General features: G+C 36.9%; 9 protein-coding genes across 19 annotated transcripts; 5 read left to right on the top strand and 4 right to left on the bottom strand.

Annotated features, from left to right (window-relative positions):
• The first annotated feature begins 1109 nt into the window (after positions 1-1109).
• Positions 1110-21449, top strand: cebpz (CCAAT enhancer binding protein zeta). The gene is made up of 15 exons (XM_042747340.1): positions 1110-1296; positions 7208-8709; positions 10737-10968; positions 12149-12311; positions 14695-14783; positions 14875-14928; positions 15749-15851; positions 15937-16005; positions 17512-17578; positions 17668-17783; positions 17866-17926; positions 18943-19139; positions 20235-20305; positions 20758-20839; positions 21031-21449. Exons 1-15 carry the CDS (start codon positions 1162-1164, stop codon positions 21174-21176), a joined length of 3087 nt encoding a protein of 1028 aa, XP_042603274.1. The 5' UTR covers positions 1110-1161; the 3' UTR covers positions 21177-21449.
• On the bottom strand, positions 21391-32591 carry ndufaf7 (NADH:ubiquinone oxidoreductase complex assembly factor 7). The gene is made up of 11 exons (XM_019075717.2): positions 32373-32591; positions 32156-32230; positions 30126-30286; positions 29414-29494; positions 29222-29332; positions 26562-26772; positions 26399-26457; positions 26150-26263; positions 25112-25255; positions 24362-24535; positions 21391-23921 (listed from the first exon to the last, which is right to left on the bottom strand). Exons 1-11 carry the CDS (start codon positions 32413-32415, stop codon positions 23718-23720), a joined length of 1377 nt encoding a protein of 458 aa, XP_018931262.1. The 5' UTR covers positions 32416-32591; the 3' UTR covers positions 21391-23717.
• A 3106-nt stretch (positions 32592-35697) lies between these two features.
• rps6kc1 (ribosomal protein S6 kinase polypeptide 1) lies at positions 35698-57980 on the top strand. Its single transcript, XM_042746384.1, has 16 exons — positions 35698-35921; positions 36425-36460; positions 37156-37276; positions 37994-38109; positions 39076-39169; positions 40807-40866; positions 41958-42308; positions 43200-43321; positions 43553-43645; positions 46187-46234; positions 48265-48397; positions 48479-49708; positions 51858-51947; positions 56376-56458; positions 56654-56749; positions 57447-57980. Exons 1-16 carry the CDS (start codon positions 35820-35822, stop codon positions 57546-57548), a joined length of 2877 nt encoding a protein of 958 aa, XP_042602318.1. The 5' UTR covers positions 35698-35819; the 3' UTR covers positions 57549-57980.
• Positions 57981-66280: 8300 nt separating this feature from the next.
• spint1b (serine peptidase inhibitor, Kunitz type 1 b) lies at positions 66281-77547 on the top strand. Its single transcript, XM_042746573.1, has 11 exons — positions 66281-66962; positions 67853-68010; positions 68866-69007; positions 73386-73405; positions 73526-73676; positions 74495-74530; positions 74628-74750; positions 74826-74873; positions 75593-75763; positions 75852-75920; positions 76456-77547. The coding sequence occupies exons 1-11, from the start codon at positions 66542-66544 to the stop codon at positions 76632-76634; spliced, it is 1518 nt and encodes a 505-aa protein (XP_042602507.1). The 5' UTR covers positions 66281-66541; the 3' UTR covers positions 76635-77547.
• A 6455-nt stretch (positions 77548-84002) lies between these two features.
• Positions 84003-139648, top strand: LOC109094345 (pleckstrin homology domain-containing family G member 3). Of its 6 annotated transcripts, none has more exons than XM_042746291.1 (19): positions 84003-84204; positions 93224-93290; positions 113912-114372; positions 123941-124041; positions 126938-127007; positions 127306-127352; positions 128089-128239; positions 129087-129218; positions 129345-129527; positions 129714-129806; positions 131557-131643; positions 131744-131777; positions 131899-131994; positions 132089-132121; positions 132671-132681; positions 133634-133984; positions 135404-135512; positions 135765-137330; positions 137659-139648. In XM_042746291.1, exons 2-19 carry the CDS (start codon positions 93242-93244, stop codon positions 138600-138602), a joined length of 4518 nt encoding a protein of 1505 aa, XP_042602225.1. In that variant the 5' UTR covers positions 84003-84204; positions 93224-93241; the 3' UTR covers positions 138603-139648. The 6 variants fall into 6 exon arrangements, with proteins under 6 accessions (XP_042602225.1, XP_042602226.1, XP_042602224.1 ...); XM_042746292.1 differs by lacking the exon at positions 84003-84204 and adding an exon at positions 89144-89224; XM_042746290.1 differs by lacking the exons at positions 84003-84204; positions 93224-93290 and adding an exon at positions 107408-107603.
• A 1299-nt stretch (positions 139649-140947) lies between these two features.
• cep170bb (centrosomal protein 170Bb) lies at positions 140948-171597 on the bottom strand. The gene is given in 20 exon segments (XM_042746296.1): positions 140948-143209; positions 143312-143363; positions 143457-143550; positions 144435-144523; positions 144702-144833; positions 145310-145348; positions 145650-145809; positions 145919-146144; positions 146303-147994; positions 148109-148235; positions 148368-148544; positions 155079-156204; positions 156855-157359; positions 157457-157573; positions 158644-158758; positions 158864-158922; positions 159057-159135; positions 159510-159608; positions 169770-169904; positions 171312-171597. Coding segments are annotated over 19 exon segments (5169 nt in total). The 5' UTR covers positions 169875-169904; positions 171312-171597; the 3' UTR covers positions 140948-143033.
• A 5006-nt stretch (positions 171598-176603) lies between these two features.
• LOC109058889 (RAC-alpha serine/threonine-protein kinase-like) lies at positions 176604-193690 on the bottom strand. 3 transcript variants are annotated; one of them, XM_042746670.1, is made up of 13 exons: positions 193470-193690; positions 188673-188815; positions 184163-184291; positions 183896-184007; positions 183597-183723; positions 183193-183324; positions 182962-183027; positions 182156-182224; positions 181825-181950; positions 181540-181668; positions 178089-178303; positions 176864-176951; positions 176604-176765 (listed from the first exon to the last, which is right to left on the bottom strand). In XM_042746670.1, the coding sequence occupies exons 2-13, from the start codon at positions 188716-188718 to the stop codon at positions 176619-176621; spliced, it is 1386 nt and encodes a 461-aa protein (XP_042602604.1). In that variant the 5' UTR covers positions 188719-188815; positions 193470-193690; the 3' UTR covers positions 176604-176618. The 3 variants fall into 3 exon arrangements, with proteins under 3 accessions (XP_042602604.1, XP_042602605.1, XP_042602606.1); XM_042746671.1 differs by lacking the exon at positions 193470-193690 and adding an exon at positions 191427-191584; XM_042746672.1 differs by lacking the exon at positions 193470-193690 and adding an exon at positions 191462-191576.
• A 2190-nt stretch (positions 193691-195880) lies between these two features.
• Positions 195881-200216, top strand: mfsd4b (major facilitator superfamily domain containing 4B). The gene is given in 5 exon segments (XM_042746361.1): positions 195881-196406; positions 197292-197460; positions 198067-198183; positions 198339-198840; positions 198842-200216. Coding segments are annotated over 5 exon segments (1824 nt in total). The 5' UTR covers positions 195881-196148; the 3' UTR covers positions 199620-200216.
• Positions 200217-200803: 587 nt separating this feature from the next.
• On the bottom strand, positions 200804-278768 carry rev3l (REV3 like, DNA directed polymerase zeta catalytic subunit). 4 transcript variants are annotated; one of them, XM_042746357.1, is made up of 32 exons: positions 278178-278768; positions 245657-245846; positions 241081-241155; positions 239752-239912; positions 235310-235430; positions 235128-235222; positions 233944-234048; positions 233477-233561; positions 231302-231426; positions 229851-229979; positions 228888-229134; positions 228456-228598; positions 224507-228356; positions 223551-224419; positions 222722-222810; positions 222489-222614; positions 222099-222291; positions 218978-219089; positions 218048-218163; positions 217501-217619; positions 217294-217412; positions 215045-215186; positions 211308-211552; positions 211067-211175; positions 210656-210862; positions 208834-208943; positions 207921-208035; positions 207664-207801; positions 207326-207516; positions 205260-205506; positions 204311-204526; positions 200804-201800 (listed from the first exon to the last, which is right to left on the bottom strand). In XM_042746357.1, exons 1-32 carry the CDS (start codon positions 278314-278316, stop codon positions 201660-201662), a joined length of 9069 nt encoding a protein of 3022 aa, XP_042602291.1. In that variant the 5' UTR covers positions 278317-278768; the 3' UTR covers positions 200804-201659. The 4 variants fall into 4 exon arrangements, with proteins under 4 accessions (XP_042602291.1, XP_042602293.1, XP_042602292.1 ...); XM_042746359.1 differs by having other exon boundaries at positions 228903-229134; XM_042746358.1 differs by having other exon boundaries at positions 235310-235427.
• Between the last annotated feature and the right edge of the window lie 9590 nt (positions 278769-288358).

Raw genomic sequence — 288358 nt, 5'->3', positions numbered from 1 at the left:
CGTTTGAAGTCACCATTATGAAGATAAGCGCTTGCTTTAGTTGGTTCCTGATCCTTGACTTTTTAACTTATGTTTTTCTCTGGCTGCTGTATATAAATACAGTGTTATCATATAAGTAGTCAAGTGATCAAGTGCAAAAAACGCAAGTGTGGGTATTTGTGCCTTGTCCAAATACCCACATTTGTAGTCTTGGCCACTTGAAAGCACGTGTGCGCAACAGGAAGTAAGTGTGCAAGACTGTCCCAGGTCTTTAAAATGGCCAAGCGCAGTGACCTTAACACACACTAAATCCACACTATCTTAAATACTGCTCTGGAGCGCTATTCGAGGCTTAGTGTATCCCATCAATCATCATGTTCTGGAAATAAATCGTGAGACTTTTTGCCCAAATCTCGCGAGAGGTCACGGAAACCTTTCCAATGTAAGTTAAATATTAATATAATAATAAGATATTACATATAATCTGGTAGAAAAACAGTGTTTTTACATTTTATTGGTGCAGAGATGAGTAGTGGTGATATTTATTGTGTACAACATTTGCAACTGCTTTTAATCACAATTATGCCATGTTATAGGGACTACTGAACAGACATTTAGAAGTTGATTTTTCTTGCATTTTTACAACACTATCCCCCGGTTTCACAGACAAGGCTTAAGCCTAGTCTTAGACTAAAATGTAAATCTGAGCTGTTTCAACTGAAAGAAACTTGCACTGACTGATCTTAAAACACGTTAGTGCCTTTGTTTTGTCTTAAGATGCACACCAGTAATGCTTTTTCTAAGGCATGCTTAGAAAAATTACTTAAATGTCTTAATTGAACTATGGTCTAATCCTGGTCTAGGCTAAGCTCTGTCTATGAAACCGGGCCAAAGTTCTACACACACTCGTGGTCTTCATCCTCACTTGAACACTTGGGCCAAATACAGGAAATACGTTATATAAGTTGTCAAGTGGTCAAGTGCAAAGACGGCAAGTGTGGGTATTTGGACAGGGCAATTGTGAATTTACTGACTGATCCACACTCCGGAGCAGAAGGGGGCGGTAATGCACCAATAAGGTGGATGCCAGCCGCCGTTAAAGAGGAAGAAGATGTGCACGTGGGGCTGTGAGTACCATAGACAGTAAAAGAAAGTACATGCGGAAACGTGCGCGCGAGCATCATGGAGGAGCACAGCAACAGCATGGACTCGAACAACAGCGATTTTGATGATGAAGACTGCGATCAGACTGATGAGAATGACAAAAATGAAGACGAGTTCACGCTGGAGAATGTTTTGCGTTTGGGCGGGACAAAGGTGAGTTTTTAACCTGCCTCCTCCACACGTGTCACTCGTCATTGAATTATTAAAACAACCACACAGAAGGGACAATCTGCGAACATTTCAGTTAGTTAGTTAGTTAGTTAGTTAGTTAGACTGAACAACCTAGTCAAAATGTAGAGTATTGATCAGTTACAAACTAATAGAAAAGGTGGGTGTTTGTTAATAACCTTACAATTACAAATAAATCGAACAAAACAATCATTGGAAAATTATAAAATAATCTGATGTAACTATGAGGAAACCTAAAATAATTGTAACTCCATATTTTTTTATTTTTTTATTTTTTTGTGGCAGCAGGAATCATGTATAGTTATCGTGGCAATGTTACAGTAATTGCAGTCAGGGTGTGATGTCATTTCACTAGGACTTGTCACTTTATTTTCAAAGATGATGCTGTACTCAGTATGGCATCTTGCATTGTATTTCACAGAAATAAGTATATTAACGCTTAAATCCTTCGAGTTATAAACTTCTTTTAGTTCTAAACATCGTTTAGATAAGTGTTTCCCAACCTTTTTACTGCCACTCCACCACACTAAGCATTACCAAAAAAAAAAAAGAATGGGAAATGGGAAACACATATTTTATATATTTTTTTCCAATAATTAAGCATTGTGTCATCTGAGTTGGTATTTTGGCTTTGTATATGATCAGACACTTGCACTTAAAGGGATACTCCATCCCAAAATGAAAATTTTGTCATTAATCACTTACCCCCATTAATGTTTTATGTAAAGGTGTTTTGTCAATTACTGTTTTATGTAAAGGTGTTTTGACCAGGGGGCCCCCCAATATTTTTTTTTTTTTAATTTTTTTTTTTACAATTAAATAACTTAAACAAGTGATATAAATGAATGAATGAATGAATAATGAACGAATAAATGAATAATTCAAGACAAAAAAAAACTTATTTACCCAACAACTGCTGCTGTGTCTGCTAGCGTTTTAGTCATGCGCAATTGCACATAGACACCTCGCGTGCATTGACAATTCGCGCCGGCACGCAAGTGCGCGTCACTGTAATAAATGATAAACCATGTCACAAAAAGGATGTATCCTCTGGTGCGAAAAGAGAAAGAAGGAAAAGGACATAAAGGTGGCTTGTCCGTTGTAAGTTCGAGGAGTCTCAAATTTAGGGGACCGTCTCTAAAGTTACATGCGATAGTATGTTATACACTTCTCTAACGTCAGTAGCATTTGAGGAGAATGACTTACAGTCATAAAAAACCACTGTAATTGTTCATCTAGGTGTCAGCTATAATGCACAGTTGAATATAATGTTGAATATTTATTAAAAACAAAACTGTAAGACATATGTAAATTATGCTACTTTTTCACATGGGGCTCAAAAGGCAAATTTGAAGCTCATTAGCATTGAGGGAGAAAGACTTGCAGTCACCTTATACATTTTTAATATATATTAAAATAAATTATAAATCATTTAGGTAAAAACGAGGCCCGTTTATCACTTTCAGGCACATTCCTGTTAAAGTTTTTTTTTTTTTTTTTTTTTTTCTTCTCAGGTTCCCTTACAAAAATTACCCATGGGGTTTATCAATAACACCACAAATCATTGTTCTGTAGCCATGGCAACTGCAAATTAACCATGGTTTTGTTACTTCGAATAATTAATTTACAAAGAAGTATTAATATACTGTAATATTTTTGTTGTTGTTGGTTGTGTTGTTACAGGACCTAAGCCATCAATAGCCTTTTAAATTAACTTCATATAAATTATTGCAGTATATATTAAAAAAAATATGAGGCAATAATGATTGGTTAATAATAAACACTGTTAAAATACATATTGTAGGGCACATACAAAAATAAACAATTTATGTACATGTTATTACAAATGCCATTGCACAGGGAGCCAAATGCCATGTAATTGCTGCTGTTACATTTTTGCTATAGATTACACAGCCTATATAATTTCTTCAATTTGGCAAATTATTTATTTTCATGTTTTGTGACAGTTTGTATTCAGAAGTTTAAGAGTGAAGTATGTTAAGTATTGATTTTTATTTATTTATTTTGTATTAATACATAAACCTCACTGTATTCATTTATAATGTAACATTATAGTGTGACATTTGTGTCAATAATCTTGAAGCACAGGTGACTCCGCATGGTGGAAGGGGGGGCCCCCAAATCAAATTCTGCTTAGGGCCCCCAAGAGGCTCGGGCCGGCACTGCCCCCATGTTATTCCAAACCCGTAAAAGCTTTGTTCGTCTTCAGAACACAATTTAAGATATTTTGGATGAAAACCTGGAGGCTTGTGACTGTCCCATAGATTGCCAAATAAATAACAGTGTCAAGGTCCAGAAAAGTATGAAAAGCATCTTCAGAATATTCCATCTGCCATGAGTGATTCAACTGTAACGTTATGAAGCGACGAGAATACTTTTTGTACACGAAGAAAACAAAAATAACGACTTTATTCAACAATTCCTCTCCTCTGTGTCTCTCCAAATCAGCGTAGCGCCATTTTGGCGAATCTGAGCAGTAAGCAGGCGGCTTACGCTCTTCTGTGTCAGCCGCGCCACAAGGATACATTTTTTACATGTATTTATGCTTTGGTTTGAATGAAAACAGCGCATCGGTGGAGCGCTGGTGGCACAGAGGAGCGTACGCCATCTGCGTACTGCTCAGATTCTCTTTTCATACTTTCCTGGACCTTGACACTGTTATTTATTTGGCAGTCTATGGGACAGTCTCCAGCCTCCCTGTTTTCATCCAAAATATCTTAAATTGTGTTCCGAAGATGAACAAAGCTTTTACGGGTTTGGAATGACATTGGGGTAAGTGATTAATGGCAAAATTGTCATTTTGGGATGGAGTATATCTTTAATTTCTGAAAATCGTACTCAAATGGAGTTAATGAGGTGTTTGATGGACTAGTGAGTGACTGTGATTTGTGTTTTGTCCATCATTAGAACGGCCGCCTCTGAGGCAATGAATTAATAGCATCAGGTTTTCACCAGTTGTTTCACCAGTTTTCACCAAAATGTAGACGTTTTCTGCTAAACTCAAGTGATACATTTTTGTACTTTTACATTTCATAACAAATACAGAGTGTAAAATAAGTATTGAACACGTCACAATTTTTCTCAGTAAATATATTTCTAAAGGTACAAACAAATAGGGCTGGACCAGAATATTCGATTATTGTATGTATGGATTACTTGGTTTGAAAGTGACGTGACATTCAGCCAAGTATGGTGACCCATACTCAGAATTCTGTACATGCACTCCCCCCACCCACAATTCCTGCTGGCCCGAGACTCGAACTCGGACACAACCCTTCGATTGGGAGTCCGACTCTCTAACCATTAGGCCACGACTTCCCTTTTGTCACTTTCACTTTCTTTCAAACAGTGTAAAAAAATCTTTTAATTCAATTTCACACTAAAAAAATAACCATATGTATATATATGTGTATATGTATGTATTTATGTGTGTATATGCAGGGCTCCAAACTGCGACTAAAACAGTCGCATTTGCGACCATAAATATTAATTTGCGAGTGACGTTTTTGCTGAGGTCGCCACTGGCGACTACCCGCCGAAAGCTCCTCAGGATTTAACCGCTAAAAAAGTTTTCTCAGGCGAATGATTTGCTTCATTCTAGCAGCGCCCCGTCTGTGATATAAAACGAACTCGGGCCGAAGGTTAATACACACAACTACAGCGAGTGTGGACCTGCCACGTGTACAACAGCTTTCAGCCGAGATCGGCTCATAGAGAAAAAGCCGTCTGTCAGTCAGAAGTGTTTTGTAGAGTCGGCGCGGCTCTGGCCCATTATCTTCTCACCAATGCCGAGAGACTGAACCGACAGAGACGCATTTCAGCCAGAATATTCCCGAGTGTTATTGCTATCTGGGTATATATTTACATGTTATAACTTAAAAATTTGAATGCAATGCCTTTTTTCCTAATTGTTTTGCGATCAAATCTTTTATGTTCACGTATTAAACTAAGACGATGCCCATCAAAGTTTTAGTGGAAAAAGAGAGTTTCAAACAGTCCTCATCTCTGCCGCACATCAGAGCTGACGCACACAGTCTGATAAACGCAGCTCCGCTGTGCAGCGAGAGAGAAATGACGGAGACGAAAGAAGGGAAAGTGCAGAAAATACAGCGTCTATTTCGTGCATAACTTGAACAAACTAGAACAGGTAAAGCTGTCAGCTGTTTGGATATTGGCAATATCGTTAAAAATTCTCGTTTATAATAATTACTAATATGGCTTCTTCTAAACAAGATCTTGGTCTGTGTTCTTTTAATGCGTGAACTTCATTATTTGAAGTGCAACTGCCGCACTTCAAATAATCGCAAAAAGCTCTGTGCTTTGTCACTTTTTAATAAAAAGTACCAGCTTTAAAATTATTCCGAATTCATAACGAAATTCAAACAATACAGTTTTGGCGCTCCTTAATGCGGCAGCGCGGCATGTGCGCGGTCGCTTTAGCGCCTCAGTTCAAGGGCAAGTGAACCAATTTAATCTTTCTCTTTTCTAATAAAGTACATAGTGAACATGAATTAACATCAAAAAGGTAGGCTATTTTTATAAGAGATCCTACAGTACAACCTACTGAAATGTCTCATGTAGGAGGAGCCCAAGCTACACTCAGTGGCCAAGTGATGCTTATGCTCCATGATATTGGTACAGACTCTGTGTAATGAACAGTTCTTTGTGACTGTAGATTTCAAGCTGGAAAAGACATTTAGTTCCCACTTTAAGTGAACCTTAGTTCCCAGGTCATCTACAAGATGGATTAAAATGCTGATAAAGTCAAGAAAAGATGAGACATAAACACATAACAGTATGATTGAAATGTTAAAATGTAAATAAATAAATAATAGTAATAATAGTAAAATAAATAAAACCCGTTTATTCTGTGGCACCTAAAAAAATTTTTTGGCTCCTAAGTTTTTTCTTATAGGAGCCAATGGCTCCTTACTCGATTTGTTTGTTTGGAGCCCTGATATGTAGTTAAATGTGCAATAGGTGATTGTCTTCAGAAACATTTTTTGTTATGCTGGTTGAAAGTCTCTTCACATCCTGTGTATATGTGTTCAGGAGGCGTGGCTTTGGACTTGTTTCTATTTAAATTGCTTTCAATTTCTTTCAAGCAGAATTTATTTATGTAAATTAATTTAGATTACTATTTGTTAGGGCTACTAAAGTGATTCAGTCAAGAGCAGTGAGTGATTTTCTGTCTTTCTTTTGTTTCTTGATTAACATCAATCTCTCGGACAATAGCAACTAAATTAGGCGTCTGATATTCTTCCAACTGTTTACGTTCACTTAAGACATAATTGGCTGTGTTTACATGAATACTCGTTAAAATCAACAATTCAACATAATTTTGTGTGTTGTTCTGTTCTGTGCTGTGTGAGAGGCGCTGCTTCGGTGTGTGCACTCAGAAAACTGGACCAAATTGTATTCTCTTTTGTGTCATCAAATTTATCCATATGTCTGTTTCTTCTCTTACTCCCAGATTTTGAATTTTTTTTTTTGTTTTATTTTATGAGATGTAGGTGTTTGTTTTTTTGTGTCATTTTGTGTGGTTTGGGTTATGTTTATGTTCAAATGTATGCATCCAACCTTACCACGCAGCAAATTAGTTCTGAATTAATCTCTTCCCAAATCGTCCCTCCCTAACATTTTCATCTTGCTTGTATCCATTGATGAAAATGTCAATAGTTTTTCATCATAGTTTTGTCATTCAAGACAAGTTTTAGTTTATCGTTGGTGAAATGTTGACGAAAATTGACATGATTCATAAACGAAATTAACTTTGGTAATAACACATATCATCAGTAATGTTATGATATGTTTTAGTTTTTGTCTGGTAAATTGTCTTGTTGTCTTGTCACAGGCAGATTATGTCATGTTGGCTTGCATCAGTGACTCTGCCGAGCTCATCGATGGTGGAAAGAAAGGTGCAATTGATGATCTGGAGGATGGAGAGCTGGAAGATTTCATAACAAAGCTTGGCGTCCGTGCTTATGCAGAGCAACAAATCATTCGAGATGAACAGGATGAAACATCCTCAGAGCCACCCAAAAAAGAGAAAAAAAAGGCAAAAAGCTCCAAAATGAAAGACGATTCACAGTCTGATGGGAAAAAGGCTGTAAAACCCATAACAGAAGATACGAAAACCCCTGTTCAATCTACAGAACTTGGCCGACCTACTGGAAAGAAGGCCAAACAGAAACACACAAACTTGTTTGAGTTTGTTCCACGGCAAACTCTGCTTATCAAACTTGGGGGGAAGTGGTTCGATATAGAGTACACCTCAGAGAGCACGTCTGTGGCTCAGAGCGAATCACTGGTCTTTCAATACAAGGCTTTGGCTCAGAAACTCTATGAGAATGAAATTGCCCTCTACAAAAACAAGAAGAACTTCCAGAAGGGTGCCAACTCTGCTTGGATGAAGAGTGTAGTGTCCACAGGCACTTTGACCGATAGGATGGCAGCTATGACTGTGCTAATTCAGGATGCTCCGATTCACAGTCTCGAGCATGTTGAGAACCTTGTGTCTCTGGTGAAAAAGAAAGGAAGTCGCAGACAAGGCCTTATGGCCTTGGATACCCTTAAGGAGCTGCTGCTTACTGACCTTCTTCCAAAACACCGCAAGCTTCACACTTTCTCCCAGCATCCTTTTGATCAGCTGGAGGAAAAAGCCAGTGGAAATAGGGACGCCCGGGACCGCAGGCTCATCCTATGGTACTCTGAGCACCTGCTGAAGCTTCAGGTAGCAGATTTTGTTGCAGCACTAGATGTCCTGGCTCACGATACGGTCCAGGCCACCAAAATGCGATCGCTCACCACTGCCTACGAGCTTCTCTGCAATCAGCCGGAGCAGGAGAAGGTGCTTCTTGTGCAGATTGTCAACAAATTGGGGGATCCTGAATACAAAATTGCTTCCAAAGCCTCGCACCTGCTGGAAACTGTGCTTCACAAACACCCCAACATGAAGACAGTGGTGTGCTGTGAGGTTGAGCGCCTCATGTTCAGACCCAACATCAGTTCCAAGGCTCAATACTATGCCGCTTGTTTCATAAACCAAATCATTCTGAGCCACGAGGAAGCAGACTTGGCTGCCAAGCTTATCAGCATCTACATCACGTTTTTCAATTCATGTGTTAAGAAGAAGGATGTTGAGTCTAAAATGCTCAGCGCTCTGCTTACAGGAGTGAACAGAGCGTATCCGTACGCGAAGATTGGGGATGACGATGTGTGCAAGCAGCTGGACACGCTTTTTAAAGTGGTGCACACTGTCAAATTCAACACTGCTGTCCAAGCGCTTATGCTGCTCTTTCAGGTCATGAACTCCCAACAGACCATTTCGGATCGCTACTATGTAGCACTCTACAGGTAAACCAACACTCTTTATTTTTCTGATGAATTACAAAAAAATGTAACTGAATGAACTTTTTGTTAGTAGGTGCAGATAGGGCTGGGCGATATATCGCATGCAATTGTCACGCGCATTTCGTGAGTAAAGCCGGTTCCCTGATTACCGCTAAATCGGCGTAACCTTCTTTCAAATGGAGCGGCATTTAATAGACAGAGCCGTAGATCACTGACAAGATACGCAATATCGCATTCATTATCGCAGATGAATCGCCTTCAATAATGAACGTGATATTGCGTAGCCTGTTAGTGATCTACGGCTCTGTCTATTAAATGCCACTCCGTTTGAAAGCAGGTGATGGCGATTTAGCGGTAATCAGGGAACCGGCTTTACTGACGAATTGCGCGTGACAATTGCATGCGATATATCGCCCAGCCCTAGGTGCAGAGTTTTATTTTATGTACTCTGTCAATTTACCAACACTTACTACTAGTACTACTTAAGTAACTAGTAAATGGCTATTGAACACTCCTTTTTAATTGTCTAACCACTTAAAATCTTTTTGTTTATACAATATTAATTAGAAAAGCTAATGAATTTATATGAATATAATAAATTAAAACCGATTCATATAGGTGAAGATTAATAAATAAGAACGAAGAAACACATAGGCAGTAATCAATGATTTGGGCATCTAAACAGTACAGAGCTTGAATTTGAAAGAAGTTGAAGTCCCTGAGTTTTCCTGACCAGAGCAGTGTTTCCAGGAATGTAAAGTGGAATCAGTATTGCAGAAAGACATGAAAAATAAAATTATTCTTATTTTAGGATCGAGTCTAAGCATTCCAGACTTTGTATGTTCCAAAACTACGGTGGCTGAGAGAGCTCAACACGCTGCAACTTAAGAAAGCACATGCAAATAGAAGAAGCACCAGCAAATTAAGAAAAACATGTTCTGCAAATACTCGCAACACAACCAAATACAGGAACGTGCTGCAAAAAGCACAGACAACAATGGAACCCTTACAAAAATTAACCATGGTTTTACTACAAATAAAGTCAAAAAAAAGAAAAACATTGGCACTATAGTTAAACCATGGTAACCACAAATTAACCCTGGTTTTGGTACACTTATCATAGTTTACACATGATATTTGTAGTAAAACTGTGGTTATTCAAATGGTAGTAAAAATGCCAAAAGGTTACTACACTTTTACTATTATAAAACCATGGGTAATTATTGTAAGGGAAATGTTTCTAGGGGATCTCTTTTTTTGGTGTATTGATTACCATTTGTAATTTGGTATTTGGCTGTGTTGCGAGTATTTGCTGCACGGGTTTTTAAACTGATGATATTTTCGTAATTAGCAGGTGTTCTTTTTTTTTTTCATTTGCAGCATGTTGAGCTCTCTCCTGGCCACTGTTCAAACCCAAAATTACAGTTGCAGCAGGGCTCCTTATCCTTTCATTTTTTTCTTTCCCACTGAAGTTTATTGTTGAATTAATTCAACTGTTGAATTGATCTCAAAATCCAATCAACAGCCGATGAATAGAACCCCTGCCTTATTTTTTTTCTTTTCCGCTGTTGGATGTCACAATATGGAAGAAATGTAGCTACCTCCATTACATTGTAACTTTAATAGTCCAGTATTATGCATAAAATCTTTGAATATTGTTGGTATTTTGGTTATGTAATAAAGGGTGTCTGGCGTTAAATTAACCTGTTATGGCTTCGTTCGGTCTCGTTACAGGAAGGAATTAAATTATTATGGCATCAGCAAAATACAGTATCGAATCAATTTGATATCAATTTATTTATTTTATTAGTACATAACTAATTTCAATACAAATGTGTATATTGAGTAAAAACCTGTTTTACAGTTGAATGTGTATACCTGTTTGATAAAGAACAGGATATACATTTTATTTTGAAAATTTATTAATTTGCTCTGTATGGATATGTGGTATTAATTTTGTGCAAGTCTTCAAATTCAGTGGTAAAGTGGCACAGACATCATTATAGACATCATTTGTTTGTTTTCCACAGAAAATTGTTGGACCCGGGATTATCATCAAGCTCAAGAAAGAGCATGTTTCTCAACCTCTTGTATAAATCTCTAAAAGCTGACATAGTGCTGAGACGGGTGAAGGCGTTTGTGAAAAGGTTACTTCAGGTCAGTTGTGAACAGACCCCTGCCTTTGCATGCGGTGCGTTATTCCTCGTGTCAGAGGTGATGAAGAATAAGCCAGGCCTCAAGCTACTGCTACAGGAAGAGGGGGTAAGTCTGCACCCTCACAATCTGCATATTGTGTTGTTTAGTCAAGGATTTTCTATTTATATTAGGAGATGCCATTGGAGAAAGTGTGACAGTTGTGGATGTAATAAAAATGGAGTATTGAGGTAAAGCAGAATACTTCCCGTCACAATTGTCTTTGACTTCTCTAATAAAACAGCATTTTTTGTTGTGAACTCTTTTAGCTGTGGAAACACATTGAAGATTAGCGGACAGGTTACCAATAAGCTTTTAATAAGCAATAATCAAATTTGGCTGAGAAATCACTCCCAAGAGATCATTTAAAGTCGTTGTGTAAAGCATCAAACAGACATTACAAAGAGTAGCTTCAGCAAGAAATTTTGTTTGATAAAATTTATTACATATACTCTTTTGGACAATGAAGGTGAGTAAATGATGACACAAGTGTCATTTTTGGGTGGGTAAACTATATCTTTTATTATTATTATTATTATTATTATTATTATTATTATTATTACTCTGTAAATATGAAATTATTTCTTTAATGAAATGATACTGTAAATAATAAAATAAAGCTGCCAGTAGGTGGTGGTAAATGTCTTAATGATTAAGTCATCGAGTCATTTATTCATTTGATTCATTCAAAAGGCTGATTTATTGAGGAGTGAAGTAAATGGTTCTTTATGAATGGTCCATTGACTCATTAGGTTTGTTCGACTTGAAGCGGATCATCACCATCAGACCGATCGGTGTGTGACATCAAAGTCCTGCGAGAGCTGTAGTGAGCAGACGGCTCCTTATGCTTTTGAACTACTCTCTCGGTTCTTTGATGTCATACACTGATTGATCTGTGCAGAGACGCTTCAGATCCGACGCGCCTATGGTTCAGTGCACCAAATGTTGCTCAGAGACTAACAGTTCTGCTTTGTCTTTATATTTTCGTTGGCAGAATTGAGCAAAACAAACAACATTGTGTCTAAAATAACACCATATTAACTTCTTTCTTACTGAACTGTTGCATAAGATCAGTGTCTTGTTTGCAATCACGTGATATTGCATTTAGCCTATTGCTTGTGTGATATTGCTGAACTATATGACGTAACTCTTACCTGTGTAATGCTGTGTTGATGTTTTTGTTAACTTTAGACAGGGACAAGCTCTGTTTTTTGTTTATTGCTGCTTCTAAAAAAAAGTCTCTTTGCAGGATGAGGAGGAAGAGAAGTATCAGGACCTTGAAGAGGATGCCGATGATGACAGCATTGCTGAGGAAAAACTTGTGCATACTGACAAAGATGAAAAAATACAGAGTGTGAAACAATGCCAGGTGAAGCCCACTGCATCATGGGTACATCATCAAAACTTGGGAGGTGAGCCTTAATAATAATTACTTCATATTTTTTTAACAACATTTGTGTTTAAATGCATGTTTGTTGACCTAAAAAGGAATGTCACCAACATTTTAGTCAGTCACACTGCTTCTGTTGTCTGTTTTCTTCTGTATGTATATATACTAGGGGTATAACGCTACACAAACATGATGGTTCAGTACGTACCTCGGTTTTGATGTCACGTTTTGGTATGATTTGGTATGATAAAACAGGAAGAAAAAACTAAACATTAATTTTTTTTTATTTATTTATTTATTTTTTTATTAAACAATGGTCTACTAAACAAATTGCTCTTTAAATAAATTCAATTGTAATTAAGTTTAAAAAAAAAAGAAAAAAAAAGCTTCTCCTCTAAACTATAGGGAGCCCTTGTACATTACTATAAGATACAATTAACAACAGAGCCCAAACTTAAATTCAATTACTATTTATTTTTAACAATATTAATTAACATTGCAATAAAAAAGTTAGGCAAACATGTTTTTAAATTAACTTCTAAATTATAATATTTCTGTTTGTTCTTGAAATAAAATAATTTACAGAGTGGCTGTCATAACTTGTTTGATAACATATTTGGGTCAAAGACAAAGAAGGGTTTTAAGCATAAAAACAAGTGTAATGCTGCTTTAAATTGTTGTTGTTTTTCCCTCCAAAAAAATTCTGTTTAATTTAATTGCAATTTTGTTTTTGTTTTTCTGAGCAAAAAATAAATATCATATATTTTTGCCTAATTTACAGAAGACACCCACTAAAATCTCATTGTGTAACAATCTTGTTGTGAATGTTTACTACAAAATTATTTTTTTTATGTTTTTTAGAATAATTAATTTCTTCCCAAATACTAATTAGTTGTAATTTTACATTTTTAAAATTTGCCTCTATCCTAGGTTTTGCTCATTGGTCAGTAAGAATTTTTTACTAATTTAAAACACAAAATTTAATATGCTCCCTTATTCTTTTATATATTTTAATTTGTACACGTCAGAATAAACATGTTGTTTGAATTTTTACATAAATATTGTTACACTGAATTATTTTGTTTCATTATTTCAACCAAATTTTGACATTTTATCCTCCAAAAACTTATTTGAAACCTTAAAAGTAGACACTTGCATTTAATGTGCTTTCTATGGACAAAATCACTTTTGTAAATTTCTTTTGATGCGGACATCTTTACGTCTTTAACCCATTTATTTGAACATGTATTTAATAATTAATACATCACTAACAAGTAAAGTAAAATATAATTATATATTCTAATATTTCACAAAATGCTCTTATTTAGACTTAATTTCTCTAGCAAAGTTTTTATGTAGATTTTTTTTAACTTTCCTGAGCTAAATGAAATGTAGACTTAATCTTTTGTTTACAAGTTGTTTAAATGACGTCTTTCCGCAGTTGAAACACTAATTGAGCGATTACTTTAGGGGTGAGATATATTTCCCGTTAAAACTAGTAATTAAGAGGAAGGGATGAACGCGCTCATTCGCGTGCCGCGCTGGCATCAGAACTGAGGCGTTTATACAGCGATCTGTCGTGCCACATCAAAGGGCATTTATTGCATATAACATAAATATATTGTATATAGCATAAATATATAAAAGACTTTCTCGTTCTGCGTCTAAAATAAATGAAATTCTGGTCACAAAAAAGAGACCGAAGCATTAGTTGTGAGTGGGGTGGCCAACCTTCGCCCCGCCCCTGCATTAACTGCATTATATATTTTTAACGCTGTTATAATCAGTGATGTTGTCTGCAGTGCATGCACATCACTGTTGTTTCTGATGACAGAATTCGCCAAAGTGCACTGACCAAAACTTTTGTGTATCAGCAATGTTAATATTAATAAAATCCCTTAAATAATATATTTATTAAGGGATTGTTTATTTAAATATATTATTAGAAGAACTATTTTTTGTTTGTTATAATAATGTTTTCTTTTCTTGTGTTTTTATGTATGAGTTTGGGCTGTTTAATATTAGGATTTTGTCAAAAATCCCCCAGCACCCCCCAGATAAAATATGTTCCCGTGGCTATGCATTTTCCTGATCAGTCATTGCGATCACTTCGAAGTACTTCAGTACATAGTTACCCCTGGCCATTCCTAGATTTAAATATTTACTTTTTTGACATTCCAGTTCTCTTTGAAAGATTGTACTTGATTTCTTATGCTGTTACGTTATCATTATATCAGTGACATAAAATGGTCTTAAAATAACAATGTCATACATTTATCACAATGATTTCTGGTTCAATTTATTGTCTGTGTTATTGTGACATGCCTACTGATTTTATAAAGCTGCCTCCACATGCCACTTTTTTATGAGCCTTTTTCTTCATTGCAAACCTTTCTGGTCTTCAGGTAGTTTAAATAAGGTGACGTATGACCCCATGAACAGAAACCCTTTATACTGCGGGGCAGATCACACGGCCCTCTGGGAACTGCAGAAGGTAACGAGCCTAATACTGTCTTTCCATTCTTCTCTTTATCGCTGTGATCTGTACTCTGACATCGTGACCAAGTGAGTGTTATTTCTTTCAGCTGTCCTTTCATTTCCATCCCTCCGTGGCTCTTTTTGCTAAGACTTTATTGCAGGTAACAACTTTCTTTTGTTTAAATTCAGTCTGAGGTCAAAATGGTACTATGCTAATGGTACTAAGAAATCAAAACAATAATCAGTTGCTAAGTAATTTTGTCTCTTCAGAAGGTTTCAGATTTACCAATTGAGTTTCTGTGCTTATGTAGTGATGCAACTGTGCACAATATATTGAAAGCTGGATATATTGTTACTTGCAACATATGTTTCAGATTATAACAAACCTCGAAACAACACAACATGAATAGATCTTGATGCAATATGAGATGTTGACTTACGATTCTTTGTCATGTCTGAGGGTACTTGTATTAATAGCTGAATACTTACATGACTGCCTTTTACCTGCTTATTGTGATCAAATGTAATAAATTAAATGGAAGTCATACGTTGTAAATTATTGGGAATGCGCTGATCAATCTGCTTTGGTCAATCTTAGTGTTAAAATATTGGTGCTTGGTTTGAGCCTCAAATTTCCAAATTGATGTACCACAGCAGTGGCTCAGGGCACATGGCACATGACCAAACTCTTATTGGTTTGGCAGCCTTTTTTTTTTTTTTTTTTTTTTTTTTTTTTTTTTTTTTTTTTTTTTGCAGTTTGACCGAAAAGAGATTCAAACTCTGAACAAATTCAAATCTTAATCACATCAACCATTTGTCTTGGTGTAAACAGGGCTTAATCTTCCTAAATGAGTGGAAGGTTTAGACTGCATGACTTTGAAATCTTCAAACTTCAGCTTTTTAAGCAACTTTAAACTTTTGGACATCAAAGTTTGTCTTAACAAAATTTAATAATATTATTATTATTCATTTGACCCACAGGGAGAGTTCATCCTGTACACAGGGGATCCGCTTCAGGACTTCACACTTATCCGATTCTTAGATCGTTTTGTATTTAGGAATCCAAAGCAAACAAAGGGAAAACGTAAGCAAAACTCTGCAAAATGCCACTTTGGACTCTTGAACTGGTGACTTTATTCACTTTGCTAAATTTATCCTTTACATTCTAGAAAACACAGATTCTACAGTGATGCAGCCCAAAAACAGGAGGATGTTAAACAATATTCATTCATTACCAGGTGAGGCCTGTGTGTTGTGCCAAAAAAAATGTCTATAGCATATTCGTTGAATTACTATAGAAGTCAGATTAGGGCTGCACGATGATATTGCATGTGAATGTCATGCGTGTTCTACAGCTCTGTGTAGTAAATGCTGCTCCATCTGAAAGCACGTGATGTAGATTTACTACTAATCACAGAACTGGCTTTACTGACGAGATGCGCATGATAATCACACGCGATTAATCGTGCAGCACTAATTCAGATGGTGAGCAGTTATTTACTACTATACTATACATGCACAGAGTTTACATGCAATCCAATAAGATGAGCAGCTGCTCCATTTAAGGCATTGTCTTATGTTTTTTCCAATATTTTCTAATTTAATACTCTTAAAATTTGTGAAATTAGTAAGCTGGACAGTTTCAATTGTTTCGTTACTCCAACAAATTTTACAAAGATTAGGGATATCTGGAATGTGAAAGATCTAGAATTTGCATTGTTTCAAAATTTGTGTATGGAAATAACTCAAGGGCAGATTTCCTTTTCTACTGACCAAAATGGAAGATTTTTTTTTTTAAGTTTGAAATCTTGGCTAATGACAGCTGTAATGTTTCAATGGAAATCATCACACAAAAAAGCTACAAACCTTATGAGTGCTTTATTTTGCAAAGATTTAATAAAAAATATTAATAAATGCACATTACTTTTCATTAAAAACTCAACTGATTTTTTCACACTTAAATATTCATCAGTAATCAAGAGAAAAGGTAAATAAGCTCCTTTCTAAAGATTTTTTCCAGCTAACAAACAGAGCTATGAACACTGGATATCTTTCCCAAGATAAATGTGGCATTAGTTGGCACACAAGCTGTTTTATTTAAAAAAATAAATTAAAAAAAATTGTGGTTAAAAGACAGGTACATGATGCATTTCAGTAAGCTGTACTGTCATGTATATTATATTTTGCGCTGTAACTAGAGATAAAAGATGGGAGTTGAAGGTTCATGAGTGCTCTGCGCTGCCACTTAAACTGGCAAAACAAATTGTGTGGAAAATTAACAATCTGAAAGTTGAGACTTTGATTTTTATCAAAAGTAAGATTATTTTGGATGAGAGGAGCACAATAATGTTTACTGAAATTTTGCTCAGGCCTCAAATGAAAACGGCTTAGACTAAAAATCAGGCCTCAAATGAAAACTTATGAAAACGGCTTAGACTAAAAGATAGATCTTGGGATTTAAAAGGGTTAGTTCATCCAAAAATTAAAATTGACATTTTTTTCACCCTCATATTGTTCCAATCACTAGACTTTTGATTAAGACATTTTTAATGAGATTTATGTCCTTCCATCGAAAGTCCAGGGAACCAAATCTTAAAATATCCAAAAAGGTTATATAGGCTTTAATTAAATAACGCCTTGTTTCCGTAAAATTGTAGAGCCAACAACTATAACATCCTGGTTTTATAACAGGCTATGAGGAAGAACAACAGTCATACAGTATTTGTTTGTTTGTTTTTGTGCAGTGAACTGTGAGGAATATTTGGCCAAAAAGGAAAGTCAGATACCTGTGGATGAGGTGTTCTTCTACAGGTTAGTAGAATCATCCATCAAATACAAATGACTGTCGTCATTCAAGAGAGGGCTAAAACAATGTAAACATGCTGTTATGTGTCACTCAGGTACTTTAAGAAGCGAGATTGTTGTTATGCAGAGACACGGTGGAAAAGACCAAAAAGAAACGAGGACAACGAGAGTTTGGAAGATGTTGATGATGATGAATTTGAGCGGGTGCTTGGTAGGCCCTGAAATTGACACCATTTTTTCTTTATTCTTTAAAGTTTCATGTGAGAAACCTGACCAAAATTCTGTCTCCTCAGATGCTTTTGAAGGAGACAGCTTTTTCACTGAGTTCAAGGATGATGACTTGGACTTTGCAGGGTATGTCCAGTACGGTTTACACCGTCATACTTCATCACGTGTAGTAATGACACTGCAGGTGTGGTCGAAAGCACCATTTTCTTATGTCCTGGTTGATAAGGAGCTAGTATGGAAGAAAATAAAAAGTGGAGGGAAAGCAGATCAAATTAAAGACCCTTTTGATGCATTCTTTCAAATGAAATTATATTTTTCAATATAATCAAACTCAAATGGTGGACTAGATTTTGACTGTAGCAGTCCGCAGATAAAAAAGAAAAACTCTATAGTTATAATATTCACAGAAGCAAATTTAGTACTTATGAACTTGCATGCATTTATTTAGAATGAATTCAAGCAGCATAGTAAATGTCAAGACTGTGAGCTTTTACTGTCTTTTACTTTATACTTCACTGTATTTTAGATTTTTTAGATTGTCCTTTTTAACAGGTAACAGATAACTACTCCTGCACGTGATGTGAGAAAAAGATGTTTAGTTTTTTCCCATCATTTTAGTTTAAACAAATGTTATAATATTTCATCCCCTATTAAATGAGAAACAAATAAATAAAACATAGCTATGATTTAGCTAAAACAATGAAACCAAAAAGAAGGGATGGTTATGGATTAATAACGTCCTCATGTTCAAACTCAAGAGTTCTTTACAATTCAAGTAAAACCTTTGTTTTTCATTCAGCCACATTTTTTTTTTTTTTTTTTTTTTTTTTTTTTTAAGATAAATCATAGGAACAAATAAATAGTCTTTTTGAAGGAACGATTAAATGAAAAGTGATCAGTTAATTCACGGCTGTTATATTTTTCAACATGTCATGCAGGGCTCTTTATAAGGGAATCGATGTGCCAAAAAATGACATCATAAATAAACATGCGCATGATCTGTTGAAATGCATTTTATGAATTATTAAATGTTCTATTTGTGACATTAATGTGGTCACACATTGATGAGTGACGAGTTTCACATGTGACTGGGTTGTATTTACCACCACATATAAATGGTGGCCAAACTATCTTTGTTGCAGCAATGTGATGCCAAAGTCCAAGAAAGGTCGAGATAAAGACGGAGAAGATTCTGACGATGATGATGAAGATGATCTTGATGATGAGGAGGTCTCTTTGGGCAGCATGGATGAAGACTTTGAAGATGAACTTGAGGATGAAGGTGGAGAGTTTATGGACATAGAAGAAGAAGATGATGATGATGATGAGGATGATGCAGGTCTGTCAAATCTTTCATTATCAAAATTAAAAATAAGTATTTCTGTGTAATGTCAAAGATGAGAAATGGAAAAGATCTAAAGGCTGACTTCAAAGAACTAACAGCGACAAAAGCCGAAGGTGTAGTCGCCTCGCATCAGCAGCGTCTGGATCAAAAAAAGCTGCACTTGAATCCACTGCTCAGACTACAACCAGCTGCAAACTAACACGTTCTGTGCCTGCGTGAGAGGAATTGACTCTCTGTATCAGCAGCTCTCAATAGTAAATATTCGTCATTCAAAAGGACAAACAAAGCAGCGCTTGCTTACCATTTTGAATATCAGTAACATTGATAATTTTCTTCATTTTAATTGGCTCATGTTGTTATGAAAACATTTGTATATTGGAAGATCAGTTACATTAAAGCAGCCTTCTCTCTGTGCCACATGCATTTACTTAACTAGTTTAGTTCACACTTGCACCAAACAATAGCACTAGCAAGACAGATGAAAGTAACACGAAATCACCTGCTGATTAAAGAATGGCTTTATTAGACCACATTCACTCAAATCAAAGGTATTATAAAAATAATATATTGCATGAGTAAATAATAGTCAGAATTGGTTTTCATTTAAAACTATTGCAGCTTAAAATTTTAGGTATAAAGTTGTTTCACTTTTGATACATTATCACATTCAATAAAATATTTTATAGTATTCGGAGGGGTTTTTCGTAGTATTTACAATTGAAGCTTTTCTTGTGATATAAGTTTTTGTTTATACAGCAACCTTTCTGTTTTAATTTCGACAATGAAACCATTTTTTTTTATTGTATCCATGTGGTACAGTAACCATGGTATAAGCAGAATAAATGGCCCTGGAACAAAGTATTGAATTATAGCACTTTGCCAGTTCTGATTAATTAGCCGGTTCAGGTGTTTGATTAGTGTTGGAACTGAACTCTACAGGATTTTGTGTATTTGTTTTTGCTTTTTTCCTCATCCATTTTTTTTCTTCAGTGTTTTGGTAAGATTCACCCCTACTTTTTTCCCAATCCACTGAATCAATTGTTTCCTGTGTGTGTGTGTGTGTGTGTGTGTGTGTGCATCATCCAAAAGGTGCTCAACCTGCAAAGAAGAAAAAGAAAGGAAAAATGGAGGACCAGTCAGTGTTTGCATCAGCTGAAGAGGTAGATGATTTATGGGCTGAATGAAACAATGTTACACTTCACAACATATTTAAAGTTTTTATAAAGACTATAGTATTTTAAAAATACTAAAACGGTGTATTTCTCTGTTTTCCTGTTGAAACAGAGCTACTTTCATGTTTTGTATCACTCTGATTTCACCCTCTTTACATGTCAGTGGCTGATTAGTACCACTTTAACAAGTCTCCAGTTAAAGCAGGGTGACTCCACCCACAGTTATGATGGAAGTGCTTAGCTAGTTATTCCTACACCAAATATGTGCCATTTTATATATACAATGAGTAAATTTATAGACTAAATGTGCATTTGTAAATAATTCTTAGTAATTAGACACATTTGCACATCACCTCAGAAGAGAGGAGATTTTAAGCACCTCAATAACAAAAATGCAGCTGAATGAAAATATATATTTTTTTTATTTTTTTTTTTAACAGTTTGGCTGTTTGCTGGAAGAAAACACGAGCTTGAAGTTTGAAAACAGTGATATGAATGCAATGGCCAATACGGACAAAGCTGGTGAGTGCTGAAAATAGATTTCCCAAAGAAAACTGAGTTCATACACAACAATAAAGAGTAATGTTTTATCAATCCAAACTGTTCAGTAGCCTCAAACGGTTTCTGTGAGTGAAATCTGTTGAAAGAAACTTTAGATTTGCTGCTTTTGTGGAGTGAAATCTTCCCTCATTCTCCTGTGTCTCTTCAATCAGATGTCAAGCAGCTGAAGTGGGAAGTTAAACGGAATGACTGGATTCAAGGTAGAGATGTCAAAACTCTGCGACGGAAAAAGGCCATGTTCAACAAGAGAAAGTTCGGAATGGCCAAAAAGCTGAAGAGTGTCAAAAGGAAGAAGTGATGACCAGAAACTAGAATAAGTTTATAATCTCTTTCTCCCACTTGGTGGACCAGACCTCCTGATCTGCTTCACCTGTGCCTTAGATTCCTGTATATATGTGATGGGGGGAATGCTATGGAATGTTTCTAAAATATACTAGTTGTAATGTGGTTTAGTCAGTATTGGATGTTTCAGGCGTTTGCAGTGTTGTATTAAATCCAGGGTTCATCCATAGTTTAGAAAATGCTTTGTTTTATGCTTTATTGTTTTAAAATGTTAATATCTTGTGTACTATCTAATGTTTTCCGGTGTTTTTTGTTAGTCATCACAAACAGAATTGTTCAAGTCAGTGGGCATCAGTAAACATATCGAGCACAATATTCTTCCACCAGTTCTAGTGTGAACCTACAGCATTCATTTTCTGAGCATATGAAATATGGCAGCAAATTTTTTTCCATTGCATCACAATATTTTAAAAAGCAGATAAATATACAAGTACAAAACTTTGCAGCAGCTCTGTTTGCGGCAGCCCTAGAAGCAGACCTGATATAAATTAAAACACCAGTGTAATCTTGATCTTAATAGCAGCTGAAAACAGGGCCCTGGAAATAAAACATAAAATTATGAAATAAAGACTCTCAAACTCCCTCTCTTTAACAAAACTAGAGATGAATGAAATAAGACTACTACAGTTTCCACAGTTTACAATCATCATTTCAACAGTACAAGAGACATAACCTGAAACAACATGCACCTGATAGTGTGACGTCTGGAGCCAGTTACATGAAACGTGGGCAATGTGAATTTGATTCACCTCTCATGAGGATCTCAGCACAATTCATTTTTCTGTGAAGATCATTATGAAAACTATTACGATCATTTATCTTGTTTACACAGCAAGAAGAGGGCCACATGAAAAGCCGGCGAAAGCAGATATTCCCCATCACTAACAGATACATTTGGCTTGATGGTTATTTGGAGAGGAATAAACCCCTTAAACATTACTAACAAAGCCAAAAATATTGGGTTTAGGCAATCTTGGTTTGATTATTGGCTTGTTTAATTATGTTTTATTATCATCCCCCTAACAGCAGATTATCACAGCTTTATTGTGGAGATTTAACAGTACACTTCTTGATTTAAAAATGTAATCACTGAATTATTGGTCATCAGTTTAAAACTTGTGCGTACTTAAGATCTAGCTGAGTCATCTTTTTACAGCGCTTTATACAAATCAGCTTAAGGGAGTTTAACAGGGAAAATAATAGAATCAATGATGCAAATGAAAAATGAGATATAAATTCTGCTGTAAAGCAGTTATGGCAAGACAATGGTGTCATTATTCTGCTCCAGAAAGTTCATTGTTGGTTCGGTTCAGTTCAATAACATTTGTTCATTATGAAACGAGTTCAGTTTGGCTATAAGCAGCTCTATTGAAGATCTATTGTCATTATTCAGATCCACTCAAGTCTCGCATATTTTTGAACTTGAAAAATGAAAGTTGTCTTCTCAAAAATTAAGCAGCTGGATGTTGATGCAACAATTGTGACCCAAAAGGAACTGCACATTTTTGTTAGAAAGACCTGTTCCAGTTTTTCAAAAGAGATGACAACTACTTTTCACAACTCGGTACAGTTAATGAGGGTATAGGGGGTCATTTTAAACTCTTCATAATCAAACAGACCTGATATAACCCAACAACTTGATAGTGGAGACTCCAAGACCTGACACTGATGGGTCACCTGAGGAAGACATCCAGAGTGTGTGATGTTGGTGTGCCTTCATAATCAAGGTTGGGAAACACTGCTCTATTAAACACTCTTTCTTGTGTCTTGTTAAACATTTAATTTCAAGAGTCTGGCAAATAGGATTTCTCCCTCCCTTTACTGCTGAAGCAGCTTAGACACTTTTTGGAAGGCCTACAACTAGACGTTGGGAGATGGAGGCAGTATTGGTCAAACTAAAGAAAAAGACGATACCAAGAGTATTCAATAAGGAAACATCTTTCTTATTTCCTGCCATTGCCTCCCTTTTTTGGCTTGTAAAATAGTTAACATTAACTGCTTCAAATATAAGACCATATATCGACCTCAGAGAGGTCTAATACCGTGGTTCTCAACTCTGGACCTGAGAACCCACTCTTCCTTATTATATACACCTGATTCAGATTATCAGCTCCATGAACAGAGTATTGTGTGTCAAATAAGGGAAACGCAAAAATGCAAAGTGGTGGGTTCCCAGGACTAGAGCTGAGAACCACTGTATCAGACCGGGCGGTCTCTGATAAAACTCCTCACACAATTAAAATACAAGGTGAAAAACAGTGGGTTTCAATAAGGAAAGTAAAACTACATGTCATGTCACCTACCTTTATGCAATCTGTGCAGCAATAAATCATGCTTTTTTTCTTTTTTTTTTTTATGGAGACCATCAAACAATAAAATATATATTTCACCTAATCCGGACAATCAGCACAGTCCAATGCACATCTGTAGCACAGGATTACATCTGGTTGTGTAGTTAAACGTGAATGCTGCTACATTATGTCCATTTACTGTCTTTTCATTGGATGTCCAGCTCAGCAAAACCAGCCACTGGCAATGGTGCGGTGTTCTTCTGCATTCCTCTATACTGAGCCAGCCGACCTCGATTAAGCACAGAGAAGAACTGAAACCTGTGTCCCATTTTGTCAGGGTTAATTAGCATGTCATAGCTGTGGACGAGCTGCGCTCTGGTGGAGGGGTCAGGACAGTTCCTCAAGAGGACCTAAAGCGGAACGCGACAAAGCAAATATCAAGAGTTAAAACAACATCTTATCCAAAACAAAGGGTTAAAACACAAGTATTTCAGGAAGGTACATAAAGGATCAGCTGATACAACACCAGTTTTTTTTTTAGGTTTTGGGAAGATTTTTAGCTCACTTCTGGGTACAAATTTGTTCCCAGAATATTAAGTAGGTACACATATACATACAAACAACAGTTTCATTTCAAATATACAAAGTATTTATCCTTAACATGATTAGGTGTGTGTACAGACTCATATTCATTTTTTAAAGGATTCTTTGATGAATACAAAGTTCAAAAGAACAGCTTTTTTAAAAAATGACTTAAAACCTTAAAATGTTTTCCACCAGCCTTTAACTCAAAACTTTGCTCAGAATGTTTTTGGAGGAAGCACACAGACATCAGTATTGTCTTTCTCACCTGCAAGCGTGAGTCAATACCCATGTTCTTCAGGAAGGATCTTTGTGTGATGGGTCCCAAGCAGGTCACCTCAGTTCCTGTCATTTTCCTCAGGTAACTGAAGTCAACATCTGCTGTCAAGTCTGCCATGCCAGGTGCATCCAAGACATTGTGGAGTTGATGGCCTTTAAAGCCCTGCCACAGAAATGACCTTTTTAACAACAAAATACGGTGACTGCCTGACCCAAATTTCAGAAAACAGATCAGTCTCATGTGGAATCAGTGGATGGATTTTGGGCCAACGTTTGTAAAATGAATGTAAATCTACAGTACACTCAATCAATGGAACAGAACTTTCTGGGGAGTACATTCCTTTTTATATTTACATTTTTAAGTTTACCTGAGTGATTCTGAACACTTAAATAGTAAAGCATGACTTCCTGTTTCACTGGAACAAGATTGGGTATGTGAGCATTTACTGAGAACTTAACATTTTAAATGACTTGTTATATATAAATATTAATAAGTATTTGCTGCTTTTGCTGAATGAGATCGAAAAGAGAGCCGGTAAAATAATCTGATCTTTCCTTCACTAGTGTAAATGAGACTCGGCTGTTCTTTTCTTCATTTTTCATCAAATAGCATGATGGTACACTGTTACCAACAGGTTAAGTGGGGAAAAAACAGAATAGCCATAGGAAATAAAACAGATATATTGTGGACGGAATAAGCATTAGAAAGCCTGAGAGAGATGACTATTATGGCACTTACTCTGAAAGTATCAGTTTTTGTTCCATCATGTCCATAGTCTACAATCAAGGCTGCACCTCCGTCCTCTGCAATCCGATTGGCCAGTTTCTGAACAATGACTCCACCTTCTGGACATACTTCCACATGCTGTCTGTTTTCATCTTTCTAAAAAGAATAATTTACAGGGTTCAGTCAGTGAAAAACAAGGATGCCCAAGATGATGAAACCAAGAAATCTTTTTAAAACACAACAAAATTATCTGATATTTTTTAGATATTTTGAAATGAGCATCTATAGGGGTCATCCCTCTTATGATATTTAAAGGTGCTGTATGTCAAGTTTTTGACTCGACTAAAAATACCATAATATGTTTGCAGATATTTAAGAACCATGCTAAGTTAACATACTTGTTTATCTGGAAAACAATGCTACAGTCAGTTATTCTCCTTTGAAAATGTGCGTTTCGGGCTGCAATGTAGGTCTCTGTTTTGGTTTGTGAAACCCGCCCACTGCCAGTTCACCAAATTGTATTTCAGCACCCCGGGTTGCCAGTTGGCCGAAAACACAGTGTATTTCATTTCATTCATCGTCATGTGCACTCGTTCCTGTTGGTGTCATCAATCTGGCAACCTGCATGTGTGTCAAGTCTGAGGAGGAGGGGACTGGTGAAAAAAACCCTCTCCAATATTTTGAATTTGGACTGCAATACCTAGTTCAGCCACTTGGTGTCAATCCTACATACAGCACCTTTAACAGCTGATGGGTTTTTTGACAGTTACACCGCTCCAGGGAGTCAGAAATTGACTGGCAGGTGTCACTTCTTTAGCCAGCATATGCAATATGTTAATTGTTGTTAAAGTGTTGTGTGACTCTACATATTTTATATTTATTTATTATATTATTTTATATATTTCCATTTAACCTTACTACTTTGGAAAGCATTGCTGTTATTTTTAAATGTACTATAGAATTAAAATTGTAAAATTAACAATGCATGTCTTCCCATCAGCTGCCTGTGATCAGCCACATGACAATGTTAACAAAAGAGGAGGAACTCACCTGTATAAGAATGCTGGAGGCCAGCGTAGGACTGTGAGAAACCACAAATCTCAGTTTATCTGGACTTTCAGGATCAATATCAACCATCACCTCCCGCCAGCCTTTCTCGGTTCTCTAAACGAAAAAGAAAAATTCATTTTGGCCTGTAAAGTAATGCTAATGTTCATGTTTGAAAAACTTATTAAAAATGAATTTATCCTAAGATTTGTAATATTTCATGTGAATACTGAAGTTAATAGTCTGATGTACCTGAAACTTGTGAATGGGTATAGCGTCAAAAAACTCATGGGCAAGGAAGACACTAAAACCTGGCAAAGGAAAGCAGACTTTAGCTACAACAAACTAAGAGCATCATTTCCCATCAACTAGAGTTTGTGCGATTACATGACAGGACAGTCTGATGCATCCGTACCTCTTGGGATGTCCTCTATCCTGCGATACCAGTATATCGGCAGGCCTGTACGTGTGGTGCCACTGCGGTAAACAGGCTGATCACCATCACTGGGCTGTGTATTATCTCCAGTTAGACATTCAGCCTGAAACTGGCTCAGCTTTGGGCTGACCTCCACAAGATGAACAGAGATATCCGTCTCACCCAGGACAGTTTTCAACTGACTGAAGACCTGTTACATATGAACACACTTGTTTATATAACAATTCAAAGTATCCCCACACTTGGGATATGCAATAGTATATTACACAGCACCCTTCGCTGATTGTCACCTTTGGTAAATAAAAGCAAACCTTGCAGTGAAAAAAGTCTTTGCAGTTTATCCTCACAAGGTACACTGTAATGATTTAAACAATTAATTTATCTGTTCAGGGGGTATTCCAGAAAGGAGGTTATTTGGTAAGTAAGCAGATAAACTCAGCTTTTGATTCCAAAAACATGGAACTTTCAGTGTATGTAAGTAGCCATAGCAACTTGTTCTCTGAACATAACTTGCTCCGGAGTAGGTTATGTTTCAGGGTTAGTTCACTTCAGCGAGACTCTAGTGGGCATGACAGATTATACACAATTTTATATATTATTACAATATAGTTATGTAATATAATACGTTAAATGCACTAATATAAGCACTAATATGGTTACTATATTTATTTTTTGGCATATATAATAGTTATCTGTATAAATAATAAAACACTTATGACAAGTAATGTTTAATTTATTATATACAGTATATCTCACACATCATGGATTGCCATTTTCTATGATGTATTTCTATAATAAAAAATACATATCTAATATGACTTATTATATAATTAGCATCAAACAAACAATATAATTCTTATTCTCAAGGATTAAAAATTAAACAAAAAAAAAAGGAAAATGATTGCACAACCACCAGTTCAGTGGTGATATGAATCAAGTATGCAAATGGCCTTTGTACAGAAGAAGTAAGAAGTAGCATGGCGTGCTTTTTCTTAGCGTCTGTTTTCATAGTGACTTGTCGATTCGTCACTGAATGAGAATGTCTTGCATGTTAACCAGAAACATACTCTGGGTTAAATGAACTTACTCCCAGATGCGTTTTTGGAACCAACATACCTTTAAATTACACACATAAATTCTCACTCGACATGGAAGAAATCATCAGATGGCTCATTGAGATTACGATCCACCAGCAGCAGTTCAAGGATGAGGGGCAGTAGGACAAACCTCTCTCCCAGATCCCCCCTTTCAAGCGCATCAGCTACTCACCAAACAGGATGATATGGAGGCATACCTCCACACGTTTGAGGTGAGAGAGGGGCGAGAGGGAGGAGTGAGACCGCATTATTGCATCCTTTCTTACAGAGGAAGCACAGCGATGAAGCCCCCATAGAGCGAGCGTTATGAGATGTTAAAAAAAGAAATCCTGGCAAGAGTGGGGCTGTCTCCTGTCTCCCAGCAGTTTCATGACTGGTCGTATGAGCAAATAAGGGTGCGGACACAGGCTGCTTAATTGATCCGGCTCGCTCACCTCAGGCTCTTAACTTGCAATCCTACTGCTACCCAAGTTATTGACAGCCTGCCACCCTGGCTGACCTTATTGAAGCAGTGGAGCTGTCAGAAGCAGCATGTGCTTGTGATGCTGGAGAGAGAGTGGCAACAATTCCCTGGAGCAAGGCAACGAACCGGCGACTGCTGGAGGGCACCTCTCAACCAGTAAGCAGGTCAGCAGCCCCGTACCACAGGATGAGCCCATGCCCACATAACCTCATCCCCAAGGGCTAGGGCATGGACAGCAGGCTGCATCATACATCATGCTGGACTGAGAAAGGCACCCGAGCAGTAAGTACAGATCGAAGGAAAGCTGGCAAAAGCTAGGGTTGGGACAATAAATCTATGCATCGCGATTCTGAGATTATCTGAATGAATTGCGATTCTCTCTGGAATTGATTCTGATCTTAGTTTTAAGAGTCATGTTAGTGGTTAAATGTAATTGCACCTCAGCTTTTATGCTTTAATGAAGCGAGATTAATGTAAACACAGCCCACTATAAACACCCTTGTGATTCACTTCAGCCTTTTCAAACTGTATGAATGAAGAAAACAAATGCAAATAGACGTCTTCTGCCATTTTAGAGATTAGGGTTAGGGTTAGAATAATTGTTAATAAAATTTTGTTTTTTTGGTGGGGGGGTTTTACACCCAAAAGGTATTCTCGTAGCGTCACAAATTTGAAGTTGAGCCGCTGATGTCACATGGATGCCACTGCTACATTTCTGGGACCGGAAACATTGCAGTTGTGTTGCGGTCTATGGGAGGGTCAGAGAGCTCTCAGATTTCATCAGAAATATCTTAATTTGTGTTCTAAAGATGAATGGAGGTCTTACGTGTTTGGAATGAAAAAAGGGTTATTATTGACAGAATTTTCATTTTGGGGTGAACTATCCCTTTAAGCATCAGTGACACACAATTTCACTTTAAATAAAAGTGAGTGAAAATAAAATGAAAGACCAAGATGATAGATTTTTCCACAGCCTGTTTGCTCAAATTTACCAAAGGAGCCAATATTAGTACATTTTCTCTTCCTCTACCAGACAATTACAGTCTAACAGGTGATGGGGTGTTCATTGGAGTATTTACCCTCAGGATGTCACTGGCCAATGAGCCTCTACCTGGTCCGAGCTCCACTAACTGGAACATGTTGGATTTCCCAGCCGCCATCCACTCACTGACACACCAGACACCCAACAGCTGTGGAAGACCATATATAACGGTCATAAAATAAATATGATTGTAGGTATCAGTCGTCATTTTATTCAAAACCATGCTTACCTCTCCGAAAATTTGACTGATTTCTGGTGACGTAATAAAATCACCACCTGCTCCAAGCATGTCATTTTTCACGTAATATCCCTAAAAAGGCAAACAACACATTTTTGGTCTTCGGTGGAAGAGCGCTTGCTATCTAACTACCTCTTATAATGTCTACAAGTTGGGGGTGGATGGTATGTGTTTGCATGGACATTAATATAATCCATATGAATTAAAAGGCAAAAGACTACAAAAAAACTTTGCATACAAAATGACCAGCTTCTAAAAAAAAATTACATGCATTAGGAGATTTTTGATCGTTCCATCTCAGCATGCTCATATTGCAAATGACTAGCCTCAGGTATGCGGCTGCTCATTTAGAATAATCCAAATTTTCAAACACTGGAACGAGGTTAAAGTAATCAATACATACATCAATTTTTACATGATCAAGTAGCCCAACCAAAAAAATTACATTCATCCACAGAAATAAATAAATAAATATATATATATATAATAATAATATATAATTTATATATAAATATATATATATATAAAATAATAATAATTATAATATATATGTCTTGGGATTTTAATAACCAATATCATTTAAATAAGGACTGTGATTCATGTGAAAAGCTGTTTTTTTTACCCAGCGCTAATTGTAAGGACACAAAAAGTTTAACAGTTCTATAATATACAGTACAAAAAGTAAATGTGACATGATACATACCGCCACTGGATTGGTGAGTGCCTCCCTCATGTACTCAGCGACTGAAATGGGACCCGTGGCAGTAATTTTGGAGATAAGATGTTTACGGATGGATGAGTTTGACTCCAGTCTCTGGATGGAAGAGTCTGAGCAGAATCTGTTTTGCCACATGGTCCACCGCACTACAACAGACACCATTGCATCATTACTCATTTACATATCTGAAGCCTGAGTGACTGTGGGGCTATTCACCACAGCATCGTCAAATTAAATTTTGGTTTAGTTTCCATCAGACCCTATTGTAAGCTTTCAGAACACATGGAAAATATGCCAAAAGTTGTATGTAATCATTCTGTGATAAAGCCTGAAGCTGGTCACTGTTTGCAGCAATTATATAGATAAGTAGGCTTACAAGTGGGACGTTTTAAAAAAAAAAAAAAGTCCTTTTGTGGTCTGAAAAAAAAAAAGGTCATACAGCATTAAAACACCATCAGAGCAATAATAATGACTAAATTGTCACTTTTAGGTGAAATTAACTAATGTGCCTCAAGGACAAGGCACACTTACGGAACAAAACTATATGAGAATATACATATTACACAATATATTACCATATATTGGAAAATAGAGCATATATTTTTCAATATACAGCAATATATGCATTGACAATATATGACTGTATATGTACACACACACACATATATCTATATATATATACATATACATACATATATATATATACACACACATACACACAATAAGTTAAAGCAGATCTCTAGTTCCCAGCATGCTTTGCTTCGGACTGTTAAAGGAGAGTAAACATTTTAAAATTAAGTGTTATGTCATGAGTTTTTGCTCAATATTAATATAGGGGGAGATTTTTAGTGTTTAATGTTGTATTATTTTGAAATGTAAAAGGGTTTCTGGTATGTGTAAGTTTGTGGGGTTACCACTGTGCAGTGTAGAGCCTGTGGTTAGGAAGACCATTGGCCAAACTCTGTCAAATTATGTTACTTTATTTAAAAAGTAATGGCTGTGCCCTTTTCAGCACAGAGATAGACTGTTCACTAAGTGCTTTATTATGAGCAGGTGTGCTTATGCTGTTGTAATCCAGCTACATTTTAAAATATGAAACATTTATATCATAAATGATTATTAAATATAAGAAATATATATTTACATGTATGTGTGTATACTGCATTAATAAATATGTTCAATTTATTTTTACACAAGCAGTAACATATCTTATCACATATATATTCTATATATATTACTATATATATTTTAAAGTGTATTACTGAATATAAAATTACATATATTGTGATAAGTAAATATATTTTCACATATTTTTCAATACATGAAAGTGGCAATTCCTTTTGTATTATTCAATATATTGTAATATATTTAAACAATTAATTATTCTGCACAATTTCTAATATACTGTTATGTCATTTAATATATTGATCATTACATTAGAAAATATTTATTCTTCGCGTAAGGGCAGTCCACAGTACACAAGACACATAGACCCGGTTTACAAAAATACAGCAACAGTAGTAATAAAGTAAAACCTGGTAAGAAGTTTTATCACAGAATAATCCAATACGACGTGTACTCTAATGTTCAAGTGTCCTGAGGGCATCGATAGCGTTTGGTGAAAACCAAACTGAATGTAATTTACGATTTAGCGAAAATCCTGACCACGGTGGTCGTTTGGCTTGCCATTCATGGCCGTGTGTTCATGCAATTGTATTGTTGTAAGGAAAATATGGAATTATGTGACAGTTATGTGATCTTTCGTGTTTAACTAATTAATTTTTTATTTTTATTTTTTTACATTTGTATTTATTTATTTGACACAAGCTTCGGAGTAGCATATGTACACCAGCCTACTATAGCGGTGTATTTTCCGTACGAGTATTTAACAGTTATTTGATCTGAATGGCAGAAGTTAAGAACTGTTTTAGTTCCGCCGAGGATGAGTGACACTCGCAGAGCTAAGCATGCAACGTAGTGAGATCATGACTTCGATTAAAATAAACTAATCTCACCTTCTGGCATTAGCCGCTTCAGCCACAGTAGAGTCCTCATGCTGCTCGCCTTATTAGATGCGTCGAAATCATAGACTGTATAAAAACATCGAAATCATAAAACAATAATCATGGGAATGAACATTAACGGGCTACATTTACAAAATATCAACACGCTGTCACAAGTCCTTTATTCTGATTGGTCGAGGTTAAGCTTCTTCTTCTTCTTCTTACTCACTTTGATTGGCGAATCGCAGACACAAATTGAGCATTACCGCCATCTACTAAGGCACTGGATCAGAGACTTGACCTATCAAGCTTTCGATGTTTCTACGAGTTTACTTCAGCTCCTCCATGTACAACCCAACTGTTACTAAGTCGCTGATCCGTGTGCCATACATCCATAGTCTAGTATTGCTCTAATCATTGTTGAATAAATGTTTTTTTAATGCCAGTCTGTCGGGTTTAAGCTTCTTCTTCTTTTGGATTTAATCGCGGCTGGCAAACCAATTTGAAGGTGCCGCCACCTACTGGTCTGGAGTGTGGGCAGAAAAAAAAAATGTGCATAGCGTAAAATGTGCATTGCGCCACCTACTATTTTGGAGTGTGTAAATTCGTGTATTCTTTTATTGACTTTTATGTCAAATTGAGACATAAATTTGCCCATATGCACGTCTATTATTTTGTGCCCTTGAACCATTTGTAAGTATTGAAAAATATCTAGGCTAAGCTATAGGCCTAATAGTATCAATTTATATCATTTAAATTATTATTTACATAATATTTAATAAATAATAAAATGATTTTTGAACCAACTGACAGATAATATATTCTATATAATTATAGTTCACCTGCTCTCCAAGATAAGTTTGTTGTTGTTATTTGGAGATGTATCATTACATCACTTGCTCACAATGGATTCTCTGGATGCTCTGCACTGAATGGGTGCTGGTAGAACGAGAGTCCAAATAGCTGATAAAAACGTCACAATTATTATTGATTATGATATTCTGACCAGAAACGACAGAAGTTAAATTGCCTTAATTGATGGATTTGTTTCTTACAAGCATGCTAGCTTTTCTTTTAACAAGACATTCAACATCAGACTGGAGTTGTGTGGATTGCTGCGATTAACTGTTTGAACTCTTATTCTGATGGCACCCCTTCACTGCATTAATGAGCAAGATATGTAATTCTATTCAATTTGTTGAAGATAAAAATTGCATAAAAAATTTAGAATTGTGATTTGATGTATTCTTTTGCAGCTGATTTTATCAAAGGCTGTGTGATTGTACATCATTCGTAGATGTTGGGTTTATGCTCATCTCTTTTTGTTCTTTGGTTCATTCAAGTCATGGCAGAAAGAAGATACATCACCATTGCTTCACCCAAATGACTTCATAATTGCAACCTCCAAACTCATAAATACAAACCTCCCAGGAGAACTTGGTGCTCTTTCCTTCAGTGATTATTTATTTAAAATCATCAATACTTTTGCATTGCAATAAACAATGATTAAACAAAGTTTCATAAGCAATAATAACATATTGTATGTGCTTTTCACTAAAGTAGCTGTTATTTTCTAAACAAGCTTGGTGTTTGTTAGTATTATTGTTGTAAGAAAAAGTCAATGTTTGCAAATGTCATTGTTTAAAAATAATCTTAATATAAAACAGCTCTTACAGCCTTAGCTTGTTTTCCTTTGTATCCTGTTGTTTTCGTTCAGCTTGTATCCTGAATAAAGTTAATCACTTTTACTTGTGTAGCGCATTGTTGCAAAATAGAGATCCATGTTGTCAACCACATCTCAACTTCTTGATAGTTTATATGGTTGCAAAATGTAAACTATAGTATTGCTCCCAGTCACCAACAGAACGTAGATGGAGAAAGAAAAAATAAATAAAAATATTTTTTGCATCAACTTTACAACCAAACAAGGTACATCATCACATTCCAGAATATAACCAATCTTATGCAGCCTTGGTTGAGCATAAACCAGTTTTGCATCTCTCTCCAAAAAGGTTGTACCATATCACATAAAAATATGATATAAACATGATCTAACGTTTCAATACATATTTCACAAAAAAAACTATTATATTTCAATCTTAAAAATTTGTTAGGGTAAATCTCACTTAGAGTCTTGAAGCTCACCTCTTTAGCTTTTGGAGGGAGGGGAAAAGACAAATAGTTTTTAATTTTTTTTACCTTATTAAAATCTCGTATTCCCGTCTAGTGTTTGGATAATAAGGACTCCAATTAAGCCCACATAACATGTCTATCTGGAATAACAGGTGTATTTTGGTGAATAGAAAATCTATGTTTATCGATGATTGGTGGAAGAAAGGCATATGGTCGCTTACACATGTTATGGACAACTTAGGGAATATATTAAGCTACGATGATATTTGTGGTAAATATAATGTAAGTTGCTTCTCTAAAATTTATGATAAAATAATTAAAAAGTATACAATTGCAGATGATTAAATGAGTTAAGGAACAAGTAAAATATTCAACCATAATTCCCAAAATACCTGATCTTATGATAGAAAATGTTAACTTTGCTGATAAAAAAATATTCTAACAGATTTTTGGGGAATTGCCTATTACAACGTTGTATTCCAGGACCAGTAAAGAGATCTTATATATTTTGTGATTATGATAGGAAAAGAGTGTCTGAAATTAGAACTAATTTTCTTACATTTCCTGTCAACTCTAAATGTAAACAAGTGCATTTTAAAATTATGGATCCTGCAAAATAATTTTTAAGAGTAAGATTTAATGTTAGGGACAATTTGGAGATAGAAACAGTTGAACACCTGTTTTTTTTTTTCAGTGTAATTTGGTACAAACATTCTGGATTGATGCATTCTGTTGTATACACCAAAGATTCCCTTTATGATCCTCTCATGGGAAATTGTTAAGTTTGGTTGATCCTTTAAGGATAAAAAAATAGCCTATGTAATAAATAATTTGCTGCTTTTGCTGAAATTTTACATTCATAAATGTACATTTTTCAAAACTCCCCCACGATTAGTGGTGTTTAAAGAGGAATTTGTATTTGAATAATGTATTTGGAGATGTTAAGAGGGATGAAAAGTCCCAAAGCAAGATTTTTGTATACTTTATTAGAGGTCTTTGGTTTCATAATGTGAAAACCTCCTACTCCCCTACTTCTTCTTTGTCTTTATATTAATTTATTTATTTTCTTCAGTGTGTTTATTTTATTTTATTTTCAATTTATTTTGTTATATGATGTACAGAGTGCGAACGAAAATTGAGTGTAATCTCAGTCATTATTTGTAAATATCCCACTCATAAATGCCTTTCTTCAAAGCATTGAATAAAAAAAAAGGAGTCATGTGATCACTGATCACTTTCAATGAATGGAGGGACAGAAACCTCAACAGGGTTAATTAAGAATATCTCAGTTTGTATTCGTATTTGGAAGATTAACCAAAGTTTGTTAAATGGGCTTGAAACGACACGATGGTTAGCAAAATTTACATTTTCATTTTTAGATGAACTATCCCTTTAAATGTTAAGCTGGCTCGCGGTGTACTTGACGCGCCCCGGAAGGTTACCACGCAGCGTCAGCGCGGCCTGATTGTTATTCATAAGCTGATCTGTAGCACTGTTGTCTATTGTATGGCAAGTGTCCTGCTATGGTGATGCGTGTTTTAGGATGATCTCCGCGCGGAACAAAGACGATATTGTGCGATTCTACACGGTCACCGACCCCACGACACACAAGAAAGGCTACACGGTGTATAAAGTCACGGCCAGGGTGAGAATAAGCGCACTTTACCGGGGTATAGAGCACATGTGCTAACGCTAATGTTTATCAGGAATACTAACACAAACTAATAAAACATCAGAGTGGATGATTTGATCACATCTGTGATGACATGCATGTTTTCGGCTGTGTTTACTGATGTCAAGTAAATCTGAACCGGTCACAGTCAGATGTGCCACATAATATCCATAATCCTGTTATTATGTTTCTGTCTTTGAGGAAAACGCTCTTATTTATAGTCTTCAGTCTTTGATTGACACCTGTCAACAGAAATATCAGATCAGATGCGTCTGAATCTGACACAGACGTAATGTCAAATCAGCAATTGTGTTATTGATGGTGCTGTTTGTTTCATTTTTGTATTCTCTTCCTTGTTTTTCTCTTATACATACATACAATAAAGAGCTGACTAAATCAGAATTTTTGTTCATAACGTAGACCGAGGACATTTGCCTATGTAGTAGTGATGGTCATATTATTCTGTTTCTCCACAGATTATTTCACGCAAGAACCCAGAGGACATTCAGGAGGTGAGAATTCTAAACAAATTCACTCTTGGGAAGAAAAAAAAATTACCTTACTATAATAATACATGCCACTATTCTGACAGTGAATGGTTCTTCAGTGCACAGTGCTCCACGGGTTCCAAAGCCTAGGCTAACCGAGACTCGTCACAACACTTATATATCATTGCTCTTTTGTTGGTTTTGATTGCTTCTGTTAACCTCTTTATTAAGTCACTTTGGATAAAATTGTCTGCTAAATGACTAAATGTAAAAAAAAAAAAAATCGTCAGAATGTTTCATTAAAATGTAATAACGTGATCTGCCACTGAAACAACATATATGTAAATGTGTTGTCATTTAGGTTGCACATTGGTTGATGTTGAACAATGTCCATGTTATTTTATGCTACTGTTGTAGGCGATGCAGCCTCTCTGAAATCTTGCCAGTTTTTATAGTAATTGGATGCATGTTAATGTAATGAACATTACAGCAGTAATTAAATGAATGAAAAATGCTGTTTTTTTAATCTTGTTGAATCTTGTTTGATTCAAATTTGGCACATTGCAGAAGTAAAATGAAATGCAAATGCAATTTCATTTAGACTTATGTTAAATAACATTGTTTGGAAAAATGTTGTGTTCAATGTTCAGTGAGCACTGTACTGAGTTGTTACCAGGCACTCATTAAGGGTCTTTATTTGTCTGACTTCCTCTCACTAGATCACAGTGTGGAAAAGGTATAGTGATTTCAAAAAGCTTCATCAAAACCTTTGGCAGATACACAGAAACCTCTATGGGCAGTCAGAGCTCTTCCCTCCCTTCGCAAAAGCTAAAGTCTTTGGTAAGTGTGTGTGTGTGTGTGTGTGTGTGTGTGTAAGTGAGACAGAGTGTGCTGTGTTGTAAGGGAAAGTTTTTTTTTTTTTTTTTTTTTTTACTTATTTAAGTAACATTCTGGGGTGCATTTCCCAAAACTATCATTAGCTAACTATGGTCATTAGTTCCATTGAACTCTATTGGTAATGACGGAACTTGCGACAAGAGTTGCTTTTGGGAAACACACCCCTGAACAGGTATGTTTTTAGTTAAAACAATTACACAGTTTTAGTATTTGTATTGTAGTATAAATTAAAAAAAATAAAGTGTTGTTAAAGTAATTACAGAACTGTCACGTTCCCTGTCGGACCAGTGTTGCATTCTTACTACATGTGCAGTTTATTCATCATGTACTGTACTTCATGTTTGTTGATGTAACTGCAGTGAACTGAATATTGCTGTTGCATATTTTACTTATTTAATTTTCACCAAGGTAACATCGATAAGGTTTTCTCTGATATATCTGACATGATATAATATGTTTCTAAAAAAGCTCATTTATTTATTTATTTATCCAGTGAAATATTGCAGGCCAAAAATTACAATATCTGCTATGCCAAGATATTTCTGCCATATGAAATTTTAAATAAAATGGATGTAAAAGATTGAAATCAAAGAAATATGCTGAATGTGTTGTTTGTTCAGATTATGTTATTTCTAGCTTAAGTTGTGTATTTGTGTTTAGGTCGTTTTGATGAGTCTGTGATTGAAAAGAGAAGGCAGTGCTCGGAGGATTTGTTGCAGTTCAGTGCTAATATTCCTGCTCTGTATGGCAGCCAGTACATGCAGGATTTCTTTAAGGTATGTATATGAACTGGGATAGCTGTCAGAGCTGTCAGGTTGTTTTCAGTGATATTTGCATTTATTCATCTATCAATCTGTGATATGCATTTTAAATATTGGCCTTCAGTTTGATGAATTCCAATAAGAAACGTTATTTCATAAGAAACAGGACACCCTCTGTACATCACACATTATATTTACATTTACGTTTAGTCATTAAGTAGATGCTTTTATCCATGCGACTTACAAATGAGGACAATAGAAGCAGTCGAAACCAACAAAACAGCAATAACAAGAAAGTGCTGTGACAGGTCTCAGATAGCCTAATGCGTACACTTAGCAAGGTTTTTTTTTTTTTTTTTTAATAAATGATAAAGTAGATAGAATAGAAAAAGAAAAGGGAACACTAGTGTTACATGGTGGGTTTTTTTATATATATATAAAAATAAAACAAGTCAAAAGAACAGAGAATGCTAGTGTTAGAAGCAGGTCTCTGAACCGGTTCAAGGATCGAAAACGAATGAAATTTTGACAGAAACGAAATCAAATGAGAAAATAGTTTTCTTTATTTTGCAACAGCTTTACAAATCTTAAAATATATATGTGTATATATGTGTGTATGTGTGTGTGTGTATATATTATATATATATATATATATATATATATATATATATATATATATATATATATATATATATATATATATATATATATATATATATATATATATATTATATATAAATAATATAATATATGTTTGTGTGTGAGGATATGGACGGAGCACTATGATGTGAAATATTTGTATTATTTTTGTGTGTTGGGATATGTACGGGGTCTTGGCTGATCGTGTCGTTATTTTTTTCCAGGAAGATCTACAAACAGAATAAACACCTTTCCTGAATCTCTTGTTTATCACTTCCTCCCTATCTCACAGAAATTAAACATGGTCACCTCAGATGGTTTGTGTGTGTGTGTGTGTTTTAGGGTGGTGAGGTGCAAGACAGCTCTGAGCTCATCGGCCCAGCCGAGCCCTTCTCTGATTTCTTAGCTGACAGCCTCTTAGATAGCAGCTCTGAAGGTAAGTTCATCCATAAAGTGTCAAACTCACGTTGTTAAATTAAAGTCACACATAACAAATGTAACCCTGGAGTTGGAGCACAAAACCTTAAGAGTCAGTTTTATAATAAATAAGCTTTCCATTGATGTATGGTTTGTTAGGATAGGACAACATTTGGCTGAGATACAACTCTTTGAAAATCTGGAATCTGAGGGAGCAAAAAAGAAAATCGCCTTTAAAGTTGTCCAAATGAAGTTCTTAGCCATGCATATTACTAATCAAAAATTAAGTTTTGATATATTTACGGTAGAAAATTTACTAAATATCTTCATGGAACATGATCTTTAATTAATATTCTAATGATTTTTGGCATAAAATAAAAATCTATAATTTTGACCCATATAGTGTATTTTTGGCTATGGCTACATTTATACCCCAGAGACTTAAGACTGCTTTTGTACTCGAAGAAGTATTTAAAAAGAATCTTATAAGATCATCTTAAAATTTATTTATGAAATAAATGTATTGCTTTATTTCAAATTAATTATTAAGCATTATAACATAATAATATAGTACATGTTGCTGTGCCAGTGATTTGCATAATTTGACACACTAGTGAATAATATTATCAGTCATCATTATACATGTTGCAACTTTCTGCCAATTTCAAAATTCAGTTATAACTACAAACATTTTTTGGGGGGAATGGCTTGTTTTAGCTTATATTTAAATTATTCAAAATACATAGCGCATTAAACCTCATGCTGAACACTCATCAAGCTGGTCACAATGAAAATAGTATGCACGCTTTTATGATTATTACGGTAGAAAGGTGTGCGTAAAGAATGTATTCGAATTTTAAAGGCGTGGTGCTTCTCATCCAGTGTTCAACCCTATTTCCACCCTACCCTTTGTTTTTCCAGTGTTGGAGGCTCCTGGTTAGAGAACTAATTTATTGGTGTTTTTAAAGGAATACTATTATGCTTTTTTAAAATTTTCAACATTCTTTAGTGCATAATGTTGTTGTTTGTGTATGAAAAATTTCTGCAGAGTTACAAGGGACAAAGTCCACTTCAAAGTGAGTCATTCCCTATATATTAGTAAGCGCTGTTAATGAGCTCCCTCAAACCACCTTGATTATAGTCCTGGGGTTTCTTCCAAAAACTTACATGTCACAGTATCCCTCATTTAAATAATTCCTACCCATTAAATACGTAAAAAAAAAAAGAGGGGGCAAGGACTGAATTGAGTTTGTAGTGTGTGGCCATGTCCAGATCTAATATACTGATACAAATGCAGCTTGTTTACAGTTGGCAGACATAACAGACTGTGTTTATGAATTTAGTGTGTTTTTGAAACCTCATGTGTACTTGACAGCTGACGTGAAAGAGAGGATTTGTGCTTTTCCATGTCTGCTGTCTCAATATGTGAGGACATGAACTTCATTTCCAGAGCTGCTCTGAGAGTCACTTCACAAGCTTTTCACCATTTCATTTGAGAAATATTGATATTGTATGAATATTGTGATGATATTTTAATATCTTGCTGTCTCATGACTTCCATACTGTCTCAGAAAACTGTTCAATTTTTTTGATTGAATTGATATTTGAGTTTGATTGAATTTGATTTTGTATTTTTTCTCTGTTGCCTTTCCGTAGCTCCTAAAGGTACCAGTGTTGTGGATGATTTGACGGTCGCCAACCCCTCTGAACATGAGCGTAAGTGAGAGTTTCCTAAATGTGTGAATAATCTTGTCATGATGCCAAATTTTCAGTACTTATACCAGTAACATTTTTATGGTTCTCTGTACCAGTTTCGTTACCCCAGCAAAAACTGCAACAAATATTTAGCAAGTTAACTATTTTATTTAACTGTGTGAAAATAAATTCTGTTCTGAGTACCGAATTATCTTATAATTAATCTAATAACAATAACTCATGACTATAACTAATTCCCTGACTATTTTCTAGCGACACCTGAAAATTCATCTTTCGTCACCATTTGACTTCATCCTAAAAAAAAAAAAAAAACATTTGCCTTTTCTCTCCTTAATCTCTCCCTTTCAAGCTTGTACTAATCTGAACAATGCCTGAAACTTTGTTCTACGAAACTTTGTTAACTTGGTCAAAATCTTGGCATTGACATTGAAGATGATAAATTTTGTATTTTTTTTTTTTTTTTTAAATCTTAAATGGTTTCGCCATGGCGAGCCAATACATTTGTGGGAAAATGGGAAACAAGAAGTGTCTCGTATCTTCTCAGTGCATTGAGTGACAGAGTAAACTTGAGGTTATCACATGGACATCACATGTCTTAGTGCTTTCAGCTGACATAGCACTGAGACATACAACAGGCTTTTAAATAGTTTATTTATATTCAACAATCACTTTAAACTTTGTAAGAATAATTTCAAGACATGGATGATATAAAATTGCAAAGTGTTCTATGTTTTAAATGGTGATGCATCATTCTTATAAAAACTTTTCTTTGTGTATTTTTTAGGCTCTTGGCATGCTTAAAATTGTATGAAATGCAGGGCACACAGCAGAGTTGTCAGTCATTAGGCGTAGACTAAAGCTAAAACATGGACATACTGTATAAGTGGACTCTGTAGCGCCCCCTTTTGACTAAAGTTGGGAGGGTGTCAGCTTTGCCTACAGCAGGGCTATCCAACCCGCTTTCCAACGGAGTTTAAATCCAGCTAGTTTCAACACTTGCCTGGAAGTGTTTAGTGATCCTGAAGACCTTTCCTGCCCAACAGGAAGTCAGCTGTTTTGAATTCATGCTAGATTTGTGTTCCTTATGACAGGCGGCAGCAGTGACAGTGAGCTGAATTCTCTGGAGGTTGATGGAGACACTCTGGCTGCAGTGGATGATGGAATGGCATCAGGCAGCATCAGGCAGACAGCAACAAAAAGCAACTCATCTCCTATCCAGCAGCCATTGATGTCCCCAAGCCAGCTGGGAGTAGAGTCCAGCCATAGCAGTGGGGCTTTGAGCTTCACCTCCAGCCTCAGGAACTATTCAGAGAAGAAGGACTACCTGGAAGAGGCCAGTGAGCAGATCACTCTAGCTGTCCAGAAAGAAGTGGAGCAGGACTTTGCAGTGGCGTTTTCCTACTACCGTAGAGGTGTAGATCTTCTGCTGCAGGGTGTACAAGGTATATCATTTAATACATAACTCTGTATTTCAACATGCAGAACTGGCCCCATGTGCTCGGTTTGACTTATTCCAGGGTTTTAGCAGAAAGTGGCATTATGTAATGTCATGTAAATGCACATTTAATTTGAAGGATAAACTTTGTCAATGAAGTCCTCTCTTCTGGAAGTTTTTTTTTTTTTTTTTTTAAATCTCGGATTAGAAATTCTTCTGAGAAAGCAATTCATGGTTCAGACAAAGCCATCTAAGCATGTTTCTCTTGAGCACAATTAAGAGAACAGTTTAACACACCTAGGTTTCTGCCAAAAATGTCACAAATTGTGAGTACTAGTGTCAGAAATTTGCGAGTATACCCAGATACCCAGTTGTTCACAGTTCACAGTATTTTGTTTACAGCCAAAACTATCTGAATTTGAGCCCTGGAGGCTTTCTTAGTACAGAAAACGTGGACAGTATATACAGCTTAACAGCTGAATAATAAACACTTACAGTACGAAGATCATACTTGTACATGTACATGTTTGTGGTCTTCTCAGTCACTGATGACTCATTTCAGAACAGTTCTTTCTTTCGGAAGATCGTAGCTCATGCACTTTGATCTTTGAATATTTGTAGACCTTTTACATTCACAAACAGCTATATTACAGACAGATCACATATATGAAATGTATAAAAAAACATAAAAGGGGCACTTCGCATGAGCTTAATTAGAATATGTAGCTGTCTACTATGGATAAATTGTAATTTTATGTTATTTTTGCTATATTATACTATATCATTAGTAGTGATTCATTCTTTAATACCAAGCAAATAAACCAAACTCAACTTTCGGAGTGGACCGTTAAACAGACATGCAAGTTTATTGCGAGTGTATGTATTGCATGTATTTCAGGAGAGGTAAGTCCCAGCAGAAGGGAGGCTGTGAAGAGAAAGACAGCAGAATATCTGATGCGTGCCGAGCTCATTTCTGGACAGCTCAAAGACAGCATGGGTCAGAGCTCCACTCAAAGCAGGGTCAGTGTGTGTGATCTTTCACCTTCACAATGAAACATGAGGCCTCATTTGCAAAATGCCCATTTTTACAGTTACTTTTAATTGATGATGTAAAAGTGAACATGTGAGTGAACACATTTTATGAATGAGGCTCTTAAACTTTTCCATTAGCCTGTTATTGTTGTTTCATGTTGCCTGTACTATGTGTTGTTTACATGTGTTTTTTTTTGTCATTGTTGGGTGTGACTTCAGGCGTTGGGCTCGCAGTGCTGTGGTGGCTTGTGGGCTGAGCAGACTCATTCTGATGAGCTGATGCATTACAGAGTGCTGGGCATTATTGATAAGGTACAATATTATGTTTCAATATTAAAACTGCATTATGATCATTACAGCATACAACACAACAAATTTTGAAAAATTTTAAAGGAATAGTTCATTAAAATTAAGGCCAAGTCTTGATTTATTGCTCACGTCTCACACGAAAGATGTATAGAAAGCCATGCAAAGTTAAAACAGTTTAAACTTTTAGAAAATGTGTCACGAATTTGTGGAGGATTATTCCTTTTCACTGCGTCTCATATGTTTTTAAATGCAATCTGTGTGAATGGCGCTTCGGCTCTTTGGATTAAACAATGCATAAATACATGATGCTGTTTTGTTCATAATTGTTCTTGCAATTTATGAAATTATATTTGATTTTTATGAGTTAATCTAGACGTAATGCACTTTTTATAGAGTTACTTAATTGCGCTGACAATTTACTGCATTGCAGTGTTTGATTGTTAAAACAAAACTATTTGTTATTTGTCTCAATAAATTGTGTTAATTTAAAAACAGTGGTTAACTCTTTCCCTGCCAGCATTTTTGAAAAAAGTTGCCAGCCACCGCCAGCGATTTTGATGATTTTCAATAAAATTTGATGGCCTACAGTATATTTTGCTGTATGAATATTTGAATATGCCTCTACTTTTAAACAATAAAATCTATTTTATTCTATCTTAAAGCATCTATTTTATCAACACTTGAATATAGGTAGGTTTCATAATTTTTTTTAATTTTGAGCAAAAAGGTGAGAAAATCACATTTTTATCAAAAACTACATCTGGATAATATTCAGTACGATTATCAAAGCATAAATCCAGTAAATTGCTTCCATCAACACCTCCAAAGCTTGCACAGCCATATACCACTTCCTGGATCATCATTTTCAGGGTGTCCGCGGGGTCTTAAAAAGTATTAAAAGTTGATAAATCAATTTAGAGAAAATTAAGGCCTTTAAAAAGTCTTAAATGCCATTTACCAAAGTATTATATTTTGTATCATCTTTTCATTATGTATATTTGTCCGAATAGTGGGGTTCTGTGTAGTGTATTTATGGAATCCTGCAAGATTTGACACCGTCTGTTATGTCGCTCACTGACTGAATGTGCTGTTGCATTCAGAGATCGCTAGTTGTTCAGGAGGTTTTGTACTCGTTCAGAAGATGTGTAATTGCGCCCCGAGTGTATAACAGTGAAAACACGAAAAGCCATAAAAATTCGTCAGTGGCGGGGAAGCGTTGTCTTGTAAATGACGAGATAACTCATCAATGGCTGGGAAAGAGTTAATTAAAAAAAACATATATATATTTCTTTTTGTTTTAAAAAAGGTTATAAAAATGTCAGTAATTATTGATACCGAACAATATGAAACATTATATCGTTGATCTTTTTTTTTTTTGCTATATCGCCCAGCCGTATCGTGAAGCATGTTTCGAAAGAAAGGGCGTTATCTTCTTGATGTTGAATAAAGCAAATCTGCAGGACCAGGCAGTTTTAGCAATGTGGTCTGAGAAAGTCAGCTGATCATCTATCATAACTCCAAGGTTTCTGGCTGTTTTTGAAGGAGTTATAGTTAATGTGCCCAACTGGATGGTGAAATTGTGATGAAACGATGGGTTTGATGGAACCACAAGCAGTTCTGTCTTGGCAAGTTTGAGTTGAAGTTGATGGACCTCCATCCAGCAAGAAATGTCTTTTAGACAAGCTGAGATGTGAGCAGCTATCGTCGGATCATCAGGATGGAATGAGAGTTAGAGTTGAGTGTCATCAGCATACCAGTGATATGAAAAAGCCATGTTTCTGAATGACAGAACCTAGTGATGCCATGTAGAACAGAGAAGAGAAGTGGTCCAAGAACTGAGCCCTGAGGCACCCCTTTAGTTAGATGTTGCAAATTGGACACCTCACCTCTCCAAGATACCTTGAAGGACCTATCTGAGAGGTAGGACTCAGACCACTGGGGTGCGGTTCCTGAGATGCCCTTTACCAATAGGGTTGACAGGAGGATCTGGTGGTTAACCATGTCAAAAGCAGCAGACAGATCCAGAAAGATATTTTGGAATCCACTCTTGCCAGTCTTACGTCTTCAACAACTGAGAGCAAGGCAGTCTTGGTTGAATATCCAATTCTGAAACCAGACTGGTTGCTGTCGAGGAGGTTGTTCTGTGTTTTGCAATGAAAGGAAGAAGGGAAACTACAGTTCTCAGTCTGTAGTTTTCTAAAAGAGATGGGATAAGGGTGGGTTTCTTAAGTAGAGGGGTTATACCGGCCTATCTAAATGCTGAGGGAAAAACACCAGTGTGAAGGGATGTTAATGACAGTACTGTCATCTGTAGAACAGCTTTATTGATTAATCATCTTCATTTCAAATTTGGTAAATATTGAAACGTTGACACTGTTATTGAACTGAACTGAATCAACACTTAACCGATTCAGTGAAACAAACTGCATAACTTCCTAGATGAAAGGAAGGTTAGAGCACAGAATTATACAGCACTTTTCTAAGAAAGTATTTGTTTTTAAACATTGTCTGATGCCTTTGTTTATATGTGTAATTCATGTGCAGGTTCTGTTGGTGATGGATAGAAGAACACAGGAAACATTTATTTTGAAAGTAAGTGGTCCATTTACAGTTAATAACACCTAATAATTTAACAGGAATGGCCCACAGATATGCTGTGCTTCCGTTTAAATTGACTGTTTAATTTTTATTTGCTATTTACAAGTAATAGTTATAAAATCCCCTGCATTATATTCTTTACCAAACTGTCATAAATGTTTTGTTGCCCTTAAAATTACAATTTCTAATTACAATTAAATTTTCTTTGTATTTGGGATTTTGTATTTAATGTGGGGGAAAAGACGTTATAAGAGATTTAACATTACAGTTACGATTTAAAATTACAGTAAAGAGTAGGCATAAACTGCAAATTATATTTTTTTATGTACTATTTATAAACAATTACAGAATCATGAAAAATATTATCATAATTGTATTAAGTGAACTTACAAAAATGTTGACCAATTACAATAAATTACAAAATACAATAAAAACAATAACAAAATACATTAAAAATGAATTACAAGAAATGTCACATTTATTTCATCCTTTATTATATTATATCTATTTACGCACTTACACCTTTGTTTCTTATTGGTCTTAGGGTAATTTTTTTGTGGGTATTTAAAGTCGGTTCCCCTCAAGTTGAGAATAGTTTGTCTACCTCATTACATTAAAATCAAAGGTTCCACAAAGTTTGACAGCCAGAAAGGTTTTTTTACAGCATTGTAGCATCTCCCTATAAAAAAAGCAAAGACTTGTGCACACAAAACATTTAAACAGTGATTAATAATTGAGAGAGCTACACACCATAAGAACCAAGAGAAAAAAAGCATCAACCTTTTCTAATGACAAAACAAGACATGCCCAGATGACACATAAAATAGAATACTGATTAAAATATTTTTGTTTATGAAACAATGATACATTTTTACTACCCAGGTAATATATAGCAGGCTAAATATCTGCACCTGTCCGCGATTTAGAGTCAAATGTATTTAGACTTGAAATGACATTGGAGACAACCTACAGCCAATGAGAGAGCAAGACACGGGGCTAGGGAAATTTCAGAGGGAAGAGTCGTAGGCTTACATCATTCCCTGTATCACTTCTTCTGTATGTGTATTGTACACGAGAGTTGTCGGGGATTCTTCCCAGTTAAATATTGTGTAATATGTGATTCCCAGTTGCCGATCCAACCTGTAATGTGCAAACCACAGCAACTTCATGATACCTGAAACAGTTGTGTAGAGTAAAGGGAACAGCAAGGACATTGAATAGTGTGTATTGTATAGGAGAGACATGCAGAATGTTCAGAGCATATGGAAGTGGTTTGAATTGCAATTCCAATAAGATTCTTACAGATGCATCTCAGTTAGGGCTGCACGATTATGACAAAAATCACAATTGTCCATTATTCCCTTGAAATTGTGATTGCGATTATTAATTGTGATTATCACAATTTACATTGAATGATGTTTATACCATTGTTTAATGCAACTGCATATCGTATTTTTATATGAAAATAAACAAACTGAAAAACTTTTAGTGCTTTTCTATAGTATTAAGTCTCAAATGTCAACTATACATCGGATTGGTTTCTTCTTTAAATTATAAAAAAGTAAAAATATGAATGGTATTATAATGTTATACTAAAACTAAAATTAAAATAATGGGAAAAACCCTTAAGATAACATGTAGAAAGAAAAAAAATGCATCTTCTTATGTTCATAAGAAAGCAGCTCGTACAGGTTTGGAACGACATGAGGGTGAGTAAATGATGACAGAATTTTCATTTTTGGGTAAACTATCCCTTTGAATGATCACGTAATTGTGGCATCCATAATTGTAATCGCGATCAGAAATTTGATTAATTGTGCAGCCCTAGTCTCAATGTGGGCGCTCTGGCTACTCAATTCAGACTTCAAATTGATATTTGCAGTATAGACAACTCAGTTCATTATTTCAGGAGCAGACTGAAAGATAAACAGTTTAATACCACTTCAAGGTTTGTATGAATATTTTTGGACTGCAGGCCGGTGGACCCCTGATTTTATACTGATATGACTTCTGTGTGTGTGCAGGGTTTAAGGAAAAGCAGTGCGTGTGGACGTGTTAAGAAGACTATTGTGCCTCGTTCCGTGCCAAACATGGTACAACTGGAGAAATACATCATCTCAGAGGACTCCATCTTTCTTTTACTGCAGTATGCTGAGGGTGAGTTTTTTTCATTGTTTTTGCATTTTGCCTAATCGTGTAAACAGGATGTTGAGAAGTACTTCCTCTTTGTCTGCTCAGGTGGTAAATTGTGGTCTCATATCTGCAAGTATCTGCGTGAGAACAGTCCAGAAGAAAGCTTCAACATACCTTTCATCCAGAAAGCTCACTCTGCAGCGGTACATTCAACCCTGAACCCTGTGCACACTGATTCCAGCAGTGTGGATTCTCGGGGCCTAAGCCTCGGGGAGAATCCCTCAGCAGCCCAACTCCCAGACTCTGGTGCCACCTCTGAAGAGGAGTGCACCAACAGCTACTTGACGCTGTGTAATGAGTATGAGCAGGAGAAGCTTGAGCCAGACGAGGACCAGTGCTCACTCGCTCCTGTGTTAACACAGAAACATACATGCTCAGTGTTAAGCACTGATAGTCTGTGCTCTCCGATATCGATGCAGGAACTGTGCTTCTTCACTGAGGAAGAGCAACTAGTCGGCTTTGAGGACCAGTGCACACATTCACCTGACCATCCGGACCAATCACCACCAACAGAGCTCTTCCACAGTGACAGGCAAGAAGTCTGCAAGCCATCGTTTGTACCCTCAGATGTTGGTGTAGAGCTCACAGAGGAGCCAGTGGAGATGATACAGGAAGTGTCGGATCTCTGGAGGTCTGATAGTGATCAATGCTCGAACGATCTGGTGCCGGTGATTTCCTTTAAAGAGGCTGTACTGGAGGATGCCACTGTCAGCTGTGCTGTTGAGGGACAACCGCCTGATCTGTTGGTCAATCTGCCCGTGCTTGAAGATGGCACAGTGGACACGCAGGATGAAGAGCTTATTACTGGAGACATTGCTTTTGCTGCAGTGGCCAAAACCTCTCCTACATTCGGCAAGCCAGATGTTCTACAGAGAGGAGAGAAAGAGGAGTTGGACCAGTCCATTGATGTGGCCACTTTTCCTATTCTACACAGACCATCAAAAACATATTTTAGAACAGACTCATTGACTCTGTCTTCCCCAGAGCTCTCTGGCACGCTGGACGCAGCTGTTCCCAGAACTCAGATGGACTTTGTTGAATATGAAGAACTGGGCTTGAGGTCCAAACGCCCTATAGGAGAACAGGAGGATGAGGAAGTGTCGAAGTTGTTTCAGGAGCTGGATAAGTTGGCCGCAGTTTCATTAGACACACGCATCCCAGAGGCTCTAGTGAGGAACTGGGCTGCTGACATGGTTATGGCTCTGGATGCTCTGCATCAGGAGGGCATTATATGCCGAGACCTGAACCCCAGCAACATACTTCTAAACCACGCAGGTGAATCAATCAGTCTTACTTCATTACACCATTCAAGCCCCCTGTTACTTCATATTGTTTTTTGAGAATAGCATCTGTGTGTTAGAAGAACACTCCTAATAGTTGATATCAATTTTAAAATTTACAGTCTAGTGCTAGTTAGGTTAATGGCTAGTTGGGTTATTTGGCAAACCAGCCTGGTTAAATGTTGGACAGAACACATGCTGGGTTGTTTTATTTAACTCAACTATTGTTTAAAAATTACTTTATTGCTGGCTTAAAATGGGTTGGAAATTCGAAATCACACACAGAATTATTAGAGGCAACAAATAATAATCAAAAGGTGAACATTTATTAATAAGCAATTCCTTGGCATTATTCGTTTCTTTGGTACATTTCACTCTGCACGATAGTGGGTTTGCAAAAGCATTGCAAACATTTTCAAAATCACCCCCAAGGATTATAATTTAAACAACCTCCAAAATATATTTCTTGATGAATCATGATGACTACTCTGATCACACTGCAGTTCAGTTTTATCATGATAAAAACAGCACTTTGTCCTTTTTCTACATTTGTCTTCCTGTATTTCACATACGTGACAAAGGCAGCATGTGAGTTAGCACCTCTCAGTTAATCAGACCATGTACGAAACAGATGATTATGCAAGTCACTAAACAATGATGATAGCTGTATAGCTGTGAAACTATGGCATCATCATATCCAGTGTCCTTCAGTAACTGAAGCCTGGACAGAAATATTTCAAACTTGGAAGGCTTTGGGTGTGTAATATTGTTGTTTTCATATTTATTCATGATTGTTCATGTAATGTAGAAAATACCAAATATTTTTTTTTGCCAAACACCTTAAAATAAAATAGTTCAGTTAATATTTAAATAATTTAACAACATTTTCGCATGTTTACGATTCTCTGATATTGGTTAAGAGTCGGATTGACATGCAAGTAAACAAATAAAATATTTTTATTTTTAGTGTTCAAGGGATTAAATTATTTTTATTTTACATTTCAGTTATTTAATTTACTTATTAGATTTTTTTTATTAAATCAAAGTCCCACTGCAGTTCTTGCATTAAGCTCAGTTTGGAAAACCCTGGTGTGATGTAATGTTTAATCCATTTTATGATGTTGATAGAAAAACAAAATGGAATATACTGTATTTTCTTTCTCTTTGCTTTTTTATATCAATATGGTATGTTTAATGGTAAGTTTGTAACAAGTTAGATAAAAAAGTAATCTAAAAAGTAGTCAGAATATATTACCCAAAACGAGTAACTTAGATTACTTTACTAACAACTTTCATTGTGTAATCTGTAATCAGTAACAGACTAGAATTTGTATGTAATCTACCCAGCACTGCCAATAAATACAGAAAACCAACCAATTCCATTGGGTTCATTGGGTGTATGTATATACTGTACATTATATATTATATTATAGTATATATAGTGCACAGTACTCAGCATAAATTAGTACACGGGTGGCACAATAAAGATGTAAAATAAGTAACTTACATGAGTAAATAACAAACATGAGGTATTCTAGTACTTAATGTATCCTCCGTGACTAAGTATTCTAATCTGACCCTTCTTGACGCTGAGTGTACAAGTTCATGACAAATTGTCACATCTGTCCTGTTAAACTTCTGGAAGATGACCTCCCTGATCTTTAATGGAGAGTCAACTTGTCTCCTAACAAACAATCCACAGGTGTTCAAGTTCTTTGAGAATCTGTGAAATGCTTTGGGATTTGGAAGACTGTACTGTTTAATTATTGTCAAATTGAAAAAAACAAAAATGCCCAAAAATGCATGGATTGACCAGAGGCTAGCATCTTCTGTTTCAAGTTTTGTGACTTTATGACACCACTGATAAACCTCCTCACACCTTCAGCACTCAAACATTATATTATGATAATAACTATTATTTTAATATTACTTTATAATCACTATTAAAAATAAATGTGTGTAAACATATATCATTCATTAAATCATTTTATGGGATCTTGAATTACAACTAAAGAGACTAGCACACACTACATAATAACTAATAGTTTAATTAAGGCAGGGGTAAATATTTGATTAGAGTTTTATTGATACCCTAACTCTCTCTCTCTCTCTCTCCCCGCCTGCCCCCAAACCCCCCCCACCAGGTCGTGTGCAGCTCACCTATTTTTGTAGCTGGAGTGATGTGGAGGAGTCATGTGACCCTATCGCCATCTCTAAGATGTACTGTGCACCAGGTCAGCTTGTACTCTTTTATTAAATGCACAGTATTTTTTGTTTGAGCTCACTATCCACGGACTCGGACTTAAAGAGGAAAGAATAAAAGTTTCAGGGTTTGTTTTAAGAGTACAGGCAGATTTTTCCTGGATTTACAATTGTTGGGGGTGGGTGCAGGAAGAGAGGTGAGGTGAGGACTCAGTAATCCATTTTGAAGAGTAAGTTCACCCAAAAATGAAAATCCTGTCATTTATTGCACACCCTCATGTCGTTCCAAACCCGTAAGACCTCCATTTATCTTCGGAACATAAATTAAGATATTTTTGATGCATTCTGACAGCTCTCTGACCCTCCCATAGACAGCAAGGTTCCTTACACAAAGGTCTGAATGAAGGTCTTACGGGTTTGGAACGACATGAGGGTGTGCAATTAATGACAGGATTTTAATTTTTGGGTGTACTAACCCTTTAATGCAGTAGTCATTTTACTTGAAACAATAGAGAAACCTAACTAAATCTAGCTCAAGGGGGGAAAGCACAGTACAGGGCAAGAGAGAAATTTGTCAGAATCTTGAGTGGACTTGAGCAACAGAACTGACTGGAACCAACCAACTAACAAATATTAGTAAACAAACAGTACTGAGTATATATAAATTTGTTTTGGTATGGGTGCAATTATCAAATGGGAAATGGCCATTCTTTATAATAAATTATTATAAATAAATAAAACTTATTATATTTGGAAGTAGAGCTGGGCGATGAAACAATGATAATAATTATCGCAATATACTGTTAATCAGAAGGCTTATAAATCTACAAAGCACCGTTATTTACCATGGATTTACTGTAGTAACACTAAATGAAAATGTGAGATACTTTTGAAATGTTACTATATTATTAATGTAGACACGTATTAAAGGAGTAATGGAATATAATTACAGTATTATTTGTGATTAAGCTGTAATGTTTGTGCATTTATACTAAATGTATTTAAAGTACTGTTTTTCATAAAAATGCCTAGAAACCATATAGTTACATTTTTACAATGGTATTGCGGTGCTACAGTGTGTGAGGTTTTACCTGTGGTTATCATGATCTAAATGTGTGCTGCTATGAAAGACCGATGTTTTTTTTAAAGAATCTCGGTCAGAGAAATTAAATTTAACCATTAGTAGAGATGCACCGATTGCAATTTTCTTGGCCGATTCTCATGTGATCTGCCGATGCCGATTCTGATTTTCTAAGTACTATAATTTACAGCATATACAAACAAAAATGTATTTTTCTTCAAAGCAAAGTTTTATTTTCATAATAAAAGAAATTATTAAACATTACAATTTCCCAAGTTACAGGATCTTCTCTCATTTAAAAAACTCTCAAAAAATAAAAGTGCTCTGTGACTAGAAAGAAGTAGAAATAACAATTAACTGAAAATGAGTTGCTTCATAAAACAATTTTTTTTGCATTAGGGCTGGGTTTTGACACAAGTTTCACAAGTTTTTTCGATTCTCATTCACAAGCTTTCGCTTAGATTACCAATTAGATTCGATTCAATATTATTTTGGGTACATATCAGGTACAGTACTTGCCAAATTTTCTCAATTAATGCTTGAAAATATACATGAGAGTCATTTGGTACTACATTACTATAATATTGAAGGTTAAAATTGACTGATTTATAAGCTATAGCATACAACTGTTAAAATTACACAATGTAGTTTATAAAATAATAAAATTACAATTGCATAATAATATTACTTCAATTCGTATTTTTCAAATATAAAAATGTAAATGGTGTATGTCATAAAAAAATTGAAAATTGATTATTCAAACATAAATTAAACATAACAGTAAAAATTATAATGAATATGTTATATGGTGCATATATTTAGCAAAATACCCCTCTCTACAGTTTATTTTTCTATCTGATTAATGAGTTTATGGTCACCGAATATGTTTGTTTTTGAGGTAAATGTGACGTTATTGTTTGCAAGCTGTTATATTGACGTCTTTGCGCGATTACATGAGACAGGATATGGATTGTAAAGTTGTACTCTTTCTTTTAACTTCCCTTTGGATGTTTAGTCATGACTCATGTTTATTTTGAGCTGAAGCTGGTATTAATGTGGAGGATATGATTAGGTCACATGCGCCTCGCGCTGCTGCGTCTTTTGAACTGAGGCACTACAGCGATCTGTCACTCCAGATTAAACAGTGCCAAAACGGCATTTGTTGTTTGAATACTGCAATACAATGGACATAAATTGAAACTTGATACTTTGTTTCATATTAAAAGCACCAAAGCTCAATGCTTATTGCGATTTATTGGATGGAAGGTACCCTTCGATGTTCTGTCCATTAACTGAAAACAGGCTAGACTAATCGATTCTTGGGATTTAAGAATCGATATCGTTCCATAAATAAGAGAATCGATTAATATCGAGATATAGATCTTTTTTACCCAGCCCTAGATTGCATGCAGCTGTGAGTGCCAGCGTGCCCGCGATGTTGACGTCACATGTAGACGGATCAGCTCAAAATCGGAAAGACGTGAGACTGATCGGCCAATCACCAATCAGGGCCGATCATGCAGAAAATCGTCCGATTTTAATCTCTGGCCGATCAATCGGTGCATCTCTAAAAATTAGGTTGTTACCAATTTTACTTTACATTTAATTATTTAGCAGATGCTTTTATCAAAAGTGACTTAAAATTGAGAACAATAGAAGCAATCAGACCAACAAGAGAACAACAACAGTATACAAGTGCCATGACAAGTCTCAGTTAGTCTAGCACAGAACCCGAAGCTAGGGTTTTTAAATAATAGAATGGAATAGAACAGAACAGAACAGAATAGAATAGGTAAATGCTAGTATTAGTTGGTCAGGTGCTGGCGAAAAGGATATGTATTTAGATGTTTTTTGAAAATGGCTAAAGATTCAGCAGTTCGAATTGAGATCGGGAGGTCATTCCACCAGCTGGCACAGTCCAGGAAAAGTCAGTGAGAATGATTTTGTGCTTCTTTGGGATGGCACCACAAGACGCAGTTCACTTTCAGAATGCAAGCTTAAAGCGCCAGTGGTTGTGTAATGTTATTAATATTGCAGCCTGCACTGCAAACTGTGCTGAAGATACACTTCATCAAAGTTTCATGATTTCTGTTTCATGATTTGAAACTATTCGACTGTGCCGTTTGCACCACGCTCTTCCATCACTTGATCTTTTTATTTTGCTGCGTCAATCAGTACATCTTAAAGATGGCATTAGATACTTTTTATAGGAGAGCATGATCCGCACTCATGAGAACAGTCTTCTTTTTAAGTTTTATCTTTTCCCACCAGTGATTAATGTAAAATAAAATGTAAGAAGAAGACTGTTCTCGTGAGTGCGGATCAAGATCTCCTGTACTATGATTTGAAACTATCACTCATCAAAACATGCAGAAACTAAGAAATTCATTTTTCTATTAAGATATTTATTTAGCTAAGGATTAAATGACTGGAAAAGTGTAAAGTATTCAAAAACATTACATGTTCAAGATGATCTGAACAGTCTGAACTTTGAATTCTTAATTTGAATCACTTAAGAGCAGAAATCGTAAAAAAAAAAAAAGAAAATCTGATGTTGAAGCCTTTAAACTTGAAAGAAATAAAGATTTGAAAATTATTGTGATAATTATTGATATCGACTGATATGAACATTTTTATTTGTGCCCTATGTGGAAGATACACTTAATTTATTTCCTGTTTAGAGTTATAGGGAGTTTGGGGAGACCAGTCCCAAATTCATCCTTTTTTAAAAAAAATTTTATGGGAAATAAAGCATAGGATAAAATATGCTGTGTAATTGCTTACTTGTGTGTTTTCCTTCTCGGGTCCAGAGCTACATACGCATAAACACCAAAATAATGTCTTTATGAACAAGTAAAAAGAGGAAAAATTTGCATTTTCTAACATACCAAACTAAAAAGAGATCAAAGAAGATGCACAGTAACTGTGCTGAACAAAGTGAATGGCTTTGTGAAGTTATTTAGTGTTTGTTTGATTTGGGTCCTTCCATATTTTATTTTTCTATCTGCATAGTGACATTGTAATAAAGACTTCTTGACTCATAAGTAGATTTATTATCTCATTATAAGGTAGTGTTGATGTTGCTAATTATTTTGCACACACTTTCTTTACAGTTGATGAAGAGTAGCAATAAAGCTACTATATTACTCGTTTAGTGCTGATGAGTTGACATTCTTGTGGGACAGAGCATTTCCAATCCTACTCTGGTGCAGCATGTATTTAAAGCATAGAAAAATCTGTTGCACACTTACTTTGCTCTTCATTTTGGTGCAAAAGCATCTTGTCTTTGTGACTAAGTGAAGGAAGAGTGAAATAATAAATTGTCCAACAAGTGAGACACTCTGATGATTCCTTTTTTTTTTTTCTTTCTGTCATTTAGAAGTGGGCGGAATCTGCGAAGAGACATTAGCATGTGATTGGTGGAGTTTGGGAGCCCTTTTATTTGAGCTCATAGTTGGAAAGGTGAGAGTATTTCATCAACAGATGCACTATTCTCAGTGAATCATTTTAAAATGTATTTATATATTGATTTCAGTGTGGCAAATTATAATGAAGGGGTTTTGTGATTTCTTTGTATCCCTGCTTAAATACAAAATACTTAAGTGTTGAAGCACTTAAATTTGTTGTTCAAGTACAATTTGGTGTGTGTGTGTTTAGTCTCTATATCAGTGTCATCCTGCTGGCATTGGAAGACACTCATCCCTGAACATCCCAGAGTTTGTGTCGGAGGAAGCACGCTCTCTGCTGGAACAGGTATGTATTACAATTGTGAAAAATGAATATATGCCACCGAGCAAACAGAAGTGAGGGGACGCAGTGACCAAAGTGTCTGGGCCGGGCTTCCCCTCCCTTTCTGAGGCCAGTTCATCATAGGGAAATGCATAACATGTTAATGATTTGCACCCTACTCTGTTTAAATGGTAACATGCATCACTTGTTTGCATTTACTGTAATAGACTGCTCTTTCTAGTTGGATGTTTGAAAGCAGCTCCCTGTAATTCTTAAAGGGGTCAGGAACTGAAAAAACCAAAGCCGCTTTTCCACCGTCAGACCCAAAGTGCTTAGAATGACTGTAAAATGACTGTACCCATATGTACAGTACATTGGTATTTGTGTCAAGGTCTTCCATACTGACTCAATTTTTTTTTTACCTTGCCTTATACACAGATGCATTGTCATTAGAGTAGAAATCCAATCTGTTGCTATTAAATTAGAAACACAATTTCCTAGTGTATCATTATATGCTGAAACAGATTTGTACTAATGGAAATCACTAAAGCAGTCAAACGTGTTCATTAGAAGGGGTGTCCCAATACCTTTGGCAATATAGTGTATGTCAAAAGATCAAGGGAACTTTGGTTTCTCAGTTCATAACCCCTTTAACTATTGCTTTAAAGAATTCTACTGTAACCACCCCTCACTCTCTCTCTCTCTCTCTCTCTGTCTGTAGCTGTTACAGTATAATCCAGTGGAGCGGCTGGGTGCGGGAGTCGCTGGTGTGGAGGATATTAAGTCTCATCCGTTCTTTGCTCATGTGAACTGGACCAAGTAAACCATTAGATAGACTTGAATGAGATGAATGATCTAAATTGACTGTTAAATGTCCATATGTACGAAAACATCAAATGATGCGGAACACATGCTTATTTCACACAGATTCTTGCCTACAAATGGCCAAAGCTCATTGTCAACTGTGAGGAAGTTGCAGTGTGGCATACAGGAAGTTTCTGTTTATATCAGGAGAAATATCAATACATACATATATCCTGTATACAAATGTAAATAAGTATGGGTGTTTAATTTATAGTGTTTACAAAAAGCAGCTGGCAAACTTCACTGCATGAACATCTTTAGCATGTGCTAGAAGGACATGTACTGAGTGATCCTGGTCAGTTGTTTAATTGATATTTATCACAGGCACTACATATTCTCTACTAACCCATCTGATACTTTGTGTTATTCATTAAACTTCTCTCAGTGTCAATGGCCTTACATTGTATTTTTCACTTGATGTGTTAGATTCTCAATGGTGGTTCGCACTCTTTAAGATAATTGTAACTGCAGAATCAAGTCACTTTTATTTCTATATTGCTTTATATAATACAGATTGTGTCAAAGCAGCTTCACAGAGATAATCAGCAGAATCGGTTCAGATTTCAGAGTTCAGAATATGATATAAAAGATGACAGTATCATTATTTAGGGTCTGGAGAAGCTGTGGAGAACATTATGCTGCGTGTAACATCGTTCAGCATGACTGGTTTGGTGGTGGGTCAGTTAGGGCCGTGCACAGAGATTTTGAGGGGCAGTGGCCCAAACCAAAAAAAGGGGCACTAGGAGGGTGGGTGCTTGTTAATGCAAATTATCCTGTTGTTACAAATATACAGTTACAAGAGAAGACAGCTGTAATAATTGACTTTATTGCAGATGTTTTGAATAGAGTGGGCTCTCCCTCACTCTCTGAGCCTGCTTCTGTCTCATCTTCAATAGAAGTAGGGGAGAGTGGGGTAAGTTCACCGACCCCCTGCATCTTGGCATCTGTTCACTTTTACTGTCATGTGACCATGTATTTTAGAACCACGCATCATTTCTGCCAGACTGTGAAAAGGAGAAACTCATATGGTTTGAAAATTAGTGTGGTCTGGGTAGGAATTCTGCTATAATAACCCCACTCATTATACACTTTAAAAGAGACTGATATGTAGATGTTTGTGAAAGATGTTTTCTCTGTTTTGGAGGAATGAGCATTAGTAAATGATATCACATTGCACCATTACTTTAGGTTCGGGGTATATAATTTTATCAGTTGTTTATTATTCATTCAGCAATACATAGGCCTTTTACTGTTATAGTTTTCATTAATAACCATTGCTGTGTAGATTGTAACTTTGTCTAGTGCTCTTATAAATGTTGTTGGCATGACTTTGTGAAAATGTAACTACAATATGAAATAGCATAGATGTAACATACTTGTTATACAGATCTCTGCACTAGTGTTATGCTACTGTTTTGATAGCGTTGATAACGTTTCTGACAGATAATATCAGGGTTTTTTTTTTTTTGGCGTTTGCCTTACCGTATGTGGCCTGTCAGCAATAACATGTCTGTGGGCTCTTTTGATTACTATCAGTTTAAGGTCTGGCAGTGTTGCCAGATATTGCTATTAAAACAAATAAAAATAAATAAATAAAAATGTCTTTCCACCTATAGTCACTAATGGCCAACAAACTCTCTGTTTACTTTGTTTTAAGGAAGGCTACAACTTTGGAGTTCAACATATTGTTTCAGAGATGCAAACAATGAAATATTGAAATTTAAACTTCATTTGGTTGGTTTTATGTTGTTAAAGTTAACTTTAAGAAAAGAAATATGACTGTCTGTAAAAGGAAATTATTAAATTAGTTTTTAAATTATTATTTATTTCACATGGGTTTGAATCAGTTTACACCCAGATGGTGCATATTACCCACTGACTCGACTCAGGTCAACTTACCCCAAATCTGAGGCAAACTGAGCCATAGGAACACTTTTTTTATAAGAAGACATATTTTTAGAACCTTTAGACATTTAATTTAATATTTTACAGCATAAATCTATATTATATACTAATAAATAACTAATTTGGAACATGTATACTTTTTTAACTATTTATAGGCCTACCATTAATTAGGTTTTAATAAAATATGATGTGTTATAGATTACTAGTATCAAGACAAGTCATTATAATGGGAACTATACTTAATTACAAGAATTAAAGTTTGACAAACTGCTAAATATTCTATATGATGATTTACCTGCTGGCTTGCTGGAGCTTTGTATTCATGTTTGCAATGTTGAACTGCCTTTAGCAGCCTCCCTTTGCTCTTTCTCTTTCGGTCTTCTTTTTTGTGAAGGCTTTTTTTTTAAGTTATGTTTTTTTTTTTTTGTCTATAGTGTGCCAACAACAGCAAATTTGGTTTTATCTATATTAGATCTGATCGAGTACAATAATTTGATTAGACATTCTAATTCTAAGAACATGGATATTTTGTACAAGTTGTTAGCACTTTTAGAAGGCTGAGTCATTACCAACAAAAATACAAACAAACAAACAAACTACCAACAAATTACTAAATTAGCGGATCAACCACTGACTAATGTGGATCGTAATGCAACGATCTTTGGAGACTGTGGTCTCCACTCTTCAGAGAGGGGCACACAGATCGTGAGTGATGCTGCGGAGCGGGTGGGAAACACAGAGCGGATTAGCGGAATCAGCGGATCTTTAGCTGAGCTGGGGTAGGGTGGGGTGGGGCACCTCAGCTGATGAGGGCAAAGGGGCAGTGGCTCTAGCCACCAGGCCACCCTCCGTGCACAGCCCTGGGGTCAGTGATGGTCTGAGAAGGCACATCCATGGAGGGCCGCACAGACCTCTTCAGGCTAGACAATGGCACACTGACTGCCATTAGGTATCAGGATAAAATCCTGGGACCCATTGTCACACCCTACGCTGGTGCAGTGGGTCCTAGATTCCTCCTGGTGCACGACAATTCCCAGCCTCATGTGTCGAGAGTATGCAGGTAGTTCCTGGAGGATGAAGGAATTGATAATATTGAATGTCCCCCACGCTCGCCTGACCTCAATCCAACAGAACACCTCTGGGTCATTATGTTTCGGTCCATCTGACACCACCAGGTTGCACCTCAGACTGTCCTGGAGCTCAGTTATGCCCTGGTCCAGATCTGGGAGGAAATACCCCAGGACAACATCCACAGTCTTATTAGGAGCACACCCCTAAGTTGTCAAGCATGGATACATGCATGTGAGGGCCATGCAAACTATGGAGTACCATTCTGAGTTACTGCAATGAAATTTCAGCAAAATGGACTAACCTGCTGCATCATTTTTTTTTTTTTACTTCGTCTTTGAATTCAGCCCTCTTTTTTTTTCATTTCCATCAAACGATGTGGCATCCTTTCATTCCTAACACATTAGCCTGTCCATATCAGTATAGATGTCCAGCATGATATTTTTCTCCATTGAGATATTGATATAAATATAGTTAATATATACAAATATATCTGTATATACAAAAATCAGTTTGTACGTGCCACACTTATGAGGTGGATGGATTATCTCGGCAAAGGAAAAGTGCTCACTAACACAGATTTAGACAGAATTGTGAACAATATTTGAGAGAAATAGGCCTTTTGTGTACATAGAAAAAGTCTTAGATCTTTAGATCTTAGATCACAAAAGTGTTGCGTTTATAATTTTGTTCAGTGTACAGTCGTGGCCAAAAGTTTTGAGAATTACATAAATATTAGTTTTCAAAAAGTTTGCTGCTAAACTGCTTTTATATCTTTGTTTCAGTTGTTTCTGTGATGTACTGAAATATAATTACAAGCACTTCATACGTTTCAAAGGCTTTTATCGACAATTACATGACATTTATGCAAAGAGTCAGTATTTGCAGTGTTGGCCCTTCTTTTTCAGGACCTCTGCAATTCGACTGGGCATGCTCTCAATCAACTTCTGGGCCAAATCCTGACTGATAGCAACCCATTCTTTCATAATAACTTATTGGAGTTTGTCAGAATTAGTGGGTTTTTGTTTGTCCACCCGCCTCTTGAGGATTGACCACAAGTTCTCAATGGGATATAAATCTGGGGAGTTTCCAGGCCATGGACCCAAAATTTCAACATTCTGGTCCCCGAGCCACTTAGTTATCACTTTTGCCTTATGGCACGGTGCTCTATCGTGCTGGAAAATGCATTGTTCTTCACCAAAAACTATTGTTGGGTTGTTGGAAGAAGTTGCTGTTGGAGGGTGTTTTGGTACCATTCTTTATTCATGGCTGTGTTTTTGGGCAGAATTGGTGAGTGAGCCCACTCCCTTGGATGAGAAGCAACCCCACACATGAATGGTGTCAGGATGCTTTACTGTTGGCATGACACAGGACTGATGGTAGCGCTCACCTTTTCTTCTCCGGACAAGCCTTTTTCCAGATGCCCCAAACAATCGGAAAGGGGCTTCATCGGAGAATATGACTTTGCCCCAGTCCTCAGCAGTCCATTCACTATACTTTCTGCAGAAGATCAATCTGTCCCTGATGTTTTTTTTTGGAGAGAAGTGGCTTCTTTGCTGCCCTTCTTGACCCCAGGCCATCTTCCAAAAGTCTTCGCCTCACTGTGCGTGCAGATGCGTTCACACCTGCCTGCTGCCATTCCTGAGCAAGCTCTGCACTGGTGGCACTCCGATCCCGCAGCTGAATCCTCTTTAGGAGACGATCCTGGCGCTTGCTGGACTTTCTTGGACGCCCTGAAGCCTTCTTTACAAGAATTGAACCTCTTTCCTTGAAGTTCTTGATGAACCTATAAATTGTTGATTTAGGTGCAATCTTAGTAGCCACAATATCCTTGCCTGTGAAGCCATTTTTATGCAACGCAATGATGGCTGCACACGTTTCTTTGCAGGGCACCATGGTTAACAATGGAAGAACCAATGATTTCAAGCATCACCCTCCTTTTAACATGTCAAGTCTGCCATTCTAACCCAATCAGCCTGACATAATGATCTCCAGCCTTGTGCTCGTCAACATTCTCACCTGAGTTAACAAGATGATTACTGAAATGATCTCAGCAGGTCCTTAACTGACAGCAATGAAATGCAGTGGAAAGTTTTTTTTGGGATTAAGTTAATTTTCATGGCAAAGAAGGACTATGCAATTCATCTGATCACTCTTCATAACATTCTGGAGTATATGCAAATTGCTATTATAAAAACTTAAGCAGCAACTTTTCCAATTTCCAATATTTATGTAATTCTCAAAACTTTTGGCCACGACTGTACATACACACACACGCACATACACTCAATGGCCACCTTATGAGGTACACCTTGCTAGTACCGGGTTGGACCCCCTTTTGCCTTCAGAACTGCCTTAATTTTTTGTGGCATAGATTCACCAAGGTGTTGAAAACATTCCTCAGATATTTTGTTCCATATTGACATGATAGCATCACACAGTTGCTGCAGATTTGTCGGCTGCACATCCATGATGCGAATCTCCCGTTCCAACACATCACAAAGCTGCTGTATTGGATTGAGATCTGATTACTGTGGAGGCCATTTGAGTGAACTCATTGTCATGTTCAAGAAACCAGTCTGAGATGATTTGAGCTCTGTGACATGCTGCATTATTCTGCTGGAAGTAGCCATCAGAAGATGGGTACACTCTAGTCATAAAGGGATGGACATGGTCAGCAACAATACTCAGGTAGGCTGTGGCATTTAAACAATGCTCAATTGGTACTAAGGGGCCCAAAGTATGCCAAGAAAATGTCCCCCACACCATTGCACCACCACCAGCAGCCTGAACCATTGAGACAAGGCAGGATGGATCCATGCTTTCATGTTCTTTACGCCAAATTCTGACCCTACCATCTGAATGTCGCAGAAGAAATCGAGACTCCTCAGAACAGGCAACGTTTTTCCAATCTTCTATTGTCCAATTTTGGTGAGCATGTGCGAATTGTAGCATCTGTTTCCTGTTCTTAGCTGACAGGAGTGGCACCCGGTGTGGTCTTCTGCACCTGTAGCTCATCTGCTCCAGGGTTTGACGTGTTGTGTGTTCAGAGATGGTATTCTGCATACCTTTTTGTAACAAGTGAGTTACTGTTGCCTTTCTATCATCTCTAACCAGTCTGCCCATTCTCCTCTGACCACTGACATCAACAAGGCATTTTTGTCCACACAACTGCCGCTCACTGGATATTTTCTCTTTTTCGGACCATTCTCTGTAAACCCTAGAGATGGTTGTGTGTGAAAATCCCAGTAGATCAGCAGCTTTTGAAATACTCAGACCAGCCCGTCTGACCAACAACCATTCCACGTTCAAAGTCACTTAAATCCCCTTTCTTCCCCATCCTGATGCTCGATTTGAACTTCAGCAAGTTGTCTTCCCCAAGTCTAGATGCCTAAATGCATTGAGTTGCAATTTGTGTTACCAAGCAATTGAACAGGTGTACCTAATAAAGTGGCCGTTGAGTGTATACACACACACACACACACACATACATACACGTACACATACATGTGTGCAGATGACGTTCTTAGCCATGCAAATTACTAATCAAAAATACAGTTTTCATATATTTACAGTAGGAAATGTACAAAATATCTTCATGGAACATGATCTTTACTTAATATCCAAACAATTTTTGCCACAAAAGAAAAATCTATCATTTTGACCTGTACAATGTATTTTTGTCTATTGCTAATATACCTGTGCGGCATAAGACTGGTTTTGTGGTCCAGGGTCACATATGTTCATATATATATATATATATATATATATATATGTGTATGTGTATATATGGTATATGTGTATATATTATATATATATATATATATATATATGTGTGTGTATATATATATATATATATATATATATATATATATATATATATATATATATATATATATATATATATATATATATATATGTGTATATTTGTATATGTATATATATATATCATGTATATATATATATATATGTATATACAGGTCCTTCTCAAAAAAATTTGCATATTGTGAAAAAGTTCATTAGTTTCCATAATGTAATGATAAAAAATTAAACTTTCATATATTTTAGATTCATTGCAACACCAACTGAAATATTTCAGGTCTTTTATTGTTTTAATACTGATGATTTTGGCATACAGCTCATGAAAACCTAAAATTCCTATCTCAAAAAATTAGCATATCATGAAAAGGTTCTCTAAACGAGCTATTAAAACCTAATCATCTGAATCAACTAATTAACTCTAAACACCTGCAAAAGATTCCTGAGGCTTTTAAAAACTCCCAGCCTGGTTCATTACTCAAAACCGCAATCATGGGTAAGACTGTCGACCTGACTGCTGTCCAGAAGGCCATCACTGACACCCTCAAGCGAGAGGGTAAGACACAGAAAGAAATTTCTGAATGAATAGGCTGTTCCCAGAGTGCTGTATCAAGGCACCTCAGTGGGAAGTCTGTGGGAAGGAAAAAGTGGTGCAAAAAACACTGCACAACGAGAAGAGGTGACCGGACCCTGAGGAAGATTGTGGAGAAGGACCGATTCCAGACCTTGGGGGGACCTGCGGAAGCAGTGGACTGAGTCTGGAGTAGTAGAAACATCCAGAGCCACCGTGCACAGGCGTGTGCAGGAAATGGGCTACAGAGAAGCAGCATTGGACTGTTGCTCAGTGGTCCAAAGTACTTTTTTCGGATGAAAGCAAATTTTGCATGTCATTCGGAAATCAAGGTGCCAGAGTCTGGAAGAAGACTGGGGAGAAGGAAATGCCAAAATGCCTGAAGTCCAGTGTCAAATACCCACAGTCAGTGATGGTCTGGGGTGCCATGTCAGCTGCTGGTGTTGGTCCACTGTGTTTTATCAAGGGCAGGGTCAATGCAGCTAGCTATCAGGAGATTTTGGAGCACTTCATGCTTCCATCTGCTGAAAAGCTTTATGGAGATGAAGATTTCGTTTTTTTTCAGCACGACCTGGCACCTGCTCACAGTGCCAAAACCACTGGTAAATGGGTTTACTGACCATGGTATTACTGTGCTCAATTGGCCTGCCAACTCTCCTGACCTGAACCCCATAGAGAATCTGTGGGATATTGTGAAGAGAAAGTTGAAAGATGCAAGACCCAACACTCTGGATGAGCTTAAGGCCGCTATCGAAGCATCCTGGGCCTCCATAACACCTCAGCAGTGCCACAGGCTGATTGCCTCCATGCCACGCCGCATTGAAGCAGTCATTTCTGCAAAAGGATTCCCGACCAAGTATTGAGTGCATAACTGAACATAATTATTTGAAGGTTGACTTTTTTTTTTGTATTTAAAAACACTTTTCTTTTATTGGTGGGATGAATATGCTAATTTTTTGAGATAGGAATTTTGGGTTTTCATGCGCTGTATGCCAAAATCATCAGTATTAAAACAATAAAAGACCTGAAATATTTCAGTTGGTGTGCAATGAATCTAAAATATATGAAAGTTAAATTTTTATCATTACATTATGGAAAATAATGAACTTTTTCACAATATGCACATTTTTTGAGAAGGACCTGTATGTATGTGTATATATATATGTATATATATATATATATATTTATATATATATATACATATACACACACACGCACACATGCATGTATGTATGTCAGTGCATGCGCGCGAGTGTTTGTGTGTCTAGATAAAATGCTGTCTATGTAGGGCAAATCACAAAGAAATGAGACATGACCGCAGATTACGTCACTGTTTTAGTTCCTTGCTTTCACAGGTAAAACAACACACCTGAGCTCTGAAGCAGGTAGATACCAGATGAATGTGTTGCTCTTGACAGCTTTCGACAGGAAACCCTTTGTATGATATTTTTAAATATATATAGGAAGGAATGCTAAGCGACTGATCTAGATATTTACCAGTCAGTTCGGCTGACACTACAGCTAAAGTGGATTGGCGAATTTTTAAGAAATATATACATCACACCAGGATACTTTTAAATTCAACAAAAATGGACTCCTGGCGTTTTCTTTTTGTTGCCTTGGTTTTTATTTTCGGTGTTCATGGCGGCAAAACACAGAGTAGCACAGAGGACAAACTCACATCAGCACAGGGCCAGTGTGTACAAACTTTCAGACCCGGTCGGGAAGACTTTGTTCTCGACACGGAAGAGGCGATTGAGGATGGGGCCGTTTTTTTATCAAACCCGAGCGTCGCGAACAGGGACGCGTGCATTGCTACGTGCTGCAGAGATCCCAAATGCAACTTGGCCCTCATAGAAGACGGACACGAGAAGGGATCCAACAGCAGCTGCTTTCTCTTCAACTGCTTATATAAGCAAAAATATGTCTGTCGATTTATTCAGAAGAAGGGGTTCACAAATTATTTACTGGATTCTGTCTATGAGCATTACTTGAACGGCCGCAAAAGTGGTAAACTTTATTCTTTGCTCTCTCTCTCTATATATATGTATGTATGGATCTATGTATGTTTGTATGTATGTATGTCTTAACTTACTCTTACTGTTAAATGACTCACTGGATGTGTATGATGAATGCAAGTCTGTGCAGCAGTTAAGCCAGTAGCTCAGTCCACACAGTGCTCACTTTTCACAATCCAGTCAATAACCAGTCTCACCCTATGTTTTTTTTCCCCCTTTTGTTTTTTGATTAGTCATTTTACTTCGAATTACATCACAATACAGCAATAAACTTAGTTGAAACTTTTTAGCTTGTTTTGTCCAAGTACTCCAGCATCATAGCTAATTATTGTTACACTGGTAAAATATTAAAAAATAATATATTGATAAATCAATGTTAACAAACATGGTCACCTTCAGTATAAAAACTTTAAGATTCATAATTTTCTTTTATGTAACTTCTTTTTAATTTTATGTGTGTACAGGGACTGATTCCACTCATCTGTTCTAATAATACTGCATATATTTAAGGTCATTAACATTAGCAAAATAGAATGAAGAACTGTTGACTTTCATTAGAATTTTTGCAGGAACTTATGGGTACCATTTTGTGACTCAGCCCTTTTCAAAAAGGTAGAGGTTCTATAAGAGGGTTCTATTATAAAGATACATCAGGTTTTTTTTTGTTTTTTTTAGGTGTATAAAAGATTGATATTTTGTCTTTAATCAAACAAGGTGTAATTATATTAGGGCTAATTAATTTAATTAAATTTTTTTTTTCTACGTATATGACCATGATATGAATGTGTATTATCACACGGTGACTGTTCTTTTGTTATGTTAAGTCATGTACATTCTTTAGCAGTGACTAGTGACTGAAATTTCATTGATAATTTTCTTCAGATGAAAAGGACAATCCGCCCGTTGCCAATGCTGGAGGGGATGTGGTGGTCCAGCCTAATGAGGAGGTATTGCTGAATGGCATTGAGAGTTGGGATGATAGGAACATCATCAGCTACAAATGGAGTCTCATCAGTGGAAATGAATCTGTCCATATAGAGGTATATTGGATTCTTCTAGCGTGTGAGCTAATATGTAATGATATTAATGTTGTCAGGTAATTATGTTTCCAGTTATGATGTTAAAATGAATTAAGATGCTTTTAAGGGATTGTTTTATTTGTCATCTGTCATTATTTACTCACCCTCATGTCATTCCAAACCTGTATGACTAACTTTATGTTAGTCTCTAGTTAGAAACTCACTAGTTCAAACTTATGCGTCCTCCAGAAGCTTGTGTTCTGCAAGTGAACGGCACCTTGTGGTGCCATCCTAAAGAAGTTCAAAATCACTCTCACGGACCTTTTCCAGCTGGTGGAATGACCTCCCAATCTCAATTCGAACAGCCGATTCTTTACTTATTTTCAAAAAACTGAGGCTTGTCATGGCACTTGTATACTGTTGTTGTTCTCTCGTTGGTCTGATTGCTTCTATTGTACTCATTTGTAAGTCGCTTTGGATAAAAGCGTCTGCTAAATGATTAAATGTTAAAATGTTAACATGCGGTACATGCAGAAGTGAATGGCAACCAACACTGTTTGATTATCAACATTCTTAAAAGTGTTCCTTTCTACGTAAAAGATTGCATACAGTTGAGGAACAGCATGAGTAAATAATGATACAGTTTACATTCTGGGTGAACTATCCCTGCAATGAGGACTAATGATCATTTCAGTGGGATGAAATGCTAATTTAGAGCATTTGTTCTAAACTGCTTTGGCTTCAAGACTCAAACTGAATGTCGAGAGGCAATAGACGTGCTCATCTTAGTCATTTATGACTCACTATTTGACAGCTTTTGTTTTATAGTACAATAATACCCAATATCTGATCTGAATCTAATTAACTGCTCAACAGAAAACTGATCTGCCGGACCAGGTGAAGGTGTCCAGGTTGGTACCTGGGGTGTATAAGTTCAAACTGACAGTGACCGATTCAGGACACCATTCTGATTCTGCCGAAGTCACTGTCTTGGTTCTCACTTCTGAGCAATCTGAGCGTGAGTATTATTTTTATTTTGCTTTGCAGATGCTCTCCTAGGCTTATACCTTTATAAATAAGGCTCAGTATTTATCTCACTATTAATGAGAAGTAAATGAAAAAACTAACTATAGTGCTAACTTATTAGTCATTTTTATGCTGTTGTTCTCTTACCTGTCATCTTTGTAAATGTTTAAGAATACTATAGTGTTTTTTTTAACCTGGAAAATAAACTTGGAAATAAACAGAGATTTATGTTGATATAATTAACATAAAGAAAATTTTTGTACTAATGTAGTTTATATTTTAAAATGGCATTGTATAATGTGTACTATGAATATTGCTGTCTCTTATGACAAATTGTATTAGTAAAAAATATAAGAGATGACGGTAAATGACATTATTAGACATATAAAGTCTTAGGCTTGCAAATAACTTAGTAATGTAATGATGGGTTGGGGATGACTCTCTCTCTCTCGCTGTGTTTTTGTGTGAGAGACCTTACCACTCCCTTTGCAAATGTGCAGAACCGGTTTGACGTGTTACAGGCTTTGAGTCATAGTTGCGCTGTATATGGATAACTGCTCTGCGTAAACACAAAACACACCCCCAGCAAAGACATATTAAATGAATTACAGCAAACTGTTAAGATAAATGATCATAATATTCTCTTCTGTAACCTTCTGTAACCTCAACCTTCAGTAAATGTCACAAATTACATTTTGGTCAAAGAGGCAAAAAGAACTGGAGAGGGAAAATTATGAAGGTGGAAAAGGGGGGCAGCAGGAGGGGAAATATATATCAATAAAGTATTTTATAGTAAAATGTAATAAAATGACAGAAGAATGAACCCACTGCAGAATTGAGGTCCGTTTTAGCAGCTTTTGAATCATTGCATGTAAATGCTTTTTACTCACTGTCTAATCACCCTGTTTATGTGACACATCCATGTCTGGTTCATGACTACAGCAGCACATTTGTGTGATGGAACATGTAATCTTTTAAAGATAATGATGTTCCATTAAACAACAACTTTACACATACATATATTTACTTTAGGGAATTGTTTGTCATAAATCATACAAAATTTCTGAGAGGGTTATGCTTAAAGCAAAAATAATAACAAGTACGTTTTCTAAAGGAAATGTAAGTCTATAGGACAGTCTCAAGCCTCCCTGTTTTCATCCAAAATATCTTAAATTGTGTTCCGAAGACGAACAAAGCTTTTACGGGTTTGGAACGACGTGGGGGTAAGTGATTAATGCCAAATTTTCATTTTGCAGTGGAGTAACCCTTTAAAACCTTATGCTCACTTCTGTAGGTGAAGCTGGATCACGAATGATTCACGCGAACATAGATGCATATAGGTAGATTGGGGGCGGATTCCCTTCAAAAACAAACATAATCCACTACGTCTTCAGCGTATCAGATGTCGGGAGTAAATGACAACCGCCATGTTCATTATTACATCCAACAACAAAACACCTCAATCGCTTAGATACATTTCTTTAAATCTTTAAAGATACATTTCTATAAATCTTTTTTTTAAATAATACAAGATAAAGACATCGCCAACCCTAAACTGCAGCAAAGTCCAAAGATGCTTATAATAGCTGGATCTGGCAACCAGCGTCTCGCAGCGCTCATTTTCTTACCATGGGTGCTAAACAGCAAACTGTCTAAACTTAATTATACAGTACATGCAGACACTCATATGAGGAGCTTTAAACAGCAGATTAATCATTTAGAGAACAAATTTTATCTTTAAACATGAAAAATTTACTGGAAGGCCCCCCCCCCATCTCTACCCAAACATCATATGCCCTGTTGCTTATAAAAGTAGCAGAATTCTCAATAAGCCAGAACGATTCGACACCTCATTCATGTGTGTAAAACAAACAGATTGAGATGAAAAACAATGATAATAGTGGTAGTATGTTTTTAGTATGATATTTTTTTTTAAATTTTTTTTTTCTCAAGCACTCTTAATAATACAGAGAAAACAAATATACTTAATTTGCAATATACTATCAATAAAGTCTTACCAAATTTTACTCCTCAAGTATGTTCATTTTGTTTTAAAAATGTTTATATTTGTCTGCTTTCAGTAAACATAAGAACACCATTGTAGCAGTGTTAGTGGGTATATTATGCACCTGTTAGATCATTGTCTTGTCATGAATGAACTGGTGATGAAATGCCACAACTTTATGTACACCCCTGCATTTTGAACATGGCAAAACGGTTCATCCCTCATGCATGCTTCAACACTAACTTGAACTTCAACAATGACCATACAAAGAAGTAGCTGAAAGGAACATGTTCTGTCATGTTATTCATGCTAACAACTGCATGTATCCAACCCTGTTTGCCCAGTTGTATTTGCACACTCAATTCTACATTTTCTTTAATTACCTTGTGCTTGATTTTTTTGAATTACATGTAATTGCATATTTGACAAGTGTCCAATTTATTTTCTTTTTCTTACTAGTGCACGTATAAGCTCCAGTATTGGTGTTGATGGTTCCATGAGGAACCGTTAACATCCATGAAGTCTTTCAATTGCACAGGTTCTTTATAGTGGAAAATGGTTCTTTAGGTTATTAAAATGTTTTCCACACTAAGAAATTATAAAATGTATTAAATTAAAATTATAAAAAGAAAACTATTAATTGAATTTTTTTGTGGGAAGCCAAAATTGTGGTTCTATGGCATCACCTTTATTTCTAAGAGTGATGTGCTTGCATTATTTTTATTGCGCATAATTGTGAGTTTGCTCAAATCGCTAACCCTACCCTAGTAATAAGCTCATGACTGGTATCCTAATTAGTGTGGCTCGTTGAGGAGAGGTCTACTGTTACTTTTTTAAACAATCTGACTTTCACCTGGTGGGCAAACAAAAAAACAAACAAAAAGTCCCTTAGACTAACTTTGAAGGCACAAGAATATCATGGACTCCTTACATTTGTATTTAACGTGTTTTCTGAAATTGGGCCAAGATTGGATCACACCTGACCACATTAAAAGAATGTGTAAATACTCCCAAGATACATTTTGATCTGATTGTTATTGGATCACTGAACACACATTTGGGTGTGGTCTGGCCACATTTATTATGGGTGTATATACAAATGAAAGATAAGTTAGGAGTAGCTCTTGAGGGACCAGCAGCAAGGCTGTGAGGGAGTAAAGGTGTAAGCAGCTATTAAACCATAAGCTAGACTGACTTTTCAGGGTGGGAGATAAATTTCTTGCAAAACTATTGTGGGTTTCTGAAAGATACATTCTTCAAACAGTGTTACAAGAGAAACCAATAATTGTTATACAAGAGTCATTCTTATTCTTATCTGTCTTTTAAGTATTTAAGTATTTAAGTATTTCTATAGTAGTTTTTTATTATTATTTTAATTAGTATTTTTTGTTTGAATTAAATTTTAATTTCTGTAGTTTTTTTTTAGTTTTTATGATTAAAAAAACAACAACAATACTTACAATTTATTTATTTGAGTTTTTGTCCATTTAGTTTTTGTTTTAATGATCAACCCTAAAGTGCACCAGCTAGCTTAATGCTCAAACTCACGACAGTTCTGCTATGGATTTCTTTGGAACAATGTTTGTTGGCAAAATAGAGCAAAAACTTGTTTAAAATTATGTCTATGAACAAAATGTCACTTATTATTAATTCTAACTTTTATGGAACATTAGTATAAAATAAATCAGTATCAGGTTTGCAATCATGCTCACTTGTTAAAGCAGTTCTTTTGCTCTTATGATATTGCATAAATATTTCATGCTAAAAAAAAATCTCATACAATAACTTTTTCTTTCTTTTTTTGCAATCAATTATTTTTGCAAATTTTATCTGAGTAACTGAATTTTTGGGCTATTTGTATTCTTTTTTTTTTGGTGGCATTTTGGAGGTGGAATCCCCACAGATTTCTGACTTGGCACAACAGTAGCAAAAGCCATCAAATTAGAAATGTATTGATTGCATTTGAAGCAGGACAAATAGATCAGACAATGAACTGGCAATTTAGTAACATCCCCCACCTTGAAATAAAATTCTAAGACTAGACTAAGACTAGACCAAGTACAAATGCAGTTGATACTGAGACCTTCAAAATATGGTTTTGAGACCGGTCTTGAGTATAGCTATACTAAATGTATTCCAACAATGATTTGTAATATACTGTAATATATATTTCTTGTAAGGGTAATCACAAACCCCGATTTCCCAGCAAAACAAGGTTAAACAGCAATACAGATTAAATGAAGCAAGTTTTTGTTATTGTTGTTATTTGTCCAGTAGAAACCAATCCTGATTTGATCCCAAAAACCCCATGATTCTTTAATTCATCAGAACTGAATTAACGTATTTATTTGATTTGTCCCACTAGGTCATTGTTTGGCCCCTAAATGTTTCCAAAAACCCCATGGTTTGGGGTGGTTGGGTGGGTGGGGTGGGGTGTGTTGGTGGGGTTGGTGGTGGTGGGGTGGGGGGTGGGGTTGGTGGGGGGGTTGGGTTGGTTGGGGGGTTTGGGTGGGACCCTGCCGAGGTTCTTTTCCTCGTTGGCATTACAATGCTGCATCCAGCAAGTGTGAGGAGTTCATCTATGGAGGGTGTAAAGAGAATAACAACAACTATCTCTCTGAACAGGAGTGTTTGAATGCCTGTAAAAACACGACAGGTAATGATCATCACATTGCACTGAGGTAGTGGTGTACAGTCGGTTTAAAGGAATTCCCCATGTTGTCATTTATTTGTGTCATTCCGTGTCTGTATGCTTTTTCCACAATGGAACACAAAAGGAGAACTGGCTCTTTACTACACAAGAATGTCAGTCGTCACACTATAAGAAAAGCATCTATGCAACTTTACAAGTCTTCTGAAATTAATGTTGTTATTTACTGACTATCTTCTTGCTATAGTTCCCAAATTAAATGTGGCACCAGTGGTGCATGCCAGACGCCAATAAGAATAACCAGCATAACTTTTTTTGTGTGTGTTTACCATACAGCATGGTATAAAACGTGGCATATTTCCTTTTAGGAGCTACTCTAAAGCTGCTGTAGATGGCAACATTTTCAAAACAACTTCTTAATTCTCCTTTGGTGTACAACATAAGAATAACAGCATGTAGGTTTAGTGCAAAATTAGGCTGAGCAAATAATTAATTTTGGATGTGCTGCTCTATATGGCCATACATTTTAGCATAGAATTTTTGTTTTTGCAAATTGCAAATTTTTTTTTACATTTTATACCACCCCACCCACCATACGCAACCCTACCCCAATCCCCAATCAGAACAAAAGGATATCTGAAAAGGGGGAATGGCTATGCATTTTAGAGAATATTTTTGGTGAAGGTCCTTTTGTGTTTTGAAATTACAATGCTCCTGTGCAAAAAGTGGAGTCCATAAAGAAATAGTTTACTGACCTTGGTGATGAGCTTGACTATCCCCTTACTGAAACTTATAGTGTCTTCTCAAATATTGTCTGTCTGCAGTAATACCTGGAGATATTAGAAAGCTGGCCAAGGAAGGTATATTTACTTTAGATCTCTCCTCAGCCAAATATACCATTTAAATTTCCTCAGGATTTGTTGGTTGTTTAAATTAGTGTTTTTGTTTGTGATACAGTCTGTACTTTGTGTGGAGAAGACAAATTCAAATGCTCTAACGGCTGCTGTGTGAAGAAAGAGCTTGAGTGTGATAACCAGAAGCAATGCACCGATGGTTCTGATGAGGAGAACTGTGAACAATGTGAGACACTTACCATGCACACACACCTCATGACATGTACCCAATGGTTTTAAATGTACTTCCTTTACTTTTTAGTGAATAATGGCCTGACTCGACTTCTAAGGATTGAGGTGAATAAAAAAGGTGAGTTTTATGCTTTGCTGAAAATTTGAATTGCGCACCAGCAGCCTGACATTAAGAAATAATTCACCCAGTAAATAAAACTGCCATAATTGACTTGCTCGCATGTTATTTTAAACCTTTATGGTTTTCTTTCTTTCATGGAACACAGAAGAAATTTTGTAGAATCTCCTATTCTTGGCTTCTTATAGAATCTTCTATTCTTGGGCTGTCAAACTGCAATAATGACAAAACAAAAAATGTGCCATAAAATAGTCTGTACAACTCATGCCATATTTACCAGGTCTTTTGAAGCCATTTGATTGCTTTGTCTGATGAATGGACCAAATTATCCTTTTCACGTTGTTTATCTTAAAAAATAATGGAGTTACGTGCATTGCACAGATTTTGATTTTAAGATCGGTCAACGCTATTAAATCTCGTTACATAATTGATCGTGAGACAGAATTTTGTATATGTGGAAGTGCTAATGGGATATGAGAAATACGGCAGATTGGACTCTTTGGATGGACTTTAATATTATTTAATAGTGTCTATTATTATCGCCCTGTATTACTATTGCTCCTAGATAAACATGTCTTTATTTATGAACAACTAGTGTTCTATTTTATTTATTTTATTTTATTTTTTTATATGATCCCACCAACAGTTTGTGCATAAACACCATTTCTTCATCCACTTTAATTCTCTTCTAACGTCTTATTTGTGTTATAATGGTATAGCACACTGCACAGATCCACCTGTTGTGGGCCCATGTCGAGCCAGATTTACTCGCTGGTATTATGACCCTCTTAACAAAAAGTGCCATAGCTTCACCTATGGTGGCTGTGATGGCAATAAGAACAACTTTGAGACATCAGACAAGTGCATGGACAACTGCTCAGGTGTCTCAGGTATGAATGGTGCTCAGGTTTCAACAAGATATATTAGTGATGATGGCTAAAGTTTATATTTGATGTATATTTCTGTCTGTCTTTATAGAAAATGATGTGTTTGCCACAGGATTGTTTGTAAGGGAAGAACGGGAAGAACTAGGAGAAAGCCAGTCAGGTAATCTTTGGATTTCCAATCAGATACATCTTATTTATCATTACTCTTAGGAGAAAGGAAGGATCCTAATGGTATTTTTAACAGCTTTCTGATCATAAAAAAATCCTCATCTTTGCTAGTTAACATCATATTTTATTTTGTTTTATTGTAGCTTATTTTATTTGCTGGTTTGATTGTTGTTTTGCAGAGCAGCTATCATTTTTAAATAATTCTTCTAAAACTTTTAGAACTCTAGAGTAAATTTCATGAAACAAAATTATAAAAAAGAAACATTTATAAACATAATATAGGAGTATTTGAGTATATTGGAGTACACATTGAATATTTTTTTAATGATCCAGAATACTGTTAAAAAAAATCAATAGGATCCTTCAGAAGTCTAGATGAAGGTGCAGCAGAACATTTAGAGATTTCTCTCACATCTCAAAAAAAGAAAAACATTAGAAATAATATTCTGGTCCCTAAAGTGAAAAGGACAGATCTGTGCTCTCAATTAAAGAAATGCATGTTGTGGATTGCATTTTTTTCCCCTCAGCTTCTGTTGCCCTAGCTGTGGTTTTGGTTGTCGCAATCTTGGCCGTTCTGGCTGTGTTGGGTTACTTCTTCCTCAAGAACAAGAGAAAAAGCCATCAGCCTGTGGCCACCAGCAGTCCTCCAGTGGTGTACAGTGATGATGACCAACTGGTCTACAACAGCACTACCGCCAAAGCTTGACATTATCTTTAACTCCATAAACTTTTAACATCTTTTCTGCCATATGGTCTGCCCTTCAGACTGCTGCTGACCTCAGTGTAGAATAGGCAGTATGAATAACTAAGCAACTCAGTTAAGAGTTCCTGACCTTTATGTAATGCCATTTTAAATGTTTGGTCACTGAACCAGGTCTTTTATCTCAGGTCTTAATGATCAAGGTGTTTAATGTGGATTTTTAAAATTAGTGTATTATATTACGTTGATCAGACCTGTGTTTGTGGCTCCTTATAGATGGTCTTCTACCATCTGAGAGTTTTACATTCTCGCAATCGACAAGCACTTAACAAAATAATATTGTAACTTTCTTTTTGTTTCCCGTATCATTTATCATTCTGATTATTTCTGAGGGGAATTGAAATGTCTTGACTTACCTCTAGAGGCTATTTTAATATTTCTGTTACATTTTGAAGTACATGTGTTTTTATGGTGTGACAATTTATTGTTTATATGTGGAGTGTAAGATTGTTTGTATTATTAACCCTATAAATCCTTAGTTCTTATTGCACTAAATTTAAATATTTGCCAGATTTTTGCTGTTTTTGTTTTTTTTTTATTATTAAAGAGAACCTAATATGAGTGATATTCCAGTTGTTGAGGACTGGGATGAAACAGGCTTAACCACTGGGGAGAAGAAACAAAACCTAAACAAACAAACCTACATTTGATGGTTTGTGTTTCTCAATATGGGTCAAGAGTGTCAAATAATGACTACTGTCTAAAATGTTTATTGTGGGTGGATGTGTTTCTTTAAGATATGCATCTGATTATTTCTGGTTTTCTTCTGTTTATGTATTTTAAACAGTGTAAGTGCTATTTGGTGAATAAGGACATGATTCAGGAGCTCTGATTTTGAATAAAAGAGTTTAAAATTAAATTTTGCATTTATTTTATGAACATGTAGTGACAATCTCATGTGGAAATGCTGTTTTTAAGATGAATGTTAAGTGCCATATTTTAAGAACCGGTGGTATGTTCTGTATTAAATTAACCAGCATTTAGCTTCTTTTACTGTAAGTTATGAATGCGTTCTCATATATTAACCTAAATTTAAACATGGTGAATGATGATAGATCTTGATGTGCTTGGCAGACAGCACAGTAGTGACACTCATTGACAGGAACAAGTCACAGGTTTTGTGGCGGTAACTTTTAAATATGATAAAAATAAAACAAAAATGCAGTGTGTTTGAACATGGATAGAACATACGCTCTTAGCACAGTAAAAACAGGGTAAATTCTATTTTGTGAACATTAAGCGTAAGCGGATAGAATTAACAACAATAAAAAAGGTGAAAAAAGTCATACAGTAAGTGGAAGTTGTAATCGGTGCGATGGGAACATATATATATATATATATATATATATATATATATATATATATATATATGTATATATATATATTATATACATCTATTGGAATTGAGAATTCTCTACTGTATTGAATTGGAATGTGTGCAAAGGGTTGTGGGTGACTGAGGGACGCAAAGGATACAGCTGAAGCATCCTTCAAAACAGGCCCAAAGAAGGTACGCAAAACGGAGATCTTTCACTTTGAGATGTCCTTCGACGAGGCTTGAAGAAGTTGCAGCCTAGATATACAGCCTGAAATGTCAAGCACCCCCTTGAAAATATTCCTCCGTCTCATCATGCATATTTGCGTGATTTTTGACCTTCTCTCTTGTCCACTAGAGGAATTTCTCTTTGCAAATTTTTTTTTATGTAAAATAATTTAGTTACAGCCTATCACATTAATGCATGCTAAGTATAATTGCTGAAGACAATTGTTTGGTCACAATTATTCACTACATACTTTTCATGTCATATTTTTTTCATTATGATATATATATGAGACTTGATACCTTGTTGTTTTATGCCTGACTTCATTCTTTCCCTTGAATTACTTGATCATCGCAATATAATGATTTTAGACAAAAGCCAAACACCATCCCAATGTTTCCATGAAATCTTCTGTCACTTCCAAGCAGGTCTTGACTTGTTCAGTTTTGTCTGACTGAAATGCCTTGGTGAAAACCCAGTCATTATGATATTCCTTTATTGTATCAGCCAGTCACTGCTCTCTCGGGGAACGTATTGCATAACAAAACAGTATGAACTAAAGGAAAAGGTTTGGCTGTCAACTTAATATTCAAGGGTAACACCTACATTGCATAACTGAAGGTAAAAAATATGTATTTGTTATAGAAATTAAAGGCCATGTGATAGTTGTCAATCTTTTTTCTCCCTGTTGCTTGATATATATATATGTGTGTGTGTGTGTGTGTGTATAAGCTGAAGAGCTTTGACCTCACATTTAAACAGGGTTTCTTTCTCAATGTAGGATGTTTATGTTGTTGCTTGTGATGAGTCAGGATTAGTAAGGATTGTGTACTTGTAAGCAGCTGCATGGACATTTCACCTTTTTTCCCCATGACAATCTTTCTGTTTCTCTGGTTTTGGTTAAAGACAGTAATGGCGTGGTAACAGAATTAACACACCTGTTCTGTTGACAGTCATGTTTGTGGCATGTCTTGGCGTGTTTTGTTGCAACGTTCTTGATCTTAATCTTGATAATGGCATATCAGAAAACTTGATGCAATGTTATGTGAAAAGACTCTATATTTATTACGAGAAGAATAATGTTGTGTAAGTTACCTGTGATGATGGTTAAGTTTATGGAGGACGAAACCTGCAAAAACAATACATAAATAAATAAATAAATAAATACGCAAATAAATAAATAAATGTGTGTATAAATACACCCATTCTTGTTTAAATGCATATAGGCTATACATAATTAAACGTGTGATGAAAGTAGCCAAATAAATTAAATAAATTGGTGGGCAAATGGGAATGTTTAAGAACATGCTAAACTCATCTTAACTCTTTTCTTTTAATCACTCGGTTATTTCTGAATGTAGATTCACATTTATTTTTCCTCTGCACAACATGCTAATGAGAGGGTGTCAACCATGGACTTGGTCGGTCGCGTCATAGCCGGGGGTGCGGGTTCCCTCTGACAAGAAATGCATGTAAATCAAGTATAGCCTGCGTAAAGTCACTTTTGCTGAGAGACAGAGCAGAGCAAGATACATTAAAAAAAACTGATCCGTATTGTGCGTACAGTATCTGTGGCTTTACAAACGACCCAACGGAACGGCCAGAGGTGTCGTTTCCCGGCGGTCGACATTCACAAGGGACCGCCTCTAAAGATAAATACGACATTGGTATACACTTTTCTCACTTCAAGACCATTTGAAGAGAATGACTTACAGTAACACAACCAACTGCAAAGTGTTCATATAGGTCTTAATTATAAAGCACACTTTTTAGATTTTTATTATTTATTCAAATAAACTATCAAATTCGTAAATATTGCTATTTTTTTCTTTATCAAATATGGGCTCAAGCACAAAATATGCCATAATTTAAAGCTCAATAGCATTTGAGGAGAATTACTTACAGTCATAAAACAAACTTTAAAGTGTTCATGTAGGTGTCAAGTATATTGCACACCTTTTAGATTTTTGATATTTATTAAAATAAACTGTAAATTCATATCTACACTGTAAAAAAAACTTTCTGTAGAAATTGCAGTAACTACCTGGCAGCAGTTTGGTTGTAACTTACTGTAATTTTATTTTATAGCAAAAATACTTAATTTCGTTGTAATGTGCAAAGACAATAAAATAATCTAATCTAGTGTATTTTTTTTATTTTGCAGTGTCATTTAACTTGCCATAAATGTATTTACAGTATGATAATGTTTTGTTGTATGATATTTTATTATTTTTTTGTTATTTTGGTTTTTTTTGTATTTACAGTATAACTATGTTTAGAAAATATACTGTTATACTGTAAAGTTTACTGTAATTGGTTTGGTTCACTTTTTACTTACTGTAAAGCTATATGCACAAATTGTAAAATTAGCAGTTCCATTAAACATCAAAGAAAAAATATATATATATAGCTGCAAGCAGCGATTACCAGGGGTTCAAGCACTTTAAGGTCTTTAAGTATGGTATGCTTTTAGGATCTAGGCCAACTTAGGCCTCAAAGACATCCAAAATGGAGAATAGGCTCACAGACACATACACACAAAAATGAAATAGTTAAACTATTATATTAATACTCAATAAGCATGCTTACACATTCACAGAGAGAGAGACACACATGCACAGACATACATGCACACACATTTTGTTGCAGATATAGGTATTTGAAATAAATGATAGGTGACACAATACTCATCGCGAGTCTTCTATTTTTAAGAGTTTATATGTCATTTTCAGATTTCACTGTAATCATAATGTGGCATAATTATAAAAACTGATGTGTCTGTATGAACAAAATGTTAAACTTAGACTCAATGTGATTTTAAATGTCATAACATTGATTTTATAATGTCTAAGTATGAATCCATCAAACGTATGAACAGTACTGTTATAGTTCGTTGAATGAGCCCATTAGTGGTCTTTTGCTGCCATCTAGTGGTTACAAATGCAATTTCATGCAATGTCTCATACAATTCTATGTTTAACCTTTATAACTATTATAGTGTTTTCTTTTCTTGCCCAATCGCTCTTAAATTTTACATGCTTGATTAGAATGAAATTATGCATCATTTTACACAGTTTTGTGAGACTTTTTTTTTTTTGGCCCTTCGGTACACAAAAAGAACATATTATAAAATTACCAGTTTTATAACCTAGAGAGTTTTATAACCTAGAGATAACCTATTTCTTTTCTCTAATATTTCTCAAATACTTAATTAATTTTTAAATTAATTAAGGATTTGAAATTATTTTAAAAACCTACTTTTGTGAACTAGTCCTCGGTTTTTAACTCAAAATCAATCAAATCAGTGCAGTACTATTCTCTATACTCTCTAGGTCAATAATTATCAAAAAAAAAAAAAAAAAAATATTGAACATTTGCATTTGGACAACTATAAACTGGTCATTTTATAATATGTTCTTTACCTTGTGTACCCAAAGGCCTAAACTCATAAAAAAATGAAATGAAAAATAAATAAATAGGCAAATAAATAAATAAATGTGTGTATAAATACAAGTATTCTTGTTTAAATACATGTATAAATTTGTGGGAAGTCGTGGCCTAATGGTTAGAGAGTCGGACTCCCAATCGAAGGGTTGTGAGTTCGAGTCTCGGGTCGGCAGGAATTGTGGGTGGGGGGAGTGCATGTACAGTTCTCTCTCCACCTTCAATACCATGACTTAGGTGCCCTTGAGCAAGGCATCGAACCCCCAACTGCTCCCCGGGCGCTGCAGCATAAAATGGCTGCCCACTGCTCCGGGTTTGTGTTCATTGCTCTCTGTGTGTGCACTTCGGATGGGTTAAATGCAGAGCACGAATTCTGAGTATGGGTCACCATACTTGGCTGAATGTCACGTCACTTTCACTTTTTTTCACTTTAAATAATTAAAAGTGTGATGAAAATAGTCAAATATATTAAATAAATTTCTGGAAATGCTAAACTCATTTCATGTGACTTCCAGTAACAGACAGCCAGATCAGCAAGGTTCAAAAGGTTGACTGGAAGTGCTGCCTATGTACTGGATGTGGTGCGGATCAAAAGTGATACTAAAATGTATTTCAGAAAGACTTTACTGAACGTCTCAGAAGAAAAAACATGTGGTTTTACCACAGTACACCACATCCAGTAACACTTGCTGCCTATGTACAGTAAATAGTTTTAAATTCTGCAAATAGTCTAATGTATTATAGTTCCTTAATGTAAAGTTTCAGATTTTGGTGGGGGTGGGGTATTGGGAAAATTAAAAATATTAACTTACACAGGTATCATTGTTTATTTTCCTTCCATTTTTCCATTTTAATTTGTAAGTTTTACAATTTGTGCATATAGTTTTACAGTAACTAAAAAGTGAACCAAACCAATTACAGTAAACTTTACAGTATAACAGTATATTTTCTATTGTTTTAAAATGCATTACTCAAGAAAGGACCAAAATATTAATACAATAATACAATATTTTACAGTTAAACATATTAAACTGTAAATACATTTACGGCAAGTTAAATGACACTGTAAAATAAAATACAGTATTTTTGCTAAAACATAAAATTACAGTACGTTACGAGCGAACTTCTGCCAGTTAGTTACTGTAATTTCTACAGTAAGTTTTTTTATATAATGTAGATATGAATGTACAGTTTATTATAATAAATTACAAAAATCTAAAATGTGCGCATTATAGTTGACACTTACATGAACACTTTACAGTTGGTTTTATGACTGTAAGTCATTCTCCTCAAATGCTATTGAGCTTAAAATTATGGCATATTTTGTGCTTGATCCCATATTCATAAAGAAAAAATAGCAACATTTACATATGATTTGACTCTTTCAGGTGTGGGATTCAATCTGGAAATTATTGTATTTTTTGAACTTTGTGTTATATGAACACTTTACAGTTGGTTATGTTACTGTAGTTCACACTTCTCAAATGCTATTGAGCTTTAAATTATGATATATTTTGTGTTTGAGCCCATTCGGTAATGAAATTAACAGCATATTTATAAATGATTTGACAGTTTATTTTAATAAAACTCTAAAAGGTGTGCACTATAACTGTGAACTACATGAACACTTTACAGTTGGTTGTGTTACTGTAAGTCATTCTCCTCAAATGCTATTGAAGTTAGAAAAGTGTATACCAATGTCGTATGTAACTTTAGAGACGGTCCCTAGATTTGCGACTATCGAACTCCGAGATACGACACCTCTGGCCGTTCCGTTGGGTCATTTGTAAAGTCACAGATACTGTACGGACAATACGGATCAGTTTTTCTATGGATCTTGCTCTGCTGAATGGCAAAGGTTACATTATATGCAGGCTATACTGGATTTCCACCATGCATTTCCTGTCAGAGGGAAAGCCGCGCCCCCAGCTATGACACAATCCGACCAAGTCCATGGTGACACACTCTCATTAGCATGTTGCGCAGAGTTAAAATAAATGTGGAACTACATTCAGAAATAAATGAGTGATTTAAAGAAAACTGTTAGGATGAGTTAAGCATTTCTTTAAACATTTTCCATTTGGCCACCAATTTATTTTATTTATTTGACTACTTTCATCATCACACGTTTAATTATGTGTGTATGTATTTAAAAAGAATACGTGTATTTATACACACATTTATTTATTAATTTGCCTATTTATTTATTTTTAATTTCTGCATGTTTGGTCCTCCGAGAGCTTTAATAAAATAAATAAATAAATAAATAAAAATCCTTTAACAGTTCGCGCATGCGCACTCGTTCACTTTCGAAAAAAGCGGAGGGTTACGGGAGGAGAACATAATCAGACTGTCATCATTACAAGCCACAAGCTACAAACGGAGGAGTTTGGGCTGAACTGCCTTTTTATTGTCCTCTTATACATCGACAGGATTTTTTTGTTTCACAGTGTCCTTGTTAACATAAATGCAACTTTATCACGGATTGTTCGCTTGACGTCTTTCGAGGTTTTTAAACTTTTCTTGAATTGGTAAGTGTTGCACGAGCTACATCCGTTCCTAAACTTTATTTTAGATGAACGATTTTAGTTGTTATAGTACGTTCATTTTGTAAAATTACACAGCTGAAGTTATATGCCTTCACTGATATTTTTCGGGAGGAATCTAAAGAATTTGGCCATAGTATTCACAAGCAAACTCCAAAAGTTGAAAGTGTGTGTGTGTTAAATTGCCATATGTTTGTCACCCGTAAGCGACAGTCGCTTGCAGTGTGGATGACAGCTCTGAGAATAATTACATGCATCTGTTTTTACGCGATATATTTTATTCTTTTAACTCATTTAGCTCACTTCTCAATTTAAACTTTTGATGGGATTATTGAAAATTCAGAATCTCTGACTGTCTACATAAAGAACTATAAGCAGCTCTGTCAAACATACACAAGATCTACAGTCAGTGAAGACCAAAATCTGATACCATATTAAACAGCTTAAACAAAGAAAAGTTGTGATGTTTAATTAGGTATAGCCTATATTTCAAATTCTGCACTGTTCTTAGATTATTCATCCAAAGGACATTTTCTTCTTTAGTAGCTTTAGGAGAATATTGTTTAGCAGAAAGACTTCAGAGGTAGAAAGATCTCCGATCCAAGGAATGAAGAGTGGTCACTGTCTATCAGTCTATCACACATGATAACAGTTGTTTCACAAGCTTCTACAAGGAAGAAGAAAAAAAATTGTTATGCAGTGCTCTGCAGGAAGACCTTTAGTTGTATAACACATGTAAAAGATACATTTCAGCCAGAGAATTGTGAAAGAGGCAGGATTTATTACTCAACATCTGAGGAATGTTCTTAAAAAACAATTGCTGCCAGTTTGCTTATCATGTCATTACAGGCTTTGTGAATTTCATCACAAATTTTTGTGGAAGATGCAAAAAATGCCTTCAACTCGGTTCAAGCTCTATTTCCCAACTTCACTTCTAGGGACATGTACACATTTACTGGTTGTATTTAAAGTAGTTAACTGCCTGCCTAGTCAGCATTTTTGGGCATCATTAGTCACAATGTTATTGTTTTTTTGTTTTTTGTTTTAGGTTTCAAGAAAACAAAAATAACTGTAATTGTAGCCTTTCTTCTTAAAAATGTTATATTTTATCAAATGTGTTAGTTGCTGTGTCTTTGTAATTATTTGTGGAATTTCAGATGTTTAACTTGTGCAGGAAATCTGCTCCTCATAATAGTTTATTATGGTGAAGAACTGCCCACTTGACAGTGAAGAGCATTTGACCGACATACAATATACAGAGACCTGACCAGTGATTAGTTCTTTCTTAAAACACTCAGCTTGATTCATGGTAGCCAGCATGTGTATACTCCTGTGTGCAACAAATGCTCAACTTCAGTTAAGCTGTGAGCCGAGTTGACTCTTGAGTATGTCTAAAGCTTCTTTTATGTAGATATTTTGGAAAATGTCTGGAAAAATTGTGTTGTTCTGTTGAAAAATTGTTTTGGCATTGCAAAATTTTATTTATCTACATGACCGGAGCTTTTCCTCAATCTGTGCTTTTATACTTGAAGCCCTACACTTTTATCACTATGACACACACCTTGCATTAGCTCTGTTCACACATTTTGGCACTCTGGCTTTGCATTCACGGAGAAGCAGTTTTCAGGAATTTCAGGAACTCCAGAATGAATGTAGCTTATAATACTCCCAAATGCTGTCTAGGTAGCCATCTCATTAGGTTTGAGATATAGCCACTGATTCTTGGCACTAACAGGTTGGGAAGTCTTTAGTAATGGGTCCCATGTGAGCGTGTGTTAAACCTGTGATATAATTGTGGACACACCCGGTTCCTTTTCCAGTCCTGCCAGGGGCCGGCTAGGGTGCCAGACGGCTTCTTTCATTTCCTGATCCTAGAAGGATAAGGAAGGGCTGCTCTGTTTAAAAAATGCACTTGTCACCAGTTTGTAGTCAATTCCTTGCTTAAGGTTTTTTATTGTTGCTTTTTGCAAGTTTCCCCCTCTTAGAAGACTTTCAAAATGGAAGATAACTAATAGCTAGAAATGGCTGAGAAGTCCAAAAGATGCAGCAGTGGGTTCTTGTTTGTACCACAGTTCATCTTTTTTATCACCACAGCAATTTGATGTCACTAAACAAACTCTGTTCACTGACTAATATTTGCCTTAGCCTGATATTGGAGGCTTGTTATTTGACTGTTAAATCTGCTGTTCTTTGAAATACACTATCAGTCAAAGGTTTAGACATTCGTTATTATCACTAGTTTTCTCCATTTTTACAATAAGAGTATGCTATGCAATGGCATAAATGTATGTTTGGTATTTATGTAGTGAGCAAAATTGTAATTTTTAATAATTTACTCAAGGAGTTCTCATGTATGCTGGGCACTTTTTGGGCAACTAATTTTATAAGTAGACTCTGGCACATTGTTTACACTAACTATAGCTAATTTCAAGCATTTAAGTGTGTGAACCTTCACTTCAAAAGGTCTTTAAGGTAATGAGAAACAAATTCAATCAAGAATGTCTAAAACATTGACTGGTGGTGTACTTGTATTGGCTGTGTCAGGTTTTCTGAGCTATGAGACCAATGAAACACAATCGGCGGAGGTACAAACAATAGGATGGTATTTGGTGTTTCTTAACCCTTCCATTCTTGTGGATTCTTTGTTAAAAATAACTCCACCTGAACCATAGCAAGTTGTTTGGACAGCATGGAACAGATGTTCCTCAGTTCAGGAATTTCACAGTACTTTAGCATCTTGTGGATTCTTTCTTCTTTTAAACTAAAGAAAATTATCAGTTTAAAATGAATTTCATGATGACAATTTTTAGTTTTAGGGTGGAGGCTAAACTAGACAAGAGAGTGTATTATTGATTTTGCTTTTTAAGGTGATTTATATTTTTATTTTTATTTTCTACAGAGCAGACTTAAATGGTGACCTTTAGATGGACAAGCAGTTATTAAAACAGGTTGTGTGCCTGTTGCATGCTATATTCATCCAGTCAATGTTATTGAACTTATAAGTGCACAGAAGAATGTACTGTAAACCCAGGGTTTACAGATGTACAGTGTAAAATCTTAAAACTTTAATAGCCTTTATTTATTATTATTTTTATTATTTGCATTTGTATTTCATTTAATGAATAAAAAAGATGTGTTAGATGAGGGAGACATACAAAATGTCTAGTAGCCTCCAGGAGAGGTTTTGGAGGGAATATAGTGTTTCTTGGAAGCAGTCATCATGCCGGTGTGTAAACATGCAGAGAGATGTCTGTCTGCGCATATTTTTAGTTTTCTGTGTCTATGTCCTATGATTGCTTCCTCTGGTAGTTACTGAACGTCAGTGACTCAATAGAGCTTCTCAGAAGCTTTTCAGACTGTGATATGTTGTACGTGTTTACATTATGTGACACAATAGGGAATGGTATGTGTGTATCATGTAACCTAGAAAGTGGGGTAATATTATACTTTTTATTTTCATTTTTTATTTTAAATGTTCCCTGTTGTCACATGGAGGCAGTTTAGTTTTACTTGACCATTTCCTCCACCTATCCAATGTAGTTATTTTTTTTTATTTTTACACCACTTAAAGAGTTGTATGTAAAAAGTCTGCATATAGAGGTAGGTACAGTGCTTACAAGCTTAAGGTGCAGTGTTATGAATATGCCTGGAAGAGGACATGTGGCTATATATCATCCTAATGAACGGTGAGAAGGAGAGTTTGAGTGCCCAAAGACTCTTCAAGGATCACAGCTGGAGAATTGCAGAAAAAGGTTGAGTTTTGGGGTCAGAAAACCTTAAAAAAAGATCAATCAGCACCTATATCACCACATGTTCTTTGGGAGGGTTTCAAGAAAAAAAAAACAAGAAAAGAAAATGCTTTCACCAAAAAACAATCTCCAGCATATTCAGTTGTTATGGGCCATGTTTGGATCTTCCAACCGGACAATAATCTAAAAACAAACCTTAAAAACAACACAAAAATGGGTCACTGGGCTCAAATGCTATGGCCATTCCAGTTCCCTGATCTGCACCTTATAGAAAATGAGTGGGGTGAACTGAATAGAAGCACCACCAACATGGAGCTGGGAATCTGAAGGATCTGAAGTGATTCTGGATGAAGGAATTGTCTCTGATCTCTTGTCAGCTGTTCTCTAACCTCAACAGGCATTATAGGAGAAAACTCAAAAGGGTACCGTGAATTGTGTCTAATGTTATTAGAGAAAAACATTTATTTCAGAATGATATCACCCCCTTTTTAAATTCTTAATCTCCAATGAAAGGTTAGATTTTTGTGAATTTTTAAAATAACAGATCAAAAGGATTAACAATGCAGATTTATGTTCATAGCCTTCTTTGATCATATTTACCAAGGGTACCAACAATTCTGACCATGTGTGTATATATATACATATAGTCTTAAGTTAGGTTTATTGACCCAAAAATAAAAATTATATTACTGTTATCCTCATGTGGTTCCAAACCCATAACACTTTTATTCATCTTCAAAACACAAAATTAAGACCTTTTTAATGAAACCGGAGAGATTTTTCTGTACTTTTACAGAACGTCTATTCAACCAAAACTACTGTATGACACCTCAAAAAAGTTCATAAGGAAATGCAATCTATATTAATTTGAGCAGTTTGATGCATGTCTTCCAAAGGGATTCGTTATTGCATAGATGCAGAGAAGTTAGTTTTTCTAAATATTCCTTCCACCTCACACTGTAGCACATCCGTATTTGTATTTTGTGTATATCTTCTTGTCAGTGTGCATAGGTTAATGTGGAGCTACGTAGATGCTCCCAGAATAGGCCCTCTTGTATCTGTGCTTTGCCTTGTCATGTGATCTGGCACTGGGCTGTGAGGGGCTGTTTGTTCATTGTTGTCCTCCAGCTGTGTCATTTAACCCCACCCCCCCACCATCCTTACTTTTAGCCAAGCCTGAGGACAAAACTTAGTTTCTTATGTCTCCATGTCACATCATGCCTGCTTTTTGGAGCTTTAGGAGTCACTTCAACTTGGTGAGTGTCATCAGCTTTTTGGGGAAGTCAAAATAAACTTGTAGTTGTCTCTAAATGTTAGGATAGAATAGGAGAAAGTAACTTAATATTGATAAATACTGAGAACTTTATTTAGAATAGTTGGAAACCACAGATGCCAATATAGTTCATCTCGCCATGCCAAAATATCACCATCAGCAACCCACTGGAAAAAAATTCATAGGCAGATTTCAGAGAGGAGTATACCCATCAGCATTTAGGACCTCTGTCTTGTAAACTAGAAGTAGTAAATTGACTTATGGCTCATTAACGTGGGGGCAGATTTAAAAGATGACAATGGTGGAAATCCCCCACAGTAGTATAGGAAAATTATTTTTCTTTTGGGTTTGATTAGATCATGACCTTTTTGATAACCAATTGTAAATGACTCAGAGTAACTATAGGCTGCAATGTGGCCATGCTCAACTTTGTTATGCTATTGCTTATGTTATTAGTTAAACATAAGTGGCTTCACATGCCATTGTTGTAGCTTGTCGTAAGTTCTGTGATGTTAGTGACAGGATTTTTTAAAAAACAGAGATTGTTTTTAAAAAAAATTCCTCAATAGTCCCCCAGTCTGCCATTGGGTTGATAGAGAGATAGTCCTGCCTCAGAATGGCTCTGTCAGGCTGGTCTGAATGCTCAAACAAACAGAGCAGTGTTTTGATTTAAAAGAGCTACAGTGTTTACACTTTCTCTTAAAGCCCAAAATACACTTCGTTTTTATGCATAAGCTAGGGTATGCATACAGTGCTCAAGAGGAGAAAATAGGAGAAAATATTTTCAGTAAAAAAGTAAAAGGATACACTTCACCTTCAAGGAGGCTAAAGGCCAGTTCATACACACACCAACAAACTACAACAGACACATTCAACGAGTTTTGTCTGATCAGTGTGTTACTCCTGTTGCTGTTGTTGGTCAGTGCTTGTTTTTGCAAATGAACATCTTGAATTGGCGTTTGTCAGGTCTTGGAACGTTTGAGACTGTACCCGGTCAGCTGTCGGTGTTGCTCTGTGTTTGCAGGTGTGGTGTGTAGTAACCTTAAGGAGGATGGATTTTTGTGATAACCTACAGGTAAAGTTCTTCAGGTTAAGGGTAGGTTACCTCATAAATGAAAATTTCATCACTCACCCTCACATCTTTCCAAGTCCATAAGAAGTTTGTTCATCTTTGAAACATAAATGAAGATATTTTTAAATTAAATGTGGAAGAGTAAGGTGAAAGTCTGTTCAAAGTTCATTAAAAGTACATGAAGGCATAGTGAGTATAATTCATATGAATCAAGTGCTTGAATCCATGTCTTCTGAAGAGACAAGAAAGTAGGGTTGAGCTTCAGTTTATCATATTTGATGTATTTGCATTTTTTCAATGTATGTGAACAAAAACCTAAATTAAATTTGTTCATCATAAAAAGCAATTGTGCCTCTTTAGAATATTTTGATTAAACTGCTCGATTTATATGGATTACAATTACAATGTCTATATGTCTTTTCTAAAATGTCAGTGTTTTGGGTGAATGGACTTTTATAGAGGGACAGAAATATTTCAGGTTTTCTTAAAAATGATCTTAATTTATGTTTTGAAGATGAACAAAATTCTTGTTGGTTTGGAACAACATGGGAATGAGTAACTTAAAGTAAGGGTGTTGCCGAGCCCTTGACAGGGTGTAAGCTTCCAACTGGATTACATAATAGGTACACTACTAGGCTGAAAGTATGTAAACACCTCTTAATTAATGGGTTTTTTTAATTTCAGATACACCCATTACTTACAGATTGCATAAAATCAAGTATACAGGCATACAAGAATAGGATGTACATTTTTGTTCCTGGGATAGTCATGCAAGCAAGTATTGTCTTGCAAGGCACAAAACAAAACATTTTGCATATCAAATACACTTGCCAAAGACATGTTTAAAGCAGCATATACTTAATATATATTTGTTCTGAATGCGTACATCACACCTGTGGAAATAATGTCATATAACACATTGTATATAATTAAAAGAAGGAGTTAATTAGGATCTAAAAAAACATCTGCAGGGAACTTTCTGAGCAGTCCATAACTGGACTTATTGATTTTGTTGTCTTTAAACTGGATAAGAAAATGGGAAATTATGTCTGTGAATTTCAATCTTGTCTAGTCTGAAATAGCACTGTTTAGTTTTATTTATCATTTCTCTCTCTCCCTAAATCTTTACAATTAAACAGGCTGTTTTGCTACTGTACATTTAGTACAGAAGCAAAATTGTTGTATGTTATAGAGTGTGTTGAGTCAAAAACATTGTTGATCCTAATTTTAGTAAATGGTCTGGATAGACACAGGAGATTTTTGCTAGTTAATGTGTTATATGAAGACAAGAAGATATGCACACATTATTCCCAATATTATGAGAATTGCTGTATGGCATTGATGATGACGATGTAAATTCTGTACTGCTTTTATGTTTGACATTAGGCAATACTATAGTATTAGAGTGCGGGAATGGGCTTTGGTTTCAACATGTAGAGGTCAAATCACAGCTGTGTGCTGATCTAAGCAAGCTTTTTACCCTCAGTGTCAGATAATAGAAGGAAATCATTAATGGACACTCAAAAGCAACGCAGCAGTTACAAGTGCTTGTACAAAACTAGAGGGAGATAAAACGCTTGCAGATATCTCCACAGAAAGAGCAGACGTAAATGCTGATATATACACATATGCTGACTGCTGACCAGTACTGCACAGGTCAAACAAATGACCACACATACACAAAAGGATAAATGACAGGGTATATTGGTTGGCACAATCATTTGTTTCTAAGGAAATGGTGACTGGGTGTGGGATCCTTATGTTCCCTTTGTTTTATGGCCTGTCCTGAACTAGAGGAAGGAAGGATTTATTTCCATTTGTCCATCATAGGATTAATTAGCTGTCCTGGCTGTTGGTGCAGTTAATTTTGCTTATTGTTATGAATCGACTTTCTCTATATTTATAATATAACAGCCTATACAAATGACCCAGTTAGAAAAAAAAAACTTTATGAGAACGTAGAGTGTGTTTTGAGTCTTGCATAGTCCTAGGAAAACTATTCCAGAGTTTAGGAACCAGGTAGGAATGGATCTACCTCCTTTGTGGTTTTTGAAATTCTGGATCAACAAATCAGATTTTTGTGACCGCAGTGGCTATGATGAATTAAAGCATGATAAAAACTGAATACGTACTGCAGAACTAGGCTTTTCTAAGCTTTGTAAGTAATTAGCAACATTTTAAAAACTGATATGAAACCTGACAGATAACCAATATATAGGTTGAATGAGCATTTACTGTACAATGAAGAAGCAGGGGGCCTAATACTGATACCTGTGGCATTCCATACCTAACTTACCATACCTGTTTTATCTGGCGTCTCATCATTTACACAAATAAACTGATAGCGAGGATATAAACCATTCTAATGCCTGCCCACAATGCAGGGCGATGCAGCTATAATCAGATGATATGAATAGGTTATTTGTGACTCTGACTCTGAAGCTCAGTCTCGGAGCTGTGGTGGGGTCTAAATTCTGACTTAATTATCGGCCGATATTTATTGTGCACCCCTAACTTAAATTCTTCATATATTATAATTTCTTAGCTGTTATAAATATAGTTATGACAACTTTTTATAAAAATATTTATAAGTTTGTACTCTCCCTGTACTTCATTTTCGGAGCAGCCTTCTTAAGCTAATTGGTGTGGTTGTTGTACAACAGTGCGAGGCATTTTTCTTAAGTTCTCTTTAATTTTCTTTGATTAATTGGCCAATGACAGACAAATTCACTAATTCACTAACAATTATTATATTAAACAAGATTTCAAAAGATCAATTAACACAATATTAATCAGTGAAAAAACACAATGTATGTAACCTATGTAAAGTCAAAAACATATTGATGAATAACATAATTTAGTGTAATGGAGCTTAGAGATGTTGACTTCATATTTTAATCTAATTTACAGGAGTGAGGCCTCGGTGCCATGCCAGAGAAATCCCATAGCACGGCCCATGACGTCCCAATGGGTGAAGGTAAGACACAAATCTCATGGTTATCAAAAAAAAAAAAAAAAAACTTTATTTAGTTACAGGACCCCATTCATGGTCGTGTTACTGAAGCCTCCTGTCAAGCCCATGATGTGCACATGGTACATTTTTGCCTCAGATTTGTTCAAATATTTAACTTTTTTGGAACCGCTACAGAAGTGTTATGTTTTGTTGTCCTTTGGTGTGACACCCCTAAATTATATTTTTTAATTAAAAACTGTATGTTAAGCTACATAATCATGAAAAATTATGCAAATGTGCCTTGCTAACCGCTAATGACAAGTTAGCTTGGAATAGCAAGGTCATTAATTGACTCAAAAAGCTGAAATGTTGAATGACAGAAGATGTCCGTACTTACAGTATGTCAGTCTGTACTGTCACACCACAGAAAAAAGATGTCACCAGAGGATAAGGTGTCTTTATTTAGATTTATTTAACTCTTTTTTTTCTTCTTCTTCTTCTTTTTGTTCATTTTCAGTGTTCTTAAATGAAATAATTACATTAATTAAATGTAAACTTGTACTGTTATAAAGTCATGAAAATAAGTATAAAATGTGATACTTTGTTTTTGAGACAGAAAAGATTTGAGGGAGAGAAATTAGTGAAAGAAAGAGGACATGGAAATATAGACAGAAAATTAAGAGGTCCACGCAGAAGGGAGGAGATCCTAAGGCCCAGTTTACACTAGTGCGTTTTCGTTTTAAAATGCATAACTTTCGCTACAGTTATGCCTATCGTTTACACTACTCCGGTGTTTTCGACCCTTGAAAATGGAGACTTTTGAAAATGCTGCAGACCCTGCTTTAGTTTGAAAACTCTGGGGTTGTGTTTCAGTGTAAATGGACCAAAACGGAGACTTTTGAAAATGATGGCATGGCTGCCCACATTTGGTCTGCGTATCCTTGACGACCTTGTAAACAATAACGTCATGCGCATTGTTGTACCCATAGATGTATAGGTGGATTCCCCATTCAATCGCTCCAAGCACGTAGACTCGTCCGTGATCTAAATAATAGAGAATCTACCTATTCATATCTATGGCTGTACCTGCATGAATGGTCACGTGACATGCGTTTTAGGTTGTGTAGTGAAAACGGAGATCGTTTCTGAAACGCAGCAGACACGGCAGTGTAGACGAGGATCGTTTTAATTCTAAAACGCCATTTTAAAATGAAAACGCACTAGGCCCCGTTTACACTAAGAGAACGATGCAGAAAGTAAATAGAATCAAAATGATGCCTTAAAAAGAGTAGCCATATAGTTAAAAAAAATTAATTCACATTTTAATGAATATAGTTTGAATATCAATTATACTGTATTTAGCTGTGCCACACATGCAGCGGGGGCTAGAAGAGTTTCAGTAACATACTGATTGACTAAGAGATTTAATTTTGTTGATGATAATGATTTTGTTTTGTTTAAAAACATGTTGATATTGTTTGTTTCAAAATTAAATAGAAATAATTTTTTAAGTATCATTTCTGTCCTTTAGTATGATGTAATGTCCTATGGTGTGACACACATAAAATAACCACAGATTTGTTTTTATCTCAAAATATCCTACAACAAACAGTTGAGAATTGTAATAGGGGAAATATAAATACCACTCATCCTAAAATGGTATAATGTTCAGCTATTTTGAACGGATGACAGCAAAGTTTGTCTTGAAATTGTCCAAGTCATGAAAAAAAAAAATCTAGGTAGTCTTTACTCAAAACATGAAATCTGCCCAAACAAGTTAAGTGCAAGTTGTAACCTGAATTTTATTTAGTAGATTCTGTAGATTTATTGTTTCAAAACAGCATTCTAGAAATTCATGGTTTTTATTAATGCTATTTAGTATTTGTTGCTTTATGTATGTGGGTAAAATTGGATAGACTTACAGTGGTTGTAAGTTGCTGTTGCTATACATTAATTCATTATGTGGTGATGGATTATGAAATTTGTAATTTTTTCACTGCTCTTCCCACACTGCACCCATCTTGTTGATGTTGTACTAATGTTGGGCGATATGGTCATTTTTCAAATCGTCATATCGTCAGCCCGTGTGATCGACGATACACGATATTATCGTGCATGGGTGGAGCAAGAGAGAGACTCTCTGTACTTGTCATAGCATGACTATTTGGTGTTTTAAACCGCGCAGGTGCGTGAGAGAGAGCCTATGGAATCACCAATAATCGAAAAAATATACTTTCAAACATACTGGTAAACTAACGTTAAATATAAAAGTACTATATTTAAAACAGCTAGTTCATATATAGTCGGACACAACTGTCATATTGGACACATCCTGTGACAAATTTGCCGCATCTGTGCACAGAAGTTATTAGTCTAAATGTTCTGCAAAATCAGTCAAGGGTGAAAACAATAGTAGATTTAATTTAAATTCAGTTTAACACTAAATATTGGACATAAACGAACACTTTAAATATAAAGTATTCAAAACAGGTAAGTTCATATATTTGGAGTAAAGTTCAGTTGAACGGATGCATCAGTCATACAGTGCTCCGGACCGTGCGCCGCATGACGAGCCCGAAGCAACCCCAACAGAAACGAATGAGATGCATTTTAACATAACTGTGGCATTAAACTCAGTTAGTGAGGGCTCGTTTAAAATATTGTACATATAGAGGCCGTTCAGATTACTTGTTAATGTGCAATGAAATACCTTATATCTGCAGACGATGTAGGCTACGTCTGTTTGTGCTTGGAGACTCCTTCACCGGCTCTAATCCTCATTTGCCCGCGTGTTTGTGAAATGCAGTGCTGAAGTGAAATAGCGAGGCAATTTGATAGCCGAATTATAATAGGCTGCCAAATAATAATAATAATAATAATAATTATTATTATTATAATAATTTAATACATTAATACGAGAATGAGCCTGATATTGTCTTGACTATCGACAAAGACATCTGCTATCGTCGATACACGATACTATCGTTTATCAGCACAACCCTATTTTGTACACTATATGAAGGATCGGCAACAGGTGGTCACACAATACACGATTTTTCAGATGTTTCACAAACAAACAAATGTGAGACTTGATACAGGAAATAATGTAAGGTCACGTGAGAGAAACATTCTTACATGAGAATATATTTATTCCTGTCAAAGCCCACAAAAAGCTTGCAATCCAAGTTGTCTGTACACTGATTTGCAGTGAAAATTAAAAAATTAACAAAGAAGAATATGAGGGAGAGAATGGTTGCTTGTTGATGTTCTGTTGCAGGTCTATTATAACTTCTCCGACTGAACTTTCCCTTGCCCTGGCCTGTATCTTGCTCTTTCATTGGCTGTGGGTTGTCGCCAGTGTCATTTCCAGTCAAAACACATTTCACACTGCATGACTGTGACACTCTGACAGTTTCAGATATTTAGCAGGCCAAATATCTCAGGGGCATTGGCAAAGCATAAGCTTTTCTCTTAGGCTACGTTTACACGACAATTATGTAGTCAAAAACTGAAAAGTGTTTCCCTTGCGTTTTTAAACGTATACACGACAACATTTTCAAAATGATTCATGTTTACATGTCTGCGAAAACGGCCAAAAATGCTGTATTACATATGCCAGGCCAGTAGTTGGCACTGTCACCTTGTTAGTAAACAGTACCTGTAGGGAAGTAACAATTACATGTTGCATATGATGCGTCTCTGCTGTTGGTTGTAATATTGAAGTAAATCCCACTTTGCTGAAGAAGCATTTAGCAAACTCTTGAGCAGCCAAAACAGTACCATGTACTCTGCCATTGTTTGTTTGCACTTGCCTTTTAAAATCAACATGCGCATGTCATACTGCGCATGTCTACATACCTAACACGTACTACGCATGCACAAGACGTCACCCTTTTCAAAGATTCCTGTACTGGGTGTTTACATGGAAATGACAACATTAGCATTTTCAAAAACTTGCACTTTGAAACCCGTTTTTGATAGTTTTTGTTGTATGTGTGTTGTAAGTACAGTAAAAGATGAGTAAAAGTTTTTAAATTTTTTACTGTTTTTGTTTTTGTGTATTGTTGTGTTTAGAATGTGTTTTTGATCACACATACACAATTGTCACTCGCGTGAATGAGCAAGCAAAATAACAAACTCCATTTGATTTTGGGAAATGAAGAAAAACCTATGGAAACAGGGCTACACCAGAAACAAGACTCTACTGGGGGGCAGTCCTTTTCTGGATATTTAGGCAAAATATTATATCAGTAATTTAGTATATTTCATTGAACTGTAAGATTATTTGGTTTTATAATATGTTCTATTGTGTTCTATTTTGTTTTGAAAGATTAAAGTGTTTTGTACATCTATCCTTGAGGGGTAAAGTGCAGGGGGAAAAAAGCAATCTGATAAAAGCAAATCCAAGAAGTCAAATTCCATTGTAATGATTTAGTGATGATAAATGTTGGAAATTTACATCCCTTCAATCATTAATCCATGCTGAGATTTGTGCTATCAAGTTATAAATTGAGGACAGGACATAAGTCATTTGCCTGTTCATGTAAAACACCTGTGTGTGTGTGTGTGTGTGTGTGTGTGTACACGCAAAACCTTATTTGCATGAGCACTGAACAAATATGCAAAAAGTGAAAACTAGATTTTTACTGCTTTTTCCTCTCTTCCTGCACCAAACCACTTAGAATAATGTCATGACTTTGGTTAACAGAATAATGGCAAATGTAAGCCAGGGTTTTTCCTGGGTCAAAATTGGTCTTCGGTGGTGGCTGACCGACATGGTCATCCACACACAGCAAAGAGTATCCTAGTACCCACATGATCCGCAAGCCCAATATTGACAATAAATGTTAAATTTAAAATAAATACAAAGAAACAGTTTGTGATTTTTTTTTTTTTTTCTTATCCTATTTATTCATGAAAAAACTATCACTGTCAGGCTAGATAGTAAAAGAAAGCGAACTTATTTCACATGTAAACATCATCAAAGTATATTTGAAATGTCAAAGGTATCACAATTTATCTATTTACAAATTATGCAATTATCAGACACAGATATTACCTGTCACTCTCACTGTCATCCTTTCTTGCCCTCTTTGCAAAAAAAGCTGTGATTTTTCCACGACTGGCTTTCATAGTTTTGTAAGATAAAATCATTTTTTAATAGACCTGATAATTATTTTAGTATAATCATATCATATCAATTTAATAAAATTAGCAGCTAGCTAGCAGCTTGCTTTGTGCTTTGATCTAGTTTCATCTTACTCCAGTCTAACTTCAAACTAAATGATTCATTATAACCATTCATTATAATGAATCGGCTCAAAGGAGTCATTAGGTCGCGAATCGGAATTTAGCGGACGTGTTGTGTGGGAATCCTGGCTGTTAGGACATCGCGAAAGGTTTGTCAACACACACACACACACACACAAAACACTTCATAACTGGATAGATTTTTTTTTTGCATTTATTTAAAGTTATGTCAGCTGCATGTGCGGAATGCTTGTCACAAGTTGTAAGAGAAGATAAGGCAACTTTTTTTTGACTGCAATTCACACCCAGCGGTAATTCAGCAAAAATATTCTCCGAATGTACCACGTGAAGCATGGATTCCGTCTTCCGAAAAATGCCAAAAAATGTCAATGTAGGAAAAACCCCGTAAGCAGTATTACACATTTAAATATTTTCCCAGAGACCTGCTGTGTCCCACAGCAAACAAAACAAATATCATAAAGTAATGGTTAAACAAATGCAAGAATTTAATTCAGTTAAAGATTTTAAGTATAGTCTTTTTTATGAAATTTAAAAAGAGCTGGCACCAGACGTCACACAAAACAGAATGAAATGTTAAAATTTCAAATTAAAGGTGCTGTATGTAAGATTTTGACTCTACTAAAGCATAAAAATACCATAATATCTTTGCAGATATTTAAGAAACATGCTAAATAAACATACTTGTTTATCTGGAAAACAATGCTACAGTCAGTTATTCTCCTTTGAAAATGTGCATTCCAGGCCGGAATGTCAGTGATTGTTTTGGTTTGTGAAACCCGCCCACTGGCAGTTTACCCAATTGTATTTTGGCACCCCGGGTTGCCAGTTGGTGGAAAACACAGCATATTTAATTTTGTTCATCGTCAAGTGCGCTCGTTCCTGTTTGTGTCGTCAATCTGGCAACCTGTGTGTGTGAGGAGGAGGGGCCGGGTGAAAAACACCCTCTCCAATAGTTTGAATTTGGACTGCAATACCTAGTTCAACCACTCAGTGTCAATCCTACATACTGCACCTTTAAGTAAATGAGCTGAATGCATTTTAATAAATGAGACTGAAAACAATCTCAATAGAATCAGCTGATTGATTCCATTCATTAAATAGGATTGGTAAAGTTGTTCATACATAATTATTAACATTTTAGATGTTGTCAATATTGCAGTAGAACCACATTTTACATAAAATAAATAGTCATGAGATCATGCTGGCCATTGCAGGGTTTTTTTTTTTTGGTCTACAGCAACAGCTCTTAAAACTGTATGAAGAGCATTTTAGGGCAAGGGCATACACACAAGACAAGACCATAGACAATAAAAGGTTGCCCTATATTGGGAGCTGTGCAAAAGTGCATGTTTTGAGCCACGAGAGCAAGAGCGTGAACAAGCCTGGGGCTCTTTTTAAAGCAGGTAAATGGATTAACAGACTGGATTATTTGGAGGTGAATGGAGAGACCTTACACAATGTCTCCTCTGATTAGTGTAAAGCTAAAGCTTTCACTTGGGAGGGCAGCCAGTGACATACAGCACTGTGTCCTTATATGAAACAGGCATTACTGGATATTCATCTGCCAGTATTGGACATTTAATTGTATCCACCCACTTTAACATTAATTTAAACATTTGGTGATTATTTCAAAGATTTAATGTGAAATACAGTTTGAAGAGAGCAGTGTAACAGTAACTGGTAATGCCAGTATGTTTTAATATGCTTTTTAAACACAACAGTATAGATATATTATCAACCAGCACATGAAAATAACTGAGTCACAAGTTGAAATGAAAATAATAATTTTTTTTTTTTTGACTTATTCCAACTTCTACAGAGGCAGTTTTAGTTTTCCACCTATAATTGAATTGCACACACTGTGCGATTTGACTGCAGTTATAAAATTGATTTAATTGTAATGCATTAGAGAAGGTTTTGCTGTGATGTTGTTGGGATAGTGTGAGCTTTATGTACTCCAATTTATGTCACTTCCTTGTCTTTGTTTATGTGTCCTTATAAAGCAACCACCACTTTTTCTCATGAGAGGTCCTCACACACAAACACACAGCATGTGTTACACAACACAGTACAGTTCATTAACATTAGTGTTATGTTCTTTGAAACACGGTTAAATTGTGTCTTAATGAGTTCTCAGGTGAGCTGTAAGTTGTCTCTCAGTGCTGTTGTTGTTATGCAATGCGGTGGCTGTGTGAGCGTGTTATGGGACTCAGGCTTTAATTATGTGTGTGTGTGTGTGTGTGTGTGTGCTGTAGCTGTCATTTCTGCACAGCTGAGCCGCGAGTGATGTGTTGTTGTCTGTTCTAATAGGAGGTGGGACCTTAATACTGCAACTAAACTCTTAATAATTGAATAGATTTTGAACTCTGCAACTATTCTACATTTGAGATGTGAAGGAGACCAGGCAGTGAACATTGTAAGGAGGATTTTCTGTCATGTGATTTGTTAACTTTGTGGCAGGAGATGGTGTTTGTCTGTAGACACCCCTGAAAACGTTAAGCAGGATTTTCCACCCATTGAGTTGTGTGCACCTGGGTGTCTTGGAAACCATCAGTTTGAAAGATAAAAGCTCTACATGAAGGTGTGTAAAACAATATTTTTGATTTATTTTAGTTAGCTTGATTAGACTGTTTTAACATTAAATATTGCTGTGCTAAATCAATCTTTAGGTTTGGATTAAATAAGTTTTATTATGACTTAAAAATATTATTGATTTCATTATATCATATAACAATAATTGACTTAAGTTGATTAAAACGTTTCCAAATGCAAATATGTCAGAGACATTACATTATTGTGACAGATGAAAGCATTGAATAAATGTTGCAAAAACAACTTTTGAAGAAGTGTGCGTGTTATTGGGGATTGTTCTAAATCCATAAATATTTTAAGAAACCACAGAAGTTTGTTTTTTCGATATACACAAGTTGCATATTTTCTACTGGCCAAGGAAGAAAGCCCACAGCTCAAGCTGTTTTTTAGAATCATAGTTAGTTAAACAAAATACTGTCATTATTTATCACTTTATTATAGATTTTCATATTTACATGTTTTAAAGTTTTGTCTTCAAGAGGATAAAATTCAACAGATCACAATTAAAAAAAAAAAGTCATATCATTTGATCTATATATGACAAGACAAGGTTAGTTCATCACCAATTATTATAGTAGAACAGCTTTCTCAAGCAGTTTGTGATGCATTTTGGAAACAGGAGATGAGCCCCTGGTCTAATGCGCCACCTGGCTTGAGAAAACCCATTCTCAAAGATTTATTTCAAATTAGCCATTTTAATCTAGATTAATCTAGATTAATTCCAAGATTACAGTGAGATTAATCTAGATTAATCTATACCCACCACTAATATATATAGATATATATATATATTATATATATATATATATATATATATATATATATATATATATATATATATATATTCTCTGATGTGTCATTTAATATTAGATAAGCAAATGGGTTTTATGGTTGTATATCAGCACTTTTGAGTTGTTCTAAAAAGTTATACTGTAGGATTATCATTGTGATACTGCTTTTGTAAAAACAAAAAAACAAAAAAAAAAACAAAGCCACAGCAGAAACAATACAAAACCAAGCTGTGTTTTTGAGCTACAGTCAGTTAAGTGAATGTTTCAGTGACTCAGATGACTAACTATATATCTGTAACTGCAAGGCTTAAAAATGTCAGTCACAAGCTCAAAAATGATGCTTTGTAATTTGTAATTTAAGGCCTTGAGGCTTCAGATGCCATTGCAAAATTGTGCATTATGTAAGTGATTTTTTTGACACAACCAGTAGCATTAGTTGTTCCTCAATTAATCATATTTTTTAACACACTGGTTGATTTTCTGCCCCAATTCAGAATGATTTATTGTTATTTTATTGTGTGTGTGTTTTAATAATTAGTTGGACTAGATTGACAGCTCTAAAACATAGATAAACACAGTATTTTCATTGTAATTATATTGTGTGTGTGTTTTTTTTCCAATCATGTTTTAATTTCATTAAGATATTTAAATTTCTATGCTTGATTTTGGGTTAACATTCTGTCATTTAGGTCATTTCAAGTCCGCTGAGCAGTTAGTAATGTTCTGCTTTGGACACAATGGTGTCTTTGTCTTTATTAAGCAACAATGAGTCTGTGTGCAGCAGTGATGCAGAAAAAAAATTGTCATGTTGCCATTTTTTATTTTATTTTTATTTATTTTTTTATATTAAAAAAAAAATGCATGCAGCCCTGAAATATTTCTCATCCACCACAGGTAAAGACTGGAACAAGCTGCCTAAGCTCTCTTATTTGAAGGGTTCAGTGATAGGAAAGCAGTTTCCTATATTTAAGGTGCTTAGCTGTTGTTACCTGCCAATAGCTCTGTTAGGATGTGTATACTGTATCTGTATCTTCCTGCTCTGCTAAAGACACGTCTTTAGCACGCATCTTAGGGTGATGGCTATTGTAAGCAATGTCATCTTATGCAAGCTGCGTTAGAGATCCTGACGACTCATGGATGAATTACTGTATATGTGGAGTATGCATATGTATAATGTTATTTTTTTTAATTAATTATCATGTGGTGTTTGGAGTAGCACACTATTGTACTGTGGTTGGATTCAGCAAAATCATCAAGTTTCAAAATTTCTTAAAATAAATTCTATGTTCTTAAGAACATCTTTTTTTGGACAGGCTTTGGAGTGATGATTGTATGGTGGTTCTTGCCACAAGCTTGCACACTATTTTCATTGCGACTGGAGTAACACAAGGCACAAGGCAGAGTTCTAACCAAGCTATCCAACAGCAAGCAGAGAGCTAAAGAGCTATGACAAGATGTGCAGTGGACCAGTAAACATTAGCAATCTGGCTTATTATCCAATTAGAAAATGCCACACCTAAAATCATACAAATAGAAGACAAAAAATACCAGAAAGTATTAAACACAATGCAACAAAAGTCATAAGATTAAAAACAAGTGGTTTTCTGAGCATTGAGCATTTTTTTTATTTCATTACATTGACTTTTACAGGTAATTCAACCATCAGGAGTGAATGTATACTGTAGAGTTGAACACTTTTAAACGTGTCACTAGACGTCTAAGTGGCACTAACAACCAAACTAATCCAACCAAGGTACAGCACATCGGCTTAGAACAAACTTAAAGCCATAGACCAGGTGGAGGTGGCAGGTGTGGATTTAAAAGTATATCCATTTATATGTCTATTTGTCAACATATGAAGTTCATGTTTTAATCCTTCTGCTAATGCAATGGATGCATTTGTTGTTTTTTATGTTTCAGCATAATGTGTGTTTGTAAAAATAAAGTGGTGGAGTATGTTTTCTGTGGTTTTCACAAGTTGTTTTGTTTGAGAAAAACATGAAGATACACAGTTATGGTGTACTATTTGATTTGATTTTGTTGAGTTGATTTGGCATCAACCACATTCACAGTTGGTGATTTTACTATAATCAGTATAATTTTGCAATATTGCTTTGTTTTTCGTTTTTGGGCCAATTGGTTTGGGTGATTTGAGGTTTTGTTTTTCTAGTTCAGAAATATGGAAACTTAAGAATGATAAACAATTTCAAATATTAATTGAGGAGTGTGGGGCATAAGCTGCCCACTCTAAATCTTTTCATAACTGGAACAAATTACAGAAAACTACAGTTTAATTATGGAATAATTTGAGGACAAGGACAACAAGGAAATTTATATTATGTTAATATTATTGAGAAAATACCCACAGTCATTCTTTTCAGATTTCTCAATCTGGGCATGCAGAGCATTCACAGTTTATAACGACATTGATACACATACTGGACACATTATTAAATATCATGTACGGTGAGTAGATGTGAGGCCAGAGTTTTAATTTTATTTATTTCTTTGGAATGCTCAATGTATCCAGACCATATTAGTCTTTGTTAATATTTGTTTTATTTTTTATTTTTGTATAATTAACCATAAAATAGTGATCAATATAATCGTAAGAGTGGCATTAATGAATGTCAGAATAACTTGTGTGAAAAGCATCTTTGTAGGTTATTTTCACTAATTGCACTAATTAACTGGGTAGAATTGCATGTGGTAATTTAATACATCAAGATAACAATTGATTTGTTCTGGCACACATAGAGGCTAATAATTTGGTGAGTACAGATACTGTCCTAGGAGACAGAAACAGTCCATGACAATATTTACACTTACTCTGTCAAACACAGAAGAGAGTTGGGACAACAACAGCTTTTCCTCTGTTCACCGTTTTAGAATTCCTTTTCCAATATCCATTACAATAACAGGAATATCTTGTTGCACATGTTTTTATGTTTTTGTGCTCTCCACTTGGACCGTTTGGAACGTTTTTGTCAAGTTTGGCTTGATCAGCGTTTGCCAGCAAGTTCCACGAGCTGTTTTTGTTACTGTCACGTTGTTTTATCCGGGTTTGCTGTTATGACTCATAGGCAAACAAATTTGCTGTAGATACATCAGTCAAATTATCAGCAATGATCATATCCAGGCTTCCCTTCTGATGGTGAACTTGCACGTATAGACTTGCACATTCCTGTCTCTTGCAAAAATAACACAAAGCAGTGTTGATGTGTCATACTGCTTCAGTTGCATTTAAAGACTTTACATCTACACTTTTTAGCATTTTCCTGTTTAAGTGGATATTTCATACAGGGTTAAATATGTAGCATGGTGGTCCTGTGAAGCACAACATTTATTTCCTTTCTATGTTTCCACATAGAGTATAGCAGAATGACCGTAAATCTCACTTGAACTTGATTGTTCTTGAGGTTCTTGGTAAGTTTTGGGTTGTGGAAAAATTATGATTATTTTTGTTCTTTTTATAATCAAAATTCCAAGCTGTATTTGGATATCTTGACCCATTGTAATTTACACTAAGATCCAAACAAAGTTGTGTTGTCTTTCTAGAATTTAGTAGTTTTCTAATCAAAACCAAAACTACCTTTGTAGTTAATTCTAGTGACTTTCTAGGTGCAGTTTTAATATTCCTACTACCGTTTGTAGTTTTAACTCCTTTCACATCTAAGGAATTTGGGACATTACTGGAAGGAATTTGGTTCTGGTTGGTATCACAGACTAACTGCTGATTTCCCTTTGTTCTAAGAAATGTCAGATGAAATACTCAGAACTCTTCAGCCATACAGCCTTAGATAAAACATTAACCCAGGGAAAACCTGTGTCTATCATTTTCATTCTTTTTACATTATTTTTGATCTAGAATTGTGCCATCTGATCTCTTTGTACACAGGTTTATGGACTGTGCAAGCATCATAATGCTATATTTTGACTAACATTCCTGAATTATAATATACTGCTGCAAGACCATCATCAGTCCCTTTGCTGGCCCTTTTTCGGATCTGTGGAAGCACCAGAGTAAAACTACTGATTTGCTTATAGAATTTGGTTTCCTAAAAGATTGTCCTTAAATCGCTCCAAAAAAGATTTCTTCACAATTGACATGTGGAAATATATTCACTGTATGTACTACCCATATTTTAGAAAGACTGTTATTTTATCATTATTGTTAGTATATTTTGACTTCGTCCCTAAGCACCGGTACTGTTGGCACTCTTGTTTAGAGATTTTTGGACAGGGCTTGCCAAGACCTTTTGTGGCATAATGGTGACCATTTAACCCCACCCACACAATGTCCTCATGCCATTTATGCCCCTAGGGAAAGCTAGCCAGTTCAAAGCTAGTAGTAGGTCATCAGGGATGTTTATCTTCTACCCCACTGGCTTCAGAGAAAGGTTAGTGTGGAAAGCTTGCTTTTAACTCGGAACAGGTGAACTTTATGTGTGTATTCTACATGCAGAATTCCAGGGCATACTGTTACATTTTGGTAATTGTAATTTGACTATGGAAGACAGAAGCTGAACTAAAATGTTTTTTTTTTTTTATATATTAAAATACTTTCTCCTATCTAAAGTAATATGCAGAAGCAGCTACTGTGTAAGTAAACCATTTGTAGGTTCATTTTTGGTTTGTTTACATTGTATTTGTCTTTAGTAAGCTTAAGAGTTTTTTTTTAATTGTTACATTTGTTTTTGTGAGGTCAATTGTTCTTTTGTTATCATATTTAGTTGAACTGTGGGGTAAAGAGAGAATCTGTAAAAAAAGTACTTTTGTTGTTGTATTATATTTATTGTACTGGAGTTTGAACTTGCATCTATTTTTAGAATAATTAGCCTTCTTTTTTTTTTACATGACCGAAGCAAAAGCGGAGTATCTTGTGCAGTAACTCCTTTAACTTTTTTACTCTCTGACTATCCTGCCCTCCCTGTGGCCACTCTTTTAAAAACGTAAACGTAATTGGCCGCAGCAGGTCTGGGGAGGGTCAGACAACCCAAATGGAGCTTAGAGCAGATACAGGTACATCATGTGAGTTGCCTAATTCTTCACATACAGAATTATTTAGTGTTTATTTAACTAAAACATTGTAAATCATTCTAATAAACTTGGATTTTTATTGCATTATTGCAAGTCTGTAAATTCATGGTAACCTGCGAGTAATTATGGGAATATATGGCTCTGAATTACATCGACAGGGTCCCTTAAGAATGAATGATCACATCATTGAGTTTTACTGCATTCTTTGAGTCCAGCTACCTATTCTTGTTCTTGCGAAATGTACTGTAAAGGAAGGGTTATGCACTTCTCTCTTTGCATTCCTTCAGTCTTACTGAGCTACAAACTTTTATCAGTTTCTCAACTCATTATGAGTACAGCCAAGCACAGATACTAGGCCCTCCCTCCTTAGGAAAAGAGGTGTGCTCTATTTGTTTGTCTGAGCTGGTGTTTAACAGTTGACTTTGAATGACTTTGAACCCATTTTGGGGAAAACTTGAATGAAACAAGAAAAGAGTATACAGTATAAGAACATCAGTTGGAGGCAAGTCAGCACCAGCCATAACTAGTACAACTCTTGAGGAAAGGTTTTCCAACCTCATGTGGAAGTTTCTACCCTTAGGAGTATTTGGAAGGAGAGATGCTGGTTCACTGGCTTTAATCTTCGGGTTATCACAGTGGTTTGGTGAGTCTGCAGTCTTTTCTTGTCATTAAGAAGAATGTTTTGCAACAGTTAGAAACTTCCTAAAAAAGGGTTAAAGGACACTGCTTTTAAAAGTCTTCAGAATCTTCCAGATCTCTTAAAAAGTATTCTCTTAAAAAACTTGAAAGTATAGGGTTTATCTAAGACTTTGGAACCTTGATGGCTTCAAATGTTTGTTCTAGTATGTTCTTATCTTTAAGAGTAAACTCTGTAGGATTATTTAATTTATATTACGCCGGCCAGTAGAGCATTGTAGTAGTCTGTACCTGATTTTGTACAGCAAAAATCAACACAACCTGGAAATGTTGTTGATATGTGGATGGTGAAGCTCAATTGCTGGTCAAACACTACCCCCTGCTTCCTTGCTGTCCTGGTTAGTGTTGGTGTTGTTTACTCCAGTTGAACAGTGGATGTTGTGCTCAACTGACAGGTTTGGAGGGATACAGGGAGCTTCGTCTTAGCAAGGTTGAGCTGGAGATGATGCTACTTCTTCCAAGCTGAGATCAGTCTTGATGATGTTAATCATACTGTCATTCTTGATCACTTAACTTAATTCCTTTGGCCTCAAACTTCGAGTCCTTGTATCTGCATCACTAGCCAGGGATGCCGACTGTCTTAAACTCATAATGTGATGTAACCTGCAGCCAGTCATTCTGAAAACCAGATCAATATGGTGACGAGCATGTCTGTGTGAGAACTTCAACCAGATATGGCTCCCACACTGCAAAAGGACTTTAAGCTATCCAGTCGGACCATTTAAATCATATTGCAGTTATGTAATATGATCTTACTCCAAATTATGCCAGTGAGCTGACCCAGACTCTGTTAACCACTCATGACAGAGAAAACATCTTCTTTGACATCTGCTGCCTTATAGACAGCAACTCTGCATGCCACAGAAATTATGCACCTTATGTGAAGCTAACAGAAGATTTGACTAACAATCGATTCCACTGGAGTTCCAGTGACGTACAATTTGAGCATAATAATGTATCACACACAAACATAGTGTAAAATAGTCAATTTCTGTCAGGATCACTATCATCAAAGATGATTGACAATTAGCATATATTTTGGATTGCCGGTATTCTGTTCTGGGCAAGAACTCCCTGCAGCCCATGCAGCCTAGCATGGATGAGAGCAGGGAAAGCAGCGATAACCCCCCAAAACAAAACCATATGCTGATATCCCCCCCCCCCCCCAAAAAAATTATTGCAAAATCTCAAAGCCTTAAGCAAAAAGTATATTGCCCTTAACCAATGACCAAAACAAATATGTTGTCAAACCCGCATAACCTGTAGCAACAATCATGTTGCCTTTAACAGATGACCTAATGAGTATGTTGCCAATACCTTAAAAACTTAAGCAACATGTTTTCAATAACACCAGATAGACTTCAACTACAGCTTTAAAAGGGTCATCGGATGCTACATGCACTTTTACAAGCTGTTTGAACTGAAATGTGTATTGGCAATGTTTGTACACAACCACCCTATAATGATAAAAATCCACCAAGTGTTTTTTTTTTTTAAATCTACTAAAATCTTCACCCATTTTCACAAAAACAGGCCCCTCCCACTATAGTTTGATTGACAGTAGTGTTTCAGCACAGACTGGTGTGGTGTCTTACCTTAGACCTGCCCTGAGTGAGCTGTCATCAGTCCACCATTGTTTCATCCACCGCCGGATGCAGATGTAGACAAGAATGACTCCTAAACGATTGAGTTTTGTTGTTTGTTGTTTTTTTTTTTGTGATAGTTGTTGTTGGATGTGATAAAAAACATAGCAATCGTCATTTACTCCTGACATCTGAGCTGCTGAAGACGCAGTGGTTTACATTTGTTTTTAAAGGGAAATGCATCTATGTTCGCGCAAATCATTCATGATCCAGCTTCACCTACTGAAGAAGTGAGTATAAGGTTTTTTAATGAATCATTTGCCTTTCCGAATATTGTGCTAATTAGCAAGTTTCACGATGAATGCAGCTAAAGTGAACAGTGCCTCAGAGAGGGGCGGGTCAGCAGAGCTCTGTAACATTTAAAGGAAAATGCTAAAAAACGGCTTGCTCTGAAAAGAGCTGTTTTTAACAGGGTAAAAAAGGTGTTTTTTACACTACCATTAAGAAATTTTAACCAAACTATTTTACAGACTTTTCGTTAAGACCCTAAAGAATCATATCAACTTGTGGAAAATGGGCATCCGATTACCCCTTTAAGAACAAGCATGTTCCAAATAATGACCAGATTGCTCTGGAACAAGCATGTTCCCAATATGACTACAGCTTTTATAACAAGCATGTTCCAATAACAACCAGATAGCCTTGGGACAAGCGTGTTCCTGATAATACAACTATAACTTAAAGGGTCAGTTCACCCAAAAATAAAAAATAGCCCATAAATTACCCCCGAGACATCCTAGGTATATATGAATTTCTTCTTTCAGACAAATCCAGTCGGAGTTACATTAAAAATTGTCTTTGATCTCTTTTTAAGGTTTTTTATTGGAATTAGGGGGTTTTTGAGTTGATTAGTGTAAAAGAGGTGTAATATAGGAAGCAATCAATAATAAAAAGTGTCTCACACGCCTCCGGGGAGTCAAGAAATGCTTTCTGTAGCAAATCGATGTGTTTTTGTTAGAAAAATATCCATATTCAAAACGTAATTTCAGTTATTTCAAATGTCCTTACAGTCTACAACAAAAAACAAAACAAAACAAATCCCACAATGACACTGGTCAAACAAATAAATCCACAATAGGACAATAGGATAGGATAAATACAATAGGGTAAAAAAGATAGATCATTTCTGTTTTTGCAGCAAAACATGAACGTAAAACACATACTCTATTTCTCCCGCTCTCTACCTAACAGACAGTTTGCACACACATTAACATATGCGCTAATGTTATGTCGAATTTATCAGTAAGATAACTGTTAGTTTAACAACTTAAAAACTACATAACTTCTCAGAAGCGAGGTAACAAGGAATTTCAAGTTTCACTATTCATAGAGACATTGCTGCCAAACACTTTTAAGAGACGCACAGACTCACAGATGTAATCTCTCTCTCTCTCTCTCTCTCTCTCTCTCTCTCTCAATTATTCCTTACTCGTCCCCCATCTTGAATTTTCCTTTTTTTTGTTTTGTGAGCATGTCATAAAACATTGCTTTGAAATACTAGTTGAGCAGCTCTTTAAAGCCCAAAGTATACTCTTTTTGTACATTAGCATTCACTTGAGTTTGGCCTATATTTGGCCTATAGACAAATGATCATACTTAATAGAAGAACTGAACATCCAGTCAAGACACTGTTCAAAAATATGCGTTAATCTTAAACAGTAGAACTTTTATTTTATGTAAAGAGCTTGGTTTAGGAATTGTGGATTTAAAAAAGAAAGACCTATTTTTTTAATGACTTTGTAGTATTGTTTATTTTTAACGCATGATGTCACTGACCAACCAGCAACGGTTTGAAGATATAGAGGTGAAAGTCCAGAACAAGGACTAAATGGGATGGGCTGGCAGGAGACGTCAGTGCTGTTTGAAAGTGTTTACTTTCAAAATGCTTGTATGGAAATGAAGGGAGAAAAATGAGTTTCCTCCCTCTGTCCTGCTGCTGACCTCGAGTTCACTTTTACAACCTGAAAGGTAGACGGGAGACTCTGAGCAAGTATGTTCTTATTGATTGTCTGTCTTTTGACAGTTTTTAATAAATCTTAATTTGGAGCTTAGAAAAGTGCTTTTAAAAACCTGTAAAAGCTGTAAATACTATAATTTAATGAAAAACTCTTCATATTACGGTTCCTCAGGACAAATGAGGTACATGTTGAAAATGTTCTTTATGATAAATCGAGGTTTTATTACGGCAGATACACCATTAGCTAATATTGTTGTTATATTTTCATTCAGAAGGTGGTCTTCCTCTAGTAGACATATACTGGAATGACCATTTTCCTTTGTTGCAGTATTCTTTTCCGTTCTTGCAATATTGTCCTTTTGTTAGGTTCAGTTCTGATCAATGTGATTGTGAGGCCATTCCCTGGCCGGTCAAAGTCTACGTTAATATGCTTTGCATTATTTGTTACTTTATCAGATGGAATGCATTTTAAGGGATTACGCCTGTTTCACACATACTCTGTTTGGAGTGCTCTGTATGCAGTCCATGTGTGGTACGTGTGGTGCAGAAGCAGCACGGGCTCATTGTGCTTACACATAGGACACGTTAGCAGTCTGCTAATGATCTGGAGCTGTATACAACAAATGCTACCTTTATCTATTATTTTAATTTCAAATCCACATTTTGTTACTGAAAATGCTTTTCAGCATTGTAATTCACAGTACACTTTTTAATAATCTTTCTTAAAAACAGTTGACTCTCGTGGCTTTTCTTTTGCAATTAAATATTTATTACAAGCAATCCTGCGGGTCATAAAAAGTTTTGTTTTTCTACCTTTACGAGTGCCATCCATTGTGTGTCACTTCATTTATCTAAAAGTACACATTTCCTGTCTTTAAACCTAGCTAAAATGGCAAGTGTTGTTGACTGTGAAATACAGTAGGCTTTAATTTGAAACATTTATTACATTTTCATGTCAATCCATGTTAATTTTTACCATGAACAATGGCCCTTTAATTCAGCTTGTGCAGCACATCAAAAACAGACTCAGTGTGGAGACGATCACTGCACTGCTGCATATGCACCACTCTTAGAACACATTGCCGGACTGCATCTATGTGCAGTGTGAATGCACTAATTTGTTGACATGGGCACAGAAAAAAACATGCACTGCAAGTGGTGCATGTGTAAAACAGGCATTAGGGATTAGGGCTGTCAAAATTACTGAAAAACTAAATTCGAATTTTCTACTTAAATATTATCAAAATTCGAATTATGTTCAAATTTAAAAAGGCATAATTTCAGTTAGGGTGAAAAATGCTTTTGTCTTCTCTCCTGAGGCCACAAGAGGGTGCATTGCTCAAAATATTATGCACGTTTCTTCAAAGCATAATAAAATAACACCACTATCTTTGGGAAAAAAGTGCATAATGTTTAAAATAATGTTTATAAACCATACATAATCAGTAAAGTTGCTTAAACAATTAGAAAAAAAAAACAGCACCATGCATGTATGTATAGTTTAATACAAAGGACCGAAAACCAATCACAAAGAGTAGGCTACTTTCTTCATTTAAAAACATGAGATACAGTGGGATGGGGAAAACCACCATAAAGTCTTTTTAAAGTCGTTTTTAAAAGTTGAACTTACATTCATTTTACATGGCTTTCTAAACATGCCACTCTTTTGTGCGAGACACGAGTGCAATGCTGATAGATGTCCCTCTAGAAAATGTTATAAATATGCGTTTTGATGTAAAAAACATCTTCTCCACACTGATGCGCTCTCTCTCATTTTCTGCAATATATTGAATGAACAATGTAGCAGTATGTATATATATGTATATTTATATATGTGTATATGTGTGTATATGTGATCATTTTTACTTGAAAAATTTTTTTGATTGAAAAATATGCTTCAAGGGTTTGTTCTCCATGTAGGCAACAGAGGCAGTGTCTCCTGATCAAAAGTACAAAAATAACACACAGCAAACATTATGAAATATGAGATTAAACAGTGTATGAAATGTTTTAATAGACCCCCTAATGCATGATGTGGATATGATGGGTGGTGGGGTATAATTGAGAATAAATGGGTAAAACATATGTGAGAGAAGGCAATGCCTCCATCACACTGGGATTGGTCTATTATGCTTTTCATTTAGTAAGTCCTGATTCCTATGTCTGTTAGCATACTGCATCCACAAAACAATCTATGAATGAATCTAACTGGCATAAATTGACATAAATAGAAACTCACTCTATGTAGATATCACCGCTTTCTGTCATGTCCAGTCAGTGACTTTAAAAAGTGTCTCACTTATTGATTCTAATTTTGCGTGCACTCAGTTTAGTGGAAGGTACATTTCCGTGACACCTGCTGTATTCACCAAGCTTTGATGACTGGATAAGCCTAAAAGAAATTGTCAGTTTAAAAACAATAACTGAGCATCAGTTCCCAAATAAGATCAAAATCTGAAAATGGTAGCTGCATTCTTGTACAATCCTACTTTTGACTTAGTGGGTGGTAAGGAATATTTGTCTTTCTCTGTTAAAAATGCCTTGTAATTGTCTATGATGTGAAGAAGTCACTCTCTCTCTTTTTATTTTCTTTTTTTTTTTTGCCAATTTTTTTACCAATAATTTCTTTTTTTTGTAATTTTTTTTCTACTTTAGAATCACCTCGGTTGTCCACCGCCTCTGTAGGCAGTAATGACCGGGCCTCCACTGCTACGCTGTCTGATTGTTCTGAATTCACAGAAGTCCAGAGGCCCGTAAGCGTGGTCTCCAACATCTCATCCGGGTCTGGTTCCTCTCGCGAAGACGTTCTCCTGTCAGGTATCCCATCTGCTGGTGTGCCTATTGACGACAACGTGGATCTGGAATTAACGGCTGCTGCTGATCCGGATGAGACTCAGGGCACTAGTCTTACCCAAGCAACCACCCCATTCCTCCAACAAAATAGCAGCAACACTGTTAACAACAACAACAACAGCTCCTCCGCTTCCAACAGTTTCTCTCCATTTGCTGCCAGCACCATGGCACCCAACCCTGGGCTCACCTACCTGGACCGTGTGATCATGGAGATCATTGAGACGGAGCGGATGTATGTGAGAGATCTGCGGAGTATCGTAGAGGTCAGCATTAGTTTTAACTTTTCTAAACAAATGGTTATATTCAACTTTCAATCAAATACAATTTGCAAAAATGCTATTAATTAAAATATATGCTAGGGATATAAATGTACACAAAAATGATGGTTCGGTACCTTGGTTTTAAAGTTTTGGTTCCTTAAGGTGTAAGTTGTCTGACAGGCTGTAATTTTTGTAAACATGCATCCGATCACTGCCATTTTTTTTATTTTCATAGTTAATCTACTTTAGTTGAGTATTTCTAAACAGTTTTATCATTGTCACGGCTTGCTCTACTCAAACATTTGCTTGGCTCCTATAGAGACATTATTAGTAATGCCTGCTTGCCTCTGCTTGCTCTGTCAGTGGACATGCACATTACTGCTGCCTTGCATTGCAGCTTGTAATCACACAAATAGTTTGATCTGATGAAAAGTGCACCTTAGTTCTCACCAATTATTAGTATTTCTGGCTCCTGATTTAATAAAACTGACTGTGCGATTATAAGGAAGGATTGTCTCACAATGTAGATAAGTATGTAGACGCAAGAGCCTTCTTGTACGGGTGCATCTCAAAAAAATATTTTATTTAATAACTTATTTTAAAAAAGTGAAACGTTCATATATTCTAGATTCATTACATGTGAAGTAAAACATTTCAAATGTTTTTTTGATGATTAGCGCTTAAAGCTCATGAAAGTCAAAAATCCAGCATCTCAAAATATTAGAATATTTCTTAAGATCAATCAAAAAAGGATTTGCAAAACAGAAAAGTTCAAGTTCTTTAAAGTATGTTCATTTCTCACACTTAGTACTTTGTTGGGGCTCTTTTAGCAGCTTGGATTCTGTGCCTCTCCAGACTACACCCTTGATTTCCAAATGAAATGCAAAATTTACTTTTATCTGAAAAGAGGAATTTGGACCAGTGAGCAAGAGTCCAGTTCTTTTTCTACTTAGCCCAGGTGAGATGCTTCTGACGTTGTTTCTGTTTCAGAAGTGGCTTGGTAGCCCTTTTCCTGAAGACATCTGAGCGTGGTGACTCTTGATACACTGACTCCAGCTTCAGTCCACTCGTTTTGAAGCTCTCCCAAGTGTTTAAATCGGCTTCGCTTGACAGCATTCTGAAGCTTGTGGTCATCCCTGTTGCTTGTGCACCCTTTCCTTCCAGTCAACTTTGCATTTAATATGCTTTGATACAGCACTCTGTGAACAGCCACCCCTTTCAGTAATGACCTTCTGTGACTTACCCTTTATTGTGGAGGGTGTCAATGATTGTCTTCTGGACCATTGCCAAGTCAACAGTCTTCCCTATTATTGTGGTTTCAAAATCAAGAGATACCTGGAATTTATACCGCTAGGATGGTCAATTAATTAAACTCAAATGTAAGTATAATAATATTTTGAGATACTGGATTTTTGACTTTCATGTGCTGTAAGCTGTAATCATCAAAATTAAAACAAAAAAAAACTTTTGAAATGTTTTCCTTTACGTGTAATGAATCTAGAAAATATAAAAGATTAACTTTTTGAAATAAGTTACAAAAAAATGAACTTTTTCACGATATTCAATTTTTTTTTTAGATGCACCTGTAAATGAAATACTTTATTTATACTCTCTTTTGTTGCTTACAAGCTAGTGTTTAACACATGCCATAAAATGCTGACCCCATGACCCCATAGATGTTTTGGGCTGTTTTTTGTGTCTTGATGTTTTTCAGTGTCGCACACCATTAGTGCTGTGTTAAGTTTTAAACTGTGAATTAAAAAAAAACTACATATATGCTTTGAGACCCTGCTTTTAGTTCCATTCAGTTTCAATTATTTTTCAAATTCAATAACATATCATGTGTGAATGGCTCCTTATTAACAGGTTATGGGTCAGGAGGCTTGATGAAATCCTTTCTTTTCTTTTTTTTCTTTCTTTTTTTTTTTAATTGACAGCCCACATTTGTATACGCTCTTTTCTTATAAGAGTATGTTAGGTATAATAATCATAATTTACTCAGCCTCTTGTCATTCCAAATGCACAAATGAAGTTATTTTTATTTTAATATTAATATTTTAATGTCATATTTTTGTCCATTCATTAAATGAAGTTCCAAACGTAAGTTCAGGAGGAGCCAAAAGACTGATTTATGCTTCTACATCGAACCTACGCCACAGGTACATTGTATGCTGTGTGTAGCATTTGTAGCCTACGATGTAGCCTAAAATGCAAATCTCCAAAAATGTTACAAAACATCAGTTCTACGCAGAGTGCATGCACTGTGATTTGTATGCTAGAACCCCTCCTTCAAGTCCCAAAAAAAAAGATCTGCGACAGCGTCACATTTCCTTGCATTTCTGCTTGCAACATAGCTACAGTGAAAATAAAGATATACGAACAATTTGAGTCTATTTTCCGCCATCACTGCTGATATTGTTTTTTTGATAGCATACACAACAAGCTGCTTCTTCTTCGGCTTTTGCTTTGATAATGTGGGTTACACCAGCAACATTCCTTTGGACACTACTAGTGGTCCACATGTGTAATTACATGTCGACACAGACAACTGCACAGAAGTATAAATAAAACTGATGTGTAGCCTACGACGCAGAGGCTGAAGTCGGAGCTAAAGCTGAGCTTCAGGTTTGAGTCTTCATCAAGAACAGCAAGCCAAGTTATTTTACGATTAACTAATAAAACTGAATGGGCAGGCAAACGCATGAAGTCCACACAACACAACCAAAACTTTCACACATCAAAAGAATGAAAAGACAGTAAACTTGGAAGCTCAACTATGCTTGCTTCACATGTGAGAGCTAACCTCATTGGTTCTCATATGTGAAGCAAGCACAATTGAGCTTCTGTGTGTACCATATTTGATGAGCTTTATTTATGTGTGTCAAACAATGTTTATACATAAATAAAAGCCTAAAATAAATCATGTCTTTTCATAAAACTTGGATTAAACCCCTTTATTCATATGGATTACTTTTACAATGTGATTTTGTACTTTTCAATGTGTGAAAGTTTTGGTTGCTTGGACAATAAATTGACAAATTAGAAAGAATATCTTCATCTGTGAGTAAATTATAACAGAATTTTGTATTTTGCAAACCATTTCTTTAAATTACTTCGTGTTAAGTCTTTGGAAATTATTCCATGGAAATCTTGACATGATGAATTTCTACACTTCATGAAATGAAACCCAACTCAGAGTTAAAAAAGCTGTTTGTGCCCCTAGTGTAGTCAGCCCTAGTAATGGATTCGCAGCAGGGAATGTTGTGGTAGTGAACACTGTTCAAAAAGTCACAGATCAGCTATGATGGACTTACGACAAAATACTTTTTGGAAAGAAGGCACATTTCTGGAACTTCTTTAAAATTTAAGAAAAGTTCAAGACATTGAATCTTATTGCATGTGAAATTATATCAAGTAGAGTCAGTAGAGATGATTAAAAACATTAATCGGCAAGCTGTGCTTTATCTACTAAATTGTAAACGTAGGTGACAAGTTAATTCTCATTTATTGTAAATCTGAACATCATTTTGGGTGACAGTTTATTTCACAGACCTAATGCTAGATCTAAAAACAAGGGTCTTCTCAGTACAGCCAGAAACTGTTCTCTAGATCTGTTAATCCAGGTACTAGACAGAAACACCATCAACCATTAAACCATTTCGCTAGCGTCCACCAGGCTTAGCCACAGAAGCAGATTCTCTTCAAAGTCTCGTCCTCCAAAAGCATGTCAGTAAACCTGAATGCTCAAAATGACTGACAGGAAGACACCTGAGGGACAAAACAGGCTACTAAATTAAAAATAAATGCATGAAATGGAAATTTTCTAAATGTTGGTGATCTCAATGTGAATTTTTTCATCCAAAAATTTGTCTTCACCATAACTTTTAATTAAAAATAGCATAACTTGATCTTCTTTTAACAACTTCTCTCTGGTGATGTACAGACTTCCATAATCATTTAGTCTTCTTGAACCATGGCTCCTTACCTACAATCAACTACAAGTTTGCATTTAGATCCACCTCTATCCAATCAGCAACTGATGGACAGAACCAAGTCCCTACGCAACACAATACAGAAATAAAGATCAGCTGATACTTCTGTTACATCTCAACTTAAGCTGATTACTACATTAGGAGGTCAGTTCAGTGCGCTGCAATCAAGGAGTGTGTGTAGTTAAACCCATCAGATTGGTCATATCACGGCTCATACATCATGTTTCATTCTCCTACTTCTGTATTCACTATTTGAATACCTGTTTTTCATTATATATTGAATGTTTCTGAAGTGTAGGAACTGCGTATTATGACTTAGCAGTGAGACATCCAGTGCCCTGGGATTATCATGTTATGTAACACCAGGTTTGTCAATTGGATTGTGCCAGTTGAGTCCTCCAAGTATAACACAATGTCACACAGCTTGAAGTCAGATTACAAACAGTCATAAGGTGTGTGTATATATATATATATATATATATATATATATATATATATATATATATATATATATATATATATATATATATATATATATATATATATATATATATATATATAATATATATATTTTTTTTTTTTTTTATTTATTTATTTATTTATTTATTTATTTACATTTTGCATTTAAAGTTGCATTTAAAAGAACATGCATCACAATTTCATTATTTATTCAAAAGACTGTGCACTTTATCAGATAATTACCATTTGTTTGAGAAAATTAATGGATAAATACATAATACAGCCCTGAGAACACACAGTCCTGAAGAGTCTGTCCACATTTGGATTCTTGGATTTATTTGCAGTTGGGGCTGAATGATTATGGCAAAAATAAAAACTGCTGATTATTTCTAATGACACTGTAATAGTAATAAATAATTCAGATTAATTGAATTTACATTAAAATACTTTAATGTGTGTGTGTGTGTGTGTGTGTGTGTGTGTGTGTACATCTGTAAATAAAGACTAAAAAGTGGAACTAATGTTACCAAATTTAGAAGCATTAAAGGTGGGATAAAATGATTTGTGGTAGTCAAAGGTGATATTTCAAATCACCAAAACAAATATGCCCCTACCCCAAAAAGGGTCTCGCCCCTATTTTGATAGTTCCGCCCAACACATACAGTGCACAGCATAAATGATTACACCCCCTCTGAATAAATATAAAATATGTATTTTCTTAATGATCACTAATATAATTCATGGAAAGATGGCAAACATATGGAAACATATTAAACATATACTTAAAAGCAACAAAATATGTGCCAATATTTTTTATAAGATAAGTAAATTAGCCGATTTTGTTTAAATTAAAGATTGCAGAAATGAGTACACCCGAGATTTAATTCAGAAAATGTATAATATTCTAATACTTAGTATGTCCTCCAGAACCTAAAGTATATTGCTCTGACCCTTCTTGGCACTGAGTGTATAAGTTCATGACAAATTTTCACATCTGTCCTGTTTAACTCCTGGACGACCTCCTAGCAGTTATAATACATCCTTTATTTAAAATTTTGTTATTATTCACTTACCCCCATGTCGTTCCAAACCCGTATTGTGTTCGTTAATATTCGGAAGCAATTTTTAAGATATTTTGGATGAAGACAGGGAGGAAAACTGTCCCATAGACTGCCAAGTAAGTAACACTGTCAATGTCCAGGAAAGTATGAAAAGCATCGTCAGAATAGTCCATCTGCCATCAGTGATTCAACCTTAACGTTATGAAGCGACGAGAATACTTTTTGTACATGAAGATAGTCTCAAGCCTCCCGGTTTTCATCCAAAATATCTTAAATTGTGTTCTGAAGACGGACTAAGCTTTTACGGGTTTGGAACGACATGGGGGTAAGTGAATAATGACCAAATTTTCATTTTGCAGTGGAGTAACCCTTTAAATGCTCTGGTCTTTAATGGGGAGTTTTGTTTTTATTGTGTATTTTTGATCTTTTTATGCTGCTCAAGAGTGTTAAGAGTGTTAAAGCTGCAGTTGGTAACTTTTGGGGCTTGCGTCTGGCGGAAGAACATAGTAGCCGGAGCTACTTCTCTCCAATATAAACAAAATCCACCGCTCCCGGCTCTTCTGGTCCAATCAGCGCAGGGCTGTGCCACAGTGTTGTTTTGTGTTGAAAATGTAAAAAATATATGTAATGAGCGAGTACATCATGAATCCATTTTCCAAACCGTGTTTTTGTCTTATCCTGAATCACTATGGTACGCCTATAATAAGTGTTTATATTCAGACTATTTTAGTCTGGTCGGGGTCGGCAACGCTGCAGAGTAGCACAGTACCTGTGTGACTCGCCATAGATGTAAACAGAGAGAAGTAGCTCCGGCTACAATGTTCTTCCGCCAGACGCAAGCCCCAAAAGTTACCGACTGCAGCTTTAAGGGAATGAGGGAAGGGTAGCATCTTCTGTTGCAAGTTTTTGTATTACATCACACAGTAGTGTGTGAATTCATGCCAGCATTGATAAAGCACAACTCAATCACACCTTCAGCACTCATTCATCCCTACATAAAAGCTTAACTACCACTGAAAGTCACTGTGGGTACAAAGCACTTCTCACTGTACTCCTCCACTAGTAACACCAGAACATTTTGGATGCTTTTGGATCCAAAATGATTGACTTGGTCTCTTGAGACCAGAGTATGGATTCCCAGAAGTTTCTATTTTGTAAACATGGGCCTTTGGCTACAGTAGGTAGTTCTAGTGGTGACAAGAAGCATGTATGTCACTTCTGCAGGCTGCGTCTTACTCTGTGAGATAAAGTGTCACTCTTTTCATAGCTTTTGCCGGCTCTGAGACACTTGCATGTTATTTCTCCTAGTATTTTTTTTTTTTTTGGCAAAAATTCACTCATCACTAAATGAAAACTTGAAGTGAAGACCTGATTATTTCAGGAGCCTTATCACAAGTCCATTGTTTTTGAATGTTCGTGCTACTTCTGCTATATTTTCACACTTAAAACAATATTTTGGAGAATATCTGCTGAACACAGCTTACGCGCTTCTGTGTCAGCTGCGACACAGGGATGCACTGTTTTTGTTCAAATCAAAACGTAAATACATGCGGAAAACAAAACCTTGTGGCGTGGCTGACACAGAAGAGCATACGCTGCCTGCGTTCAGTGGATATTCTGCAAAATAGCGCTACAGTGATGTGGAGAGACACAGAGGACACGAATTGTTAAAGTCATTATATTTGTTTTCTTCGCATACAAAAAGTTTTCTCATCGCTTCATAACATTACGGTTGAATCACTGATGGCAGATGGACTATTCTGAAGATGTCTTGCATACTTTTCTGGACCTTGACAGTGTAATTTACTTGGCAGTCTATGGGACAGTCTCAAGCCTCCCTGTTTTCATCCAAAATATCTTAAATTTTGTTCCCGAAGACAAACAAAGATTTTACAGGTTTGGAACGACATGGGGGTAAGTGATTAATGACAAAATTTTCATTTTGCGGAGGAGTAACCCTTTAAGGGAGGTTGAATTGAGGTTTTTCAGGTTTTGTAAGGTGTGGGGGTAGGTGTTTATGATGTAATCCATTAAGGGAAGGAATTAAGGCCTTATCATAGACTGTAAAAAAATATGGACGTAGTGTCCGTGACGTCACCCATAGACTCCTCAATAGCGGTTTTGAAGCTCAAAGTGTGCAGAGCGGGCCATCGCCATCTTGGCAGCGCGTCACCGCGTGACTCTCCCGGATAATCGAAAATGGGCAAAAAGGCGGGAGCTGGTTGCTGAAGCCACGCCCACCTAGCGCGATGGCATTGTCAGCAGCGGCAATCCAGCTGTCACTCAAGTGGCCACGCCCTTAATTATGCAGAACTTTAAGGCTTAATAAAATTTAAACGGATGAGTTATAAAAAAATTCACCCCCCTCACAGTTGTCATGAAGGGCAAAATTAGCAATATAGACCAAAATCATTTTTTGAACCAGGCTGTAAACATGTTTTTTTCTGCTGTAAAGTTGGGCATTTTAACATGGGGAGTCTATGGGACTGACTACCTTTTGCAGCCAGCCTCAAGCGGCCAGTCGATGAATTACAGTTTTAGTCACTTCCTTATTGGCTTCACGAGAGAGAGCGCGAGGTTGCCGCTCGGGCCTTATTAGAAATAGACAGACACTATACTCATATATAGCAATATTTAAATAGTGCTGCTGTCTGATCAGAGCTCGATATAAATAGTTTTTGTGGTAAACTGAGGTGGGTCATAAAGATGTAACTGAATTAATTTCTCGTGTTTTTTGTGGATTTTGTGGGTGGTGCTTTTGTTTATTTTGTATTTGAAGTAGTGAAATTAGTTGACAAATTCTCTTGATTGTTTAGAACCAATTTTCAAATCAATATGAGATTTGTTTACACACAGTCATTGAGGTTTTAAGTAGATTAGTGATTTTAAGTAGATTTGAGTTTTTGTTCATTGGCTCTGAATCTCAAGATGCATACCTAGTTTCAACATTACTTATTCTTCAGACATTCTGCTTTAAATACAACAGGTATCAGCTGTATACAAATGACCAACGTTTGCTTTTCAGCCACTAAAAGAATGGGACTGAACGATATAGGGCCTTGAAAATGAAGACTCAAAAAAAAAATGATTAAGAACTAGAATCTAATATCATATTGCGATTTTTTCCTTGAGTTATAGGCATGCAAACTTTGGAAAAAGAATAGTTATGGCACTTAGACAGGTATGTTCAATGCAGTTGTTTTGACAGAATTAAACAAGCTACAAATCTAGTTTCAACATTATTTGTTCTTCAGACATTCCTCTTTAAACACATTTGGTTTCTGACCACTAAAAATATGTACATTTTAACAATTTACTCCTGGAGTCATGTTAAAATCCCAAAATCTCTGGAACCGAACCATATAGGGCCTTAAAAATTAAGATGCCAAAAGGAAAGTTTGTTAAGACCCAATATCTAAAAGGGCATTAAGATATCTTCTATACTTCTTTACAGGCATGCAAACTTTGAAAAAAAAAAAACAACAACTGAAAAGTGCTGTTTGCCCATTTTTTCTAATAGTCACCATTGGTAATGCAACAAAGATTGCTAAAGTGAACAGATTTTACTAACAGACCTACCGATCTCCATGTAAAAATAACATTATGATGCTGCCATCTCTCTGAAGTCATTTTTACCCCCTTAGCTCTGAATCTCAGGTAAAACTCTCTACAAAATAGTGGATTAATCAGTAAATATTCATCCATGACATTTAATATTTTTGCCTTCATTACTATACATGTCTGTCTTTATTCAGAAAAAAAATATTAGCAAAATCAAAAATTTGAGTCGGGGACCTGGTTGAGTTTACACGGAATGATAGAGTAAATATAAAAATATTTAGAAAATATGGATTTTGGTTTGGCACTTTTGTGCTGTTTCAGTTTAAAAGACATCATTTCAGTCATTACCTGTTAAAAATGCAAATATTGGCTAATGCACATTGATATGCTTACCAATATAGTGTGCAACTTTTGTGATAATCTTTAAAAAAAAAAAATTGTTAAAAAATCTGCAGTTTCATGCAAGTCGAGTATTTAAGATTGATTTTCTTTTTGCAGGACTACCTTGCTCACATTATAGATACAGGAGATCTTCCCATCAAGCCAGAACAGGTGTGTGCTCTGTTTGGAAACATAGAGGACATTTATGAGTTTAACAGGTAAGAAATCAATCATTTTTAGCTTGTTTTTGCAGCCCAACAAAACTACAACCAGCACCAGTCATTTATTGATGCATGTACAGACACAGGAATGCATAGGTTTTCTATACAAATAACAATCTTAATTTGAAGACATTATAATGTTATTTTAATTTCTTATTTAATAGCAAAGGTGACTAAAGGCTGAAAGATGACTGTAGCAGTTTTACTAGAGCCCACACCAAAGGATGATTTTTTTTTTTTTTTTACTGTTTTGCAGTTGTCACCTAAATGCTGATGATTAAATGAAGTAAATAATAATAAAACAAAATTAACAGAATATTGAAAGAATGATGAATAGCTGTTCCTGACAGGTATTTATTGATGAATGAAGTCCACACAAAATGTTTGTCTTTTGGTCTACTAAACGATTGAGTCACCAACTCATTAATTTGGGTGGGTGGAATGACTGAAATCTATGGATCTTATAATATGACAAAACTAATTTAATTTGTGTGTAAATTTTAATTATCGACAAGTGTCATTTAACAAAACTGAATATTATGTGGCATTTAACATAGTTCTGAATCTGATGTTTTTTTTTTTTTTTTTTTTTTTTTTTTTTTTTTTTTTTTTTTTACTTGAATATTAAACATTTGAAATTTAACAGTTTTTATGGCAGAGTTTTATAGACATATTTTCAAACAGCAATTTTTTTTTGTTCTGAAATCTTAGAAAGCAAATATCCAGTTTTTAAAAACTGGTTTCTTAAAAGTTTTCAAGATGAAGAGGAAATTCGGAACATCAGATTCAATATTCTAAAATTCAGTACTCAGAAATTCGGATCATGCAGAAAGTAGGTCAGAGGTAATCCACAGGGAAGAGTAGATGATCTCCGAAAAGTCAAGTAGTTAGTAGTTTTCTGGCATGAGTGTGCGGTTCAAGATCTACCTGATCATGAATTGTCCAGAGGTAGCCTAAGTGATTCTTAAACATTTACTTGAAGCTGCACACCGATCATTGTATGATACCAAAGTACCGCAAGAGCGATTTGAAAGCATAAGGAGCCATCTGCTTTTCTCTCTATAGCTCTCGTGAAATAATGTCATACAATGATTAATCTGCACAGTGCTAACAGCCAAAACCTGGATATTTTAGGCAATATAGAAATCCTGGCTAGGGTGCGTCCCATAAAAATGGCCCGTATGGTCACCCTACATATAAGTAACCAAATCTCATGGTGCTTACATAGATTGAGTTCATGTGAAGCACCTTTTACTTGGAACCAAGCTGAGACACTGCTAATGAGACACTGAAAACACAACAAATCATGAGCTGCTCACTTGTGAATGAACACAGTATTTTTTTTATTTTTTTTATTTTTACAGTCGCACAGTAATTTTCAATTGCAGAATGTGACTGAAATGGTACTGTAGAGCCCTGGGTTGATACCTATTTTTGTAGCTTTGTCACATTTGCTAGGCATGTGCCTTCATACTCACATGTACAAAGAGTCCTTTTTGTTCGAGCACACTCCCTGCTTTAACATGATATGAAAAAGAAAAGAGAGAAACTACTAAACTGTCCGAATAAGCTTATGCTTACAGTATGTTAAGAATTTATAAATTATCCATTTTTTTAATTTTTCATGAATATTTTTCAAATTTGAAATAACATTTGCAAATATATAAATTTGTTAGATGTTTTAATTCAAAGTCAATTGCAGTCCACTCATTTAGCCAGTATGTCTGTTTTCTGAAAATCAAACATATTACCTTGCTGTTGTTAGTGCCATGCTGTACCTGACATTAAAAACTTTAGAGGTGCACTTTTATTTTTTGTGTGATTTGGTACATAAACTAGAATGAGAATGTCCCTCTGCCTAACAAATCATAAAGAACAATTGTGTGGACAAAAATCTACTTATATCTGTTAATGTTAGGTAATCAGTAGCATATAGGTGGCTTAAAGCTGTGACTCTAGATTAGAGCTTTTAACAGTTTTTTTTTTTTTTCTCATGCTGTTCCATAAAAAAGGCTTTATGGAGCCTTGAACACACAGGGTTCTTCACCTTTTCCCATCTAACCAATCATCAGTATATTGTTTTTGAACATTGTCTGCTCACCTGTTGTCAGGTGTTGGTCTTACTGCAGAGAGATACTTTTCTCCTCAATACCATACAGTAAGTGAGTGAATAATTGCCATATTTCTGCTTGTGATATGTCACAAATGCATGACACAGAAAGTGTAGACTTCTGTATGCTGTGGGGTTTGCTGTGGATATCTAAGCCCTGAGTTTTGCTTTCAAATCCGTTTAAACATGGACTGAACTACACTTAATGGACAGGAGATTCAGATTTCTTATAACAGTGGCAAAGCAAATGCTGTCTGTTCAAATGAAAGGTAATACAGTGAATCTAGCAATCAAGTATTCTTACTTTTAAAAATATTGCCATTCAATTATTTGTTGTTTGCAATTTCAAATTTCAAATCACCAAAAAAAAAAAAAAAAAGTTTTGGTTTAAAGGGATAGTGATTATTATTTATACATGTAATCTTTTATGCAATAGTGTATTTTTTCATGTTCATTTTTTAAGTGATTTTTATTTTAATACAATTAAAGAGATTTAAGGTGTTACATCAAGGCATTGCTTTATTAATCACACCCATGGACATAGAAAGAGTGGTAAGAGACATTCATTTTTTTTACTGACCACAGGTAGAGCAGGATGACTGACTTGCAGACTGCATGTGCTGTTAATTCTCTATCACAAGGCCTTTTGCAAGCTTAAAGCTATAATGGCCTTAATGGGGTTGTTTTTCTTTACAGAAGTGTGCAGCGCATGTGGTGTTTTAATAATCATTAGTTACAGTAAATGTTTTGTGGTCCATAAACATGCTTTTTCTTTACTTTTAGTGAGCTCCTTCAATCATTGGACATGTGTGACAATGATCCTGTGGCCATTGCCAGATGCTTTGTGATCAAGGTGAAGTTCAAGCTGAACCAGTGCCTTTCAAGGCTTTAAATCTGATCTGATGTTTATGAAACTAAACAGGAAATATATCTGTAATGATGAGTGTTTGTTTATTCATTAAATTCCTTAACATCCTTACTTGAAAACAATTTCAAAATACACAAGCTTTCGAAAAATAGTTCTATAATTACAATGTATGATGATTTCCAAATCGAATTATGTAAATGAGGCAGCTGAATATTTGCATTGTGTGATGTGATTGTGTGTCGTTGAGAAAAACTTTACTGACTTTGGTTTTCATCTGTTTTAGCGTGAATATTTTGACATCTACACACAATATTGCACCAACTACCCAAAGTAAGTTGCACTGAATGCCCAAAGTGACACACATTATGTTGAAGAGCCTCTGGCTAGATGGTCATATTTGTGTAATTTTTCCTGCACCAAAGAAAAGCACCTTTGGTTTCTGTCTAATATGGGGGAGTTCAAATATTACCTGGACATTTCTTGACAGGATTTATGAGATTCAGACTTTAATGCATATAATATTCATCAAACGTTGTTAAACTGCATCAAAACTATAAGTGTTTTTCAATTCAATAACTTATATTAATGCAGTGGTTGGTCAAATAATTCATGACCAATAAGGTTTTTAATACCTGAACAAGCACACAAATTCAGGGTCAATACCAGACATTACTGAACCAATGTGTGGGGACAGTAAAATACATTACATATTTATTTTGCCATAGCAGCAGTAGTTACAAAACAATCTACAGACAAAACATCAGTAAAATCAAGCACAGACATAAAATCGTTATGCAGTTTAAAAAAAAAAGAGTTATGTGTATTATGTGATATGTGTACAGTTTTAGATGGATGTAGATGTAGATGTCATCGTTACTACAAGTCAACCACCAGTCAATAGTGATAGGTTTTACTTAGGTGCTACTTCTGTTTGGAGCATTATGTATTTCCTTTATAAACTTTGATTATTAATGAATTATCAGAGTTTTTGTTATCATCAGTTTGTGCAGTGACATATTTGTTAGTGAGGTGTGCTGTGTTTTAACTGTTCAAACTCTCTCCATAGCTCTGTGGCTGCTCTAACAGACTGCATGAGAAACAAAACTCTTGCCAAGTTCTTCAGGGAGAGGCAAGCTGCTTTAAAGCGATCCCTGCCTCTGGGATCTTACCTTCTCAAGCCTGTCCAGAGGATCCTCAAATATCATCTTTTACTACAGGTTAGACAACAACTCTCAGGATAATACTTTAGTTTAAAGGCTTCAAATCACCCACCGTGAGCAATGCTTCCATCATCATGCATGATCAATTTTGTTGGACTATGATAGTTTTTTTGCATTTGGAAATTGAGTTTTTTTTTTCTTTCTCTTTCTGTACAATTCTTGTGCATTTGCAAGATATTTATTGAAAGACTTAAGGGGAAAGAGTTTTGTCTTTGTTTACATCAAAGGCTGTGCATTTAATCAATCTACAGCAGTGATTCTAGTGGGGCCCGCTAGGGGGCCTCAGTAAACTTCCAATTGGTTTAAATCTGACTTAAAATTATATAAAATGAGACAAAACAACAATTAAAATTAAAAAGATAAAATAATAAAAATCAAGATATTGTTATTATTTCTTTTACCCCCCCTCAACAACTCTTTTTAATTGAGGAACCAGGATTGCCAAAGACTTTGAAATTATGGATATATGAGGGAATCCCCTTAATCTTTGTCCAGTAAATCACAAACAGCTGGAAAAGTCTTGGGGCCTTCGAATATTGTTGTGGACAATGGGGGGCCTTGGAGTCAAAAAGATTGAGAACTGTTGCTCTACACTATTTTGCTGTAAATCCATTGGTCACTTGGTAATAGAGTATGATACTTGGGAAGAAATCATATTTATGCTGATGCATTTATATTTTTTTATTTTTTTTAGCCTGTAATGTAAATTATTGTGAATATTGTTGGGCCTGTACAGTTTAAGGTAATGTTGAAAGAATACCATGGCTGATTTCGTGACTGACATTTTTGTTGCTTTTATGCAATAAAAATTTTTGTATTCATTTGGATGTTCTTTATATTGTAGGAGATTGCCAAGCACTTTGATCCAGAGGAGGAGGGTTATGAGGTGGTGGAGGAGGCCATATACACTATGACTGGTGTTGCGTGGTATATAAACGACATGAAGAGAAAACATGAACATGCAGTCCGTCTTCAGGTGAGCTTGCAAACACACAAGAAGTTGTGTTATGAGCATGTTTCACTGGTTTTGTTTATGTGCTCACCATGTTTAGTGAAGATATTATCCAATTCATGAGCTCTGTACCTCCATAACCTGTCTCAGGAGGTCCAGTCTCTGCTCATAAACTGGAAGGGACCTGATCTGACTACATATGGAGAATTGGTTCTCGAGGGCACCTTTCGTGTCCAACGTGCCAAGAATGAACGTACGTTCTTTCTCTTTGACCGCATGCTCCTTATCACCAAACGCAGAGGAGAACATTACGTCTATAAGACCCACATCTCGGTATGACTTTATCTGTTTTCATAGAGAAGTACTTTTTTTTTCATTCATTTATTGTCGGAACAGTCAGCACTAATTTAGTGTGAAGCCTTTACCTCTTATGAATTTTAAGAGGCGAAAAAGAGGTAATGCCTCTTGTTTGGTGAAGGTGCCATTGTTTTATCTCTTGTTTCTCTTTCCTTACCACAGTGCTCTACACTCATGTTGATTGAGAGTGCCAAGGATTCCCTGTGCTTCAGTGTCACTCATTACAAGCATCCCAAACAACCTCATTCTGTGCAGGTGTGTCTTCAATTATTAATTATTAGAAGATCATTATTTTCTGATTGCTGTGTAACATGTATTCCATTTCTACAAAAAAGTAGAAATCTGTTTTTTTAAATATGCTTACAGACAAATCATGTGCAAATGAATTACTTAACATCATCTCTGCAACATCATTGTACTTAAGATAGTCTTTAAAATGTGGTTTGAAACCCATTTCCTACTGTTAAACGTGTAACCAATCCCGTCAACTTGTGTAGCTTTTCATATCATTAGCAAAGCATTTCTACCTAAGGGTGTTGATAATTAGGGGGTAGCTATTTGAGATCCCGAATGGAAACATGGTTTGTGTAGGTCCTGTCCTGTCCTTACTGGTGTCCCACGGGGCTCATTTCTTTGTCCCTTGTTTTATACCATTTATATTAACCCACTTGGCCAGCTTTTTAGCTCTCTTGACCTTAACTGTCATTTTTATACTGATGACACTCAGATTTATATACATTGACGTTTCTCATCTTTTCAACTGTATTTTTGAGATTATGGATATGGATCCCTAATAATTTTCTGTTAAAATGCTTTTTGGCTCTCCCCATCAGCTGCATAGATTCTCTTGAGATTCTCTCACTGTGGCTTTTTTTTTTTTTTCTTAAAACACAACTTTGCTTGAGGAATGATAGGGCCTTTTTATCCTTTGGTCCAAAATTGTGGAATTCTCACCTGGCTGAGATTAGGAATGCAAATTCATCAGGCATTTTTACAATTCATCTTAAAACATTTTATTTTAGAATAGCTTTTACTTGATTATCTGTTCTTTTGTAATTGTTGTTGTTTGTTATATTTAAAGTGTAATGTTTTACATTGTTGTGCAAAGCACTTTGACAAAGTTTTTTTTTAAATTGCTGTACGAAATAAACATTATTATTATTATTATTATTATTATTACCATTATTATTACCATTCTGATATCACCTTGTAGACAACCCTGTATAATTCACTCTTCCTCTTTTTCGGAATTAATCATTTATTCAACAGATTAATCTTTCAAAACCGATTAATATTGCCACTTTGTAGCATTTACTACTTCAGTTAACTAAGTAAAAATTGAGCATGTAGTCTGAGCTGGGGTGATTAAATTAATGTACATATTGATGACATATACTAAATTAGTTAAGGGTATAGTGTTATATTCAAGCTATTTTAAGGCATGAAAAAATTATTTACACGGCAAAAACATTAAATATCTCATTTTGATTATTAAAGATGAGTTTTAAGGAATAAAATTTGTGACTGCAGGGGGATTTTAAAGAATCTTTATGCAGTTCTTGCCGTAAAATGACTATTCAAAGTTATCTGCCATATATCAAATGTCCACTTTCACTGAAGCTCTTAGATCAATGATAAAACATTGTAAGATTTGGTTTAAAGACATTTCAGATCCAGTGATATTTGTTGCTGTTGATACTCAACATGCATTATTGATGCCATATTTGAGTGCAAATGTTTTTTTTGCTGTTCGTAAAACAAAGCTATCCTATGGCTTTAGAAGACCTAAAATAACCACACATAATATATTGTGTTGGATGGACTACTATCATGTTGTTCTCGTTGGATCTTGAAAGCTCATGCTTACTATGAGCTGTCACTGTATGAAAATTCTTTAAAATGGAGATCCTCCTTGTAAGCATATGGGTTTGAGTAAATAATAATTTAAAAATATATAATTTTCCTATTGTTTTTATGTTTCTACAACTCATCTTATTTTCACTAGGCTAAGACGGTGGAGGAAAAAAAATTATGGGCTCATCACATTAAACGGCTCATTCTAGAGAACCATCAGGCTGTGATACCACAAAAGGTATGCAGTGAATTCTTAAAAAAAAAAAAATTACTAGGTTTTGTAGTTAAAATATCTAAAATTATTTTGGACAGATAATTATTTTGTGTTTTTCTTTTAGGCAAAGGAAGCAATCTTGGAGATGGATTCTATTTGTAAATATTTCTTACCACTCATGAACCTAATTTCATATCATTTTTTTTTATTTTTTATTTTTTTATGAAAAAAAAAATGTCATGGGCCTGTTTTGATGGATAACTTTTTTATTTTTTTCAGACAAAAAATATAGGTATAGTCCAGAGAGGCTCAAAAAGTCTGTGTCATGCCAGTCAGAGGAGTTTTCTAACTCTAGACAAGGCCGGAGACAGTCAGGTGAGTTCCCAATCTAAGTCTTGGTCTTAACTTATCTTTTTTTAATTAAAATTTCAGTTTTACAAAGTTGGTCTACTACTTTATCTTCCAACAGAACCATCTAAAGAAATCCTAAAGAACACTGAAGGTAAATCTCCATGTGTCCATTCTGTTTTAACTTTACGTAAAGATATTTTCCTATATTTAAATAAAAAGTTTCTAAGTGTTAGCTGCTGGCATGTAATAATGATACAGTGGGATCAGACACTAGTGAAAATGTGTCTATTTTTCTTGTGTAATAAAACATTTAAATTGTATTATTAACTTTAATTTAAGCAGAATGTTTAACTGAAAACATTTACCAAAAAATATCTGAATATCTGTTTTTGCTTTGTCACTCTTTTTTTTAATGAATGTGCCACTCAAGTGAAAAAAAAATTCAAACCTGAAAATCCATGTTACCTAGCATTATTTGAGAATGTTCCAAGCAATATTGTGCTTAAGTGAAAGCTAGAAGTTCTACAAAGTATAGCTAATGTCACAAATGTGCTAACATTTTCATAATAGAAAAGAAAAGAAAAGAAAAGAAAAGAAAAGAAAAGAAAAAAGTAATGTTATAAACTGTTGATAAAAATGCCTTCAAATTTACTCATATTCTCTTTCTTTTATCTGGCTGATGTCTGGGTGAATTCTTCAGTAATACTTAAGGTAAGAATCCATTAAATCAACCAAAAGGAACATTTAGAATTCATTTAGATGTGGTTATAAAAAACTACAAAGACAGTATATTAAAAAAACACAAAGAATGCTAGAAACCACACAAGCAGAAGGTACAAATTATGCTTTTTTTATTTGATGTGATGTTTACTTTATGGTCCACAGATTGTTGAAATGTTGAAGATGGGTGTGTAAAAGTACAAATACTGACAAATAAAATAAAACACTCAAGAAGTAGTAAAAGTAATAATGTTTATAATGACTAGGTAAAAGTAAAAAAATAGAGTTTCCAATGAAAAGACTACTCAGGTAGCGAGTTACCAGATAGGATCTGATCTGATTAGGAGCAAACATGATGATGATGAAGTGAAGTCAGTAACATGTATGGCATGAAGGTTGTTTCTCTGTGCAAGCGTGAGAAATGGTGTCAAAATATTGGAACATAAATAGTACAGTTGGCCAATGTAAAGGTCTTTTCATACCGAGGACAATAACTATTACAATACCTAAAGTAGTTTTAAGAATTTTTTTAATTCTATGAAAATGGGGAACAATAACAACGAGGAACGATATCAATGGAATAACCTTCAGAATGTGGACCAATCAGAATTTAAGCCTGCTTTAAGTACCTAAAGAACATTATCGATCTTGATGTGAATGCGCCTTTTTTCGAAATGCAAAATTTGTACTCGAGTGAGATTTACCCATCATTGAACCTACTTCAAAAAGTACATTTTTAAAAAAGTTACTTAAGTAGAAGTATCAAAGTAAAATGTAGCACATTACTCTATTTTTAGAGTCATGTCAGAGAACAGCTTGTGAGAAGTAAGGCACCTTTATACCCAAAAGGAAATTCTTTTTCCAAAGGGATATTCTTTTTTTCTTGGTTTGGGTCATATCCTTATATCTCCTAAGAAAAAATCTTTGTGACTTCATGCCCCAGCATTCTGACAGTGAGGGGGCATTGGCTGCTGACAGGTGGCCTTTACAAGCCACTGCTAGCGATAGCACTCTTGGTTTATGCGACTCTTCAGCTGAGAAGCCTGTTGCGCAAGACGAATACTCTCCTGAAGCCCTGATTCCCAGTGATAGTGAGGAACCCATCTGTGCCTCACCGTCTCTAAAGGCCGGACTGATGCAAGAGAATGGGGATGAAGCAGAAGGGGAGGGAAGTGACTCTGACGATATTCTAATGGAGGACAACCAGGTAGCTGACTTTGCCAGTTCAATGTTGGCTGCCATTTCCTGCTGGCACTATAGAGCCAGAGCTTTGCTTTCCATGGACTTCACAATGGTGAGGTTCTCTGCCACCAAGGGGATTCTGTCATACCCCAACCTGACCTGCAACATGACATGCATGTCTGCCAAACCTCCCGCCATGTTGCATGTGCTCTCACAGAATGCCTCAATTCACTAACAGCTAACACTGCTTAGCAGAAGCTAACTTTGTAGAGCATCTGGCAAGAAGAGCTAAACAAATTGTAACAAACTTGTTACAGTTCAACACATAAAGCATATATAGTACTTAATTTTCTTACTGTATTGCTGAACGTCACTTTGTTGATATCTAGCAACGGTTATGATTGTTAATGATAAATGTTCACACTTTTTTTTTTTTTTTTTTGCATTCTAATCAGTAGTAATGGCTTTATTGAAAAGCAGGCATTTATTGACACATTTAAAATTTCCTGGAGCCTCCATTATGTCTAACCATGCTTGATATGACAAGTCTAGCAACAAACAATTGGTCTATGCACACTCAACATGTAAATGGGGTGTGATGTGACACTGTCAGAACTGTTCTCTCTGTTTGCAAGCACTATGAAATTTACAGAATAATGCACTGCAACTGAGGAATGTACAGCTAAAGAACATGTTCCTTGACTATATTATGACCAATGCGAGGCTTTACCAGAAGGCATGCTTTTCATGGCTTTCCATATGGAATTAAGGGATTCGTCATATAATATTTAATATACATGAGGAGTAGTAATTCAGGTTCTGTGAGATTTGTGTGTGTACGTGGCTCTCCAATGAAAAAGTCAAAAGCAAGCGCTAAAAAAAACAGCGTTGGTTAGAGGGAAAAAAATCTTTAAAATGGATGAGATACCTCTTATTTGATGTCGCTACATTACGTTGTGTCTAAATAGGACATGGTGAACACTCACTTTCCATATCATACCCGAGTTTACATAACATTGTTTCAAATGTTCAATTGTGCATTAACATAACTGTTTGAAACTACTAAGATTTTTATTTTGGAATTAGTTCTTAACTAACGACCAAGCCCAGATGGAATCTGTGTAAAGTTCTACATATTCTCCACTTTTTGTATGTGTGTATATATATATATATATATATATATATATATATATATATATATATATATATATATATATATATATATATACAACTAATTTAGAAAATTAACACATTTGTAATAATTATGTAAAATATTTTGTCATTTTGTTTAACAAGCAAACATACAAACAATAAATAAATAAAAGAATACACCTTTTCTTCCCAAAATCAGCATGGAAAAAGTCTGCTGATTTCATCTGGGCTTGCTAATGACTCTAACTTTAACTTAATCTGGATGTCTAAATAATTGTTTTACTGTTTGATACTTGTATTGCTTATATAAGACTGTAAATATTTATTAAAAGTTAATTGTTTAATCAAACATCCCTAAAAAAAACATGTTTTATGTTAGGAGGAAGGGGGTTGTGAGGACACTGGGGACAGTTTTAAAGGAGAAAATGACCCATCAGTTAAACAGCTGGAGGCAAATCTCAAGGATGAAAAATATATCTCAGAACAGGTTAGTTGTTTAATTAAAATTGTTTCATTTGTTTTTTTAGCAAAATTGTATTAGTGCTTTACACCTAGGACTAAAATTCTACTTACTGATTGTAAGTTGCTTTAGTAAGTAACCGGTTACCTAACCCATGGTTTGAAGACATGTTTTGTATCTTGAGGTGGTTGGCAATACCTAGCTGTATTTGAAACAAACCCCGAGATCAATGAAATTAGCCTATAACTGTATCTTGATTTCCCCTTCTTACACTCTCAAGACAAATCACAAAACCTGGAAATAACCTCTTGCTGGGGTTCCACTGAGAAATTGAAGCCAGATGTGTTTTGTGATCCAGAGTCCAAAGAGATGGACAAACAGGTCCCAGATATTCAGGATCTGGAGTCTGCAAGAGACAAAGATGATCAGAAAGGTTCTAAAGAAGAGGCCTCATCTCTGTTACAGCAGGAAGACACACCTGGTGATTCTTCAGAGGAAGAGGAGGATGTAGAGGAGAAACCAGACTCCAGTAGCATCCTACCATCATCTGTGCTTGATAAGGCCAGTGCCATTGCTGAACACTTTGTGTGTAATGCACGGCGTAGTAGCGTCAGCACAGAAGAAATGCGCTCCCTCGGTTGCGTATCTCCACATCTTCCCAGCAGGACCGGGAGCACTGTAAGTCTAGGAGATTCCCATGAGCGCCAACATCACCTTGCTGGCACTTGCTCTGAGTCACATGGAGTTCCACTGACCCAGGAAGCCCTTGCATCAGTAGACTTCACGATCGGGTCATCTGGGGAGGACAGTCTTTTTGACTCGGATCGAAGCATCTTCAAAAGAAGGGATTCAGTGCTTTCCAGGCAGGACCAACTACTCATTGACAAGATTAGGAGCTACTATGAGAATGCAGAACACCAGGATGCTACATTTAGCCTAAAGCGTAGAGAGAGCCTCACTTACATTCCAAGTGGGCTTGTTAGAAATTCAGTTAGTCGTTTAAACAGCATTCCTAAAGATAAAGGGCTTGCCCAAGAGAAGACCACCAGTACATCTGGACCTGTTATAGCTCATAACTCACTCACAGAATCTCTTTTGGTAACATCGGCTCTGTCAAAGACCAATGCAAATCCAGCTACCCTGGAACAACCTGTTGTCACTGCATCCACAGATTTCTCTAGGCATGACAGAAATGGAGACCTGTTTGACTCTGACATAGATGGTTCCATTAAACCTCAGTCGATAGATGGGAGTCATGAGGAAGAGGTTTTCCGTCCATCCTCTGAGATGATCAAAGTCTGGCAAGATATGGAAAAAGAGGTCACTAGATGTCATGGGGACCTCAAAACACTGAGGCCCAGAGAAATTCCTTATTTTAAAGGCACCAGTCCCAGCCTCTCCAGGAAGGATCCAAACCAGAGAAGAAAGACAGAATCCAAAGGTAACGATGGACTGATTATGTTTGAAGAATCGGATCTGAGCACTATCAGAGAGGAGTCCTCTACACCATTAGCTTTTAAGGAAAAGGAAAACCATGCAGCCAGTGAGAATGATGCCATCAGACCCAGACAATGGGACATTGAAGGTAGACCCCTTAGAGCTCTTGCTCCCCGAGTTATCCAGTTAAGAGCAGAAACTAAAGATGAGATAGACACAGGAGCTCAGTCAGCAGAAGACGCAGATTCATCCCAAAACAAAGTTTTCCATCTTGCAAGGAAATTCAGTCAACGCATCAAGTACACACAACCAATGTTGAGACAGAGGAGTCAGGAGTCAGGAGATACATGCTTTGCCAAGAGAAACCTGCTTTCGGTGGTGGAAGAAAAGCCAGAGAAAGAGGCAAAAGGTAAGGTGGATGCTATTTGACTAGTATTTGTTCATCAAAAAAAAAAAAAAGTTAAATACTATTTTCAACTAATTTTACTTCCATAACAAAACTTATTTTAACATTGATTGATTAGATTGCCACAAGTTAGTGTTCAATGCCTCATTGGAGCTAACTACAGTATAAGCAACTGGGACATGGCTGATAAAACTTTAAGCTCTGATTGTATCAGTTTTGAAATAAATTAGTTGCAGAAATTCTCCTTCGTGAGATTACATTTGTAATATTTTGTATATAATAACATAAAATTATCTGTTCCACTTACATTTGCTATTTTTGTGATTAACAGTTAAAGCAGACTTGATGCTCTTCATGGCTCCGAATGATCAGCCTGATTACGATGGAGGTCAAAAGGCCCAGGTTATGACTCCCAGCCCAGACCACACTTCTTATTCTGTCAGTAGCCCAAAGGTCTTGTCCCCACACCTGTCCCACTCCAGGAGTCCTCTTAGTCCACCACCTGAGAGCTTCAACTGGCCAGACGTCCGTGAACTTTGCTCAAAATATGCACACCTCGGTAGCTCGTCTGCTCCACCACCAGTAGGCAAAAGTCGTTCTGTGGAGGAAAGGATGTTTGACGGCAGTTCTAGAAGACGTTCTAGCTGCTCTTCTAGCCGCTTAGTCACCTCTAATGGCTCCACAGACTCTTCTGTTTACAAGTTTTATCCGGGAACTGGAGAACCAGGAGAATTGCTAACTCGGACCCAGCGTGCGGGTTCTCTGGACCAAAAATTGGGTAGTTTGTACTTGAGTGATCTGCAGAGTCTTCAGAGTAAAAATGCCAGCAGTGGCTTCTATATCTCCGCTCAAGCTACCCTTCCAAATGAGAAGAATATAATTGTGGTTGAGAAAGTACCTGAGGTTACACCACCAGTAGAGATGGACCAGTCAACAAAAGAGTGCAAGAAACAGGAAATGACAACAGATGTAACAGATGACAGCTACGTCCTAATTCGTTCGCCAACATCTCGTGAGAAGATCTCAATCATGGCTGTCATTGACCGCTGTCGGGCATATCAGGAGTCAGAGGAATACCGTTTGAGGGAAGATGGAGGATCTAAGGCAGAACAGTTACCTAAGATTGACAGGTGCAAAAAAACTGAGAAAGCTTCATCCTGTAACGAACACTTAGACAATGCTGTTAAAAATGCACTGGATTCTGGGGAAAAGGCTGATTCTAGTCAACACAGTGTTGTCAAGAATCTCAGAGAAAAATTCCAAAATATAAGATAAAAATCACTTGTTTTATGGTACATCAGTTTGAAATGTGTTTGAAATGTTGTTGGCTGAAATGAAATACTTGCTTCTTTAACCACTGAAGACAAATGTACACAGTATGGTCAGCATATATCATGCTGTAGCCAAATAAATCATCTGTCAAATTTAAACCTCAAAACTAATATTCTTTACATTTTCTATGCTATTTTATGGTATTTCGGACACTGTATGGTCATGTGGCCTGCTGATATTGAGAAACCTGTGGATTTTAATGGTCTAAATGTCGGGGTGAAAGTGTAAATGTTGTACAGTTTTTGTTGTACATTCTTTCTGTTATATCATTTACATATTTGATATAGTAGATATACATGTATGTATTTGGTGGTCATTTTACATAAATGACATTCTTGTTTATAAATATTTCAATTTTGGGTAAGGTATTTCAATTAATGTCGTATTTGAGCCAAGGATTTCTTTAGCAAGAGATAAAGTCTAGTCTATACTACAAAACAAGCCCTAGCAGAGTGATTCGTCTAGACTCTAAATGTTACAAACTATTTGAAAACAAGGTTCTATTGGTTTTATTTTACTTTTAATTGAAAGACAAGTTTTTTAGTAAATATCATGCATTGAAAAGAACTTGTCCCCCCTTTTTACCTAAACCTAGTCTTTGACTAAGGGATTTAGGCATAGATCCCTTTTGTCCAGGAGACTAGATCCAAATGTTTAAAAATGTTTTTTTTTTTTTTTTTAAGCTTACACCAATGATGTTACTTAAGCTTATTTTAAGATTTGTTGTGATCTTCACAACAAATCAGATTTAACATCAGGTTTTGAGGAATGTCACAATTACAAGACAAATATTAACCCTACATGTTTTAGCATCTGGAACACTGCTGGTTTAGCAACCTGTGATAACAGATCTCTCATTGATCACTGTGTGTGTCTGTTATTTATTAAGATTCTGTAGATTTCCATATCTGTCTGACTTATTACAAATGCATCAATAAATACTTGTGAAAGTGAAAATTCTCTCCATAATAAAACCAAAGAAAATTCAACTTGCAGACTTTTTCATGTTCCATGTAAATGACTGTCGTCTTTAGGCCTCTTAATGCAAATCTTATATAGTCAGTCCAGCAATATTTATGACTTCTTTTATGTATCTGTATCCATTTGTTAGAATACAGGTTAATACAGAACTGTTAATACAGTTTTATTAACTGATTTTGGATATCAGACAAGACTTGAATAACATTTGTATGCCAGACAAAACAGATGTCTTCTGATGGGATCTGGTAAAGAGATATATTTATGAAGAACTTTAGTTTAAAACTATTGATTAAAATACATTCTTTCTATTATTTTTAATACTTACATTTGAAGTATTAAAGAAAAAAAGTATACATCATCCTAGCCATTAACTGTAGAATAGACTCTCCACAGTAGTCTCCAGGGGCCTCATTTATGAAATGATGCATGTTTGGTCTAAGATTATTTCTGAAAAGTGCTTAGGGTACAAGAGTCACCTTTCACTACTCCCATAGTGTATGAAAAAAAAAAAAAGAATTAATAATGAAGGAATGTGATGGAGCAGATTTTGTGTGAAAATAAATGTATGAAGTGCCATTTTTCATACAACTACATTAGCTAAAGTAGTTTTTTTTTTTTTTATAGTTAATACTTGTTCAAGACAGTCACTTTAGCAAAGTTATGATGTTTATAACATTTAATAAATGAGGCCCCAGGTCTTCATTTGGGATTGCTAGTTACAGATTATAGTTTTTAAAAGATCAATTGTATGCTATCAACAACAGATTTACAAAAGTGTTAACAAGAAAGGTTGCCTGGACAGCAACATAGTGTTTGCCCAGATCCGGCCCACATCTGGCCCGTATGAAATCCATGTGGACCAGATGTGGGCCGGTTCTGGGCCGAAACTGCTTGCTGTCTTGATGTGGACTTGAAAATAATGGATTCATCATTCACTATTTGGATCAATGAAAATAATGCATTGTTGCACCTGTGTGTTTAAGTCTCCCCCGACACACTCTACTGTACTTAACTGCAAATCTTCAAAATTGCAAAGAGATATGGTGTACATATTTTCATCTCAAATATATTTCCTGCACTAAAGTACTTGTGTAAAATAGGTTATTAATAGCTTAAAATAAATGTATTACAAATTAGATTAGTGGAACCTGTCATCACAAGATAATTGCAGTTGCCACAGGGCAAAGCCATTAAGATTAATTTAACAAAATGCCCAAGTAATGATCCTTAAATTTGCGATTTCAGAATAATATCCAAGAATATTAATAAAACACTGAATATAAATGAAACATTCAATGCTGGCAATGTACAGTGTATTTACAGGCCTTGTATTGTGGGTGACAAGAAAATTACAGAATAAATTTATAAATACATAAGGAGAGCACAAGTACTCCAGCACAAAACATACAATTGCACCTTGTGTGCAATTACTAGGCTTTATAAATGTTAGTTGTACATCAACTTGCTGCAGTACTGCTCTATAAGTGAACACACACACAGCTGTACACAAGTCCTAGCTTTGGCTCACCTACATTACATATGACACACATGCAATAATTCCAAAATAATTATCTCATTTGCATTTGATACATACATCAAACCATCCATAACACACAGCCAAAACTAAAGCAAACTGTTTGATGGTGAGCCGCAAAACCATAAATCTAATGCTGTATACAATCATTTCTTAGTGCAGATATTTAGAAACATTTTTAACATTAAATGGTAAAAAACAAACAAAAAAAAAACCCTGTAATGGAAGATCACAATTACAGACACAAGACAAGTACAATCCTAACATGTCATTTACTAAATAATTTGATGTGTTGATGGGACCCAGTAGACAGAAAGATGTTCTTGTATGTAGTTTGTATGGTTCACTGCACATTCACATTGTTGTCATCAGAAGGTACTGGATGTCACAATAATTCTATATCGGCCAGTCTCAAGCTAAAATAGTTAGGGTAAGATGCCACCCTTAAAGACAATGTGCATTTACTACATTATACAGCATATGAATATTTACATATTTTGTTGCCGGTATTTTAATTGAAGATATGTCATTACAGCAACAATATAAATTCAAACTGAATGATTTCAAGTGAAGATCTCTAAAGTGTACACTGAAATCATGAAAAGAATAATCGTTTATTAAATTAAATGTATCCATGTATTAAATTAAAAACAACATGCTGCTTGAGGCCAATTGTGGGAGAGGCCATCTTATCCCAAATATATAATTTTAGGTAGTCTAATTTTAAGAAGAGCATAGGCATTTATCAATTGTGTTGAGATGACATTTTGTGGCATCAATGGTCAAGAGAAAAATGATCTTGCCCCAAGGGTTATCTTACCCTTTCTTCTGCTAATATATGTGTGATTTTCTAAATTAAATATTTGTGTGACATTATTGTTTTGGATTTCATTCTCTTTTAAAAGATATCTTAACATCATTTTGTGCTTTTAAAACATTCAAAATCACAAATACTTAGAGTATATAACATTTAAAGAATACATGGCTAATGCAAACATGAGGGCCTGTTACATCCAGCTACTTTTTGATTGCTCCAATAGTTTTATGTCATCCTTAATTAAAAACAATCATTTTGTTGCATACAATCATAAAAGCATAATATATAGGGGCAGGGTGAAGGTAACCCGTTTCTCAAGTTTTCACCTGTAGCATACAGAAACAATACTTCACAGCATCACACATAATCATAACACTACATAATCTAGCACTCGCTTACACGCGTAAACAAACACCCCAGACATACATATGTGGTGTAGGTCCAAAACAAAAATACAAAAAGAAACAATCTATGCCAAAAGTTGCATTAAATTTAAAACAGCTCTTGAAGGTTTTTTTTTTTTTTTCTGCAAAGCAAGCTAGTGGCTATACCCCTGTTGAAGGCAAGCACTTATTTAGTATTGTGTATTCACCCATTTTTTTCATGCTGAAGATATGTAGCAGCTAAGTGACAATGAAGATGGATTGAATGCTACATAGTTTTCTCATGGTTTTCAATCAATGAGTCCACAACAGACATGGTACAGGAATACAATGACACACCCACTTATTCACTCAATCATGAATGACAACTTGGCATATAGACAATCATTCAAACAAGCCACAGATTACAACTGTTGAAAAGAACAATGTTTACACCTGCTTTAGCTTGTGAAGTGTGTCCGCAGTCTTTGAGAAAGCATTTGCCGCATATTTGCACCACTAATAGTCTCACAATACTTGTACAAATGTGCCACGAATATGGCAGTTTCCAAAGAGATGTGCAGTACATGATTGACATGGTTGTGTTATTTTTTTTTGTTGTTGTTGTTTTTTGTTTTTTGCAAAGCAAGCTAATGGCTACGCCCTTGTTGAAGGCAAGCTTATACTACATATCGACCTCCCTCGGGCCCCCTGGGCCCTCGCTTTGTACTTGCATTGGCATTAGCAGAAGTGGGGCTGGTAAACTCCTTGGAAGCAGATTTGGTCTTTCCCCCAGGAGAAGTTCCCACTGGGTGAATCTTGAGGATTCCTCCAGGTTCAACAATAGTGTTGATCACTGTGGTATGACAAAGATAAAACACCAATGGATATACTGTAGGGAAGGACCAGAATGTATAGTACATGGTCAAAGTTAAAAATTTAATTCTAATAAACTCACCTTCAAGTTGTCTCTGGACTCTTCGCAGTTCTTGAAGAATAGATGAGATTTCCTATTTGCGAAGTGAGGAAAATATATTACAAAATGAAGAAACATCTCTGGAATTAATGTTTGGTCTTTGGAAATTACATTGAGATGAATGTACCTTATTAGATGTCTTAAGGATGGGAACTTCATTTTCAGCATTGATTTTTGCCTCTATTTCCTCCCAGACCTCTGTCTTGTTATGAAAGAGAGCTCTAAAACAGACATATTTGTGAAATATTTGTGGGACTAAAGAGACAAAAAACAGACACCTGGGGCCTCATTTATAAAGCGTACGTATGCTCAGATTTTATCTTAGAGTGTGCGTATGCTTAAATCCATGCCAACGCTCATATTTATAAAACTTTCTTTGACGTGGAAAAGTGTTTAGCGTCACATCAGTGTCTGAGTAGACGTACACACTTTTTCTTGACGGAGTACTACAGGCTTTTGGAAATGTAGGCTGTTCTTGCAGCTCGCTGTTCTAAATGAAAGAATTTGGATGATGACTGCAATCTTTTACATGTTAATGACATTAATTAGGAGTGGTTTCATAGATTTCACATCTGAAAGAGATGTGTACATGTGTTTTCTGTGCATACATTCATTCTATGAATCATGCGTACACATATTTGAGAAATGATAGTAAGATCAAATATAGGATGGTTTCCGTGCAACATTTTAGAAATGAGGCCCCTGGACAGTATTGCTAGTTCTTTGTTTTAAAGATCTTAATAGAATCAAAAGGCATTGTGTGCTTTGAAAATCCCAGTATACACAGTATATGCTAAAGTAATATTAACCTTTAGCAGATACACACATTTAAAATATATATTTTAAATGTGTGTATATAACTTGGTGCAGTCCAGGATGAGTCATCAGTAATTTTGGTACATTTTCCCACAATATCTCTATTGTGGGAAAATGGACCAAAATTACTGATGACTCATCCTGGACTGCACCAAGTTTGTTATATTCTCTAGTATAAGACCCTCCATTCTCCATGTAACTACAGCCTAATGACCATTAAAAAAAGAACAATCCCTTCATGATGTCCCACCCAAAGTTTGTTTTTAAATGTGAAATTTTTTCTTCATACTTCATTTTCTCTGCTAGTTGCTCCGTGTTCTCTCTGATAGCCTGGGAGAGCTGGGACACTGGGTTTAACATAAGATTGTCCAAAATTACCTGCGATTAAAAAATAAAATAAAATCAAAGATTAAAATTAGAAATTATGTAATTGCATTTTTTTCTATTCAGTTTCTGACAGGCACTGCCACTGGCTATGCAGGCTATTACACCCTGAGAAAATAACTAATGAATTAGTTTATTAGTGTAATGAGCAAAGGATTTGACCAAATTTGACCTCTTCACGGTTCCAGGGACGCCGTCTGGAACTGTCATGGTCGTTCATATTTGAGTCCTGGTCTATTGGACTAGTTGAGCCTGGAGGAACCTTTTGATAGTTCAGACTTGCCTCAGGTATATGCTGTACCAGCTGCAGATTAATCAGGGATGGGAAAGCACCAGTAAGAACATGTGGACATGACAATGGCAGGTTAAATTTGATGTTAATAGACAAATATCTCTGAGGTCGGATTACAATGGAGGCTTCCAGGAGTAAATCTCTGGGAAGATATCTGTGTGATCATGCTAATTCAATGGTGAATAGAAAAGGGTTCTATGTTCACAGTCAGCACAACAACTTTGATCCTAGTTTCTTCAAGATACATTTGGAAAAAAAATTTAATGTGAACATAACCTGTTTTGTGAACATACAGCCTTAGGAGTGAATTTGGAAGTGAGTTTCCATGCATTAGGGAATTCCCTCATAAATAAAAAAGGCAGAAATTTAATTAAAAGGTTTGTTTGTAGGTCGTTGGTTGGTTGTTTGTTTGTTCATTAATGGTTGACAGAGAAGGTTATTTAAATTAATTTTGGACACCACTTGGTAATGAGTGATGAATTCAGCACCTGAGGTAACAGGAACCTCTGTAATGATGCATATGGTCTCTGCACAAAAGAGAAAATATACAACAAAATGTATGCAAGATTAAACAAAACATTTACCTTGGTCTTAGTCTTTTTTGGGTAACAATATAATTGTCATAAGGTGTACCATGGTATAGCAATCCAAGACTCCAAACCAAACAGGCTTGCTTACCTACATGTTATCTACATTTTATCCTCTTTGTGCTAATAAGGAAAATATAAAGATTTGCTGCATGTTCTGCTTTATATTAAAAAAGTAATGGAATGGGTCAATGTATATGATGAGATGTCATTTAACCAAGCAAGCAAACTTTAGGTGCACCTCCTCTCTAGTCGAGATAGTGGATGCTGGGGTATTGGGCATGGAGCCTGGGGAAGTGGTAGCTCCCATGCCTGATGACGTCTGGGAGTCACCATCCCCTGCAACATCATGGATTTCACGTGCGAGGATGGCCAGATCTTTGGCCAGATCTTGACTCAGCCTAAAGCAAGTAAGTATATATGTAAAATGAAAAAATAAAAAATGAATTACTCACAAACTAGCTAATCCATTAGCATATCACACCACCACATCAACAAAAGTTAAATAACCTGGCGATTTCTGCACTATGAGTAGACCAGTTCTGGAAGTGTTCATTCTGAGTTTCGTCCTCTTCCGTTTCCAAAGAGCCACATTTTAGCCTCATTTGAATGGTCTTCTGTGGTGTCTGTGTCTGAGTTGAAGCTGAGGCATGAGAGTGTTTATGTTTGGAATTGGTTTCAAACTCCTCCTCTGAGGTAGAGGAATAATCTGAATCCTTTTGTCTACGGTGGGAACCTCAAATTACAAACAAAAAAGGGAAATTATCATTTCTAAACAAAACATCAAATTACAATATTGTCAATGATATCAAAAAATGTAATGTTATTCAATTCTAGTGAACTGGCCTAGAGGAATTGTAGGTATAGAACATCTCTGAGATTTAAGATACTCACCAGTTGTGCTACTGTGTTTAACTTGGTTAGAACGGGTACGAGTGGTGGAGTGCTTCCCTGCTGATGTGGCCCCTTTGCTGGTAGCCTGCCTCACCTCACTTGAAGCCCCTTTCCTCACACTGCTATTTGCTTCTGTAGGACGGTTAGAAATGCCATGCTTGCTTGAGGTAGACTCATTGTCACTTGGAACAGTGAAGGATCTAGTGCGTTTCCGAGGCATGGCAAGAATGTCCAGTCTTGACAGCTTCTTTCCCTCAGCAGGAGTCTTACTATGGTCGGAGCTCTGAGATGCACGGTCTGTCTCCGCACCCTCATTGTCGGAGGCCTCACCCAGTCGAGCTCGGCGGAGCATGGAGGCACGGGTTGGTCTTGGGGCTGAAAGGCTATTGGACCGGGTCAGCACCTGCTGGCCTCCTTTGGTCATCTTATTAGGGTCCTCTTTCTGCAGGGGTGCAGTAAGCTTTTTGCGGATGTTGGGTTGTGAACTTGACTCATGGTCAGAAGCCGCAGCTTCATGCCACAGCTGTTGACCATGCTGATTATCCGAAAGGTCTAAAGAACCACGGTTACCAGCACTACGACGAAGCTGTAGCCGACGACTTAGTTCAGCTTTACTGGTATTATCAGCAGGGGCATGATTTCTACGTTTTTCTGATAGTCGTTCACGAGCTGTAGGTTGTCGTGCTTTGTCTTGTAAACCAGAAGATGACTTCTCTTTACGCATATAACCTGCAGATGTGTGCTTCTTATTTGCACTGGCAGGAGCATTTTTATTGCTGACTATGCTTACAGTACTGGCGGTATCAACATCTGAATCACCAGAAAGGGAGTCCTCTTGTGCAGGACAGCTTCCTTTTTTTGATCGTTGACTAGATTCAGGTAACTTTTCTTCTGGTGATGTCAAAGATTTCTCTGCTTCCTTAGGATAGGGAAATGTATCTCGAACAGCTTCCTCAGTATCCAAGTTTCTCAAAGCAGGATGACTAGAGATATGTGGCAGTTTCTTGACTTGAATGTTATCACTTGGCCTATCTTTCGTAAAACTCTCTTGTCGAACAAATGACATTGCGGTCTCTTTGGTGGGCACCACATCCCTGTTATGCGTCTGAAGATTTGGGGCTGATGAGTTAGGCTTCACTGGACGCCTAGACTCATGGCCACTCAAATGTCGTATCAAGACAGTTGTTGGAGGTATCTTAGGAGAGGAGTCTCTCTCTGGCTGTGAAAGAACTGGACTTTTGGACACATCTGACTTGCATGAACCATCCTCAGAACCTATATAAAATGAGGTGGGTTTAGGAGTGGGTGTTGGCAACTCTCTTAACCCTCTGGAATGGTTAATGTTTTCAGAGGGGGAATGTATTATAGTTCCTCTCTTTCCTTGGCTCCTTCCACTCCTATCAAGGATAGAGCTGTCGTCTGAACGGCTAGTGTCACTCAGACTGTCTGGGTCCACATCATCTTGGACACATAGCCTCTGAGTGCAGTCCTGCTGCTGTGGTGCTCGGGAACCTTTCTCTGGTGGCTCATGGTCCATGTTTGATTCATGCCGAATCAAGATACTGGGGGTTGTGTTCTCCAGTTTTTCTCCTGGTGGAACCTGAGGAAGTAGTCGCCTGGTCCTGGAAACTTGACTGCACTCTGACTCCAAGAAATCCAAACTTTGACTTATCGTTGATGTCACACTGTCATCAAAAATGATAAGAGTGGAAATAGTTATGAATTTGTTGGCCTATACATAAAATCGAAAATTGTATCGAAACACTCAATTGCTCAAACATCACTAGTGGTTTTCAATGAATATACCTCTGTCTGCAGGTCCACTTTGGGGTGGAATTCCCATAGATCCCATAGTAGCCCCAGGATCACTGTAAGTGTCTGCTAGGCTGGCCCAGCGTGAAACCCATTTAGGCCCTCCTACCTCAGGATGTGCCTAAATCAAAAAGAGTAACAACTAACAATCATAATTACTCATCAATTGTTCACTAATTACTAACATAGTCGGGCACAGTATTTCAGTAATGAAGGAGGGCAGTGCTGTCTGAGCTATATGTAATTGCAATACCTGCAGTGAGATGACTTGGTCCCCACCATGGCCCTGTGATGATGTTGACATTACATCAGCTGCCATACCATGGCTATGACTCAAGAATAGTTGCTCATCTTTACCATCATCAATCACAGGCCTATAAACTCCAAATGTCTGACCACTGTATTCTGGTGCATCTAAAACACCAAACACCTGTGAAATATGAACAAATATAATTTACCAAGTTTCTCATGTTTCTCTGTCTTCCATTGTTTAGACCAAAGATGTCAAACAGGTGGTGCCAACCCAAATTCACACCCGCAGTTGAAACAGAAGTTGACATTTCGGACCACGCAAACAAACAGCACAAAGCTTTGAAAAATGCCACAGAACCACAGTTCCCTTTCATTGGTTTACTTCAATGCTGTGATGATGTCATTGCTATGGGAACATCTCTGGTGTGATGAATGTCTGAAGCCCTTCTACCATCACATCAATTCATTGGCCAAATAGTGCTTAAGATCGCCCTTCGCATTCATCAAATACGCTATATCAGCCAGTAGGAAATATATATACGTTGCCCATAGGAAAGCGTTCTTTTCGTTGTGTTCTCAGCTATTTTCATCAAGAGCAGTTTACTCCTCTTCAGCGACCCCGATGAGCTACAGGAGAGGTATCGAGCTGTGTGAGAGGTTCATTGCAGGAGGTGAGACTCACTACAGGTACGTGCTATTTTTGTGCTTTCAATATGCTCAGGTGGCGCTTAATGGCCTATCTGATTGTCAACACTGCAATAGCCTGTGGCTAAAGGTGTTGCACTCGAGGCTCGCAGCCTTTTCTAAGAAAGGAGGCCTAGTGTCTAACATTCTGTTTGTGCGGTTGCCAAGGAGCCGCACAAGACGGCCGCTTGGGGTGATGTGTGCGAGCCAGAGCTTATGGAGGGCGAGACAACGAAGTTTACTAATTTCCTCACACTCTCTCCAGGCCACATTCAAGTGCTTGAAGAGTGCTACATAGATCCGGTTGTCTTTATTAATGATGATTTGTGGCCTACCACCGAAGCTTGTGATTCAATTTCTTTCAGTTGTGGGCCGAATGATGAAGACGTGCTGTCTACAGCGGCCTCCGATTCAGAGGATATAGTTGGTGATTTGTGCAGTTCTCTCCCTCCAAGTGGACAGGAGAAATGTACTTCCCCATCTTACATTGAGCTGTTAGATGTTGTTACACATGCTGTAGACAAGCTGGGGTTAGATTGGAACAGTGAGCCGGTGCAAAGTCAGGCCCAGTCGAAACTGGCCGACCAATTTTTAACCAGCTGCACTCCATCCCAGCCCCATAGGCCTCTCCCTTTGGATGCCCCCCATTTCTAATAACGGTCTGTTCGGGGATTTGGTTACTACCATCGTGGGGAACTTTTGTGCAGCCAAACAGCAGTCTGCTGCCTTTCATCAGCTCATCCCGCGCAGGTCCAGGAAGGCTGAGCATCAACCACCACTGGTTCGTTCATGCTCATCCTCTTTACAGCGTCCTCGCGAGGTACAGTGATGTGAACCTTCACCTATGGTACCCCCTCATAAGGATTGGGGTCCTAGGTCTTGCCCACCGGGTCGTCCACACCAACGCAAACGGACAGACCTGAGTTTGACGGCCAAAGCCCCTTGTTCTCAGGCTCCTAGTAGTAGTTCCTGATTCCCCCGCTCGTCTTCGAGGCCAGGCCCTCCTTTGGAGAGTTTGGATAAACCGCACAAGCACAAAAGAGTGTGTTGCTGCCATGTCAGCAAACAACCTTTTTGTGGGTGGACTTGGATTCTCGCATGATGCGGGAACGTTTGTCCCCTGCATGTGTGCAGTCATTACAAACCTGTCTGAGTCAACCTCATTGTCATCCGCTCCGCAGAATTACGGTAACACAAAGGGGGTTCTATGCTCTGAATCCATGGATGATACCCCATTTACTTCAGAAGGGGGTCCAGCTGGGGTCATTCCTTTATGGGCTGGGGGGTGGCCCATCAATTACGGCCAGTTTGTAGCGTTTAGACAGAGCTACATCGCAGTTGGCACATAAATCGTTTGGAGCTAATGGCAGTCTTATTGGTCTCAAACAGTTTTTACCTAAGTTGAAGGGTTGCCACATTCTAGTCAGGATGGACAACACGGCTGTTGTTCTAAGGAGGGTTACGTTCCCGCCCCCTCTGCAGGCTGGTGAGACGTGTTCTCATTTAGGCTCAGACCAAGTTCATGTCGGTCAGGGCAGCCCATGTCCCAGTTCACCTGAACTCAGGGGTGGACTTGTTCTCGAGACAGAGTCTAGAGGCCGGGGAATGGAAACTGCACCCCCTTGTTGTAAGACTCATATGGCAGAGGTTCGGCCGAGCGGAAGTGGACTTGTTTGCCTCGAGCATGACTACGCATTGCCTGCTCTGGTTTTCCCTGTCTCCTCCGTCACCTCTGAGTCTGGATGATCTGGCCCATGAGTAGCCCAGGACCTGTCTGTATGCTTTACCTCTGATCTGGCTGCTGCCAGTGGTTCTGTTCAGAGTACGGTTGGACAGAGTGGAATGTTTGCTGTTGGTGCCCCCGTTGTGGCCCACTCAGACGTGGTTTTCAGACCCGGTCAGTCTGCTAGTCGGCTTTCCCTGGGAGGTTCCCCTCAGACACGACCTGCTGATGCAATTACCGACACCATTACTAATTTTAGGGCTCCCTCCATGAGACACTTGTATGCCCTTAAGTGGAGACATTTCACCTCTTGCCTTCTCGGGACTTATCTATTGTTTTGGAAGGACTGGCAGGCCATCCATTTGAGCCGTTGGAATATGTGTCAGAGACACTGTTGACACTTAAAACGGTTCTTCTGGTGGCGTTATCCTCCCTGAAGAGAGTAGGGATCTGCAGGCTCTTTCCATCTGCCCTTAGTGTATTGACTTTGCCCCGGGGCTGGTTAAAGTCTTACTGTGACCCAGGCCAAATTATGTTGCTACGGTCGCTTTGACTCTGTTTCGCTTTCAGCAAGTGGTCTTAGATGCTTTCTCCCCTGTTGAGGCAGGGTCAGATAGTCTGAGTCTCTGCCTGGTGAGGGCATTGAAGGTCTCTGTGGACCGCACAGCCCAGTGGTGTGGATCGGACCAATTGTTTGTGTGTTTTGGTGGTAAGAGCAGAGGGTCTTTTGTCACCAAACAGAATGTCACACTGGATAGTAGATGGCTATCTCTCTGGCCTGTGAGGCTTGACTTCGCCTCTAGGGGTGCATGCTCATTCTAAAAGAGCAGTAGTTTTTTCTCAGGCTTTCTTTAAAGGGTCTTCGATGGATGATATCTGTGCTGCGGCAGGTTGGTCTTCTCCTAGCACCTTCATCAAGTTCTACAGTATGGACGTGAGGATGGCTCCAGGCTCCCACATTTTATCCGCTTTCCCTGGTCTTCCAGCTAGCTGAGGTACGTAAGGCGTTATGGTGTAGCGTTCCCATAGCAATGATGTCATTCCAGCATTGACATGAACCTATTAAGGTGAACATCTAGGTTACGTATGTAACCTTGGTTCCCTGAACAGGGAACAAGATGCTGCGTTGCTGGCAATAGTGCTTCCTTTGTCATGTGGAAATTTGATGAAATAGTGTGCAGCACGCTGATATAGCATACAAACCCGATTCCAAAAAAGTTGGGACACTGTACAAAATGTGAGTAAAAAAGGAATGGAATCATTTACAAATCTCATAAACTTATATTTTATTCACAATAGAATATAGATAACATATCAAATGTTGAAAGTGAGACATTTTGAAATGTCATGCCAGATATTGGCTCATTTTGGATTTCATGAGAGCTACACGTTCCAAAAAAGTTGGGACAGGTAGCAATAAGAGGCCGGAAAAGTTAAATGTAAATATAAGGAACAGCTGGAGGACCATTTTGCAACTTATTAGGTCAATTGGCAACATGATTGGGTATAAAAAAGAGCCTCTCAGAGTGTCAGTGTCTCTCAGGAGTCAAGATGGGCAGAGGATCACCAATTCCCCCAATGCTGCAGCGAAAAATAGTGGAGCAATATCAGAAAGGAGTTTCTCAGAGAAAAATTTGTTTTTATCAGAAAAGTTTGAAGTTATCATCATTTACAGTGCATAATATCATCCAAAGATTCAGAGAATCTGGAACAATCTCTGTGCATAAGGGTCAAGGCCGGAAAACCACACTGGATGCCTGTGATCTTCGGGCCCTTAGATGGCACTGCATCACCTACAGGAATGCTACTGTAATGGAAATGGAAAACTGTTCTGTGGTCGGACGAATCAAAATTTGATGTTCTTTTTGGAAAACTGGGACGCCATGTCATCCGGACTAAAGAGGACAATGACAACCCAAGTTGTTATCAGCGCTCAGTTCAGAAGCCTGCATCTCTGATGATATGGGGTTGCATGAGTGCGTGTGACATGGGCAGCTTACACATCTGGAAAGGCACCATCAATGCTGAAAGGTATATCCAAGTTCTAGAACAACATATGCTCCCATCCAGACGTTGTCTCTTTCAGGGAAGACCATGCATTTTCCAACATGACAATGCCAGACCACATACTGCATCACTTACAACATCATGGCTGCGTAGAAGAAGGATCCGGGTACTGAAATGGCCAGCCTGCAGTCTGGATCTTTCACCCATAGAAAACATTTGGGTCATCATAAAGAGGAAGATGCGACAAAGAAGACCTAAGACAGTTGAGCAACTAGAAGCCTGTATTAGACAAGAATGGGACAACATTCCTATTCCTAAAATTGAGCAACTTGTCTCCTCAGTCCCCAGACGTTTGCAGACTGTTATAAAAAGAAGAGGGGATGCCACACAGTGGTAAACATGGCCTTGTCCCAACTTTTTTTAGATGTCTTGATGCCATGAAATTTAAAATCAACTTATTTTTCCCTAAAAAGAATACATTTTTCTCAGTTTAAACATTTGATATGGCATCTATGTTGTATTCTGAATAAAATATTGAAATTTGAAACTTTCACATCATTGCATTCTGTTTTTATTCTCAATTTGTACAGTGTCCAAACTTTTTTGGAACTGGATTTGTCCATGATGTATGCGAAGGGCGGTGCTAAGCGCTATTTGGCCAATGAATTGGAGTAATGGTATAAGGGCTTCAGATATTCATTACACCGGAGATGTTCCCATAGCGATGACGTCATTGCAGCATCTCATTCCCTATTCAGGGAACCAAGGTTACATACGTAACCAGACTTATGTGCCCTCTAGAAGCTTGCGTTCTGAAAGTGAACGTCGATTGATTGTGCCATCCCAAAGAAGCACAAAATCACTTTTACAGACTTTTAAATTAAATGTTCCCTCCTGGTGGAATGACCTGCCCAACTCAATCCTAGCAGCTGAGTCCTAAGCCATTTTCAAGAATCAGCTAAAAACACATCTCTTCCATCTTCTAACTCTAACTGTAGCACTCTCTATTCTAATTCTATTCTCAAAAAAAAAAAAAAAAAAACACTTGTCCCTTTTGGACTTGCACTCTATTCATTTGCTGATTGTTTTCTTTATATATATATATATATATATATATATATATATATATATATATAAACCAAAAACTAACACTACACTAACACTACTGTAGCTTTCTAATCTTTTTGTATTCTAACTGTTTTCTTTTCATTTATTAGACAATTAACAAAAGCAAAAAAGACCTCTAACACTAGCTTGATATATTATTTTTCTATATTTTCTTTTTATTATTTTCTTTGTTTTCTTTTTATTATATTATTTAAAAAACCTTTGCTACATGTACTGCGTTAAGCTAACTGAGACTTGTTATAACACTTGTATATCATTGCTCTTTTGTTGATTTTGATTGCTTCCATTGTCATCATTTGTAAGTCGCTTTGGATAAAAGCATCTGCTAAATGACTAAATGTAAATGTAAATGTAACCGAGACGTTTTCCACTCCTCAACTTTGCTTACTTATTCTATCTGTATAGTAAACCGGGATAGGAGAAAGTAGCTTAACATCTACAAATTACACCTGCTTTATCATTGTAAAAGTGCCCCTATTATGGGTAATGAAAGGTTCATATTTTGGTTTTGGGAGTCCCCAATAACAGTTTGACAGTTAGTCTTATATTGTCTTATAATATGCATTTATTTTTACCTTACTTGCTCAACAACTCCTAAACGATTTGCTCAACGATTCATTTTTCCAAACCCCTCCTATGTGTGATGCTAATCTGCAGTTATTGGTCCGATTGGTCTCATTTCTGTTGCCTGTAATGCCTGATAAAGCAGCGTTTGTGAGTGCAGTGCTGCTTTGTGTACAGATTTTCGGGGGAAACCACTATTTTTACCGTTCCAAAACCGGCACCTTGTGACAAAGAATGAATTTGCATTTTCATTCAGACCAAGGCGAAAAGACCAGCAAGTGGGCGGGCAATATGCCAATGTTTCATGTTGATGTCAAAATGAAACAGCTTGGGATTTGTTTTAAAACTTACTCCTTTCAAAGATTCAGAGTCTACACTTTCTTTTGAGAGACAATAACTTACACAGTGCACTTTCAGATTTAAAACCTTGCAGGATGTTATCATTCACTTAGAGCTGTGTTACACACTGCATGGTAATTTTCAAAAATCCATAATAGGGGCACTTTAAAGTCAATCACTGACTACTTTGAATTTTGACTCTGGTATACACAAGTGGTATACAGTGTCTATCTTTTCTTAAGAAAAAAGAAAAAAAGGAGTTGTCACCTGATCAATCATACTTCTAGCTTCCTCCACTTCCTTATCTTGTGACTCTGTCTCAATTGTGTAGGTACCAGCATCACTCAGACTGTCCTCCTCCTCAGTTCGTGTCACCCTTGAGCCCTTAGTTTCAACACCACTAACTAACAGTGGTGAAAACGGTGGCACAGGTGACCCAGCTGAGCGGGTTGGGGAGCCACTAGAAACTGTGCACCTTCCTGGGGTTTGGGAAGGGACGGAGACAGGCGAGGTTGCTGGAAGAAGAGACTGGGATAATGCAGGTAGTTGGGATGGAGAAGATGGGTATGATACAGATGAGGGTCCAGGTGGCTCTGCTGGGGAGGGTAGGAGCGTGTGTGATGGGGACATCATCACAGGTGGGGCAGACATGGGAGGTGGGAAAGTCTTTCCCGTGTCCTTAAAGAACTCTGCAGTAAATTCCTGAGCTAGTTTGGACTTCTTGCCGACACTCCCAAAAGGCTTAATGGTGATAGCTGTTGAAGAGCGCGACGAGGTCCCTAATAAAGATGTGCTGGTCCCACTGTCTTCTGTCTTATCTCTCTTCAGTGAGCTTGATCGCTGTGAACCTCCATGGCTTGAACCTTTCAGTGGAACAGTCATTTGCTGTGTTGGAGGAACATGCCCGTGCACAGAGGCGGGCCTTTCCCCATGAGCCAGACCTTTCCGTCTCTCTAGTTTGGCCTTCAATGCAGAGTAGGAGTCAGCATGCACAGAGTTGTGGGTAAAGGACTGTGACCGCTTCTTTCTGGGATTATCATCAAAGAACTCAATAATGAAGGCCTGCTGGGTGTGAGGCTCAGGGTGAATGGACTTGACCTCTGTCTGGGGAGGAGAAGAGGCTTCTTGAACAGGATGAACTTCGCATTCATCAAGTTCTCCTTGATGGTGTTTGTGTGGAGAGACTGAGTGGGGATGATGAAACTTTTGCACTAAAACAGACTCTTGGGACAGAACTGATTCGGATGGTTCAGATTTCTTTGATTGAGCTGACTGGTGTGACTGTACTGATGATTGTGATTGCATGGAATGATGTGACTTGCTGCGTTGTCCTTTCATTACAGGGTCTTCTGAATCACTCTGGGTTCCATCGTCATGATGGTGTCCTATTAGGTTTATAGATATAATTTAAATTATGGCTGTCATTCTGATGCATTGATTTGAAGTAAATGATAATAAAGAGAATAATGTGATAAAAAGTCATGCAAATAATCATGCTTTGTAGCCTGTATTTAAATTCTGTAATAAGGAATTCTGCTAAAAGCAGGACACAACACCGGGAATACAATTGAATAGTAGATTTGTTCATTATTTTCTGAAGTTTGCAGCTAGCCTGCATCACTAAAGTCTGGAATACACTACACAACTTTTAAAATCTGAACAGATTTTTTAAACACTAGACATCATACACTTACTGACTTTGTACATAGAGACAGAGGAAAACTGGCCATCATACACAACACGACTGAGGATGATACACTAGCAGACTTTGAAGTTGTGTGTTCTGAAATCGGCTGAAAATATCAAAAATGTTTGATACCCTCCAACTGGGAATCTGTCAACTCAAATCTGCAGACTGGCTTTGACTTTCACCAACTAGCGTCAACTTCTCCAGACTGTAAATCAGGTAGTGTGTTCTATGTTTAGGCTTCAATGTTTGCTAACCTAAGGAGGCAACGTAACCATATTGAAAATTATGCATTAATCTGAGTCTTACAGAAAGTGCATTTTTAATGTTTAGGATGAGTTGTTTCCTTTTACTTTGAGAGAATGTGTATGGATAGGTAAGTCTTTGTTATTTCTACATCCTCACAAGGAGGACGCCTGAAATCATACATGACATCACTCTGCACAAGCCAATCTGCCACCTTGCTCGAAGCTGATAGAACCTCTGTGGGTGTGGCTACCTGAGAATTACTGGGCTGCTGCTGCTGTTTGCTACGCTGACGAGAGGAAAACTTGGTCACATGATCCTTGATTTTAATTTTGCCTGGTAAGCAGTCGTCAAACTCTATAGTAAAAGAAGCGTGACTCTGGACAACTGGAGGTGTAGAAATTAGAGGAATATTGGTGTCTTTGGTTGGGATATCAATTAAATCTGTAGCTGGGGACTTGGGTTGTATATGGAACTCTTTTGTTGGAATTTCAAAATAACTGGGCTCTCTGTGGTACGGATAGGTTGACTTGACCTGGCTGTCACGGATCTCATGAACATGGATGTTAGATTTTTAACTTAGTTGTCGGGGTGTCGGGGCCTCCTTTGTGATGTCTGTCAAGAGACACCCACACCAAACTGTAAATATGGTAAGACAAATATCCATATCAATAAAACACAAAAGTTGCCAAAAGTGAAGACAAGTGCTTACCTGAATGACTCTCACCTGACCTTCGTCCTTCATTTTGTGCTTCCCTGTTCCCAGAGTCCTCCTCACCCCACCAAGATGGCTGGCCATACAGTGGTGTTGGCCTGGGTACAGGTGACTCTGAAGAGGAACAATTACACAAGTAAAACTCAGAAAGAGAGGGGGTATAATGGATAAAGTGAGATGAAAAGCTGGTTACCATGCTAAGCACAATTTATTTAACAAGCAATTCCTGAAGTATCCAGAATTCCTGAATATCCAGTATACTGGATGAATTTGCATTATAGGTTTTCCATATTATCAATCAAGTTTTATGACTAGTGTTCAAAATACCAGATGAGAAATAGTTTTTTTTTTTTTTGGAAATATATTTCTACCTGAAACAAATTTTTATTGAGAAAATCTAATGTCTATTATAGTTAATTAGAATTTTTTGCTCAAGTATCTTTATTACACACGTTAACATTACAATAGAACAAACAACTACCACGTGCAAGCTTATCTAGGAATTAAATACATCACATTACATGTTGTCCATTAATACTAAATTATTCATTTAGAATTATTAAATTATTATTTAATTATAATTATAATATTAACTAATATATTTGTTTATCTATTATTATTATTATAATTATTAGAATTATTATTATTATTACTTCAATATTTCATCCAAACAGTAAAAACCCCTCATGCCTTTCTTCCATTTATATTTTTTCCCAAATTATTATTTTTTTATAATTGTAACTGATAATAAAACGTGTAGGTTAATGTATATAAAAATATGACGTGTAGGAATATATTCACTAGTGATTTCAGACTTTTAGACACCACTCTATGCACCTGGATTTAATGAGCTTTTCAGCATTTGACTTTACAGGATGCAAGGTGCATGAGCCATGTGGTGCAGACTGCTCATTGATTGACATGTCAGTGCATTCACAGCATCTGGACTAAGGCACAAGGATTATCTTTAGTATCTGTCAAAAGCTCCAAAAGCTCAACTGGGAGGGGTTTACAAATAAACCAGGCCACTGTACTGCAGCCTTACAGATAAGCAGAGATTAACAAAGGCTGTGCTAACAGATAGAATGTTATTGTCAGATATCCATGTTACAAAGCATTTTGTTTTATCACTCTCTCACCTCTATCTTTTTCTCCTTACTTTGGTCATACTTGATCACTCTCACCTGTGAGACTCTTGCGTTCCGAGCGCTCTAATTTGGACTTTTCCTCCTGCAGGTTCTGTTGCTTGCTTTCTGTAGATTTTATGCCCATTTGCAGCTGACTGGTGTACTTCTCATGCTGACACAGCAGGAGTAAGTCAACCAAAAAGAAGAAATTTATAAATATATATTACATAGAACAGAAAATAGACACATATGCACACACAAACAGATAAAACCATACCTTGAGGGCCTCTTCAGGGACTTTATGTTGACTCCTTTCAAGAATATACACATGTGAATGTGCTCTTAACGTTAAGTCAATATATTACTATTTAATTGTATATAATCTTTAATGTATACAACTCTACAAACAAGATCTTAAGCAAGAACTCAAGGCCAAAAAAGCTATAACAGCTAACAAGGAAAAAGGATATCATATCCAAAACGAACAATGTCCGACAGCTTGAGGGTTATGTATGTTTGGTCTGGAATTCTCAAGTCATTCACAAAGGTCTGAAAAAGAAAAGAAGAAAAACAAATAAAAATGTAAATGTGCTTGAGAAACAGGAATGCCAGCGTTATTATGCTTTTATCCAAAACAGAAAATGAGAACATGTTCCTTAGAAATGAGGATCATCACAAGAAATCTGTCAAGAGTTAACAACATTCAGAGTACAGAATCTACTTCTGTTTCACAGAAGAAAGAAATGCATAGTTTCAAAACAATTTGAGGTGATATGAGTGATGACAGAATTTTCGAGTGACCTACCCCTTTAAGAAAGCTTCCGATCCTAACTATAAAACATTTGTTACTGGAACTTGTTCTGATACAAGGGTTAATTGATCATATCTGTACTACTTTCAGTCACATTTGCTATGTTGCTTACCCCATTTAAACTTCCAAGATCCTTGACAAGGTGCTCATCTGTGGCAGGGTTATAGTTGATAACAGTTTGTTGTTTTTGTTGTTTATCCACACTACGAGACTAAAGGAAGGATAAAGGTGTTAAAATCATGTTTATTGTTTGTTATTTTGCTTTTTCTTGAATGTAAATTAACTGGAAATTATAACGTTAGCATTGGTTGGATATTTACAGTTGTTCAACAAATCCCACATTTGTGCTTCATGAATCTTACCTGTGTGTGGCTTGCAAATACAGAGTGTAATAATTTGGCCACACAAGGGTACCACTAAAGTATCATTTAGAATAATAAAGTATTAATATGTTGTAAAATTAATATGTTGTAGTCATTTGTCTTTTTAGGTGAGTGTAAGAATGTCAGATTATTCCTTCCATTTTTTTAAATGTCTGAACTGACACAATGTGGTATGGAAAGTGCTGTAAGCTAAGTGCACCTACACTGTTTACATAGTTCCTTGCACTGCCTGATTAACAGAATCCTCAGCTTGTTCACTTGGTACCACATATAAACAAATTCTTAGGAGCAAAGCTCAACTAAATTTTAAGTAAATAGTGCATTAATATACCCACTAATTAATGGGAATGGTCATGTTAATTGACATCCATTATCCTGGCTACACTGTGGATGGTGCACTTCATGGGTCTGGATGGTGACAACTAGTGTGTGACCTGTGGGTTGTAAAGTTGTAGGAGGGCTGTACCACAGGTCCAATCAAACTATTCCTCCCTTTGGAAGGGTGTCTGCAAGGAAGATTGGCTGACCAGAACTGACAACAAACTGACAACAACCCTGACTATGATCTGCAATGCTTTACTTTAATTTCTTTACTTTAGCAAGTAAACCATATTTTATTTCTGCAAGTAAACTATACCCCTTTTTTCTGATGTCCACAGGGTTTGTCATGGTTATTCAAGATTATACCTCTGAGGGTTAGAGAGATTGACACAGAATTCTAGACTGGAGTGAGGTACACAAGATAAATCGAATAAACACTTCTTTGACTGAAGGTGAGTTCTCATAGAAATATAGGGACTTGGTTTCTGCTGACTCTGCAAGACCCTGTTCAGTTATGGAATACCCCCTTTCCCCTGGCTCTTGCCCACACTCAGTCTGTCATTGGAGTTTTCCCCTGGCTCTTGCCCACACTCAGTCTGTCATTGGAGTCATGCTTCTACAACTTAAGGTGCACTTTCCTGCTAAGTTGGGCCTCCTCTGCATCGGTTACTGTTGTTTAAGGGTGGTGTTCAGGTTCATGTTAATTTTTCAGTTGGTTAAGTTTAAGGTTCAAATTGAAGTGTCTAATTGTGGTGAGTATTTTGTGTTGTGAGGTTGTATTGAGAGGATGAATAATTTTGTTAAGGTTTTTTTTTAGGTTGAGTATTAAAATGTAATTTTCAATGGATAGTCTGGACCAATGTTCTTCTGTAAAGACTCAATTGGAACCAGAAGAAGTATTCTCTGCCGGGTCATCTGCAGGGTTAAATTTTTTATGCTACACATTACACATAAGTATTAGAAATTACAAGTACATAATAACAGTACTTCTGATATCATGCGAGCAATTAGTCCTCTCTAAGCTGCGCGCACGCGCGCAAGGGAGGCCGCGCAAAGAGTTTTCCACCGCTGCGAGCAGAGAAAATATGTGCCTGCGCCATAGCTAAACTGAGTTGGGAACGCTATTTGCCGAAAGCGCATGTGTTGCCCGACGCTGCGCGCGCGTCAAACCGCCTGTATTAGAGCGTGCCGCGAGAAGAATCGAGGTTCCTCGAACAGCCGATGAGGTTGGAAAACAGAACGGTAAAGCCAACTCAGGGAATGATACAGTCACACAGGTATTTTCATTTGGATCAGAGTTAAAACACGGTGAATGTGGTTACTAAGTTCATAGACGGGGATGTTTTTGTGCGACCACAAATGAGTTACAGATCTGTTGAAACCGAATTATTTTAATGGTGCGTAGCCTACGAAATAGCTCAATCGAGAGCCGACGCAAAACGCAATGACATGTGAAATAATCACCGTAACAATCATGTATTAAAGAAGATTGTGGCTTGATTAAGTGCTGGAAACAGCGGATGATGGGCACAGAACGGTAACAAAACTCAGAGACAGTTACAGTCAAACAGGTGTAGTGTGCAAACTGTACATCATAGGGATGTTTAGATAGCTATAGAAGAATCCCGTGACGTTCACGTATTTTTTTTTATATTTAACTTACAGATCTCAGTTTAAATGCTTCAGTTTCTATGTCTATTTTATTCTATTCTATTCTATTCTATTTCTATCAGTTTAATGCTTCAGTTTGTTTTTGATATTATATTGATGTAGGCCTATATTATTAACCTAATAAATAATTGACCTTGTTTTTTAATGGAGTCTCTGCTCCTAGAAAACCAATCAAGGATTGTATTATTTTATTCGAAAATACAGAAGAAAAAACAGTAATATTGTGAAAACACTTTATTGCAATTTCTAATATTGGTTTCCTGTTTTAATATACTTTAAAATATTAATTTATTCCCGTGGAGCAAAGCTAGGAATTTTAAGCATCATTATTCATACCAGCCTTCAGTGTCATATTATCCTTCAGAAATCATTCTAATATGCTTGATTTATTATCAGTGATGAATCTGTGCGGCTGTGCTTAATATTTGTACACTTTTTTTTTTTTTTTTTGGAACGTTTTACTTTTTTTCTTTGATTCTTAGATTACTCGTAAAAAGTTAAAAGAACAGCATTATTTCAAAAATAGAAGCTTTTCTAAAAAAGTGGGAAATTCTCTTTAATCCATTATCCACTTTTATCCATTTAACACATTAGCTCTTGCTAATAAAAGTATTTAATTTCTTTAAAAAAAGAAAAAAATTTGTAAAAATTCTTTGTGAACTAAACATTTAGTAGTGTTATATGTAACAAAATTCTATTTTGAATAAACACTGATTCCTTTTAAACTTTTAATTTATCAAAAGAATCCCGAAAATATAACAAGTCCAAAAAAAATATTATGCAGCAGAACTGTTTCCAATATGGATTATAAATCAGCATATTAGATGATTTGATTGTGAAGGATCATGTGACACCGAAGACTGGAGAAATGATGCTGAAAATTGCTTTGATCATAGGAATAAATTATATTTTAAAGTTTATAAAATAGAAAACTTTGTATTTTAAATTGCAATAATCAATTTCACAATATTATTTTGTGAAATAATATTTCAATAATTTTTATCAAATAGATACAGCCTTGATGAGCATAAGAAACTTATTTAATAAACGTTATTGATCCCAAAACTTTGAATGGCAGTTGTATGATATGTACCTATAATATATATATAATATATATATATATTTATAAATATATATATAATATAAATTTTTTTCTCAGGTAAATCTAAAATGTGTACATCATTATTTCACGGGTCAAATTAAATACAAATAGCACATTAAAGTTAAAAGTTACACACTTTTTTTTGTTGTGCACGCTGTACATGTCTGTTATAAAGAATGTTTTTGCACAGGTGGCCGAAAATGTCCCGCCCAATAGAGAAAAGTTTTGCGAAGCAGCAGAAAAAAAATTAGAGAAAGGGAACATTAGATGAGAGAACTTTCACTATTCTATGTACAGTAAATACTGTAGCACACATTGTGCACCATCACACTGTTGTTTCTGTTGTTATTGTTGTGTTGATTTGTGTTTAATTTATTCTTTAATGTATTCATATTTTTATAGAATGACTGTCTAGGGGAGGTAGTCAAAGTCTTTTGTCAGAAGTCTAAGAAACTACTATAGTATGGCAAATAAGGTCATTCAACAACAAGTGGCAATTTGGCAGAGGACACTGAATTTTTCTTTATTTCTTATAAGTAAAGTCAATGACAGTATACTGTATTGTGTGTTTATAGTCAATTATTTGGCATTTAAACTTTTCTAGTGCTTTTCATCTACTGCAAGATCTCTTTACAGTAGTTTAATGTAAACCTTTCTTAGAGTTTATTTTCAAATTTTACTATCTCTGCTCCCCTCTATTTATGTTGTATACTGTAATAGACATTGATTTGCAAAATGATTCCTGTTTCCCAAAAGAAGGTTTTTGCAGTTGTGTTTTGTATATATAATCTCAATAGTGTTCTCTAGGCAGTGAAGTACATCTATATTTAGTCACTAAGCAGACGCTTTTATCCAAAGTGACTTACAAATGAGGACAATGGAACATTATGAAAACAATCAAAATCGACAAAAGAGCAACGGTGTCACGGTATGAATGGGTAGCGAAGACTCAAGTGCAATAAATGCATTTATTAAACCAAAAATATAAAATAACAAAAAACACCCCAAGGGGAAAACCAGAAGGATAAATATAAACAGGGAAAAATACCGGGAACCGGCAGGAACAGGGTAACGTGTTCCCCTGAAAGAGTGAGACACATCAGCCCAGGACTGCAAACAAAGCAAATAAGTAGGGAACCAAATTACAAATGAATAAGGTAATGGCTGGAAGCAAATGAATCAATGAACAGATAACGAGAGGGGCAGGGTAACACCATAGACATGAGCACAAGGACTGTCAGAGCCCTGTCACCAAATTACCAAATATTCCAGATTGCTGTGACAGGACCCCGACAGTACCCCTCCCCAAAAGGGACGCCTCCTTGCATCCTTATGAGAGACACCGAACACCAGAAAACACATGCAAAACAACGAACAGATTGGAGAGAAAAAGAAAACAATGCAAACAGATGAAATACAAAACATTACACAGTGCAGCATAGGTAGGGGAGGGAGGGGGGAAACGAGTCAGAGACAGATCCGGGGGAAACAGGCCAGGGTAGAATGGTTGGGTTGAGCCAGGGAGGGTCAGGAGGCCCAGGAATCCTGGAAGATGACTGGGGGGAGCGGGAGGGGTGCACAAGGGGAGCTCCCACCTATATTGACCCCCGGGGGACAGCCCAGGGGGTTTCAGGATAAAAACTAAAAACATTTGTTTTAATGGCCACCTTGGCCAGGATCGGGCAGTCAGAGAGTTCAGGGATGGCCTCCATCTCGCGAACATAGTAAACGACCACCGCCACATCGGCTGTCTTGTGAGCAGGAAACACCACCTCTGGAGGGCCGTGAGTGGGCACCGTCGCCTTGGGTAGGGCCGTGAGTGGACACGGACACCTCGGGGAAACTGTCAGCAGGAACCGCCACCTCGGGATGATCCTGAGCAGGCACCGCCACCTCAGGAAGACTGTCAGTGGGAACCACCGCCTCGGAAGCCTTATGAGTGGGAACCGCCGCCTCGGGAGGGTCGTGAGCGGGCACCGCCGCCTCGGGGGAACTGTGAGCAGACACCACCACCTCAGGAAGATCCTGAACGGGCACCGCCACCTCAGGAGGATCGGGAGTGGGCACCGCCGCCTTGGGAGGATTGTGAGCAGGCACCACCGCCTCAGGAGGATTGTGAGTGTGCACCACCGCCTCGGGAGCGGGCACCGCCACCTCGGGAGGAACCTGAGTGGGCACTGCTGCCTCGGAAAGACTTTCAGCGGGAACCACCGCCTCGGGAGCCTTGTGAATGGGCACCGCCGCCTTGGGAAGACTGTAAGTGGGAATGAAAAGTTCTGGGCCCCTTTAACACAACAGGGTTAGGAGTGACTGGGATCGCCGACCAGGCAGAATGGCTGGCCAACTCCTCCATCTCCAACTCCCTTTGGGCGATCACGTGGTCCAATAGATCCCAGTATAACTACATCCTGAGACTGCCCAGCCCATTCCAGCTGATGGGTTTATCCAAGCCTGCCAGATAGAAACAATTCAGAGTTGCAGCAGTGAGCCCTAACCCTTGGGCTGTGTCGTGTACAAACCCAACGGACGGCCACTCTGTTAGCAGAGAGACACTTTCTCTAGGCCAAGGCTTGCTTGGAATGGTTGAGGTGCTGCTTCATGTCCGTAAAAATCCATCCTGCTGAGTCTTCTTGTGGCTGATGCATTCTGTCACAGTATGAATGGGTAGCGAAGACTCAAGTGCAATAAATGGATTTATTAAACCAAAAATGTAAAATAACAAAAACAGCAACAAAAACCACCCCAAAGGGGAAAACCAGAAGGATAAATATAAATGGGGAAAAATACCGGGAACCAGCAGGAACAGGATAAAGGCAGGCATACAAACAGTGTTAGACGCATCAGCCCAAGACAGCAAACAAAGGGAGCATAAGTAGGGAACCGAATTACAAATGAATAATAACACGGCTGGAAGCAAATGAATCAATGAACAGATAACGAGAGGAGCAGGGTAACACCATAGACATGAGCACAAGGACTGTCAGAGCCCTATCACCAATTTACCAAATAATCCAGATTGTTTTTTATTACTAAAATAATTGATTTTGACCTGGAAGTTTGAGGTTTGTACACGTTGGTTTGAAATTGTGTTTATAGTTATGAGGAAATGGTGAGTTGTTAAATTAATAATATGTTAGCAATCATAAAAAGAAAAACATTAAATGCTTCAGTCGTCTATTACGAACATACCTGACACAAGGTGCATAATTTTGACTGCAGAACAGTCTCCAGTCTTTAACACCTGCACACTTTCTTTGGCAGGTGCAAGGTATCTTTTACAGTAGATAAAAGTAATAAATAGTTTCTTTACTGTAACCTTACTGTTACATTACATCTCAATTGACCCTTTTTAAAAGACCCGCCCCCTTCGTTCGTTACTGTTGCTACTGTATGTCCGACAAGCCATGATGTAAATTTTGTCATTTTTTTTTTTTAAGAAATTCAAACAATAAATGCTATTTTGTGGCTCTTTAATGCGTCATGAAAGATTGTAGTAGTGCATCAGTTCATGCGGCATGTGAACCGATCATCCTCTTTACTGATTAAAGCATGAAATACAGTTGAATGAATATCTGAAGGTATCTTGTTTCAATTGCAGAAAGACATCAATATACATTTTTCAAGTTCAAGTCCACTGACATTAATCTACTCTCCTGTCTATTTTGTTTATCGGTCAAAAATGGCAGATTCTGCATTATGATTGGCCCGTCAGTCAAAGTCTCTGTGAAGGGTCAATTAAACCTCTTGTATCGGTTGGCTTAAAGTTCAAGATGAAATTGGAGGTTCATTACAATTGCACATCTTATCTAGGTCTTTAGAAGCTGTTTTGACGTGGTCCCACATTTAGGTGATTTTCATCCTTCTTCCAAAACTGCTCACTAGTCTTCCTAGACCAGCCACAGCACTTTACATTCTGCATGCATGGAAGTGGTCTCACTGTGATTTGAAATAATTTATTCACATCCAGCACATGAGCAATATCCAAAACCAACTGACGTAGGGTGGCCAAATGCGCCGTTCATACGGGACAAGACCCAGCCAGGATTTTAATATTGTCTAAAATATCCAGGTTTGGCTGTTTGCACTGTGCAGGTTGATCACTGTGACATTCATGAGAGCTATAGAGAGCAGAGCAGACGGCTCCGTATGCTTTCGAATCACTGTCGCGCCTACTTTGGTGTATATTTTGATCGGTGCGCAGTGACACTTCAATTCAAACGTGTGCGCATATTTGCATTGCTTTGATCGTTCCTTGTAGATCTCACCTTCTCACACACAGCCCCACGATTGGTCGATTATGTATAATACCTGCATGTTATTGGTCAAACTGCTTTGGATGTTTTAGGCAATATTAAAATCCTGGCCTGGACGTGTCCCATATGAACGGCGCATATGGCCACCCTAAACTGACAAGATTTAGCCAATTTAACAATTTAACAGCTCCTTTCATCTGGCCACTTTCAATAAAAACCCACAAACTAACATTTAATAATATAGCCTTTCTACTAATATAACACAGCCCATCTAATAATATAACATCTTATAATACATGACACATAGTGATTTGTTGAATTATAGCCTGGGAATAATGAGTGCAAATTTGGTTTGACCACTTGGCATGACCAAAAATGGCATCCACACAATTTGGTATGTTTCAGTGCATCATGACAAATCATACAACTGAAACTTGCAACACAAAGAGATGATAGATAGATAGATAGATAGATAGATAGATAGATAGATAGATAGATAGATAGATAGATAGATAGATAGATAGATAGATAGATAGATAGATAATAGTGACATTAACAATAAATACCATAATTCCATATTTCTACAGTGTTAATAACTGCATGGTAAATAGTAGTGCTGTGTGGTTTGAAATGTTTGTATTTACCATTTTGTAAACTTTACCTTGACACATCAATTTACATTATCGAAGCTATTTAATCTAATTTCAGCTATCTTAAGAGCTTATATTCACATATAACGCTATAAGTGTCGTGTTACGAATTCAAATGGATTAATAATATATTATCACTTTAATAGAGTGATAAATGCAGCAAGCTTGTCAGCGCTGTGGGGGTGACACCGCAAACTCCACTTTTCCTGTCCTGCACAGCCAATCACAGGCCACCTCTATCTTTGGGCCCTGGGGCTTCTGCCCCACCTAGCCCTTATATTAATCCAGCTCTGACCAACAGTACTTCAACATGACACAACACAAATTACTACAGCTGTAGTGATAGCTTTGTAAACAATTTTTTCTGTTTCTTACAGAAGATGATGTTCTTATTCAATATTCAACATTATTTTGTACTATTATATATATATATATATATATATATATGTATATGTATATGTATATGTATATATATACACTGTAAAAAAAAGTCTGTAGTTTTTACAAAATAATTTTGGCAGCTGTGGTTGCCAGAATACTTTTGTAAAAAATACAGAAAAAACTTTAAACACAATTACGGCCAAAAACTGTAAATTTTACAGTACACTGTAAAAAAAAGTCTGTAGTTTTTACAAAATAATTTTGGCAGCTGTGGTTGCCAGAATACTTTTGTAAAAAAATACAGAAAAACTGTAAACAAAATTACGGCCAAAAACTGTAAATTTTACAGTATGAAAAACTGTTATTTACAAACAAGAAAATTTGAATGTAAACCAGTAAATTCAACAACGCACACTGCTATTAAAATCTGTTTTGTACCTTTTAACATACTGACAACCACCATAATAATGCAGGTGGTAAAAGAGGAAAGCCACATGAAGAAGCGAAGTTCATCACAAGTAGCTTCGCCACAAGCAGAAGTTTATATTAATATATAGAAGGTGCACAAAGTCATTCATGCAAACACAAAACACCATCATGGTGACACACGATACTTAAACAATTCAAATAAACTTTCATTAAACAGCAGAAGATGTAACATAAAGCCCAAATGTACAACTGATAACAAAAAACTATTAAAAAACATGATTATTTAAACAAAATACTTTCAAATGTGGAGCGTCACACAGGGAATTCTGGGAATATCAGTTTACAGTGTTTGACTGTAAATTTATACATTGATTTGTTCTTTTTTTATTTCTAAAAACTGTAAAATTAACAGCATTTTACTGTAAAATTACATGAAATGTCTGGTTAGATCTTTTACAGTTTTTCCCTGTATATAGTACAGGAACTTACTGTTAACCTATTAACACTTTTTTTTTGTAGCGTTTTTACAAAATTGTACAGTTAAAATGACACTTATTTTTTACAGTGTACAATATGCTACAAACAAATAGCCTAAATTATAAAAAACAATATTATTATAATTGTAGCCATATTTTTATATATATAGATGGGCAAACTCTCAGGTTCACAATTATTTTTATTTTTTTTGTGGAAAAAAAATGTATTACCTCAATTTGCATCGTTTCATCAATCATGCTAAAAATTAGTCTACAGCATAAACTTGTAAAGTGACATACATACTTTATTTGTATTTTTAAAAACAACAGACTAAAACTTTAGTTTTTACAATATTTGTATGTCAAATTAAAACAAAATTGTTTTGTTATGAGTATTACAGTATTTCTCTGTTTTTGATACCAATAATTTGTAATTTTAACAAATAATTTTGATTACAATCACATATTGTTATTGTAAATATAACAAAATATTATGTTTAATAGTTTACAAAATTCCACTGTGAATTAAACAAAAAAAATATGTTTTGGGGTTTACAATACTTTTCTGTATGGATTTTACATAGTTTTTCTGTAAATTTCACGGTCATTTTTTACAGTGTATATATGTACAGCTCCTGGTGCATTAAGAAAAGTGGTTAAGACACACTTTTTTATATTTCAATGGAAGTGCAAATGAAAATCCTACCTGCAGCATTAGCTCGCAGTCCTCCCGGCCAACAAAGATCATTTCCCGTGGCAGACGGTGACGAGTACCAGAGCTGCTGACCAGGAACCATGATGTCACACTCATCTTTGTTTCTCAGAGAAACCCCTTTGCATCCTGTGACATAAAACATAAAAACATAACATGAAAAACAGTATGTTTGTTAAGGAGAAATTTTATTTAATACTTTTTATATCAGAGGTCAAGTCATTTATCATATTCAAGTAACCTCTAAAGTCATGTTAAACTAGCTTATTGTTAGCTTATGATGTCATATTATATAAGTATGCAATAAACACTAATAGGTTAAAAGATAGGACAGTTTTAATTCATTTTCATTTACCAGGAAATTTCATTTTGCTTATTGTGTTAATGTCCAATGTGTTATGTGACATAACACAATAACGACATATTTCACAATATTCCATTTTTTAACTGTTCATTATAACACAAAGGTTAAATTAAATGCAGTGCTATTATTAGCACAAAACCATTTATTTACACCCTTAATGACAATTCCTTTTAAACCCATACCCATAAGTGTTCTTGTTTTTACTGTATTTTGGTTTATGCAGATGTTCTTCACGAAATGGATGCTTAACCGTTGCATATTTGCTGACAATGTTAAACACGTTATTAGATAAGACAGCTGTCTAGACAGGTTATGTCGGAATAATATTTTTGAGAGGTAACAAAGGATTTTCCAGAAAATGCAGCTGTAATAAAAGATAGTTAGAGGGGGGGTAATTGAGATTTACATTGCAGATATATATATATAAATAATATAATATATATATATATAATATATATTATATAGATATATATATATATATATATATATATATATATATATCTGCAATGTATATATATATTATATGCCACAGACCTGTACAGACTAAGAAGCATAGCTGATAGATGAATTTGGGCAGAACACACTTTGGTATTACAGCAGGCCTGCACAAATAATTAATCTTTCATCTCTTCGTCTCTACAAAACCGTAGAATCAAGCATTCACGTCATTCACGCACATTGTTAGTGAACAATAGGATTTAGCATGCATGTATAGTATTGTGTGTTTTATGTCTGTCACATTTGCAATAAATCGGGCCTATGTCTGCTTCACACAATCATCATAATTGACTCAGAGCAGCAGTGAGCAGCAATGATTTGGTGATGTAGTGATCAGCTGCTATCGCACCAGCACAGAGACACGCCTTCTGCTGTCTTTATCTCCTTATTTACATCAGATATCAATGTGACATCAGTAACCTATGCATGGACCAAATACACGAATTCACAAATATTTAGTCATATTGATTTTCATGGCTGAATTAAGACACCTCTCCGATATGAGATGATTCGCGTAATTTAACCGCATGTCAAACTACTCAGTATTCTGTACAAGAAATCGTTACACGTATCAAAAACATTAACCCTTCTACACTGTGAAATGTGATAAATCTAGTGCGAATCTGGCCTTTCATCTTCAGCCCCTGATGATGCTGAATATCCTCCGACCTTACCTACAGTACTCCAGATGCACTGATCTCTCCCAGATAAACAAAAGAACTGTCCCCTTCCGCAATACTGTAGGCGCTTCCTCGACTACACGATGTTATTTTGCGAAATCCAGTTAAAAGATCGTAGATTCTCATCAGTGTTGTGGCTCCATGTAGACTACACCCTCTCCCGTTAGACACAGGTCACGCTGTCATGGCATCTGCGTCCAGCGCCGCCACCGGTGCATTTCTACAGCCGAACACTGCAACACCAGACTGAACCACCAAGCACCCGAGACGGTGTCCAGTATATGAAGACACTGGCTTTTTCATTGGCTCTAGTGGAGGTGGGGTATATAAATAAAATACAAACAAATAAATGCTGGGAGATAACATGTTTAAGTAGCCCGTATAGGGTCAAATAAAGACGGAATGAGGTAATGACACTGCACTGACAGCTTTAAAGAAAATTATTATTTTGCATTAATTCTTTTATTGCTAATTTCATGTCATATGTCTAATTTCATTGTCTTTAACCTCTTATCTAATTTGTCAGTGCATATTTTAATGTGAGTATGAATTTTGAATAGATTTTTATTACTATGTCAGGTCATTTTTTCACATGTAATGCGAAGTAGCCTACTTTAAAAACGTAAAGGTAAAACACTTTTTATATGATTAAACATTATATAATGCTTAAGAGATGGTTTGCTAATACTGCATATTAATGCACATTTTCTAAGTGCTGTCAAACCACGATTTTTCGCATACAAAAAAGTTTGCTTGCATAATATACAGCATGTGTGTGTGCTGTGTATAATTATTATGTATATATAAATACACACACATACAGTATATATTTTAAAAAATATTTACTAGTATTTAGGCTACATGTATATATTGACTGTACATTACATTACATTTAGTCATTTAGCAGACACTTTTATCCAAAAGCGACTAAGGGCAATGGAAGCAACCAAAATCAACAAAAGAGCAATGATATGCAAGTGCCATAACAAGTCTTAGTTAGCTTAATGCAGTACACCTAGCAATTTTTTTTAATTATATAATAAATAAAAAGAAAACAGATAGAATAGAAAAAGAATAGAGCAAGCTAGTGTTAGAGGCCTGTTTCACTTTTGTTAATTGTATAATAAAAAGAAAACAAATAGATAGAATACAAAAAGATTAGAAAAGCTAGTGTTAGTTTTTTTTTTCTTTTAAGAATAGAATTAGAATAGAGAGGGCTATAGGGTCAAATAAAGATGGAAGAGATGTGTTTTTAGCTGATTCTTGAAGATGGCTAAGGAATTATTTATTATTATTCATTTATATTCATATAATTTATATTATAAATAAATATATTTAATATATAAACATAACATATTTTCTGAAATATATACATACATATGTGTGTATTTATATATACATAATAAATATACACAGCACACATACACAGCCTATATTTTGTAAACAAAAACTTTTATTTTGGATGCGATTAATCGTTTGACAGCACTAGTTCTTATATAGGCTATGTGTCATAAATTTTAAAGTAATATTAATCAACATTTGTATTATATATTGCTTAAGAAATGTTTTTTTTTTTTAATATGCTAAGTAGTTACAGTGTTTTAAATTTGCTTACACACTAACAGTTGTACTTTAGGCACACTTACTTCACACCAAACCTTCAAGCTCATGATCTGCTTTGCCATTTAAACGCAACACTTACAGTATTTACTGCTTTGAAATCAAAACTCAATGTTTTGAGTAATAAATAAATGATGTTTAACCCTTGCACTTTTTTTTACAGAGGAAATATACCTAATTTGTTCACTACGAAATCTAAACTCATTGTTTTGAGAAACTTATTTTTCAGTCTTTCAGCAGTTCTGTATATAGTACTGTGTAATTCTATGTAAATATTGAAGATGCATACAAGTTACTTATATTTCTGATTGTTTCAAAGCAGTGGTAATTCATATTCTGCTGTTAAGCAGCTCTAAGAAGCCAAGTACAGCTCGTCAGTTCAGTGTTAATTCATTCAGTTCAATGAAAAGTTTATAAATTCTGCATGCACACTGTACATACAGTGTATTTTTTTACGTGTGAGTATGATAAACTCCTGTGCACTCCACTACACAATGAACAAGCAAAGTCAAAAGATAGTAGTGTTTTACATTTGTCATATCCATGTGTGTTTAGGATGTGCCTGTATATAATTAATCATTTGATGTTTGTGTGATGAGTTACTATACAAAAACAAAGTTTAATGAGTAAAATAATTTTAAACTTATTTTCTTTTGCAAGAGATGTGTAATGTTGTGTACATATTTTGTGTATGTTTAGAGAAAAGGAGCCATTAAGCATTCAATAATAATAATAATAATAATAATAATAATAATAATAATAATAATAATAATAATAATAAAATAATATAAATTTAAACAACAACTGTAAAAAGGTCACAATACTTTGATTCATATAGTCTGCACTGTACAAAAAAAAAAAAAAATTTTGGCACATGCGGTTGCCAGAATAATTTTGTAAAAAATACAGAAAAACTGTAAACTCATTTACGGCCAAAAACTATAAATTTTACAGTATAAAACTGTAATTTATAAACAAGAAAATTTGAATGTAAACCAATAAATTCAACAACATACACTGTTATTAAAGTCTGTTTTGTACCTTTAACATACGGATAACCACCATAATAATGCAGGTGGTAAAAGAGAAAGCCACATGAAGAATCAAAGCTCATCACAAGTAGCTTCGCCACAAGCAGAAGTATATATTAATATATTAATTATTAATTATATTAATATAGTCATTCATGCAAACACAAAACACCATCATGGTAACACATGTGATACTTAAATAATGCAATAAACGTTCATTAAACAACAGAAGATGTGACATTAAGCCCAAATGTACATAACTGATAACAAAAACTATTAAAAAACATGATTATTTAAACAAAATACTTTCAAATATGGAGTGTCACGCAGGGAATTCTGGGAATATCAGTTTACAGTTTTTGACTGTAAATTATACATTGATTTGTTCTTGTTTTTACTTCTAAAAATTAACAGCATTTTACCGAAAAATTACATGAAATGTCTGGTTAGATCTTTTACAGTCTTTCCCTGTATATTGTACGTGAACTTACTGTTAACCTATTAACAGTTTTTTTTTTTTTATATATAAAAATTTTCAACATTTTACAGTTAAAATTACACATTATATTACAGAAGTGATACACATTACCAACCAACATTCAATTATATTTCTGGGTTTCATTATTCAAATACGGACCAAATACATTCTAGCAATGCTCAGTATTTGTTAGTTTTATCTAAAGTTTTATCTAAGGGGCAAAATGCTGAAACATGCTTGCCCTATTATTTATATTACGATGCAACTTTTAAAATATGCTAGATTTTCAGAGACCCAAGTTGTTGACGTCAATTCAAAACAAATAATAATCATAATTTATCCCAATGTCTTCAATAAAAAAATTCAACACACTGAAATAAAAGCCAAATAAAATGTTTTGCTTGAATTAACTGCAGCATATTTTACAAAATGAAAGGTCTGGAAACTTTAGTAACAGATTCCTTCCAATACAATTCTTAAATAAATGACAAAATAAATATTGGGTACCATGCAACATGTAAACAAAAACAAAAATAAAATAAAAAATCTTTTGAATTATAAATCCATGTAAGAATGCTATTAAGTTAATTAAATTGATTGTTTATCTTTTGTGTATAAACGATGGTTTATATAATAAACTCATATGAAGACTTTTTTTTCCCATTTTCTTTTACTTTTTTGACAATTGAGAGTCATGAAAAGTGTGAATAAATTGCAGTGAAAGAATTTTTTTTAACTAATTAACCTCTATTACCACTAGCTGAATCTTCAGTTCATCTCTGTAAATTTCATGCAAATAGTGATGTCCTCAATGGGGCAAAACAATCTACTAGACTGAATTTCTAGCTGTTCTGTTTGAATGCAGAGTACTTTGGCAAATGCTTTGAATCTTTTGAAAGATCATTCTATCTAAAAGGGAATCAAAACAATCTTTAAAAAACAACAACAAAACATTATACTCAAACATAAGTCTCTAACATAACTGTAATTCATCACTTCTTTGGTATTAGGTTATATTATGTCCTTCTAGGACACAACCGTGATACACTACAGTCATACTTAAGTTGTATTTAAAATGTGGTCCGTAAGTAGAAAAATGTGTGCAAGAAAGTAATACAGGTTTGGAAAAACATGGCAGTGAGTAAATGATAACAGAATTTTTATTTTTGGTGAACTATGTCTTAAAATGTAAGAATCCATGCATTTGTAAAAATGTACAAATGACTAACAGAGAATGAATCCTGTTTCAAAAACCTAGCAATATGCAATAAAGAATTGGACTGAATGATGATCACTGATAAAATCTTTAAATTGTGAATACAGTATTCTTTTGTAGAAAGGTGTTACTACAAAATAAGTATAGTGCAGCAATAGCTATAGAAGTTATTAGCAGTATCTCAGGGGAGTGTATTTGTGTAGAAAGTGTGTTATTAGGAATGAGGAAAGGTTCACCCCAAGATCAAAATTCTGTCATCCTTTATTTAACCTCGTATTGTACCAAATGTGGTGACTGTCACGTCTACACAAGCACTGTAATGTGACACTACAAAAGCAAACAGAACCTATTATAACTAGTGATGCTGTCTACACTGGACGTACTGTAGCACAACACAACAAATAACCAACAGGAAACTGATGCCCTGTTCCATCTTTGGTGTACTACATGCACTTACATTACTTCTGCCAACTGGTCGAATGGATCTGAAATGTTCACTTTGATACATCCAGTATAGAAAATCTGAAGCTGATGCAGTAGTGTGGACATGATGTCAAATGACTAAATTAAAGTTTTGCCAGGATATTAAAAAATCTATTTAGGTTTCACATAAGGAACAAAGTCAAACTGATTTGGAATGACATGGGGGTAAGTAAATTATCACAAAATTTCTAGGTCAAGTATTCTTTTAAAGAGTTTTTATGCTGTGCCACTGGCAGAATATGAGAACTGAGGGAAGTGGGTTGTTTTTTCTATGTCTGTGGAATGAATGTTTTTTTTTGTCTGGAAAAAAAATAATAATTATTAAAACAACAGATATAAGAGTGTGAAATGTGAAATGTGTAATATTTCCTCTTTTTTATTTATTTATTTATTTATAATTTTAATTGTATAATTTTATACAGCAACCTGTAAATCACCACTAGGTGGTGCCTTCGTTATTATTCAAATATCTGTTAAGTGAGCGTTTTTAACATGTACTGTAAGAAAGGGGCATCACCTTGGCCTGGGGGTGTGATAGTGATGGTCTGCCCTGTAAACTCCACATCAAAATAGCGAGTGTCTGTTTCTGAGGTTACCTGGGGCTTAAAGGGTGGTACAAGCTGTGGAGAAACAGATATTATATATATTTTTTTATTTAGTGGCCTCTCTTTATTACCAACAAGCATTTTGCCAATGACTACATGCTATTGTTATTCACCTTCTTCTCATAAACATCTTGCCACTCAATGCCTGCAAAGAACTTATGCTGCATGACTTCTTTTGCATCATCTGGACCTCCACCTAACCTGCAGAAAGAAAACCCAAGAACAGATAAACAAATGGCTACATTCCTTGTTACCTTAAATGCCTCTTCCAAGAACAGCTTTCAGGGAAGTGTTAAAACACACACACAAAACTATACTTTCACTAATCTAGATTTTCCCTGTCACACAGTTCTTAGTTCTTGCTTGTATTTTTTTTTCACTTGACCAAGTGATCAAGAGAACAGCATTTTTATTGACAAGCTGGCAAGTCAACAATTACTGCCACTATGTCACCACAAAGCACCTCTGTCAAGGCAATTTCTCGAAACATAATCTGATTCACACTGTACCCATCAATATTTTGGTTAGCTAATCCATGCTGGTCACTCAGCATAAACCAGTCTGATTTTAGAGGGTTTCTGGCCACTTTTTTCTGATCAGGATGATCAGGCAGCAGGAATATATAATAAACAGTGCAAAAGCAAAATAATGTCACGGATGACTATTTGTAAGACTGTTAGTTTAAATCAATTGTCCCCAAAAGACAAAGAGTCTTCATAGCTTGTGATACATCTTTATCTAAACTTACCATCTGTGAGTCCATCTGCTCACTATTCTATATCAGGGACTGTTCTTCTACCACATTTAAAATAAACCACTCTTGTCTCTGACTAGCAGTTTTAAATCTTGGCCACTATAGTCAATCCCCATTCCTATGCAATAAATAAATAAAAATTAAACATGTGAAAAAAAAAAAGAAATAATGTTCAGTACATTTGGCTATTTTTAGTACAAAGATTAGGTACCAAGTGGCATTGCTAAGGTAGCTCAACTGCCCCTAAAATTTTAAGATTTCATTCAAATGTGACAAAGATGTATAAATATGTATATTTTTGGCAATATTTTGCTATGGTGGTATTACTGCCAACAAAAGAAAAAAATTATCTTTATTTGACCATTATTTTTTTAACCTTCATTCAGGGACAAGGTTGCATGTAAACTGCTCTTATTAAAAAAAAATTACAAATCAAATAAAAGACTCACAGACCTTCCAAGTGATGTTATGAATCAATTACTTGAGAGAAAATTATTTCATTCATCATGAATTCTTGAAACAATGCAAATGGAGAAGACTACACAACACTAGAAGTGACTTCAAAACAATCAGAGGTCTCTCACCGCTGCTTTGGGTCTTTCTGAAGCAGTCCTGACAGCAAAGATTTTGCCTCAGGTCCAAGTGTACGAGGAAAACGGATCTCACCCATGAGGATCAATTCAAAGAGTTTCTCATGATCCTGGTTGTAGAAGGGCAGCCGGCCGCACATCATCTCGTACATGACTACACCCAACCCCCACCAGTCCACCGCCCGGCCATAATCATTGTCTTCAAGAACCTGAGAAAGAGCAGGAGAAAACCAAAATTGGGGCCAAGGGGTCAGGATTTCACTGGCTGGCATGGTAGATATCTACAATATCATGGAAAATGTTTTTTTTTTTTTTTATTTTTTTTTTTTTTTTATTGAAAACCATTTAAAATCTGTTGAGTATTCTGACAAAAAAAAAATATTAATTTAAATTCATGTAAAATCACAAATATTTCATTACAGTTTAACAGATGTTTTAACAGTGATTTTTGGCTATTTTATGCCTTTCACATCACAGCTCATGGCTTGTAAGGACATACGTTCTCAACATCTCCATTAGGTATGTTCAATTTGAAGAGGCACTGTGCAGACCAATCGGTGTATGACATCAAAGTACTACAAGAGCGATTCAAAAGCATAAGGAGCCATCTGCTCTTTAATCGCTTTCGCTGTACTATTATTATCCATGATTAATCACGACAGATCAGATGATAGCATGTGGAACTGATTAAAATGGTGGTATATTCCCAAAAATCCTCTTAAATGCTTGAAAGATGGAAGACAATTTTCATTTGTATATCGATTTTTACATTACACATTTAGTGCCCACATTTACCAACAAGCTATAGATTATAGCAGCTGGCAATAGATTAGTTTACATATGGCCACGTTATAAACAATCACTTAGCTGAGATTTGCTATATAGCACATATCGCTTTATGTCAGTATGTTTATGTGAATAACACTGGATGTATTTGAAGTAATTGCAAGTTGGCGTTATTAATACATTATGCTATGATATGTAAATCTGTAAGGTTTGAAAGCTATAAAATCTGTAAGGTTTTGTTCTATTTCTATTTGGTGTAATGACAACCCTTAATTTGTATATACAGTATGTGGATAAAGCTGGATATATTTATAGTAATTGCAAGCTGGAATTATTGATTCATTATGCAGTGATAAGGAAATATATAACACGCAAAAGGTGTGAAATCTAAACGTTGGAGGAATCACAACAGCACTGTAATGTACAGGTCTCACTCTACTGCATACATAAGTGTAGTCAGGGTCTGCCCACAGTTAAAAGTTTTCAGGGATAGCCAGCACTGAACCAAAAGGTCAGTGAATCAGATCCAGACTGCACGCTCCAGAATCTTATTACACAATGATACAAATTGACACCACTTAAAGGGATAGTTCACCCAAAAATCAAAATTATGTCATTAATGACTCACCCTCATGTCGTTCCAAACCCGTGAGACCTCCGTTCATCTTCGGAACACAGTATAAGATATTTTAGATTTAGTCCGAGAGCTTTCTGTCCCTCCATTGAGAATGTATGTACGGTATACTGTCCACGTCCAGAAAAGGTAATAAAAACATCTTCAAAGTAGGTCCATGTGACATCAGAGGGTCCGTTAGAATTTTTTGAATTCATCGAAAATACATTTTGGTTCAAAATATCAAAAACTACGACTTTATTCAGCATTGACTTCTCTCCGGGTCTGTTATGAGCGCGTTCACAACACTGCAGGTTAGTAGTGATATCCGGTTCGCGAACGAATCACTCGATGTAACCGGATCTTCTTGAACCAGTTCACCAAATCGAACTGAATCGTTTGAAACGGTTCGCGTCAACAATAAGCATTAATCCACAAATGACTTAAGCTTTTAACTTTTTTAGCATGGCTGACACTCCCTCTGAGTTTCAAATAAACCAATATCCCGGAGTAATTCATTTACTCAAACAGTACACTGACTGACACTGATGACCGAGCCAGATCACGAACGAAACATGACTCGTTCTCGAGTCAAGAACCGTTTCTGTTGGACGCGTCCGGTTCGAGAACCGAGGAGCTGATGATACTGCGCATGCGTGATTCAGACTGACACACAGCGCGTCTGAACCGAGCTGGTTCTTTTGGTGATTGATTCTGAACGGATTCTGTGCTAATGTTATGAGCGCGGGTAAACCGAAGGCTTGAATCAAGGGCAATCATCGCCAATGAAGTCATTACGTCGAGCGCAAAAGAACTGGTGAACCGTTTTCGGCAACCAGTTTACTGAATCAAACTGTCCGAAAGAACCGGTTCACGGAGAAGAACAGAACTTCCCATCACTACCGGTGATCCGAAAACCGATGCAACCGGTTCTTGACTCGAGAACGAGTCAATGTTTTCGTTTGTTATCTGGCTCGGTTCAAGTCAGTGTACTGTTTGAGTAAATGAATTACTCCGGGATATTGGTTTATTTGAACTCAGAGGGGAGTGTCAGCCATGTTAAAAAAGTTAACAGCTTAAGTCATTTGTGGATTAATGCTTATTGTTGACGCGAACCGTTTCAAACGATTCAGTTCGATTTGGTGAACTGGTTCAAGAAGATCCAGGGGGGGTTACATCGAGTGATTCGTTCGCGAACCGGATATCACTAAACTGCAGTGTTGTGAACGCGCTCATAACAGACCCGGGAGAGAAGTCAATGCTGAATAAAGTCGTAGTTTTTGATATTTTTGGACCAAAATGTATTTTCGATGATTCAAAAAAATCTAACGGACCCTCTGATGTCACATGGACTATTTTTAAGATGTTTTTATTACCTTTCTGGATGTGGACAGTATACCGTAAATACATTCTCAATGGAGGGACAGAAAGCTCTCGGACTAAATCTAAAATATCTTATACTGTGTTCCGAAGATGAACGGAGGTCTCACGGGTTTGGAACGACATGAGGGTGAGTCATTAATGACATAATTTTGATTTTTGGGTGAACTATCCCTTTAAAAGTGCATAGCAACCCCCCACTTCTGTATGAATGAGCTCTTGCATTCAAAATGGTCTTCAAAAGACCAGATCTAATTAAAACCCCCAAAGCGGAAGACTCGCTTTGTCTTCCTGCACTTTCATGTCAGCAGGAAGACATATAAGAGAGCCATAGGCCACACATTAGTGCCGACACATAGAGTGTCAATCCCGAAAGGCGATGGTAGAGAAACAGAGAACCAAAAGGCACTCTGGGCTGTCCTTCTCAAACTGAAAAGATTCACCTCTGCCTAGCCGAATGAATGGACTGAGGAGGCAAAATCCATTCTCTGGGCCTCAACCTTGAGAGAAGATCTGCTTCCAGAGATAGAAAAAAATGTGTTTCTTTGTTCCAACCTGGACTTCCTTCACTATTCTCTGTTCATACAGATATTATTACAGATTATATTTACAAACTATTAGTGTATGGAACTCATTTCACATATCTTTCGTCTAATGTTTTCTTACCTCTGGAGCCAGATACTCTGGTGTACCGCAGAATGTCTTCATTGTTGCTCCCTCTGTAATTCCCTCCTTGCACAGGCCAAAATCAGTGATCTTTATGTGGCCATCTTTATCCAGCATCAAGTTCTCCAATCCACAGAATAATTTAGTTGTTATGTGATATATTGGTTTGATAATGATATAACAAGTAGCATTACACTAAATACAACATAACTGACAAGTCATTTTACATATTTAAAGTTATTAAACATGATCCATCTTGTATGGAATTTTTTCCACAAATCTCACCTTTAAGTCTCTATAAACAACGTTTTTCTCAGAATGAAGGTAATCCAGGGCTGAGACAATCTCTGCTCCATAAAACTGTGCTCTCTCTTCCGAAAAAACGCGATCTCGCGATAAATGAAAGAAAAGCTGTGATATAAGAACAAATACCCCATAAATATCCCAAACGATAAACAGTAAGACCATCTGGAATTTTGAATATTCTGGGATAAAATATATTATATGTAGTACACACATCATTTAAATAAAGCATTCGACTGCATGCAAATTAAATAATTACTTCATTAATTTTAATAAACAATCATCACTAAACTTCACCTTTACAAGATCTCACCTCTCCACCATTTGCATACTCCATAACAAAACATAATCGGTCATGAGTCTGGAAAGAATACTTCAGACCCTGAAACACAGGTGACATTAGGTGTTATAACATCAGCTATTAAAGTAATATTTACATTTATTCTATAGTTTAATATTGATTATCAGTGGAAACAAAAAAAGCTGAATTTTTCTGCTAATTCAGAGATCCTCATAGAAATCTAATCCAATCCAGATATATTGTCTGGGATTGCGGGATATTATATTCCACAACGCTTCTCCTGATTTATTTTGACCTTTGACTAACTATTTTCTCGTGGCATGTTTCAACTGCCCACGCAGCTTTCTAAACGGAAATCATCATCACTTTTTGCCATCTGAAATCAATAATAAATTACTGATCACAAAAAGTGTAAGAATGTAAGAATCTAATCAGCATTAACTTGATTGAAACTTTTAAAAAAGACAAATTTTATGTAGCCCTGGATTTAAAATAGTTTGAAGTTTGAAATTATTACCAGTATAGATGGTTATTTTGTGGTAATGCAAATGTTTTGAATATTCATAGACACAAATGTTTATGCCAGGCCATAAATTGACAAGAACTATGCATGGATGCCAATCCTTATGCCACCCAATAAACAATTTTATAGATCTGCCCCTGCTCAATGAAATTATTAATTAAAAATAAACATAACCCAAGATCCTGTCAAAAAACTGAACCTGGAATGTTCCATAAATTAGTACTAGTTTGTGATAAAAGCAAATTATAAAATGTCTTTTTACTCTTCACAATAACATTTGATATAATCAGCTTACTGTTAAAAAAGGGTGTTTGGAGTTCTGGAGGACCCGGTTTTCAGTAAGTGTGTGTGCTACCTCATCCTGTAAATAAAGTAATGAAAAGAATTTGTTAGACCTTCTAATATGAAGTAACTACAATTTATGCATTTAAATAGAACTTGCCAAAATACACTGTACAGGCAAATAGACAAAACCAATGTTTAAATTTACTGGAAAAAAGTAGACAGAAAAAAGCAAAGGACCTACTTTTGCTACTATCACCTCCTTTTTAAGAATTTTCATGGCATAGTATTTTCCCGTGGCTTTCTCCTTCACCAGTATGACCTTTCCAAAAGTTCCTTTCCCCAAGAGTTTGAGGTATTCAAAGTCATGCATTGTCTACACAACAGCATAAAGAAAAGTCTTTGAGAAATACAGTTTTAAAATATCTATTTTAAAAAACAAATCTAAGGTACAAAAATGTAATTTACACAGAATATTTTATTTTGTTTTTTTCACCCTCTGAGTGAACTGAAGTTCACTTCATCTTACAGTGTTTACTTAAGAGTTGTTTAGCAACATTAAAAAATATTTTAACCTAAAGAAAAAAAATATCACACTGTATCTTTAACTTTCTATAGAAAGAGTAGAGAGGACAAGAAACTCTCTACCACTTTGAGTCGAGGTTTGGACAGGTACATCTCCATGTCCATAGGGTCGGGTGAAGAGTCCATTCTATCTTCCTCCTGCTTCTGTAGACTATCTGCCACAGCCTGGATGGTCTTCGTCCACTCCTCCCTGCCAAAAACAAGAAAGTCTTGTAGGGGAACTCTAATTTTACAGCTTTCTTTTGTTCAGTAAGAGTTAAAAAAAAAGTACATTAAGGAACTTGAGAAGTGATATCATAAATTAAAGCTAAACAGTAGATGCTGTACTGTATACTGTCTGCTTCTGAATACAACATACTAACCTTTCCTCTGGCGTCTCAACATGAAATGTGCGTTCAATAACAGTAGTCCACTGCAGGCACCGAATAATAAAAGTGTTTGCCTTTGGTCGCTCTGTCTTCATCAGCTGACATTCTGATGGAATAAAAAAGAGAGAAAGAGTGTTTTTTGTTATTTTGGTGTTCTTAGGTGGGGTTAGGAAGGGATGCAAAAGGGGACAAATACAGCAAAAAAAGCATAGTGTGTGTGTGTGTTCCTCTGCAAACTGATAAAACAAAAGGGCTACCTACGGGCCACTGAAAAGTTATTGAGTGGAGTTTCCAACTGGTCAACATCTTGTGGCCGCTCTTTGTACCCAATAAATGTTCCATCACTCTTGAGTAAGAAATATCTTGGTCTCCATGTTTTTATGTATTCTCCTGGAAATAGATAGATTAGTAGAACAAAACATATCCAAACATTACATGGAAACATTTATGTATTAATATTTAATAAACTTATGTTATGCTAACATGGATCATTAAATACATTAGGCACTATTATGTTATTATTATAAAGACACATTTAAACCGGAGGCATAAGTGGTAATCAAAACACATTTTGTAATATCTAAGATATATATGATATGGTATATATGATAAATATGTCCACCACTTAATTTAAAAAAAAAATGTTTTTTATGTTTTTAAGTCTCCTCCTCACCATGGCTGCATTTATTTGACCAATATACAGTGTAATTACATATTTATTATCAGCAGTCATTATGTCAGTATTCAGTGTCACATGATCAATCAAAAATCATTCTAATATGCTGATTTGATGCTCAGCAAACATTTCTTCTTATTATTAATGGTGAAAACTGCTTAATAACTGAATAGAAAGTTTAAAATAACTGCATTTATTTTAATAACATTACAAACGTCTTTACTGTCACTTTTGATAAATTACATTTATATTTAAATTACAATTACATTTTTTGTTGAATAAAAGCAAAAATCTTACCGATGCTAAACTTTTGAATGATAGTGTATATGATAAATATTTGTAGAGTTTACATGACGTATAGTTTAGGAAGTTAATAAGTGGAGTGATGTGATATTCTACTTTAGTATTCTGTACATTTCCTTATAATTATCACTTATCATGCAGTTTTACAAATAACCCTAGAGACTAAATGGAAAATTTCTGCTTTTGAAAATGTCACACCACAAGACTGTTTAAGAGACAAGGTGATCGAAATGATAAAACCCTGGAAGAAATGCTAACCAGTAACAGCACATTATAAAAAAAAAAAAGACTTTCTATTTTTTTTTTACTTAAAATCTTGATGTTAATATAACAGAAAGTGGGGGATGGCACCAGTAAAATTTTGTCTGAGCCCTGTGAATTTAAGCAGTAGCTCTTATTCTTTTACCAAATGTAGAGGGCACTAAAATTACAACAGCTTGTCACTCTAAAAACAGAATAATATGATTAGTAAATAATTACTTTCCAATTGAACTGCATATGCATTGAAGTTTTGCAATCAGGAAATAAGATGTAAACAATATAAATGTTGAGTTGTATTCCTTCTTATGTAGACACTCAAGCAGTCAGTATCTATGACCGAATTCTGGTAAACTACACAATTTACAGTACACATGTCACAGGCTGTTCTCCTTTAAACCATACAGACTGCAAGTCCACACCTACGACTAGTCCATTTCTTCTTGTTGGGGAAGTACCCTGCAGTACTTTAAGGTAATCAGTAAAAGGGGCATCCCTAAACCCTTAAAAAAAATAGAAGGTTGAAAACTTTCACTATAAACAGTTTTTATTTAATCAGCTTATCTACAGTCATCAAAACAAACAGGATGGTTTACAGTCATGGCCAAAAGTTTTGGCAGTGACATAAATTTTGTGTTTTGCAAAGTTTGCTGCTTCAGTATTATTTTTTCCACATATTTCTATGGTATATTGAAAAACAACGATAAGCATATCATAAGTTTTAAAGGCTTTTATTGGCAAAAAATATATAATGAGTAAATATTTACAGTGTTGACCTCTGTTCTTCATAACCTCTGCAATTCGCTCTGGCATGCTGGATATTAGCTTCTGGACCAAATCCTGACTGATGGTGGTCCATTCTTGCCTTATTAGTTCTCGGAGTTGATCTCAATTTGTGGGCTACTGCTTGTGAGAACTGAGGACTGACCACAGGTTCTCTATGGGATTGAGATCCGGGGAGTTGTCTGGCCACGGATCCAACATTTCAATGTAATGATCTTCGAGCCACTTCTTTATGAGCTTGCGTTTTGTTCTGTGGTGCTGTATGATTGGGTTGTTGTTTTGTAATTGTGAGATGGTCATGGCACTTGCTGGACACTCTGAGACGTCCTGAAGACGACTTCATTGCAGTCGACCCTCTCTCCTTGAAGTTCTTCTGAAGCATAATGATTGGAAGGGCTTCTTCCCTCCTTTTATAGCAATCATTCTGCTCTTATAATCTAATTTGTATGATAGTGACTTGACCTGACTAGTACTCATTCACACTTTCATATGTGCTGCTGATATGATTAGTCAATTAATGTTAGCTGGTCATTTTGTGTCCGGATCAAAAAACAGTGAATTTTTTTTTTCTTTGAAAAGTTCATTTTTTGGCCAGTGAAGCTTCTAGCAATTATTTAAAATGCATCTGATCACTATACACAATAATGAATGAATGAACAACCACAACAGCTTAAGCAACAAACTTTGCACAACACAAATTTTATGTCACTGCCAAAACTTTTGGCCATGACTGTAGTTCTGAATAACTCACTTAAGATAAGGTTCACACAAACTCAACTAGAGAAAAAAATACTAACATCAAATAAGACCAAGACAGTCTCTGTCGAATGCAAGAGTTCACATTACAATCAGAATTGTTGTCAGCTACACAAGCCTGCTCAAGTTTACTCAAAAAACAACAGTAAGAAGCCATGACTGCTGTTGGTGTTTGGGGTTTCATGGTTGGATTTTCATTTCTTTGTCGTTTTTTTTATTTTAATGTCGCCACATTAGTGGGACTTCTGGTAACTAAGAGTCAGGTTCTTGAAAACAGGAAGCGACACAAAAGATAGCGTGGCCACACAAGCAGTTTAAAAATGAGCTACTGCTATTGCTGACTCATATCTGCACTGATATACACACTTAAACATGCGCACGGTAAGATCATAACACATGATCGTCTAGGGAGCATGTCAGTCTTTTAAATGCACCAGAGAGACAAAAATAAATATTAAGGGGCATTATTTATTACTGTACTGTCAAAGTATCAACTGTCATCTTGTATCAAAAAGCTTCCATTAAGAAAGTTCAATTTTCACTAGTGACATTATATGATCTAAGCAATTCTCTGTGAAGAAAAACAACTGCACCAGCTCATCTCTGTGTGTATACATAATCAACAAGTTAGTGTGAAAAGTGTTCTGTTCCAGATTAAGCACAGACACAGTTTTCACTCAAGGACTTTCTTCTTCTTAAGGACATCAGCTACATTTATAAGACAGATGAGCAGAGGAACACTCCTTGTTAGTAAAGGGGATTATAAACAGGTGAGCATCTTTAAAAACACACAAATCCAATTATACTAATAAGTAAAATAAAATTTTGATGAAAAAATAAATATGCTTAACATTAACAGATGAACAAAAAATACATGCCCCCAGGGCCACACATAGGGAAAAAAAGAACTCCCTAAATCCCTTGTGGGCAAAACAAGCCTGCCGCCACGCTAAGCAGCATAAATCCAGGCAAAGGCAGAGCTGCTTTTCATCTGGGCCTAGAGTGCCATTACGGGTGGTGCCTGTCTGCATAGCTGAACTGGAATGACCTTGCCTACAGAAGCACACAGCCCTACACTGTCCGGCAGTCCATGTCTCATGGACCCTGGCAAAATGAGGATAGCAAACACCCCGAGTGCTTGATATTCAGCCCTTTTGCTGTTTTCTGCTCTCCACACCCTCAGGCTTTTTCCCTGCACACTGTTGCATCTGCCTCTTTGGCCCAATGACTCCGATGCTCTGTGGTTTGCAAGGACAGACATGCACTCAAAATTTCCATGCTTTGAGGAGTGCTACACAGTAATATACTCTCACTGACACGTAAAGTAGGAAAATTTACTTAAGAAAAATGTGATATGATTACATGTTGGCCAATGTTGAAATTACTGACTAAATAAGGAAAGAAGGAAATTATAAAACTACTCCACTAAAATAAACGTCTAAAAAAAGAAAAAGAATGGCAGCTTTTGTAAAAGCTATAGACACATGCAGCCTTTTGCATTGTCACTGACGTAGTGTTTACACTGGTGCTGAGCGAGGCGGAGCAGAGTGGGAATTTTCAGTTAACTCCCATGAAAGTTGAGCTTCACACTTGCAAGGTGATTTGTGGAATTGACACCAGATTGTAGAAAGCGCTGAGAGCAGTCAAAATACTCAACACAAATTAAATGAGGAAAGCAAAATGTCAGGCAGCAACAAACATTTGTGAAGTTTACGTAGTGACATTAGTCTTGAATGTTTATAAATATACAGATTGTGCAGCTTCTGTTGGATTTAGTGCATAAATCATAATGCAGTTTAGACTCTTAATTGTGAGTAGACAGGCTAGGTTTTTAGTATTTTTGGGCTAGGTTTTTATCAGTCTGACACTGCTTGGGACTTGGTTCATAACCACCTCTTATCTGGATAACTAACATGATCTAACGATAATAATATAAACAAAAATTGAATTTTTTGCTCGTTTTTCACAAGTATCCCATTTACACAGAATTTTTACCTCTCTTATGTAGCCATCCCTCCTTCACAATGACAATATCACTCATTGTGGCTGGAGAGAAAACCCTCTTGTCCCTTTGACTTGGACCAGAAAGTGGGAACTGTTGGATGTCTCCTGCCTAGACATTCAGCAGGACAAGTGGTCTGTAGGAAACAGAAGAAAATACATTTTCTAACTTATTTATATTTATTTATAAAGCTCACTTATATATATTTTTTAGCTTTATTCCACTGTTTAAAGCACAAAGCATGCTTGCACTTTTCATAAATGTCTCTCTTACTGAATGTATTGACATTGCATCTGGAGAAAAGAATAAAAAACACTGCAGAAAAAAAAACAAATACCAAGTTCTGTCATGAAACTCTAGATGGTGCAGGCTGATTTGTTCTTAACATAAATTGATGATATTCACAGCGTTTAACTGACTTGGCACAAGATGATTGGTCCATGTTGCATACGCAGCTAATTAGCTTACTGCTTCACATTTAAATGGCTGATTAGCATTCACTTCAGCATTGCAGCAGCGCACTTTCAGAGTTTCTCTAAAACCCTCCACCTTCCCCAGATCTGCTACGGGTTATTATTAATGCTTGACTATTTGTGCAGCAGTAGTAGAGCTGCACGATTAATCATTAAAAGATTGCAATCTCGATTCAAACAGCCATGCAATCCCATTTTTAAATGACAAAGATTCAAACAGCCTCACAAACAGTCTATTCAACTACACAGTATTATTTCTGACTTACAATCATTCATATTATCACAGAAATACTAGGATGAAAGTTTACAGTTCAGATATACACATTGATTTCTATTGTAGCGATCAAAATAGAGCAAATCCCCTTTTGAAAGTAACTGGCGCTTCAAATAACATTTGTGTCGACTGCATCGTTGAGTGAGTCATTGAATCATTCATTCAAATTACTTTTTCATAATTTTAATATTAAAAATGGGTGTATTAAATATTTTAAATACAAATATATATATTAAAATGTTTAATAATTCATTCAAATAAATTAAACACTTTTAAATAGCAGCAATAATATATTGTCACACTTTTTTTTTTGTTTAGTTCAGAATCGTGGGAGAATCATGATCTCTTTTTGAGACAAAAAAAATTGTGACACTCAATTTATCCAGAATCGTGCAGCTCTAAGCAGCAGTATCCTAAATACTCACAGCACCATATCGCCGTATTCACTGGCAGCAGCAGCAATAATCTCCAACTACGGCTAAAAGCAACAGCAGCAATTCAGCCGTAGGAGTGTAACAGATCTATTCTGCCAAGACCAAATACATAAACACTGTCTAATCCATTACCATGCTAAAATATTCTGAGTGTTTTCATAATAGAATTCACATGAAGAAATCTCCAGTGTTTACAACATCCCTTTTTCTACTTTACAGCTACTGCTACTTCCCTGCAATCTCTCATTATTTATTTATCTGACAATTATGTAATTATGCATTATGTTGTACTAGGATGATTGGTGGACCAACATAGCCATGTTCTTTGCCTACAAAACGTTGACTGATCAACTAACATTTATAAAACCATAGGTATGCCAGAACCTGCACAAAATTCCTTCTATTACCCCCCCACCCCCCCAATGCCTTGTTTGACTATGCTTAACCTCACAAGCATACCATTTACATACATGCATTTTCCCATTCAGACATGTTATTTTCATGTTGAATGGTCATAGTGATCAGGTTTGTATGCACAAGGTATCACAACCTACTGCACACAAAATAGCACAACTGCGTGTGGCAGCAGTTGTACAGTAGTGTGCCATTAAACTAATTAAACTGGTCAATGGACTTTTCAAACTGCGACAGCCAGCGGTGTTTCTATACAATCTACGTTATTAAGCTTTCTTCTTCAGAGCCAAGTGTGCATTACTGAGCTTTTCACTTTGTACACACAACAAAATTTAAAGGAGTTTTGAATTCTCATGACCTACGGATCCTTGCTGTTGGTAAAAATTAAAACATAGCAATCCAATACCAGCATATCTACTACTAATACAGCTTAAATATACTCTTAATCTACATGCCTGACATTTTTTTTTACTTTATAATAATGATTAAGTAATTTAATTGCTTAACTCCATTCACGAGCAGTATATTTAATGTATGAGTTTATATCAAATGTAACTGCTTTACATTTGATATACAAAAAAATAAATAAATCATTAATTCATTTATACACACCAGTAAGAGTAAATACAGTCAAGAGTCAATGGGATATTGTGTACACAACTGAATCCATATACAGTAAAATTCTTTGATAAAATTTTGCATATATATTTGGCACACTATTTTAAAAGACACAACAGTTAGAATATAGTATTAGAACAAACCGGTTGGGGAATAGCTTGAACTGTAGTTTTTGAGATTTGACTATTAAAACCTGCTGCCCTTGATGCACCCCAGAGCTATGCAGCCTCTGGCTGCTTGGAATGTAGTGAGAAAGAACAGCGATCTCCTGCCTAAGAGCCGTCTGAAACAACAACCCCATGTGAACTTCCCCTCCCCCTGCCTCAAACATCAGCAACTAGGAGATGCAGGTAATCCTCAAAATATACATGCATGCACTTAAACAAAAACGAGAGACAATGGCTGCAAGCCAAAAGATGGAAAGAAAGAAAGTTAGATGACATGCTAAGTGCATGAGAAGTGAGAAGTGCTGTAACAAGAAAATTCCTCAGACATGTACACGCAAAAATACACACTGAAGAACCATTTACTCACAATGATGCCAAGCAAATGCAAAGGTGCACACAGACCTACAACTCTCAGGCACAACAACCTTCTCTAACGACTCTCTCAGTCTGTCTGTCTCACACAAACCCACACACACCAGGGAAGTCTCATGTGTGTCAGCTTCACTGTCTGGTGCTGCCACTGAAGCTTGTCTCTGAGCGTGGCCCCTCCCAAAGCCGCCACGCTGCGGGAGAAAAAGAGAGAGTAAAAAAAAGTGGGCGGGCGACCAAGCCTGTGCTCAATGCAGTTCTCCATATGAACTCAATGGCCTCGCAGATGGTCACGTGGCATGAATAAAGCGAAAGAGTGAGAGACAGAGGCCTCTGAGAAGGCCACTGAGGCCACCCACCTCATTCAAAATTTCAGCTTTTGCTCGTGGCTCAGTGAGAGGAAGAAAAGGAGGAAAAGGCATCAGTCACCTAGTTTTTTTTTTAGCAGCGGCCAGTGCCTTGTTTTATTTCATCACTGCATTCGTATAGAACTAAGTTTACATTTTTAATTGCATGCCAGTTATATATCGTATAAGTATATACAGGTCCAAAGTTTGGAATCATAAAGATTTTTTAAAGATGTTTTTGAAATAAATATCTTATGCTCAGGTTGCAAATATTTAAACAAAAATACAGTATAAACAGTAATATTGTGATATATTTCGGCAATTTAAAATAACGATTTTCTCCTTTATTATATTTGAAAATGTACTGTAATTTATTCCTGTCATGACAAAGCTGAATTTTCAGCAGTCATTACTCCAAGTCTTCAGTGTCACATGATTAATATCACAATATTGTGTGTATTACTGTATTGATGTATTTCTAGTATTTTTGGTGAGTATATGAGACATTTTTGAGAATATATGAAGTCTTTCAAGAAGATTAAAACCGCCCCAAAACTTCTGAATGGTAAATGAAGGTGGAATATATATATATAATATATATATATATATATATATATATATATATATACTGTATATATATTTAATAAATACATTTTGCTCACATCAGTTCATATGTACAATTAATTTAGAACAACTGGTGTGTAAATAAATAAGGGATTATTTACAAGGTAGATTATAAAACCATTTCCAAATACAGAATAAAAAAATTCCAAACACAGAAATTAAAATTATTCTGGGTAAGACAACATGGTCTTGAATTACTGCTTTTAGAGGGCTGTTTGTTTTTATAATCAGTTCCTTAGCAACCACTATACCCCTGGTTGAGAATGGACCACCTTAAGAGAGCCGCCAGGTTTTTCAGCTTGAGAACATTTGTTAGAGGATTAAATGTTAGTTGGATGTAAGAAACGTTATGAGTCATCTCCGAAGTACTAAATATAACAATCTAAATATACAGAAAAATAATGATCGTCAGTAAAAAAGAAATCCCTCTCATTTTCTTATTCAATAAAAAATAAATAAGATTTAAATAAATCCACAACATTGATCAATCCACAGGGCTAGCTGGTTTTGCTAGACAATTGTAGATTTTATGTCAAGCATTTTTTCCTACATTCTAAACATCTTTTCCAACTTCATACAGAGAACATTGCTCCTGGGCACTAAGCTACCTCGGTTGACCACCACATTGCGCAAATGTACACCAGACAAAACAGCCTACTGTTTATAAAAAAATAAATAAAAAAACAAATAAAAATAAACCTGCATTATCAGCTGTAACCTTGTTGTATGAGTTCTATTATCATTTATTTATATATGGTCTAAGTCTATCTACATGTTTGAAGCCAAACATCACACGTGTATTAACATTTACGGCTTTTGAAAGCTTCCATATACTGTATAACAAATACATTCATTAAAAACAACAACAAAACCCTGACCGTCTGATTGCTTGATTGTTTTCTGAGTTAACAAATGTTGTGTACGCTCGGACAACTTCAGCCGTGATGCGGTTAGATGCCTGAGGAAACCATCTCATGTTCACTTCTGTCCAAAACAAGACTGCAATCATGCATACTTACAAAAAAAAAAAAAAAAAAAAAAATTCTATATGCACGTGTATCATGTCATACCCCAAGACTTCAGATGTGATTTCGGCTCATTTCACAGATTCTTCGAGCGTCTTCTCGGACAACTTATTTCCATCTTCTTGTGGGTAAAAGTCTGTCCTGCAAAACTCTTTCCGCTCTCTCTCTCTCTCTCTCTCTCTCTCTCTCTCTCTCTCTCTCTCTCTCTCTCGGTTATTTCATCCTTCATTTGGTTTTCCTTCATTCGTTCGTGATATTTCAGTGTGGTGCAGTAAGTGAGCAATGAGTTGCGCAGGCGGTGACGTCAGATTTTCTTAAACAGACCCAACATTTCCTCTAAGGCCTTACCACACAGCAAAAATGTTCCATTTGAAAATGTTTTAAGTAGGACTTATATATATTATTATTATAATTATAAGCTTATATATAAGTGTATAGTAGACTAGAATTCCTTTGTCTTTGATTGGCACAAAAAAATCTACAGTCTACAGAACAACAACAATAGAGAATGAGACAGGCCTATCATAAAACAATACTAATAAATAACCAAGAGGGGAAAAAATAAACAAACAAACATATATATATATATATATATATATATATATATCTATATATTATATGTGTGTGTGTGTGTGCTGATATACATATATATATTATATATATATAGCTATATATATATATATATATATATATAGATATATATATATATATATATATATATATATATATATATATATATATTCCGATTAACACTGCATAACGCCATCCATTTAAGATACGACGCTGGAATAGATTAGCTACCTGTAGTTTTGATTGCGAACAAAGTGGTTATTGAATTTGTCATCAGTGATCATATCCAAAAAATATATGCATTTCTGTAAATTATAATTGTATTTTTCCAAATAAAACAATGGTGAGTGAGGTTTAAAAAAAAACAGTTTACTACGAAATCATCATGTAGTGATTTGCAATGTGTGAACAAAAAGTGATTGTTCTAGTTTGCAAAAGAGTGAGGGAAGAAATTAACCTTTTCAAAGCGAATTAATTGAACCAATTGCCTCACAAAACTAAACACTGTTTCAAAGCTTTTGATACAACGCATGCTAGTGACACCTGCTGGTCAAAACTGTGTAAATGCAACAAACTCTGGCCAAAACATGCATAAAACGGCTTTTACAAACCTTTTTGCAAATGTTTTATTGGAAGTATAATTTATTAAATTTAATTAACAAATCATGAAATACCATTACATATTAAGCGTCTGTATAATATGTGTTCCTTTAATAATCTACAGTGTAATATTTTAATATTACTAAAATGTAAATGTAAAGTTATTTTATTAATCTAAAATGTAGTAATCACCCAAAACATTTCATTAATACTTCAAAACCTAGCAACTGTGTCAGTAAATTGGCCAGTAAAATAATACAAAATTAAAACTTAAATAAAAAGTGTTTTTGTCATGATGTGAGCCACACGTCAAAATGTTTAGATGTTTTTTTTTTAACGTTTAGACTTTTTTTTTATTGTTGCTGACACTGACTGCTTTCTATATTACAAGAATGTCAGTTTTGTCTGTTATATCAAATTGAACATTTTAGATTTACAGGGAAAAGTCAATACTATGTACATTTATTTTTTAGAGAAGTGAAGAAATAATTTTTTTTAGAGAAATAAAGTGAAAACTGACAGTTGCTTGTTCATTTGTACACATACTGTTATGTCTACCCCATACAAAACGACGACCATACATTCTTACATATCTTCCTATCGCTCTTCCATAATATACATGGAATATACATGGATATGTATATTCTTCCATAATATACATGGATATGGAATATACAGGACATGCATCTGACAGATTTTGATAACTGAATGGATAATTTTGCACGGGATGGCTCACACAGTGAAAGGATGTTTAGAGTTTGACAGTTTCACTGAGAATCAGCTCATCAGTTTTGATCAAGCCATGTGCATTTAGTTACTGTGCAAACTGTATACAATTGTACTTATTCTTTTGCACACGTGCCAAAACACATAGGCCCATTCCTTTTAGCGTGAATCAGTAAGAAACTCAAATCTGATGTTACAAGAAACTTATTGTTCAGACATCTTTAACTTATCATTAAAAAAGTAAAAGAAAATAATTTTAGAATTGTGCCAAAGCAACTGAGAAAACTGTAATCCATACACCCTTGTTCACACCATTATCGCAGCAAAGGACTTGGCAGTCAGTCTGGACTAAAAGACTTGTTAAGGAGCCTGGTCAGTTGTTGTATTGTTATGAGAATTGTTGTTGTTGTTTTCTAAGCATTCAATAAATGAATGAATAAATAAATAAAAATTGACCTAGAGAGAAAGAGAGTTTTTAAGTTTATCCACACTCCAGCGCGAGAGATGGCAATATGCACGCAAGCTGGTTTCCAAGTCACGTGTAGAATAATTGCGGGTTTGTGCGCATGCGCGCCTATTATACGGAAGTTTTGAACCTCAGGCTTTTTAACTAGTACCTGGAATTTACAGTGTATGGTCACGCGATATTTCTGCTTTACTTATGATCGACGCCAAATGTCTGTTTGGTTTTACTGTTTTTTATAAAACCATAAATACAATACATTGATTGGCAAGAATAGGTCAAATGTGGGTCATTTTAGGTCGGCCATAAACCAACAAAAGCTTTGACAGCTTTTCCGTAAAAAATAGCGCGACAGTCGTGCTGCCATGCCCTCCGCTGAAGCAGCGCCGAAGAAAAAACACGTTCGTTTCGCTAAGATGGAAGAAGGCATTGACCACGACGAGCAGGAAGAGGATACACTTTTCGACAAACGTAAAGACGTGAAGAAGGGACTGAAAAGCGCTCTGAAGAGGGGCAAAGGGGCACTGAACCTGGGGACTGATCAGGTTGATGTAATTGGTAATACTGGGGCATGCAGGCGATGGCTAGTCAGCCTAGCGCTTTGCGCATCGTTTCTCGGTCTGGTAGGTCTATGCATGTTCGGTTTGATTGTTGTAACATGTAAAGCAGAATACCTTCAAATGAAAACCAAAAACCTGTGCTTTGCAGCCTTAAAATCCTATCCCTTGTTATTTAATCTATGTAGGTACTGTTCTGTGTCTGTATCAAAAAGAGAAAATAGATGTTAAAAAACATTATGGTAACGTAATTTCCTGGTCGCCTTGCAGTATCCTCGTGAAACAGGATTATTTGCATAAGGGAAGATGCCAGACAAGTTAGTGGTGTAACAGGGCTGACCGGTTAAGTTTGGCCTGGGTATTATGGTACTATGAATTCATGGTAATACTATGATATTTTGACATGATACTGCTTGGTTACCACATTTGCCATGGAGTATGTAACATAGTATGTGCAATGTAAATGATTACGTGGTATTAGCATGGTACTATATCCAGACACCATGCACACAGTAGGGTGGCTGATATAAGCTCAGGCTGAGTTTAGTTTAGTAATGCAGTACTACACATACCACAATGTTAATGTGTGGGATTAGTACAAAAATTGCAGAAGAAGCACATTATTTACCTTTAAATGTCAAGAGCTAACTTTATAGACCTATTTATAGCAGTTGTAGGTCTAATCACCTCAGGAGACATGAGTTCTGAACAGGTTCTGTGCATTTACTAAAAGTACTTTTTATTTATTTTTTAAATATCATATTATTTATAATATCGAAGTATCGTTTGAAGTATCTTGGAGTACCATGCAAATGCTGTGGTATATAAATGTAGAAGTACCATGTAATGTCAAGACTGTACCTGTTTTTTAATGTGCACCTGTTGGAATGTGCACATTAACTATTGTATATTTTTTATATTTATGTATTTGTTTATATGGTATATTTATAGGGAATGGCCATATCTGTTTTGGGTCCTACCTTTGAAGACCTGGGTGTCAATGTCAACAAGAACATCAGTAATTTATCCTATATATTTGTGGGTCGTTCATCGGGATATATTGGAGGTTCCCTGTTAGGAGGGATACTGTTTGACTGTGTGAATCCCCATCTGCTTTTGGGTAAGGCCCATATACTCCACATAGACTTTGTGTTAATTGAAAGAGCCATTTAATATTTAACTTTTGTAAATCATTTACTTATAAAAGTGTGTTATAACTGATTATAGGAGTTGGTCTAACAGTTAACCATATGAACTCATAATGCTAAGGTTGCAGGTTTGGAGAATCACCTGATTAAGCCGATTAACCTTTATTTTGGGGTAAACTATTTCTTTAAATGGAATCAATAAGAGAAAGAAAAGCACGGAAAGGGCAAAATAAACAGAAGGCTACAGAAAATCAGATTAAATTGCCCAATAAAACATCTCTGTTACTTTTCTAGAAGCTATCTTGTATGAGTTTAGTGACTGTTATCAGATGAGCCATGTCTCATGGTTTATGTCTTGTGTTAGGACCCCACAGATTTGTAGATTTAGTAAGCTGTAATGTTTTAGAAACTTTAAAAGTCATGGCAGTTACAGGACATTTTTTTTAGTAGTATATTGCAGTATGTTGTTCCCTTTATTTTGTATTTGTGTGTTTATTTATTTATTTATTTTTGGATACATGTGTGATATTATAAAGTATGATAGTGATTCATTACTCACAGTTGATTTATATCTGCAGGCTTCTCATTGTTAATCACAGCATTTGGGATGTCTGGTACTCCTTTCTGTAAAAAGGCTTGGCTGCTCACTGTTTTGATGTCCGGTGTGGGGGTGTCAATGGGAGTTTTAGATACAGGTAAGAAAAGTGCCTGGTGTAGACAAGGTGTTGTAATTTAATTCCAGCTTTAAGCAATTAACAGTATGAATTTTAGTAGCAATTAAGCATTGTTAACGCTCATATATATAAACCTTAAAAGGTGCTACTGTAATTGAGTTTCTGGTTGTCAACAGGCGGTAATGTTCTCATACTGAATACATGGGGAGAACAAGCTGGACCTCACCTGCAGGCTCTGCACTTCAGCTTTGCTGCTGGAGCCTTTGCCTCTCCAATCATAGCCCAGCTGCTCTTTGGCCAGAGTTCCGACAATGTCTCCACTTACATGTCTGGCCATGCCTCGAAGACCTTCAATGCCATCTTGCCACATTCCCTTCTAAAGAGCACCACTCCAACATCGATGAGGGCCTACATCGTGATTGGTGCTTTTGTTTTATTGGTATCGCTCATCTTTTTTTTCCTGTACTCCTGCAGTTCCCCCAACTCGAATAGGGCAAAAACACCTTCAGGAAAGCAGCTATTCTCCAAACACCATAACATACTCATATTCCTGCTGTCCTTGTTCTTTTTTTTGAAGTGAGGTGGTGGCGTAGGTTTCTTTTTTTTTTACTTTTGGGAGGGGTATGTTTTAGTGTACAAGGTTGTTGAGGCAGGAGTGATTTATTCTCTTTTGTGGGGAGTTTTCGGCTGGTCGTGGTCTGGCCATATTCTTTGCGGCTTGTCTTCGCCCAGGCATCCTGATCCTACTGAGTCTAGTGGGCACCACAGTTTCCGCGCTCCTGCTTTGTCTTTTTAGCCAAAATTCCCCTATGCTCTGGGCGTGCACTGCTATGTATGGTGTCTCTATGTCTACCACTTTTCCTAGTGGAATTTCTTGGGTTGAGCAGTACACGACTGTGACAGGGCGGTCAGCTGCGGTGTTTGTGGTGGGTGCAGCTCTTGGAGAAATGGTTCTGCCAGCTCTTTTGGGCTTCTTACTGGGGCAGGTGCAGAATGAGCCGTTGCTGATGTACCTGGCACTTGGCACATCCACCGTCACTTCTATCTTGTTCCCTGTCTTGTACAAATTAGCATCAACAGGAGGGGATGCCACCTTGCGGAAAACGCCAGGGAAGCACAAAAAGGATGCAGATGATAGTGAGTACCGTCAAGCACTGCTCGATAATGCGGAGGAAGAAGAGGAGCAGGAAAATGAAAGTGAAGCTGACCAGTGGAATGATGCAGACTTTGAGGTGATAGAGATGGACGATGCCAGCCTATTGAGCTCTCCTTCTAAAGCCTCAGTGCCACCTGATGTTGCAGCCAGTGCACTTGCTGCCCATTCAGTGACCGCCCCATTGCCAGCACCCTCAAGAGACCCCACAACCCTGGCCTCTCTGTCTCACACACTGCCCTTTTCCACAGACTCTCCCAGACGCAAACTGTTAATGTCCCTCAACAGGGAGAAGAAAGACTGATATGTTGTTGAATATCTACATCAAAAAAAGTCTCAGACTTTAGCTCTAAGCCAGGAACTGAGAGGTGGCTGCTTTTTGGGGTGGGGGGGTGAAAAGATCACACTAGCCAGTTGATATGGTACTTTCTAAATGCCGACTGCATATTTGACGTTCATTACATAAAGCAACATAACCCACACAAAGCCTGTTTCTGCTCACCACTGTACAGGATTATCCTAAAGAAGTGTAATTAGCATATTGTACATTTAACTGAGAATCGTCCTGTTATTTCAGATCAGCCTAATTATTGGACACCAATGTATATTAGGATGTTGGACTATATCTCTTCTCTCATTTGTTATTGTTGATTAATTGACCATGAATTAAAGTATTTTGTACAATGGTTACCAGCACAATTCACAAGTTCACTAGTCTGTGAAATTAAGACAAGCTTTTTTTTTTATCGTATGGTCAGAATGAATGTATAAAGTTACATTAATAATATTTTGATGCTGAAGGCTGTTGAAAGTCCTTACCTTTTGTTTACAAAATATTCATTTTAATTTTTCAAATCATACTGTGTGATTGTTAATTAATAAATATTAACACTAAACAACATTAACAATAAGGTTTAAATTTGTGTGTCCCCCCACAACGTCTGATACTAACCAGATGTGACGCGTGTAACTTTGTTTTGTCCTGACAAGCCTCAAGTGACAGTCATTTCCATTGGTCACATTGGGTAGCCCTGTTTATCATGACTTGATCTTATTTGTTTGAGGTCTCACTCAACATGACTGTGTAAATGTTCTACAGTATGAGGGTTTGGACATGGCCCATGTCTCTACAGCAGCTGCCAGTTTCCACAATCATCTTTGTATTTAAATTTTTTTTTTTTTTTTTTTTTTTTTTTTTTTTTTTTTTACTTTAAATAAACTCAGAAAACAAGGTCCTCTCACATTGAACTGCAGAAACACTAGGCATGATCTTTTTTTAGTGTTTTTCAAAGTCAGTAGAAAAGTCTCATTACTGTCCCAAATTATAATTATAACAGACTTTATTTTCATATCGCCTATCAATTGTTAGTCTATAATTGCTTATGGGTCATTGAACAAGCATGAAAAACATTGTTTAAACCCTTTCCAATACAGACCTATAAAGCTTGTAGTGTATACTGCAAAATGATGTAAAAACCAAATGATCCATTTTAACTGAAACAGATATACACTGAATTTTATTATATCAATATTAAATCTCCACCCACAAATGTTCTTTAAAAAACAAAGCACCTTAACATTTTCAACAAGTTTACAAAAACATAGGTTATGTAGCTCTGGTAGGTAGCATAGGTCTGTAACATAATGTCTGGTTTAAAGTAGAGAAAGCATTAGAAAAGTATTTTAAAAGAACAATTATGCACACAGACAATATATACTTATCAAACATATTGCAGAAGTCTAAGTTAAGGCTGATATTGACTTGCTTGTTCTCAGACTTGCCTCTGTAAAGAATGGACAGACATAAAACTTCCCAGAACATACATGTGAAAAAATGTTTAGATTTTTTTTTTTTTTTTTTTTTTTTTATATCAGTGTTCATAGACAGAATTTTTGATAATCATATTCAAGGTTTATTTACAACAGACTGATCTAAATCAGGCGGGACGGGGGACCACTGGAGTCAAACATTGCTCCACAAGAATTACAGTCAGAACTGAATCATTTACAGATTGCTACAGCACATGGGGTTCAGTTTAGAGAGGATTATTCTGTAAATGTCTGACCTGTCAATCTGCTGAAATGTAACCATATAATGAACACTAAAGACAACTACCAAGCAAATTCAAACACAGTGCATCAAAATCATCTTCCTCTTCTGTATTTAAGGCCTCTTTAGTCCCACTGCACTGCAGTACCACACAAAATCAAACAGTATAAGATGGAAACTCTCCAAGGACACATAGAAAAAAGCACCTTTTAAAACTATTATACACAAAATTGTGCTGAATGGCACAGTGTTTAGCACCAGAGTAAAATGAAAGGGGGACAGACTGCTGGACTATCAGAACTGCTCCAACAGCTGGCGAAGATATGGTCCTCGGGAAAGATTCCGATTAACGCGAGATAATTTGTAGAGTATGGGGCAGTCCAATGAGACACATGGCACCTGACGCTCTGCACTCCCACTGCAACTTCTACATACCTGTCAATCAAATCACAACAGAAGAACATAAAAGACTGACAATGACAAACATGAAACATTGGACCTCTAGTCTCTTATGTAGCCAGACTTGACTAAAGGGCCCAAATCTGGTTCCCATTGCAGCTTAAGTTTCTTCACATAAAACATGTTTGAAAAAGTGAAGAAAAACAACAACAACAAAAACATTGTTAAATCAAATCTCTAGAAATCTCATCAGAAATATTGGATCTAGACCCGGGCACCAGATTTTCAGGAAAAAACAAAACAAAAAACAATTATATATATATATATATATATATATATATATATATATATATATATAGAGTATCTGAACAGCTAGTAAGCATAGTTGTAAATACAGTTTTGGGTACCAGACAAGACTCACTGTTAATGAGTTTTGGGTTTTAAACAGTCTTCTATCAGCCAATAAATTGACTGAGAAAGCTGGAAGAGGAAAAAAAAAAAAAGCAGGGGGTAGTTCTTCGTACCTCGCTTAAACCTGAGATGATTTGACAGATACCAGGTCTTTTAATCCTGATAACTGATTTTGGGGTTATTTGGTTCTTCAAACAAGTTTGCATTTGACAAAAAAATATCTGGATTAAGTTGTCTGAGATTACTCTGTGTTGACATGTTAATCGGAAAGGGCAGATATATCGGTTCTTGAAACCATAATCAACAAAGCAGTACTTGGCTGGAGGTAAGACAGCAACGCAATCGCATCATTTAATAAAGATCAAGGAAACAGGCAGGCAAAATAACATAAGTATTAATAAATAAAATGTGTAACCATTAAAAAAAAAAAAAAAAGATTCCCAATTATTTTTCACCATTTCTAGTATTCCTACAGGGTTTGCATTTTTTAATCTCAAGATTATTGTAATTAGCAATTAATGTAATTTTGAAGTGGATGTTATACATGATAGCATTAATTAAAGTTTCTGGTAACACTTTACGGTAACATGTAAAGCAGAATACCTTCAAATGAAAACCAAAAACCTGTGCTTTGCAGCCTTATGCATTTCCCAAAAGCATTGTTAGCTAGCTGTGGTCGCAAGTTCCATTGTTACCAACAACATTCAACGATTCAGTGTTTCTTGTATATTAATTTAATAATTTAAGTAGTCTTACATGCATGAAATAATGCTTTTTTGAATAATGTACCATAAGCATAGCTTTATCCACAATCTATAGTAAATACCTTGTTTTTGTGAACAAAGAAAACATCATGATCATGTGTAATAAATCAAAAATCACGATGATGAACTCACCTTACTTAATGTCTTAATTAAGGTGTTGTTCATCCATGAAGTCATGAATGAAAGATTATGAGCTCATGTTAGTTCCTGATAATTCATGAGATATTAATGCATGAAGTAATGCATAATTCACACATTAATTTATGCATTAATTCATGGTAATTTGTGTACCCTTACCGTAAAGTGTTACCAAGTTTCTTAATCCATAAAACCCATCTTAAGACATAACTGTGTTTAAATTAATTGTGCATCATAAAAACATTTTGAGATTTGAGAAACGGCCTGCATCTCCTGCGATGCATCAAAGCCACATGCACACCGTTCAAATTAATGCATGGCTGAGACCAACTACGTAATGTCTGTATGACTGCAATAAAACTATGAGGTAATTATTCCTTAATGAATCTCTCATACATTCCTCTACTGTTATAGCTTACGCAATTATTTTCAAAACCATTTTACAATTTTTTAAAATTATTTTTCCTGGTTTAATACTGTATACTTGTAAGAAAATAGCGGTGACTGGGACAGATTTTCAGTATCACCTTCACTTAAAATCATACAATCTAACCCTGTTAACATGAAATAAGTTTGCTCCTGAGCAGGTGTGCGTTTCCCAAAAGCAGCTATGTTACTAATAAGAGTTCAATGGAACTAACGACCATAGTTAGCTAATGATGGTTTTAGGAAACGCACCCCAGGTTTGAGCTCAGTTGCTGTCATGACAGCAACTCCAGGATGAGCTTCAAAAGAACTTAACTATCCTGGATCATGTCAAATCGTCAACAATAAAATCCAGCTAACTACGTAATCCATGTACAAAGAACAGGCCCCTGGAGACAAAGTAATAATGATTTACAAAATTTGCTAAGTTATTAACAGACATTACAGCATTGACATTAACAGTATTAAATAATCTCATTTGCATGTTTCAATGCTCAGACTTTGGAAACAATGGAAAAATAAAATATATAATTTAATGACCAATGAATGAAAAAATCTGTTTAAGTGTAGTATTATAAATGATTATATGCTAAAATGTAATAAAGTGATTAATAATCAGTATAAATGAATTACTAAATTAATATAAAAGAAAGAATAACAACACAAATGTACTGTATGTTTGCTCTTTTGAAGCAACACATACACAGCTTGCTATGAAGAATGTATTGGAATAATGGAATCAAATGATCATTGAACAAACAATGGTATTTTATGGCCTTATAAGACTAAGACAACATGACCTCTTACCTTTAGGAGCTGGTCTAACTGGCTTTCCCAAAGCCGCAAGTCTTGGTGTAGGTGGACAGCAACACGTTGTGGTTCAGCCCGACAACCTTCACACACTCCTAGTTGTGTCAGCTCATCACAAACCGGGCAATGCAGCGTTGTGAAGTACTGAGAGATGGTGCCTTTTCTTGTGCCCTCCTCCCCTCCTCCATTTACAGAGCTCCATGCCTTCTGTACCTATGCAGTGAATAAAACCACAGACTTTCACCAGAAATTTCTTTTCATTTAACTGTGCTTTTTAAAAGGTAAAACAGAGTTTTTTGAATGTTAAAATACCTTCTCCAATTTGTATATGCTGAGTTAACTATATGATTGAATTTCATCCCCAACAAATAAATACATTGCGCAAACACTGTGGGTTCTTCTCTGCACTCTATTAGTTAGAATATTGTTACCAGCTTGAAACAGCAATAATGGCTCAAACAAATGCTACCTGTTTGTCCTTAACTGCAGTATTTGAGAAATCAGTCATTATTTAAAAAAAATCAACAGGGCACAGACATTACACCAGGAAGGAGAACTCATCTGAATATTCAAATGCAAAATGCATGCTTCTATTTGAGCATCCAGACCAGCTCGACAGAGCAACATTAGCGCAAGCAATATTTGAGAACCAGACAACATGGGTTATTACCCTTCAGGAGAGTTAACCTATTACTGGTTTACTTACAGCTGTCTCTGCATACGAAACTGGGACAGGTGAAAGTATTTTAATATGTAAAACATTACACATTTGCAGTTCTACCTACCACCAGATGGTGCCTTTATACCAATACTAGCTAGTATAATTTAGAAACAAAAGAACAAGAACTAGTTGTAGATACCCCATTTAAGGTGAATGATGTTTCAATTTCAAGCTTAATCGTTTATATTTAGCATATGCTAAAATACAAAATGACAAATAACTAACCCTCGGCAACTCATGGTACCAGCTGAACACATCTACTCCAATCAGGTTGAAAATTCGTGCGAGTGGTGGCAAGATCTGCTTAGTGATGTAGTAGGTAGTATTGAGGCGCAGACTGGGGTCCTGCAGTACCTCCACAGGACGTCTAACCAGCTGTATGAGCGGCACTCCTGGCATTCCGTACACAATAACATATGGTACACGCTCACCCACGCGTGGCTCTAAACGTCGATCATATGACATCATACGCCTGAGAGACAGACAGAAAAGAAAAGAAAAATGAAAAATCTTGGACAGCAGTTTTTCTGTAATTTTAAAGCATTTAGATTCAGCCTGCAATCAGAACACATAAACAGCAGCTATATTTACAGAAGACAGAATTCCCCCTCAACTATGGCTCAGATCTAATTTCAGCATCTGTTAATGTGTGTGTTGCTAGGCAGCAGCCTAAGGTACAGTAAGGCAGTCCTGCAGCATACAGACAATAAAATGAGCTCTGTCTGGAAAAACACACACATTCAAATGTGCAAACCTGATATCACTCAGTAAAAATGTCTGCACTAATTAGCTACAGAGCACACTGTGCCATTTTCTGCAAGTTTCCCTGGACTATTATGTAATGTGTGTGTGTGTGGTGGGGGTTCCTCGATTTGCATGCAAAAATCTAGGGCAGTGTCAATGCAAATGAATTAATTTGACTATGCCTGAAATTCATTTTGCAGATGACTATTGTAAGAGCAAATTAATGTGATTAAAGGCAGGTATTCATTTGATTTGTGCTGTCATTTTGACGTTCTCAGTGGCTTTTCCTGCCTATACAGGGTGACTACAGCACAGACCAATAGAATTCTAGTGAAGGCTACGAAAGGAGCTACTAAGGAGCTGGTTCTACTGCAATGCTGCAAATGCTTATATGCTTTGGCAATACAAATGTAAAAATGTTGGTCATTCCAATAAAGCACTGTAAAACCGAAAACTGAAGGAGGAAGCATGGGTTAACCAATGAACTGTTTATTTCATCATTTAACAAAAACAAAAAAAAAAAACAATTATTAGCCACTTTTTCAACATGACAGTGACTCTTATATGAGTTAAACAGGATAGATGTGACATTTTGAACTTAAACTTGTACAACTCAATGGCAAGAAAAGTCAGAGAACATCAGCCACACCACACGGATATGTTTTCTACATGTATTTACGCTTTGATTTGAAAGAAAACAGTGCATCCTTGTGGCACGGCTGACAGAGGATATGTTTTGTTGGCTTTTTTAAGCTTTTATTTTAAAGAATGGAGTTAATGTGTTTTGGGGGGATGAAGAGGAGAGGAATTGTTGAATAAAGTCGTTATTTTTGTTTTCTTCTTGTACAAAAAGTATTCTTGTCGCTTCATAACATTACAGTTGAACCACTGATGGCAGATGGACTATTCTGACGATGCTTTTTATACTTTTCTGGACCTTGACAGTGTATTTTACTTGGCAGTCTATGGGACAGTCATAAGCCTCCCTGTTTTCATCCAAAATATCTTAAATTGTGTTCTGAAGACGAACAAAGCTTTTACGGGTTTGGAACTACATGGGGGTAAGTGATTAATGACAAAATTTTCATTTTGGGGTGGAGTATCCCTTTAATGCTTGTTACAGACATATTTTCCCTCTGTGTTGGTAAGCAAAGGCAAACTAAACTCTAGTTCTGACCACATTGCTGGGGAATCCAAAAAAACACACACTACCTATGTCTCTGACAGCAGTGTTAAAAAGATTACAGAGGTAAACAAACAGTGCCAAAACGATCATCTAAATATTCTGCTGTAATCTCATACATAATACAGTGTAGTTATTGGATGAAAACTCTACCTTCTCTTGAATAAAGTGTAGAAATGCTCAGAATCTAAATGACATAGATGCGCACCTTACCTCAATTACAACACAACTGCAACTTCTTTCCTTAATAATAAACATAAGTGCTATCACTGTCTTCCATAACCTGTTAATATCCCAGTTTTAATCTCAGATGACATCCATACTTGGCACAGACCCACCTTTTCAAACACATATACTTACTCACCTGGTGAGTTCCAGGGCAGGGACACAGGCCCCTGGTCGGTATGATCCGCTGCCACGGTACTCTTTGGCAAAAATGAGGTCTTGCATGCTGGCTTTGGCCTCTAGCACCTTCACACACTGCCGCTGCACATACTGCTTCACCTGGCTGATGTCACGTGACTCAAAAAGCAGCTTCAGAGATCGCTCCAGAATCTAACATAATAGAATTTCATTCATTAACCTCAACTGCCCCCTGGCTGAGAAACACTGCATTACAACAGCAATTTGAATGACAGGTGGAGCAGGATTTTTATCAAGTGATTGGGCAAAAAAAAATAATAATTTTGGAATGCTAGTTACCTTGGCAACAGCAGGGCAGCCATCACGACGTACAGTTTCAATGCCTTTGGCATCAAAGACTGGGTTTTTCTGATCCAAGCTCTCATACATGTATCCAACATAACGCTTCTTTGTCTGTAACACGCATGGGAGGTACACCTACCCAAACACACAAGAACGCAGAGAGTCACAAAATTGGAATACAGCAATCATATGGCTTAAAAGAGACTTCAAAACAAAAACAGAGTACACTTATAGACACAAACCACTTCACAAACCTTCTCAAACTTCAATTTGACAGGTTTAGGGTTGGTAGCAGTGACAGCCTCTGCAATTTCATTACCAATCTTAAATGCCTGTTCCTTGGTTGCTCCTTTCAACAACACAAACATACTAAAAAAGAGAAACGGACAGGTATCAGAGACAGTATAACAGTGTACTAAGCAGGCACAAAACAACACATTTTTCCACTGACAAGCAATTTGTATGTTCACACTAAACACAAAACAGCCAATGAGAACATTTTGATTTTATGTTAATAGTGCTTATTTATGAACACTGTGCCACTGTGCTGTCGCCTCTGGCTTGCTTAGTTGGGGACACTTCATTTCCAGCATATCGTTGACTTGATTGTACAGATACTATTTAAACTGAAATGAGCTGGATGATGACATCACTGAATTCAATGATGAACTGCCTTTAACTAAAAAAAAAAAGTGTTTACTATTGTCCTTTTGCATTATTGACACACTACTTTTGTAATTAATGCTGTACAGTTGCTTGTATTGTTGCAATACTCTGTATTGTAAAAAGCGCTATATAAATAAAGGTGACTTGACTTGATATTAACTTGACACTGAGTTTTTAGGGAACACTTTCACAGACCAGACAGAGCAGGAATTTCATAAAAATACATCAGAAGGCAGCAAACATTTTAAAACTGAACTGCATTTGGCCTACCACAACAATGAACAAAGTTTCATAGTGAGGCAGTGTCTCAACAGCACTATTCTTGGCTAGTTCATCTAGTAATATTATAATGCTTACCTATCATGTAAGAAAAAGGTCTGAAAATCAGACTGAATGAGTCAAAGTGGAGGAAATTGACTAATAAAAAAAATAACACACCTGCTTGGTCATCAACATCCCATCTACATTGAAATTAACTAATTGAAGTTTTTATTTCTCTACCTGTCTGTATCTCCGTAGACAACACGTGCTCCCCACTTTTTTGTGTCATTGACCATCTTTATGGCTCTTTCCAAAGTCTCTCGGGCCTTGTGCACAATGCTGTCACCTACCTGGTAAGTGAGGAGAGAGATAGAATATGTTCTTTGGTTTCTTTGGCAATGTAGTAATCATACATACAAACTGCATTAGATCACCATTTGATGTTCAATGTAAAATCTGGGTCTTAAAGTAAAGACATGGTTTTAAATTATATATTTAGTCAATAGCAAAATGTGCATACAACACTGCTGCATACCAGTTTAGAAAGACTGGCCCTTCCAGTTAAACATCCAGGGTAAACCTAAAATTATTTATCATACATAAGCATTCAAAAACCAAAAGCGGCTACACTTTAGATTATGGAACACTATTCACTATTAACTAGTTGCTTATTAACTAGTGTTCAGTCTAAAAGTTTCTCGAATTTAACAGCCAAAAACCTACTGGCCAAAAGCATATTTTAAGTCAAAACTTTTTAAATAAGGAATAATTGATGATGGGCCGTTGAATTATGCAAGGAATAACTGACGACGGGCCATTGAATTATTAGAGAAAAATAATGCACACTCAAGGTGTAATGGCCACTCCGCTTTACGTCATGGCCGCATCACCATCTCGGGTGTGCGTTTTTTGCTAATAATTCAATGGCCCGTCATCAATTATTCCTTGCATAATTCAACGGCCCGTCATCAATTATTCAATTATTTTATAAAATTTGCTTTTGGCCAGTAGGTTTTTGGCTGTTAAATTCAAGAAACTTTTATTCCACTTGTACTGCGGTTAATACAACTCATGAGGTCGTTGATATGATGATATATTTTAAGGGATTTTTGGTTTTTTTGTTTAAATTGTTATTGTGTGTATGATTTTTTATTTTTTATCTCATCCAACGCCTCTTTTGCTAGTTCCAAAACGTCATTGTAAAGCTGGTAACGGAGGCTTGAGCCGTTGATAGCATTCTAATGCAGTTATTAATGAAGTTATTAGAAAGAGGGCAAGAGAGACAGAGACACACAGAGAAAGAGAAAGAAAGAGAGAAAGAGCAAGTGTAAATTAGGCTACCTCTGTGCATCCCTCAACAGTGTTCTGCAGCAGCGTCTCTAAACAGCGTTGTTATTACCTCGCTAGTGAGAAATGTCTTGTGTATTTACTTTCGGAAAAAACCTCTGTCATGTTGTTGTTTTTGTTAGTCCTGTGTGCTGTATACGAAAGTGACGTGACATACAGCCATTTAACCCATCAAAAGTGCACCACACACAGCAGTGAACACACACACACACACACACACACACACACCCAGAGTAGTAGGCAGCCATTTATGCTGCGGCGCCCGGGGAGCAGTTGGGGGTTCGGTACCTCAGTCGTGGTATTGCCGGCCTGAGACTCAAACCCACAACCTTAGGGTTAGGAGTCAAACTCTCTAACCATTAGGCCACGACTTCCCACATAGGTACTGTATGCTAATTTCCATTATTACAGTTAACTATGCGAAGTGATATGGAACTGTAATGTGGTCAAGATAGCTGACTGGAACTACGTTCGCTGTGCGTTTCCCTGAATATAATTGCACACCTCAGAACGTTCGTCAGCCAATCAGATTCAAGCATTCAATGGCCCCGTAGTATAAAAAGTGATAAGGCTATTTTGCCATCATAACAATTACTGGTTACATGGTTAGTTGTTTTTCCTTTCTGCCTGTGATCAAATTTCATGGGACTTATTTCTGGGTTACAACCATTCCATTTAGAACCACTGATTTAAAATGTAAAGTTACCGTACCCACCTCAACGCTGGGCATACGTCCTGAGAAGTTGGCAGAAGTATAACCAAATGTGACATTAGCAATAAGTTTAAGGCCAAGCTGCCTGGCATCCAGCAGGCGTAATAGAGCTTTGTCATTTTTGTATGCCTTCATGGACTGCTTCACCATGATCCTCGTCTTTAAGATCTCCTCCAGCATACTTGGCAGGACACCCTTTCGCACTGATGACTGAACACACAGAGACTTTGTGTTGAGCTGACTTAGGCATTGTATGAAAGATATTATTGTAAATTGACAGTTTTTGCTTTAAAATCTGGCTGGAAAATGTGTTCAAAGAATAAATAAAATGGCTTATCACATTGCATTAAAGGATCACATAAAAGTAGGTATTTAAATGAAAGAGATTAATAGCCAGCATATTCTCAGAACTACCTTAACAAATGCGACACCATTGGGAGAAATGGTGATGTCATTTCTGAGCTGGTAAAGGAGGTCAGGAGGGACTCTGAGAGATGTACAACCAAACCTGAACTCATCACACCTGAGAGAGTAGAAGAGATGAAAACTAATGAACCACAAAACAGTTACTGCGGATATATAGAAATTGTGCATTAATATATGCTACAACACTAGATCTAATGTAGTTTTACACTAAATCGGAAAGCATGCTTACGTTCCAAGATTCTCAACGCGTCCAAGGCAGGTGGAGAAACAGTAATTGTAGGCAATGATGATGGATGGATATAGTGACTGGAAATCCAACACAATAACAGAGTTGCTATAGAAACGTGACTCTGGCTCCATGACGAGCGGAATGCACTGTGGGGCTCTTTGCTGGGCACGCTGCTGTGTGCTTGGAGTCACTGGGATGTAATTCATTGGTTTTGCAATCCTTAACATCATTGATTCCACACGGTACTGCAATAGGAGCAGAAAGACTGACTATCAACACAAAACTGCAAAAATGTATTTATGAATCTGATCATTAAAAACCTAAATATAACACACATCTGTGAATCTCTTTAAGAAAAAAAAAAGGGTTTCTCAACGTGTATTTACAAATTTGTGTGTGAAATCTGTATAAACGTTTTCACAAAAAGATAAAAATTATAATTAATCATTATACGATTATTATAATTTTATATATATATATATATATATATATATATATATATAATATTATACTATGTCTCTTCATGTACTGCAAGGTTTTCTGAATAACAACACAGATACAGTATACGCATATGTACAGCTGTCTAATGACAAGTCTATAATCTGGGGCTGTACTCAAGGTGTTTATTGTGAATTTCGCATAATTATTTGTGAAAAGTTCTCCTGTACATACAAATAAGAAATAATCTGTGCAATTATTAGTGAATGAGACCCAATGTTTTTTTTTAAATACTTGATCAATAACTTGGCACATATCCTATCAATATACATATTGTACTACTGTAGGTCTCTAGCAGACTTATGACAAACGAAAATGTGTTATAAAATTGGCTCAAAATATCAAATATGTCTGATTCTTCAGCTAGATGGAATCATGGCCTAAAGTTTAGAAAAAAATCAGTTGTCGGTGCCCAATATGTGATTTCCTATGACTCCCCAATATCTGCAGACCGATTTTTGTCAACTAGTGTTGACTCCTCCAGACTGCAAAAATGTTGTGTATTCTAGCCTTCACTTACAAACAAAGGGTTCTTCTTAAGAACCTGTTCTTACTGAATTTATCAAAATTACATTTCAACCTCAAGTCATTACATTTAGTTACAACTCTAAACAAACTAAAAACTGTTCCTGTGTCATATTAAACTTGATAATTAAATCAGTATAATCACTAATATGAAAACATACAGTAGTCACTTTTATTCAGTAGGCATTCAGGGTGCATAAAATTGACAAAGTGACCATGCCAAAGACTTTGACTATGTTACCAAAAAACAAACACACACACACACACACACACACACACACACACACACACACACACACACACACACACACACACACTATTTCAAATAAATGTTATTTTTTTCATTCATTGTAATTCAAGAATCCTGAAAAAAATGCATCAAGGTTTTCACAAAAATATTACGCAGCATAACTGTTTTTAACAGTAATAGGTATAATAGTATAAATATTACAAATTTAAAAATAATTTGCATAAAATTCAAGGCATTAATGTTTGCCTATAAAACCACTACTGGCTTTGCACCCCTTTACCTAAATTAATTACTTCAGACTTATGTGCCCTCTTAGAAGCTTGCATTCTGCAACTTTATTGTGCCAACTCAAAAAGGCACAAAATCACTTTCACAGACTCTTAAATTAAATGTTCCCTCCTGGTGGAATGACCTGCCCAACTCAATCCAATCAGCTAAGTCCCTAGCCATTTTCAAGAATCAACATAAAAACACATCTCTTCCATTTTTATTTGACCCTCTTACTCTAGCACTCTCCATTATTAATTCTATTCTTCAATTCTATTCTATAAAAACTGCTTGTTTTCTTTTAAAAACAAAAAACTAACAAAAAAAAACACTAGATCTCTCTTATTTTTATATTCTGTTTTCTTTTCATTTATTATACAATTGACAAAAAAGCCCTCTAACACTAGCTTGCTATATTCTTGTTCTATTCTATCTGTTTTCTTTTAATTTATTATATAATTAAAAAAAAAACAACTTGCTCAATGTACTGTGTTAGGCTGAGACATGTCATAGCACTGACTGGCATATCATTGCTCTTTTGTTGATTTTGATTGCTTCCATTGTCCTCATTTGTAAGTCGCGTTGGATAAAAGCATCTGCTAAATTATTAAATGTAAATGTAAAATTGAACTAAATTGAAATTTTAAACTGTCAGTAACATGCTCGTCTCAATGACAAGCATTACTGATGCTGTTCTGAGAGGATCGATCCTCGCATTAAAAAATTGATAAAAATCGTCTGACCTGTTAATTGAAATTTTGAAAATTGTGAAAATGAAAGTGCAAAATAAACTTACTAGAGAAAAAATAACTGAAACATTACTATATTAGTATATACAACAAACTTGAATTAAGTTTCTTTAAAAGAAAACAAATTGATGCTTATTAAATGTTAAAAATTATATCACAAATTTTACTGTAATGTTGAATGGGAATGTTCACTCATTTAATTCCCAGAAATTGATTGATAAAATCTAACATCAGTATGAGTATTATAATTTGGTTAAAAGATGCTATTAAATAAATATTTAAAATATACTGTATAGCCAAAATAAAAGACACTGTCTGAATTCAAATAAGCAAATACTCTTTAGACTTAAATAAGCAAATAATTTTAGAATTAAATCATTATTTCAGTGACTAATTCATTTTTAGCATGTTGTATGTTTTTGCAACAATTCTTTTAACCCTAACTGATGCAGTGATTAGATTTTCATTTCTTCAACAACCAGATTAACCCATGAAAATATTCCAGGATAAAAAATTACAAAAATTAATCAGCCTTAAATTGTGAAAGATTGGCCACCACAGACTCCTGCTCACATATCTAACAGCACCTAAATTACAACATATCGTTTGGGAGGGATTCAAGAAAAAATCCAAAAACAAACTCCAAGCATATGCCAGACACTACTAGAACTTCAAATGGGACAGGATTCTATGGTCACATGAAACTCAGAAAGGAGCTTTTTGGCACACATAATATGGATTAAAACGATACACAGGGATAAAATACCCAGTGTCCACGGTTTAATATACTGCTGGACCTTCAATGCTGTAGGCCTGTTTTTCTCATGGAGGTTCAGGACATTTTGTTCAGAAACATCGCATCATGGATTCTATCAAATACCAACATATAAAAAAATAAAAATGCAAAAATTCAAAACCTCACTGTCTCTGCTACAAATCTTATAATGGGCCATGGCTGGGTCTTCTGTCTGGACAGTGATCCAAAACAAACATCGAACACAAAAATGAGTCACTGAACACAAAATGAAGGTTCTGCATTGGCCATCCCATTCCCCTGACCTGATCCTTATAGAAAATTAGTAGGGTGAACTGAAGAGGAGCAGCACCAACATGGACTTGGGAATTGGAAGGATCTGGATAGATTCTGTATGGAACACCTTGCCAGGTGATCTCCAACAACATCAGATCAAGATCAGCGCTATTATCTTGGCAAATGGAAGTTGTAAAAAGTGGCAAATAACAGTGTATTGGATAAACATTTCATAATGAGATTTTCTTATCATTTTCATGAAAGGTTAGACTTTTGTGAAATCTAAAAAGGATACACAATGCAGATATATTTTTAAAGCCTTCTTTGCTCATATTTTCCAATTTTGATCACAATTGTATATTGTGATCGGACAGAGAGCTAAAGGTATCTGTGTGACAGGTTTCAGATGGATGTTTACCTGTGACCCCCTGGTTAGCACGTGGTAGAACTGGATTCCAAACACGCGTGCCAGCTCACTTGTCCTGCCAATAATATCCTGCTGCTGGAGCAACTGGACTGTGCCACACACACGGCTCACATAATGATCCACCACTTTCCACCTGACCCAAATAACAGAACACACACACAAAATGTAATAAACAGTATTTTGTTTGTATGACCAGAAAATATCACATACACAGTGCAAAAATGATATCCCATAAATGCAATAATTTATTTTCAACATGATATGCTTAAGTTTTGTTCTATTATTGAATTGAATTATTATTATTTATTTATTTTTTGTGGGGATTTTTGCCTTTTTATTGCAATAGGACAGTATGATGACAGGAAGCAAAGTGGGAGAGAGAGAGGGGGATGGGATCAGGAAAGGTCTGCGAACCAGGACTCGATCCCAGGACATCCAAAGCCCAACGCTGCTATATGTCAGCATCCTGCTTACGAGGCTATCTGCGCCAACATTAATATTTTTTTATGTTGTTTTGGTTGCCATTTTATGCATTATTCTAACAAAATATAGTAGAGTTTATTAAAGAACATGTTTAGATAATTTTGCTACAAAACAGAAATACTAAGACAAAAATAAGTTAATTAATTATTTGCAGTGCATTGTTAAATGCTAAACATTTCACATACTTTGAGCTGGTACCATACAGTATATATGGTACAATATGCAGTAATCAGTATGCTATAGTGGTCGACCGATATTGTTTTTTTGACAGCTGATGCCGATCTGTTGGAAAGAAGGGGACCGATAGCCGATATAATTTTTTTTTTAACTTGAATTAATATTTAAGAAATTTTAAATCATTTGACAATGGATTAAAAAAAAATGTGTAAAATAAACATACTTGTACTTCAAATGACAAAGTATTTTACACAAATAAATAAATATTTAATAAAAATATAATTAAAAAGAAAGTAAACACTAACCAACTACCAACAGGGCACTCAGTTTTCTGCAAAGTTTGTGTGCATTGGGAATCATATTTTTCAAATAAAGCCAGGGTAACACTCATTTTACATACAGCACACAGAGAAAATGACATTAACATGACAGTGGGCAAATACATAAAGCGCAGCATAATTTGAAATCACGAGTTTAAAGCATTCAATTCACATGGATCAACCGTCACACAGAGAACAAGCAATCATGCTGGATAAAAATGCACACTTCACAAGATCTCACAGCTGGATTTGACTAAGTTTGCAAGGTTTGTGAAATAAAATGTTCATTAGCCATTCGAAGATTTGTTTAAATGGTTTAAATGCATATTTGCTTAATGCTGACGGCAAACGAGAAAGTATTATAATGTTTGCCTATTATTAATAATATAAAAGCAAACGTTATAATACTTTTTGTATACCATTCTATCTGATTATTAGTCAGACTTCTATCCGTATAAGACAGAACTGTTAATTAAGACAGCGAACAAGAGGAGAATGTGAGCACTGTGTGCTCAGATGCTGTTGCTCTCAGCGCTGTCCAAAAAAAAATAAAAAATTCCCGCCTCTAAAACATCGGCCAAGCAGAAAAACTTATCGGCCGATGCAGACATTTGCAAAAAAGCCAAGTATCAGCCGATATATCGGCCTTGGCGATATATCAGTCGACCACTAGTATGCTAGTATTCAATTCTGAATTTAACTATTTGAAAGATGAATGAAGCAATGATATTCATAGTGAAAGATTATTGGTTTTTAATTAACTTTAGTCAAATGTATTTGCAATAAACTGTAGCCAGCTGTCTTTATGTTTACAAAAGTGTGAACCAAATGGCCCATATAATTAGCCTCTTAGGTCAACATCAGGTCAATGAATGGGCTCTCCATGGGAGAGATCCTATAAGGTAATCATAAGGTTACACTATCATTGGCTTTCCATAGGGTTTTATTGGATTTTTTTTGAAGCACATTTGTTACCAGGTATAAAGATCTGGTCTCACAGACAGTACCTTGGTTTAAGATTGTTTGAAGGATGACATGCTAACATCACTGCTGAAGAACTGCTACATTGCTACCTTAAATAAATTCTTCTCCCCACAAGAACTTTGTTCAAGCTTACTTATTTTATGTATTAGAGAAATCTAGTACATTGGTAAGCCACCCAAACTACTGCTTAGCCAAATACAGCAAAATCTAACAATAGGAACAACCTTGCAATAAGACCAGTAATAGGCATCTGAAGGATGTGAGAACAATTCCCACCTGTGCAGGTGTGTGTTGTGGTCAAACCAGTCAGAGAGTGTGCGATGGCTGTAGAGAGGAAAGCGCTGATGCAGGAGGTGGAAAGCCACATTCTCAAAAGTGTAGTTATTCAGTGCAGCCTGAAAACATACATGAAGCACTTGATAAAACACTCTCAGATAAACAGTGTTAGCTCTGGAATTCTTGGGGTATGAATTTCAAGGGAACCTCAGTCTTCATAATCCTCCACAAGTTGAGGACAACACGTCCAACAATATGGATTTCCGTCATAGTGTCTGCACCATATTCGTCTTTCTCTGCCGTGAACCGATTTTCTTTTGAATCTCCTGTTAAAGTGATGACATCAAATACAACATTTGAGAAATGGGATAAGAAAGACCTGGCCTGCCTCAAATGCACAAAAATGTTTTTTTTTTTTTTTTTTTTTTTTTTTTTTTTATGAAATTATACTACAAATATAAAGCTAAAACATTAAAAGCAGTATGTTTTAATGAATGGGTCATTCATTCATTCAATTAATTCGAATGGCTGATGCATTCAGAAACAAACCAAGTGACTGTCTGTATGAATGTGTCACTGAATCATTGGCCCACTCGATTCAATAAGAAAAAAAATTATTAGTTTTAAAAGCTGTGTGTTGCTTAGAAAGGCACAGCCGTTCTGCTATGGCCTTGTTTGGAACTATTTCTGATAGAGAAATTAAGCAAAAACAGGTAACAAACAGGTACACTACTGCTAAATGAGCTAACCTTACCTGGCACACGGGAGAGTTGCTGGCACAGGTCTACACCGAGCGTTGATGCACGTTGTAGTAGATACCCCCAAGAGTGCATTTGGACCTCATATCCAACCAGAATGTCTGGGTCATACCTAGTGGTGGTGAGTTCATGAGTTTATTTGCTGTACTGGGTACAGCTGTACTGGGTGTATAGCTTATCATCATCATCACTCATCATCATAATGCAGTAAAAACATACTCATCATAATATTTTTTAAACCAGTGTGCTGTTTTTTTTTTTTTCTTTTTTCTGTTGAACACAAAATGAGAATACTATTTGTGGACTCTATATGGACGTCTAGTCTTTAAATTTATATTTACAGTTCATCATCATCTCTCCTCCCACAGTTTAATTTGAGTGCAACTCCTGAATGGTAGTGGAAGAAAATATATTCAGTGACTTTTTGTCCTGTTTGGTGCATTATAGAATGGTCACAATGCCACATTATTGTATAGAAGAGTTACTTCAAACTTTTACTTTTGTGTTCAACAGGAAAAAAAATACCACATAAGTTCAGAAATTCAAGAATAAAAATTTATGACAATTTTCATTTTTGGGTGAACTATTTCTTTAACATTGAAATAAAGATTTTACCAATATCAGCATATACAAGTTAATTTTATATATAAGGAATAAATGGTGACAGGCTGCTGAATAATTCTGCTTTTTCTATGGTTACCACACCTCAAGACATTATTCAGATGTTGTATTTCAAGATATTCATTAGATTTTTGTCCTTAAAATACTTTTTGTAAGTAGTATTAATTTATTATGCATCTCATTCAATGTCTCCATTGCTAATTCCAAAACGTGATTTTAGACCTACTGTAGTAACGGAGGCTTGAACCGTTGATAGCTGCCCTACATGCAAGAAAGAATATCCAAAATATACATTGTTAACCTACTTTCTAAGAATGTTTGTGACCTCTTCAAAAAGCTCCTTCTCATCAATGACATAGGTCACCAGCAGTCCCGTCACACCAGATTTAAAAAGCAATGGCGCTGTGCTCCTGGAGGCTAAAGTAAAAATACACAGGTAATAATGTTGCAACAAAGACAGATTAAACACTATATCAAATATGTAATCATGCACACTAGGACTAATACTAATGTTAAGACTAACAAATAATCAGTAAGTTATGAGTTATTGAAAAATTTATGTAATTAAGTAATGCAGCAAAAGTGACAACAACATTTACTATAATATCTCACCTCTTTCTGTACTTATCTAGTTTACACTTTAATTGGCATTGTGTAAATTGCAGATGTATTTCACTTGCAAGTTATTTTTGGATAAAAGTATCTGCTAAATGAATACATGTAAAAGTAAATACAGTATGTAACCAATTAGGTCAAGACCTGAAACTACTTCAGTTAATGAAAATTAAACAAGTCCTTAGATTAATCATGATGAGACTGATTTCTAAAGGATCATGTGACACTAAAGACTGGAGTAATGATGCTGAAAATTCAGCTTTGCATCACAGGAATAAATAAGATTTTAATGTATATTAAAATAGAAAAACACTATTTTACATCATAATAATATTTCACAATATTAAATTTTTTGATGTTTTTTCTGTTTTTTTTATTTTTTTGTATCAAATTTTTTTATTGTATTTTGAAAAAAAAAATATAGAATTTAATTCTGATCCCAAACTTTTAGTGTATATATAAATACACACATACAGTATACATTTAGAAAATATTTCCATGTATTTGCATGTATATATTTATATTCATATAACTGATATTATATATAAAAATTTAAATGTATAAACGTAACATAATAAACATGATAAATACACTCACTGGCCACTTTATTAGGTACACTTGCTAGTACCGAGTTGGACCACCTTTTGCCTTCAGAACTGGCTTAATTTTTCGTGGCATAGATTCAACAATGTGTTGGAAAAATTCCTTCGAGATTTTGGTCCATATTGACATGATAGCATCACGCAGTTGCTACAAATTTGTCGGCTGCACATCCATGATGCGAATCTCCCGTTCCAACACATCACAAAGCTGCTCTATTGGATTGAGATCTGGTTACTGTGGAGGCCATTTGAGTAAAGTGAACTCATTGTCATGTTCAAGAAACCAGTCTGAGATGATTTGAGCTTTGTGACATTGTGCATTATCCTGCTGGAAGTAGCCATCAGAAGATGGGCACACTCTAGTCATAAAGGGATGGACATGGTCAGCAATAATACTCAGGTAGGCTGTGGCGTTTAAACGATGCTCAATTGATACCAAGGTGCCCAAAGTGTGCCAAGAAAATATCCCCTACACAATTACACCACCACACAGACTGGTTTTTGGACCATTCTCTGTAAACCCTAGAGATGGTTGTGCGTGAAAATCCCAGTAGATCAGCAGTTTATGAAATACTTAGACCAGCCTGTTTGGCACCAACAACCATTCCATGTTCAAAGTCACTTAAATCCCCTTTCATCCCCATTCTGATGCTCGGTTTGTATTTCAAGTTGTCTTCACCACACCTAGATGCCTAAATGCACTGAGTTGCTGCCATGTGATTGGCTGATTAGCAATTTGTGTTACCAATCAATTGAACAGGTGTACCTAATAAAGTGGCCGGTGAGTGTATACATAGTACACATAAATATATTATGTAAACAAAAACATTTATTTTGGATGCGATTAATCGTTTGACAGCACTACTTTTATGCATTGTAGAATAAATGCAATAAATTTAATTATAAAACTATGTGCTAACTAAGTGTTACACCCTGTCTAGTAAAAAGGAGAAACATGAAAGGATTTCATAGACAATAAATAGCAAAAAAAAAAAAAAAAAAAAAAAAAAAACAATTTTTTTTTTTTTTTTGGAAGTTTAGGTTTAATGGCTGACCAGGCCAAAATAACATAAGAAACATTCCTAATTTTAATCCTCTATCTTACCTTTTAACGATTATGTAATTTTCTTACCCAGTGCTGTGTTGTAACTAATTACATGTAATATGGATTACATAATCAGATTCCAAAAATTAAGGACACAATTTAAAATACTCAGACTAGTTACTTTTGTTGATTACATGATTACATATTATACACACAATAGCAATAACTTATTCATATTCTACTGATTAAATTTTTCATCTTTTAAACGTACCTTTCTAAAATAGCCATAGCCTATTGCTTAAAGGTGCACCAAGTGATTTTTGAAAAATAGTGTCGGACCAAGTCCCAAAACACATTTGTAGCCAATCAGCAGTATGGGGGCATGTCTTGTAATGACAGAGAGAATAGAGTGCTCAGTTTGAGTGCACAGGACGGATATTAGCAGATCGAATATAGATAGAGAGAAATGGCAGATAAAAAGAGGAAAATATCAGAGAAACAAAACATTGAAAAGAAGGATTATGATTAGGCAAGAGGTAGGACCCGAGTAAATATTGGAGCAGTGGAGAGAACTCAAGGAGTGGGAAGGCCTTGGATCAGATGCCGAGGTTGCGTTTTTTCTTCTTGATAGGTGAGTGACACTGATTTTGCTTTGTTTCACACAACTTATCCGTCTTGGCTTTTGTTTGATTATGCTTGTGTGTCATCTTCGCTTGTTTCCACGATCGTCATTGCCATGGTTGTGTACATACGTGTGGGGCGGAGATTTCAAAATAGGGGCGAGGTCCTGTTGGCGTATGGGCATGTTTGTTTTGGTGCTTTTAAATATCAACATCGTTTGGCAAAAATCGCTTAGTGTACCTTTAAATATATTCAGAAAGTCTTCCAGTTTTGTGGATATTCACACAGGACTAGTAACTAGTGATGTGGCTATGGGGCAATTTCGTATAAAATAAACCAAATTTCAGATAATTTGTCAATATTTTTCTTAGGGGGGGGGGGTGGTTAATCAGCGAGTTATGTCGTACAGGAAACACATACCTGATCAACATTAAGCTGATTTATAGTTAGGTGCTTTTTTACTATTTATTTTTTTTTTTTTTTACAATTTACAATTACAATGGTACACACACCATTAATAAACAAACACAACACCAATCTCACCTTGAGCTGAAGAACAACAATCTTTATCAATGACAATGGCACCTGTCATCTGGGTAGTGTCACAATTTGGGAGAGGGACATCAGAACTGAGGCAGTAGAACAAAGCACAAATTGGGTCAAATTCAGGGTCAGGCTCAAGGTCACGACGAGTCCTTGCATGAAGCTCCATGCTTATCATTATGAGGTGCTGTACCTATAGCAGGGAGGCAAAAACGTACGATGAGATCAGCTGAAATCCCATAAAAATAAACTTGAGTTTCTAACCATATGACATGACAAGCTTTTTTCCCCCTTTGTTAAAACTGTATTTTACGTGTTTAAATTGATTGATTAATCACTCAGTTTAATGAAAGCAGTTCTTACTAAAACACAGTCAAAAGAAGATCCTACCTCATGCAATGCTTTGGCCTCCTGCAAGTTCTGCATACTGACTTTAAAGCCATATGAATTACAAATTGATGGTCCCTCAATCTGGGAGTTTTCTCTCTTCGGAACATTCATAGTGGTAAGCTGGTTCTGTATGGGATATAATGCATATGCTATAAAAACCCTATAAAGTTCTAAACAAGGATTATAAGATTGAAACTTCAGAAGATTCATAAATTCATTAACTTTCATCTGACCTTCATTTGTGTGGTAAGTAAAACTCTCCGTAAAGCATCTTTGTTTTTGTTACCCTTCTGATGTCGTCGCTGTGATCTGGGCTCTATGTCTGTACAAAAACAGATCCAAAAGAGTTTTGCAATGAAAAGATAAATGTAAAACCTTAGTAGTCATCTTTTTTGGAAATAAATAAAGTCTATTAAGCATGACTGCATAAGACAAGTAAGCATGACTGATTCACAATTATCCTGATTTTATCAGCAAAAGAAAATATAATTATTTTACAACTATAATTGTCATAGTAATATTTGTGATAATTTCTTCAAATTAAACCAAACTTTTATTTTTGCAGTTTGCCATGAAGATCTTTGTGTTTCACTGTGTATTTGACAGTAGCTTTTCTCAAATGAAACAGTGAAAAGTGACTATGGTAGCTATGGTGATAATTAATGTGTTCTTGTCCTTGGTTGTGTAGCAGACAAAACTATGCCATTCATTCACATAGAAAAAAGCAGAAAAAAAAAAAAAACAACAGAACACACAGCCCTATTAGCGACATGCACTGACTTGGCTGTTGTCATATTTCTTTCTGCTGTTATAGATTGATAGATAAATCCCAATTGAGTAAAATGTCCACAGCTTATCATCGTCACTGACACATTTTATAATGATCTCAATATGATATTATTTATTGCCAAGCCCTATGTCAACCCCATCGACACAAAATATTTTACCTCTCATCATTAGGTGGGTTCCAGTCTGAAAATGTTTGGGAACCCATTATAGATAACAGAGCTGAACAACTTAGTTAAAACATTCAAGCTTTCAAGAAAAAACATAAAACTATACCTTCATTTCTTATTGGACTGTAGCTAGAGCCATCGTCATCAGTGTAGCTTCTCCGGTGGACAGGTGTGCTATGGAGCAGGTAAGAGCATTTGACATCAGAATCTAGGTGTTTAACAGAAAAAACTGATGGACTCAAGAGGTCCTTTGGCTGTACATTTTCAAGTGATGTGTCATTGAGATTTTGAGACTGGTCCAAGCTGGGAGATTGTAATACATCAGTCACATCCTCCTTGTCCTCATCTTCTTTAATTTCAGCATACCTTTGTTGCAATGTAGAAAGATTTGGAGAATTTGGAGAAGTGATCTGACAACCTTTGTTTGTCTCTATGTCCAAGATGCATTTCGTACTCTTAGGGCTACTGTTAGATGAAGCTGCTTTAACTGGTGAAATATGGAGTGGTAAACTTAAACCATTCCCACTGATACTCTGCAACTCTGAAGCCTTTTCATCTTTTTTCTTCCAACTTTTATCATGATTCTCTGAGGAAGGTAAATTATAGTCCTCATTTTGAGGTGAAGTCCTGTCATATGTTCCAAGTTCCACAGTTGCCTGGCCACCCACTTGTTTCCTATCACTCTGAAGGCACTCGTACTGCTTTTTGGCTTGCAGCCAGAGCTGCACCTGTTCTCGACTTGGGGCACACTTGCAGGGAAGCATAATCACTTTTTGATCACTGCCAGAAAATGGGGTTTGGTGCTTGATCAGTATAGAGGATTTACACCCATTGTTTGGTCCATAGGCTTGATTTGTCATTGCAGAAAATGCAATTTTCCAAAATTGTAAGCCGTTTTGAGATAAGTCTCCATGAAATTCAACTAGTTCATTCGCCAGCCTGGTTTCCAATATCAACTTCCGACCACCAACCTCCCTGGGTGGGGGGAAAAAAAAACAGTAATTTACAGTAAAAGAATATACAAAAACAAAACCAATGCAGGTGAATCATTACAAATGTTACCTTGGCTTCAAGGGTGCATCTGATGGGTCACTGCAGAATGGTTCCTGGTAGGTGGCTTCTGAGAGGTCCAGATCCATCAGAGTAGCTAAGATTTCTTCCCGAGTAGGTGGAGACATGAGAGGTTTGAGAATGTGAGTTCCCCCACTCTTTGAACTCTGTCCTCCATTTTTCAGCTGGGACAGCGAGTTGATGGACTGTGGGGAACTGCTTGGTGTTGCTGAACTGCCATCTAGGGGATCACTATTTGGGGAAACACCATTATAAGCAAATGAAGCAGAAGTAAGGGGGGAAAAGGGCTCTGGGTCAAGCAACACATCTTTCTTTTCACAGTGAAAGTCCTGAAAGTGGCTGAGGCCATGAATTTTACCTAAAGAGCCCCCCCAATCTTTGCTAAAGATCTTTTCTGAATCAAGAGATACCTTATTGGGATAAACTTTGCCACTTTCACAAAATGACTTATCAAACAGTTCTGGACTAAGAGCCCCAGACTTATGGCAGTCCTGTTCATGCTTGCTGCTTTCATCAACACCAAACACCTTTTGTTTCCTGTCGCCTAATCCAACAAGGGCATTGATTGCCTCCTGACTGACATCACTGAGGAACTTCTGAGGCAAGTTCCTATCAGTTAACACAAACTGGTTGCCAGAATAAAGACCGGAGAACTCTGTTTGCCCAATGGCATTGATATCAAAGCTGTAATTTTCTGGGAGCTCTGGGGACAAGCTATCTTCAATAGAGCAACAGCTGTCAAAGCCAGGGTCAGAGAAAAACACAGGACTGTCATCTGATGAAAGATGGTCAATTCTCAAATCATCCTGTTTCATTTTATTACTTCTGATTTTGAACTGTAACTCTTTTGGCACTTTAGTTCTTGCACCCCTTGGTTTTCTTGATGTTGATGAATGAGCTGTTTTAGATTTGGCTGTTTTGGGAATATCTTTAAGTTGACTGGTAGAAGACATATCCTCAGTTACATGATCGCTTTCATGTGATTCCTGTCCTGCTTTGAGTTGCCTCTTCTGGAGAAGTTCCTTTAAGACAGCGAGCCCAGAAGGCAATGCAGGAACACACATTTCGTCAATTTTAGGGTCTGAGGACAATGTAAGTCCTGTGTGTAATCCAGCTTTAATTGCACTGGTAGCAGAGGGCATAAGGGAGGATCTACAATCGACAGACTCCAATAAAGTTATGGTATTTTTCTTTTTTGTTTGTGGTCTTCTTGATTTTATGGTCGTTTTTCTGGTTGACTGCAAATGCTGTACAGTTCTGGTGTTCTCTTCATGGTCAGAGACCTCCGATTTGAATTCATATAGACTTTTTATGATAGTCCCATCTTGACTCATATTTTGTGATTTTGAATTGGTACTGCTGTATGTGATAACGGAACATGGATGTCCTACCTTCTTGGTGGATGGGGAAAGAATATGATTTAGAGATTTTTCAATACAGGGATTGAGGCCAATCTGTGAGTCTTTTTGTGAGTCATTTGAGGCAATGGTATTGAAGACAAAAACATCTTGATTTGATTTTTTTCCAGTGCTGGTGACCTCTGTTTGAGAGCCTGAACAACTGATAGTAAAGTCCTCTTGACTGCTTTTTAGAGAACTAGGATGTTGATAAGGAGTTAAGTCATCCGATGAGGAAGTAATAGGTGCATTGTTAACTGAATGTGGAGCCTGTGAATTATCACTCTCCTCACCTCGGACCTGCTTTCTACTCGGGACTTGCTTCTCATTCAGCATCCTGTCTTTTTGAGAGGTAGATGTGTCATCTTCTAGAACAATTCCTTCAATACTTTCAAAACGTGTCTTATGTCTCCTTGAAGCTGCTTGAATACCTTTCCTCTGTGAATTCACAGATGTCACTGAATCTTTGTTCACTGACTTTGTTGTAGTATTAGCTTTTCTTTTTGGGCTGGTAGCAGAAGTCTTTTTAGACCTGGGTGTTCTGCTTCTATCCCAAAGACCTCTTTGGTATGGTTTTGGAGCTAGTACTTGATAGGATGTACCTAGACATGGATCATTATGTGGGTTTATCAGATTTGAATTTGATCCCAGTAAGGGCTCAGTAGGAGACCAACATCTAGGTGGAGTTGAATCAGTAGGACTGGAGGCTCTTTCTGACAAATAACCCAACTCCACCATCACATCAGAATACTCTGTACAGCAGTCATCAGTGAGCTCATTATAACAAGGCCATGGAGGGGGTAATTTCGGTAAAGTTATCAGTGCTTTTGCATGCTTCGCCCTCCTAGTCTGACTAGCTCGTGGACACCTAGATTTTGGAGGGGTGCCGGCCCTCTTTGACACTGGGTTCACCTTAGCCTTTCGTTTGGGACACTTCTTTACTTTTGCCTCAATTAGCGGATACTTCACTGCTGTAGACTCTGGCACTTTGGGCCAGAATTCTTTGAGAGGAGCGAGCTTTTTGTATTTGGCAAGCCTTTCTGGTGTTAAAACGGTGCAGGCTTCATCAGCGTTAATTTTAGAAATCTTCACTAACATGTTCTTCTGACCTTTGAATCTGTTAATGATTATATATTTAATGATGATTGGTGGCTCTTTTTTAGTCAGTTTCCTCTTTTTTTGGCTAAAGACATGATCTTTGCCCTTAAGGCCTTCATGTTGCACCAAAGCTTGTTTGAAAGTACCAGAACTGGCCTGATCTCCATTTTCACTGTCATAACTCATTTTCCTTTTTGCCCGCAAGGTATATTTGCTACCTGGTAAACTGGACACCTTAGTGCAAGAGATTTTGGTAGGAATATCTGCAAGTTCATCCTCTACTGAGTTCTTAATCAAACCTTCAATGGTTGGTGGATCTGAAGTTTCCATGTCAACCTCCTTATAGGTTTCTTTCTGGTTAAGAGAGCCTAGAGCGTTGGAAAGAAGTGCTGTGGCTTCCTCTTTCATAGGAGATGGGGTCCTCACAGGACTTACTCTTTTTTGACCAAATGCTGTTTTCTTTTTGATCAACTTTAACCTTGACCTTCGCTGTTCAGGATGGTCTAAGGTAGAGCAACCATCCCCAATCTTGCTCCCAGTCTGTTTCTTGATGGGTCTGGACAGGCAGTTAGACAGAATAACGCTGGGGAAAAATTTGTAGTGTGCCTCCTGTTGTGCCACAATGGTCCTCTCAGTTTTATTCTCTTGGTAATCCTCATATCTTATTTTCAGTTTGCTGACATCTTCCTCTTTTTTATCCTGTCCTGTCTCACCTTCTTGAGGGCCCAAAGCTTGGCTCTCTTCCATAGGACTTTGTGTCTGGTCAAAACTTATCACAGGTCTTCTGCAGTCATTTGGACTGAGTTGCATTTCAGTCTTGGTGGGGCAGTTCATCAGCTCAGAGTAACATACAAAGAAGCTCTTGTGATTCTCAGGGATGGATAAATGGTTCTTTTCCACATTTTTAATACTGGTAGAATTTTTTATGCTCTGGGCAAGCTTAGAGTTTCCAAAAATTGAATCATCAGGATCTGGCTGATTAAGGCCAGTGGCTTGGTTTTCATCAGTGTACAAAGAGTGCACACCTATTTTTTCAGCACCAAGTTTAGGTATATTTGCTGTCTTAAAAGGAATTGGGTGTTTAACTGGTGGAATATATGGCACCTCTTTGTTAACTCTTAATCCAGTTGAATATTCATTTGCCTCTTCACTTTTTAAATGCTTTTCTGCTAAATCCTCTTGATTGAGTTTCTGCTCAGCACATTTGTATTCAATAACAATTTTAGCAGAAGATGGTGGCTCCATACGAACAGCTTCATTTGGAAAAACATTTCTGCTACCAAGGATCTTGTCTGGTGCTTTTAGAGATGAGTGTGTCCGGGATTCCTTGTCTGTTAGTGATGAATCTACAGGAAACATGACAAGTATGAATACACCACTCAACCAAAAGCAATCAAACTTTTCACTGAAATTCATTAAATTAAATTAATTAAAATTCTACTTACCACTATTCTCATCTGCAGCTCCATCCAACTGTGGAATGGACAGATCAGTAAGAAGAGCACGGTTTCCCTTCCAATATATCTCTTCATCTGATGAGGCCTGCTGCTCTTCACTGGAGCTTTCATTTGCTTCTTTCATACATAATCTGTGCAGGAAGGCAACACAGATTATGATTAAACAACATGCCATCAATTTAAATAAACGAAAGGCATAACATCACACAGGCACCATCTGCTGTGGACCAGCCAGTGTTTTCCTAAGAGGTCTATTCTGAATGCCTGTTAAGAAAGGTATAGTAATTTAAGCTTTCTGCTCAAATGAACCTGACTGACCATGTAATAACATATAATAAGAACTGCATAATGTAGTTAAAATAACTATATAATTAATGCAAACAAGAAAAGCATGTAATAGACAATTCCAACAATACTAACGGGAAGTCTGGTGACCTTTGCCCAGCAGAAGGTCCTGTCATGTCACAGTCCCATCGCTGGGACATGATTCTACTGAGCTCTGACTCTTCTTTCTCCAGCTCAGGCCCAGCTTCCTCATCATCACTGTTACAGACGCAGCTAGCAATCCCTGACAGTTGCTGGGACACTGCTCTGGACCTGTCAGCTCTAAATCCATCATCAGCCAACGCTTCAAACAGATCAACCATAGCCTGGTCTTGACTGCTGTCTGTTAAAACATTGTGGAAAATGTAAATGTAAACTTGATAATCTAATTATAGCATGTACTGTACAAGAAAAGAGGAATTATGACTATGTAAACACATGCAATACAATATTGTGAATATAAAGATATGCACACAAAGTAATGCAAAATAATTGTTTTTTTCTTCATCAGTATTTGTGTTTTCCAGTATAAATATCTAAAATATGGGTTTACATGAAAAGCATGTAATACATTAAAATATATTAAGAGAATGTATTTTGAATTTCACTTTTTCCTACTCCCATATATTTCGACCATCGTGAACACATTGAGCTGTTGTTCTCTGCCTGTTACAGTATTTTCTCCTCTTTGCGCTCATCTTCAGCGTCTCTGGCCTCTGTTCACTGTCCTAGTAGCTCCCGAAATTGAAAGTGATTTACCATAATAAAAGTAAAGTACAAAGTATGTAGAAATGTTATGAGATTTTTGTACTTATTTTACTGTTATTTTCGGGATCTACTGGGACAGTGATAAAGATCTACCAGTCGATCGCTATCGATGGGTTGGCGAGCACTGTTCTAGAGTAATATATTTTGCTGTATGTTTGGATGTCAGAAAAAATAATTTTTATATTTTTTATTGATTAAGGAAAAAAAAATTGCAGTGTGAAAACAATCTAGGGAAAAGGTAAGAGTTTTTGCTTGTGGAAACAGATATATTAGTTGTGATAGTCTTAGTACCAAGTATTGCTGATTGGTTGGGTCCCTGAGAATGAGGGAGGAAGGTCTGACTGTTTTCCAACAAACTCAAAATGGCCTCTTCATTAACAACTGCCACTTCAGCATCTTTCCCACCATGTCTTTTTGTGTCTATATGGTGAAAAAAGGAAACATTTTTAATAATACATCGAATACATTGAAAGGGGTCATATCATGCTTTTTTTCCTTTTAGTGTACAATGTTGCTGTTTGTGCATGAAAACAATCTGCAATGTTACAAAGCATAAAGTGCACTCCAAAGGTATTTATTTTCTATATCAGTAAACACTGTTTCTGAACTCCCTCAAACACCTGAACTGCTTAGTTTTTCAACATAACATTTTTTTCAACGTCACATGAGTGCAATAGAGATCATAATCAAAAACACGCAGATGTTTTGTTCATTGTTGCCATAGTAACCAAGGCATGAACTGTAAAGGCACAGCCCTTTTCTGGAAAGGGTGCACAGCATTTGCATTTAAAGATACACATGAAAAAAAAAAAAAAAAAAAAAAAATTATATGTATATGTATATGTATATGTATATATATAATATTTTGAGCTGAAGGGCCCATTCAAGCAATTTTCTATGAGGCTACTGTTACATAATTCTTCATATAAACTGTGACAATATTTCCTGCTCTGCTACTGAGAACAGGACTGGCACATCACTGCTGGTGAATCTTCAAAGTTCTGTTATCTTCCAGTGATGTAGTCCTCACAGAATATGAAAAGACTATCAAGAGAATATTAACAATATAACAAAACAAGACTAAAATTTATTATTTCCTTCCACTAAGAGTACCCTCCAAGGTGTACCTGTACTTAAAATAACCTGTTCAAACTGGATAAAATTTTTGGTCTTGCAACATAGAAATGAATGTTTTCGGTTACAGCTGTTTGAGAAATAAAGATTACATAACTTGTGTGTCTTGACATTGATTAAAATGACTACCATGTTATGTATTAGTAGAACAATATAGTAGAACAAAACCCATAAAAGTGCATTTCAGTGGAACTTTAACTTTAAAAATGTACAAAATTATCAAAATGAAAAGGCAAAATTTGTCCCGTATGCAAAATGTAATGACCCATAAACAAATTGTGACAGTGACAGAGTACAGTGATATATTTATCTTATAGTATTTTAATTTATTCTTAGTTAAAAAAAAAAAAATAAAATTCAAATTAAACTTTTCAAAATAAATGTGTATTTAACATTTTTAAATGTACTACAGCAAAAGTTTGTAGCTGCAGACTACAAACTAAAGTTGCCAACCCTGCCTTTAAAATTTCAACAGCTGGAAATCAATAATCCCTTTCATATATTTATAACATCATAACTGGGTCCCTGGTATGACTATTAAAAATTGTACTGTTTGAGAGAGTAATTGTATATGTGGTCAAGGGGTTACTTGAGACTGTGCACCTCACCTTTAAATGCATCTTGATGCACATCCACTTGGCTGGCAGGTATGCAAGGCAAGTCATCTGGGCTCAGCACAGTAGAATAGAGTGAGAGCTCAGGGAAAGGGTCAACTTCAGACCCAGTTTGAGTCCTACAAAACAAGATAAACGTCAAGCCCGCTGCCTCCCCACTCTCAAGCAATTCAATGCAGCAAACATTCATTCCAACTATTAGCATCCTTACACCTGAACCAGAGATGATGGTGTGCGTGTGTGTGGGTTTATGCATGTGTGGGTTTGGGCTGTGTTATGTCCCAAGACATACATTTTATTTTATTTGTATGTTATACATTTGATTTCTGAAGAGGTATATGTGTATTTGCTCCTTCTTTGTATTCTCTCTTTTATTTAGACTCTGACATCATGTTGGGTGGAGCTCAAGATCGCTCATTTATTCTTGTTACTATCAACAATGACCCAAGATAAAAGCTAAGCTGGATTCATTAAACTCAATTATGGAGGACTATAGTGCACATACCTCTGTTGGCTGGTGCTATGTTGTTGTATTTCTCTAGTAATGTTAATTTCCCCCTAAATGACAAGTGAACTGTGTAATATGTTTGTTTACTCTCACCACTGTTATCTATAATAATTACATTCTGTTCTTTAAATCTGTAAGCTTTAAGACTAGAAGTAGCTGCCATTTTCATACCTTATTTTGTTTTTTAAGTTTCTTTGTTTTATGGTTAAAAAGGAAGAAAGCTTAGCCTTTTTATTTTTATTTATGATGCACTGACTGTGTAGACTGTTTTTCATTTATAGTTCGAGTTGTTGGTCTTGACCTCTCCTGAAGTTTGATTCTGCTTTCTTTGTGAAGAAAATTGTTTCTTTCGCCTTGTAAATGTTTGGTGTGGATTTTACTACTTCAGGTAGCAGAGAGGTACTTACTGCCTGTCCCCACTACCACAAATGTTATTCTTCCCTGCTCTTAAACTCTAAAAAGCATGTAATAGTTGATTACACACATCCAGCTGTCTCACTGTTTAACTGCAGCCGATTACCCTTGCAGTTAGCTAAGCTGAATTCAACATTTGACAACATACCTAATTCCAGAGGAGATGGAAAAAGAATACCTAATTAATGCTTAATATAGAGGGTTTCATTGGGCGCATGCGCTTGCCCGAAGTTAAGTTTTGGTCTGTGTTTGTTTATCAGTATGGCTATGGCGCCGTCTACAAATGCAGTTAAAGTTAAAGTGATGAGTAGACTGAAGTTGGGCTCAGGTGGTTGTGCTGTGGGATGTGTTTCCCATACATTTATTTATTTGTGGCGCTCACAATATCAAAACTGAATGATTTTCCAAAATGCTTTGTTGAATAAACATGAGCACGTACTGCATGTTTAAAAATCAAAATGAGGTGCGGGTGTTTTTATATCACTGTATTTCTGAAGGAAGACTATCTTTAATTATTTTCGATGTCATTTTCATTTCATCTTGCATGTAATGTCTGATAAAGCAGCGTTTGTGAGCTCAGCACTGCTTTGTGTACAGCAGTTACTGGGGAAAACTCTGTTTTGCTTGTTATCAAAAATAATCTACTCTAGAGGGACTACTTAGCTGTTGTTATTGATTCTATTTGGAAGTCTACCGGAAGTTAAGTTACGGCCACAAAAGCGTGCATGCGCAATAACGTTTGTTTAGGTTGTTGCCGTTGAAACCGTCTATAGCAACTGTATGAACCTGAAATGGAACCTCTGTCTTTCAGAGACATCTTTTTGATAGAACCACAACTAAGGAAATATACTAAATGCTGTTCTATTGTTGACATTGTATTGCTTACTCAAAATATATCAGTGAAACACCTCATTTTGTAAGCAGAATCAAGCAATTTTCTGTAAATGTACAAGATTTCTGATTCATTTGTCTCAATAGGTAAATAACTAGAAGAGTAAAGCATGGTAAATAATAAAATTATTTGCACTGTGACACCAATACAAATTTTTTACCTGCTTTTTCAAAATTGGTGGTTTCAATACAGCTGTCAGGACCATGGGTAGTGATTAAAACATTGCATTGGAACGTTTTGTCCCTCAATTTCTATTGTGCAATTTGTTAGACAGAAATCCACATATTTATTCCTTTGCTTCCAACCAGGAGATGGAAAACAAATTTATTAGAAACATATGGAAAACTTCACTTACATGTCAAATTCATTTTCCTTGAGAATTTCTTTGAATCTCTTCATGAAGATTCTTTCACTCTCTGCGAACTCTACAAAGCCTCGATCTGAAACAGTAGCCATCGCGCAACATGGTAAATAATATTTAAGGGTGCACGATAAATAGCAGCCAATAATTAATGCGCATCTCGTCAGTAAAGCAGGTTCTCTAATCAGCAGTAAATTCCATCAGGTTGTTAACTGACAAGCTGCGCAAATCCAAGTTGATAATGAACGTGGATTTGCACAGCTTGTCAGTTAACAACGGCTCTGTGTAGTAACAGCTGCTCTACGTGAAATCACACACCTGATGGAATTTACCGCTGATTAGAGAACCGGCTTTACTGTCGAGATGCACATTAATTATCGGCCGATATTTATCATGCACCCCTAATAATATTAATAGTTGTGCTGCAAAAAAAAAAGTTTCCATACAAGACCTTTTCTCACCTTGTGATTCAGGCATGTCAATATGAGAACTTTGACATCTCTCATGTCGTCGCTGTTTCTCATCATCCCAGATGGCCTGAAGACCAGGGTTTCTCCCAATCTGATCTGGACACAAAATGCAAAAAAAAAGAAAAAAAGAGAAAAAAAAGAAAAAAGCATACTCATAAAATTTACTACACAAATAACACAACTCCAGAAAGAATTAATGTGCACAGTTGATTCCAACAAAGTTTGATTTTACTATCAAATAAAATATTTTCTATCAAGAAAAAGTACATGACAGCAACAACAAACATTGTGTTAAAGTGCTTAATACTAGGAAAGTATGCAACAAATAATTTTATGAACATTTAATTTAAAATTTTGTAAAAGAGTAGTCAATTAGTCAAAAAAAAAAATTCTGTATAAGCAATCTATTTGAGCCAATATAATCTATGAATCAAACAGTCAAATTTCATACTGAATACCACTGAAAAATAGGTCATATACATGCAATGTGCTTGCGCTGAAGTAACCTCAAGTTAGGATCAAGTGTCAAGTGCTTTAAACCGACCTTTACGTTTACATTTTTACAACCTTTACATTAACGGCATTATTATTAATTGTTCCTTAAAATTCCACAAACTGTATATTGTGTATATATAACCAATTAACAATCTTTTCTACGACCTAATTAAATAATAATAGTGTTAAAGTGTTAATTACAGTGACAATGAAGAACTCTATATATAAGCCATATATTAGACATAATATATATTAACAAATGTAGAGACAACAATACATAAACTATGAATAAACTATAAACTAATAGTTTATTAATTTAGTTAATTTGATGTGAAAGTACTTTATTAGTGCATACAAGTGTCACACTTTACAGAGATTCTCACTATTAACTAGTTGCTTATTAGCACACATATAACTAGCATATTGGCTGTTTATTAGTAATTATAATTAGTCATTCTGCATGGCCATATTTAAAATATAAATCACTTGATTTATGCAATCATGGTTGTTATTACCCAGTGTAGATAGGGATTTGGTCTCTCTCTCTCTCTCTCTCTCTCTCTCTCTCTCTCTCTCTCTCTCTCTCTCTCTCTCTCTCTCTCTCTCTCTCTCTCTCTCTCTCTCACACACACACACACACACACACACACACACAAACAAACAAATCAACCGATCCTTACTCTCAATCTCTAGGCGGTTGAGAACATCAGCAGCCACGGCATCAACCTCCAGCTCACACACACTCATCCGTTCCACCTCCTCTAAAATCAGAGAACTGCAAAAACACATACCACATGTGAAAAAGGTCAAAATGCCATACAATGCTGATATGCATTGATGTATAGCAGAAACACAGACACACCTTGGTATGTTGTCATCCTCCCAGCGCATTGTATCACTCAGCCCGCCATCACTGAGTTTAGATGTGCAGGGATGCTTATATGGGCTGGAGCTTCCCCCTCTATTTGACATATGCTCTCCTACTACAGAATCAAAAACAAGTAGTAATAAAGGTGCATGGTATAGGCAAAAAGTACATGTAATCATTTGAAAACTACAGTTAGATCCATATATATTTGGACAATGACACAATTTTCATAATTTTGGCTGTGTATGTCACCAGAATAAAATTAAAATGAAACAATCAAGATGAAATTGAAGTGCAGACTTTTTAATTCAAGGGTTTGAACAAAAATATAACATAAAAAGCTTAGGAATTACAACCACTTTTATACAGTCCTCCAATTTTTTAGGGGCTCAAATGTAATTGTACAAATAAATATAATCATAAATAAAATGTTAATTTTTGCTATTTTGTTTAGAATCCTTTGCAGGCAATGGCTGCCTTAAGTCTGAAACTCATGGACATCACCAGAGACTGGGTTTCGTCCTTCATGATGCTTCGCCATGCCTTAACTGCAGCTGACTTCAGTTGTTGTTTGTTTGCGGGTCTTTACTGCCTTTACTTTTGTCTTCAGCAAGTGAAATGCATGCTCAATCGGGTTGAGATCAGGAGATTGACTTGGCCATTGCAGAATAATCCACTTTTTTGACCTTCAAAAGCTCCTGGGTTGTTTTTGCTGTATGTTTTGGGTCATTGTCCATTTGTACTATGAAGCGCCATCCAATCAACTTCCATAGGGGGAAGTCGTGGCCTAATGGTTAGAGAGTCGGACTCCCAATCGAAGGGTTGTGAGTTCGAGTCTCGGGCCGGCAGGAATTGTGGGTGGGGGGAGTGAATGTACAGCGCTCTCTCCACCCTCAATACCATGACTTAGGTGCCCTTGAGCAAGGCACTGAACCCCCAACTGCTCCCCGGGCGCCGCAGCATAAAATGGCTGCCCACTGCTCCGGGTGTGTGTTCACAGTGTGTGTGTGTGTTCACTGCTCTGTGTGTGTGCACTTCGGATGGGTTAAATGCAGAGCACAAATTCTGAGTATGGGTCACCATACTTGGCTGAATGTCACGTCACGTCACTTCACTTTGATTGAAACTGGGGAGACAGTATATCCCTGTACACTTCAGAATTCATCCGGAATTCATCCGTATTCTTCTTCAGAATTCATCCGTAGCAATGGCGCAGGCAAGGCAGGCAAATGACTGGGGCCCCGCATTTTAAGGGGGCCCCTGACAGCCGACCAATTAAACCAACAGGAATGTTGATATAAATAGCTATAACACACAGCAACATCTCTCCATCCTAGAGCCCTTCACGGGCCTCAAATTTATGGCCTAGCCCGGCCCGCTTATCAGAATTACTGGCCCGAGCCCGTCTTTTTCCCCCTTCTCCCAAAACAGCTTATACTACTGTTCCAGCTATTAAAATAGTTTAGTTTTGTATGTATTGGCAAAGTGATTATATTTCATTTTGTTTTTTTATTAAGTTAATTTAGAAAAACGTTTGGAGCAGTTTTTGTTTGTTAAATATAAGTTTTTGTTTTTTAAAGTAACGACCAATCGGTCAGCGGCAGACAGCGAGCCTATGTTTGATCAATTTACTTTTCTCAAATCACCACGACTTGCCTAAAATAAAATCTATAGATATAAAACAGTTCAATCATATAACAAAGTTTAAACGTTAAACCTAGATAAATGTGCACTATATCCAATAGTTTCAGCAGATTCAAAGCAACAGTAAAGCGTGCTTTGCAGGACATGGAGGCGTCAGCGCGATTACTTGCATTTTTTTCATTGGATACACCGTAATTTTTGCTCATAAAGGTAAGAGTAATACATCATTCGTAACAGTAAAGGGTTTACTTTTATTTGTGTGCACTCACATTATCAACAAAACTTTTTGCTTTTATAAAAAAAAGAAAATAAACATGATGCGCTTTCTGCAGTCTCGTCATGAACAGGAGCGCTTCACAAAAATGAACCGAAACTCAGCGAATACATGCCTCACAGACATGATAAATATATCTATAGAAAGCTTTAAATTACTACTTAACGGAAGAAAAAAAAACTAATCAAAAACAAAAACTCTTTCATTATAATCATAAACCGTAAAGATGCACTTAAACTAAAGGCGCATCTAATGAGGTGATGGCGAGTCAGGATCGGCAACTTCATCCTTGCAACACCGACTCAGAAAACACTATTTATTAGTAAATAATTCAAATATCTCTTTCATCTTTCCCCCTGACACATTTATGATTAATTACTTTTGCCATTACTTTGCGGCAAGCTTAAGATTATTGTGTGTATTTGAACACAGAACTGTTCAGCTGCACTGACGGCACGCAACATACATGCTGCTGCTGGCTGGACAATTAACACCGTCGAGTATTAGAAAATGCATGATCTGGAGCAGAGCAGAACGCGGGACGTGAGCGTTTTAAATACATTTCATATGGAAGTTGAATTTGTGCAATTTAGGAATGAAATTAAAAAAGTTAGCGCATGTTAAACAAAGAAGAGGACAAATCTATCAGGCTTTTTAGAATAGACACTTCACTCAAATAACTATTAGGCTAAATAATAAAATAAATAACGGGAATTCACTGACCAAAATCATCTTGAAAATGCTAACAAAGATGTATCCGTAATTTTCTTTTTTACAATTGAAAGGTACTCTGTTGTTTCATCAGTCAGTCATGGAAGTCTGGTGGTTGATGGGCTTCTGGCAACATTAATTTCAGGAGAAAAGACCATTTTATAGATTTGAGTGCACAGGTTTCAGCGTGCCAGACTTGTGATCAGCTAGAGACAAAAAAGAAGGAAAATCTGACCACGCCCCAAGCCACGCCCACAAGTCACACCCCCAGTACTCATTATTAAAAATATATATTTTAGCACATTAAAAGATATATCTTATATTGTAAAAATACATACTGTCCTGTAAAAAATAAAAAAGCAGCATTTAATAATCATGACAACAATATAATAATACATTATAATAAAGTACTATAATACAGTATAGTAAAGTATATAGAATTATTATTATTATTATTATTATTATTATTATTATTAAAAAACCTGCCAAAAGTTTGGATACATTATAATTATTAATGATTTTGAAATAAATATCTTCTGCTCATAAAGGCTGAATTTATTTGATCAAAATAAAGTAAAAAAATATTGTAAAATATTATTACAAATACAAAAAAAGTTGTATTTCCACAGCATGAAGGCAAGGTAGTGTGAATTTAAGAATGAACCGCTCATTTTAAAATTGTCTGGGTCTACTGATATGTGTTATGTTTCAAACATTAAAATGCACATTATATCTTTCATTAAGTATTCAATAAGTAAATCCACTTCACCAGCTAATTACTCTTTCACAGTGACACTATAGAGCTACTGCACAAAAGTTTGAAGACAGAATTCTAAAGATGTGCACTTGTTTCTTTGGGGCATAAGGTCTATATACTGTTATATGACATAACAGGGCCTGAACAGGGTGTGAGACTGTCTTGCACACAATTTTAAACATTTAAAGAATTACACACGCAATAATTATATTTGCAGAAAGCACACTTTGTGCTCAAAATGAGCTTAAAAATGTTTACATAATTAGGGAGAGTAAAGATACATTTCCAAAAGCACAAAAATAAAAAAACATTTAAAAAAAAAACTCAGTTATGCTCCTGTGACTTTGTAGTGATGGGTGATAAAAAAAAGTTTATAATTTGCATTCATTTAAGCCTTTATTTTAAGCCTTTAAAATAAAGTGATTTTCAACTGATTTTAAAACATACATTTTGCTTAGCAAAAATGACTGTATTGTGATATACGTGACACATGCTGGCAAAATGAGTTGGAATGCACATGGGCTAATTATGAGCTAGGCAAAAAAAAAGTTGCACTTGTACATCAGAGGCAAAGCACTTGCGCCTGACATTTACATTTAATTATTTGTTTTTCTTACTTGAATGATTCAAATGTTTATTTGCATCTTTGTTCTTATTTTTAATAAGAGAAAAAAATAACAAAAATAACTATTGGTCAAAGTACCCTGCACTATTCATTGTGATATGGGGGGTGGGGGGGTGGGGTTTGGGGGTGCTGAATTTGGTGGTATTACTAGAGATTTTAAGGTATGGTTGATAAGTGATTTCGGTTCTGACTCTGTCAATTTCAAACAAGTGTAGCTCAGTCATTTTTTGTCCATTTCCAATAAATCATACATTTAGAAGTTTTTAACATAACTCATTTATGAAAATATGCTCATTGTGACTCATTTTGCCAGCATGGGTCGTTATTATGAAAAATGACTTGTATTGTAATATAAGATTTTGGTTATATCGCCCACCCCTATTTAAGGCTACTTGTGTGTATGTGTATATGCCCGTGTGTGTTACCTGTTGCAGGTTTTTTTCTAAACTTAACAGCAGCAAGACTGATCATGTTCATGCCGTAGAGGTTGTAATCGATAAAGAGCTGCAGCAGGAAGGGAATATGAGCTTCATGGGGCTGAAAAATCTTATTCATTACAGCTCCACCTTGCAGGAGTTCACTAACCCTACAAAAAAGAAAACACACACACAATCAGCAACACTTATCACCTCCTGATATACCACTCCTCCACCCATCACACACACAACAATTAGCACCAAATTACCAAAGGTTAGTTTGGCTCCAAATTTTTAGTAGTCGATACCAATACAAGTGAAATATGCAATACTTATTTTAGTACAGCCCAAGAAAACTTCTGATATTTAAAATGTGAAATAACAGTGCCATATAACCAAGCTTTTATCAAATAAGTGCACTGTGCTCTGCACTAATGCCACAGCAAATGCTGATTGCTACTAATTTTACACGACCAAAAAAAAAAAAAAAAAAAAAAAAAGGATTTTTCTTGACGTTGCAACAATGTGCTGTCCTTAATGCTCTTTGTATGATGCAAAAATTATGTCAACAGTTATATATACGTGAATGCAGTCTCTTATACATATCGCTGTCTATAATGTCAATAATAACAATAATCAGTACCACTATAATAACACTAATTTACTTTTATTTACTTTTACTTTTAAGCTATATTTATAGGATTTTTAATGCCTTTAATGTGATAGGAAAGTAAAGAGGTGACAGGAAAGCATTGGGCAGAGAGAGGGGCAAAGGATCACAAGATGGGAATGTCGGCGCACTAACCACAAGGCTACTGGCACTGACACTTATTTACTTTTTAATAATTTAAGCACTTAGATAGTGAAGGCAGGTTTACTACTTAAAATGTTGCTTGTATGTGAAGCTATATTTTGTTTGTTTAGTTGTTTTTTTTTTTTTGTTTGATATTAAAAAAATTAGAAATTTTATGATTTTTTTTATTATTTTTGTAATAATTGTATTTCTCTTGTATTGAAAATCAATTTCAAACTGATTGTTGGCAGTGACAACTCCAGTTTTTTTTTTTTTTTTACAAATGGATAGACAAGACAAATTGATGCACTGAAATTTGTTTTTGGAACTAAATTGTTATTGTGGGGGATCAGGAAAAGGTCTGCGAGCCGGAACTTGAACTACATGCATACATGTACATGCCACATGCCTGCCCACGAGGCTACCAGCGCCGAAAGAAGTACCAGTACTTCTTGACATCCCGTGACACACTCGCACAGTATGTACAGTTACACACACACTTATTCATAAAAAGAAACAACAACTACCAGATCGCTAGGACTCACCTTTTGACCATCTGTGGGTTGTACAGGTAAATCTTCATAAAGGTTTTTTCCTTCATATGGTATCCATAGAAAGGCCTAAGGAGAGATAAGATGGTCAGTTCTATGTACAAATGTTTTAACAGAAGAGAGAAATCAAATTTGTGTCTTTGCACTAGGGGTAGCACAGACAAGCTGATTAATTCTGGCACCAAACAACATTGTTTAACTAGCTGTGGGTAGTGTGATTTCATGTGCACTTGTTCTATACTACAGTTGTAGAACTCTGCAATTACATAGCATAAATGCATGTGCAGAGCTCTGTATTTGGAATTCTTATTAATACAAACAATCATTAAGCAAAAAAATAAATGACAAAATGAATAAGGGAACACTTACAGTATAAAAATCACAGTATAACACCAAGTCAATTAAACAATCAGGGATATTCTGTCCGGTTACAAAGCATTATTGATTGTGAATCAGTTTCACCTGCTTTGGAGCAAATGAATGTAACAACAGGTGCACTGGAGAGGCAACAGCAAGAAAACCCCTAAAAAAGCAAATTATTTCACAGGTGGTGGCCATGTACGATTGCTCTTTCCTTTTCATTCCTGACTGATTTGTCTCAAGTTTATGTTTTGTTAGGGTCCTTCTCACTGCTTGTACCTTAAACCCAATTAGGTTGCACAGGTAGTGCAGCTCCTCCAGGAAGACGAGTTAAAAATGCACAGATCAGCTCTCAGCTCAACATGAAATGCCTATACAGAACTGCAAAAAATAAATAAAATGTCTGCTAAAATAACCACATATGAGCTCTGACCAAAAAAAAGAAAAAACTTCTTTGCACTCATAATTAAATTTCAAAAGTTATAAATTTGGAAGCTTTTGAACACTTCTGTCACTTGACGTTCATTGAAAATAGCTCATTTTATTTTAATGATATTACATTATTGGCAGTAAAACTTGGTGTTTTCTTTGCTTTAACCTATTTTACTTTAAACAGATGTGAATTAATACAATAATGAAATGTTACTCTTCTTTAAATCATAATGTTTGCAGATTACAGACATACAAACTAATGATAATTCACTCTAATTTCAGTCTCCAATTCTCCTTCTAACTACCCAGTTTTTGTTTTGTTTAACTGTCCTTTCTTAATATCATGGGCCTAGTGGTTAGAGAGTCTGACTTGTATCCCAAAGGGCACGGGTTTGAGTCTCAGGTCTGGCAGGGATTGTAGGGGGAGTGAATATCCAGCACTCTCTCCACCTTCAATACCACGACTGAGGTGAGAGAACCTTGAGCAAGGCACCGAACCCCTAACTGCTCCTAGGTCACTGCCACGGGTGTGTGTTTACGGAGTGTGTATGCGTGTTTGTTCACTGCACTTGTGTGCACTTGGATGGGTTAAATTCAGAGCACAAATTCCAAGAATGGGACACCATACTTGGCCACACATAACGTCCTTTCCTTAATAAAAAGCAAATACTATGATGCACTTCATCACATACTTCTGGGTGCTGCTGTATTGCTAGGCGATATACCATTATTTTTCCAAATACTGCCATAATAGTGAAATAATTGCTTTATTTATTTCAAAATCCCAAAGAGTATTAAAGAGAGGCCCAGTTTCACATACGGGGCTTAGCTTAAGCCAGGACTAGCCATAGTTCAGTTAAGATATTTATGTAGCTTTTATAAAAATGCCTAAGAAGAAAACGTTTCATGTGTGCAACTTGAGACAGAACAATGGAACTGACATATTTTAAGATATGTCAGAGCAAGATACTTTCAGTTGAGATCATGCAAACATGCATTTTAATCTGGGACTAGCCTTAAACCATGTCTGTGAAACCAGAGTAGAGTGTATTGAGGGGGGAGCTTTATTAACCGCACAACACAACACTGCCCTACTTGTCCGTACAAACAAGCCATGCTGCTTAATTTTAAGATTCATCAGAACAATCTACCTTTTTATGTAACTGACTTAAAGACCAGTCTTGAAGGGAAAAAAAAACATGATTGACTTAAGACAGGTCTAAGCAGTTGCTCCTAACTTCTTCCGTTCAAGAATTAGAGGCCAATGAGTTCTTTGGAACCTTCAGTATGTCAGGCTTTTTTTTTTTTCTTTTTCTTCTTTTTTTTTTTTTTTTGTAGCCTTCCCCAGATCTGTGCCTCAACACAATCCTTTTTCTGAGCTCTGAAGAAGTTATTTTGACCTTTAGCCTCATTTTTGATCTGATATGCATTTTCAGATGTTAGAACTTACATAGAAAGTTTTATCTTTCCAAAATCAAGTCCAATCAATTGAATTTGCTCAATGTGTATAAATAAAGATGATCCAAAGAAATGAATCACCAGAGCTAAATTTTCAAATGTCACAGCAAAGAGTCTGAATACTATCAATGTGATACACCCCCCCCCACCCGTGACAAAACTGAAATGCTTTTTTTTTTTTTTTGTAAAGTAGAACTTGCAAACAAGTTTGAAAAGCCAGAAGTAAACGTCAGTTCTATATAGGATGATTATTTTTATTTTACCTTAAAATTACATCGACTTAATTTGATAAAAAAAATTACCTGCTGTAGCACACTGAAAAAAGTGTTAAATTCATCCAATTAAAAAATGTTAGGGTAATGATTCACATCTATATTTTTTTACTTGAGACAAGAGTTATTTATTTTTCATTGGCTCAAGTAAAAAAATATAGATGTCAATCATTACCCTTTTTTTTTTTCTTTTTTGGACGAATGAAACACTTTGCATCTTTGTTTTATTCGCACCAACATTATTTGATTTGAACATTTTGGAATAATTTATTTATATAGCATACTTTATATAGCATACTTGGTAAAGACTTTTTTAAACCAAATTTAAAAACTAAAACAAATACTGAATGCTGATGTCTGTACCATCTATGTTTGTATTGAACGTAGGCTACTTACTGTGCAGTTACTGACGTTAATTTCAGATGGTTAAGGTTATTGTTTTCAATAGCCAAAGCCAGTTTGGCCTATTAAATACAAAATAAACATCTTGTTTATGTATACTTTCCTTCTTTCTTGTTTGTTGCTTAAAGAAAAAAAAAATCGGAAATCGGTATCGGAATCGGCCAGTTTGCTTGTAAAAAATCGGAATCGGCCATGAAAAATCATGATCGGTGCATCCCTAGCGTCTGTCTTGCACAAACACGCAATGGAAAAGGGAAGTATGGTTTATCAAGTTAATCCATGGTCCAGTGGTAGAACTGATTTCAGAAATCCCGAATGTGGTGTTTTTTTTTTTTTTATAATAATAAAATAATATATAAAATGATTAATACAGATGTGTGTATTCTGCAGTTCGTCGTTTTTTTTTTTTTTTTTTTTTTTTCAGATAAAGCATGTCCATTTTACACTAAGCATCCAGTAGTGTGACTGAATTAAGTCTAGCTGGAGAGTGTTTGGGTTTTGGGTTAGTTCTGAATAGCTTGTGGGGGTTGAAATAAAGGTGTGAAGCTCTTGCTCTTTCATATGGAGAATGTCTGATCAGCATTTTAAACTTGCAGAGTGTATTTTAGGCCTCGTTTGGTTTGGATTTTGCAATTTTTGCAACGGCATACAGAGTGTTACATACAACATAATATGGTTTGTTTTTTCTCAGGAGACATAAGGTGCCTCTGAGAGAGAAACAAAGAAACTGGCGAAAGAGACGCGCATCTGCCAAAGAGAAAAACTTCTGTTCTTAATGTGCTGATTTGTACGGTTTTCAATTGTACGCGGCAACGCTGCAGTCGTTTTGGCAATACAAATGTAAAAATATATTGTAGTAATAAGAAACGTCCAGAGACATTAGACCTAATCATTATTAGTGTCATTATTGGCCAATTTCAGCATTATTGACATGCGCGCGTGCATCAAGCCTCATCCATATCGCCAGATGCGCTCGTGGAGATTTGCAGTGTAGGGCCACGTGCGAATATAACCGAGCGTTATGAAACAGGCTGCGAGAGTGTGGCAAGTGTGAATGGCTCGTCCGTGATAATGGTGGGCATTTACACAGTTGGCTAGAGCAGAGCTGATTGGGTAGAACGGAGGTGCGCTCACTCTATTGGTTAGTAAGGCTGCCACTCAAGGCTGGCAGTCATGCATATGCTCTGGGACAGAGTAATATCACGTCCACATCGCAGGCTTTTGCGATTAGCAAATCGCAATGTCTCAAATCATGATTTCAATTTGATTTTGATTAATTGCACAGCCCTACTGCAAACCAAACCAAATTACGACTGGTTTACCAAAGAATCCATGGTGAAACAAACAGATAATGCTCTGGAACATTCATATGGCTGAAAATAAACAGCCACTTTCGTAACAAAAGATTTAAAAGGTTATGTTTTTAGTGCAGTGATCCTGTCCAGTATTTCTTCTGCCTGAACACATTAATGCACCAGTGGGTGGGCTAAGAGGCAGTGATGAAGTAGGTGTTGATCTGTGTTTGTGCAGGCAGGCTTGTGCAGATACATAAATCTCTTATGTAATAAAAATCTTAATCAAATTAGTTAAAATTAGTAGTGGTCCAAGGAAACACTAGTGTGCCCTTGTGTGCCTTTTACACATACATGCCAGACACCAGAGCCACTTTAAAGATGTGCTGCACATTAGATGAGGGGTTTCCCATGCTGACGTTCAGGGCTCTGTCGATACTGTAGGCCAACTGCCGAAGGTAACGATCTGCATCCTGTCCAAACCCATCATACGGCACATAGATGTATGGGAACACACCATGCAGATGAAGACATGTCTTCTGGCCTAGAAACAAAAGAGAAAGAGAATCAGCATCTCCTTAAACAAGTGACAAACATTTTTTAAAATAAAAGGTGCTTGGGAGATTTTGTGCACTCTTCTCAGATAAGGGGCTGTACTTATGTAGTTTGGTTTGACAGCACAACACTCTCTGCTGCCACAGATTTGTGCTCATGTCATCATTGTTTGATACATCGTTTGATCTTGCACATTATGTTTTCATTTTGAGCTTATTGCTTTTGAATTCAAAGAAATATCATACATAATAGATCAAGTGACATGTCTATTGCACTTACACTTAGGGTTGCCAACTTCAGAAAGGAAAATTATGTGACAATCCTATATATATATATATATATATATATTATATATATATATATATATATATATATATATATATATATATATATATATATATATATATATATACACACATACATATATATATATATATACACATACAGGTCCTTCTCAAAAAATTAGCATATTGTGAAAAAGGTTCATTATTTCCATAATGTAATAATAAAAATTAAACTTTCATATATTTTAGATTCATTGCACACCAACTGAAATATTTCAGGTCTTTTATTGTTTTAATACTGATGATTTTGGCATACAGCTCATGAAAACCCAAAATTCCTATTTCAAAAAATTAGCATATTTCATCCGACCAATAAAAGAAAAGTGTTTTTAATACAAAAAAAAGTCAACCTTCAAATAATTATGCTCAGTTATGCACTCAATACTTGGTCGGGAATCCTTTTGCAGAAATGACTGCTTCAATGCGGCGTGGCATGGAGGCAATCAGCCTGTGGCACTGCTGAGGTGTTATGGAGGCCCAGGATAATGTGTATGCATCACAATATGTATCACAATATGCTAATTTTTTGAGAAGGACCTGTATATATATATATATATATATATATATATATATATATATATATATATATATATATATATATATATATATATATATATATATATAATCCTCGTTTGTCCTCGTTTGTATATATATTTTAATATGGGCTGCTTCGGTGCTTGACACTTAATTGGTCATTTTGTGTTTCAAGAATAAGGTCCAATGCTAACAATATACTAGTTACTTAAATGTAAAATGTTTTTTTTCTCTATGTTACAACATTACAATAGTGAAAGACGGCTTCCCCTATTGATCACGTCTCATGTAGATTGCAGCTGGCTGCATGTATTCACCACTGGCAAGTTGGGCTTAAATAAAACTTGCCTGTCTAAGGCTACATTTACACGACAACAATGTAGGCAAAAATGGAAAAAAAATTCCCTTGCGTTTTTACAAATTTTCACGTATACACAACAACGTTTTCAAAACGATTTGAATTTACACATATCCCCAAAAATGGCCAAAAATGCTGTATAACTTATGCCAGGCCAGCATCTGGCGCTGTCACCTTGTTAGTAAACAGTACCTGTTGCCATGTGTATATGATGAGTCTCCGCTGTTGGTTGTAATATTGGTGAAGTAAATTCACACTTTGCTGAAGAAGCATTAGCAAACTCTTGAGCAGCAACAACAGTACCATGTACTCCGGCATTGTGTATATTTGTTCACGCTTGCCTTTAAAATCGACACATAATGCGCATGTCTACATACCTAACACATTCTACACATGCACATGACGTCAGCATTTTCAAAGATTCCCGTATTGGGTGTTTACACGGAAACGACAATGGTGGCATTTTCGAAAACTTGCACTTTGAAAGCCATTTTCCAAAATATGCGTTTTCAGTCCCCAAAACACTGTTGTCGTGTAAATAAACAGGAAAAATACAAAAAGTTTCCCATTATTTGCTGAAAACGTTGTCGTGTAAATGGCCCCTAAGCAGTAAAAAAAAAACAGTATTTTTTTTTAATCTGTTTTATATGAAAAAAAAAGAGAAAAAATAAAAGGGACTGTGATGTTCCCTTGTGCCAAAAACTTTAATTATCCATGATGCGGTTTTGATTCTGGTAAAATGCAAAATCCAAAAGCTCAATTTGTAGATTTAACAAAACCCCTGGAACTTGACTCGTGTTGTGGACAAATAAACAAGGGGTGTGCACGAATAGTCAATTATTGCGATATTCCATCATGGAAGATTACAACATTACCAAAACCTGCTTCAACTTGAAAGCATGGCTTCCAAACTACTTTAGAGACAGTAGACTTTGTGTTCATTAGGTCTGCAACAAACGTTTATTTTGATAAAAGATGATTAGTTGACTAATATCTGATTTTCACAGATTAATGAGTAAGCTTTGATCAATTATTCAGCTTGTACAATTAGTTTAAATATTGAGTTTTACATATTCTAACTATTTAACAATTTAATCACTTTAGCTAAACAATTGTATTAATATTTGATAACTACAATTAATATACGATAATTTTTTTACAATATAAATATACTGTATTTGGCACACAAATGTCAGACAGAGAGACATTATCATTAACAATTTAATTGTATGAAAAACCACAAACATTTAAACTGAAAAAATAACTAATTCTGCCCAATATCTTTTGTAAGTCAAATGGATATGGAACAAAATAATGGCAAGATATAAGACATTTTATTTTTTGATAAATTTTTCACACAACATTAGCTCTTGTAAAACACCTTTTATTGTTATAAAAATCTAAACAGTCCTGAGCTAGATTACCACGCTTTAATTTCTGCAAACCAAACTATCACTTTAATGTAATGTAATTAATGTAATTTTTTTGTTTTTGCATTCACTAATAAAAAGATTTAACATTAGCTAGCTCAACATTGGAGAGCTGCTTAATAACAGAAAGTTAAGTTGTAATTCCACATGTGCTTTCACGCTAGCACTTCGGGTTCGACTGACATCAGAATTCGATATGTTTGGATGATATGAACACTGTCTTCTGAACTTGGATGGGCACCCACGAACCATACCCAAGTGCAATGTGTTCAGTGCACCCATACCCAAGTGCACAAAAGGTGTGGTATAGAGTATGGTTCAAGTGAACTCCAATACGGTTTACTGCTAATTAGGGCTGGGCGATATATCGCATGCGATTGTCACGCGCATTTCGTCAGTAAAGCCGGTTTCCTGATTGGCGCTAAATCTCCATCACCTGCTTTCAAATGGAGCGGCATTTAATAGACAGAGCCGTAGATCACTGACAAGCTACGCAATATCGCGTTCATTATCGAAGGCGATTCATGTGCGATAATGAACACAATATTGCGTAGCTTGTAAGTGATCTACGGCTCTGTCTATTAAATGCCGCTCCATTTGAAAGCAGGTGATGGAGATTTAGCGCTAATCAGGGAACCGGCTTTGCTGACAAAATGCGCGTGACAATCGCATGCGATATATCGCCCAGCCCTACTGCTAATGTGAACACAACAGTACCAAATTGCAGAAGTGAACCAAGTTTTATTTGGGGAAAAAAGAAAAAATGTTTGCGTGCATTTCACTCACTTTCCTGATGAGCGTGAGATGCTGCAAGCAGAGTACTAATATACATTTGTTTGCCTTTAACGTTCTTTAGAACATTTGTAGTACTCATAAGACTGACGTAAGTTCCGTTATGTACTGCAGCTTTGGAAACAAAACCAATAGTTCAAAAACAAAGTAAAGAGAGCAATGCTATGCATTTTGCCACGCCGTCATTACTATGCAGCAGGGTAAACAGCTGCTGGCATGATGACGCAAGCGAATCGCGGTTCGGACCAAAATAAAATAATATGAACGAAGTCCAGTGAGGTCAGAAGGAGCAATCAAACTCAGATTCAGACCAAGTGTGAAAACACTTTAACTGAAAGTGACATTGTTTTTTCCATGTTTAATTTTCTAAAGCTGCTTGATTTAAATCAATCATTGTATAGGGTACTATACAAATAAAAGTGTCGTTACTGGATTGCCGACTGCAGTGCTTGTACAAAAATATCCACTTCGCTATGATCAGATGCTTTCTGAACTGCCATTTTATCACCACTGGCGAGGTGAATTACGGTCTTGAGCTGCAGTCCAACACTAGTCAAACCACATTATTGCAGGCCCTTACATAGGGCAAGTACTCAAAAACAAAAATATTTGCTGACAATTGTTTTTTTTTTGTCAACGTTGTTGATAAAGTCGAATAATCATTTCAGCCTTAATCTCCATTGTGTTTAACGGTTGAACAGCATTAACTACAGAGTCCTATGTCACTATAAGGTGTCATTTTACTGCTGATGGTAAGGTGAACAGTTATGTCCTGCAAACCTGAGCATTGGAAGAGTGACACTCCGCTGCCAGCCAGGCAGGCCATTTGATAACATCTGTAGAACAACGGGCCTGGACAGTAAATTGGTCACTTGCATGCCTGGCATTGCTATTAATATGGTAGCTGCAAACAAAGATGTGAACTGCGAATATGTACCTTATTGTATACACATGCTTCAATTGGCCATCAATGACAGATTTAAAGCTGTGAGCATAAGCAAATAGGCTCATTGGTGCATGTAGAAAACTTAGTAAACTTAATATCCATCATAGCATGATTGCAACCCTTCCTGCATTACCACCAAGGCAGGGCTCCAAACAAAAAAAATCGAGTAAGGAGCCATTGGCTCCTATAAGAAAAAAACTTAGGAGCCAAATAATTTTTTTAGGTGCCACAGAATAAACGTGTTTTATTTATTTTACGATTATTATTATTTATTTATTTATATTTCAACATTTTCAATCATACTGTCATGGTGTTTATGTCTCATCTTTTCTTGACTTTATCAGCATTTTAATCCATCTTGTAGATGACCTGGGAACTAAGGTTCACTTAAAGTGGGAACTAAAATGTCTTTTCCAGCTTGAAATCTACAGTCACAAAGAATTGTTCATTACACAGAATCTGTACCAGTATCATGGAGCATAAGCATCACTTGGCCACTGAGTGTAGCTTGGGCTCCTCCTCAGTGCATCCTGGAAATGTTGTCATACACTCTTAAAAATAAAGGTGCTTCATGATGAAATAGAAGAACCTTTTTTTTCTAAATGGTTTCATAAAGAACCTTTAACATCTGAAGAACCTTTGTGTTTCACAAAAGATTCTTTGTGGCGAAAGATGGTTCTCCAGATTATAAAGAAAGAGATGGTTCTTTAAATAGCCTTTGACTGAATGCTTCTTTGTGGAACCAAAAATGGTTCTGTGAAGAACCTTTTAAGCACCTTTATTTTCTAGCTGACTGATGAGCTTATTGATACTGAATGGTTATTCTGAGGTAAATGTATATTACGTTGCAGTGTTTACAAGCTTTACAGGTTTTCTGCAGTTTGAAACACTGAATGAGCTTTTACACGAGACATTTCAGTAAGTTGTACTGTAGGATCTCTTATAAAATAACCTACCTTTTGATGTTAATTCATGTTCACTACTATATTAGTAAAGAGAAAGATTACATGGGTTCACTTGCCCTAGAACTGAGGCGCTAAAGCGACCGCGCATGCCGCATTAAGGAGCGCCAAAACTGTATTGTTTGAATTTCGTTATGAATTCAGAAAATTTTTAAAGCTGGTACTTTTTATTAAGAAGTGACAAAGCACAGAGCTTTTTGCGATTACTGGACGGCAGTTGCACTTCAAATAATGAAGTTCACGCATTAAAAGAACACAGACCAAGATGTTTAGAAGAAGCCATATTAGCAATTATTATAAACGAGAATTGTTAACGATATTGCCAATATCCACACAGCTGACAGCTTTACCTGTTGTAGTTTGTTCAAGTTGTGCACGAAATAGACGCTGTATTTTCCAAAAGGGTCTGGCTGCAGACTTGCACTTGCACTCTCAGACTTGCATTCTCAGAACTGCACTCTCAGACACTTGCACTTCCGGTAGTGACATCACTTGCAGTCTTTATTCTATATTTTGTTCTATTTATTTATTATTTTTTGTTTGAATCTCTCAACATTTTACAACAGCAGCCAGGTGTTGAAGGCAAGAAAAAAGAAACTAAATTACGAAGTCACTTGCAATCATCACTTGCACTCTCAGCTACCTGCGTCGTCACTTGCAATCAACAGAAATCGTGCATGTTGCCAATGGAGACAAGAAGCTGTGGTGATTGAATGATTAAAACTAAATTAGTACCGTAACGTACAGGGGTCCTCCAAGAAAAAAAACAAGACCCGCAAATCCACGGCCTCAAAACAGCAGAATATGAATGCAATGCGCAAAGTCTCTCATTGAGCGTTTTCCTCCCGTAGAAAACATAAACACTTAATATGGCTTAATGTATTAAGATGCTATTCAAATACAAAATTCAATATAGTTTATTAATATAATGAATAATGTATAAAACATGGCAAAACATGCACAAAACATGACATAATGTGGCATAATAATAGACTAAGATTATAAAGAAGAAACTCAATATGCTCCTCTTCATTATTAAAATATATGTACAGGCAATCAGGTGAGCCCAGAATAAATGCAACATGTAAAGTTTCGCGTTAAGCATTTTTCCATTTAGAATAACTGTCTACAGTTCTTTTATTTCATTGTCTTTGTCCATTAAGCTACATTATGTGTTTTATTTATAATGATTTTCTACGGGAGGAAATGAAACGCTTAATGAGAGACTTTGTGCATTGCGTTCATATTCTGCTGTTTTGTGGCCGCGGATTTGCAGGTCTTGTCTTTTTCTTGCAGGACCCTGTACGTTATGGTATTAAATTAGTTTTAATCGTTCAATCACCACAGCTTCTTGTCTCCATTGGCAACACACATGATTTGTGTCGATTGCAAGTGACGACGCAGGTAGCTGAGAGTGCAAGTGATGATTGCATGTGACTTCGTAATTTAGTTTCTTTTTTCTTGTCTTCACCACCTGGCTACTGTTGTAAAATGTTGAGAGATTCAAACAGAAAGTAATCAATAAATAGAACAAAATAAAAAAGACTGATGTCACTACCGGAAGTGCAAGTGTCTGAGAGTGCAAGTCTGAGAATGCAAGTCTGAGAGTGCAAGTGCAAGTCTGCAGCCAGACCCTTCTCATATTTTCTGCACTTTCCCTTCTTACGTCTCCGTCATTTCTCTCTCGCTGCACAGCGGAGCTGCGTTTATCAGACTGTGTGCGTCTGATGTGAGGCAGAGAAGAGGACTGTCTGAAACTCTCTTTTTCCACTAAAACTTTGATGCGCATTGTCTCAGTTTAATACGTGAACATAACAAAAGATTTGATCGCAAAACAATTAGGAAAAAAGGCATTACATTCAAATTCTTAAGTTATAACATGTAAATATATACCCAGATAGCAATAACACTCGGGCTGATTCTGGCTGAAATGCGTCTCTGTCGGTTCAGTCTCGGCATTGGTGAGAAGATAATGGGACAGACTCTACAAAACACTTCTGGCTGACAGACGGCTTTTCCCCTATGGGCCGATCACGGCTGAAAGCTGTTGTACACGCGGCAGGTCCACACTCGCATAGGCGCGGGAAGTGGGGGTGCTGCAGCACCCCCTGTTTTTTGTGGGCAACTGTTTAACTGTTGGGGAAAAAAAGAAAAAAAATCGGCGTCTATTTTACATTTTAAAAAATGCAAGTAGCTGGTATTTGTGGCAGATTGTGCTAGTCAAGATTATATAAGGCGGCTGCCAATTGTTAAATTCAGTGGTGTAGATAGTAAAGCGTGTGTCATTCTATCTATTTTGACGCGATCGAACTGGGTTCGAATCTGCCTTTTGGCGAACTTTTTTCCTCCCTTTTCAAACTTCAAATCACATCGGAAAAGCATCAACAAGTTGAAAATTAAGTATTGGGTAGGATTATGGAGGGCTTTCTTCCCAATAAGGTGGCATCCATTTAATAATTTAAATTAAAATTTAAACTCAACTGGTTTATAATGTATTACAATGCTGAGGTGCAGATAACTTTTTTTTTACAACATACAAAAACTGCAGAGGAATCTGTACCTAACCAAAATAAAGACAGATGAAGCTAGATGCCCGACTCCAGACCCGGACAGCCTCATAAAGGTGATACATTAGACTCTCCCTTAGCAGTTAAGTTTTTTAAATTTATGTCAGAAAAAATGACCATTTACATCCAAATGTAATTTAATGCACACAGAACACAACCTATAAATATATTTCAGAATATAAACTGCTTAATCGGCCATTTTCAGTAAGATTTAACGTTATGTGTTTGTGTTCCTGTGCGTTTAACTGGAATAATGTCCAAAAGATATCGGTTTAAAGCAGTGGGTAATTCACTCATTGATTTGCTTAAAATCTACTTTGCGATTCTGTTGGCGAACATGTTTATGGTGCATTCTATTCAACCTGTTTATTGCTAGTGAAGCATAAATAGACAGCGCGGCCTTTACAAGTAATTCGCGTGCAATGTATCTCGCGCTTGCTGCTGCGCTAATCATAGTAAAACCGCTTTTAATGGTAACTTACATGGATTGTGACTTTGTACATTTACTATAGAAATGGTAAAATGTATTTAAAAGTTTGACTGACAAGCGTCAAGCTATGCCTATGTGTATAAATAGAATTGAGCTATTTGCAGTTTAAATAGCATATCACTAAAATACCTGCTATAACCCCCAAGCCCCCCCCACCCCGCGTGCACAGCACCCCCAACCTAAAACATCTTCCCGCGCCCCTGCACACTCGGTGTATTGTGTGCCCGAGTTAGTTTTATCACAGACTAGAGGTGTGCGATACCGCTAGATTTGGTATCGATCCGATACCAAGTAAATACAGGGCCAGTATCGCCGATACCGATACCAATACCGATACTTTTTAATAATTAAGGTGGATGCATCTTCAACCTAAATCTAAATGAATTTTCATGACTTTTTTTTGGGTTATTAATCAGTACTACAAAAGCTTTTGTTCAGAAACAACTTTTGGTTACTTCTGTTTTATTTAAATAAACAAAGTTACAAAATGATTACTTCACAAATATACGAAATGTAAAAACAAATTCTCTTTTCAAGTAGCATGTTAACAAAAAATGCTCCTCTTTCTCTCTGCTGCCATTCTCCGCCTCTGACTGACTGCTGTTAGAAATGCGCGGCTGAGCGGCGCGCGCGCCTGACTGCTGGTGGTAGCGCTAGTGGTGAGTCACGTGACGGTACAAGGAGAGGGGGAGGAGAGCAGTGTCGAGCACGAGCAGCACTCTTGAGAGCTTGCTCTGCTCTGTGACAGCAGCAGCATTTTGACAAACACGGCCAGGTCGCAAAACGAGGGAAACTGAAACTTAAGTATCGATATTTTCACGTTGGTATCGATCAATACCGATACCAACGTTGGTCTCGATATTATCAATATTAGTATCGATCTGCCCACCTCTATCGATGACGGGGTTGTTCTAGATTTTATCAATTTTTGTGTCTGTGTGAACTTTTTTAGCGGTTAAATCCTGAGGAGCTTTCAGCGGGTAGTCGCCAGTGGCGACCTCAGCAAAAACGTCACTCGCAAATTAATATTTATGGTCGCAAATGCGACTGTTTTAGTCGCAGTTTGGAGCACTGCAAGGCGTGCATTCTCATTTAAACTTATCTGTTTAGGCTCAATAATAAGGATCGAACGATGGCCCAGTGCAAGTATAAAAGACGACCAAGACAGTTGACTGAACTGTTGAGCACTGTGTGAGAAGTTTTCTGTGCACACACACACAAAACAGCGGGCATCTCAGACAGCGTGTGAATACTTAATTAAATTAACAGAATTTCAGATAAATGTTAATGTTTTATATTTTGGTTGCATTTGTGAGTTAATAAAAGTGTAGTTAGTTGTGTAAAAATTACATAATATATCATGGAATCAAACTGCATTGTAATCGTATCATATACTTTTTTTAAGTATCGGCAAATAAAGTATCTCTGCTCTCGGCTCTAGTTCTCAACACTGACCCTGGAGCTTAATCCTAAATAAAACAAGCCTCAGGGTCACTCATCTGTTCTTTAGACAGCAAAACCTGAGCTGGAGCATGTAAGACAAAGGCGGTAGTGGGGTGCTCCTTGAACGGTGTAGAATTACTGCAAGACGACAGAACTTTAGGCGAGAGACTGCTTTACTGACATTTTCATGAACCATAAATACATGAATACATACACAGAGCAAAATCCACAAGGTAGAACAAGCTCACTCAGATACATCCCAGCAACATATGAGCAGCTGTAGTTGCTAGGCAACCAGTCCAGCTACAGCACTGTTCTAAAAGAGATTGTACAAGTACTAAATTGAGTTGTCTTTTGTATCTTACACTTGTTTTGTCCTTGCTTTTCATATCTTGCAATCAGTTTCGGTGCAGAGATGATGTGAAGCCATTTGGGCATTGTATTAAAAACCCTGAGAAACTACTGTTGAGTGACTTCTTCCCTTAAAGACTGATATTATTGTTTGTTAGTAATAATAGAGGCATTATCTTGATAAATAAGATTACCATAATATATTTGGAGATTTAGGAAGTCGAGATGAAATATCGGTCTGAATACAATGCTACAGCCATTAAATTCTACACTGAAATGTCCACCCAGGCTGGAATGCCTTTTTGTTTTTGAGATCACCTTTGTAATCCTGCCCACTGCCATGTTCCTTAAAGTATTTCAACACCACAAGTTGCAAGTTGGCGGCAATTAAACAATGTGCTGCAGCCATAAAAACCTAAATTGGAAGCATTGAAAATGCTGTGTTAATAACCTGGGGCCAGATTCACAAAAATCTTCTTAAGAAATAAATTAAGAAATTTCCTAAGATAAATTCCATGAAGTTCGTAAGAATGTTCTTAAGTGCAATTCTTGAAAAATTCTTAAGTTCTCAAATATATTCTTAACACCATGTTGATTTTTTTTTTTAAGAAGAATATAACCGTTAATGGAATATAACCATTGTCTGAATGAATAGGCTACATGACACACTGAAAAATTCACACTTTGTCTTTTTGCACTTCCTGTAGATTTAGATTACCCTAATAATCATAATAAGCACACAAACTATTTTCGTCGTGATTTTGATTGGCACTCCATGTTTTTAATGCGGCGTGTTTTTGAACAGTTACTTTTAAAATAGCCAGTCTCAAGCTGCAGCAATATGTTTCATTCATTTTTGTGCTGTTTTTGTGCTCTCATACTGCCAAAGATTATGTCGTATGTATAAGATAAAATTAAAAGCGTTCAATTAAAGCTCCCTATCGGACTCGTTATAGAGTTGCTACTGAGTTTTGAAGTCAGCAAAAAGTAGCGTCACACATAGGCTAATCATGACCGATAATGTTTACATTAACAGTCATCACTGTCACTTCAGAAAACTCGTGCACATAATACATAGTAGGACTAGGGATATGTAGTTGTTGTTGTAATGCTTAAATATAACAAATTAATTTGAAATAACCCAATAAATTCATTAAATAATTCTTACTGTTTGGGATTTAAGACAAGTCTGGGGCTGTCCTAAATTTAAGAAGTTATTTACGATTTTAAGAAGATTCTTTTCAAGAATTTGAATTCTTCTTAGGTTTTGTCTTAAGAACAATCTTAAGAAAAAAGATAAGCATATTCTCAGTGTTTCCCACAGCCTTGCACTCTATTTGTGGCGGCACTCCACCGCCCCCATACATAAATATGCAGATTATTTTTCTGCCAGCCGGAGTCGCTATTAGAATAGGAGAGATGGAGGTTTCTCCGGTAACAGCTGTATACAAAGCAGTGTTGAGCTCATAAACGCTGATTTATCAGGCATTACTCGCAAGATGGAATGAAAATGACATCGAAAATTTTCTGAAAACAGTCGGTTTTCCTTCTGAAATACAGTGATATAAAAACAACCGCGGCAGTTTTTGATTTTGTAACTTATAGTGCTCATGTTTAATCAACGAAGTCAAAGCCTTTTGGAAATCTATTTGTGGTGGTAAGTTTTAATATTGTGGCGGCCCGTCACAAATAAATCAATGTATGGGAAACCCTGATTCTTAAGATGAACTTTTGGGGATACAAAATATTCGTAACTTTTTTCTAAAAGTTAAAAAATAAGAAGAAAATGGCAATTAAGAAGTAATTTCTTCTTAACAATGTTTTTTTAATCTGGCCCCTGTTTCCTACCGGATTTAAAAAAGCCTCATTAGGGCTTTTTTATTGATTCTTGATTGGGGCTTGATTATTGATTTTATTGATAATGAATGCATTGATTTATGCATTTTCTGTCAAACTGAGCCCTATGTTATAGACCCAGTTTTAGGGCCGACGTCACAATTATGTCACAGAGCTAGCTGGAGGCAAAACAAAGGGAAAACTGGAGGCGGCCAATTCAAACCAGCACAGATATTGCAACATAAGGTGCTTGTTTTGATTTGGGTACCAGAATCGACATAATGCAGCCTCAAATTAGAAATGTTATCGCATACCAACTGCCACTGCCAGATAAAAAAAAAATAATGACGATAACTGTGGTTAAATGTGATAAAACGAGTGGTGTGGTGGGCAGATATTTTTGTAAAATGTTTTTGTTTTTGGTGTGCACTTCTTATCAGAAAAGGTTCAATAAAGTATTGTCTTTTGTTGTTATGGGTGCATCTAAAGATTTCTTATGCATCTCACGACTACCCAGCTAACAATTTTTGGTTCCCAGAATGTTAGGTTTTGGTTCCCAGAACGTTATTTTTTATGGTTTGTTTTTGGTTAGCCAGGAAAGTTTTCTTAACGTTCCTAGAACGTTAGTTTTTGATTCCCAGAACCAACCTATCCCGCGGCATCAGAGAGGCTAAGAGACAGTACTCCAGGAGGATAGCCCATCGATTCAGTGACAGCAGAGACACTCGGACCCTGTCGCAGGGAATACAGACCATTATGGACTACAAGCACCCACTGCGGACCTGTGACAGCACCATCTCCCTGCTGAACGAGCTGAACGCCTTCTTTGCTTGCTTGAGGAACAAAACAGCACCACAGCACAGAAGACTCCACCTCCTCCTGGTGACCAGGTGATGACGCTGACCCCAGACAACGTGAGGAGATCCTTTAGCAGGATCAATGCATGCAAAGCTCCGGGTCCTGACAACATTCCTGGGCGTGTACTGAGAGACTGCAGTGGAACTCACTGATGTCTTCACAGACATTTTCAACATCTTGCTTAGTCAGGCTGCTGTTCCCACATGCTTCAAAGCTACCACCATCATTCCAGTCCCAAAGAAACCGTCTCCATCCTGCTTCAATTACTACCTTCCAATTGCACTTACCCCTATTCTCATGAAGTGCTTTGAACAGCTAAGTCATGCACCACATCAAGTCTGCCCTCCCCCCTCCCTGAACCCCTTCCAGTTTGCATATCGGTCCAACCGCTCGACCGATGATGCCATCGCCATTACCCTCCACCCAGCACTCACACATCTGGACAAAAAAAGAATCATATGTCAGAATGCTGTTCACAGACTTCAGTTCAGCATTCAACACAATCATCCCTCAACAGCTCATTCACAAACTGGTCTAGCTGGGGCTCAACACTTCGCTGTGAAACTGGCTGTTGGACTTTCTGACTGGTAGACCTCAGGCATTACGGGTCGGCAGTAACACATCCAGCATCATCACACAGAACACTCCCTCAACAGGGGCCAGTGGGGTGACGGGGGTTGGGGGGGTTAGGGTGGGTCAGGGTGGTGTGGTGGGCTATGGTGAGATAGGGGGTTATCCGTAGTGGTGGGCTCTGTAGCCGGCTCTCGCACCTGGTCTGATGGCTTGGGCACTCAGTCCGGGTCAATCCTCCACTCAGTCGCTCAGTATTTCGCTGGCTCGCAGATTGCAGCAGGAATTGGCTCTCCGTCATCGGTGGGCTCAGGCTGAAGCTCGGCACAGCAGGGAGATGGTGGACTGGGCTCTGGGTCGGTAGTGGCACTGGGTAGGTAGTAGTGCACTCCACAATGGTGGCGAAATTTGTTCGGGGACTGTCCTCGGACGACGGTGCTCTGTACGCAATGTTCAAACTGGCGTTGTAGAACGCACAGAGCGCGTCATCCAGGTAGTTGGTGAGGCTTGCCAATACCAAGAACAGTCTGGTGTGGGACCCGAGCGATTTCTCCCCCTGCTCCAGCATCCAGGTATTCCGGGCGAAGAAGGGGATCCATGGAACAACACAACGGAAAGAAAAAACGAAGAAGAAATGGAAAACAAATGGAGGGGAGACAAATGGAGGTAACTGTTTTTAGGTCGGTTCTTCTGTCACACTACACGAGGAGTCAAGGAAGCCAGGAACGAGGAGACAAGGAACTCAAGAAACGAGAGTCTTTAATAATCCAAATGGGGAACACAGAGCACATAGAAGACATTCAAGAACCGACAAACACAAACTGAAAGGACTAGGGCTTATAAAGACAGGATAATTGGGGAAACACAGGTGATTGAATAATTAATTAACAGGGACACAGAACACATGTGGAGGGAAAGAGAGAGTGTGTGTGTGTGATTATGGCGTCTACAGGGTCAGATTGATAGTTAGGCAAATTAATACTAAAGAAAAACTTGTGTAATATGAGAGTACTTCGGCTTCGAAATGACAGACACCAAACAAAAAAAGATAACGTTAATTTGCAAGAGCTCCCTTATCGGTTCTGCTTTCAGTTCTAGAGAATAAAAGATATATTCTTAGATGTTTTTATTAGTACATGAACATTATCTTGCACATTTTATCTCTCCAACAGATTCTAATTTGAAAGAAGTTTATAATGCATATTTGCTATTGCCTATTCAGAAGACCGCACACACTGCCTGTGTCTCTCGAGCGGCAACCTCCCGCTCTCTCTCATGAAGCCAACAAGGAAGTGACTAAAACTGCAATTCATCGACTGGCCGCTTGAGGCTGGCTGCAAAAGGGAGTCAGTCCCATAGACTCCCCATGTTAAAATGCCCAACTTTACAGCAAAAAAAAAACATGTTTACAGCCTGGTTCAAAAATAGATTTTGGTCTCTATAGCTAATTTTCCCCTTCATGACAGCTGTGAGGGGGTGAATCTTTTTTATAACTCATCCGTTTAAATTAAATTAAGCCTTAAAGTTGTGGATGGATAAAGTTGTGGAAGGGTGGATTGCCGCTGCTGACACTGCCATCGCGCTAGGTGGGCGTGGCTTCAGCCTTTGTGCCCGTGTTCGATTATCCGGGAGTGACGCACGGTGACACGCTGCCAAGATGGCGACGGCCGCCTCTGCCCACTTTTTTGTTCTTAAAAAGCTCTTTTGGGGTATATGGGTGTGGTGTCGGGCACTACGTCCATGTTTTTATACAGTCTATGGCAGGGATCCTCAAATCTGGACCTCGAGATCCACTTTCCTGCAGAGTTTAGCTCTAACCCTAATCAACCACACCTGAGTTTGCTAATCAGTGTCTTCAGGATCATTAGAAAAATCACAGGTAGGTGTGTTTGATCAGGGTTGGAGCTAAACTCTGCAGCGCATTGGACCTCCAGGGTAAGATTTGAGGAACCCTGGTCTATGGTGTCTCTGAATGCTTCTCATACTCGCTCCTCTCTGCCGCGTCTCATGGAGGAGCCGTATAAAGTTACACTTGCCGCATGCACGCAGCCTGTCTTGTAATGCTCGTTTATACTCTCACGCAGCTCCGCACCGCATGTCTCCACAAGCGTATCTGTCAACATGGACGAGGCTTGACGCATGTGCGCAACCTGTGTCAACTCGCGCCCGGCTCTGTGCTTAAAACGACTGAAAATTCAGTCTAACTGCTTTGCTAATGTCTCTTTAGTGGTTAAACATTAAATATAATTTGTTTTGGGTAAATCTAATGGGTAATCTTTGGTCTTTATTCAATCAATCTGTTAATATGTTAAAATAAAAATAAAAAGAGGCAATACTGTTTGATATAATATTTTGTTTCATTGTAATGTAGGCTATATAGGCCTACACATTTCCCTGAACTACATTTCTGCGCCTATTAATATGTTTAAATGAAACGAAAGGAGGCAGTGGTGTTTTTAGTTCAAGTTTAGATCGTTATGGTTTTCTTGTTTTCAAATGATAAATGGAGCCAGCCTCCAAAAGGAGTCCCTGTCTCGTTGCTGCATTCTCATTACACTATACCACAACACTGGTCAAATCACAAATAACTATTTTTTTACTATACTATTGTGAGTGTATTTGCAATTGGATATTATTAGAATGAATCTACAAATGTTTGCCATAAGTATTCTAGTCTTAACGTAGAAATAATGTTAATAAAATAGTGTGTTTTTTACACTTGATGCAGAAAAAGTGGAACTATATGTGGGCAGTTCTGCAATATTTTGGTTTCGGTGAACTTTACATTTCTATGATTAAGACACTCTACCACACACCTGAGGCATAAGTCTTAACTGGTAATATTATCTCCCCCTCCATTCCCTTTACAGCGTGGAACGAGGCAGGATGTCCACTTTTCCCTTTATTGTTTTGTTTCTCCCTTGAACCAATAGCACAAGCTATTAGGAAATCTGACGTTCCACCGATTAAGATTCATGACCATAATCATATTATTTGGTTGTACGCTGATGACATTATCTTACATTTAGATAATTTTGATGTCAATAACCAGTATAATTAAGGAATTTGACCACTTAAGTAGTTTATCAGGGTACAAGATAAATTGGTCCAAATCTGCTTTAATGTCAATTAACAATTTTAAAGTTAACTCTCCTATCCCCTCATTCATTCCTATTAAAGATTCTTTCATTTATTTTGGGTATTACCATATACAGGTCCTTCTCAAAAAATTAGCATATTGTGATAAAAGTTCATTATTTTCCATAATGTAATGATAAAATTAAACTTTCATATATTTTAGATTCATTGCACACCAACTGAAATATTTCAGGTCTTTTATTGTTTTAATACTGATGATTTTGGCATACCAGCTCATGAATACCCAAAATTCCTATCTCAAAAAATTAGCATATCATGAAAAGGTTCTCTAAGGTTCTCTAAACGAGCTATTAACCTAATCATCTGAATCAACTAATTAACTCTAAACACCTGCAAAAGATTCCTGAGGCTTTTAAAAACTCCCAGCCTGATTCATTACTCAAAACCGCAATCATGGTAAGACTGCCGACCTGACTGCTGTCCAGAAGGCCATCATTGACACCCTCAAGCGAGAGGGTAAGACACAGAAAGAAATTTCTGAACGAATAGGCTGTTCCCAGAGTGCTGTATCAAGGCACCTCAGTGGGAAGTCTGTGGGAAGGAAAAAGTTTGGCAAAAAACCGCTGCACAACGAGAAGGAGGTGACCGGACCCTGAGGAAGATTGTGGAGAAGGACCGATTCCAGACCTTGGGGGACCTGCGGAAGCAGTGGACTGAGTCTGGAGTAGAAACATCCAGAGCCACCGTGCACAGGCGTGTGCTTTTGAACCAGAAACAGCGCCAGAAGCGCCTGACCTGGGCTACAGAGAAGCAGCACTGCACTGTTTGCTCAGTGGTCCAAAGTACTTTTTTCGGATGAAAGCAAATTTTTGCATGTCATTCGGAAATCAAGGGTGCCAGAGTCTGGAGGAAGACTGGGGAGAAGGAAATGCCAAAATGCCTGAAGTCCAGTGTCAAATACCCACAGTCGTGATGGTCTGGGGTGCCATGTCAGCTGCTGGTGTTGGTCCACTGTGTTTTATCAAGGGCAGGGTCAATGCAATTAGCTATCAGGAGATTTTGGAGCACTTCATGCTTCCATCTGCTGAAAAGCTTTATGGAGATGAAGATTTTGTTTTTCAGCACGACCTACGGCACCTGCTCGCAGTGCCAAAACCACTGGTAAATGGTTTACTGACCATGGTATTTACTGTGCTCAATTGGCCTGCCAACTCTCCTGACCTGAACCCCCATAGAGAATCTGTGGGATATTGTGAAGAGGAAGTTGAGAGACGCAAGACCCAACACTCTGGATAAGCTTAAGGCCGCTATCGAAGCACCCTGGGCCTCCATAACACCTCAGCAGTGCCACAGGCTGATTGCCTCCATGCCACGCCGCATTGAAGCAGTCATTTCTGCAAAAGGATTCCCGACCAAATATTGAGTGCATAACTGAACATAATTATTTGAAGGTTGACTTTTTTTGTATTAAAAAAACACTTTTCTTTATTGGTCGGATGATGAAATAATGCTAATTTTTTGAGATAGGAATTTTGGGTTTTCATGAGCTGTATGCCAAAATCATCAGTATTAAAACAATAAAAGACCTGAAATATTTGCACGTTTGGTGTGCAATGAATCTAAAATATATGAAAGTTAAATTTTTATCATTACATTATGGAAAATAATGAACTTTTATCACAATATGCTAATTTTTTGAGAAGGACCTGTATAAAAGACATTCATAAAATTGCCAGAAACAATTGTAATAAATTTTCAGTCAAGATCAGAAGTAATACTCAAAGATAGAATAATCTCAAAGTCAGGCAAAATCTCCACCGTCAAAATTAATGTGTTACCTCGGCTTAATTTTCTTTTTTCTTTGTTGCCGCTTTCCCCTCCTCCAGGTTACTTTAAGAAGATCAATTCCATACTTTCCCAGTTTATCTGGAATGGTAAACGACCCAGAATAAAACTTGCCACGTTGCAGCATCCTATACTTTCAGGAGATCTAAAGCTTCATGGAGAGTAATCGAAACTGACAAGGTTAAACCACATAGGCTCCAAGATATCGGATTTGCTGGCACAGGAAATAAAAATGATAAATATAAATTTGTCTCTGGTTGTGGCCAATTCTATTAGGATCTGAAAAAGGGTGGAACATCTGATGGAGGACCTTTCAAATTTTGTACACACACACCCTTATGGCACAACTTAAATTTTTTATCTGGAAATCTGCCATTTGTCCAGCCCTCTTGGTCTACATTGGGCATAAACACATGCGGTGACTTACATGATAACCAAGGACTCATGCTCATTTCAAGAACTAAGTTTTGTTTACCAGCATCATCATATAATCTTTTTTCAGTTACCTTCTGCTCTCAAGGCCTATGGAGTTCCCTGGGCATCCCCCATTTCCACTCATCCTATGTGGGATTGGATCACACCATCCTCTGGTTGGCCATCTGTTTCTTTAATATGTAGTAAACTAAATGATCACACTGCAAAGCCTCTTTCTATTAAACATACATGGAATCATGAATTAACAAATTTTGACTTATCATTCGACTGGGAGAGGGTGTGGTCTAATCGAATCTTAACTTCTAAAAACTTGGCTCATCGTCTTATCCATTTCAAAGTCATCCATATAGCATACATAACCCATTACAAGAGGTTTAAAATGAAACTGCAATCGACATATAACTGCAATATCTGTAACACTGTATCATCAGGTACTTTTCTCCACATGTTTTGGTAATGTCCAATTGTTGTCAACAATGTGTCTGTTTTATCCTTTTTAATACAACTTGATTACATGTCTAATCTATGTTTATGTCTTCTCAATGACGATTCTAACTCCTGTATAAGCTCTTTAAAGAAGAGAATGTTGTTTGCTGGAATGAGCGGGAAGTTAGTTCTCAAGGAATTTGTTTGTTCCTTCTAAATATTTTCAGCAAAAAGTATGATTTAAACAAGTACTACAACCCTTATTCACACACATTCGCTTTCTCAATAATGCATTTAAACAAATGCAATCTTACAGTGCTACTTCATCTCTAGGCCTATCTGATTTCGAATGAGCAGAAATCTGTAAGAAATGCATCGATCCGTAGGTAAAATAACTGATGAAAACGTACTGTTATTTTCATCACAAACAAAATTTGCACTGCATAAAGCAGCAATTATACCTTTTAATTATACCAAATTAAAGACAGTGCTCCCCAAATTTCACCAGCATGTTTCCTGCCACACCAGAGGAGACAAAACTTTGGATCATGTTTACACAAACATTGATGGAGCTTACACCGCGACCCCCCCTCCCCCACCTCGGACAGTCTGATCACCTTTCTTTGTTTCTCTCACCCCCAAGTATTCTTCATCACCTCTCATCAACCGTGTGAAGCCATCAGTGAGGACCATCAAAGTGTGGCCAGCTGGAGCAGACTCTTTATTTCAGGACAGGTTTTCAACACACACGACTGGAGTATGTTTGCTTCTCAGGCTGCCTGTGGCTCTCACACGGACATTGATACCTATACCTCCTCTGTACTGACTTACATCAACACCACCATTGACAGTGTTTACATCAGAAAAACAGATCACAACATACCCTAATCAGAAGCCATGGATGAACAAGGTGGTGCGAATTCTGCTGAAGCCCGCAACACTGCCTTCAGGTCAGATGACGTGCAGGCCTACAGTAAATCCAGGGCTAACCTGAAAAGGGGCATCAATAAGGCCAAGTACTGCTACAAGCTGAAGGTAGAGGAACACTTTTCCAACTCTGACCCCCGACGCATGTGGCAGGGCATCCAGGCCATCAGTGACTACAAACCAAGCAACTCCACTCCAATGGTCACGGACGTCTCCTTCCTTAACGAGCTAAAATGACTTTTATGCTCGCTTCAACAGCGACAGCAAGGAGACGGCCACCAAAACGACACACTCAGCAGACCACCAACCTCTCAAACTCACCTCCTCAGATGTCCACACTGCATTGAGCCGGATCAATGCACACAAGGCTGCTGGCCCGGATGGCATTCCTGGACGTGTGCTTAGAGCATGTGCAGAGCAGCTTGCAGGGGTCTTCACAGACATTTTCAAAACCTGTCCCTCACCCAAGCAACTGTGCCAACATGTTTTAAGTCCACATCCATTGTGCCAGTACCGAAACACTCCTCCCCGATGTGCTTAAATGACTACCGCCCTGTAGCACTCACACCCATCATTATGAAGTGCTTTGAGCGATTGGTCCTAGCACACCTCAAAGACTGCCTCCCACCCACACTGGACCCACATCAATTTGCCTACCGCAGAAACAGGAGCACAGAGGATGCAGTATGCACAGTGCTGCACTCTGCACTCACACACCTGGACAGTAACAACACATATGTACGGATGTTGTTTGTTGACTTCAGTTCAGCATTTAACACCGTCATTCCCTCCAAGCTGACCACAAAACTTGGAGACCTGGACATTAACACCTCCCTCTGCAACTGGATCATGGACTTTCTGACCAACAGGCCTCAGCATGTTAGGTCTGGCCACACCTGCTCCTCCACCATCACACTTAACATTGGCGTACCACAGGGCTGTGTGCTGAGCCCATTTCTCTACTACCTCTACACCCATGACTGCAAGCCTGTGCATGGATGCAACTCCATCATTAAGTTTGCAGACGACACCACGGTGATTGGCCTCATCAGTGACAACGATGAGACTGCCTACAGGGAAGAGGTCCAGCACCTGGCCACATGGTGCGCTGACAATAACCTGCTCCTTAACACCAGTAAAACAAAGGAGCTCATTGTGGACTTCAGGAAGAAGAAAGGAAGCAGGCATGACCCCATCCACATTAACGGGATGGTTGTTGAATGTGTCTCCAGCTTCAAGTTCCTGGGAACCACCATCACGGAGGACCTGTCCTGGACCACAAACACCTCCAGCCTGGTCAAGAAGGCTCACCAATGCCTCTTCTTCCTCAGAACACTGAAGAAGAACCAGCTGTCTTCAGCCATAGTGGTGAACTTTTACCGGTGTGCGATCGAGAGCATCCTGACCAGCTGCATCACAGTCTGGTATGGGAACTGCACGGTGGCTGACCGCAAAAGCACTGCAGAGGGTGGTGAAAACTGCCCAACGCATCACAGGGACACCACTTTCCTGCTATTGAGGGACATCCAGAGGAAACGTTGTGTACGTCGAGCTCGCAGCATTCTTAAGGACTCCTCCTCACCCTGACCATAGACTGTTTAACCTCCTGCCCTCCGGGAGGCGCTTCAGGAGCCTCCGGACAAGGACCAGCAGATCCAGGAACAGCTTTTTCCCTACAGCTGTCTCCTTGCTGAACTCTGCCCTCTGACACCCCCCCCACACCATACACACAGACTCCTCCCCCACTTCATCACTACATCTGACTGATTTATTTATTTATTTATTTACAACAAGCAAAAACAACAAACTTGCTATTACTTGCACTACTGTCTGTTCATCCAGGAACACTGAATAATCCATTTGCACACTGAATTTTCTATGCACTTTACTTTCCATTGCAATAGTTTAAATTGTTCATATGTTCATAGTTCTGCCTATAGTGTACATACACTTCACATATTCATCTGTATAATATGTTCATAGTACACCTATCTGTATATCATGCTGATAGTATTTAAAATCTGTAAATTTTGTCCATAATACTTATCTGTATAGTTATTGTACATATTGTAGACCTTGTATATTCTGTACTTACTGCTTATTGCACTTCTGGTTAGATGCTAACTGCATTTCGCTGCCTTGTACCTTACATGTGCAGTGACAATAAAGTTGAATCTAATCTAATCTAATCTAATGGTGACAACCATGTTATTAGTTTGTCATGTGGTAGGAAAAAAAGTTTGCACACTAGTGTTCCAATAAGCCACTTTTAAAACTCTCCTGTTACTTTATTTAATTTGTTAATATACGTTATGAACAGAACTGTGATATTTCAAACAAACTGAAATACTTTAGACGCAGAGCGAAGGTGGAGCATAGTCTATCACAGGCAATTCTACAGGCATTTTTCATTAATTAATTTCTTAAATTATCCTATGTTCTGGCCCGCCATCTAGTGGGGACTTTTGGCCTGATGCAAAACTTACTTGTCCTAAACCAACAACATGCATGTTAGATTCTATTCCATCTAAGCTCCTAAAAGAGGTGCTTCCAGAAGACATAGAACCTTTTCTGACTATTATTAATTTGTCACTGTCAATAGGATATGTCCCCAATACCTTCAAATTCTTCATTTTTGTTGTTATCGTTCATTAAAAAAAACACAACTTGACCCCAAAGAACTAGTTAATTACAGACGGATCTCGAATCTCCCTTTTCTGTCCAAGATAATAGAAAAGGTAGTATCCTCACAATCATATTCCTTCTTAGAGAAAAATGGTATCTGTCAGGATTTAGATTAGAGTTACAAATGACCTGCTCTTATCTGATCGTGGTTGTATCTCTCTATTAGAGCTACTGGATCTTAGTGCTGCGTTCAACACTATTGACCACAACATTGTTGTGAATAGACTAGAAAACTTTGTTGGCATTAGTGGAAGAGCATTAGCATGGTTCAAATCATACTTATCTGACGGCCATCAATTCGTAGTAGTGAATGAAGAGGTATCATATCAATCACAAGTGCAATATGGAGTACCTCAAGGATCAGTACTAGGGCCGTTACTTTTCACGCTTTACATGTTACCCCTGGGAGATATCATCAGGAAACACGGTGTAAGCTTTCACTGTTATGCTGATGACTCTCAGCTCTATATAACTTTGCGGCATGAAGAAACATACCAATTTGAAAAACTAATGGAATGCATAGTCGATATAAAAAACTGGAAAACAGGATATAATTTCTTACTGCTAAATTCTGAAGAAAAAAAAAAAACAGTTAATTATCGGACCTGAAACCTCCACATGTAATAACCTGGAACACTGTCTAAGACTCAATGGCTGCTCTGTCAATTCTTTGTCATCAATTAGGAACCTAGGTGTGCTATTTGATAATAATCTTTCCTTAGAAAGCCACATTTTTAGCATTTGTAAAACTGCATTTTTCCATCTTAAAAATATATCTTAATTACAACTTATGCTCTCAATGTCAAATGCAGAAACATTAATTCTAGGGCTGTCATGGTCACCGTGACAACCGCGTCAGGTTGTCTACTGCCACCATCGGTAGTGCACGTGACGTCACGCACTCTATAACAAGTATAATAATAAGTTTTGTATACAAGCGTAATAACAGTTAATAGCTGCAAATTGGTTTATTTAGACTATGTCTATGGAAATCCACAAATTACCTCAAACGCCATACGATTGGTAGGTTTGAGCTAAGGAAAATACTGTTTATGCATTCAGCAAATTAATTTTGTGCTGGGCGATGGACCTTGTTGGGAAACCAAATCGCTGATCTGGAGCCATCTCCATTCATGTCACCCATCCCTGTTTGTACAAGTTCCCGTGATCGCAAACGCCTGGCTGGTCAGGTTTGGCGAGGCTCCAAACTGGACAAATACAAACGAGACCGTGATAAATGAAAGATGTTAACAAGAAATGTGGCAACGATTCCTATTTCAAAAGAGAGCTCGTGCAGACGAGGAGTTAGTGCACCACTTGCTTGGCGGCAGAACAGTGTCACACCGCTGCGTCAACAGGTTGAGTCTCTTGTCTACACAGGACATTTGAACTCTGTGTCAGTACTACCTCATAAATAGGATGAGGCAGTTTACTGTCGGGGATTTGTCATGACACGTAGGGCTGTGTATTGCCAAGAATCTGGCGATACGATACATATCACGATACAGGGGTTGCGATACGATATGTTGCAATACATTGAGATACTGTAAGCAAGGCGATATATTAGGATATTTCTTATTTAAGGAATAGGATATATTTTTAGGAAAGCTGTCATTAAGAACACACCACCATATGCAAACCTTAGCAATAAATAAATGAAAATTATTTAACCAGAACACAGTGGGATCTGTATTTGCAATAATCAGTCCCTGTAACATTCAACGTTATTGAAACACTTTTTGTGCAGTGTATAAGTAAAGGGGGGAAAAATAAAGTGCTTGCAGGATCCTTTAGTTAAATGTATAATACGTATAAAATGTATTTTATTAAAAAGACCATATATATTTTTAGACCCTGCTTTAAAGGTTCACAGGTTAAGTTTACAATTGTAACATACAATGTCGTAACATTTTGATCTGAACAAATTAATTACATCTACTTAATATAAATGAAAAAAATAAAGTGCTTACAGTATTCATAAAGAAAACAAAACAATTGTAAAACAATAAAATAAATACAGATGTTGAACCTTTTCACTTGGATTTCACAGGTTTTTCAGTTTGTATTTATGTTCCGCCTCAACTACACGAAATGCCCCCAAAATGAGAGAAAGCTGCAGCCGCGCGGTGACCCTACCGCCCGATGGAGAGGTGCGGTGGCTCTTCGGCCCTGTTGCCCCCTTTGGCGGTTGTGAAGGATTTTCAGATGGGTTGTGGCGAGGTGGGGGTACAAGGTGTGACATGATGTCAACACACTTCAGCTTTGTACACCGAAACAGGAACTGGGACAATTTTTCCTCCTCTATTACTAGCAGCGAACTATATTAACGCTAACATTAGTAGCGTGCCTTAATGCTAGTATATCCTGTCACAAAGGTTTTTCAGAGACGAAGACTGCCTTCTAGCGGCTGGGATATAAACTCAAAATGAAACAACTGCCATAAATCTTGTATGTTTTTTTTTTTTATATCGATATTCCGTTTTTGAGAATCGATACAGTATCCCCAAACAATATATCGCGATACTCACGTGTATTGATATTTTCTTACACCCCTAATCGTGTTGCATCCAGTGTAGAATCACTTATAGTATTTTGTCGCACCGCGCCTCTTTCGTTCGGTAGACAGGGTGCATTTAACTTTCTTATTTATTAACCTCAGCACCGAATTTCACACACACGCGCACAAATGAGGATTAGAGCCTGTAGCCGGTGAAGAAGTCTCCATCCACAAACAGACGTACAGTCGTGGCCAAAAGTTTTGAGAATTACATAAATATTAGTTTTCAAAAAGTTTGCTGCTAAACTGCTTTTAGATCTTTGTTTCAGTTGTTTCTGTGATGTACTGAAATATGATTACAAGCACTTCATACGTTTCAAAGGCTTTTAATCGACAATTACATGACATTTATGCAAAGAGTCAGTATTTGCAGTGTTGGCCCTTCTTTTTCAGGACCTCTGCAATTTGACTGGGCATGCTCTCAATCAACTTCTGGGCCAAATCCTGACTGATAGCAACCCATTCTTTCATAATAACTTCTTGGAGTTTGTCAGAATTAGTGGGTTTTTGGTTTGTCCACCCGCCTCTTGAGGATTGACCACAAGTTCTCAATGGGATTAAGATCTGGGGAGTTTCCAGGCCATGGACCCAAAATTTCAACATTCTTGGCCCCGAGCCACTTAGTTATCACTTTTGCCTTATGGCACGGTGCTCCATCGTGCTGGAAAATGCATTGTTCTTCACCAAACTGTTGTTGGGATTGTTGGAAGAAGTTGCTGTTGGAGGGGTTTTGGTACCATTCTTTATTCTTTGGCTGTGTTTTTGGGCAGAATTGTGAGTGAGCCCACTCCCTTAGATGAGAAGCAACCCCACACATGAATGGTGTCAGGATGCTTTACTGTTGGCATGACACAGGACTGATGGTAGCGCTCACCTTTTCTTCTCTGGACAAGCCTTTTTCCTGATGCCCCAAACAGTCGGAAAGGGGCTTCATTGGAGAATATGACTTTGCCCCAGTCCTCAGCAGTCCATTCACTATACTTTCTGCATTAGATCAATCTGTCCCTGATGTTTTTTTTTGGAGAGAAGTGGCTTCTTTGCTGCCCTTCTTGACACCAGGCCATCTTCCAAAAGTCTTCGCCTCACTGTGCGTGCAGATGCGCTCACACCTGCCTGCTGCCATTCCTGAGCAAGCTCTGCACTGGTGGCACTCCGATCCCGCAACTGAATCCTCTTTAGGAGACGATCCTGGCGCTTGCTGGGACTTTCCTTGGACGCCCTGAAGCCTTCTTTACAAGAATTGAAACCTCTTTTCCTTGAAGTTCTTGATGAACCTATAAATTGTTGATTTAGTAGCCACAATATCCTTGCCTGTGAAGCCATTTTTATGCAACGCAATGATGGCTGCACACGTTTCTTTGCAGGTCACTATGGTTAACAATGGAAGAACAATGATTTCAAGCATCACCCTCCTTTTAACATGTCAAGTCTGCCGTTCTAACCCAATCAGCCTGACATAATGATCTCCAGCCTTGTGCTCGTCAACATTCTCACCTGAGTTAACAAGATGATTACTGAAATGATCTCAGCAGGTCCTTTAATGACAGCAATGAAATGCAAGTGGAAAGGTTTTTTGGGATTAAGTTAATTTTCATGGCAAAGAAGGACTATGCAATTCATCTGATCACTCTTCATAACATTCTGGAGTATATGCAAATTGCTATTATAAAAACTTAAGCAGCAACTTTTCCAATTTCCAATATTTATGTAATTCTCAAAACTTTTGGCCACGACTGTACATCGTCTGCAGATATAAGGTATTTCATTGCACTTTAACAAGTAATCTGAACGGCCTCTATATGTACAATATTTTAAACGAGCCCTCACTAACTGAGTTTAATGCCACAGTTATGTTAAAATGCATCTCATTCTTGTTTCTGTGGAGGTGCGTCGGGCTTGTCATGCGGCGCACAGTCCTGAGTGCTGTATGACTCATGCATCAGTTCAGTTGAACTTTACTCCAAATATATGAACTTACCTGTTTTAAATATTTATAGTGTTCGTTTATGTCCAATATTTAGTATTTAACTGTTGGTCTTTAAATGAAATCTACTATTGATTTTCACCCTTGACTGATTTTGCAGAACATTTAGACATAACTTCCGTGCGCAAATGCGGCAAATTTGTCACAGGACGCGTGGTATGACAGTTGTGTCAGACTATATATGAACTAGCTGTTTTAAATATAGTATTTTTATATTTAACGTTAGTTTATCAGTATGTTTGAAAGTATATTTTTTCCATTATTGGTGATTCCATAGGTTCACTTTTGTGCACCTGTGCGGTTTAAAACACCAAATAGTTATGCTATGACAAGTACAGAGAGTCTCTCTCTTGCTCCACCCATGCACGATAATATTGTGTATCGTCGATCTCACGGGCTGACGATATGACGATTTGAAAAATGACTATATCGCCCAACACTAGGTGACGAGTTGAATCGGGTGTGTTAGATGAGTGAGACAGTGAGCTGCTCCAGGACAGTTTTGAAAACCATTTCAGAGATAATGTTCTTAAATGTGACTCATATAAAATATATTAAATGCATGCACAGTTTTAAGTAAGCTTTAATCGCCTTTTCGTTAACGTCATAACTTAACTGACCACACCATTGCATGCATGTAGTTTATTTCGCGCTTTGATATGAAAGGATACAGGCTACAGCGCTAAAGTGAAGAGGAGCGCATGTCTGAAACGTCTCCCGTTCTCAGTCATTCAGTGACTGAATAAATGCACTTCTTGTCAAGAGAAAAAGTGACAGAAGCAGCAGTTGTGCAAGTGATTAATGTTTTCAGTTTACGTTTAAATTAATATTTAATTTAATATTAATTATTATATATACATATCTCAACACCGTGTCACCGGCGATAGTTGGTCCCATTACCACCGCGGTGGTAAAAATCTGCCACCGTCACAGCCCTAGTTAATTCATTTGTTCATGACCTCAAGGTTAGATTATTGTAATGCTTTATTGGGTGGTTGTTCTGCACGCTTAATAAACAAACTCCAGCTGGTCCAAAATGGTTACTAGATGGTTACAGCTGGTTACTAGAACCAGGAAGTATGACCATATTAGCCCGGTTCTGTCATCACTGCACTGGCTCCTTATTAAACACTGAATAGATTTTAAAATCTTGCTCATTATTTATGAAGTCCTGAGTGGTTTAGCACCTCAGTATTTGAACAAGCTCTTATTGCATTATAGTCCTCCACGTCCGCTACGTTCTCAAAACTCTGCCAATTTGATAATACCTAGAATTTCAAAATTTAGTGCCTAAACTCTGGAATAACCTACCTTACATTGTTCGGGAGGCAGACACACTCTGACACACTCTGTCAGTTATATCTAGATTAAAGCATGCAGATGGTCACTGCAGTCACTCGAATCCAGTATGTATCCTGCCCAGATGGTGGATCAGCACCTAGAGATGACTTCGACAGTTCATGTTAGCTCCTTAAATAACACAGTTGCAACTTTCGATTTTAACAACGTGTTATTAAATATTGGAATACCTAAGATTAATGAATGTTGAGAAGAATTTTCATTGGCAGTTTATGTTAACTTATGAATTAACTAATGTTAACTAATGTAAAGTGTGAATGAATATTAAAGAATCACAACAATTTCAAACAATATCTAGGGCATGTTGTGGTCCAGATTAAAATGAAAAAAAAAAAAAGTTTGAAAATAAATAGCCTATTAAGTCTAAATATTTAAGTATTTGGCACTGTGATGGACACCAGCAAATACACAAATCTGAATGGCTATTTAAAATTATTTAAATATGTTTCAGAAAGTAGGGAAGCTGCTTTATTTATGGCGTTTCCAGGGTACCGGCTGTATTTTCTGCAGTTTAGCGCCATCTGCTGTCAGAGAGTGAATGTGCTTTCATTCAGGTGTCTCTCACGTGTTCCCCCATGTGCTTCTCATCCGTGCTTGTTACATCAGAGCAGGAGTCATTCAAACAGCATACAGCAGTGTTGTGCATTTTGACCAGTTGATGGGAATAGTATTCTTAAAATGCATTCCAAATTTTGAATAATTTGTAATATATAATTATACATGGTATTTAGAAGTGCCCACGATAACAATATCATGCATATTCATTACCGTGATATATCGCATTACCGAATACCGTCACATGTCTAGTTAGCATGCATGTAGTTATGCTTATGTATGCATGGTTATATGTTTTGAACGTATGCACTTTCCCTATTTTTATCATAAACATTTTAAAGGTGATTATATACGTTCATGTATTATTATTATTATTATTATTATTATTATTATTATTATTATTATTATACATATTGTAGTCTCTTCCTCCTAAGGGGTTTATGGGTGGGGGAACGTTATCTATTCTTCGTCTAGATCTTTTCTGAATTAACCCCTTTTTTATTATTTATTTAATTTTTTTCCTTAAATGTGGGGCGGGCTAAGAGAAAAGAAAGCGTAACGATACAATAAACTTACAATACAATAAAATTCACATTCACAGATTACACCATACTATTTTCTTACAATTTATTTATACATTTATTTTTTACAAAATGAGATTGAAGACAAAAGTTGTCCTTTTATTATTTCTCAGACAAAATGCTGCATATTTCTTTGTGAAATTGAAATGTTAAATAAAACTAACTTGAAATTTTAACTAAAACATTGTGTCTATTAGCCATTGGCGATGTACAGTGGCATCATCTATCAGCCCAACCCTAGTTATATTTCAATTTCACAAAGAAACGTACAGCATTTTTTCCAAGCAATAATAAAAGGACACATTTAATTTATAATTTGTCTTCAATCTCATTTTGTAGAGAAAAAAAAAAAAAATTGTGATCGAATCGAACCGTGAAACCAAAAACGTGAATCGAATCAAATTGTGAATCAAATTGAGTGAATCGTTACATCCCTACTTTTCAGATCATGATTATGATGTTTTAGCTGACTGAAGTTATGATTACTAACTTTATATATTTGAATGTGTATTTTCATCCCGGCCCGGGATGATAGACTTGATATCATTATGTCATCGTGATTGACGTCATTACGTTAGGGCATAAAAGAACTGATGAACCATTTTTTGAACTGGTTCATTGAAACAAACTGTCTGAAAGAACCGGTTCGCAGAAAAGAACCAGACTTCCCATCACTACATGATACAGCAAGGCCTCTCGTACCTTATTGCTTACATATTGATTATATGTTATGACTGGCTGTACTGAGCATTTAGTGCAAGTGGCTGTAACCCACCAGTTGGGATAATGTTAAATTGACTGCTTTATTCAAGTTGAAGTTTATTAAAACACTGATCACGTAATAATATAAATAAATAAATACATAAAATAAAAATAACAGATGCACAATAAGGTACAGGTACTTCCTTACAGCAAAAGTGGTAAGCAGCACATTAAAGTTAGAACTGAACTCACTGCTTATCTGAGTGAGTTAGGGAGTGGAATATTTGATTGCAGGATAAGCCAAATAATTACCCATTTTTTAATAGAAAAAGACTACGTTTCATGTCTTGTAAAACCAGTTAAAATTATTTTCAGGACAACACCAACACTTTGATATTTATTAGTATAGCACTTTTTTTTCAAAGCAGCTTTACAGAAAGATATACTATTATGCCTATAGTGACAATGCTGTAACAGCATTTTAGGGCGGTACACAGTGAAGAGACAAATGATCCTCTGGATTTAGATCTAGCTAGGTGCTTTTATTATTTCCTCAAGCATATATCAGTGCTACAGTGCCTCCTGAACACCTGGGCATTCAAAATGTAATTAAGATATTTAAATATTTGTTAATTTTGTTTAATGCAAGAATATGAAGTTCTCAAAAAAAAAAAAAGAAGAAAAAAAAAAAAAAAGACATGTAATGGGTGGTCAAAGTGTGACGTGAGTTCAAATTTTTTTTTCCAAATTTAATCTTAAAGGGATACTCCACCCCAAAATGAAAATTTTGTCATTAATCACTTCCCCCCATGTCATTCCAACCCCGTAAAAGTTTCGTTCTTCTTCGCAACACAATTTAAAATTTTTTGGATGAAAACAGGTAGGCTTGTGACTGTCCCATAGACTGCCAAGTAAAATACACTGTACAGAAGAGTGTACGCTGCCTGCGTACAGCTCAGATTCGCCAAATTCGGACTATTCTGAAGATGCTTTTCATACTTTTCTGGACCTTGATAGTGAATTTTACTTGGCAGCCTATGGGACAGTCACAACCCTCCCGGTTTTCATCCAAAATATCTTAAATTGTGTTCCGAAGACGAACGAAGCTTTTGCGGGTTTGGAACAACATGGGGGTAAGTGATTAATGACAAAATTAACTTTGGGGTGGAGTATCCATTTAATGAATTAGCAGTTATTTAAACAATGAAAGAGAGAGAGAGAGACTTTAATTTCACTTTATAATTTAAATTTTCACTATATCACCACTCCAGAACAATGACACCCCCCCCCCCCCCCCCCCCTCTGTTTTTTTACGGTCTTTCTCCCTGCAATCTTAAGCCACTACGAAAAAGCCAGCCTGTGTAACAATCACTTGATTATGAAACCAGACAAATAAATATCGGCACAGAAGTGATTTGTTGCTTTCGACATAAGAATGGCCAAGCAAAGATGGCATAGGGTATTCGGTCGGAGTAAATACGTCCACATGGCGGTCAGACGTATTGACAACATGGCGTATCGAGCAAAACCACACAAACACCAAAAAATGTGTTCCTTACACCTAATCACATGCACAAAACAACAGTCCCAGAAACTGCAAAAAGACGAAGTTATAACCGTAGACCCGAATGTCAACAGTTGGTGATCTTTCACGCTATATGAACACATATAAATGCATGCATACCTGCTGGTGTGGCCCCAAAGATCCGCACCACGGGCACTTTCTTGACATCGCTCTCTCTCAACTCAGAGTAACAGACGTCCAGGTCTCTGATCGGACTGCTCATGTAATAATCCGCCGTGACGATCCGCACTGAAAACATGTTCTGTTCGGTTCTGCAGGGCAAGCATGAGATGACTTATGGTACAAATAATAATAATAAAAGCACAGGCAGCAGTCGATCCTAGCTTTCCCTTAAAGGTGCACCGATGTTTTGTGTTTCTGCAGAGAACTGCTTGGACCGTGGCGGCTTTAAGCAGAGCGTGATTTGCAGAAATATGGATCTCGATAATCATTCGATAATCCTATGCTGCAAGTGATTTCAAAAATCACATACATCATTCCTACCCAAACGCTTCAAATACAACACGTATTCGTTTTAAAAGAAAAATCTAATGTTTACTATCTATACTGCAATACGATCTCGACACTGTTGGGCAATCCTAATCAATCCCATCCCTCCCATATCCACGTAGAGTGCACTGCAGCATTCCTTGCACCCAGCCGCTAGGTCAGATAGTTCACTTCTGCTGGAAAAGGAAGCTCCACGCTGTCTCTGCTCCTATTGGTCCGCACTAAAGACAAGACGCCTTCGGATTGGCTTATAAGAAGACAAGCGCGCTGATTGGCACATGTTAGGCCCCAAGAGGCGGAAATAACAGGGAGATTACAACGCAATAAAAGCCTCAGATTATATGTGTATACATGTAGGCTATTCATAAAGTGGTTGAACCACAGGGTTGACCAGACAGAGATGACAAAAAACATCATTGAAATAACCGAGGGACCACGCAAGCTTTTATTTAACTTCTTTCTTAGTATGCGATTTCAGACGAAGCCAATATAATTCACTTAGACGCTTCCACCAAATTACTACTTCTGCTGCTACTACCTGTTGGGTTGGGTGATTTTTAATTAATTTATTTATTTTTGTCAAAAAAAAAATGTCCCCGTTCTTTCTGAAAATATTTCAACGTGAGTGCGTCGACTGTATTCCCTATCTGGTCAGTAAAAAATAATTAAAATCGGTTGACGTCGCTTCATTTACATGCGTTCATTTACATCGTATGTTTATTAATTATAACTAATTAAAAAGTGTTTTTAAGCATGTGACCTGGCTGAAAATCGTGACTATGGTTTGGATTTGAAGCGCAGATCCTGTAATAAAGACCTGCATAATGCGAATGGAATCCACTCTGCCTACCTCTTCCTTATAGAATAATTTAACCGGCGTGGATCCAGCAGTGGTCCCTCAACTCTTCTCTACCATAGAGTATCAAAATTATCTGCTCAAGACCATATGAAGTGTTCTTTTAGTATGACTTTGCTTATTAGGACGGCATTAGAATGGGCTACAGCAGTTTGGGATCACGAAACACTTAGTCAACAGTCCTACAGTTATTTCAATCAACTGTTTTGTGATGTTTTTCAATTTCCTGCTGGCGTCATAGATGCAGCGACTCAGTTAATTTAGTTACATCCACTGATCTATATATGACGATCTCTCTCTCTCTCTCTCTCTCTCTCTCTCTCTCTCTCTCTCTCTCTATGTTCTATGCTATAGATCAGTGGTTACATCATAGCAACAGACAGCTTCAGATTATGCTGTCCATTTTGACGCTTTGAAGCACATTTTACCCACAAGTCTGTCTAAGCATAATAGTATGCAGAAATGACTCACCCAACTTCTCCCAGTTTAAAAAGAATCTGTAAAATTTTTGATAAAAAATTTTGTTTGCCAGAATTTTACCGTAAAAAAATACGGTAGCAACATTTTAGGTTTAACAGATTTAACTTAAATTTACATTAAAAACTGTATTTTACTAACTGATATAATGTTAATATAACAACCTATTGAAGTAGGCTACTGAAATCTGTTTTAATACCTTTGTAATAACACTGATAACCTGCAAAACAGGGGGTAATGAGAAAGCCACATACACGATGAACCAAAGCCCATCACAAGCAGCTTTTCCACATGCTGGGAAGGAAAATACCTGCACAACCACTAAACTCCATCATGGTAACAAAAAAAATATAAAATGTTACGCAGGGAACTCTGTACAGTTTTCACTGTAAATTATACATTCTTTTTCACTTTCAAAAATATACAGTAGGGGAACTTACCGTTAACCAATTAATAGGTTTTTACTGTAGCAATTTTACATTTAGATGATGGTTCCATTGGTAAAGATTGTATCACTCATCAAGTTTTTCCAATAAAACTCACATTGAAGAAATCAGGTTACAAGTAACTGACAGGTCTCGATCACAAGATCAATAAACATTTAAATTAAATTTAATTAAACTGTTTAATTATATTAAACTTTTTTATTAATACTGTTCACAATAACTGTACTTTTTGTAAGTCAGAAAACGAAACGTTGAAAAAGATTATTTAACTTACAGAAGGAATTCAGTCAATCACGGTCTAATGGTTAGAGATTCAGACTTGTAACCCGAAGGGCAGGGATTGTATGGGGGGAGTAAATAACCAGCCCTGAATATCAGCGGAGACTATAGGACAACTAGATGAGCCTCAGAGACAGATCCCCTTCGAAGACCTCCTCACCTAGACGGCCATCAGGACAAGACCACAGGAACCAGATGAGTCCTCTGCACAATCTGACTTTGTTGCAGCGTAGAATTAAACTGCTGAAGAGGAGAATGGAACAATATTTCCCTGTTTAATACTGTAAAGCTGCTTTGACAATCTGCATTGTAAAAAGCGAGATATAAATAATGATGACTGGACTTGACACTCTCTTCTCTTCCACCTTCTATACCATGACTGAGATGAGATCCTTGAGCAAGGCACTGAACCCCCAACTGTTACCCAGGCACCACAGAAAAAAAAAAAAAAAATATTTGGAATGAGGAGTGAGGCTTCCAGAGGATCTATGAGCGATGATACACAGACCTCACATAACACAAGTTTTAAGTCTGGATGTCCTGTAAAGAGCACATTCAGGGATTTCCAGAGATACCAAATGATTGGTAGTTTCACCTTGGCCATTTCCTCTCCTTGGTCTTTAGAAATGTCTGACATTATTTAGTAATCAGATTTAACACTCTTATGGAAATATGATAATATTTTGTAATGATCATTTAAATCTGACTAATTTTTTACATTGTTTTTTCATAAATCAACATCTCCGGAAAATAAAATCAAAATATGACTTTCTGTTTCTAAACAGGACATCAATTTCACACGTCCTAGAGGACACCAGGACTTAAAGCATGTTAATTAGGCAACAAGTGAATAGGAAAATAAATTATATTTTAATATTGCTATGATGCAATATTACATAGATGCATTGGGATCAGCATTCATAGACATTCTGAACTTTATTGGAGTTAGACAACACGTCTCAGGACCTACTCATTGTCGAAATCATACTCTAGATTTAATACTGTCACATGGAATTGATGTTGATGGTGTTGGAGGAAAACAAAACATGAGGTATTTTTTATTGCTTGGCGGGAAAGTAATATATCCTACAGAAAAGCAAGAAACTGCTAGATCTGATTATTTTTCATCTCTTTTAGAAGAAAACAAACATAACCCCAGGTATTTATTCAATACAGTGGCTAAATTAATGAAAAATAAAGTATCAACAAGTGTTGAAATTTCCCAACCACACAGAAGTAATGACTTTATGAACTACTTTACTTCCAAGATCGATACTATTAGAGATCAAATTGTAACCATGCAGCCGTCAACTACAGTATCGCATCAGATATTGTGCTATAGATCGCCTGAGGAACAATTCAACTCATTTTCTACTATAGGAGAGAAAGAACTGTATAAACTTGTTAAATCATCTAAACCAACAACATGTATGCTAGACCCTATTCTATCTAACCTTCTAAAAGGGGTGTTTCCAGAAGTCATAGATCCTCTTCTGACTATTATTAATTCGTCATTGTCTTTACGATATGTCCCCAAAACCTTCAAACTGGCTGTTATTAAGCCTCTCATAAAAAAAAAAACCAGATGGATCTCGAATCCCCCTTTTCTGTCCAAGATACTAGAAAAGGTAGTATCCTTACAATTATACCCCTTTTTAGAGAAATAATGGTATCTGTGAGGATTTCCAGTCAGGATTTAGACCGTATCATAGTACTGAGACTGCTCTAATTAGAGTTGCAAATGACCTGCTCTTATCATCTGATCATGGTTGTATCTCTCTATTAGTGCTATTGGATCTTAGCACTGCGTTCGACAATATAGACCACAAAATTCTTTTGCATAGACTAGAAAACTTTGTTGGCATTGATGGAAGTGCATTAGCATGGTTCAAATCGTACTTGTATGACTGCCATCAATTTGTAGCAGTGAATGAAGAGGTATCATATCAGTCACAAGTGCAGTATGGAGTACCTCAAGGCTCAGTACTAGGGCCGTTACACTTTACGCTTCATATGTTACCCTTGGGAGATACCATCAGGAAACACGATGTTAGCTTTCTCTGTTATGCTGATGATACTCAGCTCTATGTTTGAGGAACAACCAACAAGTTTGACTGAGAGGAACGCAATCTATGACTAGGAGTGTATGGATGTAACAATTCTGTAAGGTAATGTGATGCCAGACCATGTAGTACTTTAAAAGTAAGCATCATAATTTTGAAATCCACTCTAAATCTGACCGGGAGCCAGTGCAGAGATTCTAACACTGGAGTAATATGACTGCCAATCCTAGTACTAGTTAAGATCCTGGCGGCTGAATTTTGTACATATTGCAACTTAATAAAGTGTAGATTTAAAAGCTCTGGCTAAAAGAGTGTTACAATAGTCCAACCGTAAGATGACAAAGGAATTTATTAGCATTTCCGCGACTGTAAAATTTAACATAGGATGTAATCTTGCAATATTTCTGAGGTGGAAAAAATAGGTTTTAACAGTGCTTTGGACAAAAGAATCAAAAGGCATAGTTGCATCAAAGATAACCAAGAGGGTCTGGCTGCAGGCTTGCACTTGCACTCTCAGACACTTGCGCTTCCGCTAGTGACGTCAATAGCAGTCCTTATTTTTTATTTTGTTGAATTTTTTATTACTTTTTGTTTGAATCTCCCAACATTTTATAACAGTAGCCAGGTGGCGAAGACAAGAAAAAAGAAACTAAATTACAATGTCACTTGCAATCGCTACCTGCACTCTCTGCTACCTGCGACACTTGCAATCGACACAAATCGTGCATGTTGCCAATGGAGACAAGAAGCTGTGGTGGTGATTAAACGATTAAAACTAATTCAGTACGTACAGGGTCCTGCAAGAAAAAGACAAGACCGGCAAATCCGTGGCCAGAACACCAGAATATGAACGCTTGCACAAAGTCTCTCGCTAAGCGTTTTCCTCCCATAGAAAAACATAAACACATGGCTTAATGTATTAAGGTGCTATTAAAATATCAAATTAAATATACAGTTTATTAATATAATGAATATGTATATAGTATTTTCCTCACATACCGCAAAATGTGGCATAACCCAGACAGCAAAAAAGTGTTGGCCCAGATCCATATGGGCCAGATGTGGGCCGGATCTGGGCCAAAACTGCTTGCTTTCTGGGAATGGACTAAGATGATAAAGGCCAAACTCAATATGCTTCTCTACATTATTAAAATACATAATGTACTGTGACGAGCACTCCCAGAGGAATCAGCGTCGCCCTGGAAACCAAAGCAAAACACCTGCACGTCCTCGTCACCGGCTGATCGGTCACAGCTGCTCCCCATCAGCCAGCACATTTAAAAGGAGCACATGTTTTTCACTCAGAGGAGGTTCTCGAACCGAATGCAACACTGGTCTAATCCCCCTCTCCTTCCTTCACAGAAAGCAGCGAGTGACCGACAGCCCACACCCTTTGGAGCACGTCAGGACACCCACTTTCCCCTTGATTGGCACCGAAGAGCACGGAGAGCACACGGGAAGCACCAACAAGCAGAAAGCGGATCAGGACACTTCACCAGGCACCCTTCACTTATCAATAAACCCACCCTCCGTGGCATTTAATTCACGCACCTCTTGTCGAGTGTTTCTTCACCCCCGTGACAGTGGTGGAGAATGCGGGCATTACAGTGTGGAATCACCGACAAGATCACCGCCCCAACGCCTAATTTTTTTTCCTTTTTTTCCCTGTTTCTGTCACCAGCACCACGTTTTTCGGCTTGCGCGTCCCCGCGATGGAGGACGTCTTACAACGCCTCGCTGAAGTAAGCATCCGCCAGCAGCAAATAGCGGAACAACCTCGCCACTCGCCTGGGCAGGACGGAGGATGAACTCGCCGCCGTCCGGGCGGCCGCGGCCCAGCGCGTTCCGCTACCTGAGCCTCGGGCACAAGCCACCCGCGTCTGTTACCTAAGATGACGGCCGATGACGATGTGGAAGCCTTCCTTCAGGTCTTTGAAAACACCGCCCACCGAAAGGGATGGCCAGAGGACGAGTGGGCACGTGCGCTGGCACCCCTCCTCACCGGTGAAGCACAGAGGGCGTACTTCTCGCTCCCCCTGACAAGTGCCGACAGCTATATCGAAGTTAAGCGAGAGAGATCCTGGCGAGGCTGGGCCTCTCTCCTGTGAGCGCCACCCAGCAGTTCCACGAGTGGGAATACAAGCCCCGGGTGCCAGCCCGTGCCCAGGCGGCCGAACTCAGCCGCATCGCCCAGCACTGGCTGTTGGAAGGAAACCCCACCCCAACGCAGGTAGCGGAACGAGTGGTGGTCGATCGCGACTCCTGCGCGCACTGACTCGCGCCCACCGACAGGCCGTCGGCATGAGGAACCCACGTGACTTCCGGGAATTGGTGGAGGCGATCGAGCTGGCGGATGCTGTCCATCACAGCGGGGCAGGGGACCGGCTGCTGCCATTCCCCGGAGGGTGGTCCAGGAGCGACGCCCGCTCGCTCGAAGGCACCGCGCGCGACCAGTCAGCAGGCCGACGGTTCCCCCACCGCGAGATGAGCCCATGCCCAGTGCAGAACCACTGTCGCCTCCGCGAGCCTGGCTGGCAGGCTGCATCCTTCACCAACGGGTGCCGGCGGGAGCCCCCGAAGCAGAGGTTAAGGTTGGTTGAAGACGGTTCCGGGCCCTGTTGGACTCAGGCAGTGCGGTCACCCTCATCCAGTCGCGACTGTGCGCCCCTCGAAGCGGACGGAAAAAAACTCCTACCGATAAACCTGTGTGCACGGAGACACTCGCCAAGGTACCCGGCCCGTGAGATTGTCATTTCATCCCCCCAGGGCACCTGGCCGGTGGAGGTAGGCCTGGTGAAGGACCTGCCGGTGGCCGTACTGCTCGGAAGGGATTGGCCCGGCTTTCGAGAAGCTGCTGTCCGCCGCCACTCAGCCTGCCAGCCCCAAGGGGAGCCAACTAAGACCGAGGCGGCCGCCTGGACCCCGTCGCCGACCGGCCCTGCTCGCCTCCGACAGTGGGAGAGAAGGTGAGGCCCCCTCCCAGTCCACTAATCTGTTTTATGATGTCTACCAACAGGCCGCTGGAGGGGGGCTCTTTCGCCAAGGAACAGCGGGAGGACGACCGACTCAAGCACTGTTGGAGCCAGGTGCGAGTCGTGGATGGAGAGGACGTTCCTCCCCCGGCCCCACCCTCTCCCACATTTTGTTGTAGAGAATGGCCTGCTGTATTGTGTCGCCCAGCGTAGGGGGGAGGAGAAAAGGTTACTAGTTGTGCCTCGGGCCAAGACCGAGACCATTCTAGAGCTGGCCCATTCCCACCCCATGGCAGGACACCTCACCAGGGCCCAACAGGCGCAGCAACGTCATTACGACCGGGCAGCCCAACCACGGGAGTTCCAACCGGGAGATCGCGTCATGGTCCTGGTCCCCAGCTCCGCCTGCAAATTTCTGGCCTCTGGAAGGGACCCTACTCGGTCGTGGAGAGGATTGGACCGGTCACTTACCGCCTGAGACAGCCGGGAACGACGGCAGGCGGAAGCAACTCTACCACATCAACCTCCTAAAGAAATGGGTGGGGACCCGGGACCAAGTAGCTGCCCTGAGCTCACCGAGCCCGTGGTTGTGGATGTCAACCCCCACCTTTCGGCTGCCCAGAAGACGGAGCTGCAGCACTTTGTCAGTCAGTTCCAGGATGTGTTCTCCTCTCAGCCCGGGCAGTACACCCAACGTGATTCAACATCATATCCGGACGCCCCAGGAGTCATTGTTAGGCAACGGCCCTACCGAGTCCCTGGAGGCTCGTCGGCAGGCTATTGAGGAAGAGGTCCAACAGATGCTAAAGTTGGGGGTAATAGAACATCCCGGAGTCCGTGGTCCAGCCCCATTGTGATGGTCCCAAAAGCCGGATGGCACCCTCCGCTTTTGTAACGACTTCCGCCGCCTGAACGAAGTCTCCGACATTCGACGGGTACCCATGCCTCGGGTGGACGAACTGCTGGACCGGCTGGGAAGGGCCCGGTATATCAGCACCCTAGACCTCACCAAGGGCTATTGGCAGGTACGCTCTCCGAGGCCGCCAAAGCCGAAAAACCGCCTTCTCCACCCCCAGTGGCCATGGCAGTACCGGACCCTTCCCTTCGCCTACATGGGGCCCCCGCGACGTTCCAGCGGATGATGGACATCCTCCTGCGGCCTCACCAAGCTTACGCTGCCGCCTACCTGGATGACGTCGTGGTCCACTCCGAGGCATGGGACGAACATCTGAATCGTCTGCGGAGGGTGCTTTCGGAGCTCCGGCGGGCTGGACTTACCGCCAACCCCCGCAAATGCCACCTAGCCCTCTCTGAGGCCAAGTACCTGGGCTACCAAGTCGGCCGAGGACTCATCCGGCCGCAAGACAAGAAAGTTGAGGCCATCCACCCTGCACCAAGACCCGAGACAAAGACCCAGGTACGAGCCTTCTTGGGGTTGGTGGGGTATTACCGTTGTTTTATCCCCAACTTCTCCTCTTTTTAGCCGCCCCCCTGACAGACCTGACCAGGAAGGGGCAGCGGAGGAGAAAGTATGCTGGACCCCGTCGGCGGAAGAAGCTTCTCCCAGGTGAAAAGCAGCACTCACGTCCTCGCCGGTACTCCGCGCCCCGGACTTTAGCTGCCCCTTCCGGCTGCAGACGGATGCTTCCGACACAGGACTAGGAGCGGGTCCTCTCCCAAATCCAGGAAGGTGAGGAGCATCCGATCATCTACATCAGCAGGAAGCTGTCCCCCGCAGAGAGGAAGTACGCCGCCGTGGAGAAGGAAGCCCTGGCCATCAGGTGGGCAGTCCTGGAGCTCCGGTACTACCTCCTGGGACGCAAGTTCACCCTGGTAACCGACCACGCCCCTACAGTGGATGGCCCCGCGCCAAGGACACCAACGCCAGGGTGACTCGCTGGTCGTCCTAGCACTCCAGGACTTCCACTTCGAAGTCCGCCATCGAGCTGGGGCCGCCAACGCGAACGCCGATGGCCTCACCCCGATCTGGACAGCTTATGCAGGTCTGTCAGGGGTCATTCCCCACCCTCCCCTAATTTCACCCCTACTTTCTTCATGTCGTTCGCCGGACCAGAACGACGCTTGGGGGGGGGAATGTGACGAGCCACTCCCAGAGGAATCAGCGTGCGCTCCTGGAAACCAAAGCAAAACACCTGCACGTCCTTGTCACCGGCTGATCGGTCACAGCTGCTCCCCATCAGCCAGCACATTTAAAAGGAGCACATGTTTCACTCAGAGGAGGTTCTCGAACCGAATGCAACACTGGTCTAATCCCCCTCTCCCTCCTTCACAGAAAGCAGCGAGCGTAGTGACCGACAGACGAAAGCCCACACACTTTGGAGCACGTCAGGAACACCCACTTTCACCTTGATTGGCACCGAAAGAGCACGGAGAGCACACGGGAAGCACCAACCAGCAGAAAGCGGATCAGGACACTTCACCAGGCACCCTTCACTTATCAATAAACCCACCCTCCGGGGCATTTAATTCACGCACCTCTTGTCGAGTGTTTCTTCACCCCGTGAGAGTACATTATATTTTAAATATACAGAGACTTCCATTGACACAATTCTCTCGATTATTAGAGAATACAGTACTTTCTCTGGGTATAAAATTAATCGAAATAAATCTCAGGCCTTATACCTGTATGCTCCCCCCGAAGCTGCTTTGGGGTCTCCGTTTCGCTCTGCTCCCTCAG

This window comes from Cyprinus carpio, chromosome B20, assembly GCF_018340385.1.
Source record: "Cyprinus carpio isolate SPL01 chromosome B20, ASM1834038v1, whole genome shotgun sequence".
Classification (NCBI taxonomy): domain Eukaryota; kingdom Metazoa; phylum Chordata; class Actinopteri; order Cypriniformes; family Cyprinidae; genus Cyprinus; species Cyprinus carpio.
This window is presented reverse-complemented; position numbering and strand designations above follow the sequence as displayed.

Bases quoted from the DNA above. Each gene is read 5' to 3' on its own strand.
- cebpz (XM_042747340.1), top strand. From the start codon at position 1,162: ATGGAGGAGCACAGCAACAGCATGGACTCGAACAACAGCGATTTTGAT. The intron at 14,929-15,748 runs GTAACAACTTTC...TTTGACCCACAG, and splicing joins TTGCTAAGACTTTATTGCAG to GGAGAGTTCATCCTGTACAC. The intron at 15,852-15,936 runs GTAAGCAAAACT...TTTACATTCTAG, and splicing joins AAAGCAAACAAAGGGAAAAC to AAAACACAGATTCTACAGTG.
- ndufaf7 (XM_019075717.2), bottom strand. From the start codon at position 32,415: ATGGCGGTAATGCTCAATTTGTGTCTGCGATTCGCCAATCAAA. The intron at 26,264-26,398 runs GTACATCAGACT...TTTTTCGTTTAG, and splicing joins TACCCATTCACAAGTTTCAG to AGAACCGAGAAAGGCTGGCG. The intron at 24,536-25,111 runs GTAAGTGCCATA...TTTCTGTGGCAG, and splicing joins CAAAAACTGATACTTTCAGA to GGCTTTAAAGGCCATCAACT.
- rps6kc1 (XM_042746384.1), top strand. From the start codon at position 35,820: ATGATCTCCGCGCGGAACAAAGACGATATTGTGCGATTCTACACGGTC. The intron at 38,110-39,075 runs GTATGTATATGA...TGTGTGTTTTAG, and splicing joins ACATGCAGGATTTCTTTAAG to GGTGGTGAGGTGCAAGACAG. The intron at 40,867-41,957 runs GTAAGTGAGAGT...TCCTTATGACAG, and splicing joins CAACCCCTCTGAACATGAGC to GCGGCAGCAGTGACAGTGAG.
- spint1b (XM_042746573.1), top strand. From the start codon at position 66,542: ATGGACTCCTGGCGTTTTCTTTTTGTTGCCTTGGTTTTTATTTTCGGT. The intron at 66,963-67,852 runs GTAAACTTTATT...AATTTTCTTCAG, and splicing joins CTTGAACGGCCGCAAAAGTG to ATGAAAAGGACAATCCGCCC. The intron at 74,751-74,825 runs GTGAGACACTTA...TTTACTTTTTAG, and splicing joins TGAGGAGAACTGTGAACAAT to TGAATAATGGCCTGACTCGA.
- LOC109094345 (XM_042746290.1), top strand. From the start codon at position 107,519: ATGTGGAAGTTTCTACCCTTAGGAGTATTTGGAAGGAGAGATGCTGGT. The intron at 114,373-123,940 runs GTCAGCATTAGT...TTCTTTTTGCAG, and splicing joins ATCTGCGGAGTATCGTAGAG to GACTACCTTGCTCACATTAT. The intron at 129,528-129,713 runs GTATGACTTTAT...TCCTTACCACAG, and splicing joins TCTATAAGACCCACATCTCG to TGCTCTACACTCATGTTGAT.
- LOC109058889 (XM_042746670.1), bottom strand. From the start codon at position 188,718: ATGAGTGATATTGTCATTGTGAAGGAGGGATGGCTACATAAGAGAG. The intron at 184,008-184,162 runs GTAGGTAGCCCT...TTATTCCATCAG, and splicing joins CAATAACTTTTCAGTGGCCC to AATGTCAGCTGATGAAGACA. The intron at 181,669-181,824 runs GTGAGATTTGTG...TTATTCTGTGGA, and splicing joins TTGTTTATAGAGACTTAAAG to TTGGAGAACTTGATGCTGGA.
- rev3l (XM_042746357.1), bottom strand. From the start codon at position 278,316: ATGTTTTCAGTGCGGATCGTCACGGCGGATTATTACATGAGCAGTCCG. The intron at 241,156-245,656 runs GTATGTGTAAAA...ATCTCTCCTTAG, and splicing joins GTGGCTCTGGTGTCTGGCAT to GCCTTTCTATGGATACCATA. The intron at 208,944-210,655 runs GTGGGTACGGTA...CTCACTTACCAG, and splicing joins GACGTATGCCCAGCGTTGAG to GTAGGTGACAGCATTGTGCA.